Here is a 288358-nt window from a genome sequence, read left to right on the forward strand (position 1 = left end):
CCCAGGATTGGGCCCGCGCACACACCCTGCATGCCCCGAGGGAAGTACCTGCTTTCGTCAAGCTGGTGCCTTTTCAAGAGAACACCCTCGCAGGCCTGGGAGGCTTCCAACAGCAGCCTGTTCTCTTCTCCATGCTGCGTTCTTCAGGGGCTGCACAAGGACATTCTCCCACAGCGGCTCCTTCCCAACGCCTGAAGCTGTGGCCCCACCCAGGCACAGAGGGAACTCAGGCCCCTGGCTTCCCTGACCACATGGCTGCTGAGCTCCATCCAGGGGCACACCCAGGTGGGCAGCCTGAGCTCGGACTGGACTCTCCCAGGCTTGACCACAGGCTAGGACCAGGCTGCAGAAGTGTAGAAGAGCCTTCCTTCTGTGGAAGAAGGACAGGGCCCTGTAGCTCTTGCAGTGGCTGCTGGTGCAAAGAGCAGTGGCTCACAGGTGAACTCAGGAGGCCTTTGTTGGGAGTGGGAGTATTAATAGGCAGATTATTTTCTACTTTTTCAAGCAATACTGCAGAGCTATTTACTCACTTACAGTCAACGGTTTGTGATGAGGACGGCATGAGCCCATGTTTGTGATGTGATTAGCAGAGCACCTGGCGCTTTAGAAGGACCTGGCACACACGGGCATCACTGTTACGCTGGGTGACAGAGCTGGGGTTACAGGGGTTTCATAGGCTTCACAGGATGTGCGGCCACTACTATCTAACCCCTCAGCAAGGCCTCAGGAGGGCAGGTGTCAGAGCTGAGTCTACGTGAAGCTGGTTCCCTCTGCCCCGCTCTGTTAAAGAAGGATTTGCTGTGCTTTAGTTGTTAGGGCCTCATGATGCCTTGTGGGGAAGAATTTCCACCCTTGACATTGGTGTATAATAATCCCATTTTCAGACAAGAAAACTGAATCTGAGAGGATTTCTGGGTGGAGAAGGATCACAGAGAGAGCACAGCACAGGGGCAGACTCACAACTTAAACCCATGTCTGACTTTGCAAGGAATATTTCTCTTTTTGTTGCTGCTGCTGGCCAGCACTGAATGGCCTTCAGGAGTTTAGGGACTCAACTGTCCGTGAGAGTATCAGTGGGCAGAAAGCTCCCTCTCCTGGGCAGCCAGGCTAAGCAACTGGACTTCCTATTATTGACGTGAATGCAGCTTGGGCTATGCACAGGCTGTGGGGAAAGACAACTAGGAAGACTGTGCCGGGTGGTGGGCTCCTGCCCTGGGGCTCCATGGCCTCACTTCTAGAGCCCCTGATGTGTGCCTATTTTCTGAGCTTGGGCCGCAGCTCTCTTGAGACTGAGCCCTGAAATGTTCTGCTTATAAGTCTCTTGCCTAAAGAGCTGCAGCTAGCCCAACTCCCCGAGCTAAAGCACACCAGGAGATATAAACCAGTCAGCCACATCAGACCACCCCCTCAGAGACACAGCCTCTCGACTGGAGAAAGGAGGCTCATGCTGCTGAGGGCTCTCCGTGGAAGCCAAGGCCAGGCTGACGACTTTTGGTCTTTCTTGCCCTTTCTCACTAAGCTCACTCTCAGTCAGAGAGCTGCGGTGGGGCCATGTCTTGACCTGGACCCCGTCAGCTACAACCCTTCTTAATAGTCATGCAGTTATTTGAATGCTCTCATACATGTACTAGCAGATTCATAACACGCCCATCCTACACTGCACACCCACAAGGTCATCCTCGTCCCACTGGCCGCATGGCTCAGGTGTTTCTTCTCCACCAGCGGACGGAGGCGCTGGTGTTGGTGCGGGTGCACGGTGAGTTGCAGGGGCACTAGAGAACCAGACGTGCCTGGAGCTCAGAGGGTCTGCGAGCTGTGCTGGAGGCTGGCCCTGCCCTGCAAGGACAAAGAGCTGAGGAGCAGGCCAGCGCCAAGACCCTGGGGTGCTGCGTCTGCAGCCACCTGCCCCTAGAGGCTGGCAGGGCAGTGCTTAGAGGGTCACAGAGCCTTACCCTCCTTTCCCTACTTTGTCCGGGTCCTCTCCTTTGCCACATGACTTTCTACTTTCCAAGCTGGGTGAGATGGGGCAAAATGATTCAGCACCTCCTCCTACATTTCCGTCTGATAATCCTTCACTCATTTGATTTTTCTTTTCTTTCCAAAATTCCATTTGCCTTTTTGTCTGTGGTGGAAGCCCATGCTAGTGTTGGAGAACTGACCTAGTAGAGAAAGTGTGTGCTACACTAGACCCCCTGTGAAAGCTGGAAGCCACAGTGAGCGTCTGCCATCCCAGCATGCGTAGTGAACAGAGTAGTCAACAAGGGGCCTCAAGTAGATGGATGGTGATGACAGGCCAGAAGGCTGTCCTCTGACTGCCACAAGCACGCTGTGGCACACACAGGCCTAAATGCACATACATGAGCACATGCACGTGTGCACACACATACACATTTAAATCAAGTCCACAATGTAACTGAGGCAGTTTCCCTGTTAGTCCTTCAGGTTTCCACATTCCTGTGAAGGAATTTATTCTTCCTTTCCTCACTGCCTCTCCCCTTAAGCCACACCACCTTCTCTCCCATTCTTACCAATGGAACTTCCCACATCACTGAGAAAATAAAGTCATCAGAAGAGAGATCCCACCCACATCTCCCCTGTCCTTGCGTGCATCTCTCCCCTGTCTCTGGCTACAACGGGTGGCCATCCCAAACTCCTGGGGAAGGTCACCGAGGCCACGGGCACTGGGCACTGCCCTTTATAGGTGCAGCTCCTGTAGCCACCTTTCTGCCTCAAGGCTTTTCTCTTTGCAGACCACACATATCACAATAGCAAGTGGCAGTGTTCGCTAAGAAAGAAAAGTCTCCTCCACTCCTTATCTCTGAGGTCTGGTTTCCTCATTTTTATGCTCCACACAGAAGCAAAATGCCTAAACTTGTGTGTGTTTGTTCCTCCTCCTCAATCTCCTTAAAGCTTTCTCCCAGCTACCACTCTACCCATCACACCGTATCATTCTCACATTGCCAAACCCAATCTGCTTCTTGGGGATCATTTTAGTGATCTAGCAAAGGCGGTGACTCACCCTTGCTTCTAGGCTCTTCCCTGGCCACTCCTTGGGCTCCTTTACTGCTTCCTTCTCATTCCTAACTTTAAACACGGGCCTGGATGTTAGCCCTTGGATGGTTATCTTTTTGTGTGTCTATTGTGTGACCTAAACCCCAAAGTAGTCTCCACATGCCCTGATGAGTGGCCAAATGTCTCTCTGCCTGGAGCTTTCCTGAACTCCAGGCCCAGTCCACTAATTCTGCTCAGTGTCCACTTAGACACCTAACAGAGCATGAAAGTCCGCAGGCTCAAGAGCAGATTGCCCACTGCACTCCTAAATCTTCGTACTTGTAAAGAGTCACTCCATTCTTCCAGCTGCTAGGCTAAAAGCTCCAAAGTCAAACTCAAGTTCTTTCCTTTCTTCCTCTATACCATCATGCTGCTCTGTCTTCAAAATAGACAGGCCAAGCCTCTGATCCTCAACACCTGCCCCCAAGCCCTTTGTGGCCATCTTCCCAACTGGCTTGTGTCAGTAACCTCCTAACCGGTTTCCCTTCTGTTACCACAGCTTCTCTTTAATCTGGTCTCCCCCAGAAGTCCAAGTGACTCTTGGAAATGTGACAGCTCATGTCATAACTATGTTTGGTCTCCCAGGGGCCATACAAGGTGAGAGTCAGTCTTTACAAGCCTAGGAGTCTAATGACCAGCCTGCTGTTTCCTCGGCTGCCTGGCCAGCCTCCTGCTGGTCTAGTAGGTACACACGCTGCTCCCTTTTGCAGCCCTGCCTGGACAGGCTCTTGCTGGAAACTGCAATGTCCATCTTGCCCTGGTGCCTTAAGAGTTTCCCTTTCCTAGTGCACTTCTTTCAGATAGGGTCCTAGCACATGCAACAAGCTTCCCATCTTTCAAGTTTTACATGAGCAACTCCTCTCTGAAAGCTGGAGATGGAAGCTTGGATTCCTCTCCACTTTCTCCACCTCCTCCAAAAGGTTCTTGTCTTCCAGTCACCCAGGCTAATAGCCCTTGCTTGGGCCAGTGCTCCTCAGTGTCATAGACGGGTGCCGCACCGGCTCACTTCTGCTTGCTCGCACATCCCCTCCTCTCTCCTGTGCTCTAGCAGCACTTGCTGCACACATTTACTTATAGAATGCGTTTTCGTTTAACTATCCAGTGTTTTAAATTTTTTTCCACTTTTGACATTTTCATACACATATATGATTTATTTTGACCTTATTCCCCCAGTTAAGCTCTCTTACCCATCTCCTTTCTCTCTAATAACCTACTTCTTTCCCATAATCTCCATCTTGCTTTCAGGTACTTTTTTTTTTATTTATTTTTATTAACATTTTCCATGATTATAAAATATATCCCATGGTAATTCCCTCCCTCCCCACCCCCACACTTTCCCATTTGAAATTCCATTCTCCATCATATTACCTCCCCATTACAATCACTGTAATTACATATATACAATATCAACCTATTAAGTATCCTCCTCCCTTCCTTTCTCTACCCTTTTTGTCTCCTTTTTAACTTACTGGCCTCTGCTACTAAGTATTTTCATTCTCACGCAGAAGCCCAGTCATCTGTAGCTAGGATCCACATATGAGAGAGAACATGTGGCGCTTGGCTTTCTGGGTCTGGGTTACCTCACTTAGTATAATACTTTCCAGGTCCATCCATTTTTCTGCAAATTTCATAACTTCATTTTTCTTTACCGCTGAGTAGAACTCCATTGTATAAATGTGCCACATCTTCATTATCCACTCATCTGTTGAGGGACATCTAGGCTGGTTCCATTTCCCAGCTATTATAAATTGAGCAGCAATAAACATGGTTGAACATGTACTTCTAAGGAAATGAGATGAGTCCTTTGGATATATGCCTAGGAGTGCTATAGCTGGGTCATATGGTAGATCAATCTCTAGCTGTTTTAGGAACCTCCACACTGTTTTCCACAATGGCTGGACCAGATTGCATTCCCACCAGCAGTGCAGAAGGGTTCCTTTTTTTCCACATCCCCGCCAACATTTATGATCATTTGTTTTCATGATGGTGGCCAATCTGACAGGAGTGAGATGGAATCTCAATGTGGTTTTAATCTGCATTTCCCTGATGACTAGTGACGTAGAACATTTTTTTAGATGCTTATATGCCATTCATATTTCTTCCTTTGAGAACTCTCTATTTAGCTCCATAGCCCATTTTTGATTGGCTTGTTTGATTCCTTATTATTTAACTTTTTGAGTTCTTTGTATATCCTAGATATTAATCCTTTATCAGATATATAGCTTGTGAAGATTTTTTCCCGTTCTGTAGGTTGCCTCTTTGCTTTTTTCACTGTGTCCTTTGCAGTGCAAAATCTTTGTAATTTCATTAGGTCCCAGTGGTTAATCTGTGGTTTTATTGCCTGAGCAATTGGGGTTGTATTCAGAAAGTCTTTGCCAAGACCAATATGTTGAAGGGTTTCCCCTACTTTTTCCTCATTTCCGGTCTGATGTTAAGGTCTTTAATCCATTTGGACTTAATTCTTGTGCATGGCGAGAGAGAAGAATCTATTTTCATCCTTCTGCAGATATATATCCAGTTTTCAAAACACCATTTGCTGAAGAGGCTGTCTCTTCACAAATGAGTATTTTTGTCATTTTTATTGAATATCAGGTGGCTATAGCTACTTGGGCTTACATCTGGGTCCTCTATTCTGTTCCACTGATCTACATGTCAGTTTTTGTGCCAGTACCATGCTGTTTTTGTTACTATGGCTCTGTAGTATAGGTTAAAATCAGGTATGGTGATACCACCAGCCTCTTTTTTGTTGCTCAGTATTATTTTAGATATTCGAGGTTTTTTGTGATTCCACATGAATTTTGAGATTGTTTTTTCTATTTCCATGAAGAAAGCCTTTGGAATTTTGATAGGGATTGCATTAAATGTGTAGATTGCTTTAGGTAAGATTGCCATTTTCACAATATTGATTCTTCCAATCCAGGAACAAGGGATGTTTCTCCACTTTCTAGTGTTCTGCAATTTCTCGCTTGAGTGTTTTAAAGTTCTCATTGTAGAGATTCTTTACTTCCTTGGTTAGGTTTATTCCAAGGTACTTTACTTTTTTTGATGCAATTGTGAATGGGAGTGATTCTCTGATTTCATCCTCTGTGTGTTTGTTGTTAGCATATATGAAGGCTACTGATTTCTGTATTTATTTTGTATCCTGCTACATTGCTGTAGGTTTTGATCAGTTCTAACAGCTTGCTAGTAGAGTCTCTAGGGTCCTTTATGTATAGAATCATGTCATTTGCAAATAATGATAACTTGATTTCTTCCTTTCCAATTTGTATCCCTTTTATGTGTGTCTCTTGCCTTATTGCTATGGCTAAGACTTCCAAAACTATATTAAATAAAAGTGGGGACAGTGGACACCCTTGTCTTGTTCCTGATTTTAGTGGAGAAGCTTCCAGTTTTTCCCCATTTAGTAATATGTTGGCTGTAGGCTTGTCATAAATAGCCTTTATTATATTGAGATATGTTCCTTCTATTCCCAGTCTCTGTAGGACTTTTATCATGAAGGGATGCTGGATTTTGTCAAATGCTTTCTCTGCGTCTAATGAGATGATCATGTGATTTTTGTCCTTCGAGCCATTTATGTAATGTATTACATTTATAGATTTGCGTATGTTGAACCATCCCTGCATCTCTGGGATAAAGCCTACTTGGTCAGGGAGAATGATCTTTTTGATATACTCTTGTATTCTCTTTGCCAATATTTTGTTGAGAATTTTTGCATCTATGTTCATGAGGGAGATTGCTCTGTAATTTTCTTTTTTTGTTCTATCTTTGCCTGGTTTTGGTATCAGGGTGATGCTGGCCTCATAGAAGGAGTTTGGTAGAATTCCTTCTTTTTCTATTTCCTGGAAAAGCTTAAGAAGCAATGGTGTTAGCTCTTCCTTAAAAGTCTGGTAAAATTCAGCAGTGAATCTGTACAGGCCTGGGCTTTTTTTAGTTGGGAGATTATTGATAACTGTTTGGATCTCCATGTTTGTTATAGGTCTATTTAAGTTATTAATCTCATTTTGATTTAATTTAGGTAGGTCATATAGATCAAGGAAATCATCCATTTCTTTCAGATTTTCATACTTTGTGGAGTATATGCTTTTATAGTATGTCCCTATGATTTTTTGAATTTCTCTGGAATCTGTTGTGATGTTACCTTGTTCATCTCTGATTTTATTAATTTGTGTCTCATCTCTCTTTCTTTTGGTCAGATTTGCTAAGGGTTTATCAATCTTGTTTATCCTTTCAAAGAACCAACTTTTTGTTTCATTAATTCTTTGGATTGTTCTTTTTGTTTCCATTTCATTAATTTCTGCCGTAATCTTTATTATTTCTTCCCATCTACTGATTTTTGGTTTGCCTTGTTCTTCCTTTTCCAAGGCTTTAAGGCAAAGCATTAGGTCGTTTACTTGCGACCTTTCTAATTTCTTAATATAGGCACTCAAGGCTATAAATTTACCTCTTAGAACTGCCTTCATTGTGTCCCAGAGATTTTGGTATGTTGTGTTCTCATTATAATTTGACTCTATAAATTTTTTGATTTCCTTTTTGATTTCTTCATTGAGCCATTCATCATTTAGTAGTGTATTGTTTAGTTTCCATGATTTTGTGTATGCTCTATAGCCTTTCTTGCTACTGATTTGTAGTTTAATTCCATTGTGGTCAGATAGAATGCAAGGAATTATTTCAATTTTCCTGAATTTGTTAAGATTTGCTTTGTGTCCTAATATATGGTCTATTTTAGAGAATGTTCCATGTGCTGCTGAAAAGAATGTATATTCTGCAGCCTTTGGATGAAATGTCCTGTATATATCTGTTAAGTCCATTCCTTCTATGACCTCATTTAGTCCAGATACCTCTCTGTTTATTCTTTCCCGGGATGACCTGTCAATTGATGAGAGTGGGATGTTAAAGTCACCCACCACCACTGTGTTTGGTGTTATCTGTGACCTTAGTTCTAATAGTGTTTGTTTGACGAATTTAGGAGCCCCCATGTTAGGTGCATATATGTTTAGGATTGTAATGTCCTCCTGTTGGAGTGTGCCCTTAATCAATATAAAGTGACCTTCCTTATCTTTCTTGACTAACGTTGGACTAAAGTCTACCCTGTCTGATATTAGGATAGCAACCCCTGCTTGTTTTCTAGGCCCATTTGCTTGAAACACCATCTTCCAATCTTTCACCCTAAGATAATGTCTATCCTTTGTAGAAAGGTGAGTTTCTTGGAGACAACAAATTGTAGGATCCTGCTTTTTAACCCAGTCTGCAAATCTATGTCTTCGTTGGGGCATTGAGGCCATTGATATTAAGAGTTATTATTGAAAGGTGTGTATTTATGTTTGCCATTTGTGTGTGTGTTGTGTTTCTGGTTCTACCTGTGCTCTCTTGTGTAGACTAGTATTTGAGTATTGCTTGTTTTTTCTAGGTTCCTTATATGTGTGCTTTTCCTTCTCTTCAGCATGGAGGATTCTATCAAGTATTTTCTGTAGAGCTGGTTTTGTCTTCAAATACTCCTTTAACCTGCTTTTGTCATGGAATGTCTTTATTTCTGCATCTATTTGAATTGATAACTTTGCAGGATAAAGTAACCTTGGTTGACAGTTGTTATCTTTCAGAACTTGGAATATATCACTCTAAGCCCTTCTGGTTTTAAAAGTTTGTGTTGAATAATCTGCTCTAATCCTGATGGGCTTGCTTTTGTAGGTAACTTGATTTTTCTCTCTAACTGCTTTCAATATTTTTTCTTTGGTGTGTGTGTTTGGAAGTTTGATTATAATATGGCGAGGAGAGGTTCTTTCTGGGTTTTGTCTGGCTGGGGTTCTAAAGGCTTCCTGTATCTGCATTGGCACCTCTTTCCCAATTTGGGGGAAATTTTCTTCTATGATTTTGTTGAAGACGCCTACTATGCCTCTGGAGTGGAGTTCTTCTCCTTCTACTATGCCCTGAATTCTTATATTGGATCTTTTCATAGTGTCCCGAATATCTTGAAATTCCCACTCATACTTTTCTATAAGTTTGTCTTTCTCTTTGTTGGACTGCATTAGGTCTGCCACCTGGTCTTCTCGCTTAGATATTCTGTCCTCTCCCTCATCCATCCTACTGGTGAGATTTACTACAGAGTTTTTTATTTCATTAACTGTGTTCTTCATTGCTAGTAATTCTAACTGGTTTTTCTTTATTATTTCTATTTCCTTATTTATGTCTTGTATTGCCTTCTTTATTTCATTAAATTGGTCTCCTGCATCTTCTTTGATTCCTTTGATTTCCTCTTTGATATCTTCTTTGATTGTTTTGATGTGTTCTTTGACCTCTTTGAACATATTTATAATCATTCTTTTGAACTCTTTCTCAGGCACTTCCTCTAACTCTTTCTCACTGGAGGACATTTCTGATGCATTAATACTTTTAGGTGGATTTATATCGTCTTGCTTTTTAGTGTTTCTTGTGTTATAATGTATATATTTTTGCATCTTGGATTAAGTTAATGCTTGTATTTTCTAGCTAGCTGTGTAATCTTAGCTGTATCAATTGATTTGATGTAATATATTTTCAGGGTAGGACCTTAAGGTGTTAGGTGTGGCTCTTAAGACTCTCAGAGTATCTACAAAGATGTTCTTAGGGGTTGATTTTCCCTGCTATAGGAGTATTCAAGCAGGCTGAGTGGAATAAAATTCTAAAATTTAACTAAACACTGTACACATTCATTCAAAAACAGCCCCGAGTATGTATGCAAGAGTAGTTATTATAACGACCAGATCCTCTATCAACAAAGAGGTTAAGATTTCTGGTCTGTTGAGGGATCCAAGTCAGCTTGCGACCACGTGAGACCCTTCCCTGGTGCAATCCCAGTTACCTTGGATGATTTTGGTCTCAGTGAAGTTGCTGCCTGGGTCGTCGGGCTGCTGTTCTTATTTCTGGAGCTGGGCACTTGCTTTTCCTGTGGGGCAAACCGAGCCTGGCAAGTGTGGTCCTGCAGATCAGCACCCCTGCTGCTGGAACTGCTGCTGCTCAAGCTTCCCCTGCTGGGTCTGTAGCCACTGCTGCTGAAGGTGTTGCTGCTGGACCCATCGCTGCTGCTGCCTCTGGTGCTGCTGTAGCTGCCACTGCTGGAGCCACCACTGCTGCTGAAGCTGCTGCTGCTGTGTCCACTGCCGCTGCTCCCCCTGAAGCTGCTGCTGCCAAGTCTGCCGCTGCTGCCACTCCTGGGTCTGCTGCTGCTGGGGCCGCTGTTACTGGTGCTGGAGCTGCTGATGTTGCTGCCGAACTCTGCTCCTGCTTGGGTCCTGCTGTCAGCCCAAGTTGGCGTGGCCGGGTCCCGGGCCGCTGCTCTGTTCGCCGGAGCTGGGCCCAGGCGGTGGGGGAGGGGAGGGAGCCGCAGCTGCTCTGGTTCTCTCGCTGCTCCAAGCGTTCTTCTACCTCGCGGTCTGCTCCTCCGCTGCTCGCTGCCGCTCTACCCTCACATTTCCCGAGTTGCGGAGAGCGCGGTGTGAGGGAAAGCTCCCGCACCTGGCTTTTCCTGCGGCTGGAGCCAAGCCTGGTGGCTTTCTGGTGCGCCGCCATGGCAGTGGTTGTCCAAGCTGTCAGAGCTGCTTTTCCCACCTGTGCAGGCTCTGGATGCTCTGGAACTCTTCTACTTCTCCGCTGCTGCTTCAATTTCCTGTACACCTCACTTTTTAGTAAAAGTGTGTATTTTGCTGAGTTTTTTTGTCTTTTTCCCCCCTACGCTGCTTTGGCGTGGTACCTACCTACTTCTTAACCGGAAGTCTCGTGTTCCAGGTACTTTTTTAAACCTATTGAGTTTAGGGCTGCCTGCGTGATCGTGGTTGTGGAATGAGTAACACACCAGTGCCTACGCCACTGATGAGCCTGACTCTCCTTCTTCCAGCAACCACTGACTGCTATTAGACACTTTGAGTGGTGTGGCGTTTTAGGTCTCCTTGCCCTATCAGTGACAAAGGATTGTTGGGCCTTGAGAGGCAGGGAAGTGAGGCCTAGTGGAACTTCCTAAGCCTAGCTAAAGTTTAGCGAACTGCCTCTGCCCAGCTATGACTCAGCAGGGGGCCAAATGGCCTCTGGCCTGCCACTTCCGCACAGGAAGTTAGAGTCCCCTGCTTGTGCGTGCTTAGAACCAATCATCTCAGAGGTTGCGGTATGCTATTGGCCCTTACATCTCACCCCACCCTAAAGTCTCTGCCTTCGTTGTCAACATTATATGAACACCCACCTGTAACAATAAAGTGAGTTTCTGCTTCAAAAAGACTCCCAACTTAGTGTGGTTTTTCTCTGGTGTCCAGGAGAGGTTTCTGGGTCGTCTGATGCTCATCATCCCCTCAACCCCTAGGGAGGAACCAGCAGGCCTGGTCCTTCCCTCAGCACTATCTGGCCCCACCAGCGGGTCCTGGCAAAGGATTAACAGGCTCAGTGTTGTGCAGGAAACCATAGCTGCTGTGAGTTCATTAGTACAATGGCCATGTTGTATCTAGAAGGCAGCATTTTGCAGCCCTTCTCCATCCTTGTGTCCTTTTATTCTTCCCACCTGCCCCATCTTCCGCAAGGTTCCTTGTGGCTTGCAGGCGTGGTTTAGATGTTCTGTTTGAAGCCAAGAACATTTCACTGTCCCATTTAAACCCCGAAGCACCATTAGCTAGGTGGTGCTATATTCTTAGTGCCTTGCACAGTTCTCAGCACACAGCAATATTTATTGTTCAAAGAATAAACAATTGTCAACACGTTTAAACCGAGTTGCATAAATAACAAAAGTTGTGAGCAGTTAAAACTTAATTTATGTCATTCAATATTTTATTTTATGGGCTGGAGGTGTAGCTTAGTGGTAAAGCCCTTGCCTAGCACACATGAGTCCTTGGACTTGATACCCAACAATGCCAACACATGCACACACATACAACTTCACAACCTTGATGGTCTCTGTGAGCTCAAATCATTTGTATGGCTCACAGTAGAGCTTTTCTCAATGTACTTCTGGCTGAAATTTTATCTTTTATGTTCTCTAACCTATTAGTTCAAAACTTGTAAAGATGGGCAGTTATATTTTGAAAAAAAAGTGAGTCTGTTTAGTTAGCAGCTATTGTATTTGGAACACATTCCATCATAGGGCATGAGTCCACAGGCCAAGGTGGCTATAAGCCTCGGCAAGCCCTTTGTGCAGTAGCGTGCCTGAATAATCAAAGACCATGATAGCTTCCCACTAGTTGAAACTATGCTGTATAAAAAGCAGAATCAAGAGGCTTCCCTGTATCTCTAGTTTCCCAGGCTCCAATAAGCTGAAGACAAAGATAGAGATAGTTAGATAACAGGAGAGATGGAGGTGGCTTCAAACTATAGTAGCATCATCCCATCCTTTATTCCAGAAGATATAATCCCAAGCCCCTGAGTAAATGCCTGAAATGGTGTATCATACCAAGCCACATTTATATATACACATACTTTTCCTATACATACGTGCAATGGAGTTTGATTTATAAATCAGGCACAGTAAGAGATTAACAATAATTTATCATCGATATTAGTAATCTACTGTGGTAGTTTGGATAGGTGGCCCTCAATATATTCAGTGTTTTATTAGCTTGTAGTTGGATCTTCAGCTACCTGGATGGAGTCCGTGTCACTGGATGGATCTTAGGGTCCAGCCATCAGGTGTGGTGCTGGGTTTGAGAGTCCAACCTAAAGATATGCAAAATGTGCCTAGCTTGAGTTCCTCAGGTGTGCTGTGATGTGTGACTTTTGACTTTTTGGCTTGTGCTTCTCTGTCTGCTTGGACCTGTGAAGGCAGGCCAGCTTCTTCTGCCATTATGGATGTCTCACTATATCTGTAAGCTTCAACAAATACCTTCCTCCATAACTGGGCCTGGTCTGGAAGCTCTTCTCAGAGAACCTGAAGCTGTTTGCTATATCTACATTGTAATTTTTCTCTTACAAGTACATAATTTTAGCTGGGCATAGTGGCACATGCCTTTAAACCCAGCACTCGGGAGGCAGAGGTATGAAGATCACACTGAGGCCATCCTGAGACTCCATAGTGAATTCCAGGTTAGCCTGGCCTACAGTGAGATCCTACCTTGAACCCCCCCAAAAAAACCAAAGTAGATAATTTTTACTTTTTATTTAATAAAGGATTACATTCCACCTTTTCTTTCCTATATTCAAATTAGAAGCAATACCACATTTGTTCTAGAGCCAACTGACTCAAAAAGAATTACTTGAGCATAAATAAGTGCAACAGTATGTGAGAATCTGGTAAGTGAGAAGAATTAGTGATGATTGAAGAGGTCGGAACACTGCAAGGGAAAAATGGCGTAGGGGTGATCAAGTGGGTATACACACAGCACAGACACACTGACTTAGTGATATCAAGGGGGTATGCACCCAACACGGGCACACTAAATTAGTGATCATCAAGTAAGTATGCACACAGCAAGGGCACATTGATTTGGTGATGATCAAGTGGGTATGCACACAGCATAGGCACACTTACTTAGGTATGATCAAGTAGGTATGCACGGGCACAGTGACTTAGTGATGATCAAGTGGGTATGCACACAGCACAGACACACAGACTTCGGGATCATCAAATGGGTATGCACATACCACAGGTACACTGACTTAGTAATGTTCAAGTGGGTATGCACACAGCACAGGTACACTGACTTAGCGGTGATCAAGTGGGTATGTACTGCATGGGCACACTGACTTAGTGATGCTCAAGTGGGTATGAATACAACATGGGCACACTGAATTTCTGATAATCAAGTGGGCATGCACACAACACGGGCACAGTGATTTAGTGATGATCAAAAGGGTATACAAACAGCGTGGGCACATTGTCTTAGTGATGGTCAAGTGGGCATGCACACAGCATGGCACACTGAGTTAGTGATGATCAGGTGGGCTTGCACACAGCTCAGTTATGCTCACATAGGTGTGATCAAGAGGGCACAAACACAGCATGGGCAGAGTGATCTAGGGATGATCAATTGTGTACGCACGCAGCACAGGCACACTGACTTCGTGATGATCAAGTGGATGCGCACACAGAACGGGCAGAGGGACATACTGATGAACAAGTGGGTATACACACAACATGGGCACACTGACATATTGATGAAAAATTGGGTATGCACACAGCCTGTGCACACTGACTTAGTGATGATTAAGTGGGTATGGACACATCACAGACACACTGACTTTGTTATGATCAAGGGGGTATGCACACAGCACAGGCACACTGACTTGGTGATCAAGTGGGTGTGCACACAGCACGGGCACAGGGACTTAGTGATGATCAAGTGAGTACACACACACCATGGGCACACTGACTTAGTGATATTCAAGTAAATATGCAAAAAGCATGGTCACACTGAATTAAGGGTGATCTAGTCAGTAAGCACACAGGACAGGCACATTGACTTAGGGGTGATCAGTGGATATGCACACAGCACAGGCAGACTGATGTAGTGATGATCAAGTGGATATGTGTACAGAATGGGCAGACTGACATATGGATGATCAAGTGGTTATATATACCACATGGTATATATAGTGATGAGCAACTGGGTATTCCCAGTGACTTTGAGGTGATCTAGTAGGTATGCTCACAGCACGGGCACACTGACTTAATGAAGACCAAGTAGATTTGCACAAAGCACGGGCACATTGACTTAGTGATGATTAAGTGGGTATGCACACAGCATGTGTACACTGACTTAGTGGTTATCGAGTAGGTATGCACACAGGATGGGCACACTGATTTAGTAATGTTCAAATGGGTGTCCACAGAGCACGGGCACACTGATTTTGTGATAATCAAGTGGGTATGTACACAGCACAGAGACACTGACTTCGTGATGACAAAGTGGATATGCACACAGCGTGGGCACACTGACTTAGTGTTAATCAAAAGGTATGCACATAGCAAAGGCACAGAGACTTAGTAGTGATCAAGTGGGTATGCACACAGCATGGGCACACTGACTTAGTGATGATTAATTGGGTTTACACACACTACACGCACAATGACTTAACTGTCATCATGTGGATATGGACACATCACAGACACACTTACTTAGTGATTATCAAGTCGGTATGCACACAGCAGAGACACACTGACTTTGTGATGATCAAGGGGTATGCACACAGCATGGGCACAGTTACTTAATGATGATAATGTGTGTGCACAGAGCATGGGCACACTGAAGTAGTGAGGATCAAATGTGTATGCACACAGCAGAGACACACTGACACAGTGATCATCAAGTGAGTATGCACACAGCATGGGCACATTGGCTTAGTGATGATCAAGTGTGTATGCACACAGCACTGGCACACTGAATTACTGGTGCATGGGCACACTGATGTAGTGACGGTCAAGTGGGTATGCACACAGCATGGGCACAGGGACAGTGATGATGGAGTGGATATGCATTCAGCATGGGCACACTGATTTAGCGATATTCAACTGGGTGTGCACATAGTGTGACCACACTGACTTGGTGATGATCTAAGTGGTATTCACAAGGCATGGGCACACTGACTAATGATGAATAAGTGGGTATGCATACAGCATGGGCACACTGAGCAATGATTGAATCAGTTTTCCATTTTGTAGGAATAAGCTAAGAACCGAGTACCTTGCCCATAGCCATATACCCACTCAGGGGCAGATAAATATCACTGTTGACTCGTTATTCAAGCATCACTGTTCTTCCCACATGGCCCAGGCACTCTGTGCACCATAGAAACCACAACTGCAGAAAAAGGGCATAATGAATACATTATCTCTTGGCCAATGGTCAAGTTTTTCTTAATGTTACATGGGTTTGAGGAAATTCTTATTGACAGAAAAGGCAGAGGTAGGAGGATCACTGAGAGTTCAAGGTCACCCTGAGACTATATAGTGAACTCCAGGTCAGCCTGCGCCAGAGTTAGACCGTACCTTAAAAAAAAAAAAAAAACCAGGGCTGGAGAAGTGGCTTAGTGGTTAAGGCACTTGCCTGTGAATCCTAAGGATCCAGGTTTGATTCCCCAGTACCCATACAAGCCAGATACACAGGGTGGAACATGCATCTAAATTCATCTTCAGTGGCTAGAGGCCCTGGTACACCCATATTCTTCTCTCTTAAATTAATAAATTTTTAAAAAGCAGGGTTGGAGAGAGGGCTTAGTGTTTAAGGCACTTGCCTATAAAGCCTAAGGATCTATGTTCAGCTTCCCAGAAACTACATAAGTCAGGTGCACATGGTGGCACATGCCATTTCTAGAGTTCATTTGCAGTGGCTGGATGCCCTGGTGTGCCCATTCTCTCTCTTTAATATATATAAAACCATGGATAGGGAAATGGCTCAGTTTAAAGAAGTGGCAAGCCTATATTAATTCGGAACACCAGGCCCCATGTAAAAGCTAGGAAATGGAAGCCATAGTGGGCTTCTGAAATCCTAGCATATCAACAATGATATCAGAGGAAGAGAAAGAAGAATTTCCTGGAAGACTGCAAAGCAGTTAGCCTCACCAAATGGTGTGGTGATAACACATGCTTCAAACATGGAAGATGAGGCATGACACCTGGAAGTTTGACCACTGACTTCCATACATGCTCATGCCCGTACTCATGCACACACATATAAAAAACGTGGAGATGGTCCAGATGACTGTTAATCAGGAAATAAAACACAATACTGGGGCTGAAGAAATGGCTTTGTGCTTAAGGCACTTGCCTGCAAAGCCAAAGAATCATGGTTTGATTCTCCAGGACCCATGTTAGCCAGATGCACAAGGGGCGCAAGTGGAGTTTGTTTGCAGTGGCTGGAGGCCCTGGCGTGCCCATTCTCTTTCTCTCTCAAATAAATAAAAAATATGTATTTTTTAAAAAACACAATACTGTAATCCATACAATGAAGTGCTTTTAGCCATAAGGAGTGAACTCCTGACACTTGATACAGTACGTACCTTGTAAACAAAATACTGATATAGAAGTCATAAGCAAAAGACCACAAATTATATAAATCTATTATAAAAATAGAAAACAGGATGAGGGAAATGGCTTACTGGATGTGAAAACCAGCTGGAATCCTCAGGATGCACATGCAGCTGGGAAGCCGGGTATGAGGATATCTACAATCAAAGCCCTCCTGTGGTGAGATGGGAGGCAGAGAATGAAGACTCCCTGGGAAGCTACGCAGGTTCGCTTGCCTGGACCAACAGATGTCCTGAACTGACACTGGGGTTGTCCTCCGACCTCCTCAGCATGCATGCGCCCACACTCACACACAAAAATTAACACATAAAAAGAGGCTGGAGAAATGGATCAGCGGTTAAAGATGCTTGCTTGAAATGCCTATGAGGTTTGATTCCACAGTACCCATGTAAGCCAGATGCACAACCATAGGTACATGCATGTGGAGTTTATGTTTGCAGTAGCTGGAGGCCCGAACATACCCATACATACGCTCTTTTCTAAAAAAAAAAAAAAAAAAAAAAAAAATCTATGGTTGCCAGGGGCACAGATGGCACACAGGATCTTTGTGGATCATAGATGGCCATATAGTTTATAGACTTACTAGAAATCATTAAGTCATACTCTTAAAATGGGAATATTTGATGTAATTCATAAAACTACTTTTGAAAAAGATAAACAATAATAGAGGGAAAATGCTTTGTTTTTTCTTACCACACAAAGATAATGACTACTAACATATAACAAGTGACTTCTAGTTTAAAATTGTTGGGTCATATGCATTATGAATATTTTTGTATCAGTATACATTTACAGTCTTATTTGACAGAATCATAAATGATAAAACATAAAGATTATTTTAGTGATTTTTAATTTCATTTTAACCCTCTTTGAGGTTGTTTTGTTTGGTCTAAGTGAGCAGGCAGAACAAGGTGCTTTTCTTGGCTCTTTACTGACTGTTCTGTAATTGCATTTATGTATTTTTTTCCTTTCATAATTTTTACTACAATCTGCTTCTAATCACAGCCTAAAATAACTAAAATTTGCCAGCTGAATTTGGGTTACATACATGCTTTTCTCTAAATTAAAAAAATTATAGTATCTCCCCTTATTGGTTAGAAAAACAAGACTTAATGAGGCTAGACATTTTGTCATAGAAAGTAGATTAGAGATTAACAGGGGTAGAGGGCAAGAATGAGTAGATTTGGAGCTTTTACTGAATGGTTACTGGCTTCCGGTATGCAATGATTGCCCCATACTGTTAATATATTACCAATGTCACTGACTAAACACTCCAGTGATGAAACAGTAAATGGCAGAGTATTTTGTTTGCTTGTTTTACAAGGCAGGGTCTCACTCTAGCCCAGGCTGACCTGGAATTCACTATGTAGTCTCAGGGTGGCCTTGAACTCACAGCGATCCTCCTACATCTGCCTCCCAAGTGCTGGAATTAAAGGTGTGTGCTACCATGCCTGGCTCACAATTACTTTTGATATATCTATAATTGAATTCCCTGGGTAACTGGGGGGGGGGTAGAGTTAGGGTGACTGGACCCCTGAAGGTAAAAAGGGCAGGAAAGTCTGCACTTGCTAGAAATCAAAGATGATCTGATTTCTTATCTCTCCCCGTCACAGGACCCCTCCTGGGAAGGAGGTCTTTCACAGAATTTAAACACTGTGGTTGATCAAGGTCAGCCCCTGGAACTTGGTGTCAGGGGCTGATCTCTTCTTGAGACAGGCCCTAGCCCTAATCAAACAGTTGTCCCTCTGGCTCAGGTCAGCCCACCTCCATACGGTTATAAATACCTTTGCAAGGAGAGGGAAGGCTCTCTGATTACTTGGGAACTTCTGGCTGTGGGTGAGTTTTTCCTAGGCTGAGCCTGGGTTGGCTTGGTCCATGCCCAGGCCTAGGCCCAGCCAGGAGAGGCCCCTGCCCCTTACTCTCCACATGGGTTCTTTATCCCCTCCAGCTCCCCACATGGCAGGGACTCCTTGAATTTTCTTTGCTCATTTATTTCCACAATTTTACCCCAGGCCCACCACGTAGGATCTCTAGGCATGTGGGTTTCTTTCCTTGGCTCTACTTCCCTCAATAAATATAACAACTTAATAATTATCCTTCTGTTTTCTTCTTTTATTCAGTTCTTTGACTAAAATTAGAAATGATCCCTCTGCCCAGGCTGTCCACCGTGGCCATAAAGGTGGAGCTGTACAGTTTCAGTGGGTACAAGATTTACCCCAGACCCAGGCAGAGCTATGCCAGGACCCATGGCAAGGTTTTCCAGTTTCTTAATGCAAAATGTAAGTCAGCATTACTTTCCAAGAGGAATCTTCAACAGATAAACCTGACTCCCCTCTACAGCAAAAGCATAGAAAAGGGCAGTGGGAGGTGAAAGACCCAGAAATTAAATTAACGCCATGAAGGGATTCAGTAAGGTGCTGCCCTGCTGGGCCTAACTTTCAGGTTTTCTGTTTAGGCAGAAGGCAACCACCCTAACATATGGTTAGGAACGGTGCCCACCCAAAGGCTGGAGTCACCCCTAGCCTAGACATGCCCAGGACATGCCTGAGGCCTGTCCTCTCTGCTCTTTCTGCCCCAGCCAATCACCTGGGTTCCCTTAGCTCACACCTCCGTCCTGCCCCCAATTTTGCCCGCCAAAATCCCAAGCCAATCAGAAAAATACTGTTTAAATCAACCAATCATGTACCCATCCCCTTATTCTATGTTCAAATCCCTATAAAAACCCTACCCTCCCAATACTCGGGGCTCTTGCATGGATCCACTGCATTGGTAAAGTCAAGGGACCGAGCTTAAGCCTGAATTAAAAAAAGCTCCTTGCCCTTACATACGTGTTTGGTTCTCCTTGTTTGTCACTGGGGGCACCGAGAACTGGGCATAACATTTGGGGGCTTATCCGGGATCGATATCCTCAGAGACTGCTGATGACCACCAACACGTGGAGCTCAGGTCGCTGGCTGGTGTGTGTGCTTCTGTGTTGTGCTTCTGTGTTTTGTCTTTCCTGAAAACCTGTCCTTCGTTCTTCCATTCATTAGAAAATTTTGGTTGGCAGGACCTGCGTACACGCAGTACAGTGAGGTCACGCCACAGGAACTGCATACTCTCAGTACAGTGAGGCCACGCCACAGGACCTGCGTACGCACAGTACAGTGAGGCCACGCCACGGGACATGCATACACATAAGCACGTGTATAAGCATTTGTATATTTTACATACGGATACTATGTTTATGTACATGGATTGCTACATTATACTGACAGAAGCTACTTAAGTTATGGGAGAGTCTAAAGGAAAACCAAAGGCAAGTCAGAAATGGGCTTATTCATTTCAGTTAAGCAACTCCTTTTGTTACTTTCTATATGTGCTAAACATTGTGTTTGAGTGTACCACCAGAATTAAGATAGGAACAGTCACAACTTCTTTCACAGACTTTATGACTTAATGGGTTTGGACAACTATTATATAGATGGTTTGTAGAGAAGGGAATAAAAAATACTTAGGAAAGAGATGGTAAATTAAAGGGAAAAGAAAACATCTCTGAGAAAGCATCATTTAAATTTAAAATAAGATGAACAAGAATTAGGCAAGGAAAGAGCCCACTAGTCAGACACCTTCCTAGGCAAGGGCTCAGCCTCATGGTGTATTGAAGCAACTCAGGTGAGCCCAGAGAGCAGGGAGGAGTGCTACTGCCCGAGCAGAAAGCTGGTCCAGACTCTGGGAGCAGGTTGAAGAAGACAGCAAAAGACTGAAGTGTGGAGTGATTAGGTTGGGTTTTCTGCTTGACAAAAATTACATTGGGACTTCATGTGTTAAGAGTGTTCCCAATTGCTGCACAACTGTATGTGGCAGGCATGGCATAGAGCGTGGACGGAGTAGAGGGGCAAAGTAACACAGCAAGTGTAGTCCTGTTGTGCTGGATGATCATCTGGGACCTGAAAAAGCTTGCTGGGTAACTTAATCATCATGTGAACACAATTACTGTCTTCCATGTCCACATCTTCCTTTGGGGTCTTTGCAAGTAGAAGAGAGTCGTTCTAAAATAATGATACAGTACGGCGAGGATATAAAGCAGTCCCAGCTGTAATTGCACGTGTTCTCAGGCACACAAGTGTATGCCATGCTTGTGTATGCCTAGCAGTGCACCCTAGCATCACCACAAGCTTAATGCATTGTGTTAATATTTTGTGGCTATGACATCACCCAATAAAAGTGTGTTTTTTTGTTTTTTTTTTTCAGTTCTCTTAAAAAAAAAATTGTGGTTGGGCAAACACGTCCCTGGAGGCCACTCTGTTCGGAAGGCAGATCCTGGGTGCCACAGGCCGACCAGGAGGGGATTTCATCCCCCCATTTGTAGAGACAACGTGGGCCGCTACTGCGGAATGGCGAGATGCCATGGTCTCATTCGGTTTTGTGGCAGCTGGCCACTTTGTTCAGACAGGTCCTGGGTGCCCTAGGCCCACTTGGAGGGGATTTCATTCCCCTATCTGTAGAGACAACATGAGAGGCTGTTGTCTCAGTTTATAGTGGCTGGCCAGCTGAGGGCTTTTTTTTTTTGCTGACTCTTTTTTTTTCCCCTTTTCTTTGTTGGAATTACTATTTGTGGGCTTGGACAGATAGGACAGACGCAGACTACCTCATTTTCTTTACTGATGGACCACTTTCAGGACTTTAAAATTAGGGCCCCTCAGAGTCACAGCATTCCCTCTTCGGGTTATGGAGACCCCAGACCAAGATGGTAATCAAGTTGGGATGACTGTCAATAATTGCTACAGATTCTCTTTACTACAGAGGAAAGAGAGAAGCCAGACTGAAGCCCGGAAATTTGTTCTGAGCACTGATGGGAATCCCACCACTAATCAGGCTATCATTGATACCTTCTTCCCTTTGACTAGAGCAGACTGGGATTTCAGCATGGCAGCAGGTAAGGAGGAAATTAACTCTCTCAGAGGGGGGCAGGCTCATTTTAGGAAAGTCGTACAGATCATTTCTGGATTTCTGGGCATCCATGTGGACCCACATAGCTTATCTGACTAGGAAATAAAAAGCTCAGGAAGAAAATTTCCCTTCACTCCCTTTAAGCAGCAAAACTACAAGCTAGCTTTGCAAGCACTCCAAAGCAGCTTGGGTCAGAGTCCGGTGACAGACAGACAATGGCGCCTGGCAGTCTTCTTGGCCATTACCTCCACGTGTACTAGACCGGACCCCTGGGGAGTGCCCAGAGTAAGGCAGGGCTTATCTAAGGTGTGTACAAGCCCTGCCCAGCCGCAACAGTGCACCAAAAAACAGTGAGGAAAAAAAAAGTCACATTTAACTACAGCCTATAAGAATGGAAGTTTTACATAAAAAAAAGTGTTAACTTTGTTACATGATATCGTAAGTATAGTTACTGAATTTATGTTCTAGGTCAACTTCAACTTTCATAGGGGATTATTAAAAATGACAGAATTCTCTCTAAAGTGGCAACTTATAACTTGTCAGGAATTTAAAAAAATTTATAATGTACTTAAAAAGAGGGGGCAACTGACCTGACTTCTAGGCCAGCCTGCCTCAAGATAGCAACACTATTTGCCTTAGCTTAGTGTCTTATTGGTATTAATGACATAAAATTGTCTTTAGACTACTCACTTGTTAGTGAGTAATAGGATTAATTAATTTGGTGTAGTTGTTCATAATAGCCTTATAAAAAAGGTGGTTAATGATGGGATGAGATAAATTGATTAAAGGAACTGGAAAGGAATTTTTCAATGTTGGGACATAGAATGCTCGTTAAAAATGTTTTTTTTTTAATTTTTATTTTCGAGGTAGGGTCTCACTCTGGTCCAGGCTGACCTGGGATTAACTCTGTAGTCTCAGGGTGGCCTTGAACTCATGGCGATCCTCCTACCTCTGCCTCCCAAGTGCTGGGTTTAAAGGCGTGCGCCACCATGCCTGGCTAAAAATGCTTTTTGAGTGGTACTTAGACGTTAAAATAAGTAGATAAAGATGTGCATATGTAGGAAAGAATTTTCAGGCTAAACCTAAATGCCATGCCTAAGGTTAGAGATTTTTCAACTGTTTACAGACTCATAAGGATACTCTAAAAGTTTTATATAGGGACAAGGTCTTAATCTAAATTCATCTTACATTAGACACAGGTGATGCCTATGTTAGGTGGGTCACAAAGTCATAAGTACAGATGTAATTGGAGGTTTAATCAGGCTAAACATAGACAAGAGTCTGTCACCTTGTGTTTTGCAAATGGGTAAATTTGCTATGTAAATACAAACAACTTTGGAATAGGAAAGGAATGTCAGGATGTTTATCTCTCCGATCTGTAACTTCATTTTGCTCTTATTTTCCAATATATGCTACTTAAATTCATGGAAAGCTGGACTATAAAAAAAAAAGGATGAAACCCCCTTTATCTCAGACCCCGTGCAAGTTTAAGCCATGTGTCCCCCAGACTCTAACTAGAGACAAAATGGCCAATTGTCTCTGATAAGGAAAAAAAAAAAAAAGTACAGCATATAACTGTGGTTCTTCTCTTTTAAATACCTAAAGTCACATCTGTTAGATAAAATTTCTCACAAAATGTTAAATAGGTAAACTGAGTCAAGGTATTTGATCAGATTACAAACTCCTTACATAAGATAAGCATCAGACTTACCTTATGAGTATATCAGGGGAAGGGCCCCTTCATTGAAACATTTAATTGGATTAAATCTAATGTTTACCTGATGCCAAGGTTTTAATCAGTGGAGAAACTGAGTCTTATGATAAGACCTCACTCATTAACAGGTCACTGATGTTAATTTATGATTTAGGGGTTACAAAACTGGCTTAAAACTCTCTCACTAAAGTAAATTAGGTTCCTCTTTTCATCAAAGTTTTAACTATTCTAAAGATAAAGGCTCACATAGAAATGGTTAATTTCCAAAGGTAAAGTACTCATACCTAAAGACATTGTGACTTTACAGATAGCTTCTGTATTATTTATGTTAATTCTATTAAGTGGTTATAACTAGGTTCAATCACTTAGGTTTAAAGGTGATTTAATTTCAATAAGAATAACTTTCATCTTCCTGGGATTTGTTGGGATAGCTTGCTTAAGCTTATTAAATTTAAGTCGTAAGTAAGACATAAAATTGTTTTATGTTAATAAAAATTTCTGTGGTACATAAAATCAATAGCTATCAAGTTTAAGCCAAAATCATTGGTTGTCAAATAATGCTTTTTACTTTCAAAAAGATTTATCAAGGGTTATATTAAAAGTTAGCTAGCTGTTTTGGTTTTTAAAAAAATTAAGCTCTGTGGTTCTGTTTCCAATGTTCTCTGGGTAGTTTGTACCCACACAGGTATCTGAACTAATCAAAGATGTTTTCAAACACAGGTGCTAAGACTTTATACTGTCTCACTTGTCCTTTTCTGACACTTTCTAGGTTAAATTAAGTTAGTCTGTAAATCAATTGGCACTGTTTTCATGACTGGTAGCAGGTTCTGCCTGTATTTATAAATGTTAGATATTTAAAATATAAGATATTTATAAATGTCAGATATTTAAAATGTGAGATGTGCCTACTTTCTATGCCTCGTATATAAGACTGCTGCCATAGTGCAACTAAAATTTTAAAGATAGGACAAAATGATTCTAGAAACCTTGTGACACTCTTTAACTAAGTCTATTCCAGTAATCAAATGTGCTGTATATGTACATACATCCAGGCTGGTGTAACTTCCTTTCTAAGTGTGTTAACTACCTACGTAGAAGCCAAAGCCAACTGGAATCATCAGAGCAAGAGGGGCCAATATTTTGGCCTGTGCTCCCAGGTCATTAGGCCACTGGAGATGATGGGACACTTCTACACTGGCCCCCTGGTAAGTCACCTGTCTTCCTGAGCAGGGAGGATATGGAGACCCAAACAAAATTGGTGTACAGTCTGAGACAGGAGAGTCACAATTGAGCAATCAGTCCTCCTGACTTCCCAAAGAAGGGAAAACTACTTGGCCAGTATGGCCCTGACTCATCCTAACAGACAAAAGACACCAGTAAGCTATGGGGCTATTTCTGTGTCCCTAAAGTCTCTTTGGAGAGCCATTAGTGACCTCCAAAACTAATCCTTAATTCAATGTGGCTATCTGCATGGTCTTAAACACTCAGAGGGAAATGTATAACCAAAGATAAAAATACCTTATATATATAAATGGCCTATTAAGTAACACAAGAGCGGAAACAAACATTAAGACATTTTTCCCCATAGTTTTAACTCTATAATAAAGAAAAACAAGTATAGATGTTCAAAGTGTTATTTTCAAATCTAAAATATGTAAATAATCTGGGAGACTGGGTGTCACCATCGCCACGAGACACTGGAACCCTGCTGGAAGGGACCCTATGTCTTCATCCTGACCACACCTACCACTGTGAAGATGGATACTAATGGGTGATTCATGGGACTGTGGCAAATCAGGAAATTTCTTATTTCTATGTTGTTGGGATAGCTTGCTTAAGCTTTATCAAATTTAAGTCATGAGTAAAACATAAAATTGTTTTATGTTAATGCCCTGGGCACTTAGGGAAAGCAAAAATCAAAAGGGGCTATTGGGGACCTAAAGCCTTGTACTATGATGGCTGGCAGTTTGTGTCTACTGGAAGGGTATATTGAAACCTACATACTAAGGGGGCCTATGTGTGGCCTTAAGGGAAAGGTGGTGTTTTTATATCAACCATTCAGGTATAATTAGAAACTCAATGGTAAAGGTACGAGAAAATTTAAAAAAAAAAAAAGCTGATGGAAGATGGTTTAAGTAAGTCATGGTTCAGTCATTCCCCATGGTTAACAACTCTGCTGTCTGCTTTAGCAGGGCCATTACTTTTATTTTTGTTACTACTCACAATAGGGCCTTGCATTATTAATAGATTAGTTGCTTTTGTTAGAAAACACATTAATACAGTACAGCTTATGGTTTTAAGATCATAGTATATACCACTCACTAACTCAATTGGGATCCAAGATTGGCTCCTCATGGCAAAAGAGAGGGGGGAATGAAAGACCCAGAAATTAAATTAACACCATGAAGGGATTCAGTAAGGTGCTGCCCTGGCTGGGCCTAACTTTCAGGTTTTCTGTTTAGGCAGAAGGCAACCACCCTAACATATGGTTAGGAACGGTGCCCACCCAAAGGCCAGAGTCACCCCTAGCCTAGACATGCCCAGGACATGCCTAAGGCCTGTCCTCTCTGCTCTTTCTGCCCCAGCCAATCACCTGGGGTTCCCCTAGCTCACACCTCCATCCTGCCCCCAATTTTGCCCGCCAAAATCCCAATCCAATCAGAAAAATACTGTTTAAATCAACCAATCATGTACCCATCCCCTTCTTCTATGTTCAAATCCCTATAAAAGCCCTACCCTGCCACTACTCAGGGCTCTTGCATGGATCCACTGTGTTGGTGAAGTCATGGGACCAAGCTTAAGCCTGAATTTAAAAAAGCTCCTTGCCCTTGCATACATGTTTGGTTCTCCTTGGTGGTCACTGGGGGTGCCAAGAACTGGGCATAACAGGAGGAAACTCAGAAGAGCACCCGGGTGCAGTCAAGTTCCAGAGGGGTACCGGGGGGGGGGGGTATCTTTTGTTGACACCAGGGCCAAGAGGAACCAGAAACTGGAAGTTAGAAAGGCTCGGCCAGAGCAGGGTATGGGGCTGTAAAGGAAGCAAAAAAGGCCAAGTAGGCATCAAAGAAGACAGCTACTGCTGCTGCTAAGGCCATCACAGAGGCAGAACCTCAGCAAAAGATTGTGAAGCCTGTGAAGGTTTCTGTTCCCAGAGTTGGTGGAAACGCTAAATAATAGTCCATCTAGAACTCTAAAAGAAATTAGAAACGAACCTAGGGTTTGGGGTGGAAGGACTTTCCTGGACCCTTAGCACCCGTCACATAATTTTACTTAAGTTGAACTTCACTGTTTTAGGAAGTCAACCTGAGGAATGCAGGGTGGTGTTACATTACTGAAGTTACCACTACTTTTTTCATGCTTCATGAGTACAGGTGGGTACAGGATTCTGAATATTCTGTTTTTTTTGTTTTGTTTTTCAAGGTAGGGTCTCGCTCTAGCCCAGGCTGACCTGAATTCACTATATAGCCTCAGGGAGGCCTAAAACTCATGGCAGATCCTCCTACCTCTGCCTCCCAAGTGCTGGGATTAAAGGCATGTGCCACTGTGCCTCGGCAACTCTGTGTTTTGACAACAATGCTGAGTCCATCATCTGGCCTACAGGTGACTATCCTCACGCTCATGTCTGTTTGCCCTAGAATCACTCAAATAGGGTCAAGTCAGACCTTAATGTGACAGAGTAACATGCAACCATAGAGAGAGCTGGAGTCTTAGAGGCCAGGCTAAACTAGGTTACAGGTAATATGCACATAAGTACAATTGTAAGGGTTCAAGAATCGCTGAAGAAAGACCCCAGACTCAAATAGTATGTAAAAGCAGAGTGTTTATTCTGCAAATCAGCCAGTACGTGGGGGTCAACCACTCATGCAAAATGGTGCCCCCGAGAGGAGCATGTAGGCTCCTTTTTAAGCACTGCTAGAGGAATTTTGGTGGGCTTAAGTCTTTTCTAATGTGATTGGCTAATTTGAACAGTAGCTGTACTTGCAGTCTTTGATTGGTCCTAAGGTTCTGGCAGGCTAGGTCTAGGGGAATTTCAGGTGGGTTAGGTAATTTTTAAAATGATTGGCTAGGCAAGCAGCAATTACAGTTGTGCATCTCTGATTGGCTGGGGGAGAATGGACATGTATCCAGGACTGACTCAGCCCCTGGGCAGTTATCTTTTCCAGCCACATGACAGAATCACTGTTGATTAACAGCCCACCCCTTTTCAGAAGTCTTGCCTGCCTCGCTGGGAAACTGGAACTTAGGCCTAGTTAGGGTGGCCCCTTAAGCCTGTCATGGCGTCAGTATGGTCCCTTCACAATCAGGTTGAAACAGTGGTTTATAGTTTGCCTTCTTAAAATAAGTGGTATAATTATCCTCTCAGCAAGCTCTTCATTTCCTATAAGATTGAGGAATGAGAAGACAGGCTGAACAAAAGAAACATTCTAAACACAGGAGATTAAAGACTGTCAGTAACTAAACTTAAGTCAAAGTGGCTCTTCTGTCCACTGAGCTGTTTGTCACCAATGGATAAAACAAACAATGGAGACTTTTCACTTAAAGAACATCTTTATTTGATTTTCAATAACAATATTGTCTTTGATTTGTTTTAAAAAAAGTCACATTACGGAGGACATGACTGGAAACCAGTTCAGGAGCAGCCAGTGGGCGCTAGTTCAGGAGTCCATACTTACCCACTTCTTAGTTTAGGGACAAGTTATTAGCAAACTTGAGACCAGCAAGGGTAAAGAGTGGCCTTTCAACTTCCAAACCCAGTACAATTGGGGATATTATAACCCAGCAAAAAGTAACTTCTAAATTTCTTTAAAAACAAACAAACAACAAACAAACAAACAAAAACCCTTTTTCTCAACAAAGTGCTGAGCTTTCCATGAAGTTTTCTGGCATGCAATATGCAGGATTCAGTAGCATTCAAATAGCTGCAAGTATTTGCAATTGTTTAAAAGCCTTTACATATTCATATGTATGTACCTGGTGGGTGAGTTTGAGTACCAAAATATCCACACTGAGCTCAAGTGGCCTATGAGTAGGTTGGACCAAGAAATGCTTGTTCATTCAGCATGGATGGGGTCATTCTGAATCCAGGCTTCCCCTCCTCTAGAATTTCCAAAGAAAATACTGAAGTAGCTGATAAACTTATTCATGAAAACAATCTATACTCTGTCAGAATGGTAATTGTAATGTATATGCTAGTAATTATGCTACTATGGCATAATTTTAAGAATTTTATGAATTCTGCAGTTAGTTTCTGGGCTTAAACTAAATCTGAAATGGATTAGTTATTTAAAAGTATAAAGTTGGGGTTGAGGAATGCTTTAATTTGGAAAATGACACCCACACAAAGTAGCATTATTGGCTTGTAAAGGTATTGCGTAGTCATGAAAGTAGAAGGGATTACTACTCCTCTGGATACATCCTTCAATCCTCAGACTTAAGCTGTTCTAGAGGTAATGGGCAGTAAGCACCCCCCAATCTAATAGCTGCTGTGGCAAGTCAGGCACATAGCCCCTTTCTGTGTGGCCTAGAAGTTTCCAAAAGTTTAGTTTCTGCAGCACCAATGTCCAGAATTTGATTACTATTGCCTGCCTGATAGTACCCAGGCAGGTAAGCTTCTACAGCCCCAGGAATCCCGAGTGCTGGCCCCAGGGTCATCAAGCAGGCAGACATTAGAGAGAAAATAGCATTTTGATACCACATAAACCTTTTTTACATGAGGAATTATGACATTAAATAACAAGGCTGAAAGCCTTTTCCATGGTAGTCGTAATATTATCCTGAAACCCCAAACAGACTTCTGAAGTGGATTATCTACTTTCAAAATGACAAAATATACAGCTTTAAGTAACACAAATACATACAATTGTACATACAAACATCTTTTTGCTTTAAAGTGAATTATTCAAATAATAAAAGAGAAAAGATGTGGGTCAAAGGCTAGAGGGCTAAACCCAAATTAAACTTGGGATCAGGGTCAGCAGTTGTGACCTGTAGACCAAATCCAGCCCTCTACTCCTTTTAAAAATTAAATTTTATAGGAGCACAGCTATACCCATTTGTTTGCATATTATCTACAGCTGTTCTAACACTTCAGCACAACTGAATAATAAGAGAGGAATGGCTCGTAGAGCCCAAAATATTTATTACCTGGCCTTTTAGAGGAAAGCTTGTGGACCAAGTGAATTTTGATCATAAAGAACATCTCTACAATGATCTGGATGAGATGAAGAACAGAAAACATCTTCACCAATGTTCATGAACAAGTGATTAGTGTGTCTCCATATCATACATGGTTCCTTAACACCCTGTTTATATCCTGTACAGCCAGCCCAAAGCATAGACACTAGTAAAAATCTGTGTACAACTTACTTATATGTGCAAAGAATGGGCAGGATAGGAGCCAATTTCAGGTATGGAACCCTACAGACAAGAACTCACAATATTAATTGGAATTTAGAAATATTCTAGCATATTTTTTCTTTATACTTAAGAAATATGGGTACTATCATTAGTGGAAGTATATATGCCAGAGAAAAGACAATTTAGAACTGCAAGTTTTACCCATGAATTAAGGGACAAATATTTTTGAATATAAAATAACAAGCACTTCTACAAAATATTGATTTTAGTCATGTACTTAAAGTGATATAGCAAAATAAGAATGTTTTTATTTCTAAAGTAAATATTTTAGTCAAAGTTACATCAAAAATCAAATATTTCTTTGACTTTTCCTTGAGATCTTTGCTATTAACTACAGTTATAGTTGTCAGTATTATATAGTAATACATTGTTTAAAATATATTATAAACCTTTTATCTCCCTCTTTAATTTAAATGAAATATAAAATTAAAGATTTTGTAAGACAAGTGATTTTGGAAAACATTTAAAATGATATGAATGGCTCTCATACAGAAAATGCAACTGGAATCAAATAACATGTTCTTATTCTGAAATGTGCGAGGAGTGCTTGGCATATACATGATGTTTTATACATGTATGCTCACTCTTTCTGTTACCCATGCACTTGTTCAGAGAAGCCCAGCTTAGGGAGAGGCAGAATTGCAGGAAGAATGGCAAGCACGTTTTCCTCAACAGATTCAGAGTCTGGATAAAGACTCTGGCTACGCAGAGTAGAGGAGATGGGAGAGGGATGATGGCGATTTCAGACAGGATCCACCAAACAAAGCCCTAGTTCCTTAGATGACATACATCATGGGTAATCAGGATTGACACTCCACAGAAAGAATGCATTCCTTCACTTAAATCTACATATATGCTAACACACAGGAATATGCTGGTATTAGCCATAAAATGTGTAACCCACCAGCAAAAAAGAACCCTCAGACTAGGGAGCTGTTTTTTCTGAGCTACTTATTTATTTAGGTAAGGGCCTCATTCTCATTCTCTAAGTTCTAATAGCTTCATGTCGGTTCAACACTTCTTAAAAATCTGTTCTGAACCACAGGGTGTGATTCTGAAATGAAAAGCAATAAATACAGCAGGTTGAGTGTGTTCCATATCCCTTTTATCCCCTTTATGTACTATTGATTTTGTACAACTATGCCAAAGCAGAAAGTAAGGTTCTGATTCTTTAAGAGTCATCAGGAGACAAGTGAACGTTTCTGGATTGCAGGTTTTATAAATGTGGCAAGTGTTGCATGTAAGCAATGGTGTCTAAATGCAAAGGGCACGGTGGACAGAAGACACTCTTAAAAACCAAGCAAAATGTTGAATAAGAGTTGATCTTGAAGAAAATTATTTTAAAAATCTATAATGAAAAAACATGACACTGGCAAATCACTCATACCTGACTTGAATTGCCTTTGGTAGGCATAGAAGAAAAGCACTGCTTGAAGCTCTAGTTATCACAGAGAAGGGAGGGAGTGGTGAAGACCTTCTCAGAATCTTCTCTCAGAACTGGTCCTGCCTGCACACCTCCCTGCCTGCTCCCAAGGCTCCAGTCACCCAGATGACAGGCACTTCAGGAAGGGAGCTCTGTCTCCATCCAGGTGGCTCCAGGAGAAGTAAGACAGCCTCCATCACTCTGCATTTTGTGAACAACATGGAGAGTTTGTGGCCCAAATGCTCTGGGTCTTCCCAAGTGTTCATCAGTGACCAGTAAATGGGCTTGTGCTATTTTGGGGAAGAAAGCTGATTCTCTTTCTCTTCTATAGTAGGAGCATCTCCCTTTCTCATTTACATTTTAAAAATTTCAGGTAGAAGATTTCAGAATATGTACTCAAATTTAACCCTCTTAAAAGGCTTACTACACCTCATTCTTCCCCCTGCATCTGTATGTCTGGCACAGTTCTGTGGTAGCTGTCACTTATGGATTGTGGCTGAACTGTGAGGATCACATGATGATTTATGGTACAAGATAACTACCTTTAGACAATATTTAATAATAATTCATTACTTTTCTCCAAATTAAATCTGGTCTATGCTAACAGAGGGTTAAAAAGAAAAGCTATCACCTAAGGAAATAAGCTTTCAAAATTCCAAAGTGGGGTACATATACAAACTGGTTTATGAAATACATTATTATGAAATATTCAAATATTAGACTAATTATATTGTTTCTAAACTATATTAATGTTAATAGATGATGTCTGTATTAAAGGAAAAGAAATTCAAGGGACAGAAAATTTATAAGCATTCATTAGTATTTATCTTAAAGTTGTTGATAAAATTTAGTGTTTTCTTCTGCCAAAATATAAGGCAATAATAATTTCTTTAGGAAGATTTATTAACACAAAATCTCTCATTTACCCCCCTTTCAGTAAATATGATTAGTTACACCATATATTGTTGCTGAAAATTATTTTGATGCTATTCTACTAATTCTTTGGATATATGTATATATATATATAAATATTCTTGGAGAAATTAAAAATAAACATAAAATATTTGTGAACAGCTCACTTATGTGAGGAGATAATAAATAAGGGGCTCCCAGGCCCCATTCCAAATGGAATGCTTAAGGAAGCCTCGCTGTGCTGTGTTTGGCTTTACTAGGCTACGAGTCACTTAGCTTGTGACAGCAGATGCAGAGCTGCATACAGTACAGTGGATTCTGCAAAGCCACAGAGAAAAAGTTGTAAGGTGAGTGACTACCAACTGTATTGTGAGATCAAAGTATATAAAATTTACTTAGTAGATCTGTTGGTTCAGAAGACTACCAACAAAATCAATGACTTCTCTAACAACAGGTTTCAAAGAAACAAACTGGCACTTTCCCCACTTCCTGTCATGCTATCAACAACAGACTGCACTACATGCACACAGTCCCAAACTCAGGCTTGTACATAGTGGTTTGATAATACCAGTTTCAATGACATCACATGGAGACAAAGACTTAAAGAATATTCTCTGTGAGGTCATGCCCTCAGAGAAAATTACATTTAAACAAGAACTTTCAATAAACTAGGTTGAGACTGAAATGGTTGCCAGTCTGGTATCCCATGGGGAACTTGAGAATTCAGACAGGGACAGCAATTCTGTTTGAGTCTTCTTGCTTCTCATGTGGTTACACTGTTCTTTTGCTCTTTTTTACCTTGGTTCACTCCATTACTGAAATGGAGGAGAAAAGGGAGAAACAATGTGTAGTATCTGACTTGAAAGCTGCTCCACTGTGGGAAGAAACAAATCTGTAGTTGGTTCCAAAAGCCATCTCTAACTCCTGCATGGTGTTCTACGTCCTTGGCTTTCTAACAATATGGAATAGAAATCACTTCTCACTTGGCCATCTCCTTGAAGAACCAAAGCACTAAGGTCTTTGCGCTACACGTACCAGAACATGTTTTGGTCAGATATAAAATGGAATAATTTCAAAGTTGACATATCTACAAGTTGAAAAGTTTTGCAGGGGAAGAATTCACCCTGGCATGTTGACAGAGGTCCAGGTTTTCAAAAGTTGCCTCTCCAGACAATTTCTGTAGTGGTCCATGTAAACAAAGCACAGGTAAGAATGGTCCTTCTGGAGCTGTGTTCATCGAACAGCAGGATTACCTGAAAGTGTGGTGTTGGCTAAATGCAACACCGGCAGAGGATGTGCCTCTGTGTTAAACACCCAGTGGTCTAAAGGTAAAAGGTCATCACCAGAGAACAGCAGGTACAAGTATCTGAAAATAAAGAGAAATGAATGTGAGTTAAATTCATCAAGAAAATCAAGTGAGCTGACTGGAGCCCACAAAGACAATGAGTATTGTGAGCAGTTTTGATGAAAAATAGTCACCCCAAAACAATATTCAGACAGGAGCACAGAAAATCAAAGAGGATGCACACTAGGCCAGCAGAAGTAAGACTGTGTTACAAATATTCCACGTACTGGTAAAAGCCCGTGAAACAATGAGCTATGGGAACAGCATACAACAAACTACTTTCAAGGACACTCTTTTAAACAACAAGCACAGTTATTGATCGTAAGTTTGGCAACTTACAGCACTCAGATCTAGAATTAATTCACATTTTCAGCAAACCCAAGAAAACATACATATTATTTGATGGGGAAAGAATCTTGACACTATACCTAATACATTAGCCGTCATAGATTTGACAGTTCTTGTTATGGAACTCTATTAAGTTAAGTGTCAGAAACATGTATTTATAAGAGGCTTAACTGGTTTTACTGGATAGTGACACTGCATATATGAAGATAAAGAGGTTGACTTGTCTGAAAACTGCAAGCAGTCAGTTTGGAGTTATACATCATCAGTAAATATTATGTCAGGCTAAGTCCAATCTGAATTTTATTAGGGGAGCATTACAGTGAATATAAAAATCTACAAATGTTATGGTTGAGGATATAGTTCAGGAGTATAGCACCTGCCCAGATGTACAATGCTCTGGGTTATAGCCCCACCACCACAAAAGTAAAACCTAACAAAATAATTTTACAAACCACCAGAGTTAGAAAATCTGGGATCTAGTTACACAGTTAGCACCAGGAGCTGTACACTACAGACTCAATGAAGGAGTTATTTAAAATCTCTTCTGCTTCCTATTATAGCTCTGGTTGACATAGTGAAAACACACAGCTCTGAGGTAAATGGAGACTGCACATCAACACTATGACTAGCAAAGCTGTAACAGAGAGAAACAGGATTTCCCATCTCACCCCTTGACCCTACACCTTGGAACCTGCTTGACTGATTTACTCAACAGGCTGCAGGTAAACAAGGTGCAACAGATTTGCAGACCTCTCCAAGGTCTGCCTACTGTACAGAAACCACACAGTCTCAGGGTGGCTCTTAGTGTTCTTGTTGCTGTGTCTCTGCAAGCTGGTTATATACAAAGGCTGATGAATGTCAAGGCCATTCCAATCTCACTGTATCAACAACTATCTTTACAAGAGAAAGGAAAGGGAAATTTGGACCAGAGATACACAGGAGAAGATTATTTGAAGATGGAGACAAAGGTTGCACACCATTTCACATGCTATTTTTTTTAACATTGCCTCTGATGAAATGTCAGCACAAAATTTTTAACAATTTTTAACTGGACTGCATGTTTTCTTGCTGCAATTCCAGAATTCTTCCTATTATATAGACACAACTACTGTTCAAATATTTGCCTGGCCAAGATTTTATTACCTTCTCTTAATGTCTTTCAAAGAGCTGATGTTTTCTATGACTGTGGTGGTTTGAATAAATGGCCCCCAATATATTCAGGTTTTTTTTGTTTGTAGTTTGCATCTGTAGCCACCTGGCTGGAGGCAATGTCACTGGGTGGATCTTAAGGTGTGGTGGCGGGTTTCAGGTTTCAATCTAAAGATATGCAAAGTGTGCCTAGCAGGAGTGGTTTTTTGGCTTATGCTGCTCTCTCTTCTTGGTCCTATGAAGGCAGACCAACTTCTTCTGCCATTTATAGAACCTCCCCTGGATCTGTAAGCTTCAATAAATATCCCTTCCTCCATAACTGTGCCTAGTCTGGAAGTTCATCTCAGCGAACCTGAAGCTGACTAATACAATGACCAATTGTTTTAATGGATTTTGCCCTTGTTGTCATATCTAAAAAGTGTTTGCTTGACCCCTGGCCACAAGTAGTTTCTCCTGTGTTTTCTTCTTAAAGCTGTATATTTCCAGGCTTGAAACTTAGGTTTATGACCCATTTAAAATTATTATTATTTTTTCGGGGGTTTTTTTGAGGTAGGATCTCACTATAGCTAAGGCTGACCTGGAATTCACTATGTAGCCTCAGGGTGGCCTTGAACTCATGGTGATCTTCCTACGTCTGCCTCCTGAGTGCTGGGATTAAAGGCGTGTGCCAACAAACCTGGCTGAAATTATTATTATTTTTAATTTTAAAACTTATTTACTTGCATGTATGTGTTGGTGAGGATGGAGAACAAAGGGCATTGCAGGGTCTTTTGTTGCTGCAGAAAACACCTATCTGGCTTTACGTAGTTGGCTGGGGAATTAAACCTGGATCAGCAGGCTTTGCAAGAAAGTACTTTTAACTACTGAACCATCTCCCCAGTTCCTTAAATTAATTTTGCATATGAGTTCAAAAATCCCAATGCTGGGATCCCCTGCTGGAGGGTGCATGAATGCGTAGGCAAGAGTGCCCAGTTTGTTCCCTACCTCCTAGTTCCCTGGTCCAGGTACCCCTGCTTGGGGTACCATGGTTTGGGGGTGGGGGCAGGACCCAGCTGACATGCTGTGGAAGCAGACCTTTTGATTCACCTTTCTTATTAACCTACTCCTTGCTACCCAACTCCCGGATTCCCTGTTCTGGAGGCTGCACTGCACATACAGAGTGAGTAGGCCACAGGTCCTGGTTTGTTCCCCACCTACCAGTTCCCTGGTCCCAGTACTCCTGTTGCTGGCTTGGAGCAGCCTGGACTCTGCACGTGCGATGCAGAAGCTGGCCTCTTGCTCCAAGATTCCCAGCTTCCTGGCGCCTGGTTCTTCAACCCCCAGTTCCCCTGTGCTGAAGAGTGCATACTAAGTGGAGTGAGTAGGCCTGTGCTCCCAGTTTCCTCACCTCCTAGTTCCCCAGGTACCCTTGATGCACTTGCAACCTCCACAGTTTGCATATCTGTGATTATAACCCCAGCAACTCCAATCCAGTTCACATTTAAAACAGAACACTCACTAAAGATCCTTCAAGAACAAATGCTTGCTTCCTCCTCAATAAAATAAAGAGTTTTGCCCCAAAATAGGTAGACCACAATGCAAAATATATGTCAGAAAACTGATAGATCTCCACCAAGGATGCCTACTCCCACAATGGAAGCCTCCAATGACACAGAGAACAACAGAAAATGAATCCTAAAATGAAAACACAACAAGCTATGTGACCTTGATCCAGAGAATTGCTGAGCTGGAAGCAAATCATCAAAAAACCAATAACTGCATAAATGAAATTGAACAGAATTGTCTTTAGAGCACTCAGCTTTCGTCAGTAGGCTTAACTAACCTGAAGAAAACAAGAGCGGTCTCAAAAGAAAGATGAATGAGTAGAAGGTGAGTCAACAAATACAAGATCTCAATAACCACTAGATTAAGCTTAATGAAGACATGATCAAATGAATTCCAGGAAGAATCAGAAAATCAGACCCTGAACTGAAATCATACCTCAAAAAAGAGATGGACAATATGCAAACAAGACAAAACAAAAATCAAATAGATCTTTAAAAACCCCTCACTAACAGAGTCACTCATGTGAAGGACAGAACTATAAGCTGGAAGAAAATACAGAAGAAATTAGGAGGCCAAAAACTGTACTATGTTCAAAAAATCATGCGTACAGAACAAACAAAAGGGAACTGTGGGATACCCTATAACAACCAATACCAGAGGGGAAGAAATCCAGGCCAGAGGCATAGAGAACACATTCAGCAAAATTTTCCTAATCATGCAAAAGAGATACATCCAGATACAAGAAAGCCCACAGAACAACAGACAGGACCAAAGAAGAAATCTCCAAGGTCCATCATAGTTAAAACTCTTAACTGTGAACACAATGAGAGCACTAAAAGCAACATGAGAGAAACAACTTATTACGTACAAAGGCAATTCCATCCAAATCACCTGAGATTTCTCAATGGAAATCCTGAAAGCCAGAAGGTCTTTGAATGGAAATATGGCTTCCAACCCAAGCTACTCTATCCAAGCAAAAGTGGCCCTCATAATAGATGGTCAAAGGAAAACTTTCCATAAAAAAGTGAACTCTTATTATTATATGAACACAAAGCCAAACCTACAGAGAATACTTCAGGGAATACTCCACACAGAAGAGTCAAGCAACCAAACTCAAAAGATCCTACAAGATGAAGATCCAATAACCAAAAACTATAGCAGGCTCAAAAAAGTACAAATTCCAAAGAAAGCACCAAACCCCATAAAGCACACATTCATGGCTGGGATTAAATTGAACCTCATAATTATAACCTTAAATATTAATGGTCTTAACTCACCTATCAAAAGACACAAGTTAATAGGGTGGATCAGAAAAATGGACCCTTTATATCTGCTGTCTTCAAGAAACCCATCTCACAACTAAAGACAGACACCTCCTCAGGGTTAAAGGACGGAAAATGATATTCCAAGCACAAGGAAATGAGAAACAAGTAGGTGCTCCTACATTAATATCTGATAAAATAGACTTCAAACCAAAAGTAAATCAAAAAGGACAAAGAAGGCCATATCTTACTCAACCAACATGAGGTCAACACAATCATAAATCTATATGCACCAAACACAGGTGTACCACAGTTTATAAAACAAAACCTAGTTGACAACAAAACAGAAATAAACACCAACACCTTCACAGCTGGGGACTTTGACACTACACTATCATCTTCTTTTTTTTTTGTTGTTCATTTATTTATTTATTTATTTATTTACTTGAGAGCGACAGACATAGAGAGAAAGACAGATAGAGGGAGAGAGAGAGAATGGGCACGCCAGGGCTTCCAGCCTCTGCAAACGAACTCCAGACGCGTGCGCCCCCTTGTGCATCTGGCTAACGTGGGACCTGGGGAACCGAGCCTCGAACCGGGGTCCTTAGGCTTCACAGGCAAGTGCTTAACTGCTAAGCCATCTCTCCAGCCCTAGAAGATCATCTTCTAAGCAGAAAATCAACAGAAAAATATGATAGAGCTCAGCACAGTATACATCAGCTAGGCCTCAGGGACATCTACACAACATTCAACAGAATACACATTTTTCTCAGCAGCCCATGGAACCATCTCCAAAATAAGATCATAGATCATTATACCATAAAGCATGCCTCTATAAATTCATGAAAACTGTCATAAATTCCTGCATCATATCAGATTGCAATATGTGAAATCTAGAAATTAATAAGAGATACATCATGAATTCCACCAGCTCCCATAGCCTGAAAAACATACTTTTAAACAATGAATGAATGGGTTATGGAAGAAATCAAAACAGAAATTGTAAATTTCTAGAACTGAATGATAATGAAAACACAACTTACCAAAGCTTATGGAACACAAATAAGGCAGTCCTAAGGGGAATATTCATTGCTTTAATGCCTTTATAACAAAGATGGAGATACCTCCAAATAATAAGCTACCATTCACCTAAAGGTGTTAGAAAAACAAGAAGAATCCAATCCAAGGAGCTTCAGATGGAAAGAAATAGTCAAGACCAAAGCAGAAATTAATGAATTGGAAACTAAGAAAATCTATGAAATGAAGTGCTGGTTCTTTGAAAAAAAATAAATAAACAAGATTGATAAACCCTTGGCTGATTTGACCAAATGACAAAAAGAGAAGTCTCAAATTAACAAAATCAGAAATGAAAGGGTGAGGTCACAACAGACATCAATAAAATTGAAAGAATCATCAGGACATTCTTCCAAAACCTCTACTCCACAAACTTGTATAACTGGAATAAATGAATGAATTCCTAGATACATACCACCTACCTAAAGTAAACTCAGAGCAGATTAATCTCCTAAACAAACCTATCACTTCCATGGAGATTGAAAAGGTAATCAAAAGCCTCCTGCAAAAGTCCAGGACCAGATGGCTTCTCAGCTGAATTCTATCAAACCTTCAAAGAAGAACTGAAACCAGTTTTTTCTCAAACTATTCCACATAATCAGAGACCAGAAAATCCTATCTGAGTCCTTTTATGAAGACAGCATCACTCTACTACAAAAACCAGAGATACAACAAGAAAACTATAGGGCTATAGCCCTGATAAACTTAGATGCAAAGATCTTGAACAAAATCCTTGCAAACTAGATTCAACAATACATCAGAAGCATTACCAAACTTGACTAAGCAGGACTCATCCTAGGGATGCAGGGATGGTTCATCATATGGAAATCAGTCAAAGTAATATACCACGTAAATAAATGAACACAAGAACCACATGATCATTTTCCATAGATACAGAGAAGGCCGTTGACAAAATACATCACTTCATGATCAAAGCAGTGGAGTGAACAGGCATGGATAGTTTATATCTCAACACAATTAAAGTGACATACAAGCACTTAAAGCTCTAATAATAGTTAACAGGGAAAGACTCAAGGATTTCCCATTGAGATTGGGAACAAGGCAGGGAAAGACTCAAGGAGCTCTCATTGAGATTGGGAACAAGGCAGGGAAAGACTCAAGGAGTTCCTATTGAGAGTGGGAACAAGGTAGGGTTGCCCACTCTCACCACTGTTCTTCAACATAGTAACAGAAGTCCTAGCCCAAGCAGTATGATAGGAAAAAGAAATAAAAGGGATACAAATTGGAAAGGAAGAAGTCAAATTAGCCCTATTTGCAGATGACATGATCCTATGCACAAGTGACCCAAAGTCTTCACTTCAAAACTTCTACAGGTGATTAATTCCTTTGTTAATGTAGCAAAAAAAAAAAAAAAAAAAAATCAACACGCAAAAATCAGTAATGTTTCTATATGCAAAGCACAAATATACCAGGGAAGAAATCAGCAAAGCTGTTCCATTTTCAATAGCCACAAAAAAAATCGAGTACCTTGGAATGACACTAACCAAGGATGTGAAAGACCTACAAAATGAAAACAAAAACACTCAAGAAAGAAATTGAGATGGAAAAACCTCCTATGCTCCTGGATACACAGAATTAATATTGTGAAAATGGCAATTCTACCAAAAGCAATATACAGATTTAATGCAATACTGTTGCAGTCAGGTTGCATTGCTGGCAGAAATCACCAAGAGCAGCTTGTGTGAAAGTAAGGGTTATTTTGGCTTACAGACTCAAGGGGAAGAAGCTCCATAATGGCAGGGGGAAATGATGGCATAAGAAGAAGCTGGATATCACCTCCTGGCCAACAACAGGTGGACAACAGGAACAAGAGAATGTGCCAAAAACTGGCATGGGGAAGTGGCTGTAATACCCATAAGCCTGTCCCCAACAGTACATTGGCTCCAGGAGGCTTTAATTTCCAATTGCTATCAACTGGGAAGACTAGCATTCAGAATGCCTAAGTTTATGGGGGACACCTTAATCAAACCACTACATTCTGCTCTTCCAGCTCCCCTCAAGTCTGTAAGCCAAAATAAACTTTTTTGTTCCCCACAAGCTGCTCTTGGTTGGGTGACTTCTGCCAGCAATGTGAACCTGACTGTAACAGTAAAGTAAATACTGAGGAGTGAGATTGTTGCTAGACACCTGACTTTGTGGCTTTGGCTATTTGGAGCTGATTTTCAAGAGAAATAGATGTGGAAGGATTTGAAACCTTGGCCTAAGAGATGTCTTGCAATGCTGTAAGTACAGCTGGATGGACTATTCTTTTCAGAGTTTAAAGACCTGAGTGCACTAAGAACTGTGGAGTGTGAAGTTTGGCTTATGAGGGTGAAAAACAGCTTTGTCTGGACTGGGCGAGAAGCAGTTTGTGTGAGAGGCTTGCTGTTATGCCCATGTCTTGAGAACTTGTGCAGCGTTGCAGTGTGTAGAAAAGGACTGGTGTGTGCAGAGGGATATTGCACAAAAAGAAATATTTTGGCTGAAACTGCTGCCTGTTCAGCTGTACTTGTATGAGAAAGTACAACCACTGAAATTGGGTCAGCTGATCTGCACTGGGACAACAGAATGAATGAAATCTTTTTTAAAACTTTTTTTTGTTATTTTTATTTATTTATTTGAGAGTGATAGACACAGAGACAAAGAGGGAGGGAGGGAGGGGGAGAGAGAGAAAGAGAGAGAATGGGTGCAAATGAACTCCAGATGCACACACCACCTTGTGCTTTTGGCTTACATGGGTCCTGGGGAATCTAGCCTCGAACTGGGGTCCTTAGGCTTCACAGGCAAGCACTTCACTGCTAAACCATCTCTCCAGCACAAGAATGCAATTTTTTAAAGGAGCCTAATGCTTAAAGATTGTTCTGTTCTTTAAAGTCTGCTTTATTCCTCCCTGGATTAAAAAATTGGTACTCCACCTGGTATTATGGAGTATAAGAAATGCAGAAAAGAGAGGGTCATTGAATTTGCAACATGGTTTTGTGTTTTGGAAATAGCCATAAGCAGTGTGAAGCAGGTTTGCTAGGTGCTTGCATGGAGCCATGAGGATGAACCATGGGTTGGAGTGGAGATGCCAAAAGCACAAGATAGCTGCTAAGGAGAGCTGCTAGCTTGGATGAAGTTTTCCAGGACTCCGAGTAGCCTAGCTGGAGGGGTAGAATTGGAAATCCAGAGACTTGTTGCTGGTTAGAATTATTGGTCTTGGAGTTTTATCACTGACTAGAGTTGTTAGATTTGGAGCTACAGAGTTTGATGTTGTTTTAAATCTTGTATTGGTTGAATATTTCTTTGCTATGCCCAATGCCATCTTTTACAGTGTGAATATTTATTCTGTGCCATTATGGGTTTTTTGAGGAATTTTTGGTATTATGGTTCAGTTAAAAGACCTTGGATTATGGGGATGTTTGAACATCATTAGGAGTGATAAAAAAAATATATGGCAACTTTTTTTTTAATTTTTAAATTTTTATTAACATTTTCCATGATTATAAAAAAAGTCCCATGGTAATTCCCTCCCTCCCCACCCCCACACTTTCCCCTCTGAAATTACATTCTCCATCATATTACCTCCCCATTACAATCATTGTACTTACATATATACAATGTCAACCTATTAAGTATCCTCCTCCCTTCCTTTCTCTTCCCTTTATGTCTCCTTTTTAACTTACTGGCCTCTGCTACCAAGTATTTTCCTTCTTCCGCAGAAACCCAATCATCTGTAGCTAGTATCCACATATGAGAGAGAACATGTGGCACTTGGCTTTCTGGGCCTGGGTTACCTCACTTAGTATAATACTTTCCAGGTCCATCCATTTTTCTGCAAATTTCATAACTTCATTTTTCTTTACCGCTGAGTAGAACTCCATTGTATAAATGTGCCACATCTTCATTGTCCACTCATCAGTTGAGGGACATCTAGGCTGGTTCCATTTCCCAGCTATTATAAATTGAGCAGCAATAAACATGGTAGAGCACGTACTTCTAAGGAAATGAGATGAGTCCTTTGGATATATGCCTAGGAGTGCTATAGCTGGGTCATATGGTAGATCAATCTTTAGCTGTTTTAGGAACCTCCACACTGTTTTCCACAATGGCTGGACCACATTGCATTCCCACCAGCAGTGTAGAAGGGTTCCGCTTTTTCCACATCCCTGCCAACATTTATGATCATTTGTTGTCATGATGGTGGCCAATCTGACAGGAGTGAGATGGAATCTCAATGTAGTTTTAATCTGCATTTCCCTGATGACTAGTGATGTAGAACATTTTTTTAGATGCTTATATGCCATTCGTATTTCTTCCTGTGAGAATGCTCCATTTAGCTCCATAGCCCAGTTTTTGATTGGCTTGATTGATTCCTTATTATTTAACTTTTTGAGTTCTTTGTATATCCTAGATATTAATCCTCTATCAGATATATAGCTGGTGAAGACTTTTTCCCATTCTGTAGGTTGATATGGCGACTTTTAAAGCTGGGCTCAATGCATTGTATTTTATATCATGTATGGATATCAGCTTATGGAAGCAAGGGCAGAATGTGGTGGTTTCATTTAGGTGCTCCCCGATAAACTTAGGTATTCTGGATGCAAATCTTCCCAGCTGTTGGCAACTGGAAATCAAAGCCTTCAGTGTACTGTTGGGGGCAGGCTTATGGGTATTACAGCCACTTTCCCCATGCCAGTGTTTGTACACTCTCTTGTTCCTGTTGTCCACCTGGTGTTGGCCATGGGGTGCTATCCAACCTCTGCTCATGCCATTGGTTCCCCCTGCCATCGTGGAACTTCTTCTCCTTGAGTCTGTAAGCCAAAATAAACCTTTTCCCCAACAAGCTGCTCTTTGTTGGGTGATTTCTACCAGCAATGCGAACCTGACTGCAACAAATACCAATAAAAATTCCATCATCATTTCCCAGATATATAAAAAATGTTTTCTAAATTCATGTGGAATGGCACAAGACCCTGAACATCCCAAAAGAAACACCTCTGGAGGTATTATCCTACCCTATCTAAAGCTATAGTAACAAAAACAGCATGGTACTGGCTTAAAAACATACATACAGACCAATGGGACAAAACTGAAGACTTGACCCCAAGCCTGAGGTCAAGTAACTACAGCTACTTCATCTTTGACAAAGGTGCCAATAACACAGACTGGAGAAAAGACAGCATCTTCCACAAGGGGTGCTGGACAAACTGGATGACCACATGTGGAAAAATGAAAGTAGACCCACTCATCTCACCATACACAAAAATCAACTCCAAATGGATTAAAGACCTGAAACTTTTTAACTACTAGAAGAAAAAAATAGGAGGAACTCTCCAAAATATAGGCATGGGAAGGACTTCCTGAACAATACCCCAATTGCCCAGGAAATAAAATCTCTCAACCAATGGGCTATCATGAAGCTAAAATGCTTTTGCACAAACATACCATAATCAGAGCCAACAGATTACCCACAGAATGGGAGAAAAATTTTGCCAGCTATACCAATAATAAAGGCCTAATATTTAGAATCTACAACTAAAAAAAACAAACAAACCACTAAACAATAAAAAAATGAATAGTCTACTCAAAGAATGGGATAGTGAACTGAAGAGGGAGTCTTCACAGGAAGAAATACAAATGACTAACACACACTTAAGAAAACGTTTAACATCCCTAACCATCAGAGAAATGCAAATTAAACAATTATGAGGTTCCACTTTACTCCAGGGAGAATGACAATCCTTAAAAAAATCAAATGACAACAAATGTTGGAAAGGATGTGGGGAAAAAGGAGCCCTCCATGCCGGGCGTGGTGGCGCATGCCTTGAATCCCAGCACTCGGGAGGCAGAAGGATCGCCATGAGTTCAAGGCCACCCTGAGACTACAGAGTTAATTCCAGGTCAGCCTGGACCAGAGTGAGACCCTACCTCGAAAAGCCAAAAAAAAAAAAAAAAAGGAGCCCTCCTTCACTGTTGGTGGGAATGCAAACTTGTGCAACCACTGTGGAAATAAATATGAAATTCCTGGAAAAGATGCACAGACCCAGTTATTCCCTTATTGGGCATTTACTCTAGATGCTCCACTTTTCTCTGTAAAGGTATTTGCTCGACCATGTTCATAGCTACTCAATTCATAATAGCTAAGAACTAGAATCAACCCAGGTGCCCATCATTAGATAAATGAATAAGAAAGTTGTGGTACATATACACAATGAAATACTGCTCAGCAGTAAGAAAAAAAATGACACAATGAAATTTGTAGGAAAATGGATGGGCTTAGAACAGATCATACTCAGCAAACACACACTATCAAGAGAAAGACAAATACCACATGTTCTCACTCATCTGTGGTTCCTAACCAGGATTAGCTCAAGTTGTTCGTATACCAGATAGGCAACTTGAGGCCCAGACAAAAGGGATGAAAGGGTGTGGGGGGAGGTGAAGGGAAGGTTGGGGGAAATAAAACTAAACCCAAAATGAACTGGTGCCATAGAAACCTTTCTCCTAGAAGGAAGACTAAAATATATAACCCTCAATGGAGTATAAGGGGAGTGTCCAAAAAGAAGAGCCCTAGAGAGGGTGGAATGAAGCCTAAGCTTAAAAAGTTTGGCTCTGACCTGTAACTCCCAGTACCAGAAATGGGTGCTATACACATTGGGCGATTGATTGGACAGACCTACAAGGTCTCCACAAGACAGGCTTCTGTCAAAGCACTTGATACCAGCTTGTGGCAAAAGGTAAGACCCTATTGTTGACAACATCAGATGCTGCCGACACAGAACATGGAGAGATTAGCCAGTCTAGTACTGGAAAGTGCTACATGAGCTACTGGGGGAAGTGGCCAACAACAGTATGAGCAAGCATGGGTCTAAGCTACTCAGAAGCACCAGTGCAATGGTGGCATATAGCCTTGGTAAGTAACCAGTGGCTTTCTGACTGGATAAGAGATCTGCTTGATGAAAAGGAACCCATATATGGAACTGCAAACCAGGTCTGAATTCCATGGAGACAAAAATTATATTCTCCAATGTAAACTCCCCATAGCCTTTGCCTAAAAGAGGGGTTACATATCCATCAAACTCTTCCTAAACTAATAACACTTTTCCAATTTAACCTATGCTCACTTCACTCTCTGTTGGCAAATCTATTTTTTCTGTTTCAGAAGGCAGAGAGACCTGAGGAACTAAACTTCATATCTCAACCAAGGTCCAGGTGAAACCACAGAGGAATTAGGAGACAAGCAAGACTGCTACTTCCATGGTGAGCCTGACAATCAGCACCAAAGTGCAGAAGACAGATGCTGAGGATACTCGACACCTACCAAAGCAGAAATCCAGAGGATCCTTAGAGCTCATCACTGAAGTAGACTTAAAACACATCCACCAAGGCTCAGAGAATTTTGCAGAGGAAGGGGCTGAAAGAATTTAAGACCCATAGGTTGAGATGTCATGTTCAAAGGCACTGCCTCCCTCCAGTAACTGAGGGCTGCTCATAACCCACAACCTCATGGGGAATATTAGCAACCGCACTGAAGAGGGGCCCCAGAGAAATTGGGGCAGGGAGAAAGGAAAAGTTAGTACCAAAACATAATGTAGCCATATAAAACATGTTCTTAATTTAAAAAAAATCCAAGTGTTTCAGCACTATTAGTTGCAAAGCCCATCCTTTCTCATGACGCTGCTGTAGTAACCGTGTCAGACATCAGTAGCTTACATGTGCATCCCCCATGAACCTTCTGCTCTGCTCACTGATTACTGGGGATGTGCTAACATAAACTATTTTGCAGCTTTATGAAGTCATTTATGTTAAGCTTCCTACTTTTTTTCTTTTTCAAATTTGTTTTGGTTATTCTAGATCCTCTGCATTTTCACAGGAACTTCAGAAACAGCTTTTCAATTTCTACTCTCTCTCTCCCTCCCTCTCTCCTCCTCTTCTCTCTCTCTCTCTACAAGAATTCTGAGTAGTATTGCATAGAATCAATAAACTAGTTTGGGAACATGTAGCATCAAGTCTTCAGGATCAGATATATTTATTTAGGTCTTCCTTCTTTTGGAACTGAATTTAATTCCTAGTGGATAGCTCTTTCATACTTCATCAGGATTTGCCCATAAATATTCCATATACTGATGCTATCTTATGTAGTGTTCTTTATTTTCAACTTCGGATTACTTGCTGCTCCTATATGTAATTGTTTTACTACTGAGCCCATAATATGTGAGCTTGCTAAATTTACATATGTCTTCTTTTCTAGGTTCGATTTTTTAACATTTTGTTCTTTTGTCTTGACTGTTAGAACTTTCATCACAATGCTAACTAGAAGTAAAAAGAGCAGCTATTTTTGTTTTGTGTCTAATTTTAGGGCGAGCCAAGTACATTTTCAGTAAAATGTTATGTTTTTTTTTTTCCCCATATATGCCCTGTATCAAGTTAAGGAAATTTTTTTCATCCTCATTTGCTTACAACTTTGATAAGGAATGGGTGTTATAATCTTAGCATGGCACTGCTTCTATGACTTAATTTCACGTGTGTGTGTGTGTAAGTGCCTGTGTGTGCATGCATGTGGAAACCAGAGATTGATGTAGAATGCTGCTCCCCACCTTAATTCTTTTGAGGGAGGGCCTCTCGCTGAACCAGAATTCACCAATTTAGCTAGACTAGCTATCCAGTGAGTCTCAGGGAATCCCTCTCTCCACCTCCTCAATGCTGGGGTTATAGGTGTCCACACCTTGTCTGTCATATTATATAAGTTCTGGGAATCAAATCCCAGGTTTAGAAAAACACTGAGCCATGTCCAAAGTCACAGACATAAAACAAAAAAACATAAAATGTATTGTCTTAACCTTTTGGATGCAAGGTCATGCTATGTAGTCAAGGCTGGCCTCAAACACAATTTTCCTGCCTTAACCTCCAGACTGCTGGGATTATAGGCATGCACCACTACACTAGTTTAATCTTAACTTTTTTTAAAAAAGAAAATTATTTATTTATTTGCAAGGGGAAAGACAGAGAGAAAATGAATGAATGAATGAATGAATAAATGAATAAATAAATAAATAAATATGGGCATGCTGGGGCCTCTTGCCACTATAAACAAACCCCAGATGCATGCACCACTTTGTGAATCTAGCTTTACATGGGGTATGGGAGAATTAAAACCAGGGCATCAGGCTTTGTAAGCTAGCACTTTTCACTGATGAGCCACCTCTGCAGCTTCCTTCATCTTTCTTTTATGTGTACAATCTATTCACACTGTTGTTCAACTTATCACCAGAACTTCATTGTGAAAACTGAATCTATAACCTTCACACAACAATCTCCTATTTTTTTTTTTGCCTTCCCATCTTCATGATAACTACCATTATACTTTCTACTTCTTTGACACTGGCTACTTTACATACTTCATGTAAAGGGAAGCACATGTGTCTCTTTTTGATTAGCTTGTTTCATTTAGCATAATGTCCTTCATGTGTCGCTTTCCTGGTTTTGATTATAGAATCCTAATTTTTACCACCTTTCCAGTAACCACATTTTGTCAGATGAATTTTCTTGCTGTGCTTTCAAAAGCATTTTCTCAAGTTGAATCCCTTTTATTACAAAATTAATTTCTTTCTTACTATACTGTTTTAGTTATCTATTACTGTATCACTTAGTATTACTCTAATCTTTCTCCATGACCACCCTAGTACTCATGTTTCACAATATGAGGCAACAGATTAGGATCACTTAGAAGTTTACTTAATAACAACCACTTGATAATTGTTTAATAATAGAAAATTAGATGAAATTATAGCTATTTTAAGGGATGAATTTAAAAAACAGGTTGAGGAGACAGCTCAGTAGTTCAAGGCTCTTGCACGCCAAGCTTGCTAGCCTGTGTTTGATTCCTCAGTGCCCACATAACATCAGATACACAAAGTGGTAGCACATGCATTTGGAGTTTGTTTTCAGTGGCAAGAAACCCTGGTGCACCCATTCCTATCTTTCTCTCTCTCTCTCTAATTACATTAATAAATATATTTTAAAATAAAATTACAAAAAATAAATATAAGATATATAACAGCAATGCAGTGGTAAACAAACTTAATTCATTTTCCCTTATTCCTTTCAAAATCATATGACTCACAATCAGAGTGAAGGGATAAACAAAATGTGTAAATTCAAACAACCAGTGAATGAATACAACTCCTCAGTAATCAAAATGGGTTACTAGTAACTGTATGTTACACTGGCCACTAAAAATACAATGTAGAACACAGAATAAGCAAATGTCACAGTATTTGAACTTCAGGGCTTCTATAAAATAGGCAACCACAGTGACAGGAGGCAAAGAGGCTTGGTATGGAGAAGATGGATAGAAATGTTCTATGTAGGTATCACTTACATAGGGATGTGCTTTGAGAAATGTGTTGACAAAGATTTCCCAAAGTGTGCTCACATAACAAAGAAGGCTACAGTGATAAACTAAGATGCTCACTAGAAGATAAAATTTTATAGGACTACTATGAAATATGTCATCTAGCACTGACCATCATCATGCAGTATAGGACTGTAATAACTGGACCACTATGAAACATGTCATCCATCACTGACCATCATCATGCAGTATAGGACTGTAATAACTGGACCACTATGTAACATGTCATCCATCACTGACCATCATCATGCAGTATAGGACTGTAATAACTGGACTAAATATTCAGTCCATCAGTGACCATCATCATGCAGTATAGTACTGTAATAACTGGACTACTATAAAATATGCAGTCCATAACTGACCATCATCATGTAGCATATGGCTATAATAGCTGGACTGGCAGTTACCTAGTCTTCTGATTGTGCTAAATCTTAATTAGCTATCCACTTAAAATATTTCAATACCTAAGAAAAGACTAATTAATGAAAATAGAAAGGCAAAACCCATACTATTAAACTAAACAAAATTTGGGTTATAGCACCCTCTACTGTAGCAAAAGAAACTGGCAAGGTTATTTGAAAGTACGGGGGTTTTGAAAATATAAAGAATGCTTGTAAGTAAATGTAAACGTCAATCATCTTTCCCCCCACCTGCCGTGTCCATCAGTCTGTCCCAGTATCTAACATTTGTAGTACACTGTGACAGTTCCAGAGAAGAATTAAGAAATAAAACCCATCATGCTCATGCTTGTACTCCAGTGTACAAGAGAACCCAGTAGTTAAGCAATAGTGGACTTCATGGGTGCTAGCTTTCTTGTAGTATTAAAGTTAGGGTCTGGATCCTGGGCTGCCATAAATATGGCACAGAGCCAACAGGTGCCAGTGGGTCTCTGTGATTCATTCAGATGACAGAAACACAATCACCTGGGAATGACTTAGAAATACCAATTTTCTGGCCCCACTCTAGACCTTAATAAACCCTGGTGATGGAACACCACAATCTGTGTTAGGAATCCTTTCAGATGATTGTGACACATGGTGCTATTTCAGTTTCCCTTCCAGAGGACACTGCAGCCTTGACGACTGCAGCCAGCAAAGCCGAGGCCCTGACTGCTGGTTTCCACAGCGTGCCCTGTGCCCTTCTTCTTTATCAATTCCTTGACACAATTTTAGCCACTTCTACTACCAAACAAATTATGGAGTTGAGTCCTAAGCCCCAGCCAGAAAATTACATGGGACTACTGTTTACGTAAACCTACTTGTGTAAGTCCTTCTAATTCTTTTAGTAGTCTCTCCTGGCATCAAATTACCCTTTCTTTAGTGTAGCCCCACAACAGATGATGAAGATACAATATCAAAAATCCTGCAAACTCCATGGAATTTACATTTGATTTTGGGAACATTTAAGGAAATTATACATTATGTTAGCTGACAGCTGCTATGAGAAAAGTAGAGAGATGATAGGGAGTTAGGGAACAATCTAATATTTTACAAAGGACAATCAGGGAGTGACTTGAAACAAACTATTACTTACGTGATCATATATGCAAACAGCTAACTGCCCTCCCCACCAGTTTGGGTAAGCATACCCAACAAACTCAAAGTCACTCATTGAATACCATGTGGTTGACAAACAGACAAGTTAAAAAGACCCTGCAGTTCTGAACCTTATGCTCTGCTGGTAGAGGCAGATAAACCACACACCTATGTCAAGAGACAACACAAGCCGGGCGTGGTGGCGCACGCCTTTAATCCCAGCACTCGGAGGCAGAGGTAGGAGGATCGCTGTGAGTTCAAGGCCACCGTGAGACTCCATAGTGAAATCCAGGTCAGCCTGGGCTAGAGTGAGACCTTACCTCGAAAAACCAAAAAAAAAAAAAAAAAAAGAGACAACACATCTAAGGGCAAAAGGGAGAAAGCGACGAACAGTACAGGGACACACTTGCAAGCTCATTTTCACAAGGATGCCCTCAAATATATACCAATTTAAATTTAGGGAAAGTGTGAGACATTTTCTTTTTTAAGGATGTAAATTCCTTGATGCCAGATAATTCCCCATAATCACTGATACATCCCCCAATCATGGAAAGAGCAGCTAGCAAAAATCAGGTACCTAACAATAAACATTTGTTGGACAATTTCATGACTGATATAGTATCTCTTTTCTACTTTGATGACAATATGCACAAAGCTGTCCCATGTTTGTGTTTTATTTATAAGAGTTAAAAAGTACGAACAGGAAGCTGGGCGTGGTGGCACACACCTTTAATCCCAGCACTCGGGAGGCAGAGGTAGGAGGATTGCTGTGAGCTTGAGGCCACCCTGAGACTACATAATGAATTCCAGGTCAGCCTGGACTACAGCAAGACCTTACCCTGAAAAACAAACAAACAAACAAACAAAACAAGTAGGAACAGGGCTGAAGAGATGGCTTAGTAGTTAAGGTGCTTGCCTGAGAAGCCAAAGGACCTAGGTTCAATTCTTCAGGACCCATGTAAGCCAGATGCACAAAGTGGCACATGCATCTGAAGTTCTTTGCAGCAGCTGAAGGCCTTGGTATGATCATTCTCTTTCTCTGTCTCTCAAATATAAAGCAGTTTAAAATAAAAAGTAAGAACGTTTAAAAGTTTATAAAGTAAAAGGCTATAGTAACTAAGGTTAATTATTGAAAAAATAGTTTTTTTTAAAAAATATTTTATTTTTATTTATTTGAGAGAGAAAAACTTCCAGTTCCATTCTTGGTGAGTGAGCCATATAAAAATACCATTTTAAAATCTTTTGGTTTTATTTGCTTGTCTTTCAAGGTAGGGTCTGACTCTAGCCCAGGCTGACCTGGAATTCATTCTGTAGCCCCAGACTGGCTTACAGCAATCTTTCCTCCTATGTCAGCCTCCAGAGTACTGGGTTTAAGGGCATGAGCCATCACATCCAGCTCTTGGAATCTTTTATACTACATTTTCATTGTATCTTTTCTATGTTTAGATATATAGATGGCACTGTGCTACAACTTCCTGGAATGCTCAGTCCAGGTGTAAGTGGCTTACTACACAACCCAGAGGTTCAGCAGGCTATTCCACCTAGGTTTGTCTAAGTTTATACAATAAGACACTTATTTTCAGACTATGTCCCTGCCACTTTGAGACCTTACATGGCAAAAAAAACTTACTAGAATCTTTTGTCAAAATTTTGAATGAATCGTTTCACTCCTGCTCTAGCCATCATGACTGTTCTTGAATCTCAAACTGCTCTCTATCCTCATCATTTTTATGACTGTTATTCTCTCTCATTGATTTTTCTCTCCCCTGTACTGTGCCTTGGTGTGAGTCCATTTTCATGCACTGTGCTAGATCTGGATTTCTTTCAAGTGGGAAATTCATGTCCTTCATTTCTGATACATTTTCTTCTTCATTCTTTTTCTTTTCTCTTTTTTTTTTTTTGTGTGTGTGGGGGGTTCAAGGTAGGGCCTCACTCTAGCCCAGGCTGACCTAGAATTCACTATGCAATCTCAGAGTGGCCTCAAACTCACAAACATCCTCCAACCTCTGCCTCCTGAGTGCTGGGATTAAAGGTGTGCCACCATGTCCGGCTTAGTACATTTTCTTGAATTATTATATTTTATTATAAAATAAAAAAATTTAAGTTTAAAGAAACTCAAAGCATAGCATCCATACACACACATGACAAATCTTTTCTGTTCTATGACAAAGGTTTCTAGGTCAGTACTGCTTACCAACATTTAGAAGTAGGGTACTACAAGGCTAATTGGAAACTAAGGCAGGATGGGATTTACTGTTGGGCAATGGATGTTTTGGCCAGAAAATCTACTGTGTCAATATTATGTTCTTTCTTGTGAGCAAATCAATTTTCCCAGGAGGACATCATCCACACTACCTACTTTTAGCAGTACCTGTGATCTCTAAATATAGCCTCTATAGTTCAAACTCTTTAGACAAGAAATCTCAAGACAGAGATGAGGCAGGAAAGGATATGGAGTCTAATGCTCCTAGGTAAGTGACCACACCCCCAATTCCAGTATTCAATCCTCCTGATCACTCCACAGTACCCATGATGTGCCCACTGTGTTTAGACCAATGCCCTGGGCAGCAGATACTCACTCAGCTTTCTCTACTGAGCATGCCACACTGCCCATAACAATGTACCACCGTGTTCAGATCAATGCCCTGGGCTGCAGGTACTCAGCTTTCTCCACTGATCACTATGCTGTAACCAGGATAATGTGGTATCATGCTCAGATCAATGCCATGGGCTTCAGGTACTCAGCTTTCTCTGGTCTATTATATCTTCCATACATGTATTGACCCCTGTCCCATTCTGGCACTGGAATTATAGACATATGTTACCAAGCCTTGTTTTTCGACTTATGTGGGTTCTGGGCATTGAATTCTAGTCCTCATTCTGGCACTGCAAGCACTTTACTGACTGAGCTCTCTAGCCCTGAAAGCAAATACATTTACTGTGACGTTTATTTAACTAGGATGCAGCAAAGGTATCACTAAAACTGTCACTGTTTGTTAGTCCACTGCTCTTACAGCTATTTACACAGACTCAAGTCTATTTACATAAGATAAACAACAGTAAGGAATATGTAAAGGTAGGCAACTGAGCATCAAGACAGATGCTCCACCTTGGCAATAGGGTCACTGCAGACAAGGAAAAGGAAATGAAGAAACAAGAAAACAGGCTTAGTGTCATATGGGGAAGTGATTGGAAAATAATAGTACTGGTGATCATTAGAAAAGGAAAACTTGAATTATATGAACATTTATAATGACTTACTTTTAAGACATGTCCTTTTCAACTGTAATATTCCAGAATATAGAACTGTTAATTATATCAGAATGCAAAATCTGGGCAGAATTTTTTTTTTTCCCCCCGAGGTAAGGTCTCACTCTGGTCCAGGCTGACCTAGAATTCACTATGTAGTCTCAGGGTGGCCTCAAACTCATGGTGATCCTCCTACTTCTTCCTCCTCAGTGCTGGCATTAAAGGTGTGTGCCACCATGCCTGGCTTGGGCAGGAATTTTTGACCTTTTGCTCTGCTGATGTATCTCCAAGTGACTTGAATAAAACCCAGCAGTAAACATTTATTGAACAAATGAATTGTTTATGAGTTGTCCCTTATAGATAAAGGAAACAGAAATATGAAATTAGAAATAAGAGGAAGTGATACTTTCTATGCCTTTAGGAAATTGGACACCACATTTTCCCAGGCCCATTTACAGCGTTCTACTGAGGGTTTTAAGTACAAGCCCCAAATTGACTTTTTCCTTTCCCACTGTTTCCTTTACGTCTACCTTTGTAGGAAAGTTCATTAGGAGGAGGGCTGGCTATGGCTACATGTCATTTGGTACCATGAAAACATCCTGATCATTCCTAACAGATTTTATCAGCTACAGCAGTGAGCTCAAGTGTAGTCCCAGGTCCAGCATCATAACTTCTGGGAGTTTGTCAGACATGCAAATTCGCAGGATCCACGTCAGACCTACTAAAGCACTATACTGATGGGCCCTGGCATCTATGTTCAAGGAGCCTTCTAGGTTAGTCAAATGCACATTCAGGAGCTGAGAACAGAGTAACTTAAAGACATTATATGTTTATTTTCTTGGACACAGGTTCTTGTACCTGGCCTGCAAATGACAATGCTCCTGCCTCAGCCTCCACAGTGATGGGATTAAAGTCGTGCCCTACCACACCTCAACACTTGCTGGATAAAATTATAGTCTAAGCCATTCTTTTAGAGAAACTGCTAAAGCTTTACAGCTATATTAAAAATTTGGATAAAATGTAGTGTGATGTAATAGTTATAATAGCAATTAAACAGTAACACTTGTCTACAAAAATGCTAATGAGCAAAGAAAATAAGATACAGACTCATAATGGAATCCTCTTCATCAATAAAAAACAATAAAATTTTGTCATTTCTGACAACATGCATGGAACTTAAAAATCATTGTGTTAAGTGAAATGAGCCAGACAAGTAACTGCGTAATCTCACTCTTACACAGAATCTAAACAAGTTGCCCCATAGATGTTGAAAGTAGGATGGTGGTTATCAGAGACTGGTTAGAGGAGTGAAAGGATAGTTATCATTGCATACTGGGTACAAAGTTACAATTACACAGGAAAGAGAACTTCTGGTATGCTAGTGTATATTAAGGGGAGATTATATATGGCAACACCGTGCACCTCAAAGAGAAGGATTCTGAAAGTTGCCACCAGAAAGAATTGGGTAATGAACATTAATGAATATATAAGCTTATTGAAACATTACATATTACTTCTCTTTATGTGCCAGTTAAAAATAAATTTACTTTTAAAAATTTACTTACTTTAATGTTTCAGCGAGAAAGAAGCTTTGTTGTACATCATCATGTGTAGGAATGGGGGAGTAAACATCCTTGACTCCAGAGAATCCTCCACTGACACGGCAGTACTTTTCAATAGCCTGTGCAAGAGAGTAAATAGGAGAATTAATTCCATGGAATTCCAATGGTGAAAAACAAGTCTAAGATTGTGATCAAAAGTTCACGGAAGCCGGGCGTGGTGGCGCACGCCTTTAATCCCAGCACTCGGGAGGCAGAGGTAGGAGGATCGCCATGAGTTCAAGGCCACCCTGAGACTACAGAGTTAATTCCAGGTCAGCCTGGACCAGAGTGAGACCCTACCTCGAAAAACCAAAAAAAAAAAAAAAAAAAAAAAAAAGTTCACGGAAATCTGTATGAAAATTTGAACAATATATTCTTTTAATAGATAATACACAACTACAGTTTAAAAGCTAACCATTAGGAAGTACTTTTATATGCTGAAGTTAAGGGTTTTAGATGCACTAACATTTGAATTTCATAACCCTAGAAGGTTAACAGCTCCACTTTTCAGAGGAAGAAATGGAGCTAATTTGTTCCACATTACCTGATATGCTCTACTGCTTGACTAGAACTTCAAATTCTTAATTTATATTTCCTTGCGCATCTTTGAACATACATAAATGAAATCCCAATCAAAATGAATGTATTCATAACTCTACTTTTAAGCTAAAGCAATCAAATATTCTGCCTACACAGGTGGGAGAATTAGTTCATTTATGAACAGCTGAAAGCACAGTGATTTTGTTCTTTTTTTACTCTAATTCTGAGATGCTGGCTATTCTAGTTATAGTTATTTAACTAATCATTACTGTCTTGGTCTGTTGTACCTCCCATTCTTCTTTGCTAAATAAAAAGCTAGTTAACACTGAAAAGTGTTTAATCAAATTCATTTTATAGGTTTGCATTTATTATAACTTTTAAAGAGTTCTTGTATGGGATTTGTTCTTTACATGCTCCCTTTAACCCAAGCTGCTTTCACTCTTGGTTGGATAATGTTTTATTTTACTGATGGGAAAGAAAATGGAGGAGAGCCTAGATCCCTTGATAAAACTAGAAGATAGCCGATGGCCCACCATGAAACTTGCCACCTCTACCACATATGACTGAGTCCATGAGAACCTGCAGTGACCCAGGAGAACTGCTAGCCTGACAACCAGCCCCAGGGAAATGGTGACAGACATGATGATCAATCAAAAGCCATCCAAGCAGAAATCAGCAGGCTGAGGCACAGTCCTATTTCCTCCTGCCCCGCCATCCCATAGAGACTGAATGAGGCTTTCGTGACCCCATAATGAATACTATAACTCCCACAGAGGAAGGCCTCCATGGTAATGGAGGCTGGGAAGAGGGGATAAAAGAATGTAACCTGATGATATATATATACATATATATATAATATGTTTTAATATATATAAAATAATATATAAAATATATTTATATAGGGCTGGAGAGATGGCTTAGCGGTTAAGCGCTTGCCCATGAAGCCTAAGGACCCCGGTTCGAGGCTCGGTTCCCCAGGTCCCATGTTAGCCAGATGCACAAGGGGGTGCACGCGTCTGGAGTTCGTTTGCAGAGGCTGGAAGCCCTGGAGCGCCCATTCTCTCTCTCTCCCTCTATCAGTCTTTCTCTCTGTGTTTGTCGCTCTCAAATAAATTTAAAAAAAAATTAAAAACATATATTTATATAAATATAAATTATATAGTTAGACATATAATTATATTTTTATATATATTAATATATATAGTTTATTTATATATATATAAATAAATTCCTGGCTCCAAGTACATATAGATATTTTGTCCTTCAATCTAAAAAAAATTAGCAATTTACTGACCCACTAAGGAACTAGTCAGAAAACAGGGTAAAAGGAACAAGGCTAATCTGCTCAGCTACAATTTGAGTCATTTGACAAATTTGAAATTACAGAAAATAAAACAGCTTATTTTTCATTTGTTTTTTTTAATAAAAAATCTTTTTAATTTATAGAGACAAAGATAGATAGATAGATAGATAGATAGACAGACAGACAGACAGACAGACAGACAGACAGACAGAGAGAGAATTGGCACACCAGGGCCTCAGCCAGTGCAATCAAACGCCAGATGTTTGTGCCAACTAGTGGGCATGTGCAACCTTGCACTTGCCTCAACATTGTGTGGCTAGCGTAGGATCTAGAGAGTTGAACACAGGTCCTTAGGCTTTGCAGGTAAGCACCTTAACTGCTAAGCCATCTCTCCAGCCCCTAAACAGCTTCTTTTTTGACAGTACTGAACAACAGCCTTTTAAATGATTCCTTATTTAAATAACTCTCAGTAAGAATAATGAGTGATCACTAGTATGAAAATACTAGCAAAAAGCAAAACACGCTTCTAAGCCATGTTCCTATTGCTCAAGAAACAAACTAAGTAACAATTTCATCGGAGAAGTGAATCTCTCTACAGGTTCTCAAGTACAGCAACAGGGACCAGGCAGCGGGGCACTGAAGGAGCCTGGCCCAGCTTCACTTACCTGTGCTGCTTCCCAGCCCCACTGTCTGTATCTTGGGTCGTGAGTGAATCTCCATAGGTACCAATAGGTTTCAATTACTTCTGGACGGAGAATGTAATACTTTTCAGCCTGCCTGACAGCCACGGCCTCTATTGCAGCATCAAACTTGAATGATTCAGGACCTAGTTTTAATGCTATAACATGACAAAAGAAATAAATTAGCAAAATAATCCATTTGCTTACAAGAGTATTTTTCTCTCCTGAAAGAATTATGAAATAATTTTTTTCTGTTTTATTGTTGCTATTTTTCCAAAATAAATTACTTTAAAAACAAAACCGACATTTTGTTTTCTTATAATAGAATTACAAATACAATTTCTAAGAATTTTATCAGTAAATTGTTTAATCATTAGCTTAAATAAAACACGGTCTCACTCCATATAGATACAATTATATTATTAGATATTATATAGATATATCTGTATATAATATAGATATATATTCCAACATTATATGTTATTCCTTCAATGGTGATTTTCATTGTGATTAGAAAGCAGTACTGCATGGAAGGTTTTTAAGGACCTTGCCACGCTTTCAATATGTCACCTCTAATATCCAGGTGTTGACAATCAATATGATAGCATAAAGAGGTGGGGCTTTCGAGATGCTGACATAACTGATAGACATCTTGAAGACCAGACAATAGGGAGCATGGGGCTGGAGGGGAGGGGAAGGGGGGGGCACAAAACTGGACCCAAATGAAACTGGTACCATAAAATCCTATATCCTGGAAGACAGACTAAAAGGTTGAACCTCATCATGACTTTAGAGGGAACACCTGAATCAAAGGGCCCTGGAGAGAGTAAGATGAAGCCTAACCTTAATTTTCTCCTTCTTTCTCTTTTATGTTACCTATCTTTTTTTTTTTCTTCCTTCTCTCTCCTTAGCACTGGTCTGTAAGTCCCAGTACCAGGATGTGGTTAACATCCACAATGATCAGAGATCTACAACATTTCCCAAAAGAAGAGAGACTTCTGTCAGAGCACTTGATTACCCACCAAAGGTTAATGGTAAGACAGTACTGCCAAAGACACCATACGTTATCAGTATGGAACATGGAGAGACCTGGCTGGAATCTGGAAGACAGCCAGTCCCCAGATAGTTAGCTCGTCTAGTACCAGAAGGTGCTACATGAGTGACTGGGGGAAAATGACCAAGATCTGTCCAAACAACTAGAGGTCTAAGCTACTCAGCAGCAAACAACCTAATGTGATGTTCACCCAAGTGCAACAGTGGCACACAGCCACAGTGGATAAGCACCTGCTCTTGGATTGGCTAACAGATATGCTCAGTGGAAAGGACCCTATAGATAGAACTGGAAAACAAGACAGAATTATATCCAAATAACGAGTTCGCTCTCCAATATCAAGCTCCCACCAATCTTGGGCTACAAGAGGGCCTACACCTATGAAATACTCTCTAAACTAACAATGGTTATTCCATTTAACTGGGTCTGACTTCACTCTCTATTGGAGAATCTGCTTTTTTTTTCAGATGGATGCAGGACCTGAGGAGAGAATCAGTCCATCGCACTATACCCGGTGAAAACCATAGAGCAGTTGGGGAAATGATCAACAGTGCTGCTTTCTCTGATATCAGCATAAGGGTGAAGGAGATAAGACACCGAGGACCCTCAACTCCTGCCAAATCAGAGATCCAGACAAGACCCATCACTGAAGTAGACCCAAAACAAAACCCAACATGGCTCAGGGAAATTCGTAGAAGAGGGGAGCTGAAAAACTGTTAGAGCCACAAGTTGGGACATTATACACAGAGACATTGCCTCTTCTCCATAACTGATGGCTGCCCCCCTAATGCATAACCAAAAATCCCCATGGGGATAACCAACATCCCCAATGAGGAGGATCAATTTTTTTTTGGGGGGGGGAGATGAGGGTAAGGACGGTAACAACAAGTACTGTTTATGTACTGAGTACATCCAGTACAACTAAAAAAAAAAAAAAAAAAAGGTGGGACTTTAAGAGATGACAAGGTCCACTGAAGAGAGGCGTGTTTTACACTGCACGTGGTTAGTTGCTGCCATGTGAAAGGTTAGCAGGCAGGTCCTCACCAAGTACCTCAATTTAGCCTCCCAGCCTCCAAAATTGCAAGAAATGCTTATTCTTTAAAAATTACTCAGGCTCAAATCACAACACAAAATAGACTAAGACAGAGCCTCTTCCTAATCATATATCACCCTCCGCCTGGGCAACACAAATCTTCATTCATTGAGTTGTTGGGAGTTGTGGCTGTCAGGTTAACATTGCTGGTAGAAATGACCCAACCAAGAGCAGCTTGTGGGAAACTCCACTTTGGCAGAGAAAACGATGGCATGAGCAGAGGATGGACATTACCCCCTGACCAACATAAGGTGGACAACAGGAACAGGAGAGTGTGCCAAACACTGGCATGGGGAAACTGCTATAACAACCATAAGCCCACCTCCAACAATACACTTCCTCCAGGAGGCATTAATTTCCAAATCTTCATTAGCTGGGAACCTAGCACTCAGAACACCTACATTTATGGGGGACACCTCAATCAAACCACCACATTCTGACCCTGGCCCCCATAAACTCTTAACCGTCCATGATGTAAAATGCAATGCACTCAGTCCATCTTTATAAGTCCCCATAGTTTTTATCAATCTTAATGAGGGTCAAACGTCCCCATAATCCAAGATCTTTTAACTGAGCCATAATACCAAAAAATCCCCCCCAAACCATAATAGCACAGAATCACCATTCAAACTACAAAAAATAGCAATGGGCGTAGCAAAGAAATATTCAACCAATACAAGATTTAAAACAACCAGGGCAAACGTAAAACTCTGTAGCTTCAAGTCCAACAACTCTAGCCAGCGATAAATCTCCCAAGTCCATTAATTCTAATCAGCAACAAGTCTCCTTATCAGCCATCCCGTGGTCCTGGCATCTCCACTGGGTCTCCACTGCAGGCATCCAGCAAACCTGCTTCACATGGCCCATGGCCATTTCCAAACCACAAGACCGTGTTGCAAACTCAATGACCCTCTTTCCAGCCTTTCTTACATTCCACAATACCAGGTAGGGTGCCAATTTGTTAATCCAGACTTTGAAGAACAGGACAGTCCTTCAGCACTCAGGCCCCTTCAAAAGAGTCTACATTCTTTTGTTGCCCCAGTACAGGTCAACTGGCCCAATCTCAAAGGTTGTAATCTCTCAACTGCAGCTGAACGGGCAGCAGTTCACCAAATATTTTTCTTTCTGTGCCATATCCCTTTGCTCACACCAGTTCATTTCTATGCAAAGGAACTCTGCACAACTTCTCAGAACACAGGTTTAACAGCAACCTTCCTGCACAAACTGCTAGCCCAGTCCAAGCAAAGCTCTTTCTCACCCAAACCTCACAGTCCATAGTTCTTACTGCATTCAGGTCTTTCAACTCCTACCAGAATAGTCCATCAAGCTGTACTTACAGCACTGCAAGGCGTCTCTTAGGCCAAGGTTTCAATCTTTGCAAATTCCTCTTGAAAATCAGCTCCAAAAGGCCAAAGCCACACAGTAAGGTTTCTAGCAGCAATACTACTCCTTGGTACCATTTTACTGTTGCAGTCCGGTTGGCACTGCTGGTAGAAGTCACCTGACCAAGAGCAGCTTGTGGGAAGAGGTTTATTTTGGCTTACAGGCTCAAGGGAAAGCTCCACGATGGCAGGAGAAAATGATATCATGTGCAGAGGGTGGACATCACCCCCTGGCCTATGTAAGGTAGACAACAGGAACAGGAGAATGTGCCAAACACTGGCATGGGGAAATTGGCTACAACCCCCATAAGTCCACCTCGAACAATACACTTCCTCCAGGAGGCATTAATTCCCAAATCTCCATCAGGAATTTTGGGAACCCAGCACTCAGAACACCTAAGTTTATGCAGGACACCTTAATCAAACCACCACAGGAGTACACTAATACCAGCTCTCACCTTGCTTCTGGCTATTTATTAGGTTGCACTGATGGGAAAAGTTAAGTTTCTAGTGAATGAATGTATATATTAACAGTAAAGAAAGTATATAGTATAAAAATTGTAAAAGTATAAATAATAATAAGTGCCCTATCTATGACTAAATTTCTACATTAGAAGGACGGCAAGGTAAGCCTCACATAATGACAATGCACAGGAGGTGGAACTTAACTCTGATTTAAGCTCAAACATTTAAGTGACAGAATAGTTCTATTAAGGAAAATATGATCCGCAAAAACTACTCCATGGTCTACTCTGCTAAGTCTTTCAGAGCTAAAGTAGAATTCAGTCAGGCTCCATAATCTGAGGGTGGGGAACTCTAGGGCTGGCTTCAGAAGACACAGTACTGCACCCAAGGTGCCTCTACAAAATTGTATGGAGGACTTTTTGTGTGCATATGAAGCTTTTGGCTAGATACACAAATGGATCTTAGGGGAAACCCAACAAATTAGCAGCATTTTGTAGGGCATAAAAAAACAAACCAAATAAAACAAAGAAAAACTAAACACCTATCCTGCAGGTCTATCAAAGGATGAAATGTATTTTGGCATTTCATTGGTTTTGAAATGATATAAGTCTGTGTTTACTGAATGCCAAACAACAGTTTGTATTTTAATATGGAATCATCAAATCAATCAGCTTTGTTTTTCTTTCTCAAGATTACTTTGGAAATTCAGATCCCTTTCTGGTCCCAAAGAATTTAAAAGCTGCTTTTCCTATTTCTGTAAAATATGCCATGGAGTTTTGGTAGGGATGCCACTGAATATGTAGACTGCTTTGAGCAGTATATGTTCTTCTAACCCACGAACACAAGATATCTGTCAACTTATTTGTGTTTCCTTCAATTTCTTTCATCAATTTTTGTAGTTCTCAACATATAGATTTTTCTTTTTTTTGTTAATTCCCAAAGTATTTAATTATTTTTGACGCTACAAACAGGATTCCTTTCTTGATTTCATTCTCAGATACACTGCTATCAGTAAAAAGAAATGCAACTGCATTTTGTTTATTGATTTTGTATCCTTGTGCTGAATTATTCATTCATTTGTTCTAACAGGAATTTTATAGGATCTTTTAAAAAAATACTTATTTATTTGAAAAAGAGAGAGACAGAAAGGGTCTACTAGGGTCTCCTGCCCGTGCAAACGAATTTCAGACATATGTACCACTTTGTGCATTGGGTTTTACATGGGTACTGGGGAATTGAACCCAGGCAGCCAGGTTTTGCAAGTGGGTGACTTTAACCACTAAGCCAGTTCCTCAGCCCTTTTTGTAGAATCTTTATTAGGGTTTTCTATATATAAAATTATGTCAACTGAGAATAAGAACCAACCTTCCTTCCTTCCTTCGCTTTCTTCCCTCCCTCCCTTCTCTCTTTCAGATTTAGATGCCTTTTATTTTTCTTGCTTGATTTATGTTGCTAGTAACTTCCAGTACTACACAGAACAGATTCTTGAGTTCAAGACCACTTGAGGTACACAGTGAGACTCTCAAGAATAAACAAATACAAGGAACTAACTGGAAAGAAGGAGTTCAGGGGAAGGGGAAAAAAAGTATTGGGAGGGGTTTGTAATCAAAATACATTATATACCTATATAAAAGCTGCCAATAAACTAGTTTAAAAACAAACAAACACAAACATAAGCAGAGATGAGAGAAATAAAGAAAATAGGTCTGTTGGTCTGGATTTCTTATGTTGTTAAATGAGGTGTCCTGGACTTAGACAAATAGTACATATATATGGATCCTAGTATCTAATTTTACACATGCATGTTTGTATGTGAGCAAATGTGGTTACAGGTCATGAAACTAGAAACAGGACTCTAAAGGGGGGGGGGGGGAAAGGCTTTAAGAAAATGGAATTGAGAGAGTAATAGAATAGTCAAGACATGAAAATGGAAAGGTATCTCCTGGCTGGCAAAAGGATATGACAAGGGGTGCAGAAGATCAAGCAAAACAAAGCATTAAGGAAATGCCACATGAAACTAGTTATACATTGTATACTAGTTTAAAATAAGTTTGGGTAAGCTATCAGTATCAAGTATTAAGATGAAGTTTTTATAAGTTAATCTTAAGATTAAATATGTTAGGAAATGGTCATAGATGGTGGCAAAGGATCAGAGTTATAGTAAGACTGGCTGCGTGGAACCAGTATTTTGAGCATCTTACTAAAAATTATATTTTGCTTACTAGTGAAGCATAACTTCACACAAAAATATAAGAAAAGTAACAGATTTGACCAGAAGACTTGGTCAGAGAAAAGAGGCAAGCCAAAATTATGTGTTTGCCCTATCCATTATTTAGATCTAATTATTATTGCATATTTCTTAGAAGCTCTTCTGTTTAATAAGTACTATAAACAAAACACAGCATTCCATTGCATACTTAACTGCTATTTCATTATTTTCAACCCCACTTTATGATTGATATTTTGTTGAAAAAGGATAACATAATTATGTTCAGCATATGATGGGTATTCCCTGTTTTATGGAGTCATTTTAACAAACAGAATATATCATACTTGTAATATACTTGTTGTATTAAATTCTGTTTTAGACCTACCATTTGATTTATGATAAAATCTGCACAGCAAAAAGCCTAAATATCTATCACAAATATTTATGTTGGTTTTACTAACTTTAACTACATTGTAAGTATACAACTGACAGTCCTTATCATCATCATGATAATTTAATTCTGCTTTTATTTGTAGGTCAGATCACTGACTTTATTTGTGCTAATACACTAAGCCACTATGAAATAATACTGCCTCAATATCCCTTCGAGTTACATTTTTAAAGAAATGAAGCAATTCACTTAGTATTAAGAGTGGGTCAATTCTGCCATAAACTCAATTTCTTACTGTATAAAAATAACTTGAAAGATTTATGAACTAGGGTAAATTTTAAGTCAATCATATTTGAGTCATGGTATCAAATGACAAATTGGTTCTAAAATAGCAATCTAGCTTTTTCAGAAAAGTAATAATTCAACTTCTGAAACCACTGATAGAAATTACCTGTTTGTAGGTTTTCAGGTTACTAATTACTTCATATAAAAATATACATTTGCAAGCCAAAAAACACTGTAGAAGGCCTAACCCAGTTTCTCAACCCTTTTTTATATTACTATACCTGTAAACAGCCCTGTTAGGCTTTAAAAAAAACTAAAAGACTATCTTCTCCTATGAAATTTTCATACCCAGTATTTATCTATTGATACATGTAGTATTTGTGCTATTAAAAAGAAGTTAAACTTCTTTTCACTTTCCTAAGAACCAATAGGTCAACAATCAAAACTATCTCAATCTCAAGAAACAGAAGATCATAAGCTATTATACAGTTTCCCAAAGCAATTTCAGAAGATCATTTTAATCAAACATATAAAAATTACTGGTGAATTGAGTAATAACCAAACTACCAGCTAAGTATATACCAATTATACTTTCAAGGTAATGACTATTCTCTTTCAGTTATCTTGATTTTCCTAAGGGTATAGTCAAAGTAATCTCTAATAGTTTGGGATGTGTGTGTGTGTGTGTGTGTGTGTGTGTGTGTGTGTGTGTGGTATGTTCATATGTGAGGGGAAGGGTGCATTGTGTGCAAGTGGAGGGCAAAGGACAAGCTTAAGTCTTAGCCTTAAGACTGTCACTCATGTCTTCTCTCACTGGCATGGAACTCAGCAATTATGTTGGAATGGGAGGCAACGGAGCTCAGGAGGTCTTTCTCCACCACTGTAGTGCTGAGTTTACAGGTGCATGTCACCATTACTACGTGTAGCCTTTCACATGGGTACTGGCGGTTGAACTCAGGTCCTCATGCTTGTAAGGTTAAGAACTTTCCCATCTAAGCTATCTCCCCAGAGCACCAGTTTGAAAATCAAGTAATTCCATACAAACTTCACCGACTGTCTTTATAGCAATTACTTTCAAAGTTTTAAAAATAAAACCAACTGAGGGGCTGGAGGGATGGCTTAGCGGCTAAGGTGTTTGCCTGCAAAGCCAAAGGGCCCTGGTTCAATTCCCCAGGATCCATGTGAATGTTTCTGGAGTTCATGTGCAATGGCTGGAGGCCCTGGCGCACCTATTCTCTCTCTCTCTCTCTGTCTCTCAAATAAATAAAACTTTTTAAAAAATTAATAAAAAACAAATGAAAAATACACAATTGAGAATTTTAAAAATGATTACCTAAAAAATAAAAGAAAATAATATGCTACTGTAATGTATGGTATTTTAAGTAAATAGTATCAAAAATATTTTTCTTTTAATTCCTTGATACTTTTTTTTGTAACTTTACTTTAGCAATTAGTCATATTAATATTCTTACCAGTTCTGTCATATGACTCATGACATGTTCGTGCAATTTCTGCCCCTAGCTCTAAGTAATGACCAGCTTTATCCTTTCTGGAACCATCTGCTCCTAGTGCAAACATTCCCCCAGCAAAGCAGGCCAAATGCCCCATTTTCCTTTCCAAGTGTCCATTCTTCCATTCTCCAATAAAGGTAAATCCTCCTCGGGACTTCTTAATAAGATGTTTTTCTATAGCCTATAAGAAGGAAAAAGATTTAAAATTTTAGAGGCAAATTGTGAGGTTATTTATTTCTGGCTACCAGGAAATTCTAGTATCATATTACTCTAAGTTGGGAGACTATATTTCTAAGAAGTAAGTTTTTGCCTTTAATTTTTATTTTTAGTTTATTTTATTTGAGAGAGAGAAAGAAGCAGATAGATACAGGGCCTTCAGCCACTGCAAATGAACTCCAGATGCATGCACTCCCTTGTGCATCTGTCTTACGTGGGTCCTGGGGAGTTAAACCTGGGTCCTTTGGTTCTGCAGGTGCCTTATCTGCTAAGCCATTTCTCCAGTGCAGAAGTAAGTTTTTGAATGAGATTTAATTTCATGTCAGAAAGCTTAATAATTGTTAACATATTTTTAAAAATTTTATTATTGTGTGTGTGGGGGGTGCACTTTTATTGGGTAAAGAGAAAGAAAAAAAGAAAGCTGGTGCACCAGGTCTGCATCCCAGAGTTTGGGATCTCAAGATGCAGCCTTGAACTGTTCAGAGTGTCAGCTTTTATTGGAAATAACCACATGATATTTATAGTAAAAACAGGATTGGGAGTTAAACACAAAATTACATACTGTTAAATAAGAGGGGACTATTACAAGAAGTCACAAGGTTAAATAGATCACATAGGTGGAACTGAGGCAAGAAACATTCTATGCTATGTAATCACAAAGGTATTTTACAACAGAGATATAGGGAGGTCATGGTAAATTGCAAAGAGGGATTATCCCATTCCTTAGGTAACAGTAAACACCAGCATTGCACACAGAGATTTATATATATATATATATATATACACACATACATATACATATATTTTTTTTTTGAGGAAAGCCCAACAGACTGGCCTTTTTTTTTTTTTTTTTTTTTTAATGAATGAGAGAGAGAGAACTGAACCAAGGCCTCCAAGCATGGCAGTCAAACTCCAAAAGCATGTGTCCCCTGTGTGTCTGGCTTATATGAGACCTAGAGAGTTGAACATGGGTCCTTAGGCTTCTCAGGCAAACAACTTAACCACTAAGCCCTCTCTCCAGCCCAGCATTTTTTTTTTTTTTTACTTCATAATTTTTTTTTCTGGAAATCAAATATTACATGATTTCATCCCAAGTTTAAACTGTCACAACATTATAGTATGAAGTATAATAAATATTAAACACTACAATAAAGTGATAAAGAGTGTTGTAATTTGAATGTGCATGCCCCATACACTCAGGTGGTTTGGGGTTTTTTTTTTTGTTTTTTGGGTTTTTTTTTTTTGGTTTCTCGAGGTAGGGTTTCACTCTAGTCCAGGAGGACCTGGAATTCACTATGTAATCTCAGGATAGCCTTGAACTCATGGTGATCCTCCTACCTCTGCCTCTCAAGTGCTAAGATTAAAGGCATGTGCAACCATACCCGGCTTGACACAGGTGTTTTATTAAAGTTTGCAACTTGGGTCTCCAGCCACTTGGCTGAAGGAGGTATTACTGGGGATGGATCCTGGGGTCCAACCTTAAGGTGTGTTTGGGGACAGATCTGATTTCCAGCCCAAAGGTATGCAGAGAAGTCTGAGCTCTAGTGGGGCCCCTGCTGTTTGCTGCCAGTTTGTGTTTGTTGCTTCTGGTGTTCTACTTGCTGCAGTTTTTCTTCTGTTCTGATTAGTCAAAGGGAACCAACTTCTTTTGCCATCTATGGAACTCTCCCTGGATCTGTAACCTTGAAATAAATTCCTTCCTCTTCTAATCTGCATCTGGTTTGGATGTTCATCCTAGCAAGGTTAAACTGACTATAACAAAGAGAATAGGCACAGGCTATCTGCTTGCTCTAAGCTTTGTCATTTCCAGTGATGTGACTTAAATAAGTTACCTCACTCCATTGCGTCTCAAGGTTATAAAGTGGTTATGATGATCAAATATATCATATATGTAACAGGCTAGAATGATGCCTAGCATATGGAAAGCACTACAGAAGTGTGCTGCCAATATAATTCTTTATTCATATGGCTCTAAATGTATGGGTTCAAGCAGTCATTTCAAGAAGAAATGTTGATGGAATGTATGAAGTCAGAAGTTTTCCTGGTCCCTGCAGAAATTAACTAAAAGTAATTTAACTTTTTTTATAAATACAGTAAACTCTTTGACAATTTATTCAAAATATCACAAGAGAAAATTTCATGTCAGGATTTTCTACTGAAACTCTAACAAAGATGTTTACATACATGTATTCCCTGATTTTACATAATATATATATATATATATATATATATATATATATATATATATATATATATGGTTATTCCTAAATGTCATAATAAAATGGTTAGAGTCTATCTAGTCACTATCAAATACTCTGTACATATACATAAAATTTTTATCTTTCTTTATTTGAGAGAGAATGGGCAAGCCAGTGCCTACAGCCACTGCAAACAAAGTCCAGATGCATGTGCCCCCTTGTGTATCTGGCTTACATAAGTAATAGGGAATCACACCTGAGTCCTCAGGCTTCACAGGCAAACACCTTAACCATTAAGCCATCTCTCCAGCCCATATTCAAGATTTTAAATAAGAAAATACTCCAGGAACAATCACCTCAATGGCATCATCATACATTCTTCTTGCCTCATGGTCTGTTTTATCTGACATCAACCAGGCTTTCAGTAAGTATTCATAAAAACTATCTCCTAGACCACCAACTGATGTATGATCTGCAACAAAATAAAAAGGAGAAGAGTTCAAGTGGAAAAAAAAAAGACAAAAAAGGTAATATTTTCAAGACCACTTTACAGGCTAATAATTTAAAGCTGTTTAAGATGAACCTGACATTCCTATTTCCAACATTCTCCAAATTTAGTCCAGTCAGCATATACCATAACAACTTTCCTCTATATAGTATCTGATTTTCTAGATGTGTTATTTTACATATTTAGGAATCTTTTTCTTGAATTATATAACTTGCACATTGCTATTCATCCAAGTTTTTCCAGGATTGAGAATAATTATCTTTTACAATATTGGTCTTAAATACACAAGTGGTGGCTAAATAAGGTGAAGGTCATTTGATAGTAATCAGAAGGATCTCACTCAAGCACTTTTCTCTGGAATGTGGTGATTACTATGCCATAGACATTAATCTACTTTAACAAGCTTAAGATTCCTTTTATAACATACTTTTCATAATATAATTAGCTGTTGAGTACTCCCCTTAATTACTATTTATGTACATATGTTTGTTTTTCCCAGGCATATTCTTAACTCTTTGCCTTTTTTGTTTGTTTGCTTTTTTTTTTTTTCTTTTTTGAAGTAGGATGTCATTGTAGCCCAAGCTGACCTGGAAATTCACTTTGTAGTCTCAGGGTGGCCTCAAACTCATGGTGATCCACCTACCTCTGCCTACCCAGTGCTGGGATTAAAGGTGTGTGCCACCACGTCCGGCTTTTTGTTTGTTTGTTTGTTTTTGTTTTTTTGAGGTAGGGTCTCTCTAGTCCAGGCTGACCTGGAATTCACTATGCAGCCTCAGGGTGAACTCACAGTGAGCCTCCTACCTCTGCCTCTTGCATGCCTGGCTCAGCTCTTTACCCTCTTTACCTTTAGTTCTATTCACCTGAGCATCACAACTCCACGATAACCAACCACATTCTTTCTTCCCTGAATTTTTACAGATTTTGTCACAAAATTCACATCTTCTCTGCATAAAAATATATTCAATCATAATACTATTAATGCTTTTCAAATTGTAAGGAAAAGATGTATTCTTCAGTGGTTTGTAAGAAAAACTGGCTGTTTATCTGACAGAAAACCACATACTAATACCTTTAGCTCACAAAACAGATTTAAATATTACTGATCTAATATTATTTAAGAATATCTCTATAAATAAAGTAGAAGAAATTTAATATTATATCTTGTTTTCCAGGTAAATGCTCTTAAGATACAAAATGAGGGAGCCATAAAGGAAAAGTTTATAATATCCTGTGATGTTAAATTTAAGAGAAGAAATTGAATGTGTGCAAAATATACAATAGGAAACAAGGCAATGCCCCAAACAAAGACATCTGACAGACAAATAAAGCAAGCTGAGATATGACATACACATTCAACAGAGGAACAATCCCAACATCTGCCCAAGAAGGATGCTCAATTACACTAGTGATCAGAAAACAGTCACATGAAATGAGATTCCACTACTGTACATCAGATACCCAAACATTTTGTTTTTGTTTTTCAAGGTAGGGTCTCACTCTAGCCCAGGATGACCTGGGATTCACTCTATAGTGTCAGGGTGGCCTTGAACTCATGGCGATCCTCCTACCTCTGCCTCCCAAGTACTAAGATTAAAGGTGTGTGTCACCATGCCCAGCTAAGATACCTGAACATTTTGAAAGACAAAACATATAATGTTGTTTGACAAGAATATAGTTCACAGTTAGTAGGAATTTTAAATTTTAAGATATGGATCCTAATTTTGAAGTTATCCTGTAATACTCAGAAAAAAAAAAAAAAACACAGAGCACAAAGGAAAGCAAAGTTCACTACAGAATTGTTTCCATTAGCCAAACATTAAGCATAATCTGGAATGTCTAGGGAAGGGACTAATAAATTACAGTGTAAATACACTAGAGGACATTACCACTAGGAAAAATCCAGAATTCTAGTTTTATGCTATTAAGTGTGGGGAGGGAACAGGTTCAAAATAATAGATACAGTACATCACTGATAAAAACTGTGTATTTAAAGACATTTAATTTAAATACAGAAAGTATTTGAAAAGAACTGCTAACAGGCCTAAGAAAATAGCTTAGGTGGTGAAATGCTTGCCTTGTAAGCATTAGGACCAAAGTTTAATCTCCAGAACTCACAAAAAATAAATCTGAGCAGGGCGTGGTGGCATATGCCTTTTTAATCCCAGCACTCAGGAGGCAGAGGTAGGAGAATAGCTGAGTTCAAGGCCACCCTGAGACTACATAGTGAGTTCCAGGTCAGCCTGGGCCACAGTGAGGCCCTACATTGAAAAATAAAACAAACAAACAAACAAACAAACATCAAAATCTGAGTTGGGCTGGAGGGGTGCCTTAGAAGTTAAGGTGTTTGTCTTCAAAGCCAAAGGATCCAGGTTTGATTCCCCAGGACCCACATAAGCCAGATGTACAAGGGAGGGGGCACATACGTCTAGAGTTCATCTGTATGACTAGAGGCCTTAATGTGCCCATTGTCTCTTTCTATATGCCTCTTTCTCTCTCTCAAATAAATTAAGTTAAATTAAATTAGGTTAAAGAAAAAAGAAGGTGGATGGGCACAGATGCCTTGAAGTTGTCCTCTGACCTCCACACATGAGCCATGGCAAATGTGCACCCACGGCTGGGGAAATGGGCTTAGCATTTGCCTGTGAAGCCAAAGGACCTTGGTTTGATTTCCCAGGACCCATGTAAGCCAGATGCACAAGGGGGCACATGCATCAGGAATTCATCTGCAGTGGCTGGAGGCCCTGGCACGGCCATTCTCACTCTCTCTTTCCCTCTCCCTCTCTCTGCCTCTTTCTTTCTCTGTCGCTCACAAATAAATAAATAAAAATAAAATAAAACCTTTAAAACGTGTATCCATACAAATTAATAAACACAAAGAAAGAAAATTTAAACAGAATTCTGCCGCACGGTAGTTGTCCTTACCTTTTCACCATTCCTTCCTGTTTTCTCTAGACTTTCTACTGCTGTGTATGACTTTATTATTTATTACTGTTAGCTGCTCAACTATTTTTATTTTATTTTTTCTCCCGTCAGTATGGACACGTTCTAGGTATATTCCATAGCTGTTTCTGTGAGATTTCTCTTTCCTTGCTTTCCAGAGTTAGATCTATTGCATCTTCAATCCTACGTCTTAGTTTATACCAATTTTACTGAATACCATCATTAATTTCCAAAGAAACACTATGTCAAGTTAAAATCTTGCTATTTGAAAAAGCTTTTTTGCTTGTTTGTTTTATGTAAAAGTAATAATTTAATGACTATAAGCAAGACAAAGCAATAGAATTGTGCTTTTTTTTGCAGACTAGGTGAAATATCTTTAATATGCTGCTAAACTTATTTCATATGGGTATCAAATTCAAAGTTAGAAATTTTCCAACAAAGCTTTCTTTTTAAAAAATAGTATTCACTTTTATTTAAAAAAAAGTATTATTATTTGAATGGAGAGGGAGAGAAAGAAAGAGAAAAGAATGGGTATGCCAGGGGCATTTCCCACTGCAAACAAATTCCAGATGCATGCACCATTTTGTGCATATGGCTTTACATGTGTACTGGGCACTCAAACACAGGCCATCAGGCTTTATAAGGAAACCACCTTAATTGCTGAGTCATCTCTCCAGCCCCTCAGAGCTTCTTTGAAGTACTGTTCCATCTCCTAATATTCAGATCACTGATAAGAAACCTGAAGTCTTCTCTCTTCTGATGATCACATTAATTGGAGGCCAGAGACAGAATACATTTTAAATCATAAAGTTTTGGAGTTATTTGCTATGGAGCAATAGCTAACTAATAGTTTGTCTTTTATGGACTAAAGGACAGTAACTAGATCACATAAGAAATTGATTTTAGTGGAGTACTAGGAAGCAGAGCAATGTACAGAAAACTGAAAAAGAAATATGGAGATTCACCAGAATAAAACCACCATATTGGAAAAGTTAAGAAGATTAAGACACTGAATTTAATGGCTATGAGAAAAGAGTTGGGAATTCAAACAAGAAGTTTAAAGTTCACATCAAGTTTGGGGGAATACCAAAATGTGTTCAAGAGGTGAAAGACAATGCTAACTGGAACACAGGTCAGCGGACAAACACTGATCAGTCCAACAGACACTGCCTTCTGACATTAGAACAAAAGAGCTATGACGAATGAATAAATAAATGAATTGACAGTTTAAGAGTTTCATTTTATGCTGGACATGGTGGCACATACTTTTTATCCCAGCACTCAGGAGGAAGAGGTAAGAGAATCACTATGAGTTCAAGGCCACCATGAGACGTGAAACTGTACTTCAAAAAAACAATAAAACAGGGGGCTGGAGAGATGGCTTAGTGGTTAAGTGCTTGCCTGTGAAGCCTAAGAACCCAGGTTTGAGGCTCGGTTCCCCAGGTCCCATGTTAGCCAGATGCACAAGGGGTGCACGCGTCTGGAGTTCGTTTGCAGAGGCTGGAAGCCCTGGCGCGCCCATTCTCTCTCTCTCCCTCTATCTGTCTTTCTCTCTGTGTCTGATGCTCTCAAATAAATAAATAAATAAAAATTTAAAAAAAAAACAGGGCTGGAGAGATGGCTTAGCAGTTAAGTTCCTGCCTGTGAAGCATCTGGAGTTCATTTGCAGTGGCTGGAGGCCTTGGTGTGCCCATTCTCTCTCTCTCTGTGCCTGTTGCTCTCAAATAAAATAAATAAAAATAAACAAAATTTAAAAATAAAAAAAGAATTTAATTTTACTTATTTTGACATTGCTAGGGATGCAACCCTTTAAGCCCAATAAGCAAGTGCTCTATCGCTAAGCTACATCCCTAGCCATTTTGCATTTCCAACATGACTGAAATAAGGTCATCTGGCAGTAGTGGGAATGATGACTGAGTATAACAACCTTGTTTGTCAACTTGACTGGATTTAGAAATGCTTCAAGAATTTGTAAGGCATACCTTCTAAGAGATGTCTGGGGTGATAATTCCAGGGACAATTAAATTATGAAGGCTTTCACCTAATGAGTAGATGGATTCATAATATGACTAAATTATTGGGGAAGGGGTCAAAAGGCAGGAGGAGATGAGGCCTAATTGTAGGAAGCAGGTAACCGGAGGCATGTCCTTGGGACTCTATCTTACCCTGGGCCCTTCCTACATCACCTTTTTCAGCTTCCTGACTGTCATGATGTGAATTGTTCTGCTCCATCAAGATTTCCCCACCTGGATGGACAGGGAGGGACTTCTCATTCTTACTGCAAGTCAAACAAGTAATTCCTTCCTTTAAGTTGCTCTCAGGCATTTTGGTCACAGTGACACAATAATAACAAATACAGTTATCATGCACTATAAAATATTATGCTTAGAATATGTAATAAAAAGAAGAAAAATCTAGTCAGCTGCATGCAGATCTTCATTAAACCTGTCCCAATTTTTTGAGTTCTAACTTAAACACACACACACACACACACACACACACACACACACACACACATACACACTTTTCATTTCTCCTTTCAATCTGCTCTGGGGTACAGGCTAAAGTCCTGAGCATGCTTCCCCTGACACTCTGGTCTTTCCCAATAAACATTTGCTTTATATATAAAAGAAAAAGAAAAAAAAAGGAGGGAAGAAGAAAGGATGAACAGATGGACAGATCTAGACATGGCATATGTGTGAAGGAAAGTAATGACGAAAGGAAAATTATATTTGAACCAAAAGTCCTTAGGTTGGAAAATTGAGCAATACAAAGTATGCCAGTTTTCATGTTGTTCAGAAGGAAGACACAATAATGATTGATTCTAGATGTTTCTATAAAAATATTAAAAGTCACAGGCTGGAGAGATGGCTTAGCAGTTAAGGCACTTGCCTGTGAAGCCTAAGAACCCAGGTTTATTTCTCCACAACCCACATAAGCCAGATGTACATGGTGGTGCAAGTGTCTGGAGTTCATTTGCAGTGGCTAGATGCCCTGGTGCACCCATTCATTCAGTCTCTAAATAAATAAAATATTTCTAAAATAAAAAGATCAGGATAACATTTCAGGACAAGTGTTAGGTAAAATGTGTGTGTGTTGTGTATTTCAACCAACTAAAAAAAAAAGAGGGCAGCATGGTGGAGAATATTTTCATAATACTCAATAAGTAGGGGAGAAAAGGATACTATGGGGCCAGAGAGATGGATTAGTAGTTAAGTGAGCTTCCTGCACAAGCATGAGGGCATGAGACTGGCCTATGTAAAATAGCCAAGCATGGACAGGTGCGCCTGTCATTTCAGTTCCCCGGGGGAGGAGAGACCCGAGAATCAACAGAACCCCACAAACTCTGGAACTAGTGAAAAAAAAAATCCAGCTCAAAACACTAGATCACATAGAAAAGCAATGAAGGATACCCAACCACATGATGTTCCCCTATGGCTACCGCACTGCAGAGAAACAACCCCTACCCATAGGCTGTGTGGGGTGCTGCAAGGGCACATACACGTACATATACCACATACCACACACATACACACAAAAGGTACCAGGAACTAACTAAAGACTGTATCTGTGCTTTTGGCCAAGAACTGGTATGAGGTTTAGCATGCAATTTAAAAGCAAACAAAAATATTTAACAAAACACATAAAACAATGGTTTCTGAAGACAATGATACAGAAACAAGATAAGGTTGTTTGCCACAAGTTACTGTCCCAGGAAAATTTTCAGACAGAGGCTCAGGGATGGTGAAGTGAGGCAGGGTTCAGGAGGTCCCCTGTAATTTGAACAAGTGAAGCTGTAATTATGTGAACAGTGTACAAAACAGGAGAAATTTGCACAAGAGAACCCCAGAGATGTGCAAAGGGTTCCCTTTGAATATTCAGCACAGTGAGCAGGGCATGTGCATGAGAAAACTGCCTGAGAAGGGGAAAGAATTCGAATAGCAAGAAGGGAAATCATTTCCCCATGAAGGTTTCTCACATGAGATAAACTGCTCTAAAAGGGATGCTTCTACTCATGGCCTAGATTGAAGAACATTCAAGACTCCTTCCTCAAACTTTTCTTTGTTTGTTTGTTCTTTCAAATTAGGGTTTCACACTACCTCAGGATGACCTGGAATTCACTATGTAGTCTCACCGTGGCCTTGAACTCACAGTGATCCTCCTACCTCTGCCTCCAGAGTGCTGGGACTAAAGGTGTACACCACCACACCTGGCTCTCCCTCAAACTTTTATGCTCAACTTCAGCATGTGTGCGATGTCTGAATTTTGACCTTCCTGAGAATCCCCACCATCTCTTAGAAGGGAAAAGGAAAGGGCCACCATTATCTGATGATTTTTATTTTTTGATTTTTGGAGGTAGGATCTCTTTCTAACCCAGGCTGACCTAGAATTATGTAGTCTCAGAGTGCTCTCAAACTCATAGTAATCCTACCTCTGCTTTCAGAGTGTTGGGATTAAAGGCGTGCACCACCACATCCAGCTACAGAGAGAATGAGCACACCAGGACCTCCAGCCACTATCAAAGGAACCCAGGTTAGGCTTTGCAGGCAAACACCTTAACAGTTGAGCCATCTCTCCAGATTTGAGCTTCTTTTTATATGCTACTGGGGATCCATTTTCAGATTTCGGTATGTATTCTAAATGCAAAGCCATTACAAGAAATATTCTGACAAGTATCTTTTCTTAGTATGTGCCTTTTTCATTCTCTTAATAGTGTTGAAAAAATCAAACGGTCTAATTATAAAGGCCGTTTTTAATCAGTCTTTTTTTTATGAATTATTCTTTGGTATTAGTGCTAGGAAATCTTTTTGCCTAATCTAAGCTTACAAAGATTTCTTTCTTTTTCTTTTTCATTTTCTTTTCTTTTTGGTATTTCCAGGTAGGATATCGCTCTAACCCAGGCTGAGCTGGAATTTTCTATTGCAATCTCAAGCTGTCCTCAAACTCATCACCATCCTCCTACCCTCTTTCTGTTTTTCTTCTAAAAATTTCTAGATTTAGGTTTTATGTTTAGATCTGTAATCCATTCTGAGTTGATTTCCGTAACAGGGGTCAGTTTGGTTTTTGCATATATATATGTATATATATTTCCAGTTATTCCAGGAAGAATTAATTTAAAAGGCAATCCTTTCTTCACTGTATTGCCTTTACACTTCTGCTCAAACCAGTTGTCCATAAAGTTAGTACTTGTTTGTAGATTCTATTCTATTATATTGATTTGATTGACCACCATTATGATAATACTGTGCTGCTTTGATTCTTGTATATAAGTTTAAAGTGAAGTAATGGAACTGGAGAGATGACTCAGTGTCTAAGGTGCATGCCTCCAAAGCCTAATGATCAGAGTTTGATTCCCAAGTACCCACGTTAAGCCAGATGTACAAAGTGGCACATGCATCTGGAATTCATTTGTAGTGGCTGGAGGCCCTGGCATGCACATCCTCTTTCTCTCTGTTTATGAATAAATAAATAAAATATATTTTTTAAAAAGTTCACCATCAATCATTTTTTAAGTGCAAATTAAAGCTATAGTGTGTTACTACCACATACTTGTTAAGGACAAAAGCAGAGGAACACTGAAGAGAATATAACATAGTATATCTACTCTGAAAAAAATGGCAGTTTCTTAAAAGTTTAACATACACATCTACTATATGAGACAAATGACTGAATGCTCCCTAGTTACCCCAGTAAAACGAGCACATATGCAGGCTAGCACACAAATGTTCATGGCAGCTTTTTTTTTTAAATAACAGCTAAGTCAAAACAACTCAAATGTCCATCAACAAGTGTATGGATGAAAAAATTGTGCTAGTCCACATAATGAAAATTCACTCAAAACTACTGATATATATATATAACATAGATAAATCTTGAAACAATTAAACTGGGGAAAGAAGCCATATAAATAATACAATCTTATATATGGTTGTAAAAAATAAAAACTAATGAAAAAGAAGATAAGTGGTTTCCTGAGAAGGGTGAAGAAAGAGTGAGGAAGGGAATCCAAACAAGCATGAGGAGATCTTTCTGAGGTGGTATGTCCCCTACTTGGATTGCTGCTATGGTTTTTATATGTGTCGGTATGTTTTAAGATATATAAGTTAAGTTATACTGATGTGGGGGGAGTATATGCACATAGTGTATGCACATGTGTGTACAGAGGCCAGAGGAGAATGTCTGGTGTCCTCTGTCACTTTTCCATGTTGTTTCTCTGAGATTGATCTTTCTCTAAACCCAGAGCTGCCATTTCCAGTCTGATTAGCTGACCAGTAAACCCCAGTGATTCTCTTGTCTGTGCTCCCATAGGACTGGTTGAAGAAGGATGGCCTAGCTCTTTACATGGGTGTCAGGTATTGAACTCAGACACTCCCTGAACCTCAAAATTTCTTTTTTTTTTTTTAATTTTTTTTTAAATTTATTTGAGAGCGACAAACACAGAGAGAAGGACAGAGAGAGGGAGAGAGAGAGAATGGGCGCGCCAGGGCTTCCAGCCTCTGCAAACGAACTCCAGACGCGTGCGCCCCCTTGTGCATCTGGCTAACGTGGGACCTGGGGAGCCGAGCCTCGAACCGGGGTCTTTAGGCTTCACAGGCAAGCGCTTAACCGCTAAGCCATCTCTCCAGCCCTCAAAATTTCTTTTTTAAAAAATATTTTATTTATTTATTCATTTGAGAGAGAGAGAGTTCCAGAAATAGGCAGGTAGAGACAGAGAGAGAGTGGGAATGGGTGCACCAGGGCCTCCAGCCGCTGCAAACGAACTCCAGCTGCATGCACCCCTTTGTGCATCTGGCACATCTGGGGTCCTTTGACTTTGCAGGCAAGCACCTTAACCACTAAGCAATCTCTCCAGCCCTGGACCTCATAATTTCTAGGCAAGTACTTTGACTCACTGAGCCATCTCCCCAGCCCCAAGTTACATATATTTTAAAACAATTTGTTATATATTAATTCTTCTTAATAAACCAAGTTTTAAGAAAATGTAAAAGCGGGCTAGAGAGATGGCTTAGTAGTTAAGGCACTTGCCTGTGAAGCCTAAGAAAACATGTTCCAATCTCCAGGTCCATGTAAGCCAGATGTGCAGTGACACAAGTATACAATGTTGCCAGGGAGTACATGCCTCTGGAGTTCGTTTGCAGTGGCTGAAGGCCCTGGCACACCCACACTCACTCTCTCTCTTTTTCTGTCTCTTTCTCATTCTCTTTATATATGTATGTATGTATGTATGCATGCATGCATATGTGTATGCATATGTAAGTATACATATATGCAAACATACACACACACATATATGAGAAAATGTAAAAGAATTATTTGTAGTCCAAACCTATTAAAACCTAACAAATTTAATTTGTTTTACCTTAGATTTTAAAATGTTAAGTATCTTATACCATACATTTCAAAAATATTTTTTTAAGTAACAATATAACTCAACCAAAATTTCTTCAAAATTGAAAATAGTCCAAAGAAAGCTAGGGTTGTACAGGAAGCTCATATGAAGACCTAAGGAGATATAGATTAGTGAAGCAAAATGATGAAGTAAAAGAATTTACTTCAAAGTAAATCAAAGTGAAAGGTGTGGCAGGGATCAGGAGGACCTGGAGATGACAGTGATTGCAACATGATTGTCTTCATCAGCCATGCTCAGCTGACACAGGGCACAGGAGTGACAAGGAGAGGTCTGACAATACAAGTTTTCCAGTTTTCCACAAAAGTCTGGACCCTGTGCTGAGTGGGAAAGGACACAAGTGAATACCTAGAATCCTTGCTCATTGTTCTGTTGTGCTCAAACAATAAAACACCAACTTCGGGTCAAGTGACCTATCAAGTCTCCTCTACTATTAGCCCCAAGTTTCACCACCAGTAAAAACTTCAATATTGGCTGTCAACTTCTTACCTAAAGCACACATTTGAAATCTTTATAAGTCGCCTACTGTTCTACCTTCTGTCTTTTAGCAGAAGAAAATGTGTTCTGCATACAGAAAATATACACCCCTGGAGGCAATAGGGTACAAAACTATGCCCTTCAATTTTCTGAACTGTACTTATCAATTTACCCATTCCCTGTGCTTGGTCAGGAGGAAGAACTGTTTTTGGCTTTCTACACTCTCCTCCAGTGCTCCTTTTTCATTTGTAACTTTTACCCTACTTCTTAGCATTTGAATGCTTATCATGAACTCTTTAACATAATATTCTTTGTCGACTCTACTCCTTTATTTGATCATCTATCAGGGTGCTTACTGCAAGAAGGGAAAATCAGAGATGATGTCTATATTTCCAACTGACCAAAAAAACAAACAAAGGTGTCCTTCACTGGAGCTGAAAATCCTGGAGGAGAAGCTGGCTTAAAGTGAACGATATTACAATTTTGGGTCTGTTGAATGTGAAGTGCTAATTAGATATCTAAATGGATCAACCTGACAGGCAATCAGGTAAAGGGAAATTCAAGGAAAATTAACTTAAGAGGGATACACTTGGGAGTTAGGAAAACATGAAATAGATTTGGGCCATGGTAGTTGATTCAGAAACAATATATATTGTGACTAATGGACATAAAGGCACTTAGAGAATATGAATGTTTAAAGAATGGAGGTAGGTAGGAAAGGTGGTCACAAGAGTCACTGATGATCAACAAGCATAAGCTGAGGAGAGGGTGGCGCTGAGTCTTGAGAGCAGGCACAAAGTATGGTGAAGCCAAGGCCCTGAAGCTAGACCTACTGTGTTCCACTCCTGAGACTCAGCACCATTCATTCCTCAGCGTGAGTATGTGTGTGTGTGTGTAGTGTCTGTCCAAGACTCAATTCCACCCTCTCCCCAGCTTACACGTGTGTCTGCTCTCAGGACTCCACCCTCTCCTCAGCTTACATGTGTGCCTGCTCTCAAGACTCAACTCCAGTCTGAAGTTTCCAGCAGGGCTGGAGGGATGGCACAACAGTTAAAGCATTTGCCTACAAAGCCAAAGGACACAGGTTCAATTCCCCAGGACCCATATAAGCCAGATTCACAAGGTGGTGCATGCGTCTGGAGTTCATTTGCAGAGGCTGGAGGCCCTAGCCATGCCCAATCCCATTTTCTCTCTTTCTCACTTGCTCAAATAAATAAAACTTAAAAAAAAAAAAAGTTTTCACCAGCCTGCTGAAGGGTGTCACTGGCAGCGGATCTGATTCCCAGCCCAGTTGTGTGTAGAGAGCTGTGTGTGCTGGTGTTGGTTGTGTGTGTATGCTGCTTTTTGGTTTTTGCTGGTTCTTTGGGTGTTTCTCTCCGCTTGGATCTTTTTCCACCATTGAAGGAATTCCCTTGAATCTATGAGCCTGAAGTAATTCCTTTTCTCCCATAAATTGTGTCTGGTTTGGATGTTCATCCCAGCAACATGAAGCTGTCTATAACACTTGGTTACTAAGATTAATGCTACTGAGAGCAAATGATTATGGACTACTAGATACTGTTTAGGCACTTTCTACATAATAAATCATTTCATCCTCATAATAACCTCATAGGTTATATTTTGCTACTGTAATTCCCATCACACAGACCAGGAAACTCAGATATAAAGTTAGATACTCTGTTGGTCACCAAGCTCTGGAATACAGCAGATATGGGCTTCACATCCAGCTATTATGATTCTCTTCTGTGATCTCCATCACCAAGGAGGAAGAAATGTGTATTTGGAGTGACAGTGGTAGTGAAATTTTAAAACTGCATAAGGTAACTTGAATTTTTAAAATCTGGTGAAAGTAAGAGAGTGAGCCATGTGAATCTCTCTGGAAAGATTATTCTACACAGAAGGAATGTTAGGGGTAAAAATTTGTTGATGGATTCAAGAATTGAGATGACTGGAGCTTAAGCAGAAAGAAAGAAGAGATACTGAGAGCTGGGTCCAACAAGGCTCACAAGGGCTTTCAGCCTTTACTCTAGCAAGCAAAAGAGGGAAAGTTACTGGGGTCATGTAAGTGGCAGAATTCACACCGTAAGATTACAATAGACTGAAGAGGGACCAAGGCACAATAGTAAGACCACATAGGATGTTGTTGGTCAGTTTCTTGTCAATATTACAAGTAACTAGAGAAAAACAATTTAAAAATTAGAAAGACATTAAAGTTGGCTCAGTTTTAGAGGTTTCAATCTATGTTCATTTAGTTTCATGGTTTCTGAGTTGTGGTGGGGAGCATGTGATAGAACAGGGCTGCTTACCTCAAGTGAGATGGAGACAAGAAAAAGAGAGAAGTTCTAGGGCATACCTGAAATGAACTCTTTCCTCCAGTTAAGCTCCACCTTCCTTCTACTTTCCTCTACCTTCTTAAATGCCTTCACATTGTGATCCATGAAAAGATCAATCTACTGATTAGGTTAGCGGCCTCAGGATCTACTCACTGCACAAAAGCCCACCTACTGGTGACCACCTTTACCACCTGAACCTTGTAGAGGGGCACTCACAAGTCATTCACAACATATTCTTTTAGAGAAATAGAGGTGATAGATAGTGACTTGGTTCAGTGATGGCATCTAGATTCCAGTGTATTTGAAGAGTAAACAAAAAATATTTCCAGAGGAACTGGGAAGTTGGGTGTGAGATAAAAGAATAAATTTTCATCAAGATTTATGAACAAGAACAGCACTGCCAAAGAGATATAAGGGTGCTTGTGGTGTGTAAGCACAAGGACTTGATTCAATGCACACAGCATTCATGTCAAAAGCCAAGCACTGCCTTACATTCCAGTATCCCCAGTGCAGCAAAAAAGAGACAGTAGGCTTTCTGGGACTCTCTGGTCAAACAGCATGCTCCAGATTCAGTAATGTGACTTTCTAAACAAGATTCTTGCAAGCCAAATTAAGAAGATTATCCATCATGACTAAGTGGGTTTCATATTTTGAATGCAGGGCTGGTTAAACATACATAAATACATAAACATACATACATACATCACCATATAAACCTAAAGATAAAAATCATATGATCATCTCAACTGAAGGGAAAAAGGCATTTGACAAAGTCCATCAGGACTTCATGATGAAAGTCTTGGAAAAACTAGGAATAGATGGGACATACTTCAAAATAATAAAGGCCATATATAACAAACCCACAGTCAATATTAGATTGAGAGAAACTGGGACCATTTCTACAGAGGATGGGGGGGGGGTTAATTAAAATTAAAGATGTTATATGAAAAGACGAGAAGATAGTTAGCAGCCTACCATGAGACGTGCCAACTCTACCACAACTGCCAGGGACCAGGAGAAATTGCAGGGGAAGCAGCTCTTACAGCTAGCCTAACAAACAGTTCCAGAGCAATGGTGACAGGCACGATGATCAATTAAAACCCATCAAAATAGAAATCCAGAGGCTAAAGAGAACTAAATCAGACTGCCAACTGGCCTGCTGTGACTCAGGAAACATCATGGAAGATGGAGCAGAACGACTGCCAGAGGCACAGAGTGGGTAGGAAAACCCTGAAACACGGTCTCCCACCAATGATACTCCACAGGGAGTGACTGAAGCCTTTAGAACCCCACAGTGAATACTATAACCCCAATAATAAGGGCCCCCAGAGTAATGGGAGCAGGGACAAGGGGATAAAAGATTAAAAACTGTTATTTGTAAAAATTTTTTTAAGTAGAAAAATTAAAGATGTTAGGATTGAGCCATTTGGAAACCTACTCAGCTAGCTAATAAAACATTTAAAAAAATAGAGAGGGCTGAAGAGATTTCTCAATGATTAAGGCAATTGCTTAAAAAACCTAAGGACCCAGGTTCGACTCCCCAGTACCCGCGTAAAGCTGTTTGTACAAAGTGGTGCAATCATTTTGTTAGCAGTGGCTGGAAGCCTTGGTGCACCCATTCTGTCTGTCTCTGTTCTTTCTCTCTGCTTGCAAATAAATAAATGATTCTGGGCAGAATAACCGTGTGGGGGTACTTCCAATAAAATATTTGGTCACAGAAACCTCTGATGCTCTCAAAACATTATGAGTATTGTCAAAGCTCCTAGTTGCCCACCAGAATTAGTTGATAAGACCCCAATGCTAAAGATTCCATATGCTTGGGCTCCAAGTCACTGAGAAATAAAGCTGAAGCTGAGCTGGAAGACTCCTCCCTCTTGACTAGCAGTCAGGATGCTAGAAAGACCTGTGCAGCTTTTGGGGGAAGGAAAGTCATAAATGGTCTTAACCAGCAATGAACCAGCAAACTTTACTGCTGGACAACCAGGCCAAATTTCCCAAATGGTATGACAGTGGCATGTCTTAATTATAGAGAAAACCAACTGCTCTCTGATTGGACTTGAGATCTGCTTTATGGGAGAGAATTCTTGCCTGGTCCTGAAAACCTAATCAAAAGCCTATGCCTGGAGCAGTCCTAAGTCCTAGGGGGGAAGCTACTACTGTTGTCTGGCTAAATGGGTATATTATCCCACCAAACTCTACTCTAAATACTTGTCTATGTCCATATATTAATACTACTCTCACTTTTGGATAGAGAAGCTTTGACCACTGAGGAGACTCAAAACTCACTGCTAAGAAGAAATGATGGTGTATTAATACTAAGTGAGATATTTCTATCATACTCTCTAGGGCTCAGGAACCATTATGGAAGAGCCTAAAGAAGGAGGAGAGTGCTTTGTAATACTGTTTTCCAGACAGAAATGGGTTTTGCCATTCATGGCCTCATAGTGGCTAACTCTACCTATATAAGACCTGCATATGAGAGGATGGGAAAAATGTTGACATCAACATAGAATACAGACTAGTTAAAAAGAAGGGATTCAGGGCTGGAGAGATGGCTTAGCAGTTAAGCACTTGCCTGTGAAGCCTAAGGACCCTGGTTCAAGGCTCGATTCCCTAAGGACCCATATTAGCCAGAAGCACAAGGAGGCACATGCGTCTGGAGTTCGTTTGAAGTACCTGGAGGCCCTGGTGCGCTCATTCTCTCCCTCTCTCTCTCCCTCCCTCCCTCCCTCCCTCTCTCTCTCTCTCTCTCTCTCTCTGTCTCTTTTTCTCTGTGTCTGTTGCTCTCAAATAAATAAGTATATAAATGAACAAAAAAAGAGAGAAAGCATTGCTTTCTTTTTTAAAAAAAGAATGGATTCAGTAGAAGGGGGAAAGGCAGGTAATGGGAAGGGATTATGATCATGTTATATGTTTATATGAACAGAAGTTGTCAATAAAACGTTTTACAAAACAGAAAACTAACCTTATTAGTGAATAGTGTAGAGAGTACTACATTCTCATCAAAATGAATGGAAAACAAAATATATGAAGAAAAATCCTTGTCAAGTAAGAATCTGTCCCTCTTGTTTACTAGACCACATGAAATCACAATAAAGAAAGCCACTTCTCTTTCCTGTGCAGATTATTCTAGCAATGAAAACATAAAAGACATGTAATTCTTAGCAAATATATGTATTAATCATTATTTCATCTTAGATTAACAATGGAGAGAGATCATATGACAGGTATGAGTGTCATGACCACCCTAGGCATGTCACAATAGTACAGGGACCACAAACCTTCTAACATACACCTGATTAGAAGACAAGCTTTAAAGAATGGCCTCCCCAGCCTTCATTACAGCAGGCTTACATAACTTTTTTGCTTTGACATATTATTTAGCTCGTTTTAGTCAGCAGTGTTCATTATCCAAGTTTTCTTATGAATCTCATAAGAAGTTGTTATTCATAAAAAATTTATATATTGTGGGAGGGCATGGCGGTACACGCCTTTAATCCCAGCACTCAGAAGAGACAGAGGTAGGAGGATTGCCGTGAGTTCAAGGCCCCCGTGAGACTACCAAGTCAGGTCAGCCTGGGCCAAAGTGAGACCCTACCTTGAAAAACAAAAACAAACAAACAAACAAAACAAACAAACAACAAAAAAAAAACAAATTATATACTGAAACATGTATTGAAATATAGTCAGTTACATTTCATTACATCTACAGATACAGCACTATCTTCAATGATTAGGGTGATGGCAGCCACTATTTCTCTACAGAATTGCTAAGGAGTAATAGGTACATTCTATAGTTCCAAATAAAACCTCACAAGCTTACACATAATCTAATCATTTACCATTTCTTATAACAGTTACTTAGTGATCGGAAGCTCTTGATTGGTTTAACACTAATTTTACTTCGCTTGCTTTCACTGAGGTATACTGCTGTGCCATCACACATTTTCATCATTTAATATAACCACCTCCATGTTTAAAACCAGGAGCAATGTAAATCAGACTGTTTCAAAGTATTCTCTTTGGGAGTAAGGTTCTTACTTATGCCTGTAACACAGGATTTCTTTTAAATTTTTTTTAAAAAACAAGAAACTTCTACCCTATCACTGAGCAGCCCAAAATTAAGAAGTACAGCCTTAACTCTAAATCAATACTTAAAAAGAAATACGTTAGAAATTACAGAAGAACACAATATTTAGGTAAGACTACAAAAAGGTAATATATAACCCTATGGCTAGAAGGTATATGAAAGTAATCTTGAAAACTAGTACTGTGGTCAGAAGGGGACTCTAAAGGCATAAAACAGAAGGAAAGACATAAGCAAAACAACATGACATCACACAGTGAGTCTTTAAAATGATACACCCTCATGTGTCTATTTCTGGATTTGTTAGAAGCCTAATAAAGAATTTATGAAACTTTTAAAAGCAATATAAAAATATAAGGGAAATGAAATAAAAGGGGGAAAAATACAAGACGTAGTCTTTATACAAAGGCAAGAAACATGTGGGTTTTATTTTTTAAACCTATCTATGACTTATTATTAGGGCTTTAAAATAGATTGTAATTTATTGGACTTATTACTCTATCTTGCTAAGCTCTTCTAGGCAGCTAGCCCAGGGAAACATTGTGTGCAGAAGCCTGAGGTCTCTGATATGGAATTAATCACCTAGGAGTCTGATTTCCATACTTGAACTTTTGAATCCTGACTGACTGCATGTCAAATCAGAGGAAGCATAGCATTTAGAGCACTCCCAAGTACCAATCATCACGTGTCATGAAGTTAATGGAAAATGTCTAACAGAAGCTATTTCTTAAAGTGGTCTTACACAAAATTCTAGAATAAAAGCTAATATGAAACATCTTCAAATATGGTATCTTATAAATATGACCTACATGATGTTGTTCATATTAAAAATTCACCTAGGGACTGGAGAGATGGCTAAGTGGTTAATGTGCTTACTCCAGTACCCATGAAAAGCCACATGCAAAAAGTAGTGCATGCATTAGGAGTTCATTTGGAGTGGCTACAGGCTCTGGCATGCCCATTCTCTCTTGCTACAAATAAATAAACAAACATAAAAACAGATTTTAAAAATTGAGCCAGGTCAAGAAACAGAGATATAGAAAAGTTCAATAATTTATCACAATTGTTAAACAGGAAAGCCATGATTAGTCTTATCACTCCAAAAAGGATGCCCATTGCTGTTTTTCTACAATTTTAAATTTAGTAATACACAATTTAATGAGTCAGTGTGAAATTTTCCTGTGTTTGCTTCACTTTAATTATTAAATGCCATTAAGTAAACATTGTATTTAGAAAATTAGTTAAAAACTAAGTAAAAAAAGAAAAAGAACTAATGACTTGCCTTTAAATTATGGTTACTTACAATATTCTTTTACTTATGTTACCAAGTACTTATCCTGAAAGTAATTACCAGCAATTATTCTGATTGCTATGTGCATGTCAGACATTCTCATCACTCTAATTACAACATAGCTAGCCAAAGCTGAATTGTTAAGCTTCAGTGCAATTAGATGTTTGTTTTGCAGTCTATATATAGATATGACAGATGTATACTGCTAAAAAATGATAAAAGAATGTGATACACTTTCCAGAAGCTGAAACAAATATATAAAAACATTCAAAAGAATAATCTGCATGATTTAGTGAGAACTGCGGCTGCTAAAGAGATATCCGGGCAGTTCACATGGTTATCAAGAGGCTTTGGAGAGATAATCAGTGAGTGGCTCTATGCATTCTCTCAGTATTAATAACCACTATGCTGCTCCAGAGATTCTCAGTAGTACTAACCAGTGAGCAGCTCTCTCTATGCATTCTCAGTATAGTATCCAGTAAGCAGCTCTATGTATTCTCAGTATTAGTGTCCAGTGAACAACTCTGTGTATCAGTATTAGTAGCCAGTGAGCAGCTCTCTCCATGTTTTCTCAGTACTAGTGTCCAGTGAACAGCTCTATGTATTCTCAGTATCAGTGTTCAGTGAGCAACTTTCTTTCTCTATGCATTCTCAGTATTAGTGTCCAGTAAGCAACCCTCTCTATGCATTCTTAGTATTAGTGTCCAGGGAACAGCTTTCTCTATGCATTCTCAGTTATTATTATTCAGTGAAAAGCTCTATGTATTCTCAGTATTAATGTCCAGTGAGCAGCTCTCTCTCTGCAGTCTCAATATTAGTGTTCAGTGAGCAACTTTTTTGCTCTATCCAGTGACCAGCTCTCTCTACGCATTCGTTTATTTATTTATTTATTTATTGGTTTTTCGAGGTAGGGTCTCACTCTAGCCCAGGCTGACCTGGAATTCATTATGGAGTCTCAGGGTGGCCTTGAACTCACAGCAATCTGCCTACCTCTGCCTCCTGAGTGCTGGGATTAAAGGCGTGCGCCACCACGACTGGCTCTCTCTATGCATTCTTAGCACTAGTAATCAGTGACCAAACTCTATGTATTCTCAGTATTAGTATCCAGTGAGTAGTAACTCTATGTATTCTCAATATTTGTATCCACTGAGCAGCACTATGTATTCTCAGAATTAAGTGCCCAGTGAGCAGCTCTCTCTATGCATTCTCAGTATTAGTGTCCAGTGAGCAGCTCTCTCTATGCAGTCTCAGTATTAGTGTCCAGTGAGCAGCTCTCTCTATGCAGTCTCAGTATTAGTGTCCAGTGAGCAGCTCTCTCTATGCAGTCTCAGTATTAGTGTCCAGTGAGCAGCTCTCTCTATGCATTCTCAGTATTAGTGTCCAGTGAGCAGCTCTCTATGCAGTCTCAGCACTAGTAATCAGTGAACAGCTCTCTATGTTTTCTCAGTATTATTATCCAGTGAGCAGCTCTATGTATTCTCAGTATTAGTATCTAGTGAGCAGCTCTATCTATTCTCAGTATTAATAACTGCTGAGTAGATTTATTAAAGTAGTTTGAATATATTTTGTGGAGAAAAAAGTAACAAATTATGTTTTTTAATTAAAAGTTTCATTGCAGTACTTTCTATTTTACACTCAAGTTGCCATGTCAACTATGTAAAGTGTACTGTTCAGTGAAAATTCATTCTTCCCATAGTGTTACACAACCATGATCATTTCCACCTTCAAAACTGTTTCATTCCTCACCAACTACAGCACTGGCAATAATTCTTCATTCTCTTCTGTATTCTACTTTCTGTGTCTTGCATTGCTTGTATGGTTTTGTTCAGAGGGTCCCACATATAGCCCAGGCTAGCTTCAAATTCACAATCCTATCTCTGCCTCTAACATCCAAGGCTACACATATAATCTACAGATGTAAGCTCCATTTGTCTTTTACGGAAGCCTCTGCTCACTTCTACTCTTTCTATGTCTATAAACCTGTTTATTCTGTGTACATAGTAGAATCATTTATTTGTCTCTTTGTAGTTGGTTGTGGTGGTCTGAATTAAATGTCCTTCATAAACTCATGTATTTTGCATGCTTGGTCCTCAGTTGGTGGCAAATGGAGAGATGGAGCCTTGCTGAAGGAAATGTGTTTCTGGTGGCTCTTTGGGGTGTTACAGCCCTATTTCCCCCTTGAGCTAAGCTCACTCTCTTTACTGCTTTCTGCCAGCTACTGTGGCAGAGGTGATGTCCAGCCTCTGCTCATGCCATGTTGTCCCCTGCTGTCATAAAGCTTCCCTCAAGATTGTAAGCCAAATTAAGCAACTTTCCTCACATCAGCTGCTTTTGGTCAGGTATTCTGTTCTAACAATGCAAAGGTAACCACAACACTTCTTTCACTTAGCATACCTTCTATATTTTAACTATGTTGTAATAAGTATGAGAACTTTATTCTTGGTTATGCTGAGTAATATTTCATTGTAATTTTATTCATTTACTGTTAGATACTAGGATTATATCCATTTTCTGCTGCTATAACAAAATGCCAAAATCTAAGACTAATACATGTAAGGCTTATTTAGTTCACAGTTTGGGAGATTTGAGGTCATGGTGTCAGCATCTGCTCAGCTCTGAAGGGTTTCTGTCTACAACAGAGAAACACAAAGGGAAATAGCAAGAGGGGCAACCATATGAGGTGATCTCACTGTAACAATTCACTTTCATCAAAACCAGCTTACTATATAAGAACAGTATTAGTTCCTTCTAAGGGCAGGAGTCCGATTATCTAATTACTTTGCTCTAACCCTCACCTCATGAAAGGTTCGACTACTTTTCCAGTTGCTACTCTTAAAACAGAGCCTTCACATCTAAAAGAAAGCAGACTAATTTCATCTCCTATCTACTGTGAACAAAGTTGCCATGAACACTGGCAGACAAGTATCTTGAGTCTGTTCTATTCATGTGGGTGTAGACAGAGAAGCCAAACTACTGTGCATGTGGGCATTCCATGACTACCTTGTGGAAAACTCCCAGATTTTCATAGTGCCTACAGGGTTCACATCCCCACCAGCAACAGCAAGTTTTCCAATTTCTCCACATTTGTGTCAACATTTTCTGTGCTTATTATAGCACAATGATAGCTATGAAGCCATAGCTTGCTCACTGTGGTTTTGATTTGCATTTCCACACTGGCAATAAGTGTGTTTTCCATTTACTTATTAATTTGCATATGTTCTTGGAGGAAATAACTATTTATTCATTATTCAACTGTATTAGCTTCTTGTTGACTTGTAGGATTTCTTCATATCCTATGGAAATATACCATTATCAGGTATGTGACTTGCAAGTATTTTCTCTTAATCTATAGGCTCTCTCGCTTTCCCAGTAATGTCCCTTGATGCACGAAAGTTAATTTTAATACAATAAAATTTATCCAATGTCTCTGGTGTCATGCTGAAGAATGTATTGGCCAAATCCAGGCATGGTAATTTGCTCATTCTAAAGGTTTTATATTTAGGCTCTTAAATTCAGGTTCTTTCATCTGTTTTCAAATTATTTTTGTAGATGGTACAAATTCAGCTTCCTTCCTTTTTCTGTGGTTATTAAGTTCCCTAATCATTGTTCATGTGAAGAAAGAAAGTGATGGTTGCATCATCTAAGACAACATCAATGCAGTGCAGTGCTGTGCTGCTGGTCACTGCAAGGCAGGTGAGTCCCAGAGTCTGATCTGTTTCAGTATTCAGAAGGACTCTTGTGGAAGAAAGCATTTTATATTTTTATTTTTAAATGTTTTAATCTTATTTTAAAAGTAATATAGATGTTCACTATCAAATCTGAATACAGGTAGACGAAAAGGAGAAAATAAAAGCATTCAGAGAAAACCACAGATAATACTCTGATTTCCACTCTTATGAATATTTTCTTTCCCTCTGTTTCAAAATATCCTTCTGGATTTGTCTTATTTATCTGTCAAGTACTTTTAATGGCTACATGGTATACTACATTAGGAGGGACCATAATTTCACTTGAGGCAGAGAGAGAAGAGACAAAGAGAGAGAGACACAGAGAGAGAGAGAGGGAGGGAGGGAGGGAGAGAATGGGCATGCCAGGGCCTTCAGCTACTGCAAACGAACTCCAGATGCATGTACCACTTTGTGCACTGGGCTTACTTGGGACCTGGAGGCCTGAACCTGGGTCCTTAGGCTTCACAGGCAAGAGCCTTAACCATTAAGCTCTCTCTCTAGCCCAGACTATAATTTTTATTTTTTTAAATTTTATTATTTATTCAAGAGGGAAAGGGAGGGGAGAGAGAAAGGGTGTACCAAGGCCTCCAGCCACTGTAAGTGAACTTCAGACACATACCCCACCTTCTGTATCTGGTTTATGTGGGTACTGGGGAATCGAACCTGGGCCCTTAGGCTTTTTAGGCAAGTGCCTTAACTACTAAGCAATCTCTCCAGCCCAAAGTTTTAGTTTTTCAACGTTTTGGAAACTCACTTGTTAATTTCTTTTTGGTAGGGGGTCTTGCTCTAGTCCAGGTTGATCTGGAATGCCCTATGTAGTGTCAGGCTGGCCTCAAACTCACAGCAATCCTCCTGTGGGGGTTCCAGAGTAGGCAGATCTGGCTAAACAGGACGTGGTACTTAAGGGCGGTATCGTAGGATGATCTTACATTACACCCTCACCACACCTAGCCCAGCTGGCCTCGCCTATCTCAGCTCACTCTGCCCGCTTCAGTTGTGGGATTCAGCGTTTGCCCTGGCCCCAGTCAGATCTCCCTTGAGCGGGTACCCTGCCCAGGTGTGGCTGGATTCCTTCTCTGAGCCAGGCTGATTGTCTGGGACATCTGGGGTAGGTGTCTAGATGTGCGGAGCATGAATTCTAAAGTATAGCTTTGCTGACTTTTGCAGAGATCTTGCTCTGGGACTGTTACAGCAATGCATTTGGGTCTTTGCTCGGGTAAGACTTCCCTCTTCCACCCCAGCAGCACCTTTTTCTTTCTCTTTTTGTTGTTTTTTCGAGGTAGGGTCTCACTTGAGCCCAGGCTGACAGACTATAATTTTTTTTTTTAATATTTTTTTGTTCATTATTTATTTATTTATTTGAGAGCAACAGACACAGAAAGAAAGACAGATAGAGGGAGAGAGAGAGAACGGGCGCGCCAGGGCTTCCAGCCTCTGCAAACGAACTCCAGACGCATGCGCCCCCTTGTGCATCTGGCTAACGTGGGACCTGGGGAACCGAGCCTCGAACCGGGGTCCATAGGCTTCATAGGCGAGCGCTTAACCGCTAAGCCATCTCTCCAGCCCCAGACTATAATTTTTATTTAACCCATATGTATCAGAGAATTTCCAAAAACTGCACTGCTCAGTAGGTACAAATGTAATTAAAAAATAATTTAAATATAGTGAAGTTCACAATTAATAACAAAAACAAAAAATACAAACATATTTCAGAGATTATCCCTTAACTGAAAGTAAAACATCTTGGAATGGAGGCAGGGAGGAAAATGGTGGTACCAGTATATGTTGTGTCCATACAAAGTTTCTACTTAGACAGACAGACAGACAGAGATAAAGATCTTATTTTAATAGTTGTAGAAATATAGCATACCTTACAACTGTTTGCATAAGTAATACATAAAAATTTTGGGAGGTGTTGGGCTATAGGAGGTAAAACACCCATGCTTCACACATACTAAGTAATTGCTTTTCCAATGAGCAAAACCTAGGCCCAGTAATGGATTTTTATGAATAACATGATGTATGGATTTCAAATAATTTAGTTCTATTCATTATTTTGTATCCAATATTCCCCTATTTAAAAATTATAGCAATGCATAACTTTATCCATATATACTTGGGATTAGAGAATAAACTCTAGATGTGATATTTATTAAGTATATGCATATGTAATTTTGACTGTGAGCAAATTCAAAATACACCACTCTGGCAAAACAAAAAGAAATACAACTCCACTTATGTTTTACAAATGCAGTTCCCTAAGTTCTGAATATTCAGAAAATATTTCTATCCAGTCTAGGCATTAGATCTTATATTTTTCTTCAAAAATAAAGAAAGCCAGGTGTGGCAGCACTTGCCTTTATTTAATCCCAGAATTAGAGGTAGGAGGATTGCTGTGAGTTCAACGCCAGTCTGAGACTACATATTGAATTCCAGGTCAGCCTAAAAAGCAAGCTACATGAATATTTGAGGAGAAAGAAGAGCATATGAGCAGAATCAAGACTGAAATCTATTCTATGAAAGACACAACATAAAAAGACATCAAGCAGGTCCAACTTGCATGTTTATAAAATAAAGTGCAATTTTCTGAAAGAGAAGCTAGGACAAACACTTTCTAGCTCTTGGTACTCAGATTAGCATGTTTTTCACTGGAAGATTTAGCAGTGCTTTTAACACATAAAGTTAAAAGAATGTGACCTTTACTTCTCATTTACTATATCATCATAATTTAATTAGTCTCAAAAATACCCAAACATATGTTATTAGAGGCAAAGTAGATATTTATGTTTTATTTAAATTTTTTAAAATTATTTATTTATTTATTTGAGAGCGACAGACACAGAGAGAAAGACAGATAGAGGGAGAGAGAGAGAATGGGCATGCCAGGGCTTCCAGCCTCTGCAAATGAACTCCAGACACGTGCGCCCCCTTGTGCATCTGGCTAACGTGGGACCTGGGGAACCGAGCCTCGAACCGGGGTCCTTAGGCTTCACAGGCAAGCACTTAACCGCTAAGCCATCTCTCCAGCCCTTTATGTTTTTTTAAGGATAGCATTTGTAAGAACCCTTATTTACTAAATTTGAAAATTAAACATTTCCACATGCATATTTACCATTTAAGAGTTAATCCCTACCTAGGGGAATTCTAAAACTCTAATGATGAAAATTAGCCCCCACCCCCAAGGAAAACACCTTCCCATCAGGCAGAAGAATCACTTCTGCCAGTTTTACATTAACAACTTGTACATTTCTCTATTCCAATGTTTACCACATTATACCAACCATTTCCAATTGTATGTCTATCCTGCCAGACTGTGAGGAGCTCCAGGAATTCAGGCCAAACTCTAATTCTTCCATCATCTCTAGTCTCAAGTATAAGTTTGGCACATGAGTGGTTATAACAGATGCCATGGTATCTTCTTAAATAAGTGACTAGGTAGCATCTATCCACGGGCAATGACTGCCTTCTCCAATCATGTAACATACGCATTTGTGTTTCAGACTCCTCATGCAAGTACTTATCCCAAGCCCTATTCTTATTTACCTGGAGATATGAGGAACTACTATACATAATTCTGTAAATTGCCATAATATATTTTAGCAAAGAATTCACACATACATTGAAGAAAATATTCTTTTGAAAAAGGCTATTGATGTTTCCATTTTACATGTAGAATAGCTGAAGCTACAAGATATTAGGAACTTACCAATAGTAACACACTAGATCATAGAGTTAACACAGGAACTGGGAGGTTCTTATTCTGCACAGTGTACCTTTCACTACACCAAGCAAACCATTTACAAATAACTTTTTAAACAAGGTATGAATTATACTAGAAATACTTACACTGGCCCCAGCGCCCTGTTCTTGGGTTTAAATAATTGGGATAAAGACCATTTGGACGATCCATTTTCTGAAGTAGTTTTCGAATATGCATGACCTAATCCAAACAAAATTAAGAGTTAAATTAGCAAGAAAAATGCAACCCAGCCTTACTATATAGTCTAGGCTTTCTGATTCCCACTCCCAAACTCCAAACCTACACCTACACTCTGCCTTTTTTCTGTGTGTTGGTCATGAAGGACTTCCATGTCTTATTAAGTGCCTCATTATGCTTATTAGATGACATATAACCATTAAAAATCAAGCAGTAATAAATACAAAGAAAAGGCACTCAGAAAGTCCTTTATATCACAAGAGTCTACAAATTCAGATATAATCATCAGAAACATTAGTCACAAATATTCCTAAGTATCTGCTGAATATATTCAAAGATTAGAAATCATTTCATGGAAATAGAATGATAAAATTTTTATGAAAAGCACTAATTTGAATTTAATAAATAAAAAATCCAAACTGGATTTATAAATATCATCCCCAGAATACATTTATCTAAATTCTCAAATTCTTAATTCCAAGAAAGATCTTCCTGAGGCTGAGGGAAGGGAAATCAAGATCTAACAGGAGACTGGAGATTTTCCAAGGAGCTCATTCTGACTTACCTGTAGATCAGCTAGTATCACTCATAAGTGCTTTCAGGTGAGAGGAGGGGGACAACATACCACTGAAAGTATTTATATCTAAAATTCTTATTAAATTTATTTAAAAAAAATTAAATAGGGCTGGAGAAATGTCTTTATGGTTATGGCGTTTGCCTGTAAAGTCAAAGGACTCAGGTTTGATTCCCCAGGATCCATGTAAGCCATATATACAAGGTGATGCATGTGTGTGGAGCTCTCCAGCCCTAAATCTCTATATTCTTAACCTGTTATATTTTTTGTGTGAATTAATCATTTTCTTTCTCCCTCTTTGTTTGTTTCTTAATTTTTATATGTGTATACCTGTATGTAGAGGCCAGAAGACAACTTCAGGGATTGTCAGGAACAGCATCCACATTTTTTATTTCTTTTTGAACAAATGCTCTCACTGGCTCTGGTGTTCACCAATTAGAATATTCTGGATGGTTCAGCAAATCCCAGGGACCTGTCTGTATCCACTAACCCAGCGCTGGGATTACAAGGGTGTGCTACCACATCCAGCATTTTTAAATGGGCTCTGAGTACTTAATCCATTTAACAATTGAGCTAACTTCCAGCCCTTACTTTCTGAGACATGGTCTTGCACTGTAGTCTAAGGCTGACCTCAGATTCTCTATGCAGTCCACACTGGTCCTAAATCAATGGGTATGATCCTCTTGCCTCAGCCCCAAAATGGAGAGATGACAGGCCTGTGTCACTACACTGGCTCTCATTATCCTTCTTTTTTTAAAAAAATATTTATTTATTTGAGAGAGAAAGAGAAAGAAACAGAGAAACACAGAGAGGCAAATACAGAGGAAATGGGGTTATCAGGGTCTCCAGCCACTGCAAATAAACTCCAGATGCATGCACCACCTTGTGCATCTGGCTTTCGTGGATTCTGGGGAATCAAACCTAGGTCCTTTGGCTTTGCAGGCAAGGACCTTAACCACTAAGTCATCTATCCAGTCCTCATTATGTTCTTCTTAACCCAGCCACTCACAAGAAAGCTGTGACATGAAAGATCAAGACAGAGTCAGAATGAAAGTATGTTTTTAGCCTTTACTTCCTCACCAGCTGAGAAGGGAAATGGAACACTGCCCTCAAAGAATCTGTCATTCATTCCTCACCAGAATTTGCAGGAAAACACAGTTTGTCTGTAGAATTCCCTGTTCAAATGTATTCTTCTAGCATTTCAGCATATTTCTTCAAGTCCATCAGCCTGTGACCTTTTCCTCACTTACTTAGATCTTCTTCAATGTTGGTTAATAAAGTTGTAAGCTTTATATCTTTTCATATTTCTAATTTGTGTTATATGTGTATTAGGGAATGGAACCCAGGTTGTTAGGCTCTGCAGGCAAGCACATTAACTGCTGAGCCATCTCTTGAACCCTTGTCCTTTGTAGCTGATACTGAGAAATATTAATGATTTGTACTATTTATATTGATGTTTTATATAAAAAAACTACTTTTTCTAGTATAAATTGAGTTTTTCAGGACAAAACTAAAAAGAACCTACACCTGTATTCAATTCCATGAGGGTGATGAACTAATAAGGAAGAGGGTGGGATGCTGCAGGTACAGGTCCAGAGCTAAGTTATCTTGAGCTATCTTTAGACCTTTTAATAGCCATTCACTGCTCACCCCTGTGTTTGACCTAACACTGTTAAGAACACTAGGTAAATCCTTTTGGAATGTATTAAATGGATCACTAGCTCCACCAGCCCAAAGCCCAAGAATATCATCCCATGGTATCTGAGGCCTAAGGCAGAGACTTTCCTACTTTTCTAACAACCTTTAAAAGGTGACCTGAATTATGACTCTGTTGTCCTGTTACATAAAACTTCATTAAACTTTTACCATATTGGAACATGATATCTGGGGTCACCTGAATCTTGTTCTTGGACCATGGTCATTCAGATTTGGCACTGGAATAAATCATCTCCTTCCGTTCAAGGTGAGACCTGTGTTTTGCACAGGCACTAGTTCATTTAAATGCAGATGGTGGGCTGGAGAGATGGCGTAGCGGTTAAGCGCTTGCCTGTGAAGCCTAAGGACCCCGGTTCGAGGCTTGGTTCCCCAGGTCCCACGTTAGCCAGATGCACAAGGGGGCGCACGCGTCTGGAGTTCGTTTGCAGAGGCTGGAAGCCCTGGCGCGCCCATTCTCTCTCTCTCCCTCTATCTGTCTTTCTCTCTGTGTCTGTCGCTCTCAAATAAATATATAAAAAATTAAAAAAAAATAAATAAATAAATGCAGATGGTCAAGGTTAACAGCAAGCTCAGTGGTGGAGGGCATGCTTGCATGTGCAAGGTCAGGATTCACAGCACAGATACAAAACCCACCAAAAATAAGGCCCTTTCCTTCTCCGCAAAAATTGTACATTGTCTTAGCACGTAGGTAATTACTAAATAACTGACGGCTTCTTTTTCCTTTTCGGTTTGTCAACCTTCATTTCGTTTTTGTCACAGCAGTGCTAACTAGGAAGATCCCGAACCACTGAGTGAGTTTTTTTAAGACATAATAATGGTTGTAGCCTTCCAAACAATAAATATTTTAAATATGCTCTAAATACAAAAGAGACAGTTCTGCATAATTTAAAAAGAAGAAAATGAGGAAGCCAGAGCCCTAAAACATAATAAGGTCTTTTGGCAAATCTAAAAGGACTCTTGCAATAAATGAAAAAAGAAAAAGTGGACAAAAAACTAACCTTTTTGTAGTAAACCAGGTCGCCTGTCAAATAGCTGAGGTGAACAAACTCCATGTGCAGTGTACCAAACTCAGCCAGAATGCTGCTACCTGCAGACGCCCAGCCCCAGTTCCGTCCTACTCCACTGAATGAAAGGAAATAAGAAACAGGGTTGGGAAAAGATCATGACTTTTTAAATGAACACTTATATTTTAAATAGATCTCTTAGAAATTATAACTACCTGAATAATTTGTACTTTAACTTTTTATTAAAAATCTGAATGAAAAATAGCTGTGCTTTACAAAAATCAAAGCAACATAAAAACTAGGTATTAAATATATTTTCATTTCCAGTATACCACTCAGTTCTATAATCATTTTTCATTAGTGTTCTTACAAATTTGGATTTTTTTGGGGGGGGGTGGGGGTAGGGTCTTGCTCTATCTAGCACAGTGGGCTGACCTGAAATTCACTATGTAGTCTTGGGCTGGCTTCAAATTCACAGTGATCCTCCTACCTCAGCCTCCCAAGTAATGAGATTTAAAAACATGTGCAACCATGCCCAGTATTACTTTATTATTTTTATTTTTTTTTGTCTTTTCAAGATCTTACTCTAGTTGAGGCTGGCCTTGAACTCAAGTGATCTTCCTACCTCTGCCTCCAGAATGCTGGGTAAAGGCATTGCCACTATCCCCAGCTCTATATTTGTAATTTTTAATGCTTACTTATAATACAAATACCTATTATTATCTGCTTTGTAAGCAAAACAAAATCTATACAACTTCTCTGTATCAGGTATTGTGGTCTTGCAATACACATTATTAGCCTTCATCAAAGACAGCTTTTCTTGTAACTAGAGAATTTCATAAAATGATTCCATTTTATATGCTCCTGTACTATTCTTGTATACAGCCAGTCAATACATTATACTGACCTGTGTTGAGAATAAACTACCATCTATGCAGGACATAGTACAATGTTTTAAATCATATGATAGGATTTTGTATTTTGTCACTGAAACTGTGGCTAAAAGTGTCAATCAATGCAGGAAAATGAATTTAGTAAGTATGTAACAACTTTATTTTACAAATAGGCGGTACCTATTATGCTGTGGGAAAGACACTAGTAAAATTAACATATAGTATTCCTACCCTTGCAATAAAGCCTTTGAAACAGCAATGTCCACTATTTCCTAGCACCCACCTAAGGCCCACATGCAAAGTGGCACATGCATCTCTAACCCCAATGACAGTCAGAGGTGGATCCAGGAGAATCCCAAAGCCCATGGGCCAGACAGTCTGACATTCATTTGTTTATATACAGAAGCAAAAGATCTTATTTCAAACAGGTGACCTCCATAAGTATGTGGTGTCACAAGTACCCCTCACACTATATAAATATATAGATTAAAATATGAAAAAAATAAAATCTCTGTGAATTATGATCACAGAAAGTGTTTCTGAAATTATTTACTCTCACCTGAGGCTTAGCAAAGGGAAGTGATCTCTGATAAAGCAATGCCTGGGAAGTCCAATACTTCAGCATATAAAAGCTTCCCAGCCAAAAGCAATGAAGGAAAATTTCATCTTATAGTTCATTCAAACATTTTCTAATAATACTAAATTCTAAAAAAATCCTTTAATTCAGAAATTTTAAATATGAAAGTTGAAACATGACACCTACATATATTTTAACTAGAAAAAAATGAGAAAATTCTAAAACACAATATATAAAATTGAAGATAGAAATTTTTCAACTAAAAAAAAAATTTTTAAGATGAGTGGTTCAAAACCAACCTGATCATGATCTCTCCTACAAATGTTATGACTCTTCTACAAATGTTATGATTTCTCAACTGATCAAAACACAGATACTAAAATATACATATCTTTTAAATATTACCCAGAGAATCTGAATAATAAAAATTGCAATTTATATGGATAAACAAAACAAACAAAAGACATGACTTATTTCCTAGATAACCACTAGCAATAGGCTTTTAGAAATATTTGATAAACTTTTGATGATTAAATGATAAACCAACTTAAGTATTCCATAATCATTTTGATTGTTTAGCTAATGACTCATCTACATTTTGGGTTGTATTCTGTGAAATTTTCCTGAAGAGCTTCAATCTATGCATTCAAAGAAAAAAGTATCTAGTAAATTGCAATTATTAGGAATAAACCCTGCAAACAACTAATGCTGAAATGTATCCCAACAAAAATGAAGAAATGAGAGAATTCAAGTCATGGACAAGTTTAAAGTAGAAAATATTAACTTAGAGAAAAGTTGTCTGACAGAGCTATCTGTTCCACTGAGATTTAAAATTATTAAAAGACACATGGTCTACTCATTCTCCATTGGAGAATCTGTTTTTGTTTTTTAGAAGGCAGCAAGAATGGAGGAGATAAACCACGCACACCTCACACATCAGCCAGGACCCAAGTGAAACCACAGAAGAAATGGCAAGATGAGTAAGAGTGCTGCTTCCATAGTGAGCCTGTCACCCAGCACCACAGTGATGGAGACAGACACTGAGGAGACTCAACACACACCAACACAAAACTCCAGAAGCTATGGAGAGCACAGCACTAAATAAAGTAGACTTAAAACATCCACCACAGCTCAGGGAATTTTATGGAAGAGGGGGCAGAAAGACTGTAAGAGCCAGAGTGGAAGGAAATGTCTGGAAGCACTGCACCCCACCCCCTTACAATGACTGACTGATGCTCTCGTAAATCCACAACCCCATGGTGAATACCAGCAATCCCACTGAGGAGGGTCCCCAGCAAAATGGGTACAGGGAGGAGGGAAATGTTGGTACCAACATATGATGTGTCCATACAAAGTTTCTCCATAATAAAAAAGTTAAAAAAAAAATTTTTAAAGATACATATCTAAGCTGGGCGTGGTGGTGCATGCCTTTAATCCCAACACTCAGTAGGCAGAGGTAGGTGTATCACCATGAGTTCAAGGCCACCCTGAGACCACATAGTGAATTCCAGGTCAGCTTGAGCTAGAGTAAGACCCTACCTTGAAAAACAAAAAACAAAAACAAAAACAAAACAAAGATACATATCTAGATTATTTACATATTATAGTATGCACATTTTAGGACTATCTGAAAGTTAAGTAGAACTTGCTCTAAGCCAACTATAAATGGAACCCACACAATAATCAAGTGGAGATATTTATAATTTCAAAGTTGGATAAATGTATAAGAATATTCATCTTTAAGTTTTTTAGAAATGATTTTACTTGAAAAATAATTTTAAATGAAGATATTCCACAGTAAAACCAATAAAATATGCACTATTGTTAATCCTAATGTTATTCTATAACATGGCTAGTAAAATATTAAGTATAATATAAATATTTTTCCTATGATATCACATATGTGGCAACAGATTATCTTACACACTGTATTTGTTTCACTTTCTCATTGAGCCTGTATTTTTTTAAATAAAGTACACTATGACGAACATTTCTGTGTGTATGTTTTCCTTGTCCCATGGCTCTAATTATTTCCTAACATTCATCAGCCACAGGGAGAAGTAATCAAAAGAAACATGTTTAAGGGCTTTGGATAAGTAATGATAAACTTGTCTTCCAAGTAAAGCTACAATGTAAGAACAACCTTCTCACCTCACAGATGGTTAGATTGAAACAACCTCTGGTGAACAGACCTAAGGGAAGCCATCTTAAGCCACTCAGCCTTCCTGACATTCTCAAGGAGCCATAAAGATTAGCACAGAGCATTAATTACAAGAATGAGGATGTGGTTCTAGTAAAGTCACCTGGAGTTTGCTCTTGCCCTGAGGTCAGGATGGCCTGATATTTGGTATCTGCTTTGTACCTGGTGCTGACTGCAAAAATTCTGGTTTTGTAATCATGCCTGTGTGCTCTTGCTAAAGAGAATCATGGGGGAAGAGGGGAATAGCTGGAGGGTTTTCAGATCATTGTAAAGGACTGTGAATTTTGCCTTTAAAAACTCATTGTTAAAACAGCACAAGGCTGTTCTCCTTGCTGTAAGGGGACAGTCACTGGCTGGCTCCTCTTTTTAATTTTTATTCAGGTGGCATTCTGTTCATTTCTGGTCTGGGACTTGCTACATTTACAGTTTCCAACCCTCACAGCCTCCTCAGCCTCTAGCCTCCTAGCCATCAAGCTAAGTGTACACTGTGCTGGACTTGATGGGCCCCTCTTCTGCACCCCTTTGGCCAAGCTGACTCAGCCCAAATTCGTCTGAGTGGAATGACCTGAAGGAGGCTACTCTGGATAACTGACCTGGACTAGGCTACCACAGGGGCTTAAGAATTCTCTCACCCTGTTTGATGAGGCTCTCAGCCAAGACCTCTTAGTGTTTAGAGCTGTTCACCTCAAAACAGTCCTACTGCAGTATGTGGACGATCTCTTACTAGCTGCAAAGGATTAGAAGGATTGTAAACGGGCCACAGAGGAGCTACTGGAGGACATGGGAAAGAAGGGCTACCAGGTCTCAGCCCAAAAGGCCCAACTTTCTACCTCATCAGCTGTATACCAGGGTTATAACTTAACCAAGGAAAAAGGACACTCTCAAGCCGGGCATGGTGGTGCACGTCTTTCATCCCAACACGTAGGAGGATCGCCATGAGTTCAAGGCCACCCTGAAACTACATAGTGAATTCCAGGTCAGCCTGGGCCAGAGTGGGACCCTACCTCAACATAAAATAAAATAAATAAAATAAAATAAAATAAAATAAAAGACACTCTCACTGGGATGTATTGAAGCCATCCTCAGAATTCCTCACCCAACCACTTAAAAGACAAGTCAGGGAATTTTGGGAGACAGCTGAGTATTGACGGCTCTGGATCCCGAGTTTTGCAGAAATTGCAAAGCCCCTCTATTCCTGCACATGAGGAGGAAGCTCCCCTTAAACTGGACTGAGACTGAAGAGCAGGCATCTGACAACTGAAACAAGCCTTAGTACCTGCCCCAACACTTGCACTGCCTGACATCCACAAGCCTTTCCAGCTACATGTATTTATGTGCATGTATGTGGCTGGAATGTGAGGTACCGCAAAAGGGGTGCTTACTCAAGCTCCAGGTCCTTGGAAACAGCCGGTAGTGGAGCTCACCAAGCAAATGGACCCTGTTGCTGCTGGCTGGCCACTGTGCCTCAGAGCTATCGCTGCAACTGCAATGCTAGTGAAAGAGGCTCACAAGCTAACATTGCGACAGAATCTCCACCCTGTCGCACCACAGTCAGTGGAACACCTCTTGAGTAGCACCTCTGACAGGTGGAGAACAAATGCACGAAGAACCCAGTATTGGGGATCAGATTCTCAAAGATGACTGCTCTCAACCCAACCACCCTCCTGTCTGATGCTAATCCCGAGGAACTGATTCAAAACTGTCCTGAAAGCCTTGAATTTATCCAGGGTCTCCAGCCTGATCTCACAGACATCCCATGGGACTGAAGAGACCAAACTGACACCACAACAGGCTTCAGTAAGGTGCCACCCTAACTAGGCCTAAGTTCCAGATTCCTGGAGAGGTAAACAAGACTTCTGAGAAAGGGCAGGCTGTTAATCAAGTGATCCTGACATGTGGTTGAAAAAGATAACTGCCCAGGGGCTGAGTCAGCTCCTGGAGACATGTCCCTTTCACACTATTTTGCAATCCTTCTGCTCCAACCAATCAGAAATACACAACTGTAATTACTGCTTGCCTAGCCAATCATTAAAAAAAAAAAAAAAAAAACTTCAAAATTCCTCTAGCTGTGCTTAAAACGAGACTGCAAGCTCCTCTCTGGGTCACCATTTTGCATGAATGGTTGACCCCTGCATACTGGCTTACTATGCAGAATAAACGCTCTTTGCTTTTACATATTATTTGTGTCTAGAATCTTTCTTCAGTGATTGTTGGACCCTTACAGGACGACCCTGACGAGGTACTGTTCACTGATGGTTCCAGTTTTGTCTCTAATGGAGTCAGGTATGTAGGGGCGGCAGTGTTAACACTGGAAAAGACATTGTGGGCTCAAGCTCTTGGGCATGGGACCTCCGCTCAAAAAGCCAAACGAACAGCATTGACACAGGCTTTGAGATATGGAAAAGATAAAGTCATAAATGTGTACACTGATAGCTGTTATGCATTTGCCATGGCTCATGTATGTGGAACCCTCTATCGAGAATGGGGAATGATCATCTCCAAGGGAAAACAAATTAAAAATACTCAAGATACTGGCCCTGCTTGAGGCCATCTGACTCCCTAAACAAGTGGCTATTATCCATTGCAGGGGCCACTGAAGAGATGGGAAATTAATTTTACTGAAGCCTGGATTTTACAGATATAAGAATGTACTAGTAATGGTAGACACTTTCTCAGAGTAGACATAAGCACTTCCTACCGCTCAGATAATTGGCCTTTAATGCCAGCACTTGGGAGGCAGAGATAGGAGGATCAATAGTGAGTTTGAGGCTACCCTGAAACTACAGACTATATTCTAGACTACAGACTGTATATAGAGAATTTCAGGTCAATCTGGGCTAGAGTGAGACCCTACCTCGAAAAACAAAGAAAACAAACAAACAAAAAAATTCTAGCACAATTTACATTTGCTATGAGGGCTTCATGGAAACAATATCCCTTTAATACATAGATATTTCATATTAAAATAGTTATGAAACAGGCTTAAGGCCTAACTATATGAACTTGAGTAGGGCGTCATTCCTTTTCCTGACATTCTGGAATCTCAAATGAGAGTGTTACCTTTGTTGAGTTCCTGTATGTATCCTTTATAGTTCATTAACTGTAAATCTATTATGTGTACCTCAAAAGCCATATTCTTGCTCTGGGGTGTTTCTCTTTCGGAGTACCTCTTTTACTCTCTTAACCCTCATGCTTACACTTACATTTAAGTAACTTCAATAAAACCCCAACTTTGCTTCATACTAACTAGTGCTGAAATTCTTGTCTGGGTCAAAGCCATAAATTCCAGGATTGCCTGAGTTGTGGTCCCTAAAAGATTGAGAACACTCTTTAGACTCTTGAGAGTGATGATGTGGAGCTTCTGTCTCCATCACTGCTGAGAAAAACCAACAAACAGCTTGAGTCCTGCCTCGCACAGTAGTGGGAAGGGAGCATTTCCAAAAGGTAAGCAGGTAACAAATGGACAGTCTTGCCCTCAGGACAAGCCCACAGCTTTTTACAAAACTCAAACACAGTTGCAGGTTTGGGTGAAACAATGTTTCTTCTATTGGATGCCGAGAACTTTCATTTTGTTACTCATATGACTAGAAGGGCAGAGGCCAGACACCATCTTGAGGTAGATCCTATGGTTAAAACCTAAGCTATCCTAAGCTAATCAAGAGATGTTCACAGGTCAGGGAGCCAAAATTTGCCCTGCTATAGCCCCTGATTGAGGGAAGGCACAAGGAGGAAGTTATGGACTGATAAACTGAAGGGGCAAGGGAGTAGAAGGTTCAGGAAATGCATAAGATTAGCTGTCATGAAAGTAATCTCATCATCTGAGAACAAATCCTGTGTCTGATAGCTTTGAACCAAAGGCCCTGTGGATGGAACGATCTGTACAGCCACTTATCTGCCATTTACTGTGGTTGATCCAGAGAACTCAAAAGTGCCTCGGGTGTTCTTGATACCCACAGCAACAAACAGGTGGTAAATAGGAGGTATTGAAAGTATGAAGATATGGCATCTATCTGCACCAATCTCAGTGTGCCACACTCACATGTAAAATAGCCACCAGAGGGGAACAATCCAAGGAATCTTAGCAGGGTTAGCAGAGGTCCCTGGTACAAAAAGAAGGAAGACTAATGAAGGAGAACCAAGAGCAAGATAGCTTTTTATAGGCAGTCACACAGGGACAAGGCCCAAGGAGACAAGGAGATGTTACCTTGTTTGCCCCAGCATAACTAAAACTCCTGTCTAATCCAGTCTCATCCACGACTGCTGCATGCAACACTTCCTGGTAGGAACTTCCTACTTCTTCCTAAACTCAGCACATTTAAATGGGCTGAATCAGCGCCTTGAGTCCATGAACCAATAAGGTCTCTCCTTACATGCCTGAATGAGATAAGACTCACCCTAATTAAATACCTGATCTGTATAAAGGAGCCCAACCACATGGGTAAGTTCTCTGAACACTAACATGTAGATCTGGTCTTTCCCCTTTCCTGCCAGGTAAGAAGAATTCTCTTCTGGCTTGAGTCTTTTAGTTTGCCTCCTCCTTGGATCTAATTCCTCCTATAATAAACCTCATGATTCATAATTTACCCTTCTCAAAGTCCATTTTATCAATTCTTTGATAAAATCAGATAAAAGGCCCCAACCTCAAATCTTTTAACACTGTTAAGATATAGAGAGCTCTGGTGTCTATCAGACAGTTATCCAATACAGACTAAACAAAAGTATAAACCATGGGAGGAAAGACAAACGTCCACAAACTCAACCTTCTCCCACTCCATGCATATAGCTAGCAATTTTCTAGGATTCACTGCTGTGACCAAATACTGATAAGAAGCAACTGAAGGAAGGGACAGTTTATTTTGACAGTTCCATCATGATGAGAACATGAAGCAGTAACTCACACTGTGACCTCAATGAGGAATCACAGAGACATGAATGCTGCTGTTCAAATCACTTGCTCCTTTTTATTCAGTCCAAGATACTAACGCATGGAACAGTGTCACCTGAGTTAGTCTGACTCCACTAACCTCAATTAAACTAATCTTAAAAATTGCTCACAGACATTCATAGAGATTTCTTTCCATGATGACTCTAAATCCTGTCAAGTGGACAACTAAAAATGAACCATTACAAACAGCAATATAATTCTTTCCCTTGGTTTTTTGCACCCCCCATATTTAGTGAAGTAGGTCACTTACTATTTTAACACTACCTTACTAACCTACCTTACTATTTTAACACTACTATTATGTCATTACTTTTACTCTCTATATTTCATTTATTTAATTTTATCTTTGAACTTGTCTATTATTGGAAAATCTTTTGAGTTTTATTCATTAATTTTTTTCTGCTCTCTTGCTCATTTCTCTTCCACTTCAAAATATCATTCTATACTGTACTTCTATTTCCTTTTTTTAAAAAATAGAACTCACAACTTTCTTCTTTTTATTCATTATTTATTTATTTATTTGAGAGCACCAGACAGAGAAAAAGGCAGATAGAGAAAGAATGGGTGCACCAGGGCTTCCAGCCACTGCAAATGAACTCCAGATGTGTGCACCCCTTTGTGCATCTGGCTAATGTGGGTCCTGGGGAATCAAGCCTCGAACCAGGGTCCATAGGCTTCACAGGCAAGTGCTTAACCACTAAGCCATCTCTCCAGCACTTCTATTTCCTTTTATGACCTGTTTCTTCTTCATTTCGCCTATTATTCCTAACCTTACTCCATATAATTATCAGCTTCTTAGCCATTCCACAGTAGTTTGAACCTTTTCAGTTCTTTGGTGATTAGGGATGCATTAGTGGGCTTCCATTAATTTTAAGTCTATTTCTATATCTTGTACTACCTGACGTGGTTGCTGCTACAAAAGCTTTTCCTCTTCATTGAGTGATACTGGGAATTGAACCTTCAAGAGAAGGCTGTTCAATAAGATCCAACTCCACAACCAGAAAAGCTATCGAAACCAATGGATATGTAAATCATAACACAGAAATACAAGACATAAGAAAAAGAAAGGCAACATGACTTGCCAAAATATAAACACTACTAAACTGAAAGATACTGAAACAGGTAAAGTGCCAGATGAAGATTTCAAATATTTACTGATAATAATATTAATGAAGTCAAATAAGATAGAATCAAGTACATGAATTCAGTCTAGGAATTGGGGAAGAAAATCAGCAATATAGAGGAAAATGTGAGCAAAAACCATAGAAATCAATAATATAAATGAAAAAGTTAACAAAAAATAAGAAAAATTCAGGCTGTAATTTAAAACTTTAAAAACAGAAATGCTAGAAATGTAATGACTCAATGAATCAAATAAAAAACACACTGAAGGTACCACCAGTAGATTTGGACAGGAAGGAGAAAGAATATGGGGAATGGAAGACAAGACGACAACATATTATATTCAGACATTAATAAGGAAAAAAACTTAGATGAACATCTCCACACATCAAAGACCTCAAGAATACCATCAAGAGATTAAATTTAAGGATCAATGGATTAGAAGAAGGTACTTAGGTCAGAGAATCTATTTACTCCATGACACCATAGCAGAAAATTTCTCAAATCAAGAGAAAAAAAACAGCTGGGCATGGTGGTGCATACCTTTAACCCCAGCACTTGGGAGGCAGGGGTAGGAGGATTGCTGTGAGTTTGAGGCCACCCTGAGACTCCATAGTGAATTCCAGGTCAGCCTGGGCTGGAGTGAGAACCTACCTCGAAAAACCAAAAAAATGAGAGAAAAAAACAAATAATCAAACACAAAAAGAATTAGAATTCCAAAAAGACATGACTGGAGAGGAACTCCATGACATATTATACTCAATTTTTTTTTGTACGTCAATCATACAAAACAAAGTGACAATATTAAAAGTAAAGGAAAAACCACCAATGCACTTGCAAAAGCAAACATATTAGAAGTGTTTGTCCTAAAGGTAAGGAAGCATGAAATGGTGTATTTCAAGCCCTTAACTTCCAATCAAACTAGCTATCTCCAGCAAAGCTAGCTTTGAAAATTCAAGAAATCCTAAGAACATTTCAAGACAAGTACAAACTAAGAAGACTATAACTACAAGCAGAAGACAGCTAAAGGAATACAATATATACAGAGGAGGAAGAAAAATAGTTTCAACCCCATAAGCACAGGAAAGAATTTCATGACAGGAATAGCTAAACAAAGGAAAGGCAGAAAAGAATAAATCATGTGCAACATAGTGCACCAGAACACCATATCAGCTACTAAGGGAGAAAGTAAAGAACAAGCAAAAATTTAACCAAACATTAAAAGAATCAAGTTTATAGGAATTAGTAAATAACTTTCAATAAGAAACTCAAATATAAATGGATTCAACTCACCAATAATGGCATACAGATGAGCAGACTGGCTTAAAAAAAAATAGACCTAATGTTTATGGGTGTTATAGCCAGTTTTCCCTTGCCAACGTTGGGCACTTTCTCCTGTTCCTGTTGTCCACCTAAGTGGTGGGCCAGAGGGTGATGTCCACTCTCTGCTCATAGCATCATTTTCCCTGGCTATCTTGAGCCTGTAAGCCAAAGTAAACCTTTTTTTCCCTCCCCGACATAAGCTGCTCTTGGTTGGGTGATTTCTACTAGCAATGTGAACCTGACTGCAAAACCCAACTATCTGTATCTCCAAGAAACACATCTCTTGGTAAAGATACCTATAGATTTAGAGGTGAAGAAAAAAACACTTTTCTTTTCCTTCTTTTAAAATGTTATTTCATGGGACAGTGTGTGGAAAGGCACTGTGGCCTGGAGTAAGTAGGCCAGATCCATTTCTAGGCTCCTCCCCAGGTCTGAGTTGCCTGTCCTGCTCTGTGTGCTAGAGGGGCTCCGCAGGAAGTAGGCCAGATCCCTGTTCCCTTGCTCCTCCCAGTCCCCTGGTCCTGGTAGGTCCCACTGTGCCCTGCTTGAGGAGGCCTGTTCCCAGGGTGAGTGTTGAATCAGGCATTTTGTTCTAGTATCTTGACTGGCCACTGGGTACCAACATCGCTATTCACCTGAGTCAGAGTGTGAACGGGCCAAAGGACAAAAACTTGCTTCCTACTCAATAAAATAGAGTCTTCCTAAAATGGGTAGACAACAATGCAAAAAAAAGCCAATGAAAGCCAGAAAATTTGAGAGATCTCCTCCAAGGATGACTAGTCCTACTATGGAAGCTTTCAATGAAACCATAGTGAAATCACAGGAATTCATTTCCCAAATGAAAAATCAACCAATGACACTCCAGTTTAAAAAGAATGCTGAACATGAACCAAACTATCAAAGAACCAACAATCGTATCAATGACATTGAACAGACTTGTCTCCTAGAGTGTTCAGCTTTTGGCAGTAGGCTTAACCTGATTAAAGAAAATGTTAGAACCCTCCAAAGAAGTATGAATAAATTGAAGGTAAACCAAGAAATGGAAGACCTCAATAACCGGTTGATTAAGCTTAATGAAGACTTGATCAAATGCAAGAATGTCCAGGTCAGGTCAGCCTGGGCTAGAGTGAGACCCTCCCTCAAAAATAAATAAATAAACAAACAAACAAATATATATATATATGAATGAACAAGCGAACGAACAAGAGGGGGTCACGATGCAAAAAAACACAACAGAAAAACAAAAATCAAACAGAAATTATAAAAACCTGTCTAGAACCACTCACCAACAGTTACTCATGTAGAAGACAGACCCTCTGACCTAGAAGATAAAACAGAAGGAATTCATCGGGAGGCCAAAATTTTGCTAAGTTAAAAAATCAAGTGAACAGAATACGAGGTAATAGTGGTTCACCCTAAAACAACCAAACATCCAGGTCATGGATATACCAGAAGGAGAAGAAATCCAGACCAGAGGCATACAGAACATGCTCAACAAAATTATTGAAGAAAAATTTCCCAATCTCACAAAAGAAAGGCTCATCCAGACACAAGAAGCCCATAGAACACCAAAGAGAGGACCAAAGAAGAAACATTCTAAGACACATCATAGTTAAAACTCTGAACAATGAAAACAAAGAGAGTGTTAAAAGCAGCAAGACAGAAGCAATTCACAACATACAAAGGCAATTCCATCAGAATTACATCAGATTTCTATTGAACACATTGCTGAGGCACTCTGAACATCAAGGCAAGCGCTGACAGTACTTCTGTAGTTGGGGATATCCCGGGCTGGGTTCAAGAACTTCTGTAGGGCTGGAGAGATGGCTTACCTGTTAAGCGCTTGCCTGTGAAGCCTACGGACCCTGTTCGAGGCTCGATTCCCCAGAACTCCCATTAGCCAGATACACAAGGGGATGCACACATCTGGAGTTTGTTTGCAGTGGCTGGAAGCCCTGGCGCGCCCATTCTCTCTCTCTCTCTCTCTCTATCTGCCCCTTTCTCTCTGTCTGTTGCTCTCAAATAAATAAATAAAAATGAACAAAAAAATAAAAAATAAAAAAAAGAACTTCTGTAAATGCCACTTCTCCATGCTCCGACAGTACAAGCTCACTCGTTTTCCCAGCCCTCTGGGGCCACTGACGAGGGCATTTGTTGTCCCAATAATAACTAGCAGAATGGCACACCTGCAGTGCACCTTACAATATTATATTAGCAAGGCTAAATCTAAAACAGAATAAAACTGTTCAATTAAAAAAAAAAAGAAGAATGACATCAGATTTCTCCATGGGAGCCCTGAAAGCCAGAGGGTCTGGAATGGAACACTTCAAAGTCTGAAAAACTATTGCTTCCAACTCAAGCTACTTTACCCAGCCAAAGAATCCCTCAAATTAATGGTGAAAGAAGAACTTCCCATGAAAAAACTCAACTCTATGATCATATGAATTCAAAGCCAAACCTACAAATAATACTGGAGGGAATACTCCAAAAAGAACAGTCAAACAACCAATCTCAAGAACCAAGAAGATGATCACAGTAACCAAAAAAAACCAGGCTCACAACAGTACAGAACACAAGAAAGCACCAAACCCCATGAAACAACTCATAATGGCAGAGATTAATTCAAACCTCACAGTAATAACCTTAAATAATAATGGTCTTAACTCACCCATAAAAAGACACAGGTTATCAGGATGGATAGAAAAGCTGGACCCTTCTATCTGCTGTCTTCAAGAAACCCACCTCACCATTAAAGATAGATACCTCCTCAGGGTTGAAAAGGTTGGAAAATGATATTCCAAGCAAATGGAAATAAAGAACAAGCAGGTGTTGCTATATTAATATCTGATAAAATAGACTTAAGCCAAAAGTAATCAAAAAGGACAAAAGCCACTTCCTACTCATCAGGGGAATGACCCAACATAAAGACATCAAAATCATGTATATATATGCCCCAAACACAGGTGTGCCACAGTTTATAAAACAAAATCTACTCGACAACAAACCAGAAATAAACACCAATACCACCATAGTCAGAGACTTCATTACTCCACTATCATCAGTAGACAGATCATCCAAGCAGAAAATCAACAGAGAAATAATAGAGATCAACAACATCATAAATGGATTTCTATAGAATGTTCTACCCCAATTTTACAGAATATACATTCTTCTCAGCAACCCAGAATTGACCATATATTAGCCCATAAAGCATGCTTTCACAAAGTCAGGAAAATTGAAGTAATTTCATGCATCATGTCAGATTAGAATGCTTTAAAGCTAGAAATTAACAAAAGACATAACAAGAACTCCACCACCTCCTGGAGACTAAATAGCATACTTTAAAAAAAAAGTTTTTTGTTAATTTTTATTTATTTATTTGAGAGTGACAGAGAGAGAAAAGGAGTAAGAGGCAGAGAAAGAGAGAGAAGGGCGTGCCAGGGCTTCCAGCCTCTGCAAACGAACTCCAGACGCGTGCGCCCCCTTGTGCATCTGGCTAACGTGGGTCCTGGGGAATCCAGCCTCAAACTGGGGTCCTTAGGCTTCACAGGCAAGTGCTTAACCGCTAAGCCATCTCTCCAGCCCCAACAGCACACTTTTAAACAATGAATGGGTCATGGAAAAAAAACAAAACAGAAGTTGTTAAATTCCTAGAATTTGATGATAATGAAAACACAGCCTACCAAAACCTATGGGACACAATGAAGGAAGTCATAAGGGGAATATTTATAGCCCTAAATGCCTTCATTACAAAGACAGAGAGATCCTAAATCAATAACCTGACTGACCACCTAAAGGCACTGGAAAAACGAGAATCAAACCCAAAGAGCTTCAGACACAAAAAAACAATCAAGATTAGAGAAGAAATTAATGAATTGGAAACTAAGAAAATAATTTTTTAAATGGATAAAACAAAGAGCTGGCTTTTGGAAAAAGTAAACAAGATTGACAAACCCCTGGCCAAATTGATCAGGCAAAAGAGAGAAAGAAAGACCTCAAATTAACAAACTCAGAAATGAAAAAGGAGACATCACAACAGACATCAATGGAATAGAAGAATCATCAGGGCATACTTCCAAAACCTCTACTCCATAAAATTGGATAATCTGGAAGAAAGGGGTGAAATCCCAGACACACACCACCTACCAAAATCTCCTAAACAAACCTATCACATCCATGGAGATTGTAAATGTAATCAAAAACCTCCCCAGAAAGGAAAGTCCAGGACCAGAAGGCTTCTTAGCTAAATTCTATCAAACCTTCACAGAAGAACTTAAACCAATTCTTCTCAAACGGTTCCTCTTAATCAGAGACCAGGGAATCCTCTCCAAGTCCTTTTATGAAGCTAGCATGACCCTAATACTAAAACCAGACAGAGATGCAATAAGGAAAGAAAATTGTAGGCCTACATCCCTAATGAACTTAGATGCAAAGATCCTGAACAAAATCCTTGCAAACCAAATTCAATAACACATCAAAAACATTAGCCAAGCCAGGTGTGGTGGTGCACGGCTTAAATTCCAGCACACAGGAGGCAAAGGTAGGAGGATTGCCATGAGTTTGAGGCCACCCTGAGACTATAGAGTGAATTCCAGGTCAGCCTGGGCTAGAGGGAGACCCTACCTTGAAAAGACAAAAATAAAAACAAAACAACAACAACAACAAAAAGCAATGCCCAACTTGATCAAGTAGGCTGCATGCCAGGGATGCAAGGATGGTTTAACATATGAAAATCGGTCAACATAATACACCACATAAGTAAAATGAACCATTGAAACTACATGATCATCTCAATTGATGCAGAGAAAGCCTTTGACAAAATACAACACTATTCAATGATAAAAACACTGGAAAGAATACTCATAGTGGGGTTTATATCTCAACACAATAAAGGCTATATTTAAAGCTCCTAAAGCCCAAATAATACTTGATGGGGAAAAACTCAAGGAGTTCCCACTGAGATTGGGACCAAGACAGGGGTGACCACTCTCACCACTGCTTTTCAACATAGTACTAAAAGTACTAGCCCAAGCAGTAAGTCAGAAGAAAGAAAAATAAAAGGGATTCAAATTGGAAAGGAGGAAGTCAAGTTAGCCCTATGTGTAGATGGCATGGTCCTATATATAAGTGACCCAAAAGTCTCCATCTTAAAACTTCTAAAGGTGATAAATTCCTTTAGCAAAGTATCAGGATACAAAAATTAATGCACAAAAATCAGTAGTTTTTTTTTTTTTTTAAATATTTTTATTTATTTATTTATTTGAGAGTGACAGTCAGAGAGAAAGAGGCAGATAGAGAGAGAGAGAGAGAATGGGCGCGCCAGGGCCTCCTGCCACTGCAAATGAACTCCAGATGCGTGCGCCCCCTTGTGCATCTGGCTAACGTGGGTCCTGGAGAATCGATCTTCAAACCGGGGTCCTTAGGCTTCACAGGCAAGTGTTTAATCGCTAAGCCATCTCTCCAGCCCAGTAGTTTTTTTTTATATGCAAAGGACAAATATACAGAGGAAAAAAAATCAGTGAGGCTATCCCATTTTCAATAGCAACAACAACAAGAGAAACTAAATACCTTGAAAAAACACTAACCAAGGATGTGAAAAACCTACATAATGAAACATAAAAGCACTCAATAAAGAGAGGAGGTCTTGAGAAGATGGAAAGACTTGCCATGTTCCTGGATGGTTAGAATTAATATTGTGACAGTGGCAATTCTACTAAAAGCAATACACAGATTTAAAGCAACACCAATAAAAATTCTTCATAGAGATTGAAAAAGTTCTCTCAAAATTCATATGGAATGACAGAAGGCCTTGGATATCCAAACATATCCCCAGAAGAAAAGAACAAAAACAAAAAACCCTCTGATGGTATCACCATACCTGATCTAAAGCTATATCACAAAGCCATGATGACAAAACAGCACGGTACTGGAATAAAATCAGAAACATAGATCAATGGAAAAGAATTGAAGACCCAGATCTTAGGGCAAGCAACTACAGCTGCTTGATCTTTGACAAGGGTGCCAATAATGTAGACTGGAGAAAAAATAGCATCTTCAACAAATGGTGTTGGACAAATTGGATGACCATATGTAGAAAAATGAAATTAGAACCACTCATTTCCCCATACACAGAAATCAAGTCCAAATGGATTAAAGACCTCAATATAAGATCTAAAACTCTTTAACTACTGACAGAAAAAATAGGAGGCACTCTCCACTATATAGGACTGAGAAAAGACTTTCTGAACAAAACCCCAGTAGCCAAGGAAATTAAACATGCACTCAACCAATGGAACCTCATGAAGCCAAAAAGCTTTTGCACAGACAAACATACCACAAGTGGAGCCAATACATTACCCACTGAATGAGAGAAAATCTTTGGCAGCCTTACCACTCACAGAAACCTAGTATCTAGAATCTACAAGAACTCAAAAACTAAACAATAAAAAAAAAAGGGCTGGAGAGATGGCTTAGTGGTTAAGCGCTTGCCTGTGAAGCCTAAGGACCCCGGTTCGAGGCTCGGTTCCCCAGGTCCCACGTTAGCCAGATGCACAAGGGGGCGCACGCGTCTGGAGTTCGTTTGCAGAGGCTGGAAGCCCTGGCGCGCCCGTTCTCTCTCTCTCTCTCTCCCTCCATCTGTCTTTCTCTCTCTGTCTGTCGCGCTCAAATAAATAAATAAAAAATTTAAAAAAATAAAGGGTCAGAATCTTAAAAAAAAAAAACAATAAAAAAAAACCCACTCCCAAAGTGGATCAGAAAACTATATAGGGATTTCTCAGAGGAAGAATTACAAATGGCTAACACACACATAAGAAAATGTTCAACATCCCTAACCATTAGGGAAATACAAAGTAAAACAACTCTGAGATTGCACCTTACCCTAGTAAGGATAGCAAACATTTTTAAAAAATCAAGTGAGGTGAAAACAAATGTTAGTGAGGCTGTGGGAAAATATGAACACTCATTCACTGTTGGTAGAAATGTAGGCTGGTACAACCACTGTGAAAATCAATATGGAGACTCCTGAAAAGGATGAATACAGTTACCTACATACCCTATTATTCCCTTATTGGGCATTTTCCCTAAAAGCTCCCCATCTCAGTTCAGAGATATTTGCTCAACCATGTTTACAGCTGCACAATTCGTAATGCTCAAAACTGGAATCAACCCATGTGCCCAATACTGAATGAATGGATAACCAAGATGTGATATATCTACATGATGGAATTCTACTCAGCAGTAAGAAAAGAATGACACATTGAAATTTGTAGAAAAATGGTCAAACTTGGAACAGATCATTCTAAGTGAACTCACACTATCACAGTTAGAGAACCATTGCATGTTCTCACTCATCTGCAGTTCCTAACCTGGATCAGCCCAGGTTGCTGACATAAATGAATAGCATCTTGAGATTTGGACAATAGGGAAGTAGGGCGTGGGGGAAGGGAAGAATGAAGGGGCACAAAACTGAACCCAATTTGAACTGGTACCATAGAACCCTATATCCTAGAAGTCAGACTAAAAGGTGGAAACCTCAAGAGGACCTTAGGTGGACCACCTGCATTGAAAGACCCTGAAGAGGGTGAGACGAAACCTAACCTCAAATTTCTCCTGTTTCTCTTTCTTCTCTTTTTCTTTTCCCTTGGCACTGGCCTGTATTTTCCTGTACCAGGATGTGGTCTACATCTACAATGATTTGATCTCCCAAAACAAACAACACAGACTTCTGTCAGAGCACTTGATTACCCACCAGAGGTTAATGATAAGACCCTACTGCTGAAGACATCAAATGCAGAGAGACCTGGTTGGAATCTGGAGGAGAGCCAGTTCCCAGATAATTAGCCTGTCTAGTGCTGGAAGGCACTACATGAGCTTCTGGGGGAAAGTAGCCAACATCTGTCTAAGCAAGTAAGTCTAAGTAAGTCTCAGAAGCAAACAACCTGACATGATGCTCACACAAGTACAATAGTGGCACACAGCCATAATGGGTAACCAACTGCTTTTGGATTGGCTAACTGATCTGCTCAGTGAAAAGGAAACCTTATCTGGACCTGGGATACAAGTCAGAATCATATCCAGATAATGATTCTGCTTTCCATTGTCAAGCTCCCACTAACCTTAGACTATAAGAGGGTCTACACCCTTTTAATTCTTTCTAAATCAATAACAATTATCCCACTTAATCAGTGCTGACTTTATTCTCCACTGGAGAATCTGCTTCTCTTTTTCAGACAGCAGCTAGACCTGAGGAGGTAAGTGACACAGTGTACTCCAATCTGGCCTCAGCTGAAACCACAGAGAAATGGGGGAAATGGGCTAGAGAGCTGCTTACTCAGTGAATCTGATATCAGCACAAGGGTGAAGGAGATAGACACTGAGTACACTCAACACCTACCAAACCAGAGATATAGTGGCTCCTAATTGCCCATCACTGAAGTTGACTTAAAATACTCCCAGCATGACTCAGGGAATTTTATAGAAGAGGGGGGTAGAAAGATTGTTAGAGCCACAAGTTGGGACATTTTGCACAGAGACATTCCACCCCCCTACCCAGTAATGCATGACCCACAATCCCCATTGCATTGACCTGCATCCCCAACAATGAAGGTTTCTTTAGAAAAGAGCAGGGAGGGAGAAAGGATGCTACCAACATGTGCTGTTTACCTACAAAATATGTCCATATCTAATAAAAAAAAAAAAAAAGAAACATTCTTGAGACAAAAAATGTAAAAAAATTTAAAATGTTATTTCTTATTTATTTGCAAGGAGAGAAAAACAGAAAGAAAAAGATGGGCACACCAGGGCTTAAACAAACTCCAGACACATGTGTCAATTTGTGCATCTGGCTTTATGTGGGTCTTGGGGAATTAAACCTGGGCATTCGGGTCTTATAAACAAGTGCCTTCAGCCATTCAGCCATCTCTCCAGTCCCAGAAAACAATTTTAGAAATGAATGAAAGCCAAAACCAAGTTGGCATAGCTGTTCTCATGTCTGATAAAGTAAACTTCAAGTCACAATTACTCATTAAAAACAAAGAAGACCATAACATATTAATAAAGGGAACAATTCATCAAGAAGATATAACAAGTATAAATATACATGTACCCAACATTGGGGTTCCCAAGTGCATAAACAAACACTAATAATAAAAGCACATATAGGTACAGAAATAACTAAAATTAGGGAAAGAATTCAACACTCTATATTCATCTTTAGACCAACCATCCAAATTAAAATTCAAGAAAGAAACCTTTAAGTTAAACTGCACCATAGAATAAATGGACTTAACAGATATATACAGAATATTCCATCCAATACATACAGAACACCAATCTCACAACCAGGCTATTAAAAAAAAAATAAGTCTTTCAAGTACAAAAGAACTGAAATAATTTCTTGTATCAGTACATACTGTACTAAATAAAACTAAATGTCACCACCTAGAAAAACTGTAAACAGTACACAACTATGTGGAGACTGCACAGCACACCCAAGTAACTGCAGACACTGCACGGGCATGTGGAGACTGCACGGCACACCCCGAGTAACTGCAGACACTGCACGGGCGTGGGGACACTGCACGGCACACCCCGAGTAACTGCAGACACTGCACGGGCGTGGGGAGACTGCACGGCACACCCCGAGTAACTGCAGACACTGCACGGGCGTGGGGAGACTGCACGGCACACCCCGAGTAACTGCAGACACTGCACGGGCGTGGGGACACTGCACGGCACACCCCGAGTAACTGCAGACACTGCACGGGCGTGGGGAGACTGCACGGCACACCCCGAGTAACTGCAGACACTGCACGGGCGTGGGGAGACTGCACGGCACACCCTGAGTATCTGTAGGTACTTCACAAGTATGTAGAAACTACACAAGACACCTTGAATAACCAGTGAGTCACTGAAAAAATTAGAGGAAATTTAAAAAATTTTCACAACCCAATGAAAACATAGGTATAATTTAAGAGAACCCTACACAGTTAATAGATTATACTGGGATGCAGGTAAGGCCACTCTAAGGGGAAAGTTGACAGCTACAAGTGCTTTCACTGAAAAATTAGATTTCAACCTAAAGATATATCTAAAGGTCTTATACAAAAAGAACAATCTAAAAGTAGAGTAGAAAGAAAGGGCTTATTTCAGCTGTAAGTTTTGAGAACTTTCATCATGGCAGGGAAAGCATTGCAGGAGCAAGAAATTGGCTCACGCTACCCATACTGGCAGGGAGGAAGCTGCAAGGGGGTTGGGTTATAAAATCCACAGGCCTGACTCCACTGACATACCTCCTCTAGTAAGTTTGCACCTTTCAAAAGCTCCACCAGCTAGGGATCAAGCATGAGATTTGAACCCCTGGGGAAGAATTTACATTCAAACCATCACAACCAAAAAACTCTTAGAACTGATAAACAGTTTCTGCAAAGTAGAAGGATACAAAATTATCCTACAAAAAAGCTAGCAGCTTTTCTACATACCAATAAATAAACAAGCCAAGGAAGAAATCAAAGAAAAATTCCCATTTGTAATAGCTTCAAAAAATAAAATACTAGGCTGGAGGGATGGGTTACTGGTTAAGGCATTTGCCTGTGAAACCAAAGGACCCAGGTTCAATTCCCCAGGACCCATGTAAGCCAGACGCACAAGTGACACATGAGTCTGCAGTTTGTTTATAGTGGCTGGAGGCCCTGACATGCTCATTCTCTCTCCATTCCCTCCTCAAATAACTAAATATTTAAAATAAAATACAAAAGAACAAACTTAACCAATGAGGTGAAAGATGTCTACAATGAAATACTTAGGACATTAGAAAATGGAAATTGTCCCTTTACCCATTAATTGGCAAACTTAATGCTGCACAAACAGACACACTGTATTGAAAGTTATTGCAATCCCCATCAACATCCTAATGACATTCTGTACAGAATCAGACACACACACACAAATCCTCCAATTCATATGGAAAAACAAAATACTCTGAATAGCAAAAGTCATTATAAAATTTGATCTGATATTATACTGCAGAGTCACAGTAACAAGAACAATATGGTAAAACCAGACATGTAGACTGTGGAAGAGAAGACTCAGAAATAAAACTATACATAATCTTTCAAAAAAAAAAAAAATCTCCTAACATTTAGCAACCAAATGACAAAATTACACATAATTGATGAATAAAAGAAAAATAATAATAGCAATCAGAATATATTTTACAAACACTGAAAAAAATCCATCTAGTAAAACCCCTAGGAAGTTACAGCTTTATAGGAAAATAATAAATAAATATCTAAATTCAACAAACTACTGCTCCATAAAAAAACAAGGAAAGAGAACCAAAGTGACTTCAAGTAGAAAAAGAAAATAAGAGAAAGAAAGCAAAAATGAAGACACAGAAAAATTATCTGGACAATATACAACACTGTGTTTGAAAAGAGAAAAAGAAAACTCCCAATGAAAAGAGAAATTTACTCAGTCTGATAAAGGTGATTTGAGAACTTTATAGCTGACATATTCAAAAAATTTTAAAGCAACATTTAAAAAGCTTTTATAGGGGGCTGGGGACATGGTTCTGCCTTTAAGGCACTTGCCTACAAAGCCTAAGAACCCAGGTTCGATTCCCTAGTACCCATGTAAAGCCAGATGTACAAGATAGTGCCTGCGTCTAGAGTCTGCCTGCAGTGACTAGAGACCCTGGTGCACCTATTTTTTCTCTTCCTCTGGCTTTGGCCCTCCTTTTCTTTCATAAAAAAAAAAAAAGAAGAAGCTTTTACAGGATACTATAATGTAAAAACTAAAGATGAGTACAAGCAAGATTGTAACATCTGTACTGGAATAATGAAAATTTTAAAGTATGAGAACATATTATATACAAGACAAAAGACAAGCAGGAGAGCAGGGATGTAGGAATTATGTCTACATAAGGAGCTTCACAAATTACTTAGGAGGACACAACTCACAGCACACAGTTAATACATAAAAAGCTATTCTAAATGTCCAAGAAATTTATGAAAAGCATGCTGAAACTCACTGGTCAATACAAGTGAATACAATACAAATACAAGTGAAAATGGCAATCAGTAACTCTTTACAACCTTCAGTCACAAAAAATTATAAACAAATGTAAACAAGGTGTGGTGGCACATACCTTTAATCTCAGCACTTGGGATGCAGAGACAAAAGGAACATTGTAGGTTCAAGGCAAGCCTGGGAGTACAGAGTGAGTTCCAGGTCAGCCTGGGCTAGACTGAACCCCCCCCCCCCAATAAAAACAGAAAGCTCCACCCTATACCTGCATCTGGAAACTTCCCTACATGGCTGGCAGAAGTATAATATATACTACAGCATATTTGAAAAGCATATTTGGCAGCATCTATTAAGTTTTAAAAATGCATAGATCCTTTGATTCAGTAAATATACTGAGAATTTGTCCCACAGAAATAACTATTTGTTTAAAATTATTTCCTGGATTAAAAAAAAAATCTCCAACAAAGATCCATAAGATGATGATGTCACAGCAACTTTATGATGACAAAGTAATTTAAACAAATGCCACTAATGGAGAAATGGATGAAAAAAATTATGACACAATTATCCCTAGTCTTACTATGCAGCCATTAGAAAGACGTGTTAATAGCTTTATCAGCTGACCTGGGAGAGTCTTCCATCCATGAGTTATCACTAAATGAGAAAAATGAGTAGCAGACAATCAAGCATCCAAAATACCACTTAACAAGCCCTGGTAGGTGTATACGCTTGTGTTTCTGTAAGCTGCATTTATTATAGAAGACAAAACAGTGAACTGTTAGCATGAGCTACATGAGAAACAGGTAGAAACCAGAAAGGGAGAGAAAAACCATTAACACAACATGAAAAATAATATTTATGATATTTAAACTACATTAAAATATGGATTTGTGGGCTGGAGAGATGGCTCAGCAGTTAAGGCCTGCAAAGCCTAACAACCCAAGTTCGATTCCCCAGTAAGTTCAATTCCCCAGTACTCACATAAAACCAGATGCACAAAGTGGTACATGTACCTGGTATGGAGTTCGTTTGCAGGGGCTAAAGTTCCTGTCATGCCCATATTCTCATTGTTAGTCTTTCTCCCTCCCCTCCCCGTGTGTATGTGTGTTTGTGTGTGTGTGTGTGTGTGTGTGTGTGTGTGTGTGTGTCAAATGAGTTGGTGTATGCCTTTAATCCCAACACTTGGAAGCAGAGGTAGGAGGATCGCTGTGAGTTCAAGGCCACCCTAATAGTACAGTCAATTTCAGGTCAGTCTGGGCAATAGTGAGAGCCTATCTAGAAAAACACACACAAAATTAATTATCATCATCATCATCAAAGAAACTAAATAAAAATTAACTTTATAAACTGCTTAAGACATGGACCCTGAAAACTGTTACATTTCAAGAAAGCTGCCTCTAGGGCCCTGGTCATCCTTACTTACTATTAGGGAAATTGACTAACCCCCAAATGACCCCACCCCACTGTGGCCCTAGTTGTCTACAGCTTTCTAAGCCTCACTCCCCCAAAGTAGTTCAGTAAGTGATCTGATCAAGCAGGTTTGAGCCCTATGAGCTCAACTTTTCTCACCGTAAGTCTCACACTTCCCAGTCAAGACTCCTCCTTCACAGTGTACTTTCCCTTCTCCCTTCCATGGAAGCCAGAGCTGCTCTTCTCATCTCACTCAGGGTTCAGAAGCCTCTCTCTGTTTGGCTGCAGAATCAGCCATTTTCTCCTGTTATTAAATAAAAACCTTGGGCCTAAGAACTGCCTTGTCTTCTTTCAAATTTGAACCTTACAAGACCTTTTCCCTATCAGAAAATCTGTCATGAGACTAAAGAAAGAAAGAAAACAAGTACACATCATTTGGCTACAGTCTTTCAGGGAGCTTCCTCCCAGCTAGTTAACTTTTCCTCACAAAGAAGGTTATGTGGGTTATACATAGCACATGAATCAGAGAAAGTAAAGTTACATTTACTGTTCAGTGTTAAATGCTGATTTCTCACTGTACATCTAAACTATGAAGTCCTTTCATTAGTAAGAAGTGACTAAAATGGGTTATTTTTTCAAATAAAGATGACACAGATTCACACTAACAGAAACACAAGTGCAAGTCTAACTTGTTCAATGGTGTCCAGGTGCAGAACAGCAAACGTCAATTTTCATGTAATTTGCAAAATCCAAATAATATTATTTGCAGAAAATTTGAGCAGCAAAAAATTCAGTAAGCAAAATTGACATATATTAAAATGCTGACATTATTAATATTTTAATTATATATCTGCATGACATAAAGTAAGAAAATATCTAATCTATTTTTAAAACAAAGTCACAGTCTTACAATAAGATAGATTACAGAGTACAATGCATTGAGTTTATTTTGAACTGAATAACTTATAGACACTATAGATACTACAGTCACTTAAAGGAGTTTTATCACTAATATGGATTTAACAATAGGAAGGCTTCATGTCCAGGCATACTGTTTCCTATTTTGACTTAGAAGATCAGCAGGTGGTATGGGGAAAGGATTCAGAAGCCATTATGGCACTGAGTAGAAATGGGAAGCAAATAAAAGAACTCTCCTATCCTATCCAGTGACCAAGAGAATGTGGACAGAGGGCATCTGGAGAAGCACGGCGAGGGAGGTTGTTAAGCAGTTGAGTTGTTTCAAAGTAAAGGACATATTTTAAAATTGGAAAATGTTTCTACTTTATTCTTCTATACATATGCAAAATAATTATTTTTTCAAGAAAATCTGACTAAAACATCAAGTCAATTAATTACTCTAGAATAGAAAAAAAAAATCACCAGAAAATAAAAGCCTTTACCTTTTCAGATTTACCATTGCCCAAGGAATACCAGTGGGTGTGTTAAAGGCAGGAAGGAGTTTCTCAGCCAACTGCACTGCTTTAATCTTGAAAATCTGGATAAAAACATGAACAGTCACAAATTGTGGCCATTAGTTAAGTATTTGCTCACTGCTATTCTCATAGTATGCATACCAAAATGTATTCGGTACAAGAAAAAACGGGTTGGGGACAGGTGGGGGTTCTCATCGTTGCCAGAGAGCATACAGTAATTACAGCAAATATTTGCAAACTGGATTCCAAGAAAGGTGTTCAGCATGCAAAACCCTAAAACTACAACTAACTATAAAAACAGGACATAGTTTTAATGTTGACAGCATTTGTATTTTCACCTGCCAAAAGAGAAAGCACTAGGAGTTTTCATTCAACATAATCAAGCCTAGCTCAAATACTAAACAAAAAAGAAGAAATGCAATTTGGGTACGTGCCCTTGAATTCTTATCAATATGTCCATGTTTCAACATTTTCCATGAAATTTTAACTACATTACAAAAGGTAAGAGCCAGCGTGGTGGCACATGCCTTTAATCCCAGCACTCAGGAGACAGAGACAGGAGAATCACCATGAGTTTTAGGCTATCCTGAGACTACACAGAGACTTCCAGGTCAGTGAGACCCTACCTCGAACCACCGCCCCCCGAAAAAAGGAAAGGAAACATTTCAGTTCACATTCTGAGTTTACATTGGCAGTTATAAATGCTTCTTCCTTGTGTCCTCCTACTGATGCTTTTCTGGTACCCAAAGCAATAAAGGGATGAAATATCAGACATTTCCAAACATTTAAACTCACTGACTTTTAGCAAGATGTATACAAACACTTTTCTATTGCTTGTGTATTATTTTTTTTTTTTTTTCTGGGTTTTTTTGAGGTAGGGTTTCACTCAAGCACAGGCTGACCTGGAACTCACATTTAATTCCTGGAATGGCTTCAAGCTCACAATGATCCTCCTATTTCTGCCTCCCAAGTGCTATGATTAAAGGTGTGTGCCACCATGCCCAGTTTGCTTGTGTTTTATTACCAAGCTGTAGACATAAAATTTCTACTACTTTCTCAGTCTATCCCAGTAGATAAATATGTATACTCTACTTTGAAGACCACTGACTAAGAGCTTCAAAACCAAGACTGGGTCCCATGCTTCACAGAAAAAGTGCCCTATTTGCCCATCTGTCTCAAGCATTTTCATGAAATGGATTTCTAATTGGCCAACTGTTTAGGACTGTACCTTCTTACTATAGCCAAGTAGTTTTGATAAAATATTACTAGATATTTTAAATATAATTACATATTTTTACATAATATTATTATTATATTATTCAGGTATTGATACCCTGAAAGAAATCAAAGTTTTGAGATTATATTAAATATAGCACACCAACATTACTGAGGGTAAAAAAAAAATTAGAGGAATGTATATAATCAGACAAAGAACTATGACAAAACTGGGTATAGTGGTGCACGCCTTTAATCCTAATACTCAGGTGGCAAAGGTAGAAGGATCGCCATGCATTCAAGGCCACCCTGAGCCTACATAGATAATTCCAGGTCAGCCTGGACCAGAGTGAAACCCTACCCTGAAAAACTAAAAACTATGACAAGATGTTCTGCAAGGTTACTCAAATAAAGCTCCTTCACATATCTACTAATTAGATATACTCACACATCTACAATTTACATCATTTCCTTCACTATCTACTTCAACATAGAAACCTCCAAAGGAAAGCATAATGATGTAAGTTCCACTCACCTTTCTAATTCAGAAAAGCAAACATAAATTCAGATGTCTCTATATTTATATTTACATGTTAGAAAAGACAAGTTATATAATATTGCCTCTGTTTACCAGAAAGACAAAGGGATCAAGTTTTTTTTAATCTAAGAACTATTACTAATGCCATGTATTTATTACATACTTTTATATATTAAATTTTCTCTATGTATAACACTAATATTAAGAACTGTAAAATGAAGACTAGGCATGCTGGTGCACACTTATAGTCCCATCACTGAGGAAGAAGAGGCAGGAGGATCATGAGCTCCAGTTTAGCCTAGGCTACATTGAGGGTTTCAGGCCAGCCTAGACTACAGAGTCCCTGCCCCTCAAAAACAAAGACAAATATAACCTATTTCAAAAAAGAAAGCATTCTCATTTCACATCTACAATTAGCTAACAAAACATCAACTAACTACTGTGTATCACTAATAAGTTCATACATACAGTACTCAAAAAAAGAAAATACCTGAATGTCACTGAGAAACATTTCCTTACATAGTATACTTATCTCAATTTAGTAACAAATATACAGCCCCTTTAATGACTCACACTCCCTATTTTGAGAAAATATTTATATAGACAACAGCCACACTCAAGATCAGGTTTTAGTATGCAAGGTAAGCAAATAATGCAAAATCCAAAAAGTATCAAAATGAAAACTACCATATGCATGAGCAATCCCACTCACTACTAGGTATACAGCCAGAGGAAATGAAATCAGTATGTCCAAGAGGCGCCTGCACTCCCATGCTCAATACAGTGCCACTCACAGTAGCCAAGAACAGAAACCATTGAAATGTCCAACAAAGGATGAATGTACAAAGAAAATCTAGCACACATACACAAGGAAACAGAACCCTGTCATATGCAAACATGGATGGACATGGAGAGCATTAGTGAGGACATAATCAGGCAAAAAAAGGAAAGTAAGGGTCTTGGCTCACTCAAGTTAGGAAAGCACTGATGACACAAGAATTGTGAAAAGAATGGTGGCTACCAGACACTGAGGGGCAGGGTGATCTAGGGGTACTGAGTTGCAGTGAGACAGGAAGAAATAGTTATGTATTACTGCACAGTAAGGTACAGTTTGAATGTGTTCACAGTTTTGTTGATTTTTTTTAAATGATGTTTAAGGAAATTTAAGTGATTTTTATTTTCTCATTTTTTTGAGACAGAGTCTCACTTTGTAGTCCAGCCTGATCTTGAGCTCTCATAATCCTGCTCAGACTCCCAAATGTTGGATTTACAACAGGCCAATGCAACCACATGCAGCTTGATAGATAAGTTCACATGATTTTTAAATGTTACACAGCATATACATATATTGAAGCACTCTGTAAATATGCAATTATATATACGTTAAAAACTAAGTTAAATTAAAAAATATTTCTCAGGCTGGAGAGATGGCTTAGCAGTTAAGGCACTTGCCTGCAAAGCCAAAGGACCTCAGTTCAATTCCCCAGTACCCACGTAAGCCAGATGCACAAGGTAGCAAATGCATCTGGTGTTTGTTTGCAGTGGCTGGAAGCCTTGGCACCCCCATTCTCTCTCTCTCTCTCTCCCTGTCCTTACCTTCTCTCAAATAAATAAATAAAAATAAACTATAAAAAAAATTTCTCCAGAGTGCCAAACCCACTATATCTTGTGCTACCTAGTTTTACTGAAATATGACCAAATCTCCTCAAACACAAAATATTTAAAGTGATTTTCCTCTTCTAATCTAGCATTCTTAAAATGATCCCTACTGGGACAAGAGAGATGGCTCCCTGAATAGGAGCAAGGGCTGTGCAAGTGTGAGGACCTGAGCTCGAGTCTTAGCATCCAGAACAGTTAGGCATGGCCATGTATGGCAGGAATCCTAGTGCTGAGGGAGGCAGAGACAGGAAGTTTTCTGGGGCTTGTTGGTCTGCCAGTCTGACTGATAAACCAGTTTCAGGTTCAGTGAGAGACATTGTCTCTGGAAAATGGACAAAGTAGAAGAATGATAAGGAAAGACATATGATGTCCTCCTCTGTGCACACAAGCACATACACCTGGACACACGTGATTATACCTCATGCATGCACTTGTACGCTGCAAAACACACACACACACACAAAATGTTCCTTTTATAATAATCATCTCACCATAAACCTAGTACCCAAGAAACAAACCCTGGGAGATAGGATCAAGCACTTCAATTTCATCTCTCTGTCTAAAATGTGATCTAATCCTCAAATTTACCTGCAGAATCCTTTTAAATCATTTGCTTCTCATCTCTACAATCCCATCACAGTCCAAATTGCCATTTTACTTCTTGAAAAATACTATACTATTAAAATACTATACTATTAGTTGAGTGAAACAACAGAGATACATACACACTTCATACTCCAAGTATTATATAGTTATTTCCTCTGGGTTGAAATATTCCTTTCTCAGGAAACAGGGGGGCTCAGAGGCTCATGAATCACAAGCACCTAATAAGATCCACATAGAAGATCCTAATAGAACCCGACCCCACCTGGCCCGGTGATAAAAGCAGTCAACAATTGCTGAAGTAGCTTCCAGTTATGCAGCTAAGCCACCCATGCTCCTAAAAGAAAGCCCAATAAACTCACTGGTTCCCCAACTGTACTTGGGTGGAACTGTTTCTTTGATCTGTTGTCATCCTGTCTGGGATAAACAAAAATAATAATCCCAAGGAAAAGTCACATAAAGCACCAAGTTACAACTGCTAATCTGCTTTTGTTGTTGTTATTGTTGTTTATTTTTATTTATTTGAGAGCGACAGACAGAGAGAGAAAGAAGCAGAAAGAGAGAGAGAATGGACACACCAGGGCCTCCAGCACTGCAAACGAACTCCAGATGCGTGCAAACCCTGGTTCTTCTGGGGAATCGAGCCTTGAACCAGGATCCTTAGGCAAGCACTTAACCACTAAACCATCACTCCAGCTCCCTAATCTGCTTTTGACTTGGAACATCCCAGTTTTTGTTGTTTTTTTTTTTCCTCTTCTCCAGACACACGTGCCACTGTGTGCATCTGGCTTTATGCAGGTACTAGGGAATCAAACCCAGGCTGAGAGGCTTGGAAAACAAGTGCCTTAACCAATGAGCCATCTCCCCAACCCCTCATATGCAGTTTTACTGGTTAAAATACATCAACTTATAGATGTGCAGTATTCTACAGCGATATGTGTAACTCATTTAGTCATTTCCCTATGGGTGAATATTCAGATCCTTTCCAAATATGTACTGCTACAAATAGGACTGCAATAAAACAGTCTTCCACTTATATCTTACATATCCACCTTGTTACTTCTAAATTATAGATTCTTAGACACAGGTAATGAGTCAAATTACTTTAAGTTAAAAACAAAAATAAGAAAAAAAGCAATTGGCTGGCTGTGTACAAAACAGTAACCAGTTAGTAACCATAACGATTATGCTAAATATAGTACAAAGGAAGTTTAGCTAACCAGTCTGCAAGAGAGTTTGTTATATAAGCACTGTAACACTTGACATAGTAAATATATTCTAAGTATTTTTGATAATGGTAAATACATTTGAAAAACACATTCCACACAATGTGTACAATGTACTGAAGACAGAATTTCATATGGACAAAAATGTAAAATGACAATTGAAAATTTGACTATGTAATCCTTCAGTTTTCTATGCAGGAGTCTCCAAATGAGACAGGAAAGAAAAAGCTGCGGCAACAGATGATGAGAACTTTCATCTAGCAGCTGATGTCTAGTTTCTCTCATTTCCAGACGCTCTCAAGTCTCAGGCGGCCTTTGGTGCACACCGAGAAGTGTGGGTAGTGAGGACTAGAGTGGTGTTTGTTTCTGGCCACATTGACTTTAGAAAGTCAAAACAAAAAAAAGTGACTAGGCATGGCAGCACATGCTTTTAACCCCAACACTCGGGAGGCAGAGGAAGGAGGATCACTGTGAGTTCAAGGTTACCATGAGATTACATAGTGAATTCCAGGCCAGCTGGTGCTAGAGTGAGACACTACCTCAAAAAAATTAATTAAATAAATAAATGGATAAAGAAAGCCAGAAAAAAAATGAAATTGTCTTTATGTGCAAACATTGTTAGGTATCCCAAAATTTGAAGCAATCTATAAAAATAAAGAATTCAACCTAATATGATCTTTATCTTGCTTTTTAAAGCTGCAATGCTAGTATAATGTCAATTGTAAGGACTCAGTATGAACCTCTGCATTTTATTTCCAATATCTGAATAAAAACCATTTAATATTTTACCATAAGGATAGGGTTTGCAGAAGAATATTTGGAGGTGGCCTTAACCAAGTGGAAAATATGATAGTCTAGTTTTAGTTTATCTAGAGACTGCAATCATTAATGAATATTACATCTTCTTAAATATTTTTACTCAATTTATTACAAACATTTCATGATTTTTCTCCTTTATTCGGATATCACAAAATATATTAACTGTTTTATTTCAGATGTAAAATCTACTTTGCTTTACTGTGATAAACCCAACTTGTACATAATTAATACCATTTTTCATATTCTGTTTTCTTTTGGCTTTTTCAAGGTAGGACCTCAGTCTAACCCAGGCTGACCTGGAATTTACTCTGTAGTTCTAGGCTGGCCTCGAACTCCCAGCAATCCTCCTTATTTCATCCTCCTGAGTGCTGGTATTAAAGGAGTATGCCGGGCTGGAGAGATGGGTTAGTGGTTGAGCGCTTGCCTGTGAAGCCTAAGGACCCCAGTTCAAGGCTCGGTTCCCCAGGTCCCACATTAGCCAGATGCACAAGGAGGGGCATGCATCTGGAGTTCATTTGCAGAGGCTGGAAGCCCTGGCGCGACCATTCTCTTTCTCCCTCTATCTGTCTTTCTCTCTGTATCTGTCGCTCTCAAATAAATAAATAAATAAATAAATAATTAAAAAAAAAAAGGAGTATGCCACCACACACAACCACTGTTTTTCATTTTCCTACTGGCTGAGCTTTAATAATAATTAAATTTAGGCTGAAGAGATGGCTCAGCAGTTCAGGCGCTTACCTGCAAAGCATAACAACCAGGGTCTGATTCCCCAGTAACCACGTAAAGCCAAATGCACAAAGTTGTGCATGCATCTGGAGTCCATTTGTAGTGGCTAGAGGCCCTGGTGCATTCATTCTCATTCCCATTCTCTCTCCCTCTTTTCTCTCCTTATAAATAAATAAGTAAAAATATATTAATAAGATGCAGCTCATTGACAGAAGCTGTTTTTTTGTTAAGTTTCTTTTTAAAAAAATTATTTAAGGGCTGGAGAAATGGCTTAGCAGTTAAGATGCTTGCCTGCAAAGCCAAAGATCCCAGGATCGATTCCCAGGACCCACGTAAACCAGATGCACAAGGTGACACATGCGTCTGGAGTTTATTTGTAGTGGCTAAGGGCTATGATGGCATGTGCTCTCTCTCTCTCTCTCTTCCTCTCCCCCTCCTTCTCTCTATCAAATAAATATTTATTTAAGAAGGATGGGGGGGAGAGAATAGACATGTCAGGGCCTCCTGCTACCACAAATGAACTTCAGACACATGTGCCCCCTAGTGCATCTTGCTTTACATGGGTACTAGGGAACTGAACTCGGCCGTCAGCCTTTGCAAGCAAATGCCTTTAACCACTGACCCATCTCTTCAGACCCAAAGCTTGTTTAATATGCAGGAGGACCACACTAGCACCATGAAACAAATTTGTTTTTAAAGTCTGTACAAGACAAATACATAGTAGCCTAAGTGCCCATCTATACAGTAATAAAGAATACGTGACATGATATATCTATACAATGGAGTTTTATTCAGCTATAGAGAAAAACAAAATGTGTCATTTGCAGGAATATGGATAGGACTGGAGATAATAAAGTTAAGAAAATAAGCCAGATTCTTAAAGACTTAGTGACATATATGGCCTGTCTTCTCTTGTATATGGAGTACAGATTACATTTTAAAGACTTAGTGACATATATGGCCTGTCTTCTCTTGTATATGGAGTACAGATTACATTTTAAAGACTTAGTGACATATATGGCCTGTCTTCTCTTGTATATGGAGTACAGATTACATTTTAAAGACTTCATGACATATATGGCCTGTCTTCTCTTGTATATGGAGTACAGATTACATTTTAAAGACTTCATGACATATATGGCCTGTCTTCTCTTGTATATGGAGTACAGATTACATTTTAAAGACTTCATGACATATATGGCATGTCTTCTCTTGTATATGGAGTACAGATTACATTTTAAAGACTTCATGACATATATGGCATGTCTTCTCTTGTATATGGAGTACAGATTACATTTTAAAGACATGAAAGTAAGAAGAGGGGACACTGGGGAACGGAAGGGGTAACTAAGGGCAGGAAAAATTCAATGGGGGAGGAGTACATCACATATGCATATATTACAATTCCACTCCCAAAGTTATTCCTGCGAATAACTAATGAATACTAACAAAAAGGTATATATGAAGATGAGAACACAGCCCTATAAGAATCAACAGCAAGGAGCTTGAGCTACTGGAGTCCATCTCATGACCTCATTACATAAGAGATACAAAGAAGCCAACAAATGGATAAATCAATAATCTCAGACTTATGAACAAAAAGTACTTTGTAAAGATTAATGTATGTCACCTTTGGTATCTAATTAAAAGACAAAACTATTTGCCACAGAGTTAATGCTGTGAAAGTTTTCTTTTTTTATTATCAATTCAAATAATAGTATTTGAGGCTATTCATTCACTTTTGGGGGGGTGTCCTCCTCTCCCTAGACTGTACCACTGAATTTCTAGTTCTTCTAATAACTAAAACTCTGATTCACTGTATCAGTATCACAACCTTAGTGAACTATGCATTGGTATTACTATTGTAACTTTGAAGCTTGTGTGCCTGTGTTCAAATGTATATATGACCTAACACACTTAAAAGGGACTATTGGAGAATATACTGAAAAATATTTACTATGTCATAAAAGCTTAACAGAATGTTTGCCTGATTACCAGGACATTTATAGAAAATAAAGTTAAATTTTCAATGGAAATTACAGCAATTTCTGTAACAAAATCAGGTTTTCTAAAATAAAGACAGAATTATACAGTAAGAACAGTAAGTCTTGATATTTAGGCCATAAGAAAGTCATGCTTTCCCATTTCCTTTTCTTTATTCATAAAAATTTGCATGACTTTAAATTTAAAAAGGTATGCTATTTGTCTTAGAAAACATCCCTGAATTTCCTTAGTATATTTATGTTTTAGCAAAGAAATAGTGCACTGGTGTTACTGCTCTTGTTTTTATTATCTGTGAGTTCATTAAACGCCACAACAAGTTCTCTATTTTATCTGACAGATTTCAGATGCCATTATCCACATAAATTATGTTATCTTATTCAGGAAGAACATACTAAAACTGCAGAGACAATCTTGTTAAAGAAATGTCATATATTTGACGCTACCACCAGGTAAACATAATAAATCATCAAGACTTCTTAAATTGTGGATAGTTAACATAAGTAGGCTTGTTACTAAGAAAGTAAGACAAAACTTTACATTTGTGATTATCAGTAAATCAGCAGGAAAGAACACTGAATTAGGATGGCATAACTCTCATTACCCTGTGCCACAGAATGGAACCCATGTAAAATATTCTTTATTCATTATATACTTCCTTAATCCAAAAAGGCACTTAGTATTACAGTTAACTTCTTGGGTCATATGAAATAAAGGACTCTACTACCTATTCAGTATCAGAATAATGTCATAGTCAAATTATTTTTGTTTCATTTACTTTTAGCACATTTTAGAGATTCATCGTTGGACTCTAGAAAAGGGTAGGGGTGAGAGCTTTCAACTGAAAAAGATCACAGTGCAGAGTCAATGGGTCAGCAAAATGCTAACATATAAGAAAAGAAAAACATGTTTTCATTTTTTTTAAATTATTTATTTATTTATTTATTTGAGAGCGACAGACACAGAGAGAAAGACAGATAGAGGGAGAGCGAGAGAATGGGCGCGCCAGGGCTTCCAGCCTCTGCTAACGTACGCCAGACGCGTGCGCCCCCTTGTGCATCTGGCTAACGTTGGACCTGGGGAACCGAGCCTCGAACCGGGGTCCTTAGGCTTCATAGGCAAGCACTTAACCACTAAGCCATCTCTCCAGCCTTGTTTTCATTTTTTAATGGACAGTATCTTAAGAAATCATCTGTTTCTCAAGTTGATTGGATTAACACCTAGGATATATCTGGATATGAAGCTATTTCCAAATACAATTAGATCAGAAGAGCTCTGGTTTAATAAAATAAATGGATTACTCCCCAGATGCATTCCTAATATGTTGGAATTATGGGAAAGTGGTGAAAAGCTAGATGAAACATCTCCCTGGTATGTACGTGGGGCCGTATCTTGCCCTAACTGTCCTGTTAGCCCCTTTTCTCTGCTTCCTGGCTGCCATGATGTGAACTGCTCTGCTATGCCATGCCCTCTCTGCCATGACAGATTGAAACCTCTAAAACCATCCAAAATAAATTTTTCCTACATTCAGTTGATGAAAAGCTAACTAATGCACAACAGTACATGCAGTTAGCATGCTTAATATTGTAAAACTAAATATTTTTTAAATTTCTATTCAAAGCTAGCTAATACCTACTAAAATTAATTAGTGATATTAAGAAAATCTCAGGACAGAAGGTAAATATAAAGTCAGTGCAAGGCTGCAGTGATGGCTCAGCAGTTAAAGGCACCTGCTTGCCTGACAGCCTGGTTTGCATTCCCCAGTACCCATGGAAAGCCAGATGCAGAGTTGCCCAAGTGTTTGGATTAGCAGAAGGCCCTGGCTTAGCCCTACTCTATCTCTTTCACAGACAAATAAACAAAAGATAGATAGATGATAGATAGATAGACAGACAGACAAATAGATAAAAGTAGGTAGATAGGCAAATAAAACACAAAACAATATATACCATTTGCATATCAAACAATAAGAATATTATTTCAAATCCCAAATGCTGACTTGTATACTTAAAAAGGTATATTTTATGTGACATATAATTTTTAATGATATCAGCAAGTTTCATAAAGAAAAACAAGATGCCCTGAGACAACTAAGAATTTATCTTGATACACATTTTCTAAATAAATTATTTGTATATGTATTTGCAATAAACCCAGTGGAAACTGAAATAAAAATACAGCACTATCAAAAATATTAAATATCAAAATATACAAGAGCATTCCTATGCTAATATGTGCAAACACCAATACATAAAATGTTTTAAATTTTTATTTATTTATTTGATAGAGAAAGAGGGGAGAGAGAGAATGGGTGTTCCAGAGCATCCAGCCACAGCAAACGAACTCCAGATGCATGCATCCACTTGTACATCTGGCTAACATGGGTCTTCTGGCTTTGCAGGCAAATGCCTTAACCACTAAGCCATCCCAACAGCCCCAGAAAATGTTTTTATTTTTATTTTTTTTTTTGTTTATTTTTATTTATTTATTTGACAGTGACAGACAGAGAGAGAAAGAGGCAGAGAGAGAGAGAATGGGCATGGCAGGGCTTCCAACCACTGCAAACAAACTCCAGACACATGTTCCTCCTTGCGTATCTGGCTAACGTGGGTCCTGGGGAACTGAGCCTTGAATCGGGGTCCTTAGGCTTCACAGGCAAGCGCTTAACCGCTAAGCCATCTCTCCAGCCCCAGAAAATGTTTTTTAAAAAAAACTAAGAAGATGAAGAGATCTTCTACATTCATGGATTGGGACCACTAGTAATATTTGACTCTTCATTCTCTCCCAGCTTATAATAATAATCAAAGCTTCAATGCTTTGTAAAACCAGCAAGCTGGTTCTAATTATATAAAAAGAAAACATTTAGGGACTAGAAAGATGGCTCACTGGGTAATAGCGCTTCCCTTGCAAGTAAGAGGGCCTGAAGAGACCTGAGACCAGCTGAGTTTGATTCCTCAGCACCCATGTAAACAGCTGCGTGTGGTTACCCAAATCTGTAATCTTGGCCTGTGGAGAGCAAAGACCAGAAAATCAATGGGACTTGCAGCTAAACAGCAAGGTTTGGAATCAGTAAAGACTCCATCTCAAGGAAACATGCAGCTGGAGAGGGACACATAATGTTCTCCTCTGGCTTCCGCACATTCATGTACAAAGTGGATGCTGCCTACACATATTCCAAACATGCAAACTCTAGATTTGTTCAATAATATTCAAATTAGAAAAGGCATTATACTTCAAGAGAAATCGCTCATTTCTCTCCCAAACTATTATGTGATGTTACTCACTTCTTCTCCTGACAGGTAATATGCTGCGAGCAGGCCTCCAATAAACCGAATGTTAACTTCAAACACAGACACCTCCGAATTCTGTGAAAATATATCAAAAATATTCACATATATGTAATACTTCACAATTTCTAAAATATTTTAATACTTCTAAAATATTTAGTATTCGTTCAACAATGTATTTTTTGCCTTCTGCATTTTTTACTTCACATGCAACTATAATCTCATCTGCAATTTATCAGCCTTTTATAGAAACACCTCTATTACTATCATCATAGCTTCCTAGCTCCCAAACAGGGCTGATCTCATGACATTACAGAGTACTGTGACATCACTGAGGTATTTAATACTGTCAGCACCGTGGCCTTTCTCATGAAGGGCACTGCTCCTTGAATTCTGCAAGAGCATGCGTCTAGACCCTATGCCTTTTGTTTTAATCATTACAGCTTAAATTTTATTTCTATGTCCTCTCATGAATTTTAAATACTGTCCTAGAGTATAACACAATCATTATTAAAGGAGGCACCAAAAGAAATGGTGAATTATTGATTTTTGGATTAATAATATTAAGAAAATCAGCTCCTAGGTAAGAAACTAATGTGCATACATCACATATATCATTCAGGCCCTTTACCCTACAAATCTTAATTAAGTGTAATAGGAGCCTATAAATTAGGGTCTGTTTTCAAAAATTAACTTTTTCATAATTCCAGCTCCCTACAGGAAATATATTCTGAGTGTAGAAATAGCCTAGTCCCAAAAGGTTGGCCCCTGGCACCAGGAAACTTTTCTCCCAGCTATGTACGCTTAAGCACAGGGATAAAATCTATACATGCCTATTTCCTGGCTTTTGTTTCATCCTTTCTTCAAGACTTAACCATGCCCTATAGTTTGAACATTTTAAATTAATCAGTTTAGGTCACTATTCTGTAAAACCCCATCCAATGGCCTGTGGTTACACTAGGAGTTAACATAACCAGGAAGACCCAATGCATTCACACACCCACAACTTTTCTGACATTTCTCCTAGTAAGATCCTCCTGGGTTACTCCATTATATGAGCTTCTACTTCATGCAGGTCTCTGACCAAATGCCACCCAATCAGAATTGTGGCCTGGCCACCCAATATATAACAGTAATCATCTATCAATAATATCTTCTATTATTTATTTATTCTTTATTTATAAATATTCAAGTAGTATGGTATACCCACAATATATTCCCAAGTAACATTTCCATCACCTGATTATTATCTAACTATGTGTAAAATTTCTATCTTCACTTACTAGAGAAGGAGAATAGATAAGGGAATTTCTAGAAAAAGAGACACAGAAACAGAGGCACTGAAAGGTTTTCTTTTTATATAACTAGAAACAGCTTGCTGGTTTTCTACAAAGTATTGAAGCTTTGATTGTGATTATAAGCTGGGAGAGAATGAAGAGGTAAATATTAATAGTGGCCCCAATCCATGAATATAGAGTATCTCTTCATCTTCTTTTAAAAAGTTGATGAAAACACAAATGAATTCTCATTTTGAATCTTTGAAACCTAATTCACACACAGACGCATGATGATGGAATTACAGAATAACACAGTGAAAATCAAACAGCTCAGGAGAAGGCAAATAAAGGCAATGGAAACTTGCCTTTAAAAAGAAACAAGAAATAATCAGACCCAGGCGTGGTGGTGCTTGCTTTTAGTCCCAGCACTTGGGAGACAGAGGTAAGAGGACTGCCATGAGTTCGAGGCCACCCTGAGAGTACATAGTGAATTCCCGGGCTAGAGTGAGACCCCCACCTCGCAAAAAAATAAAAAATCAGGAACCACTGATTCTAGTCTCAGCTATCATGTCTATTAACAAAAAGCCTTACGTCCATCCACATGTACATGGCTCACCTTGGTTATCTTCTCAAGATATGTCACCCTAATAAAGTTCTTTCTTTTTTCTTTTTTTTTTTTTAAACTTTTAATTTTAACTTTGGTTTTTTTTTTTAATTTTTATTTATTTATTTGAGAGCGACAGACACAGAGAGAGACAGATAGAAGGAGAGAGAGAATGGGCGCGCCAGGGCTTCCAGCCTCTGCAAACGAACTCCAGACGCGTGCGCCCCCTTGTGCATCTGGCTAACGTGGGACCTGGGGAACTGAGCCTCGAACCGGGTCCTTAGGCTTCACAGGCAAGTGCTTAACCGCTAAGCCATCTCTCCAGCCCCTAATAAAGTTCTTAAGTAGCCACCTTGTATTAAAAAAAAGCAATACCAATGCCCTACCACTACTTATTCTACACCTATCATATGACATACCATACCACTTGAATACTTTTTTTTCTCCTAATACTATAGCATAAACATAAGAGATGAGACTATGTGTTACTCATTACTTTATCCATACAATCCAGCAGTCCATTGTAAAGGAGGCATTTGAAAATAGAAGAAAAAGTTGAAACAAAATAATTTAATCTAAAATAGAAAGAGAACAAAAAAGCCAGACATGGTGGTGCACGCCTTTAATCCCAGTGCTCAGGAGGCAGACGTAGGAGGATCACCATGCGTTCAAGGCCACCCAGAGACTACACAGTAAATTCCAGGTCAGCCTGAGCTGGAGTGAGTCCCCACCTAGAAAAACCAAAAATTAGGTAGCAAAACAAAGTTGGAAGACCCAACTCCAAGTATATGTTATGTACAGTAAATGTAAATAGTTCAAAATTAATAATTGACATAAAATACTATTACACTAGACATAAATAGCAAAAGTTCAACTACACAATACAGACAAGACACACAGCTAAAAGACATGACATATTGAAAATAAGCACATAGAAAACAAGTTGTGCTATTAAAACTATTTTCTTTTTAAATTTTTCCAAGGTAGGGTCTCACTCTAGCCCAGGTTGACCTGGAACTCATTTTGTAGTCCCCGGCTGGCCTCAAACCCATGGTGATCCTCCTACCTCTGCATCCAATGCCAGGACTAAGGACATGCAACCACCATGCCTGGCTTAAAACTGTTTTCAAGGCTCAAAGATATTTTTTCTTTTTTTTAATTTTTTTTGTTTTATGTTTATTTATTTATTTGAAAGTGACAGAGAAAGAGAGAGAGAGAGAAAGAAAATGGGCACACCAGGGCCTACAGCCACTGCAAATGAACTCCAGACACATATGCCCCCTTGTGCATCTAGCTAACGTGGGTCCTGGGGAATCGAGCCTTGAACTGGGGTCCTTAGGTGTCACAGGCAAGCGCTTAACTGCTAAGCCATCTCTCCAGTCCAAAGACATTTTTTTCTATACCCAACTTTGGCATACTGTAATTAAAATCTTGTACCTACATTTCTCATTTATAGGACAAGATTCTGGAATGGAAGAAGGAGAAGGGACTGACTCCTTTCTGTTTTAGTTTTTAATTAGTATCACATCAGGCATGGCTCTTCACCCTGGCAGGGGCAGTTGGTCCCAGAGTACAGAGACCCTGTTACATAATTCCCAAGCCAGCCTCATAGTGTCTCTAAGAGTATCAAGCCATAGACAGGTACTTGGGGAGCTCTGAGTACTAGTTTCTCAGAACCCAAGCTACTTAATTTTAATCTCAATTACTCCTATATAGTCCTATGGTTGGTAGCCTTTTCCTGTATTTATTACTTTTAGTGATACTAGAATGTTCTTTTCTTTTTGCCATTTTGGTTCCCATTATTTGGTCAATAATTTTTTTCGGGGGGGGGGGTTCAAGGTAGGGTCTTGCTCTAGCCCTGTGTGACCTGGAATTCATTATATAGTCTCAGGCTGGCCTTAAACTCAGGGCAGTTCTCCTACCATTACCTCCCAAGGGCTGGGATTGGTCAATTATTTTCAATATTAGATCCTATGGTTAAAACAAATGGTCTAGTTCTGGTCTTGATCAGTCCTGACTAACATAATGATACACACCATGTAAGTAAGCAAGCACAGATGCTCATTATCTCCAAATTAATCTATGTATTATAAACAGTCCTCAGCAAGAACAGTTGAGAATAAAGATAATTTATTTATAGACCAAGGTAAGACAGCAATCAGATACAGATAGCAAATTTCTCATGAAAATATTGTGTTGAAGACTGTTTAATAGTGATAGAGGGATAAATTTTAAAATGCCAAGAAAAAGGGATAAACTAACATGAGCAATATATGACTAATATGACTGCCATAAATAGCAGGAAAAGAACAGTTGCCTACTCATACCACATACAAAAATCAATTCCATAAGGAACAGAGATTAAAGTCAAAGGAAAACTTTTAAAATGTTTAGAATAAAAATATAAATTATAGCCGGGCGTGGTGGTGCAGACCTTTAATCTCAGCACTCAGGAGGCAGAGGTATGAGGATCACCATGAGTTCAAGGCCACCCTGAGACTACGTAGTGAATTCCAATTCAACCTGGGCTAGAGTGAGACTCTACCTCAAAAAATATATATACGTGTGTGTGTGTGTAAATTATCCATATGGCCTTACAGCAGGAATTTCAGAGTTTAGACGAAAGGCATAATCAATAAAAAGCTACACTGCAGTACAGAAAGAGAAAGAGACTCCATTCCCACTCTCTCTGTACAAATAGGTGGATCCACATGAATAAAACCTACCCAACAGCACACAAGCAGAACTACAGTGACCAGCTCATGGGAAACATTCCTAGTCTACCTCTTCTAGATCCTGAGGAAATGTGTGGTACCCTGCGGACAAAGCTCACATCATGCGTGTCTGTATGTGAACGTGTATTGAAGGCGACAGAACAACTAAAGCAAAAGGACCCTAGGTTTTTGAAGCTCAAAATGCTATGCAAAGCGCCCCTGAACTGCGTATCTATGTATCTGACTTATAAGGAAAGGAAACTAACATCTACCTTGTTTCAATTATTTTGTATCAGGTTTTATACCAGTCACAGCTAAACCAAAACCTGTTAATAGAAACTATTCTTAGCTATATCAATAACATATCTATCTTTTAAAATGCTAGGATATGGGGCTAGGGAAGTGGTTAAAGGTGTTTGCTAGCCTGAGTTCAATTCCCCAGCCATCCACATAAAGACAGATGGGCATTCATTTGCAGCAGCAAGAGATTCTGGTGCATGTAAATGCACATGCATACACATATACACACATATAAATAAATAAACAGATAAATACAATTTTTAAAAAGGAAAAATGCTAGAATACATGAAAAATATAAACAATTTTTATCTAAATAGCACCAAAAAAATCAGAAAAATAATTGTTAGGCTTATATCACAATTTACATAATGGAAAATGCCCAAGAAAAATGCTACTAGAGGAAGTGTGGAACCCAAAGAAATGCAGCAACCGAGGCATCATAGAAGATAGTAATAATGATGAGAAGTCTACACTTCTCTTATTCCCCATAGATTTATGCTTTGACAATCATCTCCAGCTTGTGGCAATTTCAAAATTCTGTGGACCACTGACAAGGTGGGGCCTGGCTGGCAGAAGCAGGTAACCAAGGGCAGGCTTTGAAAGTTTGGGCCTACTCACTGTTTCCTGGCCCATACCACATAACCGAGCAACTACTCCATATTCCCACCATCATGTATTGAGCCGCTCTACTATGATGGACTGAATTCCCACTGAGACCATGAGCCCTAAGAAACCTTTCCTCACTTAAGTTGCTTCCCTCTGGTATTTTGTCACAGCAACAAAAAAATAACTAATACAACTGGTAATAATGAAAACAATTTCTTTCATTTACTTAACATTTAATATGCACCACAGTCTTTCAAGTAATTGTCACAAAATTATAGTGGGGGCTGGAGAAATGAATCAACAGTTAAAAGTACTTGCTTGTAAAGCTTGATAGCCTAGGTTCAATTCCCCCAAAGTGGCACATGCGTCCAAAGTAGATCTGCAGTGGCAAGAGGCCCTAGCGCAACTATTCTCTCTCTCTGTCTCTGTCTCTCTCTATTTCATTCTCCCCTCTTTTCTATCTACTTAAAAATAAGTGAATACAGGGCTGGAGAGATAGTTTAGTGGCTAAGGAACTTGCCTGCAAAGCTTAAGGACCCAGGTTCAATTCCTCAGTACCTATGTAAGCCAGATGCACTAAGTGGCACATGTGTCAAGAGTTCTTTTGCAATGGCTAGTGGACCTAGGCACCTATTCTCTCTATCCTCCTTTTTCTCTCAAATACATAATAACAAAAACAAAAAAAAAAACACACATTTTTAAAAAGAAAGAATGTTTTTAAAATTCAGAGGGATAACATCTTATGATCAGTTTAGAAAGAATAAGCATCCTTTCCCACTTCACAGCTAGAAGGAAGCTGTGCAGGACTTCAAACCTATCATGTTAAAGGTCTTCAAGGATGGGCACAGGGCTAATTATGCAGGATGATCAAAGCAATACCAAATTATTATATCTTGTTTTATTTTACTTATTTATTTGAGAGACAGCGGGACAGATAAACAGAGAACAGGCATGCCAGGGCCTCTAGCCCCTGCATAAAAACTCCAAACTCATGCACCACCTTGTACATCTGCCTTATGTGGGTACAAGTGAATCAAACTTGGGTCCTTAGGCTTCACAGGCAAGCGCCTTAACCGCTAAACTATTTTATCAATCCCTTGTTTTTAAAACGTAGTATTCAAAAAGCACTTTATAGGGCTGAAGAGACAGCTTATCAGTTAAGGCACTTGCCTGCGAAGCCTAAGGAGCCAGGTTCTATTCCCCAAACCCACGTAAGCCAGCTGCACATGGAGGCACAAGCATCGGAATTCATTTGCAGTGGCTACAGGCATGTCCATTCTCTCTCTCTAATAAATAAATAAATAAATAAATAAATAAATAAATAAATAAATAACATTTTTAAAAGCACCTTATAGTATCCTGTACATAACTCATTGCTATTTCCTTGCAAATGACTAGTTACTTTACCTCCTTATTGTGACCAAATACCTGACAAGAAGGGATTATTTAGCTTATAGTTCAAGAGGTGCAGCCCACTGTAGAGTGGAGTATGACGGGGAAGCTGGTCACCTCCAATCCAGTTAGAGAGCAGAAGAGATGGCTGTTCTTGAGCTCTGCTCTCTTCAGTACTCAGCCTGCATCCAGCCCCTGGAATGATGATGTCCAAAGAAGGGCAAATAATATATTATATTGCCAGAGACAGCAAGCATGCCATTTCAGGATCACGAGGAATCGAGCGCTGAAGAGCTGCATGACACAGTTCCAACCCGGCTGTCTCTTCCTTGGAGCCCAATTTGGCCACTCTATAGAAAACATCTTTGGCTCTCTACACTACAGATATCTATGGTTTTCTGTATAATGTTTGTCTTTTTCTGTCTTTCACTTGGTGCACCAATCTCCAAGTTTACTTTTCCAGCAAAAATAGGATGTTAGTGAAGTGTCGGTCAATGTATCTGAAAGAAGCTCCAGCATAGAATTGGGAAAACAAGAAAATAGGTCAGAAATAATTGTTCTCCTTAAGGTCTTAAAGAAAGTCAGGCATGGAGCACAGTGCACTGAGGAGGAAACAATGAACCTCCTGGAACAGTGTAAGAATTGTTCCATGACTGATTTTTCTGAATGGTGGCAACTGCAACAAACTACCAATAACCCTTACAGGAAGAACAACCAGGGTCAGAAAGAGTTCAATCAGGGGGACCAAAATCTAAGTATTGGGAGGGAAATGGAAAGGGAATTCAAAAGAAATGGTTGGGGGAAAAATGGGTTTATTGGATCAATGGTCAATGGTGGGAACCTCCATTCTGTGGTGGTTCTGTCTCTCACCTTTAAATATAGCAACTGAAAGTAGGAGCTCATGAAACCGCAAGTGCTTCACCGCACGTACATGGAGAAAGTGTAAAAATAGTTAATCATTATAAGGGCCTGATGGCTGTGCTTGAGGTAAATAATTATGGGATTGTTTAATGTAAAGAAATAGCAAAAAGTTTCTATGAATTCTGTGGAACTGAACCTTTCTTGAAGTTTGTTCTTGCATGACATGATCAGAAAATAAAAGACAGAGGTTAAGAGCTGTGGCAGCAGAGAGAGAGAGAGAGAAAAGGAAAGAAACTCAGCTGCCTTCAGCATTAGCCTGTCAGCTTGCACGAGAACTTGACGTCGAGTCATTATTGCACTGCTCCCTTTCACACCTCTCTTCAGAGACCCTCCTTCAAGCCAGGGCTGGACCCCAGCATTTTATATATATACACAGTTATCTCAATAATCACCATCAATTAACCTAACCTAGAAATCTACTCACAGGCAAGCTCAAAGACTTATCTCCTATGTGATTCTAAACCCAATCAAGTAGGCAACATTATCTAACACATCTAGCATGTTTATGGCTGCCTCAATTGATAAGAGCAAGAAACATAAAAACAAGATGGTGAAAAAAAGGGTTTTTTGTTGTTTGTTTTTTCAAGGTAGGGTCTTACTCTGGCCCAGGCTGACCTGGAATTCACTATGTAGTCTCAGGGTCACCTGGAACTCACAGTAATCCTCCTACCTCTGTCTCCTGAGTGCTGGGATTAAAGGTGTGCGCCACTATGCCTAGCAAAAAGTTGTTTGTTTTTGTGTTTAGTTTGTTTGTTTTTTGAGGTAGGATCTCACTCTAGCTCAGGCTGACCTGGAATTCACTATGTAGTCTCACGGTGGCCTCGAACTCATGGCGATCCTCCTACCTCTGCCTCCCGAGTGCTGGGATTAAAGGCGTGTGCTACCAAGCCCAGCTTGAAAAGTTTTATTTTAACAAAAATTAGGTAACAAATGATAATCCAGAGGAAGAAACAGACTTAGCATCAGAATTTCATTAAACTGTTATACTCATGCCTAAAATTGCCACAATTAATATCTTGGGCTATTAGGCCTGCTATACCAAAATACCATAAACTGTGTAGCTGATAAATAACAGAAATTTATTTCTCACATCTCTGGAGATTAGATGGGCCAGCAGATTCAATATCTGGTGAATACCTACTTTCTGATTCATAGATGGTAACTTCTCAATGAGTCTGCTTGACAGAAGAGGCAAAGTAGCTCCTTGGGAACTAATAAGGGCAGTAATTCTATTCATAAAGCTTCTGTTGCTATGATCTAGTCACTTCCCAAAGGCGCTTTCAAACCGGAAGGATGCAAATATTCAGACAATAGGAACAAGCTATCTTTACACAGTTTAAGAGACTAATGATTATTGGTATACACACCACACTGAAATCAAGGTTGTCTTCAATCCATCTTTGCCCATCTGCGAACTCCTCATGAAGTCCCATAATATAAAGGGTATCCAAAGCATCAACTATGGTGGCACCCATCTGTGAACTTCCTATATTTAGGAAGGAAAAATAACTTGTTAAAAAATCCTCTCAGTAAAACAAAGACTATAAGGACCATAAAAGAAGACCAGTGTTCATTTTCCATTAAAATACACAGTAGAAACAATCTGATATTTTTGTAAAAAAAATATTATGTAAGAGAAAAATAATTAATAGAAATGAAGTTGCTAATAGAAAAATAAGGAAAAGCTAAAAATATAAATCTTCTTAATGTTTTGTCTTGGTCAGAACATAAGATAATTACACCCTTTGAAAAAGAAAAGAAAGAGCTGGCGAGATGGCTCAGTGATTAAAGTGCTTGCATGCAAAGCCTGCCAGCTTAGGTTCAACTCCCTAGTACCCACACAAAGCTAGATACTCAATATGGCACATTCATCTGGAGTTTGCAGTGGCAAGAGGCTCTAGTGTACCTACATTCTCTCTCTCACATTCAAATAAATATATATTTTTAAACATATTTCATTTATTTGAGAGAGGGAAAGAGGCAGAGAAAGAGAGAGAATGGGTATGCCAGGCATCCAGCCACTGCAAACAAACTCCAGACGCATACACCTCCTTGTGCATCTATCTGGCTTATGTGGGTCCTAGAGAATCGAACTGGAATCCTTTGGCTTTATGGGCAAATACCTTAACTGCCAAGCCATCTCTCCAACCTATCAAATAAATATATTTTTGAAAAAAGAAAAATGAGGGGGGGTTAATAACTTGAGGAAGAAGAACTGTTCATGGTCATAAGCTACATCATAACATAAACTAGCTCAAACCCACCAAAAGGGTAAATATTATATATATATATATATATATATATATATATATATATATATATATATATGGTGTGTGTGTGTATGTATGTATGTATGTGTGTGTATATACATGTGAGTGTGTGTGTGAGAGAGAGAGACTAGATAATCACAGTGAAATAAAAATAGTAATCATCTTCAATAATAATAAAAATTAAGCCAGGTGTGATGGCTCACCCCTTTAATCCCAGCACTTGGGAGGCAGAAGTAGGATTGCTGAGAGTTTGAGGACCACATGGGACTACAGAGACAGTATCAGGACAGCCTGGACTAGAGGGAGACCCTACCATAAAAAAAAAAAAAAAATCAAGTCATATCGAGAAAGGAAAGCTACAAAATATTTATAGAGAACAATCAAAATAATAAGATATACAAATAATTTTGTGTATTTTATTTTTAGTTTTTTTATGAGAGAGAGAAAAAGACAACATAATATTAATTCCAAGTCAGCCTAGGCTAGAGCAAAACCCTACCTCAAAAAAAATAATAATAAAATAAAATAAGGGGCTGGAGAGATGGCTTACAGGTTAAGGTGTTTGTCTGTAAAGCCAAAGGATCCTAATTCAATTCTCCAGGACCCACATAAGCCAAATGCACAAGGGGGCGCATGCATCTGGAGTTCATTTGCAGGGGCTGAAGGCCCTGGTATGCCCATTCTCTCTTGCTTGCTCTCTCTCCTCTTGCTTGCTCTCTCTCTGTGCCTCCTTCTCTCTCTCAAATAAATAAATATATTTAAAAATAAATAAAATAAAAACTCTGTACATACTTGTTCTTTTGATGGTTATCCTCATGTGCAGTGGCTGGAGGCCCTGGCTCGCCCATTCTCTCTCTTCCTCTCTGCCTTTCTCTCTCTCTCTCAAATAAATAAATAAAAATAAAGTTTAAAATATTATAAAATATTTTTTTAAATCTTCAAGAGGGGATGGAGGGATGGCTTGACGATTAAGGCGTTTGCCTGCAAAGCCAAAGGTGATCCAGGTTCATCTCCCCAGGATCCATGTTAGCCAGCTACACAAGGAGGCATAAACATCTGGAGTTCATCTGCAGTAGCTGGAAGCCCTAGCATGCCCATTCATTCTCTCTTTCTCTCCCCCTCTTTCTATGTCAAATAAGTAAATAAAAATAAAATATTTAAAAATCTTCAAGAAAAAAATCCCCAAGTTTCATATGTGGGAAATTTTACAAAGCATTAGGAAGAAATAAAATGAATCCTAAACACACTCAGAAAGACAAAGAGCACATGACCCAGCTGTTTTATGAGGCCAGCGCTACCCTGGTACCATAACAGAGGTAGGAAAAATACATGAAAGCCAAAATGAAAAATACTGGCAAATCAAACAATTGCTAAGCTAGAAATAATTAAAAGAACTTACTAATATATACGCATATGTAAACTCAGAAGCACCCTTCAAAAGCATTGCAAAGTTAAAGAATACTCTTTCCTAAATTTCTTTAAAAAAATTTCTTGTTTTTAAATACAAAACCAGGGCTGGGGAGATGGCTCAGTCATAAAGCACTTGTCTGCTGTGCAAGCATGAGTTCCTGAGTTCAGATCCACAGAAACTACTTAGGTAGATGTGGCAAAAGGGGCATCTGTAATCTCAGCATGCCTAAAGCAAGAGAGAAGGTATAGACAAGAGAATTCTTGGAAGATCGCAGGCCAGCTAACCTGGCATACATAATGGTAAACAAAAGACCCGCCTCAAATAGGCAGAAGGAAAGACTTGACCCCTGATTTTTCTCTGACCTCTTCATGTGTGCCATGGCATGCACATGCACACACACACACCATATATATACACACAAATAATAAACCAGAGAAGACTTAACAATTCTCCAGAAAATCTAAATAAAAAGAATTCAGACTGGCCCATCACAGTCTACAGACCTGTATGAAAGCAACCAGCCTCAGCTACACAAATGCTAATTAGAAAAAAAAAATCACTGGGCACGGTGGCACACGCCTTTAACCCCAATACTCACGAGGCAAAGGTAGAAGGAGTACTGTAAGTTCAAGGCCACCTGAGTCTACACAGTGAATTCCAGGTTAGCCTAGGCTAGACAGAGACCCCACCTTGAAAAACCAAAAAAAGAAAAGAAAAGAAACTAAAAATTTAACTTCAGAAACTTAAGCCTTCCATAAATAAATTACATACCTATAAATCTAAGACAAAACATATAATGATTTTTTTTTTCCTAACTAAGCCCATTTGACTGGAAAATAAAAACAAAAAGTAACTTAAAGAAAGATATAAGCACCTAATTTTGGCTGCTAAAACACTTCCAAGCATTGCATTTTTGCTTTTTCTACCATTTCACTATAACTTTCTCCTCAAACAATATGTTTTCTATCAGCTGCATTTTTTTTTAAAACCTTTCGAAGTCAGTAAAGCACTATGCAGATCAGAATCTATTTGGTATGTGATAATAGATGTGCTACAAAATAAAGAAGGAACAAAGAGAATGAATGTCCACTTCTTATTTTCAGTACGTCTCTATACTAAGATCCTCTAAAAATCAGGCCCCTAGTTTATCACTGAGTTCAATATAAAGACATAGCTACTTGAAGAGAGGACCTAGTTTAGTTAACCATTAAATATAATGTCTTTTAGTGTCTCATCTCATTTTGTGACAGGTACAAAGCAATGGAAATTTATCATTTGTAACATGAGCCAATATGCTGTGTTTCATTAGATAGTAACTACTAAATTAAGCACCATGGATGTGAAGGTGAACTGGCTGCGGCGTGTCACCCCACTGATCGCTAGGGTTGACTCAGCTGATCCAGCTGACTAGGCAAGTGTACCGTTCCTCCTTCATGTGTGTCCCTCCCAAAGCTGCTTACTCAGTGAAAAGGACAACCTTCCCCCAGCAGAGGAGGACTGGTCTTCCTGTGCTCCCTGCTAGAACATCCAAACAAGCTCTCAAGTATCCTATTATGAGATCCCTGGTAATCAACAGTAGTATCTCAAACTCAGTAGAAATTTTTTTAAGAGATCTCTTTTGACGAAAAAATAAATATGTTATAAAAGGAATCAAGAGCTTTAGAAAAATGCTTCCATAGGGTATTTCCACAAGGAAAATTCCTGTCATTGAATCATTAGGAGGATGTGCTCTAAATAATAAAGAAAACTGTACCACCAGTAACTGGCATATGTGCCTTCTAATTCCATAAAAATTTCCCTGCACTTACCTACAAGATCCCCAACACATTGAGAAGTATTTAATGGGTGAAAAGATGAACTCAAAAAAGAGCTTGACACTTTTCAAGACCTAACTATGGGTTTAGTAAAAACTTGTTCATCAAAGTAGGCTGAGTCCATTAAACTGTGAAGCTTAACAAGTAAACTGAGTGAAAAAGGCCACAGTTAAGATAACTAGTAGCTCTTCCTCACACCTTCTTCCCCACAAGTATTTAGCAACTGGGAATGTCCAATATAACCTGATCATTACCAATCACTTCAGTAGGCTTTCTTGTTTGACGTGCATGGCACTAAGAAGTTTCCAGTCCCTTCCCTTACTCCAAATATCACAAATCATATTTTCTTAAAGAAAAAAGGTACAAATAGGTACCTACCTTTCTTGATATTAAGAAAAAGTATAAAGAAAAATACTCAGATAAATGGCTAAAGTAGCTATGTAAATAGAAAATATAACGCATTACTATGTGTTCCAAACACTTAAGTTCTGGTACACTTTCAAAACATTTATAGTCAAATTAAATCATCACAGAACTACTGTGATAGTAGAAAGTACTTTCTTTAAACAGTCAGACCTTTAAAAAAGATGGAGGAAACAGAAATAGAAATTCAAAACTTACCAAATATGTTGGTGGAGTGTCCCTTCCTTGCAATAGGTCTAAGTTCATTATGACCCCAGCCATATGTTCTATAATTATCCCAGGCATGTTTCATCATCTGAGAAGAGAAAAATTAAAACCCACCATATTATATTAATACTATTATTCTTTTATTTCATGTAATTTTGGGATTGATTACTATATTATCCATTCTTCCATGTCTTCTAAATTAGCATATTATTCAATTAGCACTTGTATCAGTGTGAAAACACACATAGCTATATTAGGTATCAATTTGTAAAAACAGAAAAAAAAAATAGGTGTAATCAACAAGTCATTTCAGGAAGAAAAAGGTACCTAATTGGCACTCTTTCCTTTTGAAAATTGACAATGCCTTTGGGGAATAGCTAAGCTTCCCTCGTTGGTTACAGCAGAGCTATCAATCAAGAGGCCTTGCTTCTAACAGCAGTCAATTGAGTCAGACTCCAAAATCCCTTATCTTTAAACCAGAGATCAGGAAAAACTGTATTAGATAATATGTAACCAAATGGTTATATATGTGCTCTTTTTTGTCTTGTTTGTTTGTTTATTAAAAGTAGGGTCTCCCTCTAGCCCAGGATGACCTGGAACTCACTCTGTAGTCCCAGACTGGCCTCAAACTCACAGTGATCCTTCCACCTTTATCTCCTCAGTTTGGGATTAAAGGCCATCGTGCCCGAGTTTAAACTTGATTTAAAAAAAAAAAAAAGGCAATGCTGGAGTTATGGCTTAGTGGTTAAGGCACTTGGCGGGCTTTAGGACCTAAGCCTAAGGACCCAGTTCCCACAAAAGCCAGATGCATAAGGTAGCACACATGTCTGGAGTTCATTTACAACAGCTGGAGGCTCTGAAGTGCCCAGTTTCTCCCTCCCCCACCCCCCGTCTCTCTCTCTCGCTCACACAAACACAATTTTTTTATATAAATTAAAAAAAAAAAAAAAACAGGCAGCTAGAAAAATTTGGCCTACATGCTACAGTTTGCCAATTCCTGTCCTAGTCAAAGGGACTGAGTACATGGATTCATGGAAGACAATCAAATCCTTTTTATACATAATATTGTAGACACTGGCATGAAAGGGATTATCCCACTTTGTGATCTCAAGATCTATGTGATATAATTTGATCCTGGAGCTGATAATGGCCAGCACTCTCCCAATACAGAATAACCATATAAGGGCTGGAAAGATGGCTTAGTGGTTAAGGTGCTTGCCTGTGAAGCATAAGGACCCAGTTCAATTTTCCCATACCCACATCCACATAAGCCAGATGCACATGGTAGCACTTACATCTGGAGTTCATTTGCAGTGGCTAGAGGTCCTGGCACACCCATTCATATTCTTATTATCTCTCTATCTCTTTCTCTCCCTGTCATTCTCTTATTTTTCTCTGCTTGCAAATAAATAAAAATATGAAATAAAAGAAAAACTAAACATAAGGAAAGAAACAAATACATATTATAGACTTATAGACAAATACATATTATAGACTTAGATTCAGGCAAGCCTGAAGCCCTAGTTTAAAGCCAATAAGCTAATAGTAATTTTTTTATCAATTCATTTGAGCTGAGTGTTAAAAAATCTAAGTTTTCTGCACAACTGAATTATGAAATAGTAATATAACACATGTAGTACATAATTTGACAATATACTTATTCATTAAAACACTAAACTTCTTGTATGCAGCCACCATTAATCAGACATGAAAATCAGACAAAAGTATTACAAGAAAACTCCTGGCCAATATATTTCAAGAATACAGATGTAAATTCCCTTTAAAAAACTTATCAATATCTAGGAGGATACAATCCCATGACTACATGCAATCTCACCCAGGAATATACAATGAATTTGCTGGGCATGGTGGTCACTCCTTTAATCCCAGCACTAAAGAGGCAGAAGTAGAAGGATCACTGTGAGTTCAAGGCCAGCCTGGGACTACAGAGTGAGTTCTAGTCAGCCTAGCCTAGAGTGAGACTCTGACTCAAAAAAAATTAAAATAATAATAAATTTTGCTGAGAAGATGGCTCAGTATTAAAAGGTGCTTGCTTGTGAAGCCTATCAGCCTGGGTTTGATTACCCAGTACTCACAGAAAGCCAGATGCACAAAGTGGCACATGTGTCTAGAGTTCACTTGCAATACCAAGAGTCCTTGGCACACACACATGCCAGAACTCTTACTCCCTCCCTTTCCCCTTCTTTCTCTCTCTCATAAGTAAATACAATAAATAAATAAATATGATTTATCATATTAATAGAATAATATCCATTACCAGAATATATACAAAAAGTTATGTGACTATTTGAATTAAATTTATTCTTGTTTTATAAGACTTTTGAAATAAAGACAAAGTCTTTTTCTTCATAAGCAGTACAAATTTTATTTGGCTACAGCCAAAATTGTTATAAATTCTAATTAACATGGTAAACTCAAATATTCGCCATATTTTTTTCCCTTTTCCATGCTCTTAATTTGCAACTTTTAAAATAACAAGCTGAAAGACTTCTCAGGCTAAATAAATGTAAAAGTTTTTGAGATCACAATCTTTCCCTATTCTTCAATCCTCAGATTCTCTAAAGGAAATATGTTCCTCATCTGTGTACTGTGGCATAGTCCTTCAAACATGGCTGATATACATAGTGCTGGAAAGTGCTATGCTGTGCATCTGGCCTACGTGGGACCTGGAGAGTCAAACATGAGTCCTTAGGCTTTGCAGCAAGCAACTTAATTGCTAAGCTATCTCTCCAGCCCATTAAAACACTTCTTAATTCAAGACTCAGGGAACACTTAAGAAGAGGGGGTGGAAATAATGAAAGAGCCACAAGGTGGAAAGGTGTATTCTGTCATATTGTTCCCTTTCCTCAAGAGAAACTGACTGACACATTCATCATTCCACAGTGAATAGTGAAACCCCACTGAGGGGGGCCCTCAGAGGAATGGGGGTGGAAAGAGGGAACTTAACCCAACATGTTCAGACAATAAAGTTCTCAATTTAAAAACTATTTTTAAAAAATTGGGCTGGAGAGATGGCTTAGAGGCTAAGGCCTTTGCCTGCAAAGCCAAAAGACCATGATTCAATTCCCCAGGACCTACATAAGCAAAATATACAAAGATGGCACATACATCTGGAGTTTGTTCACAGCAGCTAGACACCCTGGAGCATCCATCTCCTCTCACCCCACCCCCTTCCTCTTTCTCAAAAAAATAAATAGTTTAAAAGTTTTTTTAAGTCTTAGACTACAGAGATGGTTTAACAGTTAAGGTGCTTATCTGCAAAGTCTAAGGACCCAGGTTTGATTCCCCAGTAGCCATGTAAGCAAGATGCATGAGATGGCATATGCATCTGGAATGTATTTGCAGCAACTAGAGGCCCTACAGTACCCATTCTCTCTCTATCTGCTTCTTTCTCTCTTTCTCTCAAATAAACAAACAAAGTAAAAATTTTAAAAAGAATTTTAACTAGAGCAGTGAACCCTGCAAGTTACACAACTAGCCAGCCAGGCAATATGTGCCCACTAGTGTAACAGTTGCATGTCTGATATGGGGCTAACCAACTGCTCTCTGACTGGACTTGAGGCCCACTGCATGAGAGGGAATTCCTGCCTGATACTGAAAATCTAGTCAAAGTTCTATGGCTGTGTTGGTCATAAGCCCTAAGGGAAAGCTACTACTGAGGTTTGGCTAAATGGATAAATTATACCAACCAAACTTCCCTCTAAAATATTTATTTCTATGCCCACATATTAATGCTAGTCTCACTTTTGGTTAGAGAAGCTTCTCTTTTCAGGTGGTAGTGACCACTGGAAAGTGATAAGAAGTGACAGATGAGTATTCAGCACTAAGTGAGACTTCTCTATACACTCTTGAAGACTCAGAGACCAAAATAGAAGAGATGGTGAAAAGAACATTAAGAACTGAAGAATGAGAAAGAGTGCTTTGTTACGTAGTCTTCCATATACAAAGTGGCAATTGCATTTATGACCTCAGAGGGGCTACTGCCACCTGTACAAGACCTGCATAATCTGAGCGGGAAAATGATATCAATGTAGAAGATGAGGGCTGGAGAGATGGCTTAGTGATTAAGGCATTTGCCTGACACTATATAGTGAATTCCAGATTAGCCTGGGCTATAGTGAGACCCTACCTCAAAAAAAAAAAAAAAGATGAGATAGTTGACAAGAATACATGGCTAGTGAAGGGATGATCCAGAGATGGCCAAAGGATGGTGGTGGGTTATAATCAGGGCATACTGCATAAATGTAATAGAGGTTGTCATTTAAAAAAAAACAAACTACTTTTTCAAACAATGGCACACCCAGAAGCCACAGATTGTTACTAGAAAATTTTCAGTGGTGAGGATGGAATATCTTCCAGTAAGTTGTTGGCAAAGGAGGTCCCTGATTCCCCTAAAACATTACAGGCCATTGTCAAGCCACAGTTTCCCACCAGGAATAGATGGTAAGACCCTATTGCTGAAGATTCCACATCCTTGAGCTGCAAGGTCACTAACAAATCTTGCTGGAACTAAGCTGAAAACCTCCTTCATATAGACCTGTTGACAGAAAGCTATGCTGCATGCAACTCCAATACACAACAGTGGACACTGCAACTTTTAACTTTGGTAAGCTAGGCCAAATGAGCCAACGGATACATAGGGGTATGTCTGCTATGGGGCAAATTAATTGGAATGGACACCTGCTCCATAGAAGGGAATACATGACTGATACTGAAAACCTATAATGAGGGAAATCATGAGCTAGGGTACACCCTGCTGGTGTCTGCCTAAAGGCATATATTATGCTCACCAAACTGTCCAGTAAGCACAACTCTTATTGTTCATACCCATATATTAATGCTACTCTTACTTCTGGTTAGAGAGGCTTCAGTGGTGGTGACCTTGAGATGACTCAGAAGGCACCATAGTGTTGAGAGGTGAGTGACAGAGGAGTGCTCAGCACTGAAACATCTCTACCACACTTTCCAAGGCTCAGGGTCCATTGCAGAAGAGGTGGCAAAAGAATACAAAAGCCAAAGGAAGAGTAGGACTCATTACAATGCACTCTTCCGGACACAAAATGGCCTGGATATCCGTGACCTCACAGTGCCTGACACTACCTACACAAGACCATTATAATAGGAGGAAAGGATGATGACATCAAAATAAAAGAGAATGATTGAGACGGGGAGGGGATACAATGGAGAGTGGAGTTGCGAAGGAGAAAGTGAAGGGGTGAGAAAATACTATGGTTCATTGTCTATAGTTATGGAAGTTGTCAATAAAAAAATTTTTAAGTTAAAAAATTAAAAATAAATAAAACAAAAGCATGGCTCACTTGACAATTACTAAAAGACTGTTTACTGCTATCATTACATTTGCATGTATGGTATTGTGTGTGTGCATGTAAGGTGCATGCATCCCAAGTGCATGCATATAATGAGTGTCAGGCGACTCTTCTATTGCTTATCTGCTATCTCCTTGAGACAGTCTCTCTCTCTCTCTCTCTCTCTCTCTCTCTCTCTCTCTCTCTCTCTCTCTCTTTTTCTCTCGCTCTGAACCTGAAACTACAGTTTTCAGAGGCCCAAAGGATTCTCCAGTCTCTGGTCCCCACAGAATTGGATATACAGGCATGCGTGGGCATACCCAGCGGCTTACATAGGTGCTGGTAAATAAAACTCAGATGGATTCAGACCCTCACGCTTGCACAGCAAGTGCTCTTACTGCTGAGCCATTTCAACTCCTGAAAATCTGCTTATGAGAAATTCTGCTTACGAGAAAATCTGCATAGTATATAGTAAAGTCTCTTGTAACTGAATAGCTAAATTGCCTATTCAATAATAAATCAGAAATGGGTGCCACTCTCTTACTAAGTTCTGCATTTCAAAAGATCTCTGAAAATAGTATGAGTAATATAACCCACAAAACCACCTTAAATCACTTTTTAATTTCTAATAACTATGCTATAATCAAGCTCTACAACCAAGCTCTAGTCCTTATTGCCAACATGGAAACTGAATTACAACTGTGACCAAAGAACAAGTAAGTTCCAAGCATAACACCACAGATGCTATAAATATGCATATTTATACCCAGTCAAGCCAAAAATGTAAGCACTCCAAACTATAAACCTCCATTTATTACCTCTTTAATTTTTTCCCTTTTGTTTCTTATCTCAGGATCCTCTGGATCTCCACCACTGATTCCAACAAGCTTTGGAATAGGGACTGGTGGCAATGACTTGTTCTCTTTTGTCTTCATTTCTTGAACTACTTTATTTTTCTCTGTCTGAATTTCTGCATGGATTTCCTCTTTTGATTTTCTTAACTTTTCTTTTGCTTCTTCCAAGGCTTTCTCGTGATCAGCTCGAATTTTATTTCTCAGACGCTCTTCTTCTTCCCTATGAGACAATAGGTAAGAGTGATATACAAAACTTCTTAAAAGTTCTTTCATTAAACCCAAGTAGCTGCTTTATAACCCTGATTAAGAGCCAAGAATTACTAGCGAAAGAAACCTCAGACTGCCCAAGAGTAGGATAAACACAAGTTGGTATGATAAAGAAAACACATTCTAGGATGGAGAGATGGCTCAGTGGTTAAGCACTTGCCTGTGAAGCCTAAGGACCCCTGTTCGAGGCTCGGTTCCCCAGGTCCCACGTTAGCCAGATGCACAAGGGGGCGCACGCGTCTGGAGTTCGTTTGCAGTAGCTGGTGACCCTGGCATGCCCATTCTCTCTCTGTCTCTCTTTCTCTGCCTCTTTCTCCCTCTGTCTGTCGCTCTCAAATAAATAAATAAATAAGATTTTAAAAAAAGAAAATGCATTCTAAGTGCTAAATAAGTATTTTACATAGCATAGAAAGAAAAAAACCTCTAAGCAGAGAACTGGAATCAGTAATGATCAGTAATGACGAGCACATGACAGAGGGCTACGGTAAAGGCAAAGGTGAGGGCAAAAGAGACTTGTGAAAAACAAAAGAAGGAAGAGAAATTAAGAGTGTTAAGTAAGAGAGAGTACAAAATATAAACCTAGGACCAAAGGAAAACATATGGGGAAAGATAAAAGGACAAAATTTGTTTCATTTGGTGAGCTCATATAGTTCTAAAATGTTTACATCTTAGAAAGGGCACATATTCAATAATGCAATGATTCTCAAATGGATGAGAACTAATCTCTTTAGCCCTTTGTTTAAAAATAAAAGTTCTGGGCTGGAGAGATGGCTTAGCGGTTAAGCGCTTGCCTGTGAAGCCTAAGGACCCTGGTTCGAGGCTCGGTTCCCCAGGTCCCACGTTAGCCAGATGCACAAGGGGGCGCACGCATCTGGAGTTCGTTTGCAGAGGCTGGAAGCCCTGGCGCGCCCATTCTCTCTCTCTCCCTCTGTCTTTCTCTCTGTGTCTGTCGCTCTCAAACAAATTAAAAAAATAAAATAAAAATAAATAAATAGAAGTTCCAACAGCTGGGCGTGGTGGCACTCGCCTTTAATCCCAGCACTCAGGAGGCAAAGGTAGGAAGATCGCTGTGAGTTCAAGGCCACCCTGACACTATATAGTTAATTCCAGGTCAGCCTGGACCAGAGTGAGACCCAACCTCAAAAAAATAAAAAATAAAAATAAATAAAAGTTCCAAAGTCAGTCAAGGTAACACATGCCTTTAATCCCAGCACTCGGAGGCAGAGGTAGAAGGAAAGCAGTGAGTTTGAGGCCACCCTGAGACTACATAGTGAATTCCCAGTCAGTGTGAGCTAGAATGAGACCCTACCTCCAAAAATCAAAAATAAAAATAAAAAATAAAAATAAATGATCAAGTGACAGGTTAGCTGTTCTAAATAAAATTAAATGTGGATATTCCCTGGAAAACTAGTATGGCCTTAAACTACATAAGGATACACAAAATTACATTGAAATCTTATTTGAAAAAGATTTAAGTAGATTTAAAAACATTTCCTTTTTACATTTTTTACAGTATTTATTTGAGAAAGCAAGCGACAGAATGAGCATGACAGGGCCTCTTACCACTGCAAACTCCAGAAACATGTGCCACTTTGTGTATCTGGCTTTATGCAGGTACTGAGGAATTGAACCTGTGTCATCAGGCTTTGCAAGCAAGCACCTTTAACCACTGAGGCCTCTCTCCAGACCCAAAATATTTCCTTTTTATAATCACTTTCTCAGTACTAGAACTTCTTCCTGTACTTATAAACATATAGTCTCATTCTTAAACAAAACCTTTTCTCAAGACCGCCTCCAACTCCACCTTCACTGTCTTCTACCTCCTTCTTACCAACATTACAAATGTATTTTTGGGGAAGAAAACTACCTTTGATGTTTCCACTTCCTGTACCTTACATTATCTTTCTAGCCACCAGAGTTAAACCTGGATAGCTGAGCTGATGCCTCCTTTGAGCCTCCCTCTACTCCCTTGATCCACGACTTTCATACTCAAATACTGTAACCCATCTTTTTTATTTTTATTTATTTATCTTTTTTGGGTTTTGAGGTAGAGTCTCACTCTGGCCCAGGCTGACCTCAAATTCACTAGGTAATCTCAGGGTGGCCTCAAACTCACAGCGATCCTCCTACCACTGCCTCCCCAAGTGCTGGGATTAAAGGCGTGCACCACCACACCCGGCTGTAACCCATCCTTTGAGTTGCTCACTCTGCTTCTTATTCAGCATACTCTTTAGCACCATCCACACATATGTATATTGCCAACTATAAATCAAAATATATATGCTATAAGCTGGGTATGTTGGGGCATGCCTTTAATCCTAGTACTTGGGAGGCAGAGGTAGGAGGATTGCTGTGAGTTCAAAGCCAGCCTGAAACTTCATAGTGAATTCCAGGTCAGCCTGGGCTAGAGTGAGATCCTATGTCAAAACAAACAAACAAAAAAAAAAATACATACACACACACACACACACACACACATGTATACTATAAAATATCCTTATCAGGTAATTATATATTACATAGCATATGTACCTTTATATGTAATTATGTATTATATATACTTAGTGCTTTGTCATTTAACTAAGTACCCATATCTGAATACCAAATACTATAAAAGATAATACCAATGAATATTTACCCAGACACTTCAAGTTTGTATACCAAATAAAAAAGGAATAATTACAACAAAAACAGAAAATCACAGACTAAAATAATTAGCAAGAATATAAAAATATTAACAATCTAGTAAAATGAATCAGCAATATCAGAAAAGATAAAAGAACTGAATTTCTCCCAGAAATATGGAGCACTTAATATCAGAAAGTTCTACCAGTAAAATTTATCCACTGGCAGATTAAAGAAGAAAACCAAAGAATTTTTAATTAGCAGAAAAAGGGGAAAAAGTCAGTATTTGTGGCAGTTTGTATGTAAAATGTCCCCATGTGTTTGTGATTAAGCCCTGTACTTAATCCCCAGCTGGTGGAACCTTTGGGCTATGGAATCTTGATTTTAGGATTTTTATAACCCAGCCCAGCTTACCAGTGCTAGTAAGCTCACTTGGGCTGCTTCCTCCTTGTTGGTATGGTAAGATGTGACACCCAGCTTTCTGGTCTTCCTATGGTTTCCATACCATGATAAAACTTCCCTCAAAATTTTAAGCTGAAAATATACCCTGTCCAACAAGCATCTTCTATCTGGTGCTTTGTCCCAACAAAGTGAAAGGAACTGCTATACCATTCCTGGCAATCTAAAACTCTTAAAAAGGAAAAAAGGAAAACTTCACATAGCTTCCAAAAGTAATATCATTCTTATTATTCAGAATTATCCTTCTTAAACTGCCACATCAATTTCCTTCAAAATGAGGAAAAGAAGAATGCTTACTATCACAACTTTCACTTGTCTATCGTAGAAATTCTCATCAGCAAAAAAAAAAAGAAAGAAAGAAAAAATGTGTAAGCAAAAGAAAGTTTAAAAAAAACCCTACCTCTGTCATAGGAAATATGGTTCCTAAATAAACAAAGAAATCCTATGTATAAATAATTATAAACAAGAGAGCATAAAGAAAAGGCAGGAAACTGCCCAGCAGTCTTTAATATTCAGAAAATAAAATTTCCTGCCCTTTCCACTACTGGACCCCATCTCTCTAGACTCCAAGAATCCAAACTTCCATTCTATGACAAAGCCAGGCTCACATCAGCTTTCCTTCCTCACTCACTGATTTCCTGCCTGTTTTTCTGATTCAAAATTTAGAAATGTTAAGTGCCCATTAGGACTATAGCAAAAAAAAAAAAAATTATTTTCAACCATAAGTGAATTTTACTAAGTTGACTCTAATGAATCCCCAAATTCTAAGATTAATTCACCACTGCCTCTACACACTGACTAAAAAGCATGATGACTGGGTCAACAATGGACTACCGCCCTTTTGAAAGATAACTGTCTATACCATGTATTTAATTAACATTAAACATTATGTATAATGTACACAAAGAATGGTTTTAGTTAATGACTAGAGGACAGTCTACAATTGGTACAGAAAATATGGAAATAGCAGCATTCTGCACAACTTTGTGGCAAGTGCCTACAGACTTTAAGACTGCACAAGGAAGCCAAACTTTCAGGGTAATGAAAGAATTCCTCAAACTAGGAGGTTGCCATGAGGTAAGTTGTTCCACAACTTCTGTCCAAGATGATTCTCTGTAGCCAAGTAAGAGTGCTCTATCTATACAAAATAGCACTGACACTGGGCGTGGTGGTGCACACCATGAGTTCAAGGCCACGCTGGACTACATTGTGGATTCTAGGTCAGCCGGGCTAGAGTGAGACTCTACCTCAGGAAAAAAAAAAAAAAAAATAGCACTGTCATGTAAACAAAGACCTTTCAGTCTACTGTCTTGCTCTTTCAAGTGTACAGATCATAGTTAAGAATCAAGGAGTATTAGCTGCACTACACTTGGGCTACCCATCTCTGAAGAGTGAAACCTCTTCTTAAGACCTGTTCAGAGGAAAACACAACTATTTCTCAACGCAAGCAATTGGTGAAATACATTAAAAAGGTTTAAAAGATCCAGTCAAACCTTGAGAAACCCATTGAACTTCAATGTTCATCTAAATTTTATTCTGTCACATGGCTACTATGACACATCATAATGTCTCCATTTTAATAATGTAGCCATAGACCATCAGCACAAACTTGCCATCTCTCCACAAGTTTAGTTAAGTGCAGATCACTTATTTACCTATTAAAATGGCCCTGTTTACATATAGAGGTCTTAGGAATTATTCTAACCTGAGTTTTAATAGAATTTCACTTTTAGTTAATAATTTCAGGTCAAATCAATGGTTATCAGTCATTGATTTAATCTCAACTTAATTCAGTGATAATTAGCCAACATTCCCAAATGTGAGGAGAACTAAAATAGTCACTGGGAATACACAAATAAATATATATATGAGACACAATATTTGCCTACAGCAGTAAAGAGGTATCTACAAATATGAAATGAAGTAAACACAACTTGGACAAATCACAACAGAGAAAGTAGGTGGCAGCAGCTATCAGAAACAAGGTAAAATATGTGGGGAACAGTCATATGATTAGCATACAAGTATGACCTGAAAGCAGATTTACATAGGGAATAGAAGAAATAAATGAACTTCAAACAGAAATTAAAATACTAGCTTTCCAGGCTGACCAAGAAAACAAGAGCACAGAAAGCAAGGCATATAACAGCATAAAGAAGTAACACAACACACAAGATAGGAAATCTTCAGTACGGCACTAAAGTGCAGTATGTAGAGTATAAGAGGACACAGTCACAGGCAGGAGAGATGGTTTAGAGGTTAAGGCACGCAAGGTTGCACATGCACACAAGAAGGTGCACATGTCTGTAGTTTGATTGCAGTGGCTGGAGGCCCTGGCATGCCAATTCTCTCCCTCCCTCCCTCCCTCCCTCCCTCCCTCCCTCCCTCCCTCCCTCTCTCTCTCTCTCTCTCTCTCTCTCTCACACACACACACACACACACACACACACACACACGGGGGAGAGAGATTTTTAAAAAATGGGCAGTCTGTTGGGCTTGCCACAAAAAAAAAAAAAAAAAAGTGGGCGCAGTCAGATTAGACAGGCTGAGCTTAACAAGAAAACCAGAGGAGGCAAAGCTCAACCATGGCTAAACTTACAGTACATCCTAAGTATAAAAGGAAGCAACTATAGGACTAACAGTTTAAATATTGGAAAAAATATATTACTAGGATTGACTTTGTGGAAGGAGGAAGGTGACGTAAGACTGGAAAAGGACTTAGAATGTCCCAGCTGCCAAGCAGGCAAAAACAATCCATTTAAACTACATATAAAGAAAAATGACTAAATACTAGAGACCTTAGAAAGACAAAACCAGTAAGTTTAGGAAAGTCATTAAACATAAATGGAGGGCTGGAGAGATGGCTTAGCAGTTAAGTGCTTGCCTGTGAAGCCTAAGGACCCTGGTTCAAGGCTCGATTCCCCAGGACCCACGTTAGTCAGATGCACAAGGGGGAGCACAAGTCTGGAGTGCATTTGCAGTGGCTGGAGGCCCTGGTGCGTCCATTCTCTTTCTCTCTATCTGCCTCTTTCTATCTCTGCCACTCTCAAATAAATAAATAAAACTAAATGAGAACAAAACATAAATGGACAAAAGAAATTTTAGATGGTAGGTTTTCCTATACCAAGTGAAAAGTTGTACCATTAGCTATTATACAAAGAATAAAGGAAAATAGATCAATTAAGGAAAAAGAAATGAATTAGTATTATTCAAGACACACTAAATCTATTCACTTATTTATTTACTTCTATTTTATTTTTAGTTTTTTGAGGTAGGGTCTCACTCTAGCTCAGGCTGACCTGGAATTCACTATGTAGTTTCAGGGTGGCCTTGAACTCACAGCGATCCTCCTGCCTCTGCCTCCCGAGTGCTGGGATTAAAGGCATGCGCCACCATGGCCAGCTTTAATTATTTTTAAAAATATGTTTATTCATTTATTTGCAAGCAGAGATAGAAAAAAGACAGCGAGAATGGGCATGCCAGGGCCTCCAGACACTGGGGAACTGAACTGAACCTGAGTCGTTATGTTTTGCAGGCAACTGCCTTAACCACTGAACCACCTCCCCAGCACCAACATGCTAAATGTAAGAGGTGAACAAGGGTTAGAGAGAGTGCTCAGTGATTAAAGGCACTTGCTTGCAAAGCCTGATGGCCTCGGTTTGATTTCTCAGTACCCATAGCAAGCCAGGTGCAAAATGCCACAGGCATCTGGAGTTCATTTGCAATGGCAAGAGGCCCTGGTGTGCTCATTTGCTGGCCTTGCAAGGCTCGGGCGTGAGGCCTAGTAGAACTTCCTGAGCCTAGCTAAAGTTTGGTGATCTGCCTCAGGCCAGCTACGCCTAATGGCTTCTGGCCTGCTACTTCTGCATAGGAGTTGGAATTCCTGCGTGTGCTTGCTTGGGACCAATCATCTCAAAGGTCGCAGTTTACTATTGGCCCTTACTCCTCCCCCACCCCTAAAATCCTCACCTTCGTTCTCAATAATTATATAGGGAACTACTTGTAACAATAAAGCGAGTTCCGGCTTCGACAAGACTCCCGACTCTGTGTGGTTTTTCTCCAGTGACTAAGAGAGGTTCTGAGTCTTCCGACGTTCAGCCTTCTCCTCAACCCCTTGGGAGGAACCAGTGGGCCTGGTCCCTCCTCAGCACTACTACCCGCCAGGGAGGAGCCCGGCACCCATTCATTCTCTTTCTCATTCTTATCCCCCCCTTTCTCTCTCTGCTTGCAAATAAATATGTTTAAAAATTAAACAAAGCACACGGATTCAGATATCTAGGCTGAATCATGGTTTGGAAATCATCAGCCTATAAGAGACAGCTGAAGCTCCTACCTACCTGTACACATGTATTATATTTGAATATGAAATTATCCCCATAGTTTTGTATCAAAATGTACAATCCCAGCTAATGGCATTACTTTTAGGAGGTGAGGTCTTGTTAAGAGGAAGGAGGTTACAGTAGCAGACTCTTGACGACATCTTGGCCAGGCCCCTTGCTTTCATATTCTCTACTTGCTGGTTATTATGACATAACTGATCTGCTACTCCATGTCCTAGAAGCCATGATGGACTGACACATCCAAAACAGTGAGCCAAAATAACTAATTTCTTCTTTCAAGTTAAGTCAGGTATTTTGTCACAGTAACAAGAAGTAACAAATGGAAATGGCTATACTTTATGTTGTGTGAAGTATACCTCACTAGTGCATCGTGTAACAGTGCATAGTGATGCATGCCTATAATCCTAGCACTTGGAAAGTTGAAGCAGAATTGTGATTTCAAGGCCAACCCTAGGCTACAAAGTGCGCTCCAGGTCAGCCTAAGCTATAGGCAAGAACCTATCTCTAAAACAAACCAAGTGTATCTCAGTAGTAATATAAGTAGAAGAAACTATATCAATATTAGACCTCAATATTAGTGCCTCTTAGAGTAGAGATATTATTTTACATAATACATCATTTACCATTAAAGTATATAATTAATTCTTTTTTAATTTAATGCAATCATTGCTATTTATCTAATTATTTGATTATTTCTTTGCCACATGACTTGGAGGTGTGTTAGTTCCCAAATATTTGGAGATTATCTAATTCCTTTACCTTATTAGTTTCTGTTTTAATTCCACTGCAGCAAACAACATTATTCCTATGGCTTGTATCTTTATAAGTTAATATTAAGATTTGTTTTAGCTTTATGGGCCAGGAAGTAGTCCATACTGGTACACTCAGCATTTACACTTAACAGAATGTACATTTTACTGCTGTTCTATAACTGTCAATTAGGTCAAGCTAGTTCAGAGTGATTATTAATGTCTTTTATGTACTTGCTGATTTTATTTCAATATTGTGGTGATCTGATTCAGCCCCATAAACTTACATGTTTTTGATTACTAGGTTCCCAGATGATGGAGATTTAGGAATTAACACCTCCTGAAGGCAGTGTATTATTGGGGGTGGGCTTATGGGTATTATAGCCAGCGTCCCCTTGCTGGTGTTTGGCACACTCTCCTGTTGCTATGATCCATCTGTTGTTGGCCAGGATGTGATGTCCACCCACTGCTCACACCATAGCTTTCCCCTGCCATCATGGAACTTCCCCTCAAGTCAATAAGCCAAAATAAAACCTTTTTTTCCCCACAAGCCGGTCTTGGTTAGGTGATTTCTACCAGCAATGCAAACCTGACTGCAACCCATATCTTTCAGCAGATTTTGAGAAAGGGGTATTGGCATCATCAAAATTACTGAAAGGATGACATAAGGAGAAACAACCTTACAAATATGATTAAGCAAAAAGAAATAATAATAATAGTCTCAGTTAAGATTATTTCACTGCGAATTCTACCAAGGACTTACTATAAAATTATAACAGTTCAGGGCTGGAGAGATGGCTTAGCAGTTAAGGTACTTGCCTACAAAGCTTAAGGATCTGGGTTCAATCAATTCCCCAGTGCTCACATAAAGCCAGATATACACATGCTCTGAAATTTGTTTGCAGTAGCTAGAGGCCTTGGTATAGCCATTCATTCTCTCTGTCTCCCTCCCTCCCTCCTAAATATATAAATATAATAAAATATTTTTAATTACAATAGCTCCACAGAAACTTTCAGAAAAATGAAGAAAAATTTCCAAGTCATTTCATAAAGCCACTATTACTTTTGACTCCAGAATCAGCCAAAAGCAGTAAGTCAGAAAGTAGTATCTTTCATGAATAAAGAAAGAAAAACATTTTCTTAAAATTAAATAGTATACTATGACTAAATAGTGCTTACCATTTAAAAATCAAAAAATGCAACACACTATAGTAATAGATTTAGCAGAATGGGTGTGTCAATCTCAATAGTTACAGAAAAAAACTTGAAAAATTAGATATCCATTCCTAATTCACGAAAAAGCATCTCAGCAAACTAAGAATACAAAGAAATATCCTAATCTGACAAGACATCTGTACAAAAGCCATAGATGGCATCACATTCAATGGTAAAAAAAAATAATAATAGCAACAACAACAACATCTTTCTGCTATGATCATCAAGCATTATCTACTCACTATTCCTGTTCAATGTTAAGGCTCTACACCAGTATAATTAGGCAATAAAATGAAAAAGGCATGAATAACTTAAAAAGGAAGAAGCATTTGTTTTGTTTTGTTAATTCAAGAGAGTGAGAATGGGCATGCCAGGACCTCTAGCAACTACAAAAGAACTCCAGACGCATGGAACACCATGCGTATCTGGCTTATGTGGGTTCTGGGGAATCAAACTTGAGTGCTTAGGCTTCACAGGCAAATGCCTTAACCACTGAAGCCATCTCTCCAGCCCAAAGGAAGCTATTTTATTCATAAACACTTTATGTTTAAAAAAAAAACCTATGAAATCTACCAAAAAGCCATGAAATACACTGTTAATTTTACAAAAGTGCCAAATACAGGATGAATAGTCACAAATCAGATGCATTTCTATAAATTAACAAGGAACAGAAACAGTGAAGTTTGAGCTTTTCAATTTCCAAAAACTCTCTCTTGCCTCCTTGGGCAAGAGTTCTGCCTTCCTTCCTTAAATTCTATCTATAATCTAATAAAATCTTTCTCAGCTTACAAAACAAACAGTAAACTTTTAAAACATTCCTTACAATAGCATCAAAACATGTGAATAACTTTAAGAAATGCAAGACCCATATACTGATGACTACAAACATTACTGAAATTACAGAAGATGTAAATAAATAAGATATACAAGGCTTCAGAATGAGCAGACTCAGTGCTGTTCATACACTCCTCTCCTCATTAATAGTCAATATAATCCATACAAAACTCTCAGCAGGCTTTTCTTTTTTCTTTTCTGTTTTTTTTTTTTTTTACAATTATAAAGCTGACTTTAATTTTACAAAGAAATACAAAGACCAAAAATAACCAAACATCTGTTCTTTTTTTTTTTTTAATTTGTACATGTGGGAGGCAGGTGTATTAAACATTTTGATACAACTTTGTACATTAAATAAGATAGTTACACCCTAGGTTCAGATACATTCTTTTTCATCTTTAAAGGCATCAAATAGTCTCAGTGCTCACAGAAGTGGCTACTTAGTACATCTCCCTGCCTCTTTAGGTTACAAATGCACTAAGCTTGGTAACACTGGTTCTTTAATGCCTTTATGAGTTTGATGACTATGTACCTAGGTACACAAACTATTTTCTCAAGCAATCCTTATAGAGTCAACCTGTCTTTCTTAAAAAAATACGCTATGGCAAAGTAGGAGACAAACCAAAGAAACTTGGAGGGAAAGAGGCAGGTAAACACACAATACACTCTTCTACTGAAAAGGGAGGGTGTATAGGGAACTATTAGCAAAAATGAGAGGCCTGCAGAGAAGCAAGAAAGCACTAGTTTTCAGAAATCACACAACCAGTAAGGATCCGACTCCTAGCAGCAGAGAATAGGGCACTTGGTGGCCACTGGGAAAGTTTCTTCTCCCTAAGCCCGCCTGAGGTCCCAGGAACAGAACTATAGGGAAGAAATTCCCCTATTCACACTGGCCTTGCAAAATTAAAAATACTGGAGAAGACAATAGGGATCAGCTGAGCAGCTCCAGAACATGTTCAGACAACTCTCCATAACCTCACCTCCCCCACCCTCCAACACTGGGAGCCATTAGAAATCTCAGAACAGCAAAGGATCTGGTTCAGAGCTGCCCCAACCCCACAAGAGCATTCAGCACAACTGATCTGAAGAGCAGATTCTACCAACCCAACCAACTGAGCCAAGCCTGCTACACACCAAAGAGGGAAACTATATAGGTGAGAAAGTAGACCTCAAAACCTACCAGAGATATCTTATACTGAGGCCAGCCTGGGACTACAGGCCACCCTAGGCCACAATGTGACCCTTCCTTGAAAAAAAAATAAAAGAAATCCAAATAATAATAATAAAATCTCCATGCAATAATACAAAAAAAGTCAGTATAAAGTCCTCCAAAAATTATAAATCTAACAGTGACTTTACATGTAGTCCAATGAGTCAGAATGAGATGAAATGCCAGAACATTCAAGGCAATAATTTTAAATATTGTCAAAAAAAAAGGGATGAAATGAAAGGAGTCAAAGAAGAAAAACTTTTGAAGAAAACCCAAGAAGAAGAGGGAATCAACAAAATATAGAGGTCAATACCAGATATGAATAAGGAAATAGAAACACTGAAGAAATACCAATCTGGAATACTACAAACGAAAAACACAGTAAGTCAAATAAAAAATACTCTGAAGAAAGTCTCCCTGATAGAATGAATCAAGAAGAGAACAGAATATCTGAGCTAAAGACAAGATGGCAAATCTAGAACATTCCAACAAAGAGAAAGGCAAACTAATAGGAAGAGTGGAAATTTCAAGACATCGGGGACACTATATATGCATGTGGAGTTCAACTGCGGTAGCTGGAGACCCTGGTGCACCAATTCTGCTCAAAAAAAAAAAAAAAAAAAGATCAGACTTAAGAACTCGGGTATAGAAGGGTAAGAATTTCACTCTAAATGTACAGCAAGTATTTTTAACAAAATTTGCCACAAGAAACCCAGAAAAGGCACAGACAACAAATCAAAGAATGATTACATTAAAACCAGTTTTGGTGGAACAATGAGGTTATTGGGGTTACTTACATGAGCAAACAAAGCCACACAGTGAGAAGCCCCATCCTGTCCTGGATGATGGCCTCTCCATAGCTGCCCTGAAAGCCACCTCAGCATAGGTTGACACTCAGGTGAGCTCCACCTATGCAGCACACTGCGCCCCTTGTGGACAGCTCCATGGGACAGTCTCTTCTCTACAAGCAGCTCTTTCTCCTTCAGCCTTAGGGTGGGGTCTTTGCCAGTCTTACTGACGCCCAGTGTCTCGGGAACTTCCTTCTCCACCCCCTTCTACCTCCATTGGGAGGAATTTGCTACATAATACAGAAGAAAATTTCACAAAAAACAGGGAAGGAGTCTGCCAATACAGGTAGAGGAAGCACCAAACACACAAGACCAGAAAAGAACCTCTCCTCGCCATTTTGGTGAAACTACTAAACACACAAAACAAATAAAATACATTAAAAGCAGGGAGAGAGACACCTGGTCACCTAGAGAGGCAAGCCCATCAGGGCAGCAGCAGATTACTCAACACGAACTTGAAAAGCCTGAAAAGCTTTAAATGATGTGTTCCAAGTACAGGAAAACGACATCTGCCAACCAAGACTACTGTCTCCAGCTAAGCTATGTGTCACAACTGAAGAAGAAATGAGAACTTTCCATGACTAAAACAGGCTACAGGGGCTTAGCGGTTAAGGAATTTGCCTGCAAAGCCAAAAGACCCAGGTTTGATTCCCCAGGACCCACATAAGCCAGGTGCACAAGGGGATGCAAGCATCTGGAGTTCATTTACAGCAGCTGGAGACCCTGGCAAGCTCATTCTCTCTACCTATTTCTCTCTCTCTCAAACAAATAAAACTTTTTTAAAAAATTAAATTAAATTAAAAAGGCTACAAAACTACATGATCACTAAGTCAGTTCTACAGAAAATATTTGAAAGGATCCATCCTCCCATCTAAAAAGAAGGAAAAGTTCATCATATATGAGACCACAATAGAGAATAAACCATGGTGGGCTGCAGAGATGGCTTGGCGGTTAAATTGTATGTCTGCAAAGCCTAAGGACCCAGGTTCAATTCTCCAAGTCCCATGTAAGCCAGATGCCCATGGTGGAGCATGCATCTGGAGTTTGTTTGTAATGGCTGGAGGCCCCAGCACGCCCATTCTCCCCACCAATCCCCCCGCCCAAGTAAATAAAGAAAAGAGGTAAATAAAACGGTTAAAAAAGAAGAAACCATGGGCTGGAGAGATGGCTCAGCAGTTAAAGGTCCTTGATTGCAAACCCTGACAGCCTGGGTTTGAAGGAACCCCAAGATGGGGACCCCATGCTCTGCCCGGATATGGCGACACCCCAAATCACTCACGAGAAGCGGTCTTGATGCAAACTGCAAGAGGATTTTATTCCAAGTGCGGTGGGGCCCACAGTCGTACACCGCACAGGGGTAGAGGACTGCAGAGCCCCGAATGCAGGAACGGGACAGTTTTTATAGAGTTTCTAACAAAGCCTGTGCATTAGACCAATCATTTTTTTTAAAATCAGGAGCCCACAGGGTGTGAGCCCATCAGTTTGTGCCACTCCATTGTTTCTAAGCCAATTAGTTTAATTTGTTCAAGCCCCTCGTGGACCAATCAGTCTCCTATGACCTTGGTGGTCAGTATTTGCACAGGTCCTTGGGTGGGAGTAGCAGAGTGTGGTATCAGTCTCCTATGACCTTGGAGGTCAGTCACCAGTTGCACAGGTCCTTAGGTGGGGGTAGCAGAGTGTGTTATCAGTCTCCTATGACCTTGGTGGTCTGAGGCAGGCTGCTATGGCTTATGGTGCGGGCTACTAAGGCTTACGGTGTGGGCTATTAAGGCTTATGGTGCAGGCTATTTACAGAAACCAAATAAGTGGTTCACTTCATTACTCATTTCCCATCCTTGAGGGCTATCTCATGCCCTTTTTTCCTAGTTTTATATTAGGAGCGGGCTCTGATATAATGAGAAGAGGGATTCTTTACTTGCTTCCAACAGAGAGTAAAGCCTGGAGTTTGAGGTATGCAGGGGCCCGCTTAAGCTCCCTTTGGAGCGTGATAGTATTTCTGGGCTTCTGAATTCTTGGGCCTTTCAGGTTCAAGTCCTCAGTGCCCACGTAAAGCCAGATGCACAAAGCAGCACATGCATGTGGAGTTCACTCATAGTGGTAGGAGGTTCTGGCACGCCCATACTCATTTTCTCAGTTTCACTGTCTGTCTCTCATTCTCTCTCTCTAAATAATTTTTAAAAAAGAGTAAACCATGTTCAAAAAACTTAATGCAACAGAGTAACAGAAAAACAGGAAGCACTACAAAATCAAGAATTGCATGAGTAAGTAACACACCTTTCAGTAATAACACTTAACATCAACGGCCTCAATGTCCCAACCAAAAGACACAGAGAGGTCACAGGTAAGCAAGTTAATGCTACAAGGCAAAACAAAACTCAGCAAATTAAAAAAACAACTCAGTAAATGATAAGAAATAATAAAGAAACTATGAAATAGCAGAAAAAAAATAAGCAATACAAAGAATCAAAGGAACCAGGAATTGGTTCTTTGAAAGGATAAACAAGATTGATAAACACTTTGAAAAACTGACCAAAAGAGAGAAGAGACCCAAATTAATAAAATAATACATGAGGGCTGGAGGGATGGCTTAGTGGTTAAGGTACATGCCTACAAAGCTAAAGGACCCAGGTTCTGTTCCCCAGGACCCACATTAGCCAGATGCACAAGGCGGCGCATGCACCTGGAGTTTGTTTGCAGTGGCCGGAGGCCCTGAGGCGCCCATTCTCTCTCTCTCTGTCCCTTTTTCTCTCTTTCAAATAAATGAAAATAAAAAATTAAAATAAAATTATAGATGAAACAGGCACCATTACAACAGCTACCAATAAAATTCATATGGACATACCTTAAGAACATATACTTCACATTAAGTTTAAAACTCTGAAAGAAATGGATGATTTCCTACATATAGCTGACCTATCAAAATTAAAGCAAGATGAGATATACCATTTAAACACATCTATAACAAACAATAAGATCAAAAACAGTTAGAAAAAAAACTCTCAACAACAACAACAAAAATCAAAAACACCAGCTACGCATGGTGGCACACACTTTTAATCCCAGCACTCAGGAGGCAGAGGTAGAAGGATCATGATGAGTTCGAGGCTACCCTAAGACTACATAGTGAATTCCAATCAACCTGGGCCAAAGGGAAATGAGACCCTACCTTGGGGAAAAAAAAAAAAAAAAAACACCAGCCCACATGGAATCACTGGTGAATTCTACCAGATCTTCACAGAAAAGCTAACACCAATGCTTCTCAAACTTTTCCATAAAACAAAAAAAGGAAGACATATTATCACACTTCTTTTATGAAGCCAGCATTACCCTGATACCCAAACCAGACAAAGACAAAAAAGAAAGATATAGACCAATCTCCCTCATGAACATAGATACAAAAATTTTCAACAAAGCACTGACAAACAAAATAAAGGAATATATTAAAAGATCATTCACCTCAAAAAGGTAAGTTTTATTCAACAGATTGCAGGATGATTCCACAAATCCATAAATGTAATATACCATATAAATGGGCATAAGGGGAGAAAAAAATCACATCATCATATCAATAGATTCAGAAAAGACACTTGACAAAATGCAACATCCCTTCATGGAAAAGTCCTAAAGAGACTGGGAATAGAACATATCTCAACATAATAAAGGTTATACTAAGCCAGTGTGGTAGTACATGCCTTTAATCCTAGCACTCAGGAAGTAGAGGTAGGAGGATCACAGTGAGTTCAAGGCCACCCTGAGCCTACATAGTGAATTCCAGGTCAGCCTGAGCCAGAGTGAGACTCTACCTCAAAAACAAAAACAAAAACAAAAACAGGTCATACTAAGTGGAAAAAACTCAAAGCATTTCCACTAAAAAAAAAGGAACAAGACAAAGGTATCTACTTCCTCAACTTTTATTAGTATAGTACTAGACATCTTAGCTACTGCAATAAGAGACACAAATAAAAGGGATACAAATTGAAAGGTCAAGATGCAAAATTATCATTATTTGCTGCTGATATGACTCTATACATTAGGGAATACAAAAGGCTCTACCATCAAACTATTAAAGCCGATAAATACATTTGGCAAAGTAGCAATATGCAAAATTAACACACAGAAATCAGCAGTCTTCCAATACAACACTAACAAATGTCCTGAGGATGATATCAGAGAAATACTCCCATTCAGAATTGTCAAGAATAAATAAAGTACCTTGGATTAAACTTAACCAAAAAATTAAGGATCTCTACAATGAAAACCTTAATACAATACTTAAGAGAGAAATTGCAGAAAGCACTAGAAAATGGAGAGTTAACCCATGTTTATGGATTGGAAGAATCAATACTGTGCAAATGTCTGTCTTACCCAAAAGCAATCTGCAGATTTAATGTAATCCCCATCAAAATTATGATGGCATTCTTTACCAAAACAGAAAACAAAATCCTAAAATTCATTTGGAAACACAGAATACCTCAAATAGCCAAAGCAATTTTGAACAACAAAAATAAGGCTTGCAATATCACCATACCTGGTTTTAAGATATATTATGGAGCCATAAAAACAAAAAACAGTATGGTACTGACACAACAGACATGTAGATCAATGGAACAGAAGAAAGGACCCAGATGTAAACCCAGGAAGCTACAGCCATCTGATTTTTTTTAATTTTTTTTATTTAAGTTTTTTTTTAATTTTTATTAACAATTTCCATGATTATAAAATATATCCCATGGTAATTCCCTCCCTCCCCAGACCCACACTTTCCCATTTGAAATTCCATTCTCCATCATATTACCTCCCCATTACAATCATTGTAATTACATATATACAATATCAACCTATTAAGTATCCTCCTCCCTTCCTTTCTCTTCCCTTTATGTCTTACTGGCCTCTGCTACCAAGTATTTTCCTTCTCACGCAGAAGCCCAATCATCTGTAGCTAGGATCCACATATGAGAGAGAACATGTGCAGCCATCTGATTTTTGATAAAAAAGCCACAAAAACATTTACTGGAGAAAAGAGAGCCTCTTTAACAAATAGTGATGGGAAAACTGGTTATCTATATGTAGAAGGATGAAAGTAGATCCTTTTCTCTCTCAATACACAAGAATCAAGTCCAAACGGATCAAAGACCTTAATACCAAAACTGAAACTCTGAAAGTGCTAGAGAAAAAAAGTAGGGGAAACCCTTCATATTGGTATAGGCAATGACTTTCTGACTATAACCCAGTTGCTTAGGAAGTAAAGCCACTAAGCAACCATTGGGACCTTGTGAAATTAAAAAGCTTTTGCACAGCAAAGTACACTGTAAACAGGACAAAGACACAGCCTACACAATGAGAAAAATTTCTTTGCTAGGTATAAATCTGACAGAAGACTCATATCTAGGATATACAACAAAATCTAAATAATAAGAAACAAAACAACCCAATCAAAAAATAGGCTATAGAACTGAATAAAGACTTCTCAAAAAAAAAGAAGTACAAATGGTCTATAAACATCTAAAAACATGTTCTACATCTTTAGCCAAAAGGGAAATGTAAATAAAAACTATTTGAGGGCTGGAGAGATGGCTTAGCAGTTAAGCACTTGCCTGCAATGCCTAAGGACGCTGGTTCGAGGCTCGATTCTCCAGGACCCACGTTAGCCAGATGCACAAGGGGGCGCATGCGTCTGGACTTCGTTTGCAGTGGCTGGAAGCCCTGGCACGCCCATTCTCTCTCTCTCTCTCTCTTTCTCTCTCTCTCTCTCTGCCTCTTTCTCTCTCAGTTACTCTCAAATAAATAAATAAAAATGAAAAAAAAACCTATTTGAGATTATATCTCATCCTATTAGAATGGCTATCCTCAGGAAAATAAATGGCAATAGATGCTGGTGAGGACGTGGGAAAAGAGGGAAACCTCTATATTGTTGGTGGGAATGTAATCTGGTATAGCCACAGTGGAAATCAGTGTGGAGGTTCCTGAGACAACTAAAAATTGACTTACCACGTGACCCTACTATAATACTTATTGTCATAGACTCTAAGGACTCTACTACTACCTTATAAATACTTGCTCATCCATGTCTATTACTGAACTATTCACAAGAACTAGGACATGTAACGGGCCTAGATGCACTTCAGAATGATGAATAGATAATGAAGATGTGGTACACTTACAATGGTATTTTATTCAGCTATAAAGAAAAATGAAATTTCCATGGAAATGAATGTAACTGGAAAGAACTATACTGAGGTAACCCAAACCCAGAAAATCAAACACCATGTGCTCTCTTTCATATATGGCTCCTAGGACTTCCGGTTAAGATGGCAGCATAGGAACCATGCCAAAGCAGCCTAGCGAAGAAAGAGGCAAAAGAAACACAGCAAACTACACTCTTCTACTAAAAAGTGAGGTGTATAAGAAATTATCAATGGCAGCAGAGAAGTAGGAGAGATCCAGAGCATCTAGAGCCCACATAGGCAGGCAGAGGGGGTTCCAGCAGTGGCAGCACCAGGTCCGCAGGGCCAAACATACAAACATACAAAAATACAAACCAAAACTACCAAAAACTACCAAACATATAAACCAAAGAAAATATACTGAAAGCAGTTAAAGAGAAAAATCAAGTTACCTACAAAGGCAAGTCAAGATCACAGCAGATTACTCAACACAAACTTTAAAAGCCAGAAGGGCTTGGAGTGATATATTCCAAGTTCTGAAAGATAACAACTGTCAACCAAGGTTACTTTATCCTGCAAAGCTATCCATTCAAATAGACGGAGAAATAAGGACATTCCATGACAAAAGCAGGCTAAAAGAGTATTTGATGACAAAACCAGCTCTACAGAAAATACTTGAAAGAATCCTCCATGCTGAAGAGAAAGAAAAGCACTCATATAAGGAACCTGAAAAAACAAACAATACTCAAAAACTAATTAACAAAAGAGAGCAAAGGTAAAACTGGAAGAACTATAAAAAATGGCAAAAATAAATACACACTTTTCAATAATATCTCACAATATCACCGGCCTCAATGCTCCAACCAAAAGACAGATTTGCAGACTGGGTTAAAAAGCAGGATCCTTCAATTTGTTGACTCTAAGAAACTCACCTTTCTACAAAGGATGGACATTATCTTAGGGTGAAAGGTTGTAAAATGGTGTTTCAAACAAATGGGCCTAGAAAACAAGCAGGGGTTGCTATCCTAATATCTGACAAGGTAGACTTCAGTCCAACATTAGTTAGTTAGGAAAGACAAGGAAGGTCACTTTATATTGATTAAAGGCACACTTCAACAGGAAGACATTACAATCCTAAACATATATACACCTAACATGGGGGCTCCCAAATTCATCAAACAAACACTATTAGAACTAAGGTCACAGATAACACCAAACACAGTTGTAGTAGGTGATTTCAACACCCCAGTCTCATCAATTGACAGGTCATCCCAGCAAAAAATAAACAGAGAGGCATCTGAATTAAATGAGGTCATAGAACAAATGGACCTACCAGATACATGCAGGACATTTCATCCAAATGCTGCAGAATATACATTCTTTTCAGCAGCACATGGAACATTCTCTAAAATAGACTATATATTAGGACACAAAGCAAATCTTAACAAATACAGAAAAATTGAAATAATTCCTTGCATTCTATCTGATCACAGTGGAATTAAACTACAAATCAACAGCAAGGAAAGCTATAAAGCATACACAAAATCATGGAAACTAAACAATACACTACTAAGTGATGAATGGGTCAATGAAGAAATTAAGAAGGAAGTCAAAAAATTCATAGAGTCAAATGATAATGAGAACACAACATACCAAAACCTTTGGGACACAATGAAGGCAGTCCTAAGAGGGAAATTTATAGCTTTAAGTGCCTATATTAAGAAACTAGATCAGTCTCAAGTAAACAACCTAATGTTTCACCTTAAAACCTTGGTAAAAGAAGAACAGTACACAGAAGAAATAATAAAGGGGAGAAATTAATGAAATAGAACCCCCCCAAAAAAATCCAAAGAATCAATGAAACAAAGAGTTGGTTCTTTGAAAGGATAAACAAGATTGATAAACCCTTAGCAAATCTGACCAAAGAAAGAGAGAAGAGACACAAATTAATAAAATTAGAGATGAAAAAGGCAACATCACAACAAACACCAGAGAAATTAAAAGTCATAGGTCATGCTATCATATGTGGATCCCAGCTTCAAGTGTTTAGATCTATGTGTGAACTATAGTAAAAGTCTGTAGTAGAGGCCACTAACTAGAAACAGGCTATGAGGGAGGGCAGAAAGGAGAGGGCTTAAGGAGAGGGTATTGTAGATATGCAAGTAGAAGATCAAAATACTAGGAATGGAAAGGTCTAAGTGGGATTAGGAGAATGGATGGGGAAAGGGGATATGGGAGGAAAGTTAATTAAAATTTAAGATGTTATGAATAAGCCATATGGGAACCTACTTCTTTGCTACTCAACAACATATATATGTTAGGAGAGAGGGAGTTTGGGCAGAAGTATCCTATGGTACACTGAGATGCCATAGATTATTATTAGAAAAATTTCAGTGCCAGGAGTGGGATAAAGTTCCACTGAGTTGTTGGCCAGGGAGGTCCCTGATGCCCCCAGAACATTACAAGCCATTGCCAAGGCTCTTGATTGCCCACCAGAACTAGATGGTAAGATCCTATTGCTGAAGACTCCACGTAGTAGTAGACACCTTCAAGTTTGCTGATATGAACTTCCAGACCAGGCATAGTTATGGAGGAAGGGATATTTATTGAAACTGACAGATCCAGAGGAAGTTCCATGAGGGCAGATGAAGCTGCTTTCACAGGTCCAAGCAGAGAGAAAAAAAAAGCCATACAAAATAAGCACACTTCAGAAACTCCAGGCACTTTGTCTATCTTTAGATTGGAATTTCAAACACACCACCACACCTTGACATATGCCCAGTGACATCTCCTCCAGCCAGGTGGCTACAGATCCAAACTACAAACCAATAAAACACTGAATATATTGGGGGCCATCTATTCAAACTACCACACTCCACATGCCTGGGCTGCAGGCCACTGAGAAATCAAGCTGGAGCTGAGCTGGAAACCTCCCTGTTGACTAGCTGTCAGAAAGCTGGAAAGAACTATACAGCATGCAGCTTTTGGGTGAAGGAAATCACCAATGCTATTAACTGGTAATGGACCCTGAAAGCTTTATGGCTAGCCATCCAAGCCAAATGTGCCTACTGGTATAACAGCAGCATATCTTATATAGGGGAAACCAACTGTGCTTTGATTAGACTGGACACCCATGACACAAGAGGGAATACATGGCTGGTACTAAAAACCTAGTCAAAAGCCTACAGATTGGGAGGTCATAAGCCCTAGGGAAGTAAGGACTACTATTGTCTGGATAAATGATGTTCACAAAACTGCCCTATATACACTTATGTCCATATATTAAGGCTACTCTCCCTTGTGGTTAGAGAAACCACTCTTTTTAGGTGGTGGTGACCACTAAGGTGACTCAAAAACTCACCATAATGCTGAGAAGAAATGTCAGTGAAGTGTTCAGCACTAAGGGAGACATCTCTATCACACCCTTCAAGGTTCAGGATTCATTTTAAAAGAGATGATGGAATGTAAAAGCCAAAGGAAGGATAGGACTACTTACAATGCTGTCTCCCAGATACAAAATTTCCTTGATATTCAAGACCTCACAGAGTCTGACACTACCTACATAAGACCTTCATAATAAGAAGGTGAAAAATAATGACATCAAAATAGAAGAGAGACTAATTGGAAAGAAGGGATTCAATACAGGATTGACTTATATAAAGGGGAAACTGAGTTGGTGGGAGAGGATTATCATAACTTATTGTCTATACTTACAGAAGTTGTCAATAAAGTTTTAAAAAAAAATACCCTTCTCTCCAACTTCTGACCACTCTGTAACTATTCTGCATTTTTAAACCTTTTGGATGTAAAGATTAAGAACCTGAAATCTTTATTCCATTCTTGCTGTAATAAGTTCACACTCATTCTTCAAAATTCCACTCACATGTTATTACCACCAGCATTCTGCAGACATTCACATACAATTAGGACTGAATTTAGGAAATTACTCTGGAAGCAGAAGCATTCAGTGTCCAGAGGTAGCAACACCAAACTAAGGCATAGTCATCAGCATCCTTAACAACAGTCCCTGTTTATTTCTTAACCTTCCTTCACTGTGGCTCTGTGTACCTAGTTTCACTCAATGCCTATTTTCTAAATCTAGTGTTTCAGACTTTGTCAAGTCTGAAAGCTACCATTCTTGGCATGTGTCACAGTTGGTTTCTACTATTTATATACTGTAAAAGACTCCTGGGCTGGAGGGATAGCGTAGCAGTTAAGGCACTTTGGCCTATAAAGCCAAAGGACCCAGGTTCAAGTCCCTAGAACCCACATAAAGCCAGGCACATTTGATGTGTATACATCTGGAGTTCATTTGCTGTGGCTAAAGGCCCTAGCATGCCCATATTCATTCTCTCTCTCTCTCTCTCCCTCCCTCCCCCCCTCAAATAAATAAATAATTTTAAAAAAAGATTCCTCTCCTATAATGGAAATGTGAAAGTATTAGGGATAACTGAGCTCTCATTCTCTGAAAACTTGCTAAGGCAACTCAATCGATGCACAATGGAATGTGCTGAGCAACCAACACCAATGAAATATTAAGAGACATACCTACATGGTTAACATTTCAAGTTACTCAGAATATAGCTGTGGTGGTTTGAGTCAGGTGTCCTCCATAAACTTAGATGTTCTGGGGCTGGAGAGAGGGCTTAGTGGTTAAGCACTTGCCTGTGAAGCCTAAGGACCCCGGTTCGAGGCTCAATTCCCCAGGACCCATGTTAGCCAGACGCACAAGGGGGCGCATGCATCTGGAGCTCGTTTGCAGTGGCTAGAGGCCCTGGTGCACCCATTCTCTCTCTCCCTCTCTCTCTGCCTCTTTCTCTCTGTTGCTCTCAAATAAATAAATAAATTATATAAACAAAAAAAATTTTTAAAAACTTAGATGTTCTGATTGCGAGGTTCCCAGCTGATGGAGATTTGGGAATTAATGCCTCCTGGAGGGAGTGTATTGCTGGAGGTGGACTTATGGGGGTAATAGCCATTTCCCCGTGCCAATGTTTGGCATATTCCCCTGTTGCTCTTGTCCACTTTATGTTGGCCCGGGGGTGATGTCTACCTTCTGCTCATGCCATCATTTCCCCTGTCATCATGGAGCTTCCTGTCGAGCCTATAAGCCAAAATAAACCTTTTTTTTCCCACAAGCTGCTTTTGGTTGGGTGATTTCTACCAGCAATGCCAACCGGACTGCAACAGTAAAGTGGTACCAGGAGTAGGATTGCTGCTAGACACCTGACTGTGTGGCATTGGCCTTTGGAGCTGATTTTCAAGAGGAATGTGGAAGGATTTGAAATCTTGACCTAAGAGATGCCTTGCAGTACTGTAAGTACAGCTTGATGGACTACTATGGTCAGAGTTGAAATACCTGAATGCAGTAAGAACTATAGACTGTAAGGTTTGGCTTATAAGGGTGAGAAAGAGCTTTGCTTGCACTGGGCTAGCAGTTTATGTGGGAAACTTGCTGTTATGACTGTGTCCTGAGAAGCTGTGCAGGGTGCTTTGCACAGAAATGAACTGGTGTGAGCAGAGGGAGATGGCACAGAAAGAAAACTCTTTGGGTGAGCTGTTGCCCATTCAGCTGCAATTGAGAGATCACAACCTTTCTGATTAGGCTAGCTGACCTGCGTTGGGGCAACATGAAGAATGTAGACTCTTTTGGAGGGGACTGAGTGCTCAAGAAGTGCCCTGTTCTCCAAAGTTTGCTTTATTCCCCCCTGGATTAACAAACAGGCATGCTATCTGGTATTATGGAGTATAAGAAATGCAGGAGAAACAAAAAAAAAGTCTCGGACTTCCGGTTAAGATGGCGGCGTACGTACCACGCCAAAGCAGCCTAGGGGGGAAAAAGACAAAAAAAACTCAGCAAAATACACACTTTTACTAAAAAGTGAGGTGTATAGGAAATTGAAGTGGCAGCAGAGAAGTAGAAGAGTTCCAAAGTATCCAGAGCCTGCACAGGCGGAAAAAGCGGCTCCAGAAGCTCAGCCAACCACCGCGGCTACGGCACACCAGAAAGCCACCAGGCTCGGCTCCAGCCACAGGAAAAGCCAGGTGCGGGAGCTTTCCCTCACACCACGCTCTCCGCAACTCGGGAAACATGAGGGGAGAGCGGCAGCGAGCAACGGAGGAGCAGACCGCGAGATAGAAGAACACGTGGAGCAGCAAGAGAACCAGAGCAGCTGCGGCTCCCTCCCCTCCCCCACCGCCTGAGCCCAGCTCCAGCGAACAGAGCAGCGGCCGGGGACCCAGCCACGCCAACTTAGGCTGACAGCGGAAACCAAGCAGGAGCAGAGTTCGGCAGCAACATCAGCGGCTCCAGCACCGGTAACAGTGGCCCCAGCAGCAGCAGACCCAGGAGTGGCAGCAGCTACAGACTCGGCAGCAGCAGCTTCAGGGGGAGCAGCAGCAGTGGACACAGCAGCAGCAGCTTCAGCAGCAGTGGTGGCTTCAGCAATGGCAGCAACAGCAGCAGCAGAGGCAGCAGCAGCAGCTCGGTTTGCCCCGCAGGAAAAGCAAGTGTCCAGCTCCAGAAATCAGAACAGCAGCCCGACAACCCAGGCAGCAACTTGACTGAGACCAAAATCATCCAAGGTAACTGGGATTGCACCAGGGAAGGGTCTCACTTGATCGCAAGCCGACTTGGATCCCTCAACAAGACCAGAAATCTTAACCTCTTTGTTGATAGAGAATCTGGTCATTATAACAACTACTCTTGCATACATACTCAGGGCTGTTTTTGATTGAATGTGTACAGTGTTTAGTTAAATTTTAGAATCTATCTGTATTTTATTCCACTCAGCCTGCTTGAATACTCCTATAGCAGGGAAACTCAACCCCTAAGAACATCTTTGTAGATACTCTGAGAGTCTTAAGAGCCACACCTAATACCTTAAGGTCCTACCCTGAAAATATATTACATCAAACCAATTGATACAGCTAAGAATATACAGCTAGCTAGAAAATCCAAGCATTAACTTAATCCAAGATGCAAAAATATATACATTATAACACAAGAAACACTAAAAAGCAAGACGATATAAATCCACCTAAAAGTATTAATGCATCAGAAATGTCCTCCAGTGAGAAAGAGTTAGAGGAAGTGCCTGAGAAAGAGTTCAAAAGAATGATTATAAATATGTTCAAAGAGGTCAAAGAACACATCAAAACAATCAAAGAAATCAAAGAGGAAATCAAAGGAATCAAAGAAGATGCAAGACACCAATTTAATGAAATAAAGAAGGCGATACAAGACATAAATAAGGAAATACAAATAATAAAGAAAAACTAGTCAGAATTACTAGCAATGAAGAACACAGTTAATGAAATAAAAATCTCTGTAGAAAATCTCACCAGTAGGATGGATGAGGGAGAGGACAGAATATCTAAGCTAGAAGACCAGGTGGCAGACCTAATGCAGTCCAACAAAGAGAAAGACAAACTTATAGAAAAGTATGAGTGGGAATTTCAAGATATTCGGGACACTATGAAAAGATCCAATATAAGAATTCAGGGCATAGTAGAAGGAGAAGAACTCCACTCCAGAGGCATAGTAGGCGTCTTCAACAAAATCATAGAAGAAAATTTCCCCCAAATTGGGAAAGAGGTGCCAATGCAGATACAGGAAGCCTTTAGAACCCCAACCAGACAAAACCCAGAAAGAAGCTCTCCTCACCATATTATAATCAAACTTCCAAACACACACACCAAAGAAAAAATACTGAAAGCAGTTAGAGAGAAAAATCAAGTTACCTACAAAAGCAAGCCCATCAGGATCACAGCAGATTATTCAACACAAACTTTTAAAGCCAGAAGGGCTTAGAGTGATATATTCCAAGTTCTGAAAGATAACAACTGTCAACCAAGGTTACTTTATCCTGCAAAGCTATCCATTCAAATAGATGCAGAAATAAAGACATTCCATGACAAAAGCAGGTTAAAGGAGTATTTGAAGACAAAACCAGCTCTACAGAAAATACTTGATAGAATCCTCCATGCTGAAGAGAAGGAAAAGCACACATATAAGGAACCTAGAAAAAACAAGCAATACTCAAATACTAGTTAACAGAAGAGAGCGCAGGTAGAACCAGAAACACACACACACAAAAAAAAAATGGCAAACATAAATACACACCTCTCAATAATATCTCTTAATATCAACGGCCTCAATGCCCCAACGAAAAGACATAGATTTGCAGACTGGGTTAAAAAGCAGGATCCTACAATTTGTTGTCTCCAAGAAACTCACCTTTCTACGAAGGATAGACATTATCTTAGGGTGAAAGGTTGGAAGACGGTGTTTCAAGCAAATGAGCCTAGAAAACAAGCAGGAGTTGCTATCCTAATATCAGACAGGGTAGACTTTAGTCTGACGTTAGTCAAGAAAGATAAGGAAGGTCACTTTATATTGATTAAGGGCACACTCCAACAGGAGGACATTACAATCCTAAACATATATGCACCTAACATGGGGGCTCCCAAATTCGTCAAACAAACACTATTAGAACTAAGGTCACAGATAACACCAAACACAGTGGCGGTGGGTGACTTTAACACCCCACTCTCATCATTGACAGGTCATTGCGGGAAAGAATAAACAGAGAGGCATCTGGACTAAATGAGGTCATAGAAGGAATGGACTTAGCAGATATATACAGGACATTTCATCCAAAGGCTGCAGAATATACATTCTTTTCAGCAGCACATGGAACATTCTCTAAAATAGACCATATATTAGGACACAAAGCAAATCTTAACAAATTCAGGAAAATTGAAATAATTCCTTGCATTCTATCTGACCACAGTGGAATTAAACTACAAATCAGTAGCAAGAAAGGCTATAGAGCATACACAAAATCATAGAAACTAAACAATACACTACTAAATGATGAATGGCTCAATGAAGAAATCAAAAAGGAAATCAAAAAATTTATAGAGTGCTACGTCCACGACGACCTCGCCTATGTAGCAAGCAGAGATGCTTCTGCACTGGAAGAGAGCTGAGGACAGAGGGCCAGCACTCCTCGGAGGGATGCCCCCGGTGACCCCTTGGCAGTCAGTTACTGTAAAGGTTCCTGCTGCCCATGAAGTCACGACGACCTAGTTGCCGGTGCCAATGAGCTGTGTTCTGCGCTGTTTCTTTCCTGCTCCCTTCTAGTTGTTTGTCAAAGAACAGCTAGTTTCTACGCTACGCTTACTATTAATCATGCACACAATCAAAGTAACAATTTGAGTATTGAATGTGCCCCTCCTATGATTAGGGCAATGGAGGAAATGTATAACTCTACTAGGAATAAAAAATTAACTCTAAAACAGTTTTTAGATGGTGTAGAGTAGAAACAGCTTATGATGTTTTAAAACAATACTGATCCTGGGAAAGTGAAAGTAGAAATGTTAATTGATAATGTTCATTAGAAGCATGACAGTTCTACAGATAAGAAGTTGTAAAACTTAGGCATTCCCACCAGGAAACTTCCTGGGGGATATGTTCAATACTTGATCAAGGGCAGATAGTAGACTCCCAGAGCTGGGAACTACCTAGATCCACTCCCCTATGAGGGAGGATATGATAAATTCGGTAAAATAGATAAATAAATTATAAAGGAAAAAGGAGGCTATGGCATTCTCTTCCATTTATGGGAACACTTAGCAAGGAAACGTAAGCCTTGGTGTTTATACAGTCCTTGGGGTATAAGAAATAAGTAACCTGTTATTCACCTTACACCTTTTACCCTAGTTTCTGTTCGTATAATGTTGTGGTCAATGATGCGAGACATGCTTCTCAGAAAATGGGTACATTTCCTACCTGATAAACACTACACGTATGCTTAGAGTAAAACAATACTTAAGATTGTTTAGATTAATGATTTCTGAGATCACTTGTTGGCTTGCTAAGTTTCCCTGTTCAATCTGTATAAAAACTTCATGAAACCTTCAGTAAATTGCAGCAGCATATTCTACCTAGAGTGTGTCTGTCTGTCATTTCCTCGCCGAATCCCGAGTTCTCCTTGAGCCTTCGCCCTTGTTCTCCCTCGGTCCTGATCTCCCCGAGAGTCAGTCCGCGGCAATAGAGTCAAATGATAATGAGAACACAACATACCAAAATCTCTGGGACACAATGAAGGCAGTTCTAAGAGGTAAATTTATAGCCTTGAGTGCCTATATTAAGAAATTAGAAAGGTCGCAAGTAAACGACCTATTGCTTCGCCTTAAAGCCTTGGAAAAAGAAGAACAAGGCAAACCAAAAATCAGTAGACGGGAAGAAATAATAAAGATTAGGGCAGAAATTAATGAAATAGAAACAAAGAAAAATCCAAAGAATCAATGAAACATGGAGTTGGTTCTTTGAAAGGATAAACAAGATTGATAAACCCTTAGCAAATCTGACCAAAAGAAAGAGAGAAGAGACACAAATTAATAAAATCAGAGATGAACAAGGTAACATCACAACAGATTCCAGAGAAATTCAAAAAATCATAGGGACATACTATAAAAGCGTATACTCCACAAAGTATGAAAATCTGAAAGAAATGGATGATTTCCTTGATCTATATGACCTACCTAAATTAAATCAAAATGAGATTAATCACTTAAATAGACCTATAACAAACATGGAGATCCGAATAGTTATCAATAATCTCCCAACTAAAAAAAGCCCAGGCCCGGACGGATTCACTGCTGAATTTTACCAGACCTTTAAGGAAGAGCTAACACCATTGCTTCTTAAGCTTTTCCAGGAAATAGAAAAAGAAGGAATTCTACCAAACTCCTTCTATGAGGCCAGCATCACCCTGATACCAAAACCAGGCAAAGATAGAACAAAAAAAGAAAATTACAGACCAATCTCCCTCATGAACATAGATGCAAAAATTCTCAACAAAATATTGGCAAACAGAATACAAGAGTATATCAAAAAGATCATTCACCCTGACCAAGTAGGCTTTATCCCAGAGATGCAGGGATGGTTCAACATACGCAAATCTATAAATGTAATACATTACATAAACGGGTTGAAGGACAAAAATCACATGATCATCTCATTAGACACAGAGAAAGCATTTGACAAAATCCAACATCCCTTCATGATAAAAGTCCTACAGAGACTGGGAATAGAAGGAACATATCTCAATATAATAAAGGCTATTTATGACAAGCCTACAGCCAACATATTACTAAATGGGGAAAAACTGGAAGCTTTTCCACTAAAATCAGGAACAAGACACGGGTGTCCACTGTCCCCACTTTTATTTAATATAGTTTTGGAAGTCTTAGCCATAGCAATAAGGCAAGAGACACACATAAAAGGGATACAAATTGGAAAGGAAGAAATCAAGTTATCATTATTTGCAGATGACATGATTCTATACATAAAGGACCCTAAAGACTCTACTAGCTGCTGTTAGAGCTGATCAAAACCTACAGCAATGTAGCAGGATACAAAATAAATACACAGAAATCAGTAGCCTTCATATATGCTAACAACAAACACACAGAGGATGAAATCAGAGAATTACTCCCGTTCACAATTGCATCAAAAAAAATAAGGTACCTTGGAATAAACCTAACCAAGGAAGTAAAGAATCTATACAAGGAGAACTTTAAAACACTCAAGTGAGAAATTGCAGAAGACACTAGAAAGTGGAGAAACATCCCTTGTTCCTGGATTGGAAGAATCAATATTGTGAAAATGGCAATCTTACCTAAAGCAATCTACACATTTAATGCAATCCCTATCAAAATTCCAAAGGCTTTCTTCATGGAAATAGAAAAAAACAATCCAAAAATTCATTTGGAATCACAAAAAACCTCGAATATCTAAAATAATACTGAGCAACAAAAAAGAGGCTGGTGGCATCACCATACCTGATTTTAACCTATACTACAGAGCCATAGTAACAAAAACAGCATGGTACTGGCACAAAAACAGACATGTAGATCAGTGGAACAGAATAGAGGACCCAGATGTAAGCCCAAGTAGCTATAGCCACCTGATATTCGATAAAAATGCCAAAAATACTCATTGGAGAAGAGACAGCCTCTTCAGCAAATGGTGTTTTGAAAACTGGATATATATCTGCAGAAGGATGAAAATAGATTCTTCTCTCTCGCCATGCACAAGAATTAAGTCCAAATGGATTAAAGACCTTAACATCAGACCGGAAATGAGGAAAAAGTAGGGGAAACCCTTCAACATATTGGTCTTGGCAAAGACTTTCTGAATACAACCCCAATTGCTCAGGCAATAAAACCACAGATTAACCACTGGGACCTAATGAAATTACAAAGATTTTGCACCGCAAAGGACACAGTGAAAAAAGCAAAGAGGCAACCTACAGAATGGGAAAAAATCTTCACCAGCTATATATCTGATAAAGGATTAATATCTAGGATATACAAAGAACTCAAAAAGTTAAATAATAAGGAATCAAACAAGCCAATCAAAAAATGGGCTATGGAGCTAAATAGAGAGTTCTTAAAGGAAGAAATACGAATGGCATATAAGCATCTAAAAAAATGTTCTACGTCACTAGTCGTCAGGGAAATGCAGATTAAAACTATATTGAGATTCCATCTTACTCCTGTCAGATTGGCCACCATCATGAAAACAAATGATCATAAATGTTGGCGGGGATGTGGGAAAAAAGGAACCCTTCTGCACTGCTGGTGGGAATGCAATCTGGTCCAGCCATTGTGGAAAACAGTGTGGAGGTTCCTTAAACAGCTAGAGATTGATCTACCATATGACCCAGCTATAGCACTCCTAGGCATATATCCAAAGGACTCATCTCATTTCCTTAGAAGTACGTGCTCAACCATGTTTATTGCTGCTCAATTTATAATAGCTGGGAAATGGAACCAGCCTAGATGTCCCTCAACAGATGAGTGGATAATGAAGATGTGGCACATTTATACAATGGAGTTCTACTCAGCGGTAAAGAAAAATGAAGTTATGAAATTTGCAGAAAAATGGATGGACCTGGAAAGGATTATACTAAGTGAGGTAACCCAGACCCAGAAAGCCAAGCGCCACATGTTCTCTCTCATATGTGGATCCTAGCTACAGATGACTGGGCTTCTGCGTGAGAATGAAAATACTTAGTAGCAGAGGCCAGTAAGTTAAAAAGGAGACATAAAGGGTAGAGAAAGGAAGGGAGGAGGATACTTAATAGGTTGATATTATATATATGTAATTACAATGATTGTAATGGGGAGGTAATATGATGGAGAATGGAATTTCAAATGGGAAAGTGTGGGGGTGGGGAGGGAGGGAATTACCATGGGATATATTTTATAATCATGGAAAATGTTAATAAAAATTAAAAAAAAAGAAAAAAAATAAATAAAACAGCAATTTGAGAAAGTTAAAAAAAAAAAAGAAATGCAGGAAAGAGAGGGTCATTGAGTTTGCAACAAGTTCTTGTGTTTTGGAAATGGCCATGGGTCATGTGAAGCAGGTTTGCTGGATGCCTGCATGGAGACCCCGTGGGGCCATGAGGATGAACCATGGATTGCAGTGGAGACCCAGTGGAGATGCCAGGACCATGATATGGCTCCTAAGGAAAGCTGCCTGCCCCAATGAAGTTTTCCAGGACTGTGAGTAGCCTAGCTTGAGGGGTAGAATTGGTATATCAGAGACTTATTGCTAGTTAAAATTATCAGAATTAGAGATTTGTCACTGGCTATAGTTGTTGGACTTGAAGCTACAGAGTTTGATGTTTGCCCTAGTTATTTTAAATCTTACATTGGTTGAGTATTTCTTTGCTATGCCCAATGCTATCTTTTGCAGTGTGAATGTTTATTCTGTGCCATTATGGGTTTTGGGGGGCAGTTTTTTTGGTTATCATGGCTCAGTTAAAAGATCTTGGACTACGGGGATGTTTCAACATCACTGGAATTGATAAAAACTATTGGGACTTTTAAAGTTGGATAAATGCATTGCATTTTACATCATGTATGCTTACCAGCTTATGGGGGCCAAGGGTGGAATGTGGTGGTTTGATTCAGGTGTCCTCCATAACCTTAGGTGTTCTGAATGATAGGTCCCCAGCTGATGGAGATTTGGGAATAAATGCCTCCTAAAGAGAGTGTATTGTTGGGGGTGGGCTTATGGGTATTATAGCCAGTTTACCCATACCAGTGTTTGTCACACTCCTCTGTTGCTATTGTCCACCTTTTATGTTGAATGGGGGTGATGTACACCCTCTGCACATGCCATCATTTTCTTCTGCCATCATGGAGCTTCCTCTCAAGCCTGTAAGCCAAAATAAACCTTTATCCCACAAGCTACTTTTGGTTGGGTGACTTCTACCAGCAATGCAAACCTGTCTACAACAATAGCATAGGTATAAAAATAAGGTGGAATATAGCAAACTAGTCCAATTAGCCTATAATTACTGTTTACTATTCCATACTCAGAAACAAGCACTTTCAGGAATCTGAAAAGAGGTCTGGAATGTAGCACAACACACCTATGTAGCCTGCTTGCCTGCAAGGCAAATTCATGTCTGAGCTGAAAACGGGTTGCTTTTCAGCACAGACTAAGAGGACTTATCTAGCTAGTTCCTCCTGGAAGGGGCCCTCTTGCTCATTTACCTGGAGAAAGACGATCAGCTAAAGAGAAAAACCACCACATTCGACTTGGTGCAGAATTAGATGGTTCCATAGGTGAAACCAAACTGAAGAGTCAAAGAAGAATTAATACCAATCCTTCTTAAACTCTTACTAGAGACAGAAAGAAAATCAGATGAACTACTTCCTAACTCATTCTACTGAAGACAGTATAACTGATACCAAAGACAGCAAAAGGCATCAAAAGAAAACAAAATGAAAATATCCTTTATAAATATAGGTGCAAAAAATCAATAAATTACTAGCGAACTGAATCCAATACCATTTTGAAAGGATTATACACAATGAACAAGAGAAGTTTATCCTAGATATGCAAGGATGGTACAATATAAGAAAAATAAGTGAATGTAATGCATTAACAGAATGAAAGGAACACAGGATCATCTAAACTGATTAAGAACACATTTGGGGGCTGGAGAAATGGCTCAGCGATTAAGATGCTTGTCTACAAAGCCTAATAGCCCAGGTTCAATTCCCTAGTACCCACATAAAGCCATATGCACAAAGTGGCACATGCATCTAGAGTTAGATTGCAGTGGCAAGAGACCCCAGTATCCCCATTCCCTTTCTCTTATTCTCTCTCTCAATTTCCTTGCAAATAAATAAACATCTTTTAAAAGAATACATTTGGCAAAATTTAACATCCTTTCTTCATAAACATACTCAACCAACTAGAAGTAGAAGGGAACTTCCTCAACATGAAACTAATGATATTCTCAATGGTAAGCTAACAGTGTTCCTCCTAAGATAAGGAATAAAACCAAGATGCAACTTGTATCACTGCTACTCAACACTGTAGTATAAGCTTAAGCCAGAGAAATCAGACAAAAAAAAAGAAAATATGTAAACTGGAAAAGAAGTCAAACTATATTCATAGATGCCATAGTTTTGATGCAGGATTTGGGGTCCAGGGAGAGACTAAATTCCATAAAGATGCAAGAGATCCCAAACCTTCTCCAAGTTAGCAAAAAACTGGAAATACAAGCTCCAAGGTGAAAAAATTATTTACTATGGAATTTATTGTAGGGAGTTAGGATTTAGAAGGAAGGCTGGCAGAATGGTCAAAGCCAAAAATGAGGTTCTCCTCCTTTCAAGCCAGGCTGAGAGTATGGAAGGTTGACAGAGAAAACCTTCCTCACATAGGGAAAAAGCTAAGGGCACGCTCATACACACACAGAAAGCAAGCATGACAGCCCAAGCCACAAGGTCACCTTCACACACAGGGTCAGAGAGGACTATTAAAGGACTGACAGCTTAAAGAGAAATCAGCCATGTAGCAAAATAGGAAGGTACCAAGTACCCTAAAACAAAGCAAGAAAGAAGACAGACAAGAAGAAATCCCCACTCTTGGCTTGGCTTGGAGGGGGAGATTACCAAAGCAAGTATCAAGAGACTCAGAGCCAAGAGAATTGTAGCAGACAGCCTCAGATTGCTGAGATGAACTTCAACACCAGGCACAGTTATGGAAGCAGGGGACTTATTTGAAGCTTACAGATCAAGGGGAAGTCCCATAATGTCAAAAGAAGCTGGCCAGTTTTCACAGGTTCAAACAGAGAGAAAAGCCACAAGCCACAACAGCACCAGCACCAGCATACTTTAGGAACTCCAGGCAAACCTCCAACACCTTGCATATCTTTAGACTAGAATTCCAAATACATCCCCACACATCCTAGACCCTAGGATGATACCAACTTACAAGCTTGAATAAAATACTTGAATTAATTAGGGGTATTTATTCAAACTACCACAAGAATGAAGAGAGATCACATATGTAGCTAAACAGGAAAACACCCAAAACCAAATCAGGTAGGTACATGGGCAAAAAGAAACCTTCCCCTTTCCCAGTTAGGAAGGAGAACAGGAGGCAAAGAGGCTTACACACTTGTGTCTAGAAAGATCCAGAAAAAGTAAGGGGGACCAAAAGGTTTAGAGACATTGTTAAGACTCCTTTATATCACTCAAGCATCCAGTTAGGATGAGTCTTGTCATCAGACTGGGATGTGTATGGGACAGAAGTGATTGGGCTCAAAAAACTGACTCAGGAGGGGCCAGGCCAGCCCACAGGTATGCTAAGCTGAAGCAGCATCAGGAATACTGCTGAATTGTTGCTTGCAGCCATCTGGAATGAGACTAGATCAGATACAGGTTCTAGTACTATCAGAGTAGGCAAGGTGGCATCTTCTTTGACCTCTGTCCCTGGCCGGCTATCTTACTCATATTCTCTATCAGTTTCATAGATGTGTGTGTGCACATGCAAGTGTGTGTACAGACTGAAAATTTCAAAGTATCTACAAAGTGACTATCAAACAATTCCAAGTTTTAGGGTGTTATGGACACTCAAAACTTAGTTCTATTTCTATATATACATTAGAAATGATTAAACAAAAGAAATTAAGACTCTATTACTTATAATAAATTTAAAGTGAGTTGACACTCATAGACTAAAAACTATAAACACTGCTAAAAAAAAAAAAAAAAAAAAGTTACCAAAGAGGGCTGGAGAAATGGCTTAGAAGTTAAGGCACTCAACTGCAAAGCCAAAGGACCAAGGTTCAATTCTCCAGGACCCATGTAAGCCAGATGCAAAAAGTAGCACATGTGTCAAAGTTTGTTTGCAGTAGCTAGAGGCCTGGTGCACCCATTCTCTCTATATATATCTGACTCTCAAGTAAATGAATGAAAATAAGATATTTTTTTAAAATTACAGAAGAGCTAAACAATACAAAACTATCCCAGGGTCATAAAATTGAAAGACATAACATTGTTAACACAGCAATAGTACCTCAAACAATCATCAGAATGTTCACCTATGTGTGCAGAATTGAAAAGCTTATCTTCACATTCTTAAGGAATTGCCAGGGTCCCAAACAGTCAAAGCAATACTGAAACAGAATAATAAAGTGGGAACATTCACACTCCTAATCACGAAACACTACAAAGTTACTGCAAATAAAACCATGTGTACTGACATAAGAACACAGACAAATGGAATAGAACTGAAAAGAGTCCAGAAAAAATAAAACCTACTTCTATCACCAAATGATTCTCAACAAGGCTTGTACATATTGTCCAATGAAGAAAAAATAGTTTCTTCTTCAAATGGCACTAGGATAAACAGACATCTACACAAAAATAAATAAATAAATAAATTGGGCCAACTTTGTTCCATGCACAAAAATTAATTCAATATGGAACAACAACCTAAACAGGAGAGCTAAAAGCACAAGTTCTTAGAAGAAAACAGGATCAAATCTTCATGATCTTAGATTTGGCAATATATTCTCAGTAGAATACCAAAAATCAAAAAAAAAAAAAAAAATGTTGGACATCACCAAAATTAAAAACTCTGTGATGAAAGACTGTGAATGAAACTAAAAGAAAAGACTATAGGAAAGATGCATTTGTGATAGATTCAACAAGAATCTAGTATCAAAATGATATGAAGAATGTTTACCACTCAAAAACAGAAAGAAAAACCACCCACCTCAAAAACTGTACAAAGAACAATGATGAACATTTTCAATACACATACACACAGACAACAAACACATGAAGAAAAATGTTCAGCATCATTGTTTTATTAGAAAAATGCAAGCAGATGGATGGATATAATGAACCTTTAAAAAGTCAGTTAATAAGCAATGGCAAGTAAAAACATCAGAATCTATACAGTGCTGGTAGAAATGTAAAGCAGTATAGCCACCATTCAAAATAGGCTGGCACTTTCTCCAAAAGTTAATTACTATAGGTGGTGGTTTGATTCAGGTGTCCCCCATAAACTTAAGTGTTGTGAATGCTAGATTCCCAGCTATGGAAATTTGGGAATTAACGCCTCATGGAGGCAGTGTTTTGTTAGGGGCGGGCTTTTGGGTGTTCTAGCCAGTTTCCCCTTGTCAGTGTTTGGCACACTCTCCTGTTCCTGTTGTCTACCGTATATGGGCTAGGGGTGATATCACCCTCTGCTCATGCCATCGTTTTCCCCACCATAATGGAACTTCCCCTTGAGTCTATATGCCAAAACAAACCTTTTTTCCCACAAGCTGCTCTTGGTTGGGTGATTTCTGCCAGCAGTGCGAACCTGACTAAAACACCGTAATTTCAAAGAATTACCATACAATCCCACTTGTACTTATATCCTCAAGAAAACTGAAAATAGGTACTTAAACATATGTACATACATTTTCACAGAAATACTATTTATAATAGTCAATAAGGTGAGCCAGGTGTGATGGCGCACACCTTTAATCCCAGCACTTGGGAGGCAGAGGTAAGAAGATCGCCATTAGTTCAAGGCTACCCTGAGACTACATAGTGAATTCCAGTTCAGCCTGTGCTAGAGTGTGAGCCTACCTCAAAAAACAAAAGACAAACAGAAAAGAAAAAGGTGGAAATAACCTAACTGTGGTAGTTTGATATGTCCTCCATAGACTCAGGTGTTTTTATTAAAGCTTGAAACTTGGTTCTCCAGGCCCCTAGCAAAAGGAAGTGTTACTGGGGGCAGATCCTGGGGTCCAGCAGATCTGACTTCCATCCCCAAGGTAAGCTAAGAGCTTTGAGCTCTGGTTGGGCTCCTGCTTGCTGCAGGTTCAAGCTTGCTGTTTTTTTTTTCTGGGGTGGCAGGGAGGCGAGGGTTGTTTGGGGGATTTTTTGGTTCTTATGCTGGTGCTAGTTTTGCTTGCTAGTTTTTCTCTTGACCTCGATGTACGGAAGCAGTGTCTTTTACCATTGATCAAACTTCCCCCTTGGATCTGTAAGCCTGAAAAAAAAAAAAAAAAACCCTCCCATAAACTATGTCTGGTTTGGATGGCCATCCCCACAAGAAGCTGACTACAACACTGAACTTGGCAGATGAGTGCCTAAACACATTGTTTACATACAGTCAAATTTTTTAGACATTAAAAGGAATACACTTATGAGTATATGGATGTACCCTAAAAACATTATATGAAAGAACTCAAACCAAAGCTCTTATATTCATAGTTCCACTAACATGAAATGCACAGAACACATAAATCCAGAGACAGAAAGCAGACTGGTACTTTTAAATGGCTAGATAAGAGCAGGGATACTGGGATAGAAGATGTAAGGAGTTCTTGCTCAAAGGTTAACATAAGAATTTTCCCAGAACGTACAAATACTTTCAGCAAATGAAAAAGGAAACGATATACAACCCAAAAGAAAAACTGTCATAGCTGGGCACACATCATCCCATTATACACTCAGAAGGATGAATCAAAAGTATTCCTTGATTCCAAACATGAATGCCATAGTGGGATACTATTTCAAATACAAAGGCGAGAGGAAAGGGGAGAGGGAGACTGAAGGGGGAAGTAATGAACAAGCATCACAGAGAACAGAAAAATTTACCTCAAAGTTAAATCTTTAGTTGAAATAAGAAAATGTTAAGATTTGACAAGGGAAATAGTGAGTGCACTAACATTCACTAATACCTGATGATTCTTTAAGTTTCTAACATTTAAAAATAAGAATGGGGGGATGGAGAGATGGGTTAGCAGTTAATGTGCTTGCCTATGAAGCTTAGGGACACAGGTTTGATTCCCTAGGACACATATAAGCCAGATGCACAAGGTGGCACATGCTTCTAGAGTTTATTTGCAGTAGCTGGAGGCCCTGGCATGCCCATTTTCTCTGTCTCTCTCTCTGTCTCTGTCTTCCCCCTTCCTCTCTCAAATAAATATTATAGATAATATATATGTATAATATATATTATATATAATATTTTTTAAAACAAGAATGGGGTTGGAGAAATGGCTTAGTGGTTAAGACCTGCAAAGCCTAAAGACCCAGGTTCAATTCCTCTGTACCCATGTAAGCCAGATACATGAGGTGACACACACATCTGGAGTTCATTTGGAGTGGCTGGAGGCCCTGGCACACCTATTCTCTCCTTCTTCCCTCTCCCCCACCTTCTCTCTGTCTTTTTCTGTCCCTGCCTTCCTCCCTCCCTCAAAACAGTAAATAAAAAATAGAATGAAATAAAGGATGATATAGAAGGCTTAACCTATGAAAATCAAAGCACAATATTATAAAACTATAAATATGTATTAGGAATAATTAGAAAGATACACAGAGGCTACTATAAAAATTCAATCTCTATATTTATTGCCATATATTATTTACTTAGCTAATTCCCTATTGAGAGATATTTGGATCATTTACGTATGTCATGGTATAGCTTCAGGGGACATTCTTCAACATTGTGATACAAGGGTTTCCTAAAGATAATTTCTTAAACTTACTAAATCAAAGAATATTCATTTTAAGTTAGCATAACTAAACTATTCTTCACAAATGTTCTATTAATTTACATTTACACTAAGAGTTCACATAACAGACGGTTGCTCATGTTACCTTACCTTAAAGGGTTACCAATATTTGTAAGTACAGGAAAAAAATCTAGTTCAGAAAAGGTGTTTTTTATGACATCACAAAAATAATTCATATTTATTACATGTAATAATGGACACAAATAAATGCATATAATCATCATATCACATTCTTCCCTGCTACCAAGGAATGGAAAAAATATGTATGCACATAATTACACAAGTAAATGTACACATATATCCATATACAGCTATATGTTTATGTGCTTATAGCTATAAAGTTTTAAATATGTAAAATGAAGATTTATGCCAATATTTGCTAATAATTAAGCAATAATTAGCAATATATGCTAAGTTTCTAATCAAAGCCTCAAAATTACTTACCCCTTTATCTGGTTAATCCAGTACCTTTGTCAAAATACATGTTAATCATAAGATGCATAGTAGAAAAAACAAATCTGTGAAAATAAAAAGCAATGACTTACCTGAACATTCAAAAAATGACAGTCTATAGCAGAACTTTACACTGATGAAAGGAATTTAACTTCCAAGATTCTTAAGAATGATGTTAAGCTGGGTGTGGTAGCAAACACTTTCAGCACTTGGGAGGCAGAGGTAGGATTGCTGTGAGTTTGAGTCTACCCTGAGAGTACATAGTGAATTCTAGCACAGCCTAGGCTTAGAGCAAGACCCTACCTTGAAAACAACAACAACAAAAAAAGAATGATATTAAGAACTGAATTTTAAATCTGAATTTCATTAATGTCCACTGACAAAAATCAATCTTCTATAATGCTGTCCAAGAAACTTCAATCTTAGTATATGATATGGCAATCCTAAGCACTCAAGTACACATGCTTTAATGGTAGCATCAACACCACTAAGAAGCCAAGGGAGCAGCGTAAGAAGGAGGCTGACTGTACAAATCTCAAGAATGCTAAGACAAAACAATATTCTGCGCTGTTCATTATCATCTACAAATTATCAAATTTCCCTTAAAATTTATTTCATAGAACAGAGTCAGTGGCATCTCTTAATACTGAGGGTAGAAAACCACAGTCAAACCAAGAAGAAATATGCTTTGAGAGTAAACGCCTCTAAAGGAACTGAGGACTCAATTCTCAAGAACTTTGTTTTCCACAAAATCTACTCTAACATCTTATATAACAAATAAAAAGTAATGATCAATAACAGAACTCAAAAAAACAGCACCTAGCCAGGTGTGGTGGCATGCACCTTTAATCCCAGCACTTGGGGTGGCAGGAGGATCGCTGTAAATTCTAGGCTACCCTGAGACTACATAGTGAATTCTAGGTCAGCATGAGCTAGAGTGAGACCCTGCCTTGGGGAGAGGGGGCAGCACTTAGGGCTGAAGAGCTGGCTTACCAATTAAGGCACTTGTCTACAAAGCCAATGGACCCAGAACACATGTAAGCCAGATGCACAAGGTAGCACATGCATCTGGAGTTCATTGGTAGCAGCTAGAGGCCGTGGTGTGCCCTTTCTCTCTCTATCTGCCTCTTTCTCTCAAATAAATAAGTTTAAAAAAATTTAAAAACAGCACCTAGAAAGTTCTGTAAATATACTATACTTTTATACTAAGGAGAAAAAAATTTCACTTATTTTCATATTTAAATTAATAGATTATAAATTTGTCATTTTAAATGATTTAAAAATTTTAAGTACAAAAATGACACTAAATTTTACTTAATAGAATATATTAATCTTCACAGTATTTATGCTATATGAAGTAGATCACCACACACTTGTCACTTTACTAGTTGATAAATATTACTTATATTTGGTATGCAAGAGCAGAAATATAATTCAATCAGGTCGTTTCAGAAATAAGTACATCAAGACACAGAAGAGTTAGACCAGTTAACTTAATATAGTTCATCAACAAAGGACAAAGCGGAAATGAACCCTCATTTCTTATCTTTGAACCCAATGTCGTTTTAAAAGGAGAAAGTTTTAAACAGTCTTAAGAGAAAACTGAGTATTCAGTGGTATTTTAAACATAAATTGATCCTGAACCACATAACATTTCAAAATGTCAACACAAAGAATGTGTGTGTGTATGGGTGCACAGGAGCCACAGCATGCAACAAGGACAACTCTGCGGGTGTTGGTCTCCTTTCGTGCTGTTTGAAACAGGGCCTCTCTTGTAGTTTTGCCACTATGAACACCCATCTAGCTGCCACCTAAGCTTCAGGATTCTCTTGAATTTCCTCTCACTGCCGTAGGCACACTAGGATTGCAGTCATATGTGCCACTTGCAGCCAGCTTTACATGGGTTCTAAGGATCCGAATTCCAGTCATCAGGCTTGCTAAGTCATCTCCCACCTCCAGAATGCCTTTTTGTTGGGGGAAGGAGGTACGTGTATGTGTGTGTATATTCTGGTAGGTACATGTGGGGGGTGCATGTACATATGTGTGCATGTATGTGTGGAAGCCAAAAGACAACCTCAAGTGTTACCCTCAGAAATGCCATCCATTTCCTTTGAGACAGGATCTCTCCCACTGACCTGGAGCTCACCAATTAGGGTAGACTAGCTAGTCAGCAAGCTCCAATGATACACCTGTCTTTGCCTCCCCAGTGCACACACAAGGTGTTTACATGATTTTGAAGACTGAGCTCAGATCCTGTTGCTTGAAAACAAATACTTTACCAACTGAGCTATCTTTCCAATCCCCAAAGAAGTCCTTTTAAAAGATTTCCTTTATGACAACTTCTAAAACCCAAGCAGAGTATTTCCAAGATAGATTTTATTTCAACTATGTTCTGGTAAAAATTCAATGGCAGTCCAAATAAACTTTTCTAACAAAATTTACACAATTAGGGAAAACAAAGATAGCAAAATGGGGCTGGAGAGATGGCTTAGCGGTTAAGTGCTTGCCTGTGATGCCTACGGACCCCAGTTCGAGGCTCGATTCCCCAGGACCCACGTTAGCCAGATGCACAAGGGGACACATGCGTCTGGAGTTCGGTTGCAGTGGCTGGAAGCCTTGGGGCACCCATTCTCTCTCTCCCTCCCACTTTTTCTCTCTGTCTGTCACTCTCAAATAAATAAACAAAAAAAATTTTTTTTAACAATAGCAAAATGATCAAAATATTTTTAAAAAGAAATATATAGTGTCAGTCTAAAACATACTAAAATTTTCAAACAAGGAACAAAATTTTTTCCCAATTAAAAAAAAAAAAAACACACATTAACTTGCTGGGGAAATGGTTCAAGGTTCATGCAAGCTAAGAACCTGATTTTAGTTCAGTTCCCAACACCACTGTAAAAAGCCTGGCACCAGGGCAGAGACTGAATCCATGATGTGTAGCTTCAGTGAGAAACCCTACCTCAAACCATGAGTTGTGGTCATTCCAAGGCAGCTGGGGAAAGGACAAACCAGCAAAAGATGGCAAAAGAAACATATGAGAGCCAAGATCCATCAGTAAGACAAGTAGGTAGCTAACTGCCCACTATGAGACTTGCCAGCTCCGCCACACCGCCAGGAGAAATTGCAGAGGCAGCAGCAACATGAACACTACTCTTATGGCTAGCCTGACAACCAATTCAGCTTCAGGCTGATGGTGACAGTTATCAACCAAAACTATCTAAGCAGAAATCCAGAGGCTACAGAGAACTCCATACTAAATCAGACTGCTAAGAGGTCTGCCATGGCTCAGGGAACATTGCAAAAGAGGGGACAGAAAGACTGTAAGAGCCACAGAGTGGGTAGGAATACCCTGAGGCATGGTCTCCCTGCTTCCTCTCAGGGATGGACTGAGGCCTCTTCATGACCCCACAGTGAATACCTTAACCACCTGAGGAGGACCCCTGTGTAACGGGAGCCAGGGCAAGGGCTATAAGCATACACATATAATAAAATTTTTAAAAATGCATTGGGGGTCAGGGAAATGGCTCAGTGGTTACAGGTGATTGCTTGCAACACCTTGACTTGAGGTTCAGTTCCCTAGTACTCACATAAAGCCAGATGCACAGTGTGGCACATGCACTTGGACTAGTTTGTAGTAGCAGGTGGCCCTAGCACATCCATCTCTACCTCTTTCTTTTTTATTCCTCTCTCTCCCTCTCAAGTAAAAAACATTAAAATAAAAAATGTGAGCTGGAGAGATGGCTTAGCAGTTAAGGCACTGGCATGCAAAGCCTAAAGACCCATGTTTGATTCCCCCAGTACCCATGTAAGTCATATGCACAAGGTGGCGCATTGAGTTTGTTTGCAGTGGCTAGCGGCCCTGGAGCACCTGTATTCTCTTCTCTCTCCCAACTGTCTCTATTTCCCTCTCAAATAAATAAATTAGATTACATTAAAAATAAAAATAGCTGGGCATGGTGGCACATACCTTTAATCCCAACACTCGAGAGGCAGAGCTAGGAGGATTGCCTGTGAGTTCAAGGCCACCCTGAGACTACAGAGGGAATTTCAAGTCAACCTGAGGTAGAGTGAGACCCTACCTCAAAAACAAACAAACAAACAAAAAGAAAACCCAGCTAGGTATTTAGCTCAGTGAAAGAGCACCTGCCTAGTATGTATAAGGCCCTGGGTTCAATGCCTAGCAGAAGCAGTAGGGAGAGATAAAATAAAAAAAAAACATTAATTAATGTTTATCATACAGTATTGATTTAGCATCTGTGTAGGAAATTTTTTTTTTAATATTTTTTGTTCATTTTTTGTTTATTTATTTGAGAGCAACAGACACAGAGAGAAAGACAGATAGAGGGAGAGAGAGAGAATGGGCACGCCAGGGCTTCCAGCCACTGCAAACAAACTCCAGACACGTGCGCCCCCTTGTGCATCTGGCTAATGTGGGACCTGGGGAACTGAGCCTCGAACCGGGGTCCATAGGCTTCATAGGCGAGTGCTTAACCGCTAAGCCATTTCTCCAGCCCTGTGTAGGAAATTTTTAATCTTTAATCATGATCTAAATTTTACAGTAGTCATGTGTAAAAAAAGATTAACAATCAACCTCTTTAGAGATCAGATGAGAAAACTAAAAATTAAATACATGAAAACACTCATCACACATCTGTTTCCTTTTATTCCTAAAGAGGGAGAATATGAGTGCAAGGCTAAAATAGTTTAGATACATTTACAAGAATAAGTTTATATATAATATATATATATATAATAAGTTTCTAGAATAAGTTTATATATAATATTATATATATATTATATATATATAAAAAATAAGTCTCTAGGTAGGGCCAATGAAATTATTTCTAATCTGATTTGTTTTAACAATAGCCCTTTATTAAAACAGTATCATTGTCACAGCATGGCATCATGCCTCCAGCTTTCCCATCTTCTCTCTAAGCCCATCCTTACATACAGATTCCTGGCTTCTCTTGTGGAATCTGTTACCTTGCCATGGACAACATTTATTCAAAAGAAACTTTCTTTTGTTAAGGATTGAATGTACTTTTAGCACTGGAAATACAAAAAGAAACTATAACCATTTGCCCTTAAAGACTGGATGTTCTGGGCTGGAGAGATGGCTTAGCGGTTAAGCGCTTGCCTATGAAGCCTAAGGACCCCGGTTCAAGGCTCGGTTCCCCAGGTCCCACATTAGCCAGATGCACAAGGGGGCGCACGCGTCTGGAGTTTGTTTGCAGTGGCTGGAAGCCCTGGCACACCCATTCTCTCTCTCTCCCTCCATCTGTCTTTCTCTCTATGTCTGTCGCTCTCAAATAAATAAATAAAAAATGAACAAAAAAAATTTTTTAAATAAAGACTGGATGTTCTTTTGGGCCAGATAAGAAAGCAAATTATTATAAAATCCTTTAAATATGTCATCATAGATAATACAAAAGATTGACAATTTTAAAGAAAAAACCACCTAATGGCAGGAGATAAATGTAACAAGAACTCTGAGGATTAAAAAAATTCACTTTTTGAAAAATAGCACATAAAAATGTCTTTAATTATTTCAAGCACAGTACAGGTTTACAATAAATAATCATGATAGAAAATAAAATCTTATTTGCATAAGCAAACAGATAATGTACCATGAGCAGTACTCTCTGTTAATGAAAGACTGCTATGCTTTCAAATTTTTCAAGGAATTTTTTGAGGTCTGTCAATCTGCTTGGGGATTTTCCTGTCCTACATTTCTTCTTCTCCCTCCTCAGCTGTACATTTACCAGGTGATGGGAATTTTTCTGCACCATTGTAATGAAGAATGTCTATTATATACACAATCCACAGGTGACCTAAATAATGCTACATGGTATACGACTATCATTTAAGCAACAGTGTCACAGTTAAAGAGTCACTTATTTTTTAAGTCAGCTAATTACTTTTTTCTCTATCCATTATAAGGTATGTTGAAACTGTAGGTGACTTGAAGCATTTCTTATAAGTAGTTAGATTTAATTTCAATCTAACATTGTCTGACTTTTGGAGCAAGCAAAAAATGAGTCTGTTCATCATTAAGACTTTCTTACCGTTCTTAAAAAAACTTTTTGTCTGTGTGTGTGCATGCATGTGTGTGCACACACGTGTGCATGCTATGGTGTGCATGTGGAAATCAGGACAACCTCAATGTATCCTGTCCTCTCTTTCTACCTTTTTTCAGGGTCTCTGCAAAGGAATGTCAGTTTGACTAGCCTATGAGCTTCAGATTCTCCTAGCTCTACCTCCCATTGTCACAGGATCACAGACAGATGAGCCACTTTGTGTCTGGCTTTACAAAGGTGCTAGAGAATCTAACTAGGGTCAGCAGGCTTTGTACATAAGAGCCTTTAACCACTGAGACAATCTGCCTTGTCCTTCTGTGTTGTTTGTTTGAGGCAGGTTCTGGACTGTATTCACGTATTGTATAGATTCTATTATTCTTAGGGGGGCACATAAAGTACTAAATCCATTTCCTTTGCTAGTTAAGTGTTGGCATCAATTTTTAAAGTTTGCAAAATTGTAAAAAAAGAGATAGTACTTTTAAATTACTTATTTATGGAAGATATATAATTTACATAAATCAATGCTAATTTTTAGAAGACATATTCTAAAATGTTTGAGTTTAATGTTTTAATAACAAAGTCCAAGAGAAATATTGTTGAGGGAACTAAGCACTTCACTGCCAAAGAATTCTTATGAAATCCAAAGGGGCTGAACGGGAATAGCTCAATGATACTTGCTATGCAAGCAAGTACCTGAGTCTGGATCCCTGACACATAAAAGCTGGGCGTGGTGGGCATGCCCTAGGAGGTGGAGACAGGAGTACCCACTGGGCTTGCTGGCTAGCTAGTCTAGCCAAATTGGTAAGGAAGTCACACAACAATGGCCTCTGGCCTCCACATAATACACAGACCCACAAAGAAACCTAACAGAAATTTTATAAAAGCTATTATACCTTTTAGACTAAATAAGTAAACTAATGTTTGTACAAAGTCAAACATTTAACTAAAACCAGTATACACTACTCACCTATAACAGAAATGTGTTATCTCCAGTAATATCCAACATAAAAATAAAAGGCATGCTGACAGGGCTGGGCAGAACTTGGAAGGATGATAGGAGTATTGGTATACGTTTGAGGTCAGCCTGGAGTATAAAGTAAGACCCTACCTCAAAAAAAAAAGGGGGACTAAAGAGATGGCTCCACAGTCAAAGGTGCTTGCTTACAACGACTGACAGCCTGGGTTCAATTCCCTAGTATCCACATAAAGCCAGATGTACAAAGTGGTGCATGCATTTGGAGTTCGTTTGGAGCAGGCAGTAGTCCTGGCACGCCCATTCACATTCTCTGGCTCTACAAGCAAATAAATAAATTCATTAGTTCATTATGGAACTAAAACTACCTTAAGCCTGAAAAGGAAAAAAAAAAAAAAAAAAAAAGCTTGTTAAAAAGCAGGGAGTGGTGGTACATTCCCCTTTAATTCCAGCATTCCAGAGGCAGAGGTAGGAGGGTCGCAGTGAGTTCAAGGCCACCCTAAGACTACAAAGTGTATTCCAGGCCAGCCTGGGCTAGAGTGAGACCCTACCTAGAAAAACAAACAAAAAAGCTCTAAAAGAACAAGGCAGGCTGGAGAACTGCAATCCAAGGTAATCTATTACTGTGAGCCCCTGTTTACAAAAAAGTTAGATATTCAAAATAAACATACACTGGCAACAAATAAACATTTCCACTTCTAAGGGGAGATTAGGAAGATAGGAAAGATCAGGTCAAAACAGATTGAAGCTGACTAAGCAAGGCAAACACCAAATCCTGTTACTCCACATTCAGCATCTGAGGCTTTTGGTGGCATATCTGGGCTCACTCATGCTCAGCCTCACTGACATTCTCAAGACATGTGCAGAACACAGCCAGATTCTTTGCCAGAAGGGCCAATACTGCATGACATAGGCCATCTTCAGCATTTCTCAGAGTTGATGTCCAACAGTCTATGGGTGAGGAGTTGAATTGTTACAGTTTAGAGTAATGTGTTTGTGAGGTAATTTGACAGGGAGTTGATTTGTCATGGTTAATTTTGTCAATCTGATTAGATTAATAAATACCTAGAGTATTAATGATTTATGAGGCACATATTTAGGTAGGCCTCTGAGAGTTTCCAGAGAGGTTTAACTGAGGAAGAAAACCCACCCTTAAGATGTGCAGCCATACCATGGGCTGGGGCTGAACACAAAGGGGAAAGGAAAAAGCCAACTGAGACCTGGCATCATCCTTTTTCTGCTTCTTGCTCTACATCATAGGCCAAGTCTCTAAGTACTATACCAGCCCAACCATGATGGGCTGTATTCCTCTGAACTGTTGTTGCAGTCAACTTTGCATTGCTGGCAGAAACTACCCAACCAAGAGCACCTTGTAGCGGGGAAAAAAAACAAAAAACAAAAAACTTATTTTGGATTATACTCAAGGGGAAGCTCCATAATGGCAAGGGGAAATGATGGCATGAGCAGAGAGTGGACATCACCTCCTGGCCAACAACAAATGTACCACAGCAACAGGACAGTGTGCCAAACATTGGCATGGGGAAACTGGCTATAACACTATAAGCCCGCCCTCAACAATGCACTGCCTCCAGGAGGCATTAATGCCCAAATCTCCATCAGCTGGGAACCTAGCATTCAGAACACCTAAGTTTATGAGGGACATCTGAATCAAACCACCACAACTGTGGACCAAAATGAACCCTTTGGCCCTTAAGATGCTTCCTGTCTAATATTTGGTTACAGTAAAGAGAAAAGAAACTAATACCATGCACTAAAAAGAAAAACTAAAAAAGAAAAACCTTTAATTCCAGCACTTGGGAGGCAGAGGTAGGAGGATTGCTGTGAGTTCGAGGCCACCCTGAGACTACATAATAAATTCCAGGTAAGCCTGAGCTAGAGTGAGACCCTACCTCAAAAACAAAACAAGAGGGCTGGAGAAATGGCTTAACGGTTAAGCACTTGCCTGTGAAGCCTAAGGACCCCCATTCGAGGCTCAACTCCCCAAGACCCACATTCGCCAGATGCACAGGGGGCGCACACGTCTGGAGTTCATTTGCAGTGGCTGGAGGCCCTGGCGCGCCCACTCTCTCTTTCTGTCTGTCTGCCTCTTTCTCTCTCTGTCTGTTGCTCTCAAATAAATAAACAGAAAAAAAAAATTAAAAAAAATTAAACAAGAAAGAAAGAAAGAGAGAGAAAGGAAGGAAGGAAGACTGAATCATAAGCAAAATAAATAAACAGTCAATCATGACCTGAGTAAAGAATTTGAGAACTGTTACTAAAGCACTGCAATCTGGGCCACATCTAAAGTGCCATCGGTGGTCTTTTAACTAGTCGTTACCATGATGGTCAGTGCAGGTTTAGTCATTATGCCTAGTACAACATCATATAGCTAATGAGTAAAGCCAAGATTGAAACCTAAATCCTTCTTACTCCAAAGCCTTTTTTTGGAGAACACTACCTGACCCTCAAGTTTTCAATTCAGACTAACATCATCACCTTGACCGGAGGATAACTTATAGCTGTTCAAGTAAGTGTTTTAAACACACGCATGTGTATACACACACACACACACACACACACACTCTCACCTTATTTACATAATGCCATTATATAAGCAAATGTTGGTTTCCAAATGTAAGAAATTGATTTATACATTTTAACTATTATAAGTTACAATGATACTTTATGTAATTCAATGTACCTTGTAACATTAGTGCATATTAGAATGAATTCCTGTGTGTGATCATTTAAAATCACAAATACTAAAAATAACCATTACCAATATGATAAGCTATGTACATTTTATGAAATGTTATGCTATTGCCACCTTAAATGCTTTTACAGATACTGAAAACACTGGTTTGTAAAAAATTAATAGAAAGCAACATAATAGATTTCCTCATGAAAATATACTAAATGCACATAATGTCCATTATATAAGTGAAGGCATTAACTAAATACAACCTAAACTTCTTATTGATTACTTCCATGCAAACCAGAAACCCAGGAGTTACCTTGGACCCTCTCCTCCTACCACAGCCCCATTTTCAGCCAAACACACTTTCTATAAAACTTAATTCATCCTTTTTCACGTCTTTTCAAAAAAATTCTTTTTTCCCCTATTGCCACTATCCTGAGTCAATATCTGTGTCTTAGACCCACCTACCTCCTTACAAAAATGATTTTAACTCAAAATGATGATGTTCCCTTGCTTCAGTGACTTCCCACAGGATGCTCTGTGAAGACCAAAATAGTTACAAACTCCAGCATCCTGCCCAGGGTTGCCAACTCAGCTACAGAAAACTTAAATGTTACTTTATATCCCTCAAAGTGGTGGCTACTGCTCCACATTCCAACTAAATGTTACCATCTAGAAACACACACTTGAGTGTTGTATCTTCAGATTTGTTAAAGGTAAATCAGAAATCCAGGCTTTTATGTGAAATTTCCTAATTTGTGAAGACTAGCAATTAATTCAAACTTCTGTACTTAAGGCTAAATCTGATCTCTCAACTATTTTCTTTACCTGGCCCCAAAATACTTTATATTAAACATTTCTCAGGTATTCAATGACACCAAACTTTTTTACCCTAGAGCTCCACCTGCCTTCTACTTGACCTCTTCCCCCCCTCTTCCCATCCACTACTTCATCTAACCCTCTTTTTTTATTGTTTCTGTGCCATTGTTTCCTCCAGTAAATCTTCCTAGTCTCAATATGCCATGTTACATCATGCCAGTGTGAGCTCTGAGTATAACTTCCTAACATGTAGTACACGTCAAGACCAAGATTTCCCACTGAATGCTCATTACCCCTCTGGCTGGGTGTCTCCAGATTAACAGGATCTGACACAGTATACATTTGTTACTACTAATAGTTTAGTTATAAGATGTGTCTTTGACAATGAGATTCTGGTATACTTCTAAAATATTACTCAAACGGTACCCAACTGTTCAAAACAATAAGATTTTAAAGCAGATCCAAAATTAGAACACTACAATTCTAATTACTAACACTGATTGATAATGGGTGAGATGCTATGAAGTACGTTTACTGCTTTCCATGTATTCTCATTCAGTACAACCTATAAAGTGGATGCCACTGTCATACAGAAGCAACTTGTGGAAAGTTTAAAAATTTGCTCAAAATGAGCCAGGCATGTTGGCGCATGCACCTGCGAGGCAGAGGTAGGAGGACTGCAGTGAGTTCTGAGGCCACCCTGAAACTACATAGTGAATTCCAGGTCAGCCTGGGCTAAAGAGAAACCCTACCTTGAAAAAAACCAACAAACAACCAACCAAAATGTTCAAAATGACATGCAATAAGCAGCTAACTATAATGACTGCCTACAGAGTCACCACCACATGACTATACTAAATAATGCACTAACAAAGAAACAATAAGCCAGTAAGTTTTTCCTAAGCACTTTCAATAAGAAATAGAGATCATAATTACTTATCATTATTTATTATTACAAAATAAAATTAATATTACTTATCAAAAAGAGGTTCTTCATCCCTGTCTGATGCCCTTATATGTGTGCCCAGAAACACACACAACACCCAAGATAAATTGTCAATCTTTATCATGTGTGTTTATAAATACCCAAATAGGAATGTTTAGTACCAAGTAATTCTATAAAATGTTTCCTGAGTTATTTTTAAATAAATATTTACAAGTTAATTTGCTGTTTTATGTTTCCACATTTTAAATTTACATTAATCTAAAATGTATTTCCTAAAGTCAGGCATGGTGGCTCACACCTGTAATACAGGCACATAGGAGACTGAGGCAGGAATATCATCAATAGTTCAAAGCCAACCTGGGCTGCAAAGTGAGTTCCAGATCAGCCTGAGCTAGAGTGTGAGACCCTGTATTTCCTTGTTCAAAAAAATAGACTGTTTTCAGGTATTAGTAACCAACAACAAATACTGAGCAAAGAAAATACAAACTGATATAACCACAGAAGTATATACAGAGATAACACATCTTTCACTACTTGAACTCTTACAATATGAATTTTCATCTTTTAAAGTCAGTAACCAAATAGACTATAAATTTTCATATATCTCTTGCTGCCCAGACTCTCTTTATCCCAAATTATGGGTTAGCTCACTAACAACCTCTTAGCTATGAGAATTCTATAACCAATCTTTTACTTTAAACTCAAGAAGACTCAGGAGCCTGGGGGGGCTGGGAGATAATGGGTAACATAAATATATACACACGTATATTCAGTGTTTAAGAATTCGTATTTTCGCCAGGCATGGTGGCACACACTTTTAATCCCAGCACTCTGGGAGGCAGAGGTAGGAGGATCGCCGTGAGTTCGAGGCCACCCTGGGACTCCACAGTGAATTCCAGATCAGCCCAGGCTAGAGTGAGACCCTACCTCGAAAAACCAAAAATAGTAATAATAAAAAAAATTTTTAAAAGAATTTGTATTTTCAATATTTAAGTAGATTTTTAAATTGTAAAACAAAATGTGCATACTTGTTTTTTTCAATGTTATATTTTAAAAATCAACGGAGAATTTCTCTAACTTCCCTAAATGTAAGCTTTTTTTGTATTTATTTTTCTTGGTTTTTTGAGGTAGGGTCACACTCTAGCCCAGGCTGACCTGGAACTCCCTCTGTAGTAGACTGGCTTCTTAACTCACAGTCATCCCCCTACCTCTGCCTCTCGAGTGCTGGGATTAAAGGCATGTGTCACTATACCAAGCAAATGTAAACTTCTTTTAAAAATATTTTTATTAGCCAGGCGTGGTGGCACATGTCTTTTCAAAACGCTCATACTTGATTAATACTTAAAACTACCAGTTTTAGTAAACCAGACATGGTGCCACATGCCTTCAATCCCAGCACTCTGGAGGCAGAGGTAGGAGGATCACCTTCAGTTCGAGGTCACCTAGAGACTATATAGTGAATTCCAGGTCAGCCTGAGCTAGAGTGAGATCCCCCACCCGTGGGAGGGGGAGGGGGAACGGAGGAAACGGACTATCACTTTCATAGGAGTTCTACCAGCCAGAAGAAACCAGAGCTCAAATATGTAAGTCTTCATATACTTAAAAGTTATCTTATGAAATAGAGAAAGAGGTCTGGGAAAAGAAAATTGCTTTGCAAACTCTCATTTTGAGGAAAAATATATGATTTTAAAAGACTGTAACCACAGCTTCCAATTTACTGTAATTTAGCTATACTGTATTCTCCTAGGGCTCAGATCATTTTGGGAATCTGAAAGAATGTAATATTGCTTAACTAACCAAATTGTAATCGTTCAAGACTGATATAATCCATCTCTTAGTTTAAAAGAAAAAGACCAAAGCAAAAGTAAACTATAAAAAACGTAATTCTTATCCATCAAAATTTCCTTAAGACTGTACCTTTAACTTAACTGATTCCATATGGAGCACCAAAATACATACAATTTCCTGAAAATAACAAACTATACTCTGTATATTGTGCCCAAGTTTGGCATTCAAAAACCTTAAGATTAACTATTTTAATTACAAGGCAAGAATGGGAACCCTTAGAGAACAAAGTCCTGAGAGCTGTCAAGATTCAAGGGCTTCACATGGCCGCACAATAACCAAAAGCAACACGTTCTTGACAGACAGGCTATCAGTTTCTCCACGTTCAAATCCCACAACTCCACTCCAAGGTGTCCACATCACACAGCTCTGAACACACGTTTCTCCTATGAGAAACAAGGCTGGAGTTGAGGTGGGATCTAGCAGTTCTTCCAGTCCATGGTTCTACTCAGCCAGTTGGGAACTAACAATTGATAAGTCTTAAATTTTACTGCAAAGAACCAAAAGAAAAAAGAAAAAAAAAAGAGAGAAGAGTAGAGAAACGGAATAAAAGAAAAATGGAAGCAATTAACTGTACCTTGATCGGTCAAATGTTCAAATGTTAATATCAGAATTTCTAAACTAAACGAACCTGTGCCTGTGTTCATCGGGTCCGTGGATCAGGAAGACGCCAGCGTTTTTAGCCCCTTTGCCCGCATCTACGTGGGGAATCAACACATCTTCTAAGCCCAGATCAAAGCGTTTGTGTTTTGAGGAGTCTGGAAGGAAGAAGAATGCCCCAAAACACAGGGTGATGAAGGCACTAAGAATGAGGAGAAGGATAAACTTCTCAGAAAGTCTCAAGGTAGCCCTGTGATGCGGGAAGGAGGGCGGCCCCAGGTTCAGCGGGGGTATCCTCCGGCCAGACAGCGGCAGCAGCGCGGGGGTCGTCATCGTGCAGGCTCCCGGACGCACTTCAGAAAGTTCTCATCTCACAGCAAATGTACGAAACCTTGGCAAAAAATGGATGAACTCGATTCTCCTGTCGACGACTGTGCTTTATTTGTACAGGAGGGCACCTCTCTCACCCACTCCGAATGCATCCAGAAACCCGGGTGACCTCTCAGACCATCGCAGGTTGAGGTCCAGCGGTATCTTCTGGCCACCTGGCGCTCGGCTCCCGGCGGCGGCGGGCTGTCTTCATGGCTGGGAGGGGACCGGGCGGGCCCCAAGGCCGCCGAGCTGCAAGGTGGGCTCTCCCTTTCCTGCGCGCCGGCCGGCGCTCCACGGCGCTCTTCCGCCCACACGGCGGCCCGCGCGGTCCCGGGCGGAGAAGCTTCACTCAACCTCCGGCGACGCCCGTCTGCGGGCTCCTCGCCTCCGCGGCCGAAGATCTGCGGGCCTCCGCCGAGGCGGCGGCGCCGGCGAGTGGCTGGCAGGAAGCAACGGCCGCGCGCCCACCGCCGCCGCGCACACGCGGGCTCCGGCCGAAGGGCGGCCGCGTCCCAAGCGCCTCAGCCCGGGCGCCGCGCCGCACGGCCGCCGGCGAGCGGAACTTCCTCCTTCCGCGGCCACTGAGCGGCCCCGGCGGGTGCGCGGGGGAGGGAGCGAGCGAGGGCCGCCCCGCCCGCTCCTCCGCCTCCAACGCCCGCTCGGCCTCGGCTCAGCGAGCCCCGGCGCCCGCCGCCCGGGCCAGGCCGCCGCACGCCCCGCCGCGCCCCAGCCGCGAGGGAGGCAGCGCGGCCGCGGCCCTCGCTCCCCGAGCCCGGGGCCAACGCCGGCTCATGCCTCGTTGCGCCCGGGGGCGGCCGCGCCTCGGGCCGGCGGAGGTCGGCTCCGGCTCCCCGCGCCCGGCCTCGGCCCGCACGGGCCCCTCCCGCTGCCTCCGGTGGCGCCGCGGCCCGCGGAGCGCTGCGGGGCCGACACCCGTCGGACGACGCCGGGAGCCGCGGGGGCGACGGGGCGCGGGCCGGCCTGCAGCCCCGACTCGCGAGTGGGCGTCCCCGGGCGGCGGACGGTGAGGTGCGCGCGCACGCTCCCGGCCCCGCCGCCGCCCCTCCCCCGCCGGGCCGGCGCTCGGGCCTCGCCGCCGCGGGCTTCCGCCATCCGCGGCCCGCGCCCGGGGGAGACTCGGCCGCCCTGCGCGCTGGACTCGGCGGCCCGGGCCCCGGCCTGCCCCGCCTGCGGGTGGCTTGGCTGAAGCTGGCTCCGGCGCTGGGAAGGAAGACCTGTCCTCCCCGAGAGGCGGCCCGGGCTTCAACGACAGAGACCTCTGAGCCCGACTGGGCGCCCCGAGCTCGAGTCACGAGGGAGCCCCAGGCCCGGCCTGTGTTAAAGTAAGATGGCAGCCTGGCCTCCTGGGGTTCTCTGAGGAGTCCGGTGACACGCCAGGACTGGCGGCTCCTCGTGGTTCGGTCTCTCGGCTTCGCTTTGCTCAGCACACTGCCCAATAGGTGGACGAATGAGGAAATACAAAAAGACAGTATTGTTTCAATTCAGGCTTAAGAACATTGTGAGTCAATTCTCACCCATAATAGTGTAAAGAACGAGATTGTGATTAAGTTCAAGAAATTTCTTCGCATCCAGTTTACTTTTTTTATTTTAGTATGTAGTGCCATTCCCTGTACACAGCTTTACTGATGGCTGGTAATTGGAGAGGTGGCCCTTCAATGGCAGGGGTATGGAGGCAGCCTTAGATTAAGAATCCAGCAAAGAAAGCTTCAAGTTCATTAGAATAGTTCGTATCTACATTCCAAACTGCAAGATTTCTAGAAGCTCTGCATACCTAACTTCCTACCACATAACAAAAGAATCATTGTCAATGACCCTTACAACATGAAATCCAATGTGAGATTTGTGCTGGACCCTTGTGAATGGAAACACCTGCTTTCCTAATAATATCTTTAAGTTCTTAATAGTGATACTCATTTTGGTTTCCTACTGTTGAGGCCATTAATTCCCATGAGACATTCAAGGGAAATAGATACCACTCAATGAAATAGCAAGTTGTATAAATTTTTAAAAGTATTACTTAGACCGACACCAAATTGTTAACCACAAAGAAGAGCCATCATGAGACCTGTCATAACCTAGTTGGCAAGTGTGGCATCAGCAGGTGTATCCCTACAATTGGTGGCAGTGTTAGACCTGCCTCTTCCTCTTTCATGGCCTTGCAGTTATCCAAAGACAGTCTGGTGCTGACATCAGTTATTTTGTGACTCTTACGACAGCATCCAAACTGTTACTCATTGTTTTCCTTCTCCACCCCTTCTTCCCGGCTCTACCCTAGAAAGAAAACAAAGTTTTAAAACAATCTAATTTTTTAAAAGATATCTTGTGCATTCATTCATTATGATTACAGATATATAAAATATGCATAGAAATGCAGTGAAAGGAAATAAATTTTTAAACATTTATTTGACACAGACAATGGGTGTACCAGGGCCTCTAGCCACTGCAAACAAACTCCAGACATATGTGCCACCTTGTACATCTGGCTTGTACGTGGGTATTAGGGAATCAAACCTGGGTCCTTTGGCTTTGCAGCACTCACCTTGACCACTAAGCCATCTCTCCAGTCCAGAAAGGGAATATTTGGAAAAGATCATAGCTGTTTGGACATTGTTCTAACACATGATTTGCCCCATGTGTTCTCTGTTACATTTATAATTAAATTAAAAATGTATAAAGAAACCAGCACTTGAGAAAGTTAAGGTCAGATTTCAGTAGGTGAGCTCAGTCATATTAAGGTGAACAGACTGATTAAGTAGAGGAAGGTGGCAGAAAGCAGAGTGTGTGTGTATAGCAAAGAAGAATTTCATTCCAGAAGTCTAAAAAAAAAATTTCATTTATCAAGGTTTTGATTAAAGGTGTAGAAAACGTCCCAAAGTAGCAGATAAAGTGGTGATTTTTCCTTTTACAAGCCAATATTAATTCATTAGAATTTTAAGATGTAAGAATTGTTAAATTTTCAACAACAACAAAAAAAAAAAATCCTGCATATTTGTAGGACCGCTCTGGAAGTTACTTGAGTCTTTTATCTTAGGTTGACTCATTATTAAAACAATTTTAGCTGGGTATAGGCATGGTGACACACACCTTTTATCCTAGCACTTGGGAGACAGAGGTAAGAGGATTGCCATGAGCTTGAGGCCAGCCTGAAATTACATAGTGAATTCCAGGTCATCCTGAGCTACAGTGAGACCCTACCTTGAAAAACCAAAAAGTAAAACAAGTTTTAACTTTAATGGAAGGTTTCTGAATCAATTGCTGATCTAAGCAAGATACATACATGTGTGTGTGTGTGTGTATCTAGTATACACACATCATGCACAAATTACATAAAATCTACCTTGCTTTTAATAAAACTGAAGTCATGCCAGAGGGAGCAGGGGAAAGCTAGTATGCAAAAACCAGTTTTAGATTCCTTCATCATTTCAACTGGTTTCCAAACTGTCCAAGGAAGATGTTAGAGGAGAAATGACCAGACAGAATCACCAAATGTGTAGGGAAATGGTCAGGCCCTGGCCCTACGTCTTCCATGCTTGTTTGCCTCTCTAAAGCATTTTCCTCAAAGTTCAGGAATAATGTGTAGTTCAGCAATGTATGAACTTCCATCAGCTCCATGAAAGTCATCAAAGCCAAAACTTGGGTTGTCTGTCTGAGGTAACGTGTAAGCCTCATTTATTTGTAAAAGATAGATTCACTGAGGAGCTACGTGTGACAAATCCTCTAGTAAATTCCCATAGATGTGGTAATAAGTCAGAATCATCATGCTCAGTGAGCTTGCAGTTGTGTGGGAAAATAGGAGAACACTGACAATTACAAGACTGGAAATAATGCTGTGAGAGTAGAATGCCAAGGGTTTATAAGAACAGTGACTGAGCACTCAAGAGAGAAGAGGTAGATGGGAAGTAGGTCAAGGAAAGTTCCTGGATTAAGGATTGGAGCTGAGTCTTCAATTAAGTAGAAGAGAGAGTGTGTTATATTCCAGCTCAGATCTGCAGCAGCTTTTTTTTGCCACTTACTCAGAACCCTTCCTGCTTTTTCCTACTTTTTCAATAAAGAGCTGTGTAGCTCCAATCCCTACCCCCATACTCTTGAATAATGCTGTTACCTACATTACCAGTCAAATGGATTCAGTTGACTACTGGTTATCATAAACACGTATCTGTAATCAGAAACGTTTAGGTGATAGCCTTGCTTTCACAAATAGCACTCTGTTATTTCAAGCAAATGTTTTTACTTCTCAATACACTGATAAAAGGGAGCTATTCAAACATATGGATTATGGGCAGTACTACACAAGTTGTTAAAACACACCCATTTCAAGCCAACCTTCACCCCCTCATTTATAGACCACATGATAACTTTTTGCCCTTTTTCATGGGTCTGTTTACGGGTCAAATGACTTCTGTTCTCATCAGGTTGATACAAATTAATAGGTTACTTAACGGTTATGTCATTTGTGTGACCAAGAGAAAAGTGTTCTTCCCCCAGATTTAGTCTGTGGGTCTTGACTGAAACGCCTGTATAGAAGCCAAGCAGAGCAGAGATCTAGAAGAGTAAGTGTCCATATGCCCCATCTGAGTGCTTGGATCGGGACCTGGAGGCTGTCATATGTCCAAAGGTGCCAAAAATTCATTTTCTTGTCCCCATAAGCAAGGCATGTAGTGGCTACTGCAGTCATGCTAAATGTGCTGAGGCATAACTCTCACTGGCAGCAGAATTTGGTGTCCCATGGAACCCTAATTTTCTAGGCATGCAAAATATAAGAGTTAGGGCCTATATTCATAAATCAAAAGAAAGCTTGGACAGCCAGGCAATGTATGGCCAGGTCAAAGTCCCTGCAAGCAGCTCTTGACAGTTACATGTGAAGCTGTGAAAATCATAACGTATGGAAGACTCCAAAAAGTCAGAGGTGCTTGCAATGTGGCCTGACTCCTAAGAATTTGCAAGCATTAGAACTAGCTCCAGAGTGCCATGTGGACTGACACCAGTAAAGCCACAGGAATGGGGCTGCCATGCTCGGCAATATTCACATCCCACCATGTTTGCCCTGGGTGGATGGATGGGGAGGTGTGGTGTTTGTCTTTCCATGTTTCTTGCTGTTTTCCTATCCCACCCTTTGGAATTGTAATTTTTACACTGTGCCATTACATCTTGGAAGTATGCACCTTGTTTTATGTGTGTGTGCATGTGTGTTAAATATGTGTATACATGTTCATGCATGGGTGGATGCATGTGCCAGAGGCCAATGTCATCCTCATGTCATTCCACAGGTACCCAGTCCACCTGTTTTTGAGACAGCATCTCTCAGTAAGCTGTATCTTATCAGTTAGGCTAGGCTAACTGTCCAGCAAATTTCAGAGCTCCACCTGTCTCTGCCTACCTCTCTAGAACTGAGATTACAGATGTACACCACCACACCTAGCACTTACATGGGTACTGTGGCCTGAATTCAGATCCTTCTGCTTATGAGGCCAGCACTGACTGGGATATCCTAGCAGCCCCTTGTTTGGGTTTGGTATTTATAAGGGATCACAGCTGAGGAGACTTGCAACTTTGACTTTTGAGTAATCCAGGAATGGTTAAGAATTTCAGGACTCTTGGAGATGGACTATATTTTGCGTTGTGAGTGGACATGGACTTTTGGAAGACAAAGGCAAGATGTCTCCCAATAGCCCACGTTTTAAAGATTTATATCTCAGCTCATAGCACTATGGGAGGAGATAGAGACTTTGAGAATAGGGCCTAGTGAGAGATACTTGGGTCATTAGGAAACTGAAGGACAGCTTGTACCAGGGACATAAGCAGGTTGGACAATACAAAACATCTCTCTCCTTGGACAATCGGTGGGAGAAGACCCTAAATAAAAAGGCTGAACAGAAGTGACAGAAGTATCCTGACTCCAATAACCTTAACAGACAGCATTCTTTATAAATCCTGTGTTAAAGTTACTTTGTCTATTCTGTGCATCTAGCTTGAAAATGATTCATTGATTTATATATTCATACATTAAATGTTACTGAGCACCTACTCTGGTGCCCTTGTATGTTGGAGGCATCAAAGGTAACTAAAATATGAGAGGCAGATACCTATGATGAAAAAGCATAGCTGCTGATACTGCAGAAGTTTGGGCCAAATTTTGTCTCTACCATTTCTTAAGTTTCTTCATCCATGAGATTAAAAAATTACAAGCCTGATTGGGTTGTTATGAGGATTAAATAAGTACAATGCTCCTCTATAGTTGGATTTAATAAACATTAACTACTGTTTTATTAGAAGTGCTAGGACTTAGCTGGAAAAAAAGAAGTGGGAAGAGCCTTTGAAAAGACTCAAAGGAGAAAGCACTCAACACTATCAGGGGAACTTTCTTTTTTTATTAGAGTACTGGTTTTGGCTTTTAAAACCATATTACTGGGGCTGAAGAAATGGCTTAGCAGCTAAAGTTCTTGTCTGCAAAGCCTAAGGACCCAGGTTCAATTCCCCAGGACCCATGAAAACCAGAGACACAAGATGACACATGCTTCTGGCATTTGTTTGCAGTGGCTGGAAGCTCTGGTACACCCATTCTCTCTCTTTCCTTTCAACCCCCATTCCCCCCCCACCTCTTTATATCTATCTCAAATAAATATTTAAAAAAAAAACAGCCAGGCATGGTGGCACACGCCTTTAATCCCAGCACTCAGGGGACAGAGGTAAGAGGATCGTGAGTTCAAAGCCACTCTGAGACTACATAGTTAATTCCAGGTCAGCCTGGACCCTACCTTGAAAAACAAAACAAAAAACACCAACATTACTGAACTAATGAATACTATTACAATAGCTCATAGCTCTTGACAAGCTAATCCATCCAAAAGGCCTTAGTTTACCAAGGATTCATTTTTGTTTTTTTTATGTTGGCTCCCCAGACCTATGCAGACAACAAATCTCAGATAAACATGTCTAATCTGCCCTTCCCCTTTAGTGAGTTATTCTGAGGCTGGATTCTGTGGGAGCTGAGTCAGCAGAGAGTGTTATCACTCCTTCTTAGGTTACACATTGGGAAGCTAATGGTTTTCTTTTTGTTTGTTTCATTTGTTTTTGAGGCAGGGTCTCGCTATAGCCCAAACTGATCTGGAACTCATTTTGTAGCCCAGGCTGGCCTCTTGGATCCTCATGCCTCAGCCTCAGTGGTGGGATTTAAAGGTGTGAGCCACCATACCCAACTGGTTATCTTTGATAAAGGTGATTCTTTAAAAATCCCCATTTGGCTGTCTTCTATGTCTTGCTTCATCCCAACTAAGTGTTCCACAAAAGGGCATACAATTTGTTGACTCTTGAAATTCAAGTAGCTCATTATCATTAGAATATACCTTGTGAGAGAAGAATAATGATAGAGAGATAACTGTGATGATTGATCTCAGTTGTCAACTTGATAGGATTTAGAATCACCATGGAAACAAATATCTGGGCATGTCTGAGAGGGATTTTCTAGATTACATTAAATGAGGTGGGAAGACCCAATCTAAATATGGCCAGTACCATTCCATGAGCTGGAGTTCTGTACTGCATAAACGGAAAGTGAGCTAAGCACCCACATTCCTCTCCCAGCTCTCCCTCCCTCCTTCTCTCTCTCTGTCTCCTTCCTGGCAGTAGACTGATCTTGACTATCCCCTTCATGTTCCTACTACCATGACTCGCCTGCCCTAGTTGACTATGCCCTGGAAGTCAGCCAAAACAAACCCTTCTTTCCTTAAGTTGCTTTTATCAGGTATCTGCAGCAGCAAGGAAAAAACTAACTCATAGAGGTGTACACAGAAATGTATCTGCCCAAGTTGATGCAGGAAGGTCTGCTTTGGTTATCCCTTTTATCCACAAAGAGAACAATGATAGGGTTAGTGAGATGGCTCAGTGAATAAAGTGCTTACCGCTCAACCTCGGGTACCCAAGTTCAATCCCTACACCCCACATACAAAGCTGGACAAAAGCTATGGTGGGCTTCTGTAATCCCAGCATGATGACAGAAATGAGAGGCAAAGACTGGAGAATTTCCTGAAGCTTGTGATGAAACAGCACAGAACAGCAGGGCAAGAATCCACTGAGAGAAACCTTGCTTCAAATGAGGTGAAATGGAAGGACTCACACAAGAGTTGCCTTCTGACCTCTACATAAGTGTCGTGGCATGCAGGAACCTGCATTTACACATTCATACATGAACACACACCGGCCCAAAATAAAGTTTTTAATAGCAATGGTGGCTGAAATGTAGAAAGAGAAAAACCAAAAAGACATAACTAGATTCAGAAACAAATATTTTCATAGCCAGAAATATAACTGAAACAAAAAGCTCTTAGCAGACTAAAGCCATAAGCCCACTGGGGTCTCAGGCTGAAAAGCCAACATTTTGTCTCCTGTAAGGTGACAGGAACAATACACACATCAAAGAAGGTAGAGGACTGACCTAACTGCTGCTGCCCACGGCCAGCGAAGCAGGAGGGCAAGGACCTCATAACTGGGAACTGAGCCACACAGTCAGCCAACCATCCCACCATCACTGGGTGAGGTGGGAGAATCAAAATGCCAACATTATACCTGAGTCCAGAAAAAGGATAGGGAGGTAAAAGAAGACAAAAATTGTGAAATATGGAAGGGTGAACACAGTAGGTAAGAAAAAAAATATGCTAAAACAAATCAGACAAAAACAGTCAAAACTTCCCCCTCAAAATGAACCAGGTTCCAAACATATAAAAATATCTAAGATGTCCAGCAAAATGAACACTCCAGATAAAACTGACAAAAATGTTTAACCTAAATGAAGGCATAACATCCATTTTAAAAGAACAGGAAGTTAAGGACAACCTACATGCTGAATGCAGAACAGGTAATATGAGAAAGAAATCAGAGAACTCTTGCAAAGTGTGAACATGGTCACTGACGTAAAAACGAAGAATCTCTGACACTAACAAGTGTGAAGAGAAAAAGTTGTGCATCAAAGGGATGTGCTGAAGAATTCACCAAGAGCAGTTCTGAGAGAGGGCCACAGATATAAGCAAAGATCTTAGATACATGGGTTTAGATTGAGCTACTCCAATTTATGTTTAGTGGGAGTTCCTCAAGAAAAACTGACGGGAGGAGTAGAACAGCAATGCTTAAAGTGGGAGGAGGATGAAAACCAGAACTTCATGTGTGCTGAGCACAAACGAATACTCAACATAAGATAGAGAAGCCACAAGCAGTAGGATAAAGGACAAGGGTTAGAGTTTATCACATGAAGAATGTTGGGTATCTACTAAGGAACTATAACTTGGGTTCTCAAAGGCAAGAAAAGTGAATATTATAGAAGTGCTAAATGAATGCTAATAGCCAAGGGTTTGATTTCCCTTTCCTGCTGTCATTTAAGGGAAAATGTGAAACAGTCGCTTTCAGTCATAAAAGACAGTTTACCAACCACAGACCTACATCAAAGAACTACTTAAAACAGAAACAAACAACAACAAAAGCCCTGGGCTGGGGAGGTGGCTCAGTGGGTAAAAAACAAAATCCCAGAAGGAAAGGATAAAGTAGAAGAAATACTGGCAGGGAAGGAATTAATAAAATGTGTGGTATAATTAAACATTACCCACTTTTATGGTTAAAAAGGATACATGAAACCAGGCATGGAGGCGCATGCCTTTAATCCCAGCACTCAGGAGGCAGAGGTAGGAGGATTGCCGTGAGTTCGAGGCCACCCTGAGACTCCATAGTGAATTTCAGGTCAGCCTGGGCTAGAGTGAGACCCTACCTTGAAAAACCAAAAAATAAAATAAAATAAAGTTTACACGACAGTGCTATGCATAGTGGCACGGCCTGGTACCCCAGTACTCCAGAGGCTGAGGCAGGGGGATGTCATGAGCCAGAAGCCAGCCAGGGTGAGTATCAAGACCTTGTCTCAAAACAAAATGAAACACACAAAACACATGAAGGCAAATGTAAAATGGGTACTTAAAGCAAGCTAAGGATTTTGTCATGTTTGGGAAAAGGCTAGGAATAAGGACTTTCTCAAAAAAAAAAAAAAATTTTTTTTTTTCTCCTTGAGGTGTAAATTTGACTGTTGCCCAGGCTGGTCTCGAACTCCTGGGTTCAAATGATCCTCCAATGTCAGCCTCCCAGGGAACACCACTATGCCACTTATCTGAATACTTTGTATTTAGCACATTTTATATTAACAAAAATCTAACTTAGAGATCCTAAATTAACAGAGAGAAAAGAGTAGTCAAGAGCTAAGGAGATTTAATCTAGAAACTAGTAATTCAGCAGAAAGCAGACTAAAGGCATAACAAACAAAATGTGCAAAATAGTAGGGGGTGGAGAGATGGCTTGGTGGTTGGGACACTTACCTGCAAAGCCAAAGGACCCAAGTGTCAATTCCCCAGTCAGTACCCATGTAGAGCCAAATACACAAGGTAGCGCATGCCTCTAGAGTTTGCTTGCAGTGGCTGGAGGCCCTGGTGTGCCTGTTCTCTCTCTCTCAAATAAATAAATGGATAAAATATAAAAATATTATTTAAAATAATAGAATTAAGTCCAAATATATAGTAGCAAAGACAACAAACAGATTTAAATTATTTTATAAAGACATAAATCATCTTGTTTTAAAATTAATATTCAGGGGCTGGAGAGATCACTCAGCAGTTAAGGTACTTATCTGCAATGCCTAACAACCTGGGTTCAATTCCCCAGTACCCATGTAAAGCCAGATGCACAAAGCAGCACATGCATCTGGAGTTTGCAGTGGCTGGAGGCCCTAATGTGCCAATATTCTCTCTCTCTCTCTTTCTCTCTCTCTGTCTGCCTGCAAATAAATCAAAATAAAACATTTGAAATTAATATTCAAGTACCTGATATTAGCCAGAGACACACAAAAGTAAAACACAGAAAGAAAATATGATGTGATGAAAAGATAAATTAACAAAATACTAGCAAAAAAAAAAATAGCTGAAAACCAGGAATGGTGGTGTGTGTGCCTTTAATCCCAGCACTGTGGAGGCTGAGGTAGGAGGATTGCTGTGAGTTCGAGGCCAGCCTGAGTCCACATAGTGAATTCCAGGTCAGCCTTGGCTAGAGTAAGACCATACCTCGAAATTTTTTTGTTTGAAAAGGATAAATGATGAATCTATTAACATCAGATAATAGTCTTTTAAGCCAAATATATTATAAATAACAAAGGTCATTACCAAGAGATGTAATGCACCTGACAACATGGTTCTCAATTATAGAAAGAACACTGGCCACAATTGCAAATAGAAATTGACAAGCCCACCATAGGACTGGGCGGTTTTAACAATCACGAACAGCTAGAACAAGATGACAGAAACAAGTAATAGAGATTGAATCATGAAAGGCCTCCAGGGAGGCCACATTAAGTAGCTGGCTTAAATCTGATAGCAACAGGAAACCATTAAAGGATTCTAAGCAGAGGTACGATTAAATTAAATATTCTTTTTTAGGATCACTGGCTAGGAAATGGAGAATGTGCTTCAGGGTGGTCAGACTAGATAAAGACAGAGACCAGTGAGGAAATTCTACTGTAATCTAGCAGGAAGATGGAAAGTTCTTGACTTACAGTAGAATCCCTGGCAAAGTTGAGCAGCACGTCAGGAACACACAGAGAACAATCAAATGTACCTCGTGTCCCTGCCTAGGCAACTTGATTCATGGCCCTGAAGGTAAAGCTCAGTTGTTTGGTGAGTGGGGTTGAATACTGTTTCATAGTTCCTGATTATGACATTTAAACACCTCTTTCCTCAATCTGAGAGATGGCTTAGCACTTGAGGCACTTGGCTGCAAAGTCTAATGACCAGGGCTCAGTTCCCCAGTACCCATGTAAAGCCAGCTGCACAAAGTGGCACTTGCGCTTGGAGTTCATTTGCAGTGGCTGTAGGCCCTGGCACACCCATTCTCTCTGTCTGTCTTTCTTCTCACTCTCTGCTTACAAATCAATTTAAAAAATTAATAAAAATTTAACTTAAGGGGCTAGAGAGATGGCTCAGCAGGTAAACGTGCTTGCCACTTGTATTGAGAGCCTGACTAGCCCTGAGTACAAAACCTGGTGCCCACCCACAAACAGCTAGCTATGGCCATGCATACCTGTATCCCCTAGTCATGTTAGGAGCTAAGGCCAGAGAATCATTGGGGCTCACTGGTCAGCCAGTCTGTCAGAAAGCAGTAACTCAGGGTTCAGTGAGAGACTATCTCAGGGAAACAAAGTTGAAAGAGTAATAGAGGAGAGCACATAACGTTCTCACTAGCCTCAATGACAAGTGCTCAGGGCTCACACATATGCACACACACGTATACACTGCATGCAAATACCATACACACATCCCACATATACTACACACACATGCAAAAAAATTAAATATATTCAATATAGAAGAAGCAGTCATATCAATTTTTAAAAATGTCTATCAAAAAGCAAAGCAGTTCTTTGGGTTTTGTTGTTAGTCTGTTTTGCAGTACTGGAAGCTGTACCTAGGACCTCCTGCATGCCAGGCAAGTGCTCCTCTGCCACTGGGCTGTAACCTAACTCCCCCAAAGCTGTTTTCACTTTTTTTCCTGTGGAATATCTTTTCTCCTTAATGTGACAGCATGCTCTCTATTTTTTATATTTTGTTTATTTATTTGAGAGAGACCAAGAGGCAAAGAGAGAGAGAGAGAGAATGGGTGTGCCAGGGCCTCCAGCCACTGTAAACAAACTCCAGACACATGCGCCCCCTTGTGTATCTGGCTTATGTGGCTCCTGGAGAATCGAACCAGGGTCTTTGGCTTTGCAGACAAACACCCTAACTGCTAAGCCATCTCTCTAGCCCCCCAAAAGCTTTTTTACGGGATGCTTCAATAATCTGGAAGGAATCACACTTTGATAGTGCCAGAAAAATGTTAGTGTAAATTATAATTTTTGATATAATAATAAAAGTACTTTAAGATTATTTATATATATATTAAAATTTGTAGGCAAAGAGAAAGAGAGGATTGGCCTGCCAGGGCCTCCTGCCGCTGCAAATGAGCTCTAGACGCATGTGCCACTTTGTGTATCTGGCTTTATGAGGGTACTGGGAATCAAACCAGGGCCATAAAGCTTTGCAAGCAAGTGCCTTTAAACACTGAGAAATCTCTCACATTCCATTTATAGATTTTTAAAGATCACTTATTTTTTATAGTATGTTATCAAGCATTCTTCTACATAAAGGATTTTCAAACACATCTATTTGTTTAGCTGTTGAAATAATCAAGTACTGACTTTCCTTAGTGTACAGCTGCTATTAAAACAAGGAAAGTCTGGTTAGGGTGTAGCACAGTGGAAGAGTGCACACATGAGACCCTGGGTTTAATCCCCAGCACCAAGAAAAAAAATAAATCTACTCAGTTAACCTGTGAATTCTTACAGTTATAAATTTCATACCGCATAAATCCCTTTCCTTTTACTGGTTGCTATTAATTACCTTAAACTAATGTTTGAGTTTATAATGGCTGTTTATCCTCCAGAGAACAGTGATTCTGCAGTGACTAGGGCTGGAGGATGGGTATATATACTAAACAACCAAAATGTGGTAGAAATGCTGGAAATTAAGGAGCTATTATTCCAAAGACATGTTACTTTGTAGCCTCAAGCATGAAAAGGTTTAAAAGACTTAAGAGATTTCCAATTATGAATTTGAAGATTTTGTATTTATTTTATAGGAGTTACAAAATGAGGTGTAAATTTTCAAGTTCCAAATGTGCCGTGCAACATCAGCTAATGCTCTTGAGTGAAACTTGAGCCTGTCACACAACAGAACTGCTCCAACAGGCACAGTCCTCCTTGCAAGTCTGCAGATAGGGAGTTTCTGGTTAGGCATAGAGCAGTAATGATATGTGTGCCTCTGATGTCTCTTTGTTGTTGTTGCTTGTCTTAAGACAAGGTCTTGTGTAGTACTGGCTGTTCTAGGACTTGCTATGTAGAAAAGGCTGGCCTTGAACTCATGTTAGGATTAAAAACATACTCTACCACACCAGACTTGATACTGTCTTTACAAAGATTATGAGGATGGGGTTGGAGAGATGGCTTAGTGGTTAAAGTGCTTGCCTGAGAAGCCTAAGGACCCATGTTTGACTCTCCAGATTCCACGTAAGCCAGATGCACAAAAGGTGAGGCAAGTGCAAAGTTGCATATGCCCACTAGGTGGCATAAGCACCTGGAGTTTGATTTCAGTGGCTAGAACCTGGTGCGCCAAGTTTCCCTCTGTCTCTCACTCTCTCTCTCTAAAATAAAAAACTAAATAACAGAAGAAAAATGAAAAAAAAATTATTAGGATGTATTTTGAAAAGACAAAAAGCTTTTTGTGTCTAGTTTTACTTTTGCATGTGTATGTGTCTGGGTGTTGTGCATGTGTGTGTTTTCATGTTTACGTGTGTGGGCACATGCATGTGCATGTGCTGTATATGTGTGCACAAGTGCAGAGGCCAAAGATTGATGTTGGGTGGCTCTTTGAGCACTTTCCACTTCACTTGCTGAGGCGGGGTCTCTCACTTGAACCCAGAGCTCACTAGTTCAGCTAGCCTAGCTAGTCAACTTGCCCCAGGATCCTCTGCCTCTGTTTTCTCTCCCAGAAGCTGGGATTATAGGTGGATCACCACACCCATCTGGCATTTATGTAGATGCTGAGATCATAGGTCTGTACTGACACTTGCATGGCAAGCTGGTCATCCACTGAGAACCTCCCCAGTCTGTATTTAAATTTGAAAGTTAGACCTTATTTGCAGTCTAATATTACAGTAAACTTACCTTATGGTAGTCTGTTGTATATTACACACCACTGTTATGTAATTTCACTTCAGAACACATCGCTTCTTCAAATTGTCATTCTTTCTGATAAGCAACAGGACAAGCAAAATAGCACACTGGGCTCCTCCTTGTTGGAGACAGGGTCTTGCTATATAGCCAGTCACCATATTTTTACCACCCAACCAAAAGCATGACTTAACTATCATATGCTATAAAGACAGTCATCCTTAAAGTAGCAATGCTAAAACCGCAGAGGCCCCATTGTGAATATGTTTACAGTTCTTCTTCGCTGTATAACATAAGATGCAGATTGATACACTGTGTTCCTCTGATACGTTTCAAAATTATTTCCATACTGATTTTTAAACAACATGGAAAATTAGACCACAAAAGTGAAATTATAGCTTTTTGTATTTCTCAGTCACCAAAAATATATAATAAGCCAAGTGTGATGGCACATGGCTTTAATCCCAGCACTCTGGAGGCTGAGTTAGGAGGAACCAACCTGGTATAGAGTGAGACCCTACTTCAAAAAAACCACAAGTGTGTGTGTGTGTGTGTGTGTGTGTGTGTGTGTGTGTGTGTTGCAGCTGAATTGCCTTTGTTTGTGTTTTTGTGTTAGTGATAACTTTTCTTCTAATCCTTGTGCTTCTTGGAATGAGTATGCAAGGAAAGAAGGAAGAAAGAAACCAATACACCAGCAGATGCAAATGATGCTTGGGATTTACCCCTGCTACTTCAAAATGGTCACCCAGATTTGAGGATAGTGTTAGCAATGTGAATGGAAGACAGCCTTCTAGAGCACCTCTTCAGTCCTCTGGCTGTGCTTTCTTTCATGCCCTCTTCTACACTGTTCCCTGAGCCTTGGAGGAGTGATACAGAAACCCTCATTTAGTGCCAAACACTCAGAAGCCACTTCTTAGTACTTTGATGAGTCTTGAGTCTCCCCACTGGTCACCACCAACTGCAAGAGGAAGTATCTTTGACCAAAGAATATGCTTCTAAGACTTGTCTACCATAAAATACACCAGGATCAGTTGGTATCTACAAGAGGAAAGCTACACATGTGTCAGCTCAGACCATGGAAGTCCTCTGGGCCTTACATCCCCTCCCCCTCCACCACTGGCATGGTTTAGACCTGGAATGTTCTCCAAGGAATGTTCTCCAAGGTTCTGGCATAAAAGCTTAGTCCTCAGACTTGTCCTGTCTGGAGGTGGTGGATCTTTTAAGATGTCCTAGTGGGAGGTCTTAGCCACTAGGGACCTGCCCTTGAAGGGCATGGTGGTACTTCAGTATCTTCCCTTTCTTTTGCATATTGGCTGTGAGGTGAGCCACATACTTCTCTACATGCTGCTACCATGATGCCTTCCTTACCAGAGGCCCAAATACAATGGGACCAAGTGACCATGGACTGCATGTTCTAAGACCATGATACAAAACAACCCTCTTGTCTCTCTAAGTTGATTGTCTCAAGACTTTGTTAAAGTTACAGCACACAGACACCAAGACCCCTGGCAGGCAAGGGCTGTGTGCAGACTATTCTGACCTTCCATACCCTTATGGAAGCTGGAGTTGCCTCCCCCTGCCCTGCCTGGCCACTTTGTCTGAGGCAGGCCTGAAGCTCAGTCAGGGAAGAATTGTTTATTATAAGAAAAAAAATCTAGGGACAAGAACTGCTCTGCCTTGAGGAGTAGGGTTGGAATGTCATTCCCCTTGCCCAATCCTAGTAGCTGAGCAGGACACACAAAGAGAGCATCCGGCTCTGCCACAGCAGCCTCTTGACGTGGATCTAGAGCAGGCCTGGGGCTCCACACTCAGCCTGGACTCAAACATGCTTCATGTCTGAAAGGCCAATGAGAAGCTTTCCTTCTCTTTCTACCTTGTATAGATGAAGCAATTAAACCTTTAGTTCATAAATCCCACATAAATAAAATCTTGAGCCAGGCATGGTGGCACATGCCCTTAATCCTAGCACTTGTGAGGCAGAAGCAGGAGGATTGCTATGAGTTCCAGGCCACCCTGAGGCTACATAGTGAATTCCAGGTCAGCCTGAGCTAGATAGAGTGAGACCCTACCTTGAAAAACCAAAAGTAAATAAATAAATGAATAAAAATAAAATCTTGATGAAATACTGGCAAATACAGACATGATCTGGTGATATCCTTCTGATGGCATCATTCATTGTCAGAGGTGATGCCTGGATATGGCCCAAAAACTGCTTTCCCAGGATTCATAGAGACAGAACCTCATCCCAGTGGTCAGGATTTTTTTTTTTCTTTCACCCTCTGTTTCTTTATTTCTCCCTCTCCCTCCCTCCCTCCCTCCCTCCCTCCCTCCCTCCCTCCCTCCCTCCCTCCTTCCCTCTCTCTCTCTCTCTCACACACACATATACACACACACACATTCTCTCTCTCTCACACTCATACACACACATTTAAAACTAGATTCTATGTATGAGAGAGAGCACATTTGTCATTTTGAGTCTGACTTACTTTGCTCAACACAGTGCTCTTTATTTCCATCCATTTTTCTGCAGATAAAATGGTTTGTTTTCTTTTCTTTTCCTTTCTTTCTTTTTTTCTTTTTTATTTCTTGAGGCAGGATCTCACTCTAGTCCACGCTGACCTGGAAATCACTATGTAGTCTCAGGATAGCCTCACACTCATGGCGATCCTCCTCCCTCTGCCTCCCAAGTGCTGGGATTAAAGGTTTGTGCCAACACCTGGCTAGTTTTGTTTTTCTTTGAGGCAGAATAAAACAAAAAAAAAAATGGCTTTCTGAATCTAAACTGGATCTCTCCTATCTTGAATCTTTTAACAGTGATTCCTGCTTGCCATTGAGAAAATGGTAGTCATGGCAGCTCCTGGACAGCAGGTTCTCTTCAGGGAATGAGACAATAGAAAATTCATTATACACATAAGAGCAGAGCTAGGGCCTTCAAAGAATCAGTCACACACTGCCTTGCTTAAACTTAAAAATGAAATCATGGGGGAGCACTCTGATGAGAACACATAGGAAAGATGGGCCAAAGAACACAGAGTGGGGTGTCAGTTATAAATGAGAGAAGCACAGGGAACTAACCTAAGCCAGGTTACCACTTTCTATAAAGAACAGGTCTTTCAAAGAGAATTGGGAGTTTGAGGCTAACAAGGGCTGTAAAGTGAGACCTCATCTCAAAACTAAACAAAAACAAAAAAGGTTTCATCACTGTAGAAACAAAGAATGAAAACTATAGATCCTCAAATCCCAAATATGCTTGTTTCTAATGAATTACACTGAGGCACGGAATACCCATGTTACCCCATACCCTCAACACTGAGAGTGTGAATACTCATGTCCCCATTCCCTCTGCACTGAGACGCTGAATACTCATGTCCCCATTCCCTCTAAACTGAGATGCTGAATACTCATGTCCCCGTTCCCTCTGCACTGAGATGCTGAATACTCATGTCCCCGTTCCCTCTGCACTGAGACTCTGAATACTCATGTCCCCGTTCCCTCTACACTGAGATGCTGAATACTCATGTCCCCATTCCCTCTACACTGAGACAGTGAATACTCATGTCCCCATTCCCTCTACACTGAGACACTGAATACTCATGTCCCCGTTCCCTCTGCACTGAGACTCTGAATACTCATGTCCCCATTCCCTCTACACTGAGATGCTGAATACTCATGTCCCCATTCCCTCTACACTGAGACGCTGAATACTCATGTCCCCGTTCCCTCTACACTGAGACAGTGAATACTCATGTCCCCGTTCCCTCTACACTGAGACGCTGAATACTCATGTCCCCATTCCCTCTGCACTGAGACAGTGAATACTCATGTCCCCATTCCCTCTACACTGAGATGCTGAATACTCATGTCCCCGTTCCCTCTACACTGAGACGCTGAATACTCATGTCCCCGTTCCCTCTACACTGAGACAGTGAATACTCATGTCCCCGTTACCTCTACACTGAGACGCTGAATACTCATGTCCCCGTTCCCTCTACACTGAGACGCTGAATACTCATGTCCCCGTTCCCTCTACACTGAGATGCTGAATACTCATGTCCCCATTCCCTCTACACTGAGACACTGAGTACTCATGTCCCCATTCCCTCTACACTGAGACGCTGAATACTCATGTCCCCATTCCCTCTACACTGAGACAGTGAATACTCATGTCCCCGTTCCCTCTACACTGAGACGCTGAATACTCATGTCCCCGTTCCCTCTACACTGAGACAGTGAATACTCATGTCCCCGTTCCCTCTACACTGAGATGCTGAATACTCATGTCCCCGTTCCCTCTACACTGAGACACTGAATACTCATGTCCCCGTTCCCTCTACACTGAGACAGTGAATACTCATGTCCCCGTTCCCTCTGCACTGAGACGCTGAATACTCATGTCCCCGTTCCCTCTACACTGAGACAGTGAATACTCATGTCCCCGTTCCCTCTGCACTGAGACGCTGAATACTCATGTCCCCATTCCCTCTACACTGAGACGCTGAATACTCATGTCCCCGTTCCCTCTACACTGAGACAGTGAATACTCATGTCCCCGTACCCTCTACACTGAGACGCTGAATACTCATGTCCCCATTCCCTCTACACTGAGACGCTGAATACTCATGTCCCCGTTCCCTCTACACTGAGACAGTGAATACTCATGTCCCCGTTCCCTCTACACTGAGACGCTGAATACTCATGTCCCCATTCCCTCTACACTGAGACGCTGAATACTCATGTCCCCGTTCCCTCTACACTGAGACACTGAATACTCATGTCTCCATTCCCTCTGCACTGAGACGCTGAATACTCATGTCCCCATTCCCTCTACACTGAGACAGTGAATACTCATGTCCCCATTCCCTCTGCACTGAGACGTTGAATACTCATGTCCCCATTCCCTCTACACTGAGACGCTGAATACTCATGTCCCCGTTCCCTCTACACTGAGACAGTGAATACTCATGTCCCCGTACCCTCTACACTGAGACGCTGAATACTCATGTCCCCATTCCCTCTACACTGAGACGCTGAATACTCATGTCCCCGTTCCCTCTACACTGAGACAGTGAATACTCATGTCCCCATTCCCTCTACACTGAGACGCTGAATACTCATGTCCCCATTCCCTCTACACTGAGACGCTGAATACTCATGTCCCCGTTCCCTCTACACTGAGACACTGAATACTCATGTCCCCATTCCCTCTGCACTGAGACGCTGAATACTCATGTCCCCATTCCCTCTACACTGAGACAGTGAATACTCATGTCCCCATTCCCTCTGCACTGAGACGTTGAATACTCATGTCCCCATTCCCTCTACACTGAGACACTGAATACTCATGTCCCCGTTCCCTCTACACTGAGACAGTGAATACTCATGTCCCCGTTCCCTCTACACTGAGACAGTGAATACTCATGTCCCCATTCCCTCTACACTGAGACGCTGAATACTCATGTCCCCATTCCCTCTACACTGAGACAGTGAATACTCATGTCCCCGTTCCCTCTACACTGAGATGCTGAATACTCATGTCCCCATTCCCTCTACACTGAGACAGTGAATACTCATGTCCCCATTCCCTCTACACTGTGACGCTGAATACTCATGTCCCCATTCCCTCTACACTGAGACAGTGAATACTCATGTCCCCATTCCCTCTACACTGAGACGCTGAATACTCATGTCCCCATTCCCTCTACACTGAGACGCTGAATACTCATGTCCCTGTTCCCTCTACACTGAGATGCTGAATACTCATGTCCCCGTTCCCTCTACACTGAGACAGTGAATACTCATGTCCCCGTTCCCTCTGCACTGAGACAGTGAATACTCATGTCCCCATTCCCTCTACACTGAGACAGTGAATACTCATGTCCCCGTTCCCTCTACACTGAGATGCTGAATACTCATGTCCCCATTCCCTCTACACTGAGACACTGAGTACTCATGACTACCTACTTTCTACTCTTAGGCACTAAATACTCATGGCCCCATACCCTCTATACTGTCTCAATGATTTGAAACTGTCAGCCTCTTTCATTATGCTGTTAGCTCTGTTGGCTCCAAAAAGGGTCTATCTTGGTCACATTGTTCCCTTAGCACCTAACAAGGTGAATAACACATGGTAGGCACTCTAAAAATATTTGTTAAATAAATAGATAGCTCTAGCTTTTGATGCTTAGGACTCTACCACCAAAAGCTTTGTAACTTGGGACAGGTTATATAACCTCTCAGATCCTCAGTGAAAATAACTTTTCTTTATGTTCTTGAAATCACTAAAAGACAGAGCTATGAGCAAAGAAGCTGGCAGAGTGCCCAGGATAAAAAGTTCACATTCATAGTTAATACACATTTTAGAAAGCAGCAGTCAAGTGCACCCTAGCCTTTCATTTTTCTAATTTTGTCCTTTTCTTATTTAATAAAAATGGATGTTACAATCATAACTGTTGCTATCAAAAGCCCCCCCTCCAAAGAAACAAGGTAGACAGGATGAAAGGTCAGAGGTTGCTGTGCTGCAATTCTCTTAGGTAGACATGTATTAATACTGCTTCATAAATATTCATTAGGCAACTTGTAGAGACCAGGCAGGAGCATAAAAGCAGAAACAGTCAGCTGGGAGCTTGCCTTCATGCCAGCTCCTCTGCACAGCAATGAACCCAACACAAAATCATCGTTTGTATCACTGATGGAAAAGAGATATACTAAAGCCAAGCTACATGTTCCCTCCATCTGACCATCCAAGAAACTGGGTCCAGAACCATCATCTCCATTTAAAAAATGCACATCTGTTTGCCTTTCTTGATAGTATCTTACATTTGTGGAGCATTTACTCTATAACAGATATTTTCCATAGAGTATCTCACATAATGTCTAGAACCTAGTTATTTCTGTTTTAGAGAAAAGGAAACTAGGAGTGGACACTGAAGCATTGAAAGGTTAGAAATATCCCCCAAAACCGTGAATTAGGAAGCCAGACTGTCTGGAACAGACTGAATTCATAGTGAAACCAGTGCCCTGAATTTGCCTCCCAAAATGCTTGCCTTATCTGCCACTGGCAGGACAGGTGTAAGCCCCCCCACTTCCATCATCTGCCTTTCATTCTGAGCCTGGCTTCTAGGCTGCACTCCTCCAGACCCCGAACTCAACTGCACAACTCTCAGTCTGAGGATCTGGATGATATTTACTGCTGGGTCACATGATGTCTGGATTGTGAGAAGCAGGTTCCCTTCCTTCCTACAGTGAAGAGAATTCTGTGATACACGGTAGCATCGCCTATGTCTGCTCATTTAGGCATACAGGACCCTGGAAGCTCTTCACAGGGGAGATATTAGAAGATGCAAGCAGCCAATAGTCAACGAACAAGCTTAAGGTGGGAAAAAGCCAGAATAACTCTAGCTTGGAGGCAGGTATGGCCTGTGGCAGGGCTGGATGGTGTGGATTCCATTTGGTAGTCAGCTGCTTCCATTCCATGGCACTTGTATTGTTCCCACTGCATGGGCAGCCTCTCATCTCCCCATGGTGAGGGAAGGGCTCTGCGCTTGGGAAAGCAGACAAAGGATATTCTATATTACAGAAAATTCCAGAAGTCAATTAAGATTTCTCAATATCACAATAATCACATTTCCTCATATCCAAATCATGCTTAAAAGGATATGTCTATCTCTAATGACAAATTATAATTTATAAAGCTTATGTGTGTTTTAATGACTTTTTAAAAAATGAGAATAATGCAGCCTATTCTCTAAATGCTAAGTATTTACCATCCAGCCTCCCCCACTGCTGCCACCCCAGCTCCTCACTGATATGAGCTGAAGATGACACATTTAATATTTGTTTCTTTTCTAGAAAACTCTCTAAGCCACATTTTATACTGGTTCGGCATATGAAATGTTTATTTGGTAAGGAAAGCCACGTCTTCCTCCAATCCTATATTTCCTTGGTTGTATATCCAAGAATGAACAGGAGGAAATGGAATAAAATAACACTGCATTTTCCAATTTCATTTTGCTATGTGGGGTTAGCTGAGAAGAAAATCTGCTCTTCAAAGCACTTGCATCTGTAGCAATGGTTTGGGTCTGAGACTGTCAGTCCCCAGTTGGCCTGGGAGCAGTCACTGAAGCAGCAAGCTGTGGCCAAGACCTTTTCCTGATTTAGCTGTTATCTAGGGAGAACCCACACAAGAAAGGACCACAGAAAAGGCATTGGCAACAGCTTTTTCTAGGGAAGAGGATGGTAGGTGTGGGAATGGGGTGCATAGACTGAAGATTTTAATCACATTTTTTTCTAAAGAATGTCACAGTAGCAAAGAAAGCTGGAGGGCACAAATATTCCTAACTCTAAGGGTGGTAGATGAGTGTTCTGTACCCTCTCCTATGCGCACACCCACGGCCCTCCAGCATCTAGCTGTTTCTGCCCTAGTTTGGCTTTCATTTTGGAGACCTGGCCTTTTACGTCAGGTGTATAGGTAGTAGTGAAACATGGCCTGTTTCTCTAGTCCTACAGTGAAGCCACCTTCATGCAGAGGCAAGACTTACCTGCTATCTGTTTCCCCTGTAGGTATAGGAAAATTAGTTGCTGAGTTTATTATTATCTAAATTGCTTAATGACAGGTAGGGTGTTTTTCATCTTTCTTTCTTTTAAAGTCTTCATTAAAAACAAGCTTCATTTAGCCAAGATGCAGCCTTTAATGGAAGCAAATTCTGACTTGCCTTAAGTGATTGAAGATAAGTGAGTACATAGTTTGACTGACCCTATTTGAAATTCTCCTCTGTCCAGAAAGTACAAATAAATCTTTATGGAATGACCTATTAACTGCCTGCTGCTGGGACCAGGCTTTGGGCTTTGTTTCAGCTATGAAATAAGGTCACTCTGCTTTTGGTAAAAAATTGATATAACTGCTTTGATAATTAAAACTAATAGAGTTGTGACAAGATGACATATTTAAACCTCTAAAAGTTAATGTGGAAGTTATAAATTGCAAAAGGACAAAGGACAAGGGTCCCCTATTACTGCGCATCAAATTAAACATTTGTAATACTATATTCATGTCATTCTTAAGTAAAGAATTTCAAAAAGTGTTTTGAAACTTTAAATTCAAGTCATGAGCCATCTCTTGTCTGTCTCCTCCTGTAAGCCCACCTGTAGAGAGGGTGCGGTTTATAAACTAAATGCAGTCAAGGAGTAGAGATGAAACGAAAGAAATTGACTTGACCTTAATATGGGAGTTTTGTTTTGTGAGACATGGTCTCTTATAGCTCAGGCTGGCCTTAAACTAGCTATGTAGCTGAGAATTACTTTGAATTTCTGATTTTCCTGCCTCTACCTCCCAAGTGCTAAGACTCCAGGTGTGTGCCACAATACCCAGACAATGTGGTTTTATTTTGGAGTAGGGTCTCACTCTATCCCAGACTGACCTGGAATTCACGCTGTAGTCTCAGAGTGGCCTCAAGACGATGCAAGACTAACCTCCTACCTCTGCCTCCCAAGTGCTGGGATTAAAGGCTAGCGCCCTGCCAGGCCTGATGTGGGGATTTTATGCACAGAGAAAGCTGTTCCTTGCAGGCTAGCGCCCTACCTGAGATGATTTCTCCTCATGTGCTGTAATTAACAGTAGCCTCTGGCTCAGTACCTTCTCAAGAAGCAAACCTGGAAATGAAACCAAACCAATGTGAGCAGGTCGGTTATGTCCTCATGTGTAAATTTCCTCCTTTTTAGAATGGAGCAGATGGTGGCAATCAGCACTGGTGAGGTGGACCCGACGACCAAGATCAAAGCACTTGGTACACGCCAGTTCATAGCGTTGGTGTCTTGCTCCCTCTGGCACCCGCCTCCCTCTCTCCTTCCTCTATGCTCATCATTCAGTCTCGCGACCATGGTTTGTCAACATGCAGTCCTGCCAGCAGGGACGCACCCTGGCTGCCCCCGCCGCGGCATTCCTGCCGTGGCTCTCACTGCGCCTACAGCAGCCAGTGCTTGGACTTCCATCTCTTGTGCTCTTAGCAGTGGTTCTTCTTTCACTGGGACATTGACAAATTAGGGACATATCCCACAGCTGGCAGACTCAATAAAGTGAGGCCAACTGTGAGGTCTCAGAGGAGACAGCCAGCTTCGCCTGTGGAAAACTACAAGCTCTAACGCATGTCCATTTCACATGTCACATGCATTCACTGGCTGGCTGGGCTACTCCTCTGAAACTCTGCTTGTCTCAAGGCATTATGGTGAGATGAGTGGGACAAGTTACATGCGTGAAAATATTGTACAAATTGTAATACACCTCATCAATGCCAAGTACTATTTTTTAAATTCCACATTAAAAAAAGAAAATATAAATCTGGTTCCCTATTTCATTCCATCAATGTGAAAACAAACCAAAATTGAAAATCATATTTGTATGGTTCTTGAGAAGCACCATTTTGAAGCTTAAAAAGATGTAATTTAGAAATACTTGTGACACAGTCCTATAATTCTAGCACTGGAAAGGCTGAAGCAGAAGAATCATGAGCTTGAGGCCAGTCTAGTCTATGTGAATAACTTCAAGGTCTGACTGGGATACATAGCTACACTGTATCAAAAAGCCAAAAAAACTTTTTAAAAAGGCTAGAAAAGATAACATATATTAAAGTAATATAAATATAATATTATAAAAGCAAAATATTAAAAAATATTTAAAAATACTAAAAATATTTAAATGCTTTTAATCCCAGCCTTCAGGAGACAGAGGTAGGAGGATTGCCATGAGTTTGAGGTCAGCCTGGGCTAGAGTGAGACCTTACCTCAAAAACAAAATCACATGTTAAGCATATTACTTTATGGTTATGTTCCTTTATGTCAGGGTCACTATTATAATTCAGATGGTAAAAATTTTAAGGCACCAACAAGCAAGTGATATTAGACAGCACATGTGTGACTTCTGGTAAGATCTAAACAGACTTTACCTTGAGCTATATTGGTCTTATATTTGTTTACATTAGAAATTCTTCTCTGAAGTAAAAATGGTAACTATGGAGCCCCAAGTGATCCATCTTTGCTTAGCTGTAAAGCAGACCCTACAGTGAAGTGGCTAACAATACTGAATGCCAATGTTTTCAGTGTGGAATTTTATTGCTGTTTCTGGCCACTGAACCCACTGGTTGTAAATTACATTTTATTACCTTCTAGAAAAAAAAATTAAGTGATAGACAATTCAAATTCTACATACAAAACAGCTATCTGAGAAGTCAAAATTAGCTGGACAAATTCCCATCCCCCCTCACCACCCCCGCAGGGGAAATTGACAAGCCTGTTTGTCTCAAAGTAGTTGAAATACCTGATGCGCCAGTTGGTGGTGTTGCTTCAACTGTGCCAGTCATGTGAGGATCTCACTGGGCTCAAACAGAGGTGTGAGCCTTTGCCCTCACAGCGCCTGCACCTCCTCTGCGTGACGGAGGTCAGTAGTGGGTTGTTGTGGCCTACAGACCCTCATACTTACTTGGGACATTTTCTCTTCATGCTGTCTTGATTGGATGTCACTTTCGATTTACCTGCGGTCTTTAATTAGCTTTGCCTCTCTTCCCTCTATGGTGAGCTGTCCTTGCTTACTTCCCAGGACAACTTCATCCTCTCAGTTTCTTTCACGTCTTCCTTGTATCTGTGTGTCTTTTGCTCCTACTTTTTTTGTTTTTTTAACTTGCTTTTTAGATTTTTCTTCTTTAACATCTACTTTCTCTGAGTTCCCATGTTATGTTGACTTCATTCCAGAGAGCTAATGATATTTCCGGAATGGAGAGATGGCTTAGTGGTTAAGGCACTTATGTGCAAAGCCAAAGAACCTAGGTTCAATTCCCCAGGACCCACATAAGCCAGATGCACAAGGTGGCACATGCTTCTGGAGTTCATTTGCAGGGGCTACAAGCCCTAACATGCCCATTCTCTCTTTCTCTCTTTTGCTGTCTCTTAAATATATAAATAAATAAAAATAATATATATATATTTATATAAATATATATTTATATAAATATATAAATAAATAAAAATAATTTTAAAAAAAAAACTGTATTTCCCACCATTGAGTGAGTGCTCAAGCATTCAAATCATTGTCTGTGCTAATGACACAGGAGACATTATCAGTAGTACCCAGTTACTAGCATTAAATAGCATTCAGTCACACAGTGACAAAGTTGTCCCTTTCTGATTCTCGCTCACAGTCCTCTCCTCTTATCCATTAGTTTAAGGAGAAACAAGTTTCCATTTGGTCCCTGTATGTCTGTCACTTGTTAATCTCCCCATTTAAAAAGAGAGGGGGCCTTGAGCTGACAGCCTTTGACATGTGTAATAGTATCTAGCTCAAGTTGTATAACATTGTTTTGGTTTTTATTACATAAGCACTTGTTTTTGTTGTAACCACCTATTTATGGCAAGTGATATTGGTGTGTGTGTGTATATATTTTTTTTACCATCATACTGTAAAGTTTCTTCTAAAAGGCACATATAAATTTAGGCTGCACACCAATTTAAAGGCCATTCTTTTTTTTTTTTTTCTTTTTTTTTAAGGTAGGGTCTCACACTCGCTTAGGCTGACCTGGAATTCACTATGTTGTCTCAGGGTGGCCTTGAACTCATGGTGATCCTCCTACTTCTGCCTCCTGAGTGCTGGGATTAAAGGCGTGCGCCACCACACCCAGCTAAAGGCAATTCTTTTTTTTTTTTTTAATTTTTATTAGCATTTTCCATGATTATAAAAAAATCCCGTGTTAATTCCCTCCCTCCCCCCCCACTTTCTCCTTTGAAATTCCATTCTCCATCATATTACCTCCCCATTACAATCATTGTACTTACATATATACAATATCAACCTATTAAGTACCCTCCTCCCTTGCTTTCCCTTCCCTTTATGTCTCCTTTTTAATTTACTGGCCTCTACTACTAAGTATTTTCATTCTCATGCATAAGCCCAGTCATCTGTAGCTAGGATCCACATATGAGAGAGAACATGTGGCGTTTGGCTTTCTGGGCCTGGGTTACCTCACTTAGTATAATCCTTTCCAGGTCCATCCATTTTCCTGCAAATTTCATAACTTCATTTTTCTTTACGGCTGAGTAGAACTCCATTGTATAAATGTGTAAAGACAATTCTTAAGTACAAGGATAGAGTGAAGATATGCAAGGCATTAATCCTAGAATGGTAGGAGTTTGGGAAATACTGGCATAAAATCGCTCCCTCAGCTTTTCCTACTTCCTTGTTTCATAGCATGATGTGTTAGGTTAAAAGCATATTTTTGTTGAATACATCTATCTACACCTAGGGAAAAGTAATCTCACTTCTGATTTCTCCAGTTGGAATTGTACTTAGATTATTTCATGATTTCTTTCTATTTCCTTCAGTTATAGGGTTTTCACAACTCTTTCTCCAGATAGACACTGATAATCACTGGTCTTCCAGCAGTGTCAAGTATTGTACACAGTAATCTGATTGGATTTGAGAGGAAGTCAGATAGCTGTAGCTTTGTTAGGCAGTTAGGGTGACTGGGCCCCTGAAAGTAAAAGCAGGAATGTCTGCCCTGCAATCTACACTTGCTAAAGATCAATGGATGATCTGACCTATCTCTTGCCTAAAAGAATTCCCACATCTGTGTTTCTGCAGATAACCTGTGCTTCTCCTGAGAGGGAGGTCCCTTCCTAGAATTTAAATCTCATCCTGACTTTGTGGTTGATGAAGTTCAGCCCCCAGAACTTGGTGTGTCTCTTCCTGAGACAGCTCCTAGCCCAGACCAATCAGCCCTCACTTGAACTGGAAGGTGTAACCCACCACAATAAGGTATAAATAGATATGTGCCGGGAGACAAGCCTCTTGGGACTGTCTGACCAACATTCCTGAACCACCAGGTTCTGGTGAGTTTCCCTCACCAAGCTGGGCTGAGATGAGAGGAGAACCCCCCTGACCCTTACTCCCACATGGGCTACGGGCTCTCACCCCGTCCTACCCTCCACATGGAGGAGCTATCTGCATTTTGTCTTCTTTCCTCTGTAACACCCTTTCCACATTTCTTCCAGGCCTACCACATGACCTCTCAGACCACATGGGTGTATTCATTTTCCTTCCCTTGGTTTTGTGCTTCCCTAAGTAAATATAATAACTTAATAATTTTCCTGCTCAGTTTAGTGCCCAATTCTTTGCTTAAATACAAACATGAACCCAGGGCTTGGGGTTCAAGGACTTCTGACCTCATATCAAATTTTTCTATGTAGAGTGCTAAATTACATACCTATTCTTTACAAAAAAATTGATGTTTTGTTTATTTATTCAAGAGAAACAGGCAAGGGGGGGGGGAAGAATGGGCACACCAGGGCCTCTAGCCACTGCAAACAAACTCCAGATACATGCACCACTTTGAACATCTGGCTTATGTGAATCCTAGGGAATCAAACCTAGGTCCTTAGGCTTCACAGGCAAGTGCCTTAACCACTAAGCCAACTCTCCAGCCTATATACCTATTGTTCACACACACACACACACATATACATACACACTCACACACTGCCACTATTATGCTGAGGAAGTATGCAGTCCATGAAACATCAAGACTTTGAGAGTTATTTAATAGGAATTATTCAAGGTGACCTTGTTAATCCCAAGTAATGAAAGATTTGAGCATTTTTCCCTAAAGGGAGAAGTTATGTTGCTATGTTTTGTGCCACGACCCCCAAGACTATCCAGCCCCACTCATAGAAAGGGGCCAATATCCAAGTAATAAAACTCTATAAGACTTTCAGGTTTGTTTTTGAGAATCCCATCAGGACATCTTTAGGAGTAGATAGATGCCTTTGGCTCGTTCCCAGCCCTGTCTTCCATAGATGTCAGTATAGAAAGGAGGTGGGGAGAGCATCCACACCTTTGTGATTGTCATCAGCTGTACACAATGTGTCTTTAGGTGGATGGAGCAGGCTGTTATCCACACAGATTCTCCTGAGTCCCACCTTCTTGTTTCAAGAAGATAGTCACTGCCATCAACACTCACTTCTTTCAGTCCTTCAGAGAATGCAAATGTTGTGCTCCCACTTCCAAAGTAGGTATGGGTAAAGTTTTCATGTTAAAATAACAAAATTCATCCAATTCTTATGAAAGAAACTGTGTCATGGAGAAGTAATAATCACTTGTATCCATCTCCTGCGCTGCTTAAACCCCAAATCCTTCCTTCCTCTTTTTAAACCCCACACTGCTTACTCTTTAGTCTCTGCATGCCTGGAGACTGCTGTCCTTCTCAGTTTGATACCCAATTCTTTGCTTAAATACAAACACAAACCCAGGGTTTGGGGTTCACATCTGGTACCACATTGTTGTACATCTATTCCACTGTTGTTGGCCATGAGGGACTGTAGAGGTTTCAGGATTTAGGGAAATTGAAAGTTCTATCCAGTGTTCGCAGGTTCTTATCACAGTCAGAACAACCATTTACTTCCAGGTGTGGTGGTACACACCATAGGAGGAATCACAGTGAGTTCAATCCAGCCTCAGATTATAGAATTCTAGGTCACCCTGAGCTAGATTGAGACCCTACCTCAAAATAACAACAGAGAGAGAAAGAAAGAATAAAAGAAAGAAAGAGAGGAAAGAAAGAAGGAAGGAAAGGAAGGAAGGAAGAAAGAAAGAGAAAAGCTGGGCGAGGTGGCACATGCCTTTAATCCCAGCACTTGGGAGGCAAAGCTAGGAGGATTGCCATGAGTTTGAAGCCACCCTGAGATTACATAGTGAATTTCAGTTCAGCTTGGGCTAGAGTGAGACCCTACCGTGAAAAACCAAAAAAAAAAAAAAAAAAAAAAAAAAAAAGGAACTTTAGTTGTAGATCAAAAGTACACACTGGAGAGAGAGTGTGAGTGTGGCTTCTGCAGGAGGAGGTGTGCTTCCTGCGGCTTTGCGCGGCTCCTCTGAAGTGCAGTGAAGGAGAGGATGGTTCAAGAGTTCAGGTGGTGGGGGGAGTTCCAGAAGCGGGTTAGGGTTTTACCAGAATAGAGCTCATTCCGCCTTTGTATCCTAATATGGGGATTTTTGGAACTGTCATGACATGTGGCTCATGAAGGAATAGTCAATTCTACAAGGTCTCAATGTCCTAAAGGCTGGAATTATAGACATGTGTCATTTTAGGACTATCTCTTGTTCCTCTCTCTCCCTATCTTCCCCTTTCTCCTCCTTCTCCCCCTCCTTCTTTGTTTTGAGACGTGGCCTAATGTAGCAGACTGACCTCATACCCATTATGTAGACAAGAATGACTTTGAACATCTGATCCTTTTGCCTCCACTCCCAAATGCTTAGATTACAGGTCTGCATAGTTTGTGCAGCGCTGGGGTTAAAATTCAGGGCTTCATACATTCTAGGCAAGCACTCTACCAACTGAGCTGTATCCTTAACTCCCATGTGTTATTCTTATACTATGTAAGCTCAGTAATCTTTTTGGAAATTGGAAGGCCATCTTCTCAGACCCATGCTCTTGAGTTGCCCAGAGCCCACAGTAATATAGTCTTTTGTTTTGTTCTTTTGTTCCAGAGCTAGGTTTGAACTCATAGCCTGTCCTACTTGTTTTACCACCAAGCTACATCCATGACCTTATTGTAGTTTGGGGGGTATGTTGTTGCCCTTTAAACTCTCTCCCTTTCTTTCTTTTTTTTTTCATGGTAGTTTTACTCTGGTCCAGGCTGACCTGGAATTGACTATGTAGTCTCAGGGTGGCCTTGAACTCATGGTGATCCTCCTACCTCTGCCTCCCGAGTGCTGGAATTAAAGGCGTGTGATACCATGTCCAGCTTTCTCTCCCTTTCTTACACACACACACACACACACACACACACACACACACACACACACACACAGCCAGGCATGGTGGTACACACCTGTAATCCCAACACTCAGTAAACTGGAGCAGGAGAATCACAAGTTTGAGGTCAGTCTGGGTGACATGCTGAAATCCTGTCTCAAAATAACAAAAGTTAACATAAGAAGAAAAGAAAACCTAAAACATGCACACATGCACAGTCATTCATGCTAAGGTTCCATCATCAAGCAGAGGTAACTCATCTAAAGTGTCAGTGGTATTCCTAAACACCAATCTTCTGACTATAAAGCTTCAGGGTTATTTAAAAGTCTCTTTAAAAATACTGTAATTTAAATGACTATGGAGAATAAAAGCACAGTTGTAAAAAATTTCATTGCTCATCCCCAATAAGCTCATGTATGTCATGGCTAAGAAATAACTTAATAGCGGATGTGAAATTTCCAAATAAAAATGTAAGGATATACAGACAATTCCTCCATAGATCTCTAAGCCAGTCCCTAATGCTTTCTAAATTAATACATTTCATAATTTTGCTAAGGAAAGCCAAATAAACTCAGTCATAGCTTCCTTTCAACTACCTAGTTCTTAAAGATAGCAAAGTCATTCTGGAGCTATAAGTCAGGTAGTAAAGTGCACGTCAAGCCCTGAGTTTGGTCCCTAGCATGGCATAAACTGAGAGTGGTGATACATGCTTGTAATCTCAGTACTCAGGATGAGGAGGCAGGATAATCAGAAATCCAAGATCATCTTCAGCTATATAGTGAGACTGAAACCAGGCTGATCTGCATAGGACCCTGCCTCAAATAAAAATTACAAAGGCCGGGCATGGTGGCACACGCCTTTAATCCCAGCACTCAGGAGGCAGAGGTAGGAGGATTGCCGTGAGTTCGAGGCCACCCTGAGACTCCATAGTGAATTCCAGGTCAGCCTAGGCTAGAGTGAGACCCTACCTCAAAAAACAAAAACAAAAACAAAATTAAAAGGCAAAGTAGTACATTGCTCATAGTTCCAGCAAGAATAGACTAGATTTCACCTGCTTTTCCATGCTGTGTATATTGTCTTCTATGACTAAAACCCAGCTTTAAGGAGTGCCAGAAATGGTGCTGCACACCTGTAATACAGTGCTTGGAGGCTGAGACAGACGCATGTCAGATTGGAGTCCAGGCTGCAGAGTCAGACAAGCAAGAAGGGAATGTGAGGAGCTCTGGGAGGGATGTGGTCACTGAAGTGCCTCAGACCAGCCCTCGCTGTCAGACCTGCCTAGCACTCTGCTTTCACATCCTTTCTTGCAGCCACTGAAAACTCAACACATCATGTTCAGTACATATTTGTGAATTAGTTATAACTTGAGACTAGCAGGAAACATACCATCCAGGAGGTAGAGTCCTGATTCCCTAATCCCATTTCTAGTTGCATGTCTACTTGAGTGTGTCAAGAAAGACCTATATGGAGAAGACACAGGGCAAAGTGTACAGTCCATCACTGAAGGAATTTTACTCCAAAGGCCATTGCAGCCCCTTCATGAGGTCTGCTAACCCAAGAAAACTCTCTTTTTGCCTTTTGTCATGTCATGTGTGTGCATGTGTGTGTGTGTGTGTGTGATCGTATGTGTTCATGTGTGTGCATCTAGGTGTGTGCATGCCACTGTGCACATGAGGAGGTCAGAAACAACATTGGGTCTTCACCTTCCCTTGTTTCAGGCAGGGTCTCCCATTCACCGCGACATTCAGCAGGCTAGCTGGCTTCTGGGCAAGTTTCCTGTCTTTGCCTCCATCTCACACTAGGTTGCTGAGATGACCAACACGAGCACTGCAGCCTTTACCTTACGTGGGCTGTCGGGATCCAAGCTTAGACCCGCATGTCTGCACGACAGGTGGTCTACTCACTGAGCCATTCCCCAGGACCCCGTCTTCTGTTTTTAGAGAAGTTTGCTATACACTGTTCATTCTGTTTTCTCGCTTTGTTGGTTTATTTTTTGATTTCTTAAAATATCTTTATTATTTAATTTATTTATTTGAGAAAGGGAGAGAGAGAGAGAGAGAATGGGCATACCAGGGCCTCAAGCCACTGCAAATGAACTCCAGATGCATGAACCACTTTGTGTGTCTGGCTTACATGGGTCCTGGGGAATTGAACCTGTTTCTTTTGGCTTCCCAGGCAAATGCCTTAACCACTAAGTCATCTCTCCAGCTCTATTTTTATTTTTATTTATTATCTATTTGCAAGCAGAGAAAGAGGGGAAGAGAGAGCTTCTTGTCACTGCAAATGAATTCCAGACATATGTACCATGTTGGGCATCTGGCTTTACATGGGTACTGAAGAATTAAACCCAGGCTAACAGGCTTTACCAGCAAGCATCTTTAACTGTGAGGCTACCTCTCTAGTCTCCTTTGTTTATTTGTTTTTGACAGAGAGAGAGAGAGAGAGAGAGGGAGAATTGGCATTTCAGGGCCTCAGCCACTGCAATAGAACTTCAAATGCTTGCAACACTTAGTGGGCATGTGCAACACTGTGCTTGCCTTACCTTTGTGCACTTGGCTTATGTGGGATTTGGACAGTAGTTGAACATGGGTCCTTAGGCTTCACAGACAACTACCTTAACCAGTAAGCCATCTGTCCAGTCCCCCTTTGTTTATTTATAACTCTACTACTCTCATTGGTTGTAAGAAACTTGGCCTCTCTTTTATATGAGAGTGCTGACGTACACTCATGCCTGTGCGTGTGCATGTGCGTGCGTGATGCACATGTATGTACAGATGTACACATCCTGTGAGCCTGAGCACAGGCCAGAGGAGAATGTTGGGTATCCTTGCTCTGTCACTTATCTGCATACTTCCTTGAGATGAAGTCTCTCTCTCTCTGACGGAAGCTGCTGGTTTCACCAGTGCCAGCTATCTGATTGTCTTGGGTTTGCTCTGCTTTCTACAGGACTGGGGTTATAGACATGAGTTGCCATACCTAGCTGTTTATGTGGGTTCTGGAGGAACTGAACTCAGGCAGTTTCGGGCCCTTATGCTTGCAGCAAGTGCTGTTACATGCTGAGCCATCTCCCCAGCCCTCTGTTGTCTTTATTTAGTTGACCAATTCCCTGTACGTAGCCAGTTTCCCATTATCACTGTTGCCTCTTCCATCCAACTTTTGCCTAATTTGGTTCTCTATTAGTTGCTTCCCTTGTTGCTATGAGGAAAATGCCTGACAAGAAGTAGCTTAAGAGAGGAAGAGTTTTTTTCAGTTTCTAGTTTCTTATAGTGGAAGGAGCATGAAACACCTGATTATATTCAATCCATAGGTGCTCTACTGGCTTTCTCTTTAAGACTCAAGCCCATGAATGGCATCTCCCACATTTAGGATGGATCTTCCCAACTCATCTAACCCAATCTAGAATCTTCCATTGCAGTCACAGGCAGCCCAGTATGATAGCACAGACAGGCACCATGGCTTACAACACACACAGAAACCATCTGCTCTGAATGAAACACCATCTGAAGTGATGGACTGAAATATCAGTGTGCTTCTCTCACTCAAGTTGTCAACTTCTACAATTGCATATATATTTGATTCCTTTCCATTAAACTGCCATTTACCAAACCCTTTCTATGTTTAATACATTATGGGGAAACATTTCTTAGAGCAACAGTGCTGTCCAAGGGTTTACAGTCTCACTGGGGAATTAAACACAGAGTCCTAAAGTAGATTAACACAAATCAAAAGCAAAGAGCTCAGAAGAACATACGTGCAAGTGGGCACCAGATTGGAAGCTCGTGGAGCCAAGTGGATGGACTCACTTCTGCAGGCTTGGTTTATCTGGGGCTTGATGCTGACAGTGACCCTAGCCTGGCTGGGCAGGTGGAAGTCTCAAGCTTAGAAAAAGGGAGGCACCCTACAAGGGCAATGCTTGTTAACATGGACACTTGATTGTGATCACTTCTTCCTGCCAATAGAATAAAAACTGCCACCATCCCATGTTGCACAGGCAGGTGACCACTTATAGATCCTAGTGGATCCTTGTCTCATTCCCAAGCAGAGCTGGGATCCCATGCCCATCAGTATTCAGACTCTAGACAAGAGCATGAGAAAATAAGCAGGAAGTCTCTGGCTCCTCTTTAATTTTATACATAAATAATATAAATTATTTTTGCCTATGGCTTGTAACTTTAGGAATATACTTCCAGAAATTTATTCATACCTTTGTATGTATAATTAATCACTGTGTGTCATCTTTCTAATCTGTACAATAAAGATGACAATATGCTGTACCTTGTTGAACTGTTGTGGGTAAAACATGAGTACATAATGCATAGTGCTTCAAATAAGGTCTGATGTATCCATGAAAGTAATAACAACCGGTATGTGGCATTTATCTGTCTAGATTGAGCTACATATTTTTATAAAACTGATGGAAGTTCTCCTACTTCTTTGTGGCCTACTGTTTTCATTAATAATATAGCTTAAATGTCTTTCCATCTGGGCCAGTTTTTAATGTGCAAAGAGACCACTACATCCTATAAGTGTTTTTTCAGAAGAGAAAAGCAGCGTGGGAGAATGTGTCATGGGCCTTCAAGAGTAATATTTCTAGGTGATAAGCTAGCTGAGAGAAAAGTCTGGATCAAGCACTGCTTAGGCCTCTGTCTGTTACATCAGAGTTGGATTGCTGAGCACAACCTTGGAGCAGTCAAAACTTATTTTTTTTTTTACAACAAAATCTAATATTGAAGTCTATTTAACAAGCCAAACAACTTTAAAACATCAAAGCAGGCCCTCAGTGGAATGGAGGCAGGCAAGAGGGGAATGGTGCCAACACATGATTTATCCATGCAAAATTTCTACTTAATAAAAAAAATTCCAGGACAGCCTGGGCCAGAGTGAAACCCTACCTTGAAAAAGAAAATTAACTAACTAACTAAATAAATAAAAAAATAAAAATAAAAAAGTCAGGGGTAGAAGAGATAGCTCGCAGTTAAGGTGCTTAGCTGTGAAACCTAAAGACCCAGGTTTGATTCCCTAGTCCCTACATAAAGCCAGATGCACAAGGTAGTGTATGCATCTGCAGTCTACTCCCTGCAGTGACCAGAGGCCCTGGTGTGCCTATTCTCCCTCTTCTTTCTCTCTCTCCTGCCTCTTCCTCTCTCTCAAATAAATAAATTAAATATATTAAAACAAAACCAAATATATTTATTTATACTTATTTTACATTTATTTTGTATATGTATATGGTGTGCAAGTGTGTGTCTCCAAGATCGTATGTGTACGAGAGCATGCGTGTGTGGGTGTGCCTGTCTGTGTGCACGAAGGTGGAGGCTGGAGCTCACCATGGAGTGCCTTTCTCCGTCACTCCTCACTTCATATATGGCGATAGAGTCTCTTACTGAACCTGGAGTGCACCAATTTCTCTATCCCAGTGGGCCTGCTTGCTCCAGGGGTCTGCCTGTCTCCAGCTCCCTGGCACTGGGATCATAAGGAATCATTGCCAGGCCCAGCATTCACATGGATGCTGTGGACTCAAGTTCTGGTTTTCATGCTTGAGTGACAGCCATCCCTTCACCCTACATTTATTCATTATTTCATTTTATTTTATTCAGGTAGGCTCTTACTCTAGCCCAGGCTGATCTGGAATTCACTATGTAGTCTCAGGCTGGCCTTGACCTCACAGTGATCCTCTTATCTCAGCCTCCTGAGTGCTGGGATTAGGCGTGCACCACCACACCTAGCTTCCTAAATTTATTCTATTAGCTAAGATACATAAAATTTACTATAGAGTGAATTAATAATATCAGTAATCCTGATTCATTAACAAAATTTGGAGTCCAGGAACATGGATGATAATTTCAGTGTATTCAAGGTCAATTCCACACATTTGTCAAGATCCTATAACCATATTTTATTAGTTATTTTATTTGTTGCTATGACAAATAGCTAACAAAATTAACTTAAAGAAGGAAAGGTTTATTTTGGGTCATGGGTTGAGGGTACAGTCTACCATGGGAGGAAGGAGATGGTAGCTGGAGTGAGAGGCAGCTGGTCACATTCAGTCCACAGTGAGGAAGCAGAGAATGAGCTCTGCTGATCATCTAGCTTTCTCCTGTTTTTGCAGTCCAGAGCCCCAGCTCATGGATTGCTACCCACATTCAGAGAGTCATAGCACCTCAGTTAAACCTCTCAAGAAACACCCTCATGAGCCGGGCGTGGTGGCGCACGCCTTTAATCCCAGCATTTGGGAGGCAGAGGTAGGTGGATCGCTGTGAGTTCGAGGCCACCCTGAGACTACATAGTAAATTCTAGGTCAGCCTGGGCTAGAGTGAGACCCTACCTCAAAAAACAAAAAAAAAAAAAAAAAAAAAGAAAAAGAAAAGAAACACCCTCAGAGGTGCATCCTAGGTGATGCCAGATCTCCTCAAGATGACAATCAAGATTAACCATCACAACCACCCCATAGCATGAATTGCTAAAACCAGTGCTACAACATTCTTATTTTACACAGGACAGAAGTTAGACCCAGAGATACTGCCTACTTTTAATATTTAAAGACTGTAAGATAAAAATAATATGCTAAACAGGATGAAAATATTTTACTGAAGAAATTATCTGGAATGGTTAATATGTATTTTCCACAAAATACAGTTCTGTTCAAAGTAAGTGCTTGCTATATAGTTCTCTAATTAATAAAAGTGGAGATGGTCGATTAACTTCACTGCTGTTCTTTATTGTCTGGCATTATTGTCAGAGATTATACGCCCTCAATTGTGCTGACTAAGTAACTTATATTTTATTCCATTAGTGGATATAAAGATTTACTGATTATCTCTAATAATTAAATTATGCATTTTAACTTATGAATCAGCATCTCATTTTCTACATATCAGCTCTTTGTATCTACTAAATGTCCATTCTATCATTTGTAATTTTAGTTGTTTTCTCATCCTGAAGCTTTCCTGTAAAACTTGGAAAATGACTATTGACAAACAGTCTCTTTCACTAATTAAATAAGGCTGTACTTCTGTGATGGCAGAATTCTTGTTGCTACCTCCTCCTGCTCTGGGCTGTAAGCAGACAACTCCTGAGGGTAGCTGCTGCTATTGCCTCTGTCACCATGGGAGCCATCACACCTCTGACCACTAGATTAGGTATACTTCTACAGAACGCTATGAATATTTTGTCTTTAAAAGAGAATACCAGGGCTGAAGAGATAGCTTAGCAATTAAGGCACTTGTCTGCAAACCGAAGGACCCAGGTTTTATATATTTTTATTTTATATATTTTATATATTTTTATTTTGTTTATAAAATATATAAAATAAAAAAATATTTTTTTTTATTTATTTGAGAGAGAACGGGCTCACCAGGGCCTCTAGCCACTGGAAACGAACTACAGATGCATGTACCACCTTGTGCATCTAGCTTAAGTGGGTCCTGGGGAATCAAACCTGGGTCCTTTAATAGAGAGGAATCCTAAAGTCAATGATTTGCGTTCTTGTTCCATATAACCTATTATCTCATTTATAAAGTTCCTTAATGATCCTCTGCTTCTGAAAATACTTTACTCTAAGCTAACCTCTTAGCCTGCCTCTACCAAACAGAATCACTTTGCCTGGTGTCTTGCCAGTTAGAGTATCCTGTTCTCTGACCACAGCTGGGGGTGCAGACATGGATATATGAATTAAGTCAGAACTGCTCCAGCGGAGCCCTGTCCAGAGTTGGATGCTGCGAGGGGTGAAGTTGTCTCTTCCTTCTGAGGCCACTGAGCTGGGACTATTCAGACATGACAGTGCCTGAGGCCTCGTCCTCTGTCTCTTGCTCTGGATTTTAGAAAGCCCTGCATAACTAGACTAAGGCAGCACTCATAATTAAAGTGAACAAAAGGAAGACAGTGAAGAGCTAGACCTGGCAGGACAGCAAGTTCTTGGGGACCCCTACACCCAGTTACTTCCCTAGCCTTCAACTAGTGCCCCTGAGCCCTGATTTTGTTTAAGGTATTTTCTGTTGCTGTTTGCATGTGTAGCACACGCACATGTGTGTGAAGGCCAGAGGCTGACACTGGGTATCTTCCTCATTCTTCTTCTCCACCTTATTTTTTTGTTTGTTTGTTTTCTTGAGGCAGGGTCTCGCTGTAGCCAAGGCTGACCTCAAACTTATAGCACTCCTCCTACCTCAGCCTCCTGAGTGCTGGGATTAAAAGCGAACACCATTATGCCTGGCTCCTCCATCTTATTTTTTAAAATTATTATTTTTTATTTATTAGACAGACAGAAAGAGGGAGAAAGATAGGGAGAGAGAGAATGGGTGTGCCAGAGCTCCAGCCACTACGAATGAACTCCAGATGAATGTGCCCCTTTGTACATCTGGCTTATGTGGGTCCTGGGGAATCAAACCTGGGTCCTTTGGCTTTGCAGACAAATGCCTTCACTGCTAAGCCATCCCTCCAGCCCCTCCATCTTAATTTTTGAGACAGAATCTCTCACTGTACTTAGAGTTCACCAATTCAGCTAGCTGGTGAATCCCAGGGATCCTCCTGTCTCTGACTCCCCAGCATTGGGGTTATAGGCATGGCCTGCCACACATGGCTTTTTTTGTGAGCCCAGTTTCTCATGATTGCAAGGCAAGCATCTTACCCATGGAGCCATCTATCCACCACCTCCAAAGGTAGTTGGAATTTGGTTTCTGCTGCTTATGATCCAAAGAATCCGGTTATAGCCTAAAAGGAGGGAAAGAAAGAGAGAGCACAGTGAGTACTTGCATGCTAGGGTTTTTGGGCTGTGAAGCTTCATCACTGCAAGTAGAGGCATGTGAATGATTTGTACTATTTTAAGTGCCGCAAGGACCAGCCACACTGTCTCTCCAACGCCCGCGATCATGAGTACTGCTTAGATAGCTCCCTGGAGGAGAAAAAGGAGGCCTCAGTTGCAACACTTGCCAGTTTCCATCCTGTAATCTCCTACCATGTTGATTAAGTTTTCTAGGCTATAACAACCAGCTAGCAAAATTCCTGGCTATGAATGAGCAAAGGCTGGCTTCATTCAGTCCAACACTCCTTCAGACTTTCTCCTCGCTCTTCCTGCTTCTCTCAAGTACTCTGCCCCTCTGCCATGAAATTACCCTAACTTCACCTAACACCCTTCTCCTTTCCTCTGAATCCCAGCAGCATTTTCATCTGATTGATGCCAACACAGCAAGGTCATTGGAAAGAGTAGAGGCCTTGCTTCAGATTTAGATTTAGTCTCTCGTGACTTGGAATAAGTTACTTAATTTCGAAGAGCCTCAGCTTCAAGCCTATAAAGTGATTAAAAAATGTCTCCTTCCTCAGACATGTCATGAAGATTAGAGGAGTTCACTGATTTATTTTTACTTTTTTTTTTTTTTTTTTTTTTCGTTTTTTGAGGTAGGGTCTCACTCTAGTCCAAGCTGATCTGGAATTCACTATGTAGTCTCAGGCTGGCCTCAAACTCACAGCGATCTTCTTGGCCTTCCCAGTGCTGGTATTAAATTTGTGTGCAACCATACCTAGCTCAACTTATTTCTAAGGCTTTTGTCTTTCCCCACACCCTACAGAAAAAGTGGTCATCCCCACATCCATCCACACATGAGTTAGTCCTTGCTGCTTTGTGTTGCAATGCCCTTCCATCACCCAGAGATCTCCCTGACTTTGGGACTTTCATCTTATTAGGACTTACATACTCCAGTGCTAACCCAATATGTGGACCATGGAAGATGCCCAGTAAATATGCTGTCTTTGCTATCCAATTCCTATGAGATCATATCGGGACTGCAAGAAATAGGCTGAAGAAGAAAATGGGATGAAGAGGTTTGGGACTGGGAGGCTGAGGGAAGTGGGCTGCCAGCACAGCAGTTGAGCTGGGTGGGCAGTGTGCAGGGGGGCTGATTTGCATATAGATCGCTGGGCTCTCCCACTGGCCCAGATCATTAGTTTACTTGGTGGAACGGGGTTCCTAGGGGAAGATCATTCACTCATTCCTGTCCCTCTTTGGTTGATCATAGTTGCTGGCACTCCTGTCATATCAGTAAGTTTCTTTCAGTGAATGCCTTTTTGGTTTAAATCTTCAAGTTTATTTCTTCCTTTCTGTCCTGGAGATACAATGAGCCAGTGCCAATAAAACAAGAGCTCTTTTTCTTCACAGCTCGGAAAACTTAACGTAAGTGTTTCTTCACTTCTATTTTATGACCAGGACCAGATGCATAAGTGCTAAAATATTTTGATAAGAGCTGTCCTGGCAGTGCTTTCAGCTTTTACAGCTATCCGGCGGGAGAGAGCTGGCTAAGAAGTCAGTCCGCAGAGGAAAGATGCCGTGGAATCTCTCTGCTGACCGAGGTTCCATTTCAAAAATCATTTGGATGAAGACAGAAATAAGATGTTTAGGCCATGGCACTTTTAAATGAAAAATACTAAATAAATTTGAAGGTAGTGATAATCTTTAATATTGAAGTTTATAAAATGCTTTTATGCACAAACAAATATCTTCTCAGATTTCTGAGTTCAACACATATTCTCCGACCAGAGAAACCTGTAAAATATGAGCCATTACTATCTCATAGAACAGCGCAGAGGTTGGGTAAATTGCCTGAGGTCTCTTTCCTTAGTTAGCAGTGGATCTGCTGGTGTCTAAGCTCTGTTCTTAATGCCCTTCCATTTGTTCTGCAGGGTGGGATAAGATACAGGGAGATGAGAGCAGCAAGCCGAGGGCATTGGCCCTTGCTTTCAATACCCTGCACTTGGGGATCTCCTCTCTCTAGGCCAAGCCCTTGCATTATGCTCTCTATGCTATAATAGTCTGCCCTTCTTAAATTTTTCTCAATCCACCTCACCCCACCACCTTCATTTACTTTGAGGATGGTGTTTTTCATGTCCACTTCTGTGTTCTGTCTTCATGGCTGTATTCCAAATAAATATAGTCATGTGCCCAGTGTCTTCCACATGCTAGACATTGGTTCAAGTACATTGTAAACACTAACATCATTCCCCACAATAAGTCTTGGACAAGGAGTCTTATCATTTTAAAGATGAAGAAGCCACATTCCCCTATGTGCCCAAGGACACATAGTCTGTGGGGAAAGAGCCAGGATTCCAGGCTGAGCAATCTGGCTTCCTGGCCACATTCTGAAGCATCTCCCTGTAGCTGCTTCTTGTTTGACCCTTGGCTGTCCCTGTGCCTGACATTGAAGCATTGAGATCTGTCCAGATGTACATTTTCTGGATATCATTGGTTCTACTCCTTTCAGTCTACCTAACATAAATCCATACTGTACAATTGAGAATCCTGGGAAATGTGTTTTGGAGAAAGCATTTCAGGGTACGTATCTGAGATGAAATTAATATTCAGGATTATTTAGTCCAGAATTCAATTTTTTAATTAATCAATTGGGGCAGATATATAGAGAGAGTGGGCACACCAGGGCCTCTGACCATTGCAAACAAACCCCAGACACATGCACCACCTTGTGTATCTAGCTTTATGTGGGCATTAGGGAATCAAATCTGGGTCCTTAGGCTTTGCAGGCAAATGTGTTAACCACTGAGAAATCTCTCCATCCCTCAGAATTCTATGTTTTTCCTTCACTTGTTCACCAGTTAGCTTGCAACTGCCTGTTATCTATCTGAGAAGTAGATATAAAACAACTAGACACCAAGCCACTTAAACTGTGACTTCATAAACATGAATTAAACTAATGAACTCATTGAATAGGTTGGAGTATGTTTGTAGCTATGGAAGACATGCCTTTTCTAAGGGAGAGAGGGACTTCAAATGACAAGAGGGAGGATATTAGCATGGGAGTGGTAATGAAATAAAACCTTTGAGTCCAATCCCCTATGGTGAGCTGTATTAGATTTTCATCATCTAAACCAAATGCCTGAAACCCACTTAAAGCCAGATCAGCTAAATTTGCCTTCATTTATTTACATAAGTATCTTCTTTCATTTGTGTGGTTCTAAAAGCTCCACACACATGAAACTGGAGGTTACTTATCTTGTTCTCCCCCCAAAATGCTGGCTACAATGCCTAGCACATAGCAGGCACCCAGCTCATGTTTATTGAATTGAACAGAAGGTGTTCTATACTTATCCTGGGAGAGAAGAGAATGAACGTGGTTCTATGCTCTATTAAGTGCAAAAATGAAAACAAATAACACCCCAAGGTTGGTAATTTAAAAACACAGTGACTCTGAATTGAATCTTTTCCACAGTGGAGAAGAGCTTGCAAAGCACTTCCTACGTCAAGGTGTACTATAATATCACCACATAACAGGCCAAGCTTTTAAAGAAACAAGAGTAAAAAGCTCTGAAAAACAAATAACTGCTCATCATATTCAATACCAATTTAAAGATTTTGTTATCCTGCTTAGCTTTGAAGTAGAACTTTAGAATTGGAAGTCATCTTATTGATTTTTCTGAATATGTTCAGGGTTTTTAATTTTTTTTTTGGTTTTATTTTATTTATTTATTTATTTGAGAGCGACAGACAGAGAAAGAGGCAGAGTGAGAGAGAGAGAATGGGCACGCCACGGCTTCCAGCCACTACATCTGGCTAACGTGGGTCCTGGAAAATGGAGCCTCAAACCGAGGTCCTTAGGCTTCACAGGCAAGCGCTTAACCGCTATGCCATCTCTCCAGCCCATGTTCAGGGTTTTTTGTTTGGCATGGGGAGTTAAAATATGAGACATCCCTTACTTTCTTGCCATTGACAGAACGAACTGCACTAGACCAAATATAATCTTTATTACTCATAGAAACAGTAATTACAGAAAGTGGCTTTGTTCTATTAGCAAACATACTTACTTTTGTTATGCCCCAGATTAAGTTTGTCCACCACACTGTCATTCCAGCCTAATTTAGGACTGAACAACTTCATACCTCTTTTATAAGAATGTTCTCTTAAGATGTGGGCAAGGGGGTGCTAGGGAAATGGATCAATTGGCAAAGTGCTTGCTTTACCAGTATGAAGATCTGAGTTTGATACGAAGTACCCATGAAAAAGTGCCAGGGCTCGGTGTGATGGCACACATCTTTAATACCAGTACTGGGAGGCAGAGGTAGGAGGATTGCTATGAGTTCAAGGCCAGTCTGGGCTAGAGTGAGACCCTACTCAAAAACAAACAAAACAAACAAAAAAATAAAACATGTCAGGGATGGTGGCAAGTTCCTATAATCTCAGTGCTTGGGGCTTGCTGGTTCCAGGCCAATGAGAGAGAGAGTGACAGACAGACAGACTACCTCAAAGAAGAAGATAGATGGCATTATTTGAAATGCCACCCAAGGTTATCCTCTGACCTCCACATGCATGAACATGCATGTACACATACACCTGCGTGCACGTGCACATACACGCACACACACACACACAACACAATGCATTAAAAATAAATAATATAGATGATTTTCAAAAAATTTTATAGCATGGGTAGGTGGAGGAGATTAGCATGCATGCTTCTGACAGCCATGGTGAGAATAGTGAAGTGTGCATATTCCATCTGGGCTTCCCGATGGTCAGTCACGTCTTTTTTTTCCTGGAAGGAGTAAGAGAAGGAATGGGAGCAAGAGGCTCAGAAGGTTATCCTGGTGGAGGATTCTCCAAACAAAAAAATGAGAATTGTTCCAATTGTCCCCTCAATGTAGGACACATGTTGTAACAGATGCGCTCTATTACTGATAGCTTGTGTGGCATCTTTCAGCAATGACTTATCAAATTCCTGTTATGTGCCAGATACCCCACTAAAAGCTTAGCGATGTGTTGGCTCAATGAATCTTTAAAATAAACATAGGAGAGAATTTCCTTGAGAAGTTAAACATAGATTCAGCATATGACCTAGTAGTTTCATTCCTGAATATATGCACCAAAGAACTAAAATAGGTGTCTGAATAAAAACTTATATATAGTATTCATCACAATACTCTTCATATTAGCAAAAATTGGAAATAATTACATTGGGCCCAGGGAGATGATTCAGTGAGTGCAGAGCTTGCCTTGCAAGCATAAGGACCCGAGTTTTGCACTCCAACATGCATGCGAAGGACAAGCAGGGGTAATCTGTAATCTTTAATCCCAGCACTGGGAGGCAGAGTCAAGGAATTCCCTGGGTTCACTGGTTAGCTATTCAAGTCTGTGAGCTCCAGGTTCAGTAAGAGACCTCAGAAAATAAGAAGGAAAGCAACAAAGGAAGACACTCAACATCAACTTCTGGCTTCTATTTGCACCTGAACACATACTTACGAGCATGCACACACATACATGCCCCACCACCACACACACAAAGAAATAACCAAATGAGTAATAATGGATGGATTATTAAGCAAAATGTGGTAAACTACAATAGAGTATTACTCAGCCATAAAAATGCTATCACATGGATGAGCCTTAAAAATGTCACACTAAACCGGGTATGGGGGTACACACCTTTAATCCCAGCACTCTGGAGTCAGAGGTAGAAGGATTGTTGTGAGTTTGAAGCCAGCCTGTGACTACATAGTAAATTCCAGGATAGCCTGGGCTAGTGTGAGATCCTACCTCCAAAACAATAATAATAATAAAATAAAAGAGTCACACTAAAGAAAGAAGCCAGGCCATGAGAGAATATATTATTTATATATATATATATATATATATATATATATATATATATATGTGTGTGTGTGTGTGTGTGTGTGTGTGTGTGTGTGTGTGTGTATAATGTATTATTATATGTATGTATATATATTATATGTATTATTCCATTAATATGAAATATACAGAATAGTGAATCCATAAAAACATAAGGCAAATTAGTGGTTGTCAGAGGTAGGAAGGGCAAAGAAGAGTGGTTGCTTACTATATACAGAATTTCTGTTTGGGCGATGGAAAATTCTAGAAGAGATATCAGTGATCATAAAATATGTATACTTAATGTCACTGAATTGTACACCTTAAGTATTTTGTTTGCCTGGAATCAAAGGTAATAAGCCACTGAAACAGAATGAAGTGCTCAAGAAATTTTTAAATGGTTAAAGTAATGTTTTTGTTCTTTTATCCAATTTGCTTTCATCTTTAATAAATGGCAAAATTATATATATATATGAGTTATTTGTTATTATTAACAAGATGTTTTGTTTGAATACATCATATGTTGGTACCCTCTTTTCCCTCATCCCTGCCCCCATTCCGTTGGGGACACTCCTCAGTGAGGTTGCAAGTATTCCCCATGGAGTTGTAGTTTACACATTGTGGGAGCAGCAGTCAGTTGTTTTGGGGGGAGGGAATGCCTCTGGGCATGATGTCTCAACCTGTGGCTCTTACAATCTTTCCGACCCTCTTTCGCAAAATTTCCAGAGCGGTGGTGGGAGAGTTTGAAGTCTACTTCAGTGATGAGCTCTTAGGAGCCTCTGGATCTCTGCTTTGCTAGGTGTTGAGTATCCTCGGGTCTGACTACTTCACCTGGTGCTGATTGTCAGGTTCACAATGGAGCAGCGCTGTTGCTCATCTCCCCAATTCCTCTGTGGTTTCCACTGTGGCTTGGCTGAAGGGCGAGTTGTAGTTAAACTCCTTGGGTCTTGCTACTTTCTGAGAAAGAAAACAGATTTCAGCGCATGCACCCTCCAGAGCAGGGGATCCAAGTGTTCTAAAGTAATGTTCTTATTACATGAATTTTACCATACAAAAATATCCCTGGGAGGTAAATATTATTACCCAGATATATGGAGAAGACTGGGGCTGTCCGAGAGAACAAGAGCATTACTACCAGGCAAATGAAGGCTCTAAGCTTTGTGTGGTATGGAAGTTTTATAATTAATTTGGGGCCCTGTCATAAGAAAAAGAATATAAAATAATGATTAGAAAATGACTAGGCTTCCACAAAAGGTTTTGTGAAGGACCTGAGCAAAAGAGGCTCTGAAATGTTAGCACTCCAAGGTATGTTACTCTTGCTTTTAGGAAGTAGAATTGGAAAGTGGGGAAAGAAATTAAACCATTTTCTTAACTGCAAAACTGTACAATTCTTAAAAGTAAATTGAATAAAATAATTACAAAATCTCTACCTTTGAAACAATGAAACATTGCTAAGGGAAACTCAAAAGATCAAAATAGCTCGATAGATTTACCATACTTATGGATCTGGTGACTCAATACTGTAAAGCTGTCAGTTCTTTTCATATTGACTCACAGTAATTCTAATTAGAATCCCCTGGGGTCTTTCTCAGAAATTCACAAAATGATTCACATTTATATGCAAAAAACACCCCAAAACTAGAAACAGAAATCCTGAAGAAAACAAAGTGGGAAAATTAAACAACCTTGTTTCAAGACACTGCAGTGCTACACCATGCAGATAGTCAGGCATCAGAGCAGACAAATAAACCTAAATTGCTAGAACAGAATTGTGTGTCTGAGAATTGACCATTTATACTGGCAGCTAATGAGTCTCAGTAAAGCCAACTCAGCAACTTAGGCCATCTCTACAACCAACCTGGAACCACTGGGGATCTGTATGGAAAGGAGATAGAGGTAGAACTTGAATCCAGGTCTCTGCCCCTCTTTCTCTCTCTCTGCCTGTGGTGTGGGGTGGGGGTGCATCCTTTGAACACTATGCAATGTTACAAAAATAAAAATAATTATAGCTCTCTATGTACATGTTGCAAGCAGAAGTGAATAACAGTATTGCTTTCTGGTGTAAAATGTATACATCAAGCATACTCTGTAATTACTTTTCTTGATCCTTTTGTGGTTATAACAGAATCTGACCTTCTATTAATAATTCAAGATTTTTTTTAGTAGTATGGCTTTTGAATCAGAGGTAGCCATTGTTTAAAGTTTCCTTTGTTTCTTTCATTCAATAAGGTTTTTTATTTAAACTTTCACTCACTCATTCATCCATCCATACATACATACACTCCCCTTACACAAGTTCTTACTGGGTGTCTATTATGGACAAGACACTAAGGTGCAAGAGATAAATGAATGACCAAAGGCTTGATCCCTGCTCACAAAAGCTCATACTCTGGTGACAATACAGATATCCCTGAAGAGTCAGTCATGACACAGTGTCATTAGAAGGGCTGTGCCTAAGGAGTACTGTCCATGGTGTCAGTGTGGGCGTCTCTGGGAGGTGACGTTCAAAGTTGAGACTGAATGACAAGAGAAGACTTTGTCATGACAACCTAGCAAAGGTGAAAATGCAAACTGTGGCTGCTATAGGGGATGATCTCTGGGCTGGTGGGGACAGGGAGGAAGAGGTAGTGGCATTAGTGAGGCATGTAAGAGACCCCCTAAAGTCACTGCAGCAGTGAAGACAAAAATGACAAAGTCCTGAACTAGCCTCATGGAGGTAAGTTTGGCAAAGAAAAGAGTGACTTGAGAATTATTTAAGAGTAAATATAAGAATATTTAGCAATTAGTTAACTAAAAGCAGTGGCTGCTAGTGACAGTCTTAGATCTACCTCTCCTTATTACTGATGCAGCCTCGGGTACAGCCTTTCTAATTCTCAGTTTCTTCATTTAAAAAATGGGGACTATTAATAACTAATTCATAAAACTTGAAGAGCCTTCAAAGTGTTAATTGTGAAAGCACTGACCACAAGGCCTTGTACCAGTAGATCTTCCACAAATACTAGTTTTCTTCCCACTTTTCTTCTCAGCATAAACTGCAGAAAGGCTCTTCCAAATTATGGAGACATTATTCTCAACAATGCTCTAAAGACATCTGGGGTCAGGGCTTGTGGTAGTTTGAAAATAAAATGTCTCCTATAACCTCATGCGTTTGTGACTCGGTCTCATACTAAACCCCAGTTAGTGGAGCCTTTGAGAGGTGGAGCCTTGCTGGAGAAAGTGCACCCCTCGGTCAGCCTTGGGACTGATCGTCTAGCCCCCTTGCCCTGCGGGAGCTGACTCTTGCTGCTTTCTCCCAGCTGATGCTCTTGCTATGGTTTCCCCACAGTGATGACCTGTCCCCTGGAACCTGTAAGCCCACATAAAACCTTGCCTTCTATAGAGCTGCTTCGGGCTGGCTGTTTTGTCTCAGCAATGAGGTCGTCACTACAAGGCAGCATGCCTGCCGCAGTACATCTCTGAAGTTTTTGTGATAAGGTACTTGTATCAGGACGGCAGGAGGAACCATGCTTGGGGTCATGCAGCAAGTCTAGTGTTCCCTACCTACCCGAGGGAGCATCAGGAGCACTCCTAAGATTCTGGAAGTTTCCAAATGAGGTCTGACAGTGAAGAATCTGCTCTCTGGCTGGCACCCTTCAACTGACACTGACCTTTGCAACACAAGCTGTGGGCGCTGGGGTCCTTTATCTGCCCATGTGCTGGCACAGCTCTGTTTTTATTCCCCACTCCAGCTTATAGAAAATGACGACTTCTAGAAGTTCTTTTTAGCAACTCCCTAAGATGTTTATGTACTGAGAGATCCAAGCCTTTTGTCGTATTCCTATAATGATTAGATGACACCAAAAGCTTCAACTATTCGAGTTCTCCTTTCCCTCTGGTGAACAGAAATAACACAAGGCACAAGCTCTCTTCCCATGTGTGGCAGATGAGCTGGTGGTATTGGAAAAGGCAGTTTAAGGAGAGATGCGCTGCTGTGAGACCCTTCCCTGAGGAGGGAGGAACAGACCTTGGGCTGACTAAAAAGCTTCCGCCTGGAGAGTTGTTGATTGAAAGCCCTGCAGTCTACAGAGGCCAAGATAATTAAGAATTTAAGAGCTTCCTTAAATTAAACGTTCTAGCTGGCATTTCTTGGGTCTTATTACTGAAAAAGAGAAACTCATAGGTAGCTTAAGATATTCTTATGCACAAATTGTAGTTAATGACCTCCAACTCCTATGGTCTCCATATCTGATTAAGACTTACACAGCTTTATTCAAAACAACAGCAGTTCTGAAATGTTTCCTCTATCAACCCATTCCCCATTAGTTGCGAGATTAGCACTACAGACTGAACCCTATTAAGCCACACCGTGGAGAATCTGCCTGCAGAAAGCTCAGGCTCTGCTTCTTGTCCCTGGTGTCCTCTTTTGTGATGGAACCCGGTCAAATGGTGTGAAATAATGTGTTGAAACTTTAAGGGAAATTGAGGTCTCCCACAGGAACTCTGGGTGAGGAGAATGTTAGTCTCCTGAATGGTGTCCCCATGGTGGGGAACAGCTGGGACGTTGCCTCCTCCCAGTAAGTGTGCTGGCTGCAGGACGGGGAACCGTGATGAAATTCGGAGGCGTGGAAGGTGGTAGCCGTCCTCACCTGACCACTCAGCACCCTCCCCACCCCAACTAAGCCTGTGGTCTTGCGGGGAGAGGAAGTAATTTAAGGTAATATTAGAAGCCCAGTTATAAATATATAGTAAAAATCTACATCCAATGAGTTCTAATTTATGTGATAATGAAGGTCAAGAGAGCATACCAGGAATTGCAGTGCACAGAAAAGCCAAAAAGCTCATTTCAGATACATGTTCTTTTTCATCCAACATTTATCTGGGGCAATGAACTTACTCCTTAATGATAATAATTCATGTTCATGTATGGCTTTTTCAAATATTTCAGTGTTTTTAAAGTGTGTTGTTAGCAGCAGATACACTTTTAAACAAGGTCTCCTTGGAACTTCTGTGTATAAATTGAATGAAAATGTGGAAGCTATGTTATGACAAACACAGGGGAACCACAGCCCTGTCCTGGTGTTGGGAGCTATGAACCAAACCTCGGCCATGTGGACAGAAACCGCCATATAGCAAGTTAAGTTTTTATTTCCTCATCTAATGACCTATTACCAGAAATGAAGGAGCCATTACGCCTGGGTGACAGCCTCTCCTGGTGCTGCCAGTAATTGATGAAGAAACAAAGAAATTGTATTTAAACAGTAACCCTGTGATCTCCAGCCTGATTATGACTCCTTCCTCCTACAACCCTATAAAAACCAATGTGTAAAAAATAAACTTCGAGACCTTGACAAATACCTAGCTTGGTCTCCTTCTTGTGTCTGTTTGCCTCCCCCATTCAGTTTAGCTTCTCCCCGAGTCCTTGTTCAACTCCCCGCTGGCCGGGGCATCCTGGAGTAACTCGGACCCACATGCCCCTTGTAACTGTGGCTCCTGAGGGACTGGGGAAATCTGCAACCTGAACAACACTGTTACAAACCCACTGATAGACATTAGTTCTCATCTCACATGTGCCCTATGAGGTAGGTAGGTCAGGAATTTTAAAAGAATATTTTTATGATTTTATTTGTGTGTGTGCACGTTTGTGAGTGTACATGTGTGTGAATGTATGTGTGTGTGAGAGAGAGAGAGAGAGGGAGAGAGAATGAATATGGGTGAGCCAGAGCCTTCTGCTGCTGTAAACAAATTCCAGATGCATGTACCATGTTGTGTATCTGGCTGTACATGGGTAGTGGGAAATTAAACATAAGCCAGCAGGTTTTTCAAGCAAGCATCTTTAACAGCTGAGCCATCTCCCCAGCCCAGGAATTAATTGTCTTTTTTTTAAAGGCAATAACTTCAAATAGTTTTATGATTTATTTTTTTAGAATGTTCCCTGCAGTGAATATCTGACATTGTTGTGTGACATTCATCACAACTAAGGAACCAACATTGGTACTTGATCATTAACTGAAATCTACACTTCAATTCGATTTTGTTACTTTATAATTTTTTAACGTTTTTATTGACAACTTCAATAATATAGACAATATAGCATGATCCCACTCTTAACACTCCCCTTTTTCCTCTCCCAAGTTCCCCCTCCATTGACTCCCTTCTTAATAGTCTTACCACATAGATAAGAACAAGTTCAAGGATGTCTCATAGGCAGGAACCAGTGAAGCTGGGGCTTAAACTCAACGCTACATGAAATGCCAAATTTGGTGTTTTAACTTCACCTGTCTTTGCTTACTTTTCCATTGACCCTCCTGGTGTGGATGCTATAGAAGAAAACTCACAAAAGAAAATTGAAGGATGGCATGTGCAATCCATCAAACAGAGAATTGTGCACATGTTGAGCAGTGCATTTCTCAATGTGATAGTGACAAGCCAACCTCGGGACTAATGACGAGAGCCAGGTTGGAATGAGAGCTGTTCTGTGTTTCACTGATCACTTCAACTGATTGCAATTTCAATTTCTTAAAAATTTCTTTCACCACTTGGCTATGTCTAAATATTTAGGCAGATCTGTGCAGAGTAGATTTGTATGTTTGATATGATACTTATATTTATGTATTCTGATTGTCAGTCAGTAAGGAAACTGTGCCATAGAAAGCAGATGTGATTTGACAGTTGCCAAATGTGGTTTTCATTTTTTCCTTGCACTTCTTAACAACAGGACTGGATCTGTCTTTGGACTTTAACCTCCTGGGGAGCACCACCATCAGACGTCCCCTCACATGTGCATGTGCTGGGAAGTTTTGGGCATATGCTCTGCCCGAGGGTAAGTGCTGTCCCAGAGCCTCATTTCCAGTTGCCCAATGGGTATGTGCACTGTAATTTCAAGCATCTGAGCTTACATATTCAAAATTAAATTAATTTCTGCCTAAAATGGTGCCCTCTGGACTTCGTGGTTAGTATTGCTCCCTTATAGCTCCTAATAAAACTAAAAACACTGTGTTTCCTTAAACCCTTCTTAGTTCACCATACTCTCTAACTAATCACTCAGGTTTTTTTTTTTTTTTTTTTCTGGTTCTTTCAAGGGAGAGTCTCACTATACCCCAGACTACCAGGCTGACCTTGAACTCACTCTGTAGTTCCAGATGGGCCTCAAACTCACAGTGATCATTCTACCTCTGCCTCCCAAGTGCTGGGATTAAAGGCGTGCACCATCAAGCCAATTTAGATTCAATTTCTTTGGCATCTTCTGTCTGTTCCCTCCTCTTCCCACCCCAATCCCACTGTCTTAGATCAGCCCTTCATTATTCTCTCTGACAGTTGCAGTAGGTTGATGAGTGTTTCGCCAGTTGGCCTAATGGGCCTCTTTCTCTTCTGATTCATTCTCTGTGGTGTCCCTACACTAACCCTTCCTAAGGTTAAGTTCATGTAAAGGTTTGTACAGTCTACCCCAAATCCATCTCAGCAGCCTTGTCTCATACAACTCAATATTCCCTTTTCCCTGACTCCCATGTCCATTCCCTCAGAAACTTCTTCTGTCTTTTCAGTGAAATCACCTCCCTGCCGCGCTCGCCCACTGCTGTTCTCTACTGTTGGAAATCCCCGAGGGGTCACCGGTGCTTGCGGTCTCCTTCCACCGGCGTGTGCTTTTCCTAGCACATTAATACAGTTATTATCGCAACTTTGTTAAATTCCTCATGCCTGCACACTGAAATCTGCCCTACTCATTCCTCTCACCCTTACTTCTTGCCATTTACTCATTATTTTAAAAATTTCCCCACAATGTATGGACCTTTAGTCTATACATATATTTAAAATCTTAAAAATTCTTGCAATCACATTCATTCGAGTCACAGTTTTTACTTGTGTGCTTAGTATATGTGGTGTGGCGTGTGTATATGTGTGGTGCTTGTGCACACATGCATGATGCGTGTGTGTGTGTAGATATGTGTGCAGCCCATGACATACGTGTGGAAGCCGGAGGAGAACATCAAGAATTCCCTTCTATGGCTCTTTCACTTTGTTTCCTTCAGACAGATTCTCTCTCTCTGAGCCTGGAGCAGTTGTTTGTGACCAGCGAGCCCATGTGAGTCCTTGTCTCTGCCTCCTGCAAGGTATGGTTACAGGCATGTGGCCATTCCTGGGCTTTTAATGTGAGAGCTGGGGATCAAACTCAGACCATCACAGGCTTTCATGCTTGCACAGAGAGCATTCTTACCCACTGTGCTATTTCTCTGGCTCTGAGTTAAGAGTAATTTTGAGAAAAAAATATAATTATATTTTGATTTGTTCAAATTATATGGTGCATTTTTTTCATTTGTTCATAGCCATTTATTTCCTTTCATAGAATTTTAAACTTTTTCCTATGAATTTTTCCCCTTAGGTTAATTTTTATATACCTTGATACTTTGTTACTACTATAAATGCCATATTTTAAAAATATTTTATTTTTATTTATTTATTTGAGAAAGAGAAAGAGGAAGGGAGGGAGGGAGTGGGAGAGAGAGGAGAGAGAGAGAGAGAGAGAGAGAGAGAGAGAGAGAGAATATGAATGGGCACACCAGGGCCTCCAGCCACTGCAAACAAACTCCAGACACATGTGCCACCTTGTGCATCTGGCTTACATGAGTCCTGGAGACTCAAAACAAAGTCCTTTGGCTTTGCACACAAGTACCTTAACTGCTAAGCCATCTTCCCAGCCTTAAGTGTCATATTTTTTTGCTTGCATATGTGTGTACACATGTTGGAATCTGTGTGAATGATTGTGTATGTTCATACGCACATGGAGATCAGCATTGGGTGCTTCCCTTAGTTGTGTCCCACCTTATTTTTTGAGGCAGAGTCTCACACTGAACCCAGGGTTCACTGACTTAGACTAGTTAGGAAGCAAGCCCTAGGGAGCCAGCCTCCTGCCTCCACTTCCCACCACTGGGTTTCAGGTGTGTAGTTCCACACCATACATTTACGTGGGTGCTTGTAACTGAATTTAGGTCCACATGCTTACATTACAAATACTTTACCTGCTGATCTATCTCTCTAGACCATCTTGTTTTATATTTTCCCACTGCCTCTTTCTGACCTCGGGAATGCTGCTTGTTCTCTTCAAATCTTATGTTTCTTAAAGTGATTGGGAGCATCCAGTTCTTTAAATGTTTCTGAAACATCTTTGAAATGATCATGATTATGCATCCTTAGAAAGTTTGGAGAAGTTTTCTTGAAGGGTGTTTGTATTTAGGCGGAAAGTTCTTGGCAATTATTTTGCTTTATAATACTTAATTCAGATTGTTCATCTCTTTTTGCCTTAATAATTTCACATGAAGAAGTTCTCCAATTTCAGCTATGTTATCGAATTTGTTAGCATATAATATTAAACTGTATTCTAGCATTATATTTATGATCTATGTTATTTTTTTCCTTTTATTTTGCACTTTACTTCTTTGTATACTATCACTTTTCCCCATGCAAATTTTTTTTTTTTTTTTTTTGAGGTAGGGTCTTACTCTAGCCCAGGCTGACCTGGAATTCTCTATGGAGTCTCAGGGTGGCCTCGAACTCACAGCAATCCTCCTACCTCTGCCTCCCAAGTGCTGGGATTAAAGGTGTGTACCACCACACCCAGCTTTTTTCTTTTTTTGGGGGGGGGTTTACATTATTATTACTTTTAAATAAAAATGTTTTATTTTTCTTCTTTGTTATGTTTAGTTTTGCAAGTTGATTCAACTCATTGGGTTGTGCTCATGGAGCGTTGCATGCAGCAATTCCTGCAGCCCTGCTGGCCCAAGAACACATTCACTGAAGCCTCACACTTAAGGGAAATATGAGGCTTCAGGCTAGAAGTCCTTTTATATTTACTCTGAAAATAATATTCCACTGGCTTCCAGACTTCAGTGTCACAACTACAAAATCCTACATAAAGTTTATTCCTGATACTTGGGAAGACAGGTATTCTTTTTCTGTGTGATCTTTAGAATTGGCGTTTGGAATTTGGTGTGATTACGTGACATCCTATAGATCCTCAATGAGTCGCATGGGAGAGAGGGCTGGTTGTGTGTTAGGACAGATGTGAGTCACTGGGATCCACAGAGCTCCAGCCTGCCATACATTCTTCCTGTACCTTTCTCTTTCCTTCTGAGTCATCTGTTATATAAATGTTACATTTCCTACTCTATCTTTTCTCAATGTATTTCTGATGCCTTGGAAGATGGCTCCTCAGCCTCATTTTTTGTTCACAAATTCAAGTTTGTGTTCATTCTGCTATTTCTCTCAACATTGTTCTTTAAATAAATTGTTAATTTTTACTTGATCCTTTAACCATATTGTATCATCTCTATTTGGTAGTATATATTATATTGATTTCAATATGTTCATTTTTTTAAATCCGTCTCACTCTTCCTTTAGCTATCTGTCATGTTTTACTTTAATTTCATTTGTCTTGTAGACATCAGCTACATGGCAGAGTGTCTCTCTTAAAAGAGAAGCCTAAACCCAGACTCTCACTTGTGTCACTTCTGCTGATTTTAAGGAGTAAGGACAGAGTACCCCAGGGTTGAAACTTGATGGATCAGAGCTTGGTTTGACCATTCCTGATTGCTGTCTCTTCATAAGGCAGTCTTATCCTCATACTCTAAGTCCTGATACCCCTGTCCTAGATACTGGTTAGGGTTTGAATATGAAATTTCCCCACAAACATATGTGTAAACACTTGGTAGCTTCTGGTAGTGCTGCTTTGGGAGGCTGTGGAACCTTTAGGAGCCAGAGCCTAGCTGGAGGAGATCGGTCTCTGGGGTAAGTCTTTGAGGTTATGTTATCCCTGGCTCTGATCCCACCTACTTTTTGCCTCCTCTAGCTGCACAGAGGAATTCCACCACGTGGTCCTAGGACTCCAGAGCCACCCTGCCACGCTGCCTTCCTACGATGGCCTGTACCCTCTGAACCCACGAGCTCAAACAAGCCTTCCCTCCCTGAAGTTGCTTTTATCAGGTATTTTGGTCACAATGAGGAGAAAAGTGACTCAGGAAAGGTTAAAGTCTTGTTTCAAGGCATTTACTTGGCTGGCAGTAAGCCAGGAGGAAAGGATGCCGTGCATCCCTTTGCTTCTGCTGCTGTCCATTCACAGCAGGCTTCTGGAATGGCACGATGTTCAAATGTGGTCCCTGTGCTCACTTTGACTTCATTTTTCCTGTCTCTAGGTAATGCTGGATTAGGCAGTGATCCATCCAGGACATTTTTGTGGACAAAGGAATTTTAGGAGTTTCCTTCTATTTTTGGCTCCCCCTCTGAAGGGGAATTGATCTCTTGCCAACTCAAAACCACCTTTCAGAGCCTTATGATTTCAGCTGGGTCTGTTCCATTTGTGGCCTTTGTGGAATCTGCTCCATTTAAGGCTAGAAATTCATTAGCAATTGCAAAGCTCTCTAGCCCTTCAACTATTTTTCTTTGCTCTGTCCCAGGTGATTAGGTGTTTAGGCATTGTTTGATCTTTTGAAACCTGACACCTTTTTTTCTGACAGTTATCTGCTGACAGTTTTGTTTATTTTACTAACTTCTCTCTCTCTCTCTTTGTTGTTGTTTTTGTTTTTCAAGATAGGGTCTCGCTCTAACCCAGGCTGACCTGGAATTCACTATGTAGTCTTAGGGTGGCCTTGAACTCTCTCCGTGATCCTCCTACCTCTGCCTCCCTAGTACTGGGATTAAAGGCGCGCGCCACCACTCTCAGCCTGTCTCTCTCTCTCTCTCTCTCTTTCAGTTTTTCAAGGTAGGGTTTCACTGTAGCTCAGGCTGACCTGAAATTCATGATGTAGTCTCAGGGTGGCCTTGAATTCATCGTGATCCTCCTATCTACCTCTGCCACAACAAAACCCCAACCATCTGAATACATGTCATTATATATAGCAGGATGCACAGTATCATGAATGAGCCATAGACATGGTTTTTGGGTCACCATGATTCATCAATGTTGGCACCAACCCACTGTGGGTATTGATAGGACGAGGCTGCTCTGGGGAGGGAAGTGATCTACAGAAACTGAACTCTCTGGGACCCACTATGTGTCCCCTTCTTAGGTTACCTCGCTTGTCATTCCTTGCACAGCCTCTTCTCTTGGAAAACAGCAGAGGCTTCCTTCTTAATGCTTCAGATGTGCATTATTCTAGATAAGCCTTTTTCTTTCTCTCTTAGATATAACTCTGTATGACCCTTTATAGATTTTAAAAGGGTTTTCCTACATTTTAAATAAATTTTACATATATTACTCCATTGGTTCTTTCTCTCCTTCCTTCCTTCCTTCCTTCTGTAGCCCAGGCTGGACTCCCACTCACAATCCTTCCTGAGCCTCCTGAGCACTGGGATTACAGGTATGCATCACCTCACCAGACACTCCCTTGTTCTTTTAAGTTATTAGCTACAGAACCAGGAGCAGTCCTGGGTGGCTTTGTCTCAATTACTTTTTAAACTCCTGGGTGACCTTCTGCTTTGGAAACCCTTTAACTGCTATTAATTCTGTGGAGCACTCAGCAGGTGCTGCAACTGCTCACTGATTGAAAGAAGGTAACAGAAAAAAAGGTTCCTTTGCAGATGGCATGTAACAAGGACTAATGTGGGTAGGAGAATGTCTCTTCTCTAATTTATATGATCACTTACTTGTGGGTCACTTTGGGCAAGAAAATTAGGTAAGGAGGTTAAGAAATGGCCCTCCTGTCCCAGTAGCTGAGAGGAAAGTATTTGTCATGGTAGTCAGCCTGCTTCCTCAGGAGGAAGGTTTGGAGAGGGAAATAACATCTATCAATTGCTTAAGGCTTCCAGGAGAAGCCAGACCACAGGCACAAGGATAATTGCTGGGGCAGGACCAGGAGAGGCAGGCCTCGTGCTCACCCAGCAGGATGTGAAACATTCAGCTGGCCTCTTTTTATAGTTTCAATCATCCCTGGTAATGAAGATTCTGCAATTAGAACTCAGCTGGCAGTTGTGCTGGGGACATGTGAGGCAGAATAGAATCCTGGGTCTGCAGGAGGGCAGGCCTGCTTGTCAGAAAGACTTGAAGGCGCACCCCCTGTCTCCCCGCAAGAAATAATGTGACGTGAGGATGAGAGCTATTTTTACAGGCCTGTTTCCTAGCCATAATCACACCTTAAATAAGTCTTACTTGTGTATTACAACTTCGACATTTTATTTAGGCCACATTCAGCTCTCAGTTATCTGTACAGATGGAGAGTAATATTCATACAGATGACAGAAAACAGTGGCACCTCATTTGTTTAGGCTACCACTAACATGAAAGCTAGGATAATTTCACCTGGACTAGATTAGGATGTATATGGATACATTCTGCGAAGAAGAATGCTGAAAAATATTCTAGTTATGAAAGTGAACTGTTTCCAAATACTTAGGCAGAATGAGATGTGAAGTTTTACTGAGTACATGTCATGCACTAAGCACTTTCATTGATAAATAAATTATAACTTATTCTATAATTTATAAATAAAAATATAAAATTATATATTTATTATTTATTTATAATCCATAATCTAATCAAATTACTAGATAGACACTTATGAGCACTATTATCTAGTTAAGGAACTATCACAAGGTCACATAGTTAGGAAGTGGCAGATCCCAGCTCAAAAATCAAGGGGACTTCTTCTCAGATACTCGCGCTCTGAAGCATGGAGCAGTCAGCTGGTTCTAAGCCAGCCTGCTTTAATCACAAAATAACTCTGGGTGCCTCGGCATAGCAGCTCTGTTAGCAACTGGAGCTATCAGCATTGCTTCTTAAAACATTTGCAATGAAGGATGGAGAAACATCAATTTCTTGGAAAATTCTGAAATGCTTTCTTACTCCTTACTTGCATATTTATGTTCTGATTCCTTCTCTACTGGATTTAACACTCTCAGTAAAACTCCTACACTCTGACAACCAGATTTGTATTATAAAGTCAGAAAACACAGCTGAAACTGATGTCTATCTGACAAGCTACAAGTGTAGCCTGAGCTAATGCCTGCAGTCCTTCTCAGGTATGCATGTGCCATGGTCAAGTGCCAGCTGCAAAAGCCATTTAGGGTAGTGGAGGCTTATGAAAATAAAAAGAGGGAAACAAAACCCACGGCTTGCTGACAAATAAGCATCCCATGGTTGAAGGATGTGACAATCTTTTATACTTCTTTTAAAAATATTTTAATCATTTACTTATTATTTGAGAGAGAGAGAGAAAAAAAAATGGGTTTCCAAGGCCTCTAACCACTGCAAACGAACTCCAGACACATGTGCCACATTGTGCATCTGGTCAGCCTGAGCTAGAGTGAGACCTTACCTCAAAACAAGACAAGACAAAACAAAATCTGTTTTACTAATATCTCTTTCTCTCAACTTTAAAAATATCTTATTTACATAAGAGAGAGAGAGGGGCAGATGGGGGGTTCCTTGTGCATCTTGCATCTGGCTTATGTGGGTTCTGGAGTTGAACCTGAGTCTGTAGGCTTTGCAAGTGCCTTAACTCCTAAGCCCGTCTATCTTGACTTTTTATTTTTGAGATTTCGTTCTAGCCTTGAACTCTCCTGACCCTTCTACCTCAGCCTCCCAATTTTTTTTTTTAATTTAATTTGAGGTAGGATTTCATCCTAGTCCAGGATGACCTGGAATTCACTATATGGTCTCAGGGTGGCCTTGAACTCATGATGATCCTCTTACATTGGCCTCCTGAGTGCTGAGATTAAAGGTATGCACCACCACACCTAGCCACCACCAACCTTTTAATAGATAAGATAGTTTAAAGAAAATGAAGATGTCTTTGTCCTTAGACTAAATTAAAAAAAATGCATTTATTTTATTTTATTTATTTATTTATTTATTTTTATTTTTATTTTTTTTTGTGTGTGTGTGTAAAGGATCAGTGCTTGGAGATCAGAGGACAACTTTGAGGTGTCTGTGCTCCACCTTCTTTAAGACACTGTCTCTTGCTGCTGCAAACAAGTTGCCAGACTGCAAATGAATGTCAGACTAGCTGCTCTTGAGCCTTAGATTTGCTTGACTCTGCCTCCCACTGTCTTAGGTTTTGGGATCACAGATACATGAACCACTTTGTATCTGATTTTACATGGGTGCTGAGGAATTGAATCCTGGTCAACAGGTTTGCAAACAAGCACCTTTAACAGTTAGCCATCTCTCTATTCTGTAGGATGAATTTTCACTTTTCAGTAAAGGTGGATCTGTTAAAACAATAAGCATAGCTTTGAATATTATGAATTTGCCCTCCCCATCATGCAGATTATCAAGAACTGATCCTGGACTGAGGAGATGGCTCAGCAGTTAAAGGTGATTGCTTGCAAAGCTGGATGGCTCTGGTGTTAGTTCCCCAGAACCCACAGAAATCTGGATGCCACAGCTGGACTGAAATTTGACCATGCCTCAGGATACCAAGTCCCCTGAGAGTGATGGGACATGGAGCCAGGAGAATCTTATGCTCTCATATTTGTTTGCAATGGCAAAAAACACTGTCTCAAATGAGGCATGGTGATGCATTCCTTTAATCCCAGATTTGGGGATGCTAAGGGTAGGAGGATTGCCATAAGCTGGAGGCCAGTCTAAGAGTACAGAGTGCATTCCAGGTCAGCCTGGGCCAGAGCAAGACCTTACCTTGGAATGAATAAATAAATAAATAAATAAATAAATAAATAAATAAATAAACAAAAGCAAAAACCACTGTGTCAAGGAAGGAGGAACACATACACCTGAGTTGTTCCCTGACCTTCATGTGGTGCCATGGCACAAGTGGCACACGCACAATAAATGTTTTGTTTTGTTTTCTTTTCTAAGAACTGATCTTTCACCTCTAGTTGATTTGATCTCTGGTAGATTTTCTCCATCTTGCTTCAGTCTTAGATTCAGTAGATATGAAACAGCACACAAGTGAATTTCAATTCAGACAAATCTGTGGTGTAAGAGATCTATATTAAGAGGAGTCACCAAATCCTTTCCACAGACAAACAGCCAACCCCAACGTCTGTGGTCAGCTGTTGTTTTGATTGTTCTATGCCAATGCTCCCTGCCATTTTGTGGTAATCAAAAGCTGCCTGTCCACAGACCATGCATGATCAATATTGGCACAACATGCAGAAGCTGGGCAGCATGAATATGGATGGGAAATTCAAGCTTGGCTTGGGTTAGGCATTGTAGTGAGAGGGAGCAAGGGTGTGAGGGGTGCTTTGAAGAACTAGGCTGAAGGGGCAGGAGAAGGTCAGAACAAATCAAACTGTGGTGGGAAGAGGTGGCTGCCAGCAAAGGGAAAACTGAGCTGTACAGACTGCAGCTGACCCACATGGCTGCTTCAAGAATTAGAAAATGTTCCTCTGATCAACACAGCCAGTGGCAGGGTAGGTAAACACACTCCAAGTTGGCTTCAAGCCCTGCTTGGGCCCAGGCTGGGCATTGGTGCTCAGGATGTACCCTGCACAACCTTGGGAAGTGGCGCTGGGTTAGGAAAAGAGCCTGGAAGATACTCTGGGGGATCTTTGGGAAATACTTAGATACTATAAGGGAGATTTTGGGAAAATGCTATAAAAGCAAAATTAAGGGGATGGAGAGATGGCTCAACTGTTAAAGGTGCTTGCTTACAAATCCTGAAGGCCTGAGTTCAATTCCCTAGTACCCACGGAAAGCCAGACACACAAAATGGTGCAAGCATCTGGAGTTTGTTTGCAGTGGCAGGAGGCCCTAGCATGACCATTATCATATTCTCTCTCTCCTTGTAAATAAATAAATATAAATATAAATATAAAAAAGATGAAATTCAGAAAAGCATATACTTAGTATGAAAAATACATAGTAAAAATTAAAGCAAAAAATCTCTATCTCTCCAAAGGCAACCATGGCTAAATAGAAAAAAAACTGTTCACAATATTTATATAATAGCAGATGTATATATAATAACATGGGCTGGAGAGGTGGCTTGTGGTTAAGATGTTTGCCTGCAAAGCCAAAGGACCCAGGTTCAGTTCCCCAGGACCCACATTAGCCAGATGCACAAGGGGACGCATGTATCTGGAGTTTGTTTGCAGTGGTTGGAGGCCTTGGCACACCCATACTCTCTCTCTCTCCCCCCCTCTTTCTCAATAAAATAAATAAATAAAAATAAAAAATATTTTATATAATAACAAATCATTTTTATTTACCTAAAATTTTCCTATTGCACAAGCTTTTACTCACATGCATATCTGTAGTGTGGTATACACATATGTGTTGGATGCAATACCCTATGCATACACATGCAGAGGCCAGAGGAGACCATTGGGTGCCTTTGTTTCACATGTTTCCTTGAGATGGACTCTCACACTGAACCCTGAGCTTTTTTCTTTGTTTTTATTCAGGCTGGCTTACCAGCAAGCCTCAGCTAGTATCTGATCTCCACAGGACTTGGGTTAGAGTTGTGCATGGCCATTCCTAGCTGTTTATGTAGATGCTAGGGAATTGAACCCTGGGAAGATCAAGCCCTCTCAGGCCCTCATGCTTGTGTGGCAAATGTTCTTACTTGCTGAGACATCACCCCACCCCTATACATAGTTTAAAAGTTAGGTTAAAAACATTTATTTATTTATTTATGAAACAGAGAGAAAGGAGAGAGAAAGAAAGAGAGAAAGAGAGAATGGGCTCGCCAGGGCTTCCTACCACTGCAAATAAACACCACATGCATGTACCACCTTGTGTATCTGGCTTTATGTGGATACTAGGGAATCAAACCCAGGCCATTAGGCTTTTGGAGCAAGTGCCTTTAACCAGTGAGCCATCTCTCCAGCCCCTAAAAAATCATTTTAATATATATAAATCATACTGGCCACTGAGACAGTACACATCACTTTTCTCAACAGGAAATAAGCTGTCACTTGGATGAGGTTTCTGCTGGCAGTGCACCAATATAGGCCAATGCACAGATAATTTGGGGGTATTCCCAGATCCTTGTTTTATTAATTCAAAGAATGAAATCCACAGACCAGAGGATAAGATTCAGAAAGATTTCCTTACATCTTAGAGCTGTAGGTGAGAGTGCTTTACAAGAAGGGGGTTAAGGGAAGGAAGGAAGGAAGCCATAGTTCTTGTCCACAGAAGAATGACAGTGGAGCTCACAACACTGTGTGTGAGGTCTCTGCAACTGTGACTCACTAGACAGAAACAGGATCCTAGCTGGGAGGGCTGCTCAGTGAACAGGCCTATTGGCTAGGTCCTAATGTCTGTCACCTAAGGGCTGAAAGCCAGTCATCTAGGGGCTGGGAGGATTGCTCACTGGTTATAGATACCTGCTAGTGTCTGTTTGACATTTTCTGATTTGCCTTTTTGTTTAGATGGAATACAATGTTCTACCTGTATACAGTTCATTCTCTATTACATGTGGTTAATTACAGTATGACTTTCCTAATCCAGAGAGTTTGACAGCTTAATTTTAATTTTAATTTATTTATTAGCGAAAGAGGGGGAGAGAGTGAGAGAAAGAATGGGTACACCAGGGCCTCTAGCCACCACAAACGAACCCCAAACATGTGTGCTATCATGTACATCTTGCTTTCATGGATTCTGGGGATTCAAACCTGGGTCCTTAGGCTTTGCAGGCAAGCACCTTAACTGCTAAGCCATCTCTCCAGCCCAACAGTTTTTTTAAAATAAGGAATAAGTGGTATGCTTTCATACTGAGGTAGTTAGGGTGACTGGGCCCCCTAAAGTAAAGGCAGGAATGTCCTTAAGTCTGCCCTTGCTGTCTCCACCTTGCTAGAGATCAGAGAGGAGACTTCTTATTTCTTGCTTAATGTAGCTCTCTAGACATGTATTCCCATGAACCCCTCCCTGGGAGGGAGTTTTCCTTTCCCAGAATTTAATCTCTCCAGACATGTGGCTAGTTACATCATGGACGGCCTCTTCTCAAGCCAGCCCCCAGCCCAGACTGATCAGCCTTTACTCTGGTTCACCTGAGCCTGAAGGGGAAGCCCACCACAAAAAGGTTATAAATGGACCCTTACCAATGGCAAGGGCTCTCTTGGCTGCCCTTTCATCACTCTTGAACCTCCAGGTTCTACTAATATCCCCTGACCCCTGAACCCCTCCTGCCCCCACATGGCAAGAGGTCTCTGTACTTTCTCTTCTTTTCTCTCTAAATCCTTTTTTACATTTCTTCCAGGCTCATCACATGGGCTGTCAGAGCACGTGGGGGTATCTATTTACCTTTCCTTGGTTTTATGTTTCCCCAAAGAAATATAATAATTTAATAATTATCCTCAGTTTGGTTCACCTAATTCTTTGGTTGAATACAAACATAAACTCAGGGTTTAGAGTTTAAGGACTTTCCTGAACACCCAACACACACACACACACACACACACACACACACACACACACACACAACAATAATTTATATGGTTAAAGAATAAAGCAATCAAAATTTTTTTCAAAAAAGATATTAGAGGCTCACTCCATAAGAGTGTTGAGACCCTCCCTATCTCATGTAGTTATTAGAAGCTATTTGGCTTCCCTGACATATAAGTCTCAATATTGATTCCAGAGGATTTTGCCAATACTGCTTTAGTGGCAAAGCAATCAGTCATAGGTCCTAAGGAGATAGGCTTCTTCTATATATTTCCTATTTTGTTAAGTGTGCACAATGGGTATCTTATAAATTCATATTTAATTAAATCAAACCTTTATTAGAATGAGCTCTGGGTGTCCAAAACATATGTGAATTCACTGCTCAGGTACCTCACACCAGATCTACCAGTCAAGAGGTAGGAAATCAACATTTGTTGGATGTTAGAGGCTTTCACCAAAGTCTTCCTTGTTGCATTATCTGAGTTTTGAGAAAGAGAGAGAATTGGCATGCCAGGGCCTCCAGCTACTGCAACCAAATGCTGTATGTGTGTGCCACCTAGTGCGCACGTGTGATCTTGCGCTTGTGTCCCCTTGTGCATCTGGTTTACATGGGACCAGGAGAGTTGAACATCTTTCCTTAGGCTTTGCAGGCAAGCGCCTTAACTGCTAAGCCATCTCTCCAGCCCCTTTGTTGCATTTTCTTTGTAGCTTTTGTCATCTACTTGATTGAACTGTGAAAAGAGAAATTAAAGAGAAAATAGGAAAGCAGTTAGGGGGTGTTTGTGTGTTACTAAGAAGGCAGAGTGTGAGATCCAAGCTTTAGGCAAATAAACTAGAACACTGATTCACATTCCTTCTGCTCCACAGAAAATACCTGAATCCCCCTTAGGAGAGAAGAGGTGACAAAAGTTCAAGAGGAATCCAACATTTGAGGTGGAAGGAGGCAAATGTTTCGATTCAGAAGAAGGTTGAGGCTAACAAGACTGTAGAGTTCTTGGTTAATTGGGTAAAGGAAGTTTAGCAGACAGAGGGGGACAGAAGAGGAGTGTTAGCTAATGACACCCAGTAATTGGTCCATGAGGATACCCATTCAGATTGCTAGACCAAAGGTTAAGCAGTCAAGGAGGAGAATTGTATGCTCTTTGTTAGGTCAGGAAAAAATGGAGTCACTGAGGGTGACAGATACCAGGGAGTGGGTCATTCATATTCCTCAAAGAACCAACCAGCCATTATCCCTTCCTTGCCCGACAATGCCCCAGGTCTAGGTTTCCTGCTCCCTTATCTACCACCTGGTCACTTCTGGTCTCATACCCTATGGCTAATGTAAAGAACAAAGGAGTTTCTTCCCTTCCTCACCATTTCCCAACTGAAGAGCCTATAAAGCTCACTATCTGTAATCCCAAACTGAATACTCTGCTCTTGAGTCAGTCCTGGCAGCTCATGTTTTCCTCAAATAAGAGCTTCCATCTTTGCCTCAGAGTGGTCTCCATGGTCTTGGTCACTCCTGAACCTTACATTCTTCAGTTTCAAGCAGTTATCAAAAGACTGTCTCAATCACTTCATGGAAAGTTTCTTAATCAAAGTGGAGGCCTTCTCTCCCTTGACATCCAGAGTTCTGTAGTCTCCTAGATAAAGGTTTACTACTCATACTCTTCCAGAGCTCCAGGCTGCTTTCAAAATTCACAACACCTCTCTGTTTAGTTGTCGGCACTTCCTTGTCAGAGCCCCAACAACATCGTAAGTTCCTCCTCTTTTCCAAAGCTCTGCCATCTTCCTAGATGATATCCACATGACCCACATTAGAATTCATGACGCCACTGACTCTATTATCACCAGAGTCACTTGTGACCTGGTTTTTAAGCCCAGTGGAGTCTTCTCTATCTTGAACCTCCTTTCTATGTATCCCATTTGACCCTGGTGGCTGCTCAGCCCTCTGAAGTCTCTTCACCAGCATCCCACTGCTCTCTATTATCTTCTGGATGTTTCCTCTTCTCTACCATGAGCTTTTTTTTTTTTTTTTTTTTTGGGTAATCCCTCAAGGTCCTCTTCTGGTTTTCTTTTTTGTTTATCTGTGGATCATCCCATCTACTCCTGTGGTTTCAGCTACTATCAATATACTGATGGTTCCCAAAATATTTCTCTCCAGCCCAGTTCTCTGTTCCTTGAATCCCCAACCTACATATACAACTATTTACTGAACATTTTCACCTGCATATTCTTCCAACACTGCATTTTTAGTAATTCCAAGCTTGTTCTAATTCTGTGTTTTCATTATTTTGATTGATGTATATACAAATTGTATTTTATATGGTACTATATTAATTATTCATTGGTTCATTATTGATTACTTATTGATTACATTGTACATTATGTTAGTATATTACTAGAGGACTGCAGACCCCAGTTTCCACCAACCCAAGGGCTAAGAATGTCATCAGACAGCATCTGAGGCCTATGGTGGAAATCGGCCCCCTTTGCTATAACCAACGTACCTGATGGTCAGCCAGTGAATTTGAAAAATGCCTTGATTTATGACTTTCTTTTATTATGTAACTATAAAACCTTCATGAAATTTTTAACAAGTTGGAACATGGAATTTGGGGTAAACTAAATCTGTTGGATCTGGAATAAACTCTCTCTTATTCCCTGTGAAGTGAGAGCTGTGTCTTTTGCGTCAACACAAGCAAGCACCTTTAACCACTGAGGGATCTCAACATCCTCCACTATGAACTTTTGAATTCATTATACTGATTGTCATTTAAAACTTTTTTTTTCCCCCGAGGTAGGGTTTCACCTGGAATTCACTAGTGGCCTCAAACTGATGGTGAACCGCCTACCTGTGCCTCCCAAATGCTGAGATTAAATGTGTGCCCCACCACACCCGGCTTAAAAACTATTTTTTATTGAACAGTTAAATAAAGAAAAACAGCACAGACCCTAAGTATACAGGCTGGTGAATTATTCACGCCAGTATCCAGGTCCAAAAGCGGAGCGTTTAGCAGCTTCTCAAAGCCGGTCTGTCTTGCGTGCTCTTCCCATTACTCCTCCCTCACCTTCTTAAATATAACCTTGCTTCATATGACTTTTGTCTGTTTTCAGCTTTATGAAAATGGCATCACTGGGTATATATTCTTTAACAAAAAGATTTCTCACTTTATTTACATTATATATACATTGTCACCCTGAGAGCCAGGTCCACTTACCCAGTTCACATTCAAAACCTATTCAGGAGAGTGGCTCCTGTATAAACAGTACCCAGCACTCATACAGCCCCTGCAGAGTGTAACAGCACTCATTTACAAAAACAGGGGCTGGAGGCCACTGGCCCATAAAGCATCTTTGCCCCCTGACACCCAGGACACTACGGCCTGGGGAAAATGTGTAAATATGAGGGTACCACGCTGGATACCCAGAGGGCCAAGGGACACAGCTGGCAACCGCACCCAGGAAGTCCCGAGGGACTGCCTCCCACTGGAGGCTGGCAAGTGTCTGAGACGGAGCCTGGGGCTCACGTGAGACAGCATGGCAGCTCTTGCCCGCAGGACTTCTCCACGCAGGCAATTTCTCCAGAGACTTCAGTCAGGATGCCTTGAGTAAGCTGATTCTCTCGAGCAGGTGGCTCCATAAATACTGCTCCCCAGGAACCTTCTCTCACGTGCGGGCACGGCTCTCTGGGGCGCCGTCCGCCTCGGCCCGCGCTGCACCACCAGCTTCAGCTCCGCAGCAGCGCGCCTCGGGTGGCGGGGCAGCCGCAGGGCGGTGGCCAGCGCAGCAGCTTCCCAGGGTGAGAGGCACGGCAGGAGCCCGCCCCGAGGGGCTCTCGGAACTCCTGGCCGAGAGAACCTTAAGGAGGGGCGGGATGGCAGGCCAGGGAGGCAGCCTGTGCCGCTCACCTCGAAGCCACCATGGGCAAGCTCAAAACAAACAAAACACACACACAAAAAATCCAAAACCAAACAAACAAAAACAAGCGTGGTGCCTAGACCTGACCACGCAATGACAACACAGCACGATTTTTTAAAAAAAAGCATATATATTCTTTTGCTAGATATTCTGAGCAATTTGTCCAATAGCTCCAAGTATAGTTCATTCAATTTCATTCTTGTGTAGAAGTCATTTTGACTGTTGGACATTTGGCTATTATTAGTTTAGAAATAGCATTCATGCTACTTGAACACTCTGGTACTTATTTTTTGGCATATGTACCTCTCTGCAGACTTCTGTCCTTGAGGCTGTCATTTTTAATGCTTAAATGACTCATCAAATCTATGAATCATACAAATATATTAGAGAGCAAAGTAAAAATTATGAAAGTTCTTAGTATGCTGTAATAATTGCACAAAATGAATGTAGTTAAATTGAGCAGTGGTAAATGCAAATTTTCCCATTCTGCTTTGACAAATGTGTTACCGTGTATGATATTTGTCAGTTGGACCTGAAAAAGACTAAATATCCAGTAATATGGGAATGGTTAACTTGAACATCAGAGACTTAATCTCTCTAAACTACCTTAGAACTAACAATGGCCAGTCTCACAGAAATTGATGAAGGTTGAAAGTTGTAAGAGCCCAACTACCACTGGCTGCTGGCATGAGTGTGCTAGGGGAAAGGCCATGAATTTAGCACTGTGGAGAAATGGAGGAACATGTCTATGACAAGAACTTCTCTGTCCTAGATAAAGCCAAACAAATCAAGAGTGAAACCTCCCAGTGAACATGGTGGGAAGACAGTGAGAGCCTAGAGCTGATGTGAAGGTCAGAACCCACTGCAGTCCCTGCAGGAGCAAGCTGCTTGCTCAGGAGCACGAAGAAGGGCACGTTAGACCCAGGGCATGGGTCTTCTGGAGCAGAACTTCCCATGACTGGTACTCTCCACCTGATGTAGGAGTTCTGTCTCCAATAATGCACCCTCAGAGGGGGTTCTAGGAGATGTTTAGCAGTGATGCTTGGTAACCTGTGAATTTAATGTTTGCTATTTTTTTTTTTTTTTTGTATAACGTGTAATGTTGTCGGTCAAGGTACTTGTCTGTTTAGCAAACGTTACATCCACCCTTGCTCTAGGATGGCTAGGTGGTTTGATTCAGATGACCACCATAAACTTAGGTGTTCTGAATGCTAGGTCCTCAGCTGATGGCAATTTGGAAATTAAAGCCTTCTTGAGGTAGTGTATTGTTGGGGACGGGCTTATGGGTGTTACAGACACCTTCTCCTTACCACTGTTTGGCACACTTTTCTGTTGCTGTTGTCCACCTGATGTTGGCAAAGAGGTGATGTCTACTTTCTGCGCATGCCACTGTTTTCACCTGCCATCATGGAGCTTCCCCTCGAGTCTGGAAGCCAAAATAAACCATTTTCCCACAAGTTGCTCTTGGTCAGGTATTTTCTGCCAACAGTGTGAACCTGACTACAACAGATGGTGACCATCCTAAAACCAATGGCCTTCAGCTCTCCCCTTGTAGGGCTTTATAACTTGGAACATAAACAACTCTATTGTTGCCGTGTGAGTTCCCGCTTCTTCCCATTGTACCTGACTTAGCGCAGTAACTTATGGGTATATTGTGAAATATAGCCAACAAAAGAAAACCTTTCCAAGTTAAGTATTTCACTATTTGTAACATGAATCCATCTAGCTTACCTGTCTGTGTCAAGACAGAATATGGCAACAGTTTCAAAAGCTGCTTCCAGGAGTGGGAAGATGGCTGGCTCAGCAGTTAAAGATTCTTGCTTGCAAAGCCTACTGTCCAGGGTTCAGTTCCCCAGAAAGCTAGGCACACAAAGAGGTACATACTTCTGGAGTTCATTTGCAACAGCAAAAGGACCTGGAACACCCATGTTCTCTCTCTCTCTCTGAAATAATCATTTTTTTTTTTTAAGATTCCTTCCAAAAAGAAATTCTGCCCCCCTCCGAAGAGTAAAATGTTTTCTTTTAATATTTTATTTATTTATTTTTGAGGTAGGGTCTCACTCTAGCCCAGGCTGACCTGGAATTCACTATTAGTCTCAGGCTGGCCTCCAACTCACAACAATCCTCTTACCTCAACCTCATGAGTGCTGGGATTAAAGGAGTGTGTCACCACACCCAGTATAATATTTTATTTTTTACTATAATTTTTGTATGTGTATGTGATGTTGTGCATGTGTGGGCACGCATTGTGTATAGGTGCATGTGGATGCCAGAGGTCACCATTGTGTCTTCTTCTATCTCTGTCTACCTTAGATTTTGTTGTTTTTTTCCATGTTTTAATTCCTGATAAATTTTTAAAAATATTGTATATATTAATATATAGGTATATGAATATATATACATACATATATAACAAATTATACTCTTTTATCCCCTCACCCCAGCTCCTATTACCCTGGGGACCTGTTGGGAGCTATGAACCAAACCTTGGCCATGTTAACAGAAACCGCCATATAGCAAGTTATGTTTCTACTTCCTCATCTAATACTCAACTACCAGAAACAAAGACTGCCATGTAGCAAGTTAAGTTTCTACTTCCTCACCTAATATTCAACTACGAGAAACAAAGGGATCGTACGCTTGGCTGATTACTCCGCCATGCTGCCGGTAGCTAATGAAGAAACAAAGGCATTGCAGTTTAACCAGTAACTCTGTGATCTTTGGCCTGATTATGTCCCCTTTCCCCTACAACCTTATATAAACCTACATGTAAAAATAAACCCTCTGAAGTCTGAGAGTCCTGACCATGGCATTCTGACTTGGTTTACAGTACCAGATATGAGTTTTCTGAGTGGGCCTCATATCCAATCACTGGTTGGTTACCCACAGATCAATCTTAGTATTTTTTGTTTGTTTGTTTGTTTGTTGTTGTTGTTGGTTTTTTTGAGGTGGAGTTTCACACTAGTCCAGGCTGATCTGAAATTCACTGTGTAGTCTCATGAACTACATGAACTCATGGTGATCCTCCTATATCTGCCTCCCGAGTGCTGGGATTAAAGGCGTGTGTCAACATGCTCAGTGCATTTTAGTTTTTGAGATAGGGACTTTCCATGAAGCTAGAGCTCACTGATTCACTTAGATTAGCTACAGCAATCCCCAGGGATCCTCCTGTCTTTTGAACTTAGGTCCTCACTTTTGTATGGCAAGCACTTTAACAATTGAGTCATCTCCATGCCCCACAGGTTTTCATTCTGGCCTTATCTATGATTACATTCCTTCAGATTTATAGATTTTTAGGAATTCTTTATATATTCTGAATAGGTTCTACTTTGGAGTTTGACCTTTCTTTTTTTAAATATATATATTTATTTATTTGACAGAGAAAGAGTGAGAGAGAGCATGGGCACACCAGGGCCTCCAGCGCCTGCAAACAAACTCCAGACATGTGCATCCCGTGGTGCAGCTGGCTAATGTGGGTCCTGTGGAATTGAACCTGGGTCCTTTGGCTTTGCAGGCAAATGCCTTAACCACTAAGCCATCCCTCCAGCCCACTTTTCTCTTTCTTAAGGGTACATTTAAAAATAAAACACAAAACCTTTTTATTTAAATAATTTATTGAAGGTGTGCAGGGAGGCAGATAGAGAGAATGGGGCCTTCAGCCACTGCAAATGAACTCCAGAGGCATGCACCACCTTGTGCATCTGGCTTATGTAGGTCCTTGAGAATCAAACCTGAGGCCTTTGGCTTTGCAGGCAAGTGCCTTAATTACTAAGCCATCTCTCCAGCTCTTAAGGGTATATTTTAATGAGAAGAAGCTTTAATTTTAAATTTTATTTATTTCAGAAAGAGAAGAAACAGATTGAGAGAGTATGGGTATACCAGGGCCTCTGGCCACTGTAAATGAACTCCAGACACGTGCCACTTTCTGAATCAGGCTTTACATGGGTACTGGGGAATAAAACCCAGGCCATCAGGCTTTGCAAGTAAGTGCCTTTAACCACTGAGTGATCTCCTCAGTCCCAGAAGCTTTTAATTTTCATTAGCTAATTTTCAAACTTTTTAAATGACACATGCTTTGGCTATTGTATTTAAGAAATGCTTCCTGGGCTGGAGAGACAGCTGAACACTTAAGACACCTGCTTGTGAATCCTAAGGATCTATGTTCAACTCTCCATGTCCCACATAAGCCAGATGCACAGTGACACAAGCGCACTAGGTCATACATGCACACTAAGTGGTGCATGCATCTGCAGTTTGTTTTCAGTGGCTGGAGGCCCTGGTAAACCCGTTCTCTCTCCCTCTTTCTCTGTCACTCTCAATCTCGCTCTTGGTCTCTTGAATTAAAAAAAAAAAAAAAAGCCAGTCTGTTGTGCTTGCATCAAAAACAAAAGCAAATAAATAAATAAAATAGAAAGAATAAAGCACTAAGTTGTACCTTAAGAAAAGTGCTTCCTCAAGGGGGAAGGAGACCAACACAGAGAAAAATCAACTCCTACCAAATCAGAGAGCCAGAGCCTCAGAGGCCCCCAACACCTCATCACTGAAGCAGGCCAAAAATGAACCCAACATGGCTCAGGGAAATTTTGCAGAAGAGGGGGCAGAAAGAATGTCAGAGCCACAGGTTGGGTCATGATATGCAGAGACATTTATTGTACCCATAACTGTGGGCTAACTCCACAGTGCACGACCCATATACCTCAACAAGGAGGGGCCAATGGGGAAGGGGTAGGTCACAGATGAGCCTAATAATGGTACCAAACTGCCTGTATTTGCTGAATACAAAACTAATAAAAAAAAAAAGAAAGAAAAGTGCTTCCTGATTCAGAATTTATAAAGCTATTGTTTTCATTGTGTTCTGGGAGCTTTATTGTTTTGTTTATTTCTCTTGTTTCATCTAAGATCTGCTGAGATTAATTTGTAAACTTTGTTTTTAATCAGGACAATACACACACACACACACACACACACACACACACACACACATATATATATGGTGGAGTATTGTGTGATCTTTCAATGCATGTACAGATCAAGATAATTAGCATAACCATTCTCTCAAACATTTGCCTCTTTTTTTGGAATGTTCAAAATCCTCTTAAGTAGCTATTTTTAAGTGTGCATTTCTTCCACCATAATAAACCCAGTGTTGTGAAACCCCAGAAGTTACCCTCATATACTTCTGCAGTCCTGTCCCCGTCCTCCTTCCTCTTGCTATCCATGCCCTCTTCCCAGACTCTGGTAAGCACTACGTACTCTCTAATTCTATTTAGTCTCCTTGTGTGAGTGCACACGTGGAATTCTCTGTCTGTGCATGATTCATGCTGCTTAACAATGTCCTCCATCCCATGCATCAGAATGCGTCAGAATCTCATTCTTTTTATGGCCTAATACTACTTCATTGTGTATATGTATCACATTCTCTTTACCCATGCATCTGTTGATAGACACCTGGGTTGATGAAAATGAGTTAAATTTGACACATATCAAGATGACATCCTCTTAAAATGCAGAGAAGTCATCTACCATATTTCCAATTACCAAGAAGAATAAAGGCACAGGAGATTAATTATCTTGTCCTGGCTCACCTAGGCAGTAGACTAGTAGTAGTCAGTGTTAGACTTCCAAACCCGTACACCAGGTAATCTGCCTTCCAAAGACCTTCTGCTCTTTATCTCAGAAAAAACAAAAAACAAAAACTCAAAAAGCAAGGCCAATCAGAGCCCTCCTCTGCAAGTCCAGTGTTAAGACTACTCCCTTCTAGTGTGAAAGGGGCTCTGAGCCAGCACCAGCCATGGCCTCCTGTGGTAGCACACCCTGCCCACAGTGGAAATCAAAGCTACCACTGAACCATACCTCTAACCTAAGCACTTGCCCCTTGCCAGAATCATCTTAGCTGCTTTGGAAGCTCCCAAAGGTGCTAACATTCATATGAAGAGCATCAAAACATTTTGGAGCTTAACACAAACTGTATTTTCTGATTTTGCATTTGGTTTTTGTCTGAGTGGAGAGGATGACTGCTACTCACCTTGCATGAGTTTATAAATGAGTAAATTGGATCAGATTTTGTAAAATGCATCTTGTGTACATCTTTCCAGTGAACCAGATGGTCTGATACAAACTCTTCTAAAATAATTTGTTGTTGCTTTTTTGTTTTTTGAGGTAGGGTTTCACTCTAGTCCAGGCTGGCCTGGAATTCACTCTGTAATCTCAGGGTGGCCTTGAACTCATGGCGATCCTCCTACCTCTTCTTCCTGAGTGCTGAGATTAAAGGCGTGTGCCACCATGCCCAGCTCTAAAATAATTTTATAAATCTACTGTTCTAATAGGCAACAATGAAAGTCCTTTGTTCATCAGTCCTAGACTCCCGGAAATAGATATTGAAGTTTATTTCTTTATTTTTTTTTTCCCCTTTGGAAACACTTTTTTAAAATTTCTTTATTTTTGGAGTGGAGAAATGGCTTAGTGGTTAAGTGCTTGCCTGTGAAGCCTAAGGACCCCGGTTCAAGGCTCGATTCACCAGGAACCATGTAAGCCAGATGCACAAGGGGGTATATGCATCTGGAGATCGTTTGCAGTGGCTGAGGGCCCTGGCATGCCCATTCTCCCCCCCACCCCCAACTCATTCTCTCTCTCTCCGTCGCTCTCAAATAAATAAATAAATGAATAATAAACAAAAAAATTCTTTATTTTTGACAGAGAGTGAGAGACAGAGAGGAAGAGGCAAAGGGAGAATGGGCATGCCAGGGCCTCTCAGCTGCTGTGAACGAACTCCAGATGCGTGCGGCCCAGTGCGCACGTGTGCAACATTGTGTGCTTGCATCACCTTTGCATCTGGCTGATGTGGGACCTGGAGATTGGAGTTCTCAGGCTTCACAGACAAACGCCTTAACCACTAAGTCATCTCTCCAGCCCTGGAAACAATTTTCTTTTTTAAACCAGCAAATTAGTCAGAAGTTGCATGCAGACGGCAAATTCCTTCCTTTGGGTAGGTGTTTGTAAATGATATGCTGTAGTACTTAACTGCTTCACACATGAGCCCCATCTTTCCCTACAAGATGCTAGCCTACAGGAAGACATGGATCATTACTTAGATTCAACAAGTTTCTCCAAAGTGCTAGCCTAACATTACAGCCAGAAAATCAATACTGAACCCCACACTTTTTTTTTTTGACTCTTTAAGT

The 288358-nt window shown here is 40.2% G+C and overlaps 1 protein-coding gene across 1 annotated transcript; it reads right to left on the minus strand.

The window, feature by feature from the left end:
* Positions 1 to 28195: 28195 nt before the first annotated feature.
* On the minus strand, positions 28196 to 211979 carry Man1a2 (mannosidase alpha class 1A member 2). Its single transcript, XM_004667515.3, has 13 exons — positions 211436 to 211979; positions 157338 to 157593; positions 151184 to 151280; positions 146435 to 146553; positions 137251 to 137331; positions 125147 to 125241; positions 99244 to 99367; positions 95865 to 95958; positions 69603 to 69718; positions 66794 to 67013; positions 58431 to 58603; positions 55887 to 56002; positions 28196 to 33784 (listed from the first exon to the last, which is right to left on the minus strand). Exons 1-13 carry the CDS (start codon positions 211735 to 211737, stop codon positions 33652 to 33654), a joined length of 1926 nt encoding a protein of 641 aa, XP_004667572.1. The 5' UTR covers positions 211738 to 211979; the 3' UTR covers positions 28196 to 33651.
* Between the last annotated feature and the right edge of the window lie 76379 nt (positions 211980 to 288358).

This window comes from Jaculus jaculus, chromosome 19, assembly GCF_020740685.1.
Source record: "Jaculus jaculus isolate mJacJac1 chromosome 19, mJacJac1.mat.Y.cur, whole genome shotgun sequence".
In the NCBI taxonomy this organism is placed as follows: Eukaryota; Metazoa; Chordata; class Mammalia; order Rodentia; family Dipodidae; genus Jaculus; species Jaculus jaculus.

Coding starts and splice junctions, on each gene's coding strand:
- Man1a2 (XM_004667515.3), bottom strand. CDS start 211,737: ATGACGACCCCCGCGCTGCTGCCGCTGTCTGGCCGGAGGATACCCCCG. Junction 67,014..69,602: donor TGTATGATGATGCCATTGAG/GTGATTGTTCCT, acceptor TCCTTCTTATAG/GCTATAGAAAAACATCTTAT. Junction 56,003..58,430: donor GGGGCTGGGAAGCAGCACAG/GTAAGTGAAGCT, acceptor TCTCTTGCACAG/GCTATTGAAAAGTACTGCCG.